The sequence below is a fragment of the Oncorhynchus masou genome, chromosome 21 (assembly GCF_036934945.1).
Source record: "Oncorhynchus masou masou isolate Uvic2021 chromosome 21, UVic_Omas_1.1, whole genome shotgun sequence".
In the NCBI taxonomy this organism is placed as follows: domain Eukaryota; kingdom Metazoa; phylum Chordata; class Actinopteri; order Salmoniformes; family Salmonidae; genus Oncorhynchus; species Oncorhynchus masou.
Window position 1 is genome coordinate 49,844,592 of NC_088232.1, and position 288,358 is coordinate 50,132,949.

Here is a 288,358-nt window from a genome sequence, read left to right on the forward strand (position 1 = left end):
TTTCAGTCTCCTGAGGGGGAAAAGATGTTGTTGTGCCCTCTTCACAACTGTCTTGGTGTGTTTGGGCCATGATAGTTTGTTGGTGATGTGGACACCAAGGAACTTGAAACTCTCGAACCGATCCACTTCAGTCATGTTCCAAACACACCAGGACAGTTGTGAAGAGGTGCACGACAAATCCTATTCCCCCTCAGGAGACTGAAAAGACTTGGAATGGGTCCTCAGATCCTCAAAAAGTTATACAGCTGCACCATCGAGAGCATCCTGACTGGTTGCATCACTGCCTGGTATGGCAACTGCTAGGCCTCTGACCGCAAGGCGCTACAGAGGGAAATGCTGTCATGTACAGATAGATGATACAGTGCCTTGCAAAGTATTGATCCCTTTGGCATTTTTCCTATTTTGTTGCATTACAGCCTGTCATTTAAATTGATTTTTATTTGGATTTCATGTAATGGACATACACAAAATAGTCCAAATTTGAAGTGAAATGAAAAACATAACTTTTTTTTTTTAAACACAAAAAAAGTGGTGTGTGCATATGTATTCACCCCCTTTGCTGTGGAGCCCCTAAATAAGATCGGGCGCAACCAATTGCCTTCAGAAGTCACATAATTAGTTATATTAAGTCCACCTGTGTGCAATCTAAGTGTCACATGATATGTCACTTGATCTCAGTATATATACACCTGTTCTGAAAGGCCCCAGAGTCTGCAACACCACCAAGCAATGGGCACCACCAAGCAAGTGGCACCATGAAGACCAAGGAGCCCTCCAAACAGGTCATGGACAAAGTTGTGGAGAAGTACAGATCAAAAAAATATCTGAAACTTTGAACATCCCACGGAGAACCATGAAATCCATTATTAAGAAATTGAAAGAATATGGCACCACAACAAACCTGCCAAGAGAGGGTCGCCCACCAAAACTCACGAACCAGGCAAGGATGGCATTCATCAGAGAGGCAACAAAGAGACCAAAGATTACCCTGAAGGAGCTGCGAAGCTCCACAACGGAGATTGGAATATCTGTCATAGGAGCACTTTAAGCCATACACTCCACAGAGCTGGGCTTTACAGAAGAGTGGACAGAACAAAAGCCATTGCTTAAAGAAAAGAATAAGCAAACACGTTTGGTGTTCACCAAAAGGCATGTGGGAAACTCCCCAGAATTGAGTGAATGATGGATGGTGCTAAATACAGGGAAATTCTTGAGGGTAACCTGTTTCAGTCTTCCCGAGATTTGAGACTGGGACGGAGGTTCACCTTCCAGCAGGACAATGACCCTAAGTATACTGCTGAAGCAACACTCGAGTGGTTTAAGGGGAAACATTTAAATGTCTTGGAATGGCCTAGTCAAAGCCCAAAACTCAATCCAACTGAGAATCTGTGATATGACTTAAAGATTGCTGGACACCAGCGGAACCCATTCGACTTGAAGGAGCTGGAGCAGCTTTGCCTGGAAGAATGGGCAAAAATCCCAGTGTCTAGACGTGCCAAGCTTAAAGAGACATACCCCAAGAGACTTGCAGCTGTAATTGCTTTGGGGAGTGAATAGTTAGAAACACTCAGTTTTCTATTTTTTTGTCTTATTTCTTGTTTGTTTCACTAGAAAAAAATTTGCATCTTCAAAGTGATAGGCATGTTGTGTAAATCAAATGATACAAACCCCCCCAAAAATAAATTTTAATTCCAGGTTGTAAGGCAACAAAATAGGAAAAATGCCAAGGGGGTGAATACTTTTGCAAGCCACTGTATAGTGTATATCCTAACACAATACATATCCTACACAATAGTTTCTTCTCATATTAAGAACAATTAAGAACTATTTCTATTCTTCTAGCCCACAGGTCCATCTATTCAAACTACAGGGAAACACTACAAATCATTCAAAGCAAATAGTCTCAGTGCTTCTGTGCTATTTGTTGCTACTTTGTTTCTACTTGGCTACCTGCCAAATTTACAGTTTTTACCTTTACATTTTTAATAATCGTTTAATCAAAATCTTCATTTTACACATTTAAGTTTTTTTCCTTGCTCAACTTTATTCATTCAACTTTTTCACCCGGGACGCTTTATCTGAACATGGTTCAACAGGACCTCCACTATCCTAAGCTAAGTAGTAACATTAACACTATGCCATCTACTTCGCTGTACTCATAATATGCAGGAAAACTATCGCCTTATGCTGAGGATAGCCGTGCTGCAAGCCCAGCTTCAGATGCAATCAGTAGGCAAGGGTAATTTAAGGAAAGGATGAAACAGCATCTGCGTACAGTCCCCGCAGCCAGACAATATTCTCAAGGCATGGAAGGAAATGCTCAACCGGTGACGCTCATTCAGCCGACAGAAACTTTCAACCGCTTCTCGGAGTCCTGTGTGGCTCAGTCGGTAGAGCATGGCGCTTGCAACGCCAAGCGTCGTGGGTTCGATTCCCACTGGGGCCACCCATATGTAAAAGTAGTGGCCCCAGCCGACTTGTAAGTCGCTTTGGACAAAAGCGTCTGCTAAATGGGATATATTATTATATATATTATTCTCCCCATTAAGCAACTAGTCAGAGTCAGAGGCCGAGCCTTCTCTGGTCTCTCCCTCCACCCGTTACCAGGTCTGAGCCGCCGAAGCCCCACACATTGGCTCTGACAAATTGAAAACCCTAGTTATTGGCAACTCCATTGCGCCCAGTATTAGACTTAAAAATAATCATCCAGCAATCATACACTGTTTGCCAGGGGGTGCCGACATAAAGGCTAGTCTGAAGAGAGTGCTGGCTAAGGCTAAAACTGGCGAGTGTAGAGAGTATAGGGATATTGTTATCCACGTCAGCACCAATGATGCTCGGATGAAACAGTCAGAGGTCACCAAGCACAACATAGCTTCAGCGTGTAAATTAGCTAGAAAGACGTGTCGCATCGAGTAGTTGTCTCTGTCCCCCTCCCAGTTAGGGGGAATGATGAGCTCTACAGCAGTCTCTCACAACTCAATCGCTGGTTGCAAACTGTTTTCTGCCCCTCCCAAAAGCTAGAATTTGTAGATAATTGGCCCTCTTTCTGGGACTCATCCACAAACAGGACCAAGCCTGCCCTGCTGAGGAGTGACAGACTCAGTCCTAGCTGGAGGGGTGCTCTCATCTTATCTATGAACATAGACAGGGCTCTAACTCCTCTAGCTCCACAATGAGATAGGGTGCAGGCCAGGCAGCAGGCTGTCAGACAGCCTGCCAGCTTAGTGAAGTCTGCCACTAGCATAGTCAGTGTAGTCAGCTCAGCTATCCCCATTGAGACCGTGTCTGTGCCTCGATCTAGGTTGGTCATAACTAAATATGGCGGTGCTCGCTTTAAAATTCTCACTGGATTAAAGACCTCCTCCATTCCTGCCATTATTGAAATAGATTGTGATATCTCACATCTCAAAATAGGGCTACATAATGTTAGATGCCTCACTTCCAAGGCAGTTACAAGCAATGAACTAATCACTGATCATAATCTTAATGTGATTGGCCTGACTGAAACATGGCTTAAGCCTGAGGAATTTACTGTGTTAAATAAGGCCTCTCCTCCTGGTTACACGTGTGACCATATCCCTCACACATCCCGCAAAGAAGGAGCTGTTGCTAACATTTACGATAGCAAATTTCAATTTCTGTGTTTTTGTCTTTTGAGCTTCTAGCCATGAAATCTATGCAGCCTACTCAATCACTTTTTATAGCTACTGTTTACAGTGCTCCTGGGCCGTATACAGCATTCTTCACTGAGTTCCCTGAAGTCCTATCGAATCTTATAGTCATGGCAGGTAATATTCAAATTTTTGGTGACTTTAATATTCACATGGAAAATTCCACAGACCCACTCCAAAAGGCTTTCGGAGCCATCATCGACTCAGTGGGTTGTGTCCAACATGTCTCTGGACCCACTCACTGCCACAATCATTAGCTGGACCTAGTTTTGTCCCGTGGCATAAATATTGTGGATCTTAACGTTTTTCCTCATAATCCTGGACTATCAGACCACCATCTTATTATACATATTTTAGGAATGTCAGGGATCGCTCCAGAACTTTCATTACACACACTTGGCCCCTATTCCCACGGATTATTTTTGTGCCCTTTGTTCACCATGGTCTTGTCGATTATTGTTACTATGTCCGTTTGTGCGTGTGTCACGCCCTGACCTTAGAGATCCTTTTAATTCTCTATTTGGTTAGGTCAGGGTGTGACTAGGGTGGGCAATCTATGTTTTCTATTTCTTTGTTGGCCTGGTATGGTTCCCAATCAGAGGCAGCTGTCTATCGTTGTCTCTGATTGGGGATCCTATTTAGGCAGCCTTTTCCCACCTGTTGTTTGTGGGATTTTGTATGTGAGCAGCACACAACATGTGTGTGAGCAGCACACAACATCACGTTTTGTTGGCTTCGGGATTGTTTTTGGTGAGTTTCATATTAAACATGTGGAACTCTAAGTACGCTGTGCCTTGGTCCATTCATTCAGATGATTGTGACAGCGTGTGAGTACCTGTGCTGTGTGTTTTAGCTTTACCTTGCCATTGTGGGTTTCGCAGATGATTACGGGTCTCGTCCCGTGTGTTAATCATTGTGCACGTGTGTTATTTATTCAAGGTACTCCTCGCTCTTTTGTTTTGGATTTCTATCCTGTGTTTTGTTAAGTGTTTGTTTGGTCTTCGTCTTACACGTCACACTGTAATTTGGGCTTAATAAAAAAAACTATAACTGGGTGAAAAGGGCTACATGGAATAGGTCAAAACATCAATAAAGAGAACTGTGGGTCCTGTGTGGCTCAGTCGGTAGAGCATGGCGCTTGCAACGCCAAGCGTCGTGGGTTCGATTCCCGCTGGGGCCACCCATATGTAAAAAAGTAGTGGCCCCAGCCGACTTGTAAGTCGCTTTGGACAAAAGCGTCTGCTAAATGGGATATATTATTAACTGTATTTCTGTTTTGTTTCACTGCATTCAGCCAAATGTGGAGCAACATTTTATGTCATTTGATTTAGATATTGGCTGACTATCAAATACCCATCTTGGATAGAGGGGGAAGGAAGCATAATTTATAACTGTTGACTGGAGGATAAAAATGAGAAAAGCTCCGTGCTGCTGCCATGTTGTGTTGCTGCCATGTGTTGCTATCATGTTGCCATGTTGTGTTGCTGCCATGTGTTGCTATCATGTTGCCATGTTGTGTTGCTGCCATGTGTTGCTATCATGTTGCCATGTTGTGTTGCTGCCATGTGTTGCTATCATGTTGCCATGTTGTGTTGCTGCCATGTGTTGCTATCATGTTGCCATGTTGTGTTGCTGCCATGTGTTGCTATCATGTTGCCATGTTGTGTTGCTGCCATGTGTTGCTATCATGTTGCCATGTTGTGTTGCTGCCATGTGTTGCTATCATGTTGCCATGTTGTGTTGCTGCCATGTGTTGCTATCATGTTGTCATGTTGTGTTGCTGCCATGTGTTGCTATCATGTTGTCATGTTGTGTTGCTGCCATGTGTTGCTATCATGTTGTCATGTTGTGTTGCTGCCATGTGTTGCTATCATGTTGTCATGTTGTGTTGCTGCCATGTGTTGCTATCATGTTGTCATGTTGTGTTGCTGCCATGTGTTGCTATCATGTTGTCATGTTGTGTTGCTGCCATGTGTTGCTATCATGTTGTCATGTTGTGTTGCTACCATGCTGTGTTGGCATGTATTTCTGCCATGCTATGTTGTCTTAGGTCTCTCTTTATGTAGTGCTGTCTCGTGTGTTTTGTCCTATATTTTTAATCCCTGTCCCCGCAGGAGGCCTTTTGGTAGGCTGTCATTGTAAATAAGAATTTGTTCTTAACTGACTTGCCTAGTTAGATAAAAGTTAAATTAAATAAAAATATATTTAAAAAAAAAACATTACTTTAAAGTACTAAACAAGACACAAAGATAGGTGACAATTTCTCAAATGTTAAGGGTTCATGGCAACGAGTCACATGCTCGCAAAACTCCCAGTGTCATGTGATTTGGGTTGAAGAGTCACCACACACTTTGAAAGGCTTTCCTTGAGTGGTTCGCTGCCCTCGAGAGCGTGTGGTTGTTTACGAAGCGAGAAGGCTGAAAATAACTGACATCAAAGATCAGTTATCAATACGTTATCAATATGGAATGATAATGATCATTGCACAGGTCACAGCTATCTAAAAGATAAATGGTCCATAAACACTGTGTGTAGCTCCTTTCCAATGATCAAGATAAGATAGATGAGATATTGAACTCTGAAAGGTCAGAACAACATTTTGCTGCGAAGGGCCATTTTCTGTTCAAATAGCTTGAGAGAAGAACGAAGTTAAGTTTCATGTGACACATATAGTCACAGTTTGTATAACTGCTATCAAAGACAGAGCCTGCTGTGTGTGGATCGCCACACTGTTACACACTAACCTACTCCACTGAATAGGGCTACCACGGGATGGAGATGATGCGATTATGTCAATTATTAGAAGTGTAATTTCATTTGATTCATTTTTGTTTACTTCAAAAACATAGCCTACACACAATTACTGATAGCCGGCACCTGGGAGTTCCCACTGGGCACAGACATCAATTCAAAGTCTATTCCACATTGGTTGAAGGTAATTTTGTTGAAATTATGTGGAAACAACATTGATTCAACCAGTGTGTACCTAGTGGGTTATGAGATATATTAACTGATAGCCAAATTTTTACAGTTTGCTCAATGTGCTAAAGGAAAAAGGACAACATAGGGCCTTATTGGGTCGAATCCTATCTATATGCGCTAAGAGTGCATAAATACCTCTCACTTCCCTGCAAATCTTAGCCCTATAGGTTTACATATTTTTTAGGGATTTGTGTGATATTTTAATAAGTGAAAATTCAAGATCCATTGTATTGAAAGAATGTTGTGACGCCCCGTCATTTCGAGCCTCACATTTTTTGGCAAGAAATGTAAATAAACAATATATATATTGAGGGAGCTTGTCTGTTTTGAATGTTATTTTGGCATTATTACATGTCACATCAGTTTGCAAACAATGTAAAAAAATATACACAGTTGAAGTCTGAAGTTTACGTACACTTAGGTTGGAGTCATTAACTCGTTTTTCAACCACTCCACAAATGTCTTGTTAACAAACTGTAGTTATTGCAAGTTGGTTGCAAGTTGCAAGGACATCTACTTTGTGCATGACACAAGTCATTTTTCCAACAATTGTTTACACACAGATTAATTCACTGTATCATAATTCCAGTGGGTCAGAAGTTTACATACACTAAGTTGACTGTGCCTATAAACAGCTTGGAAATTTCCAGAAAATGATGTCCTGGCTTTAGAAGCTTATGATAGGCTAATTGACATCATTTGAGTCAATTGGAGGTGTACCTGTGGATGTATTTCAAGGCCTACTTTCAAACTCAGTGCCTCTTTGCTTGATATCATAGGAAAATCAAAAGAAATCAGCCAAGACCTCAGAAAAAAATGGTTGACCTCCACAAGTATGGTTCATCCTTGGGAGCAATTTCCAAACACCTGAAGAAACCACGTTCATCTGTACAAACGATAGTACGCAAGTATAAACACCATGGGACCATGTAGCCTTCATACCACTCCAAAACCGCCATAAAAATGCCAGACTACGGTTTGCAACTGCACATGGGAACAAAGCTCATGCTTTTTGGAAAAATGTCCTCTGGTTGGATGAAACAAAAAAAAGAACTGTTTGGCCATAATGACCATTGTTATGTTTGTCGGAAAAAGGACAATGCTTGCAAGCTGAAGAACACCATCCCAACCGTGAAGCACGGGGGTGGCAGCATCATGTTGTGGGGGTGCTTTGCTGCAGGAGGGACTGGTGCACTTCACAAAATAGATGGCATCATGAGGTAGGAAAATTATGTGGATATATTGAAGCAACATCTCAAGACATCTGTCAGGAAGTTAAACCTTGGTCGCAAATGGGTCTTCCAAATGGATAATGACCCAAAGTTGTGGCAAAATGGCTTAAGGACAACAAAGTCAAGGTATTGGAGTGGCCATCACAAAGCCCTGACCTCAATCCTATAGAAAATGTGTGGGCAGAACTGAAAAAGCGTGTGCGAACAAGGAGGCCTACAAACCTGACTCAGTTACACCAGCTCTGTCAGGAGGAATGGGCCAAAATTCACCCAACTTATTGTGGGAAGCTTGTGGAAGAGCAAAAAAAATTCTACCTCCTTGGATGCTGCCATAGAGTTACATTAGAAGTGCCCATCCAAGAAGGCTCAAGGTCATTGGCCACAGATAAAATGGTGTCAAATCACGTTATATGTATGGTAGCTCTGATTGGACTGATCATGTCAACATCATACTTTCAAAATCTTAGCTAGCAGTCATCATGAATCAAGTTGACAATCTACTGGAAAATCCTTTTTAATCCTTGTCATATGAAGAGAAATTATAGAAAAAACATATCGGTACTCTTCGGCCATTGGACATAAACATAACACAACAACGCTGCGCCACCTTCCTGTTCAAGTGAGCACTGCACAATAATGTAAGTCAAAATGTATTGAATGCTGCTGCATAAATTTTGTAATATGCCAGAGAGATATGTATACTGTAGCTAAGAAAGTAATACTAGGTGTATGTTGTGTAGTAAGATGTTAGTAGCCCATGTGCCTCACCCTAATAATTTGGTCTATTTAGCCTTCTTAATTTTGCCTACTGTTCTGTATTGGTGGTGTACATGTAGCCTATATCCTGTTTTAGAGAAGTGTAATCATCAAATATTGTAAGAGCTTTCATTGTCTGCTTATATGCCCTTTTTATTTATCCTACAGTTCTGACTTGGTGTACAGGGAGAACACTGAAAGAACGGCCCATGTTCTGAATTCTGTCGCTCTACATTTCAAAAGTGCTAAACAAATAGTTATTGACTACTGTATGTTCGTCCGAGCTCGCTCATTAATGTCTAAATCGACATTTCGGATTGCCTCTTATCTGCTTGTCGTCCCCTTATGCCATAGTTTGTACATCTCAATTGTCATTAGAAACCACATTTGTTTAAGCAAGTCAGCCATATCAGCTATGTTTTTTTAAAGGCAGTAAATGAGGCTGAATGAACTGTTTTGCTGCCAGATAAGGCTCCGCTGATAGCCAGGTGTAGCAGTGGTAAGATGTTGGGACTGCTGTTGGGACAGCTATATGTAGGCCCTAACAGTTTGTGGGCACCGTTTGTCACCATTACAGTGGAATTAATGTACGGTTTAGTGTTTTGTTTTATAGAGGTTTTGCTGGCATGCATCCCACTTTCTTTCTTTTTTTGCCCAACCAAGATTTACATTCTAAAATCGCTAATGGTTGCAACTAGCCCAAAACGCAGCAACCTTCTCAGCAGGGGTTGGGACCTAAATTATTTCCTAATATCAAAGCACGAGGCGAGACCCAAATGCAGACACAGGAGGCAGATGGTTGGAGTCTTACAATATTTATTCATCCAAAGGGGTAGGCAAGAGAATGGTCGTGGACAGGCAAAAAGGTCAAAACCAGATCAGAGTCCAGGAGGTACAGTGTGGTTAGTCAGACTCGAGGTCAAGGCAGGCAGAATGGTCAGGCAGTCGGGTACAAAGTACAGAAACAGGCAAGGGTCATAGCCGGGAGGACTAGAAAAGGAGAATGCAAAAAGCAGGAGAACGGAAAACTGCTGGTTGACTTGGAAACATACAAGACGGACTGGCACATAGAGATAGGAAACACAGGGATAAATACACTGGCACAGAGAGACAGGAAACACAGAGATAAATACACTGGCACAGAGAGACAGGAAACAGAGATAAATACACTGGCACAGAGAGACAGGAAACACAGGGATAAATACACTGGCACAGAGAGACAGGAAACACAAGGATAAATACACTGGCACAGAGAGACTGGAAACACAGGGATAAATACACTGGCACAGAGAGACAGGAAACACAGGGATAAATACACTGGCACAGAGAGACAGGAAACACAGGGATAAATACACTGGCACAGAGAGACTGGAAACACAAGGATAAATACACTGGCACAGAGAGACTGGAAACACAGGGATAAATACACTGGCACAGAGAGACTGGAAACACAGGGATAAATACACTGGCACAGAGAGACTGGAAACACAGAGATAAATACACTGGCACAGAGAGACAGGAAACAGAGATAAATACACTGGCACAGAGAGACAGGAAACACAGGGATAAATACACTGGCACAGAGAAACAGGAAACACAAGGATAAATACACTGGCACAGAGAGACAGGAAACAGAGATAAATACACTGGCACAGAGAGACAGGAAACACAGAGATAAATACACTGGCACAGAGAGACAGGAAACAGAGATAAATACACTGGCACAGAGAGACAGGAAACACAAGGATAAATACACTGGCACAGAGAGACTGGAAACAGATAAATACACTGGCACAGAGAGACAGGAAACACAGAGATAAATACACTGGCACAGAGAGACAGGAAACAGAGATAAATACACTGGCACAGAGAGACAGGAAACAGAGATAAATACACTGGCACAGAGAGACAGGAAACAGAGATAAATACACTGGCACAGAGAGACAGGAAACAGAGATAAATACACTGGCACAGAGAGACAGGAAACACAGGGATAAATACACTGGCACAGAGAGACAGGAAACACAAGGATAAATACACTGGCACAGAGAGACTGGAAACACAGGGATAAATACACTGGCACAGAGAGACAGGAAACACAGGGATAAATACACTGGCACAGAGAGACAGGAAACACAGGGATAAATACACTGGCACAGAGAGACTGGAAACACAGGGATAAATACACTGGCACAGAGAGACTGGAAACACAGGGATAAATACACTGGCACAGAGAGACTGGAAACACAAGGATAAATACACTGGCACAGAGAGACAGGAAACACAGGGATAAATACACTGGCACAGAGAGACAGGAAACACAGGGATAAATACACTGGCACAGAGAGACAGGAAACACAGGGATAAATACACTGGCACAGAGAGACTGGAAACACAGGGATAAATACACTGGCACAGAGAGACTGGAAACACAAGGATAAATACACTGGCACAGAGAGACTGGAAACACAGGGATAAATACACTGGCACAGAGAGACAGGAAACACAGGGATAAATACACTGGCACAGAGAGACTGGAAACACAGGGATAAATACACTGGCACAGAGAGACTGGAAACACAAGGATAAATACACTGGCACAGAGAGACTGGAAACACAGGGATAAATACACTGGCACAGAGAGACTGGAAACACAGGGATAAATACACTGGCACAGAGAGACTGGAAACACAAGGATAAATACACTGGCACAGAGAGACTGGAAACACAGGGATAAATACACTGGCACAGAGAGACAGGAAACACAAGGATAAATATACTGGGGAAAAGAAGCAACACCTGGAGGGGGTGGAGACAATCACAAGGACAAGTGAAACAGATCAGGGCGTGACATCCTAATCATTTCATTCTGAACAAAACCAAAAACCATTCCACTGTTCGGACAAGGAAAATAAAGTTCAGAACCCGTTCTAACCAAAACAAAGTAACGTTTTATAAGGTTAATTTCTGTTCCTTTTTTTAACCTGTGAAACCAACCATTTTTTAAAAACATTTAGTTAATTAAATTACTTCACCAATCAGTGCGGAAAGAGCAGGCAAACTAGTTGTTTACATGTGTGATGGACAGACAAGTATGGCGCAAGATGTGACTGAAATTTTGTGGGTGGGAAGAGAGTGAAAGAGGGTTGAGGAGAATGCTTACAGCTGCTGGTCATCTTGTTATGACATGAATTACGTGAATTAAATCCACAAAATTATACCTAGGAGGAGCGGTTTCTATGGAGGAACTTTGAATGTCCTTAAACTAGCAAGCAAGCCTGTATGCGCAGAGCGACACGAGATCAATAACAAACATTTTACCTTTTGGTAGTTAATACATCCAATGTGAAACGTGATAACTAGGCCCATGATATCCCTAACGAGCATTGAAAAAGTTGGTCTTCTCTAGCCACAGTGAGCAAGAATATAAACGCAACATTCAACAATTTCAAGATTTAACAGTTCATATATGGACGTCAGTCAATTTAAAACACATTCATTAGGAACTAATCTATGGATTTCACATGAATGGGAAGGTCACATTTCCTTACATATAGTTGATCAGGCTGCTGATTGTAGCCTGTGGAATGTTGTCCCACTCCTCTTCAATGGCTGTGGAATGTTGTCCCACTCCTCTTCAATGGCTGTGGAATGTTGTCCCACTCCTCTTCAATGGCTGTGGAATGTTGTCCCACTCCTCTTCAATGGCTGTGGAATGTTGTCCCACTCCTCTTCAATGGCTGTGGAATGTTGTCCCACTCCTCTTCAATGGCTGTGGAATGTTGTCCCACTCCTCTTCAATGGCTGTGGAATGTTGTCCCACTCCTCTTCAATGGCTGTGGAATGTTGTCCCACTCCTCTTCAATGGCTGTGGAATGTTGTCCCACTCCTCTTCAATGGCTGTGGAATGTTGTCCCACTCCTCTTCAATGGCTATGCTAAATTGCTGGATATTGGCAGGAACTGGAACACGCTGTGGTACACGTCAATCCAAAACATAACAAACATGCTCAATGGGTGACATGTCTGGTGAGTACGCAGACCATGGAAGAACTGGTGTGATGTGGATGTCCTGGGCTGGCGTGGTTACACGTGGTCTGCGGTTGTGAGGCAATTGGAGGTACCGCTAAATTCTCTCAAATGACGTTGGAGGTGATTTATGGTAGAGAAATCTGGTAACAGGGCTGGTGGATATTGCTGCAGTCAGCATGCCAATTACACGCTCCCTCAAAACTTAAGACAAATGTGGCATTGTGCTGTGTGACAGAACTGCACATTTTGGAGTGGCCTTTTATTGTCCCCAACACAAGGTGTACTTGTGTAATGATCATGCTGCTTAATCGGCTTCTTGATATGCCACACCTGTCAGGTGGGTGGATTAGTTTGGCAAAGGAGAAATGCTCACTAATAGGAATGTAAACAAATTTGTGCACAACATTTTAAAGAAATAAACTTCTTGTGTGTATGGAAAATGTCTGGGATCTTTCATTTCAGCTCATGAAACATGTGACCAACACTTTACATGTTGCGTTTATAGCCTAGCTGTTTGCACTAACATTTGCAGATTAATTGTGCATATTATTTGTATACCTATTGTAATTTAGTGGGAGAGTATCGATGAGTGCCTTGTGCGTAATTACGCACCTACAGGAGTTTGATGTTTAACTGCAATGTGGTGGATATCATTTTCTAAATCATATCGTTATTAAACTCACTTTGTCATAATGAATTGAATTCAGATGATGAGTGAACAAACAAAAAATAATCCGTGGCCTTTTCCTCCCCGTTCATTAATAATCTTTAACACGGGTCGATGTGAACTCTAAACGAATAGTTACACAATGTTTAGCAATTACAATGTAGGCTACTAAATCAAAATTGTGAATCGTTGTTCTATTAGGATTTTCAGACAAGCTTGTGTCACCGTTTTTTTCATAGTTTATTCCGTTATTGTGCGCTACAACACTTTAACACGAAATGTTACCCAATTATACATAATAGACATCTTGAAACCCGAAGAGGTGTTTTGGCTATGTGTTATGGAACGTTTAAAATAAAGTTCCCTTGTTCAGGCTATGAATAAATATTGTCAAGTGCCGTTTATTTGAATGAAGTATACTAGAGCATTTGACCCCTCTCTTATCCAATGAATGAAGTATACTAGAGCATTTGACCCCTCTCTTATCCAATGAATGAAGTATACTAGAGCATTTGACCCCTCTCTTATCCAATGATTGATAATGAAATGTATAAGCAGACTCGGTTAAAGCAATACAGTCAAACACCAGTGTCGTGAGATGGTTTCATATTGTGCAAAGCTGAAAGCTCCACCTGGCAACATACACCTGACGCTGGGTAACGGAAGAAATTGGCTTGTGATGTTATGGAAAAACAGATGACGTTTTGGTCAATCCTTGCATGTGCATACACGGTTAGGTGTATAGGACGAGAAAGACAGGCATTTAGGCTACTTATGAGGAGGAGGCAGAATTCAATCTCTGTCGCACACAGCCATCTCGTTTTCTTCCTCACACACACACACACACACACACACACACACACACACACACACACACACACACACATCTCGCTCTCTGCCTCTCCTATCATCAGTAGCCTAAATTAATAGAAGGTAATCCCCGCCATGTGAGGAGTCGGCCACGGTTTGGAGGCGGGGTGTTTTTCATTCAAATCCACTGCCTGTGCTATAAAAAGGGAAGTTACAAGTAGAGCGCAACTTTAGCAAAGGATCGTAGCGCAAGAGTAACGCGGTCTGTCTGAAGTTTTAGAAGCTATAGCCTAAAGATATTAGCCGGTCTGCGATTATTAGTCGGCATGAATACGGTCAAGGCTATGAAAAATGCAATTGTCTGTCTTATTTTACTGCCTCGCTTCTTCTTGGCAGCGATAATGCTGTGGTTTCTCGATTTTCATTGCGTAAGAAAGAGGGTCTTCCCCAAAATGAAGGAACAAGAAGGAAATATTGTCGACCCCCCAGTATGTATTTCCGAGTCTAATCGAATGTTCAGCTGGGAGTCAATCAAAGCCGTTTGGCATGGCCATAAACTGGACTTCTTAAAATCGGCGCACCTTGGATATGTAGCGCCCAACACTGAAGTTGTGCAGCTCCGCGACCAGAGATGCAACCGGATTCTTGACTATGCCAAAGAGAAGAGACCGCTCATTCTAAACTTTGGCAGCTGCACCTGACCACCGTTCATGACACGCTTGAAGGCGTTCCAGCGTGTTGTGCAGCAATACGCTGATATCTCAGACTCTGTCGTTGTGTACATAGAGGAAGCGCACCCGTCGGACGGATGGATGAGCTCTGACGCTCCCTACCAAATTCCCAAACACCGCTGTCTCGAGGATAGACTCAGTGCCGCTCAAATAATGAACCGTGAGGTCCCTGGGTGCCTTGTTGTCGCAGACAGCATGGATAACTCGTCCAACGCCGCATATGGAGCTTATTTCGATAGACTTTACATACTTCAAGACGGAAAGATTGTCTACCAAGGAGGTAGAGGGCCGGAGGGATACCGCATCTCTGAGCTGAGAGACTGGCTAGATCAATACAGACAAAGTGTTGGAAATTCAAGAAATGTCGTTATTCATGTCTAGAGTTTTATAACATTTTAGGCGTCACCATTAAATAAGTTATGTCTCTACACATTTCATACACTGCAACTTTTCAAGAGTTGCGGCTCCAATAACGTGTCACATGGACACACAAGCATTTTCACTTGTGTTGTTTACTAGTGATGTATGTGTAGGCCTATCCCAAAGGTTGCAGAATTGCCTGTTTTAGTTCTAGTTATTATTTTGACCGTGGACATCTCAACATATTACGTCTATAGACGATCGCCTGCAAGGGTTTATTTGTTCTGTGTTCCCATATTGGTCATGTTCTCTTTATGCGAATGTTTGTGTGGAAAGTGTGAGTAAAGTAGGGTTTGCCATGACCAATTTATTGCCAGTATTTTTGTGAAGTTCGGTTTTTAAAAGGTACCTCACCAGAAAACCGATACTGATGTTTTAATGCTGAAGATAATGATTGTGTGCAATAACTTTTTACTTGTATTTTTGGTTTTGTAAATATGGTTAACTTTTTATGGAGATACTTTTATAATAAAATGTCTTATTCTATACTCTGGAAAATAACTAGTTAAAACATTCCGCTCATTGCTGAAGGTGAATTCATTTAGGATGATGTGTAGGGTATTCATTTAGCAATCTTTATCTGCATGGAATAACTTTTGTTAACTAAAGTCACATTTAAAATTATGGTAAGGTAATTACTGAGTAGATAGCCTATAGCCTCGAGCAACAGGCTTCCTCCCTTGTGCGCAATAGACTGTGGAAAACGCGGTTACTGGGTAAACCACACATTTCTTTGATAAAAACATTAAGAACACCTTCCTTATATTGAGTTGTTTTTCCCTCAGAACAGCTTCAATTCGACGGGGCACGGACTCTAGAAGGTGTCGAAAGCGTTCCACGGTGATGCTGGCCCATGTTGACTCGAAAGCGTTCCACAGGGATGCTGGCCCATGTTGACTCGAAAGCGTTCCACAGGGATGCTGGCCCATGTTGACTCGAAAGCGTCCACAGGGATACTGGCACCTGTTGACTCGAATGCATTCCACAGTTGTCAAGTAAGTTGGTTGTCCTTTGGGTGGTGGACACGGGAAACACACGGGAAACTGTTGAGCGTTAAAAACCAAGCAGCCTTGCAGTTCTTCACACAAACCGGTGCGCCTGGCACGTACTACCATACCCTGTTCAAAGGCACGTCAATCTTTTGTCTTTTCCATTCACACTCTGAATGGCACACATACACAAGCCATATCTCAATTGTCTCAAATCTTCAAAATCCTTCTTTAACATGTCTCCTCCCGTTTGTCTACACTGATTTGAAATGGATTTAACAAGTGACATTAAAAAGGGATCATAGCTTTCACCTGTTTTCACCTTGTTAGTCTATGTCATGGAAAGACCAGGTGTTCATAATGTTTTGTACATTCAGTGTACAGTAACCTGTGCATGCTGTTTTTTTTATAAACTTCAGTCAGAAACCCAAACTACTGGCATCAAAGTGAATATCAATTTTCTATGCTTTACTCTCTTGCTCACGCTCTCCCTCTCTTAGAAACTATTCATTGGTATCAGAGAGAGCATATCCAACATTCAACTTCATTCTAAAAGTATGCTGTTTGCTCCCATGTCATATGAACAAATTTACACTGAAGCTGATGGTCAAGCGTGTTTAATTATCTCCAGTATCAAATCAAAGTAGAGGCCAAGCTATATGTGTTTAATAATCTTTGTGTTCAATAATCTATGGGTACATCTACACGAGTACCCCAATTTTGATCTTTCTTTCCACTAATTGTTCTTATGACCCAAGAGATCAGCTCTAAAAAAATATCTGATGTGATTGGTCAAAATACCAGAGAGTGGGAAAAAGATCAGAATTGGGCTGCCTGTGTAAACGCATCCTAAGTGTTAAATTATCTGTGTTCAATAATATCAAATATCAAAGTAAAGCCCATGCCGTATGGGTTCAATTCTCAAATATCAAATCAAAGTAACAATAATAAGAGAAGTTAATTTTTTTCACTGTTACACAAAGACTTCAGTACCCCTATTAGGCTCATCGTTCTGAGGACCGTGTTCTCATTAAAAGTCATTCAGATGATCACTTAGATAAAACACTAAGAGGAGAGCTTCTGTCTGATCAAACTTTCTGTGTGAAAAGGAATACTCAAAAGTATCCACACTGAGAAAAAAAAGTTGCTATCTAGAACCTAAAAGGGTTATTTGGCTGTCCCCATAGGAGAACACATTGAAGAACCCTTTTGGTTCCAGGTAGAACCCTTTTGGGTTCCATGTAAAACCCTTTCCAGACAGGATTCAACATGGAACCGAAAAGGGTTCTACCTGGAATCAAAAAGAGTTCTATCTGGAACCAAAAAGGGTTCTCCTATGGGGACAGCCAAATAAACCTTTTTGGAACCCTTTTTTCTAAGAGTGTGTGTAGTCCTGCCTTGAGGAACCATCATATAGAATACACCATTTTGACCGCACTTGAACAACACTTGCACTGCTGTGGTTACACTATGTTGCATTTATAACATAATTGAGCGGTCGTGAAGTTATGACCAACATGGGTGGTTCCACAGCGTTTCAGTCTTCATACATCATAAAAAACGATCTGCTTTTCTCTGCTTTGTATCATTGAGAGAGAGAAAAAACAACACTGGTTCAATCACCAGATATCATGTAATCAAACCAGAATGTCCTAAGAAGATGTATTGTGAATACAATTCTCTATGAATGATTAATAATATATTGTAACAAAGATTTAACTTTCTTGTCGCACAGGTTATGGTTGCTGCCTTCAGTCATGGCGACCAGGGTTTGAGCTCCTGTAGGGACAATATAATGCATTGTTTATGTATGTGTTATCCATTTCTTTGGGCTAAAACAGTCTCTGCAACAGCTTCAGACTCATGCACATTCTTTCCAAATGTGATCCTGTTTTTTTCACAGCACAAGACACCCCTGGCTAGACAAGCTCATATCCTGTAATCAAACCATTCTGTCCCTACAAGAGCTTTCATTTTGAGTTTGTGCAAAACCTTGGCAAAAATGTATTTCCACCAAAACCAATCCCATTGTGCAAGTGTCCTTTCAATGATACATTATACAGGTCTCACAGACTCCTTTCTCCATACGAACAAGTGCACTTTTAGAACAAAACGTGTCCCTCTTTTTCACGACTATGATATCAATTAGTGTGAGCCTGGAAGATCAAACAGAAGTCTGATACTGCACAAGTTTTTTTTCCCCTGTTGCTTGGTTACTGTTTTTTTTCATAGGTTGACAAAGACCTAGACAGAGAATCACAACAGAATGGGTTCTCCTTGCCAGCTCCTCACCAACAACTCAACCCACCAAATGTTTTATAACAGATTACCAATGATTTCATCCACACATCAATACAATTATACTTGTAATATCACCCTTATCAGTGTTGAGAAGGTTATTGAGTTTAGACTCAGATATGCAGATTTCTTTGTCACTCACAATTCAATGCATGTCACTGATTATATAAGATACAGTGCCTTTTTCAGTCTTAACCAGTTAACAGGTTTCCAGGTTAACAATAAAATGTCACACGTCTTCTACTGGGAGAACGTGTGTTTGCATTTGTGGCAGGTTTTATTACCGTCACAAAGATAGTTTTTTTTTCTCTGCCGCCAGAAATGAGTTGATTTGTTGTTCTTTCCTTTCCGTTAGACTATGGTGGTACTATTTATGCGCAAGCCTCAAGCTCTACACTGAAGGATCTTGTCTGTGTATCACGCAGCCCTTCATTTTGTCACCAACCAGAGACGTCTAACTCACCGTTGTGATCTCTACAGTGCTGTCGAGTGGACATCACTAGCAACACGCAGGCTCAAACACTGGTACGTTATTATTTCTAACTGCCATTTTAGTCATCCTGTCTTCTAGCTGGGAATTGATAAACTGTACAAGCTCAAATCAAATCAAATTGATTTATATAGCCCTTCTTACATCAGCTGATATCTCAACGTGCTGTACAGATCTCCATCTTGTTTTAAATGAAGAGTCCCGAACGTTATAACAGAGTGTGGAAGAAGGTTCTTTCATTACTCAGCCCACTGGTCTTGGAATTGCCTCCAAGCCAACCTACAACTACAGCACCCGGTGTCCCTGGATGAGTTCAAAGGACAAATACATGAACAGATTGTTGAGACATGTAGTTGTCACTAGTTTGCGTTGTCTTACGTAAGGAAGCATGAGGTTTTACTTTACACACACATCCACTGTTTGTTTGCTGTTGTATTTGTGCTGTTGACAGTGTCTCCTGTCTGTGTTGTCCATTTTGTCTTTCATTGTTGTCGTTTTTGTGTTTGTTTCTTAACCCAGCCCCCATCTACACAGGAGGCCATTTGCCTCTTGCCCGGCCATCATTGTAAATAGGAATTTGTTCTTAATTGACTAAAGGATCAATAAAATCAAATAGTATCTGTGTAAAACAAAGAACTGTTTTTACTTTATACTTATGTAAATTTATATACTGCATACATTGGTAACATTTCCTTGACTACTCTCTTCATAATGCATAATAAGCACATTTATAATGCCCTATGAGTTATGCATAATACAACATAACACATATGCACTAATACCTGCTCATGAACATCTATAACGTTTTATAAGCAGGCAGCATACAACCTTATGATGCAAAGTGTTGTAATGCCTTGTATGTAGCCAAATGCTTATAGGTGTAAACTCATTTGTGAAGGTCAGAGTGAATAATGTCTCTATAACTGTCTATGTAGTGCTTGATAATATACTAAGCATTGATTATCTTTTAAATCTGATTGGTCTGAATCTAGATCTGATTGGTCGGAGTCTAAATCTGATTGGTCTGAGTCTAGATCTGACTGGTCTGAGTCTAGATCTGATTGGTCTGAGTCTAGATCTGACTGGTCTGAGTCTAAATCTGATTGGTCTGAGTCTAGATCTGACTGGTCTGAGTCTAAATCTGACTGGTCTGAGTCACGATCTGATTTATTCTCTCCTCTCTCAGAGAGTCATCTACACTTATGTTACCAAGGCAACCAATCCAAAAACAACCAAATCTTTGAGGTCATCGTGTCGTGGATGAAGCTTCGTGAGCTCCATCCAAATGTGATACGAAGTTATAAGCATTAGGTTCTGTACACCAGGGCCCAAAATGTGTACGTATACCTAGTGTCGTGGACAATGGTTCAGATCAACTTACTCGGTGCATCTCCAATACTATTAACTGGCCTCCTCTCCTTTGTCTGCTCCTCGTCTCCTCTCCTTCGTCTGATCCTTGTCTCGTTTCCTTCATCTGCATGGTTCCAAGAATACAACGTAGAAAATAACGTAATGGATCTCACCAGAAATTAGCTCTCACCCCAGTCAAGTTACTTCACCTCTGTGCAAATGTAGGAAAAGGAGATGAGATGAGTATTGCGATGCCCCCCACTGTTTGCTTTGTGTTTACAAATGAGTAGAATGTGCCTAATGTCTGTATTTAAAACAGGGTTTGTTTCCTGTATCTAATCATTTTGTTTTATTGACTAATATGTTTGTGTAACGTTGAGGTAATGTCCTAAAACACTAGCTTTGGTTAACTCAAATGGCAATGGCTCATGTAGAACTGAAAACAAAACCCTTATTGAAACCATACAAATAATGCATTGATTGACATTGGCAAGTATGTTGGGGAAAAAGGGACACAATGCACAGTATACTGGAAATCAGTGGATATCTGTACTTGGAATTAATGTTCTGTATCTGTATTTATCTGTATTTGGAATTAATGTTTGTCCCGTTTTAAATCAATACTTCTGGCATAAAATGCATGTATAACCTTTCATTTCAGAGTGGGATAATGTCCCAGTATGTTCAGTTGTTACGGAAAATGCCATCTGGGAGATACTTGGGCACTATGTGGTTCGTGCGTAGTTGTTGAATTAGAACGTTCTGCGTTGCCACTTGCTTGCAGTGACAGTTGTCAGGGAACTCAGTTCAATGTTGGAAAAAACATTATTCCCATGACGTGGTTTTGAAATGAGAATTAGCATCAAGGCTAAGCCACGACCCATTGGCGTCATTGGGAGTGACGCATTAATAAACAACCTTTTTTTTCTGGAAACAACAATTGGAACGCACTTTGATAATGATTGTACAGATGACTTCCCTTTTGATGCCAAATGTTCCCATAATCTGATTCCCTTCCGTCTCAACCAAGTTGTGTTTAGCTTTGTGGGTCTGTCGTTTATCTGTTTCTAGAAGTCTGTCTTATTCTGACAAATCAAGATGCTTGTTAGTTGTTATTAATTCCATTGCTATAACTGTACACACTGTTGAGCATTTATTTTGTTCACCGTAGAACTCAGTCTCTGATAGCTCTGTGAGACTTGTATAATTTGTGGCATGACTTTGATGCCTACAGGACAAACAGCAAGAAGGTTCTGGCTACATGGTGGATTTTAAACACAACAATCAGACAGAAGTGTTCAGACAAATCTTGTTAAGTCTGTCCAACACAACAAGGTATCGGGACCAACCCTCCTTTCCATGGAAAAACAGAAATAACAAAACAAAAACTAAACAGATTACTGTTCATTTTGCTCATATCATAAAATGTATTCTCAGGTGAAATAAATCTTGCTTATGTCAAACGGGGAGACTGAAAATCCCCAATCATCGTGAGCGGCCGTGATAGAGAGGGAGAGAGAGAGAGAGAGTGTGAGAGAGAGAGAGAGATGGGGAGGGGAGAGAGAGATGGGGAGGGAGAGAGAGAGAGAGAGAGAGAGATATGGGGAGGGAGAGAGAGAGAGAGAGAGAGAGAGAGAGATGGGGAGGGGGAGAGAGAGAGAGAGAGAGAGAGAGAGAGATGGGGAGGGGGAGAGAGAGTCAGACAGAAAGACGTGCTTTGGTGACGGACTTGTTCTGCGGCAGCTGCTTAGATTACTGTGCTTGGGCTTAAGCCTGCCTCCCCGTCGCTCACCTCAACTGCACTCTACTCCTCAGTCATATCCTCCCTCCCTCGCTTCCCTCCTCCCCCTCCCCCTCCCTCCCTGGCTCTCTCTACCTCTCTCTCCAGTAGAGCAATACCTCCCCCTACAGGCCCTCTCTCTGAGTCTTCAATGTGCTGGCTCCACAAGAATATCACCACTACCACTGTACACATGGCAAGCACCAGCAACCAGACAAACATTTGGAGCTGCATGGACTGGAAGTTGCACAGGCTGAGAGGAGGAGAAGAGAGAGATTCCCCTGTCTGAATGGATGGCTGGCTGATGGATGGCTTTTCCTCAGAACCAGCTGAACAACAGCCAGTGTGAGCTGAGGCTTTGTGACTTTAGCTGACTCCTGTTGGGGACATAGTGGGCTGAACCCCGGAGGGAAGGCGTGGCCAACCGGTCAGAACTCATGCATCTGGTGCACAGAGCTTCATGTATGGACCACAGAGTTCAGAGAAGAGGAGTGGGGGGGAAGGGGGAAGGCTTCCACGAGTCATTTTTGGTAGCCTTTTTCAGGGGCTCAGATCAAACGGGGACAGTGGTCAGTGGGGGTTGGTGGAGTAGGGGATGAACAGATCTGGAACGTCTTGATTTTAGGGGCAAGGCTATTTGGCCTTCTAGGGGTGCCCAATCTACCAGGGCCATCTGCCAGGGCACCAAAGCCATCTGCCAGGGTACCAAAGCCATCTGCCAGGGCACCAAGTCCATTAACCAGAATAGCCAATTTAAATTGATTTGAAAACCAAAATACACAAGCTATTCTGTTAAGAAAAACCTAAGTGTATGTAAATGTACATAAAAGACTAGCCTACATGTCGGAGTGTAGGGGATAGCCTGTCATATTGGCTATAGCCTCTCATAGTCTACACTGATGCTGACATGATGGAGGACCCAGAACATGTAGCCAGTCAAACGTTTGGACACACCTACTCATTCAAGAATGCCAAGTTGTCATCAAGGCAAAAGGTGGCTACTTTGAAGAATCTCAAATATATTTTGATTTGTTTAACACTTTTTTGGTTACTACATGATTCCATATGTGTTATGTCATAGTGTTGCTGTCTTCACTATTATTCTACAATGTAGAAAATAGTCCAAAATAAATAGAAATTCCAAACTTTTGACTGGTACTGTATATAGACTAAACGCCAGTCATGTTTGACAAATATAATGTAGGACAATTCATATTAACATCTAAAAGCTTGATTCTGTCGGCATACTGGAATCACTGTTCGTTCGCTAGGAAAGGACAGGAAGGCCATTGTCTGTAATCTGAGCGGAGGCAGTCAACATTTTGAAACTATTTAACCATAAACGCAATGGTTTAAAACCTGGATTTTTTAAATATTTCATTTTAAGAGGCATGTCTTACCTTGTTTAAAGTAGCCTAGCCAAATTCAGACCATAGGAATGTTGAGGGAATTATTTTCTCAGCACTTCCTCATATGCCCTTGAAACCAATAGGATATTTCTACTGGTTTTCAAATGAACGTTCTTTCATTGCCCAGCAGCGATGGACACAATCCTAGTTATATTAGCAACCAATGCTAGTTGTTGCATCTTTAGATCTTATTTTTTCGAAATTTCAAAATTATATTTTAATCTGTCACATGAAACCACTTGGAGAGTGGTTGTATGAATTTGGGATCTATCGTCCCACAACTGTCCCAGAGTCTGTTTGGAATTTCTTTATGGCACAGAATGACAAGCTGACCAATAGAATAGGTAGGCAAAATTTTATACTATGGGGGGGATAGTAGATTGACCAGAGAAGGTTAGTGGGAGGAGCTATAGGAGGATGGACTCATTGTAACGGCTGGAATGGAATATATGGAACAGTATCAAACCCATCAAACATATGGAAATTCCATGTACTACATTACCTCCTATAGCTCCTCCCACCAGCCTCTACTGAGATCGACATAGGCTAGTGATTTTGCTGTTTGTTACTCCTCTATTTGGCTGAGGAAAAGTAAAGGTGGACAGTTATTTTAACATCTTCAATATGAACCTCGGAATTCGATAAGAAGGAGACGCTCCGTTGCGTCCCCGATGTGTCTGTCTTCACTTGTAGCCTACTTCGGAGCTGCAATGTATGTGAGAAGGACCCAATCATGTAACGGGCATTGGCTAATAAGAATTGAGATATCCGAGAGAGCTACGTGTGTGAGAGGTGCTTCGGAGCACGACTATTGGCAGCCAGGAGAAGATAATTATAATATTTAGACTAAGGGCATAACGGCAACTTTGGCTGCAAAACATGGATTTTTTTTAGGGTCACACAAGGGGCATGGCTGATGCCGCCAGGAATTCTGAAGCCTGGGGGTGAGGGATGAGGACATTTGAAGCCTGGGGGTGAGGGATGAGGACATTTGAAGCATGGAGGTGAGGGAAGAGGACATTTGAACCCTGGGGGTGAGGGATGGGGACATTTGAAGCCTGGGGTGAGGGATGGGGACATTTGAAGCCTGTGGGTGAGGGAGGAGGACATTTGAGGCACGGGGGTGAGGGATGAGGACATTTGAGGCATACTTTGGTCCTGTTTATGAAGGCCTCAACTTGAAATTCCCTAAATGATTTCAACTAGTTTGCCTTGGCAGAGACTTCTAAGTATTTCCAAATGCTATTTGGTTGACCAATTTTGCCAAGCAATCAATGTCAATATAAAAGTAATTGGAAGTACGTCAACAGGCCGAAATTACACAAATAACATCACACAGAAGTTTGTTGTCAGTGAAAACATTGGTAGACTAAACCTTTTCTCATTTGAGTGGATGTTCTAACACAGTTCCATGAATTCCACCGACAGTCATTTTTTCAGACCTTATATCTGCTAAGTAGTGATGTCATGCTGCAGAAATAAAGGTCATCAGCATGATGTACCGCTTGACGTTTTACCATGTGTGACATACAGGGTAGAGGTTTACTATTGGGCTATCTGCCTAAGAGATTCTTTATAAGACTGCAAATCTAAATATTGTGATGCTGTGTAATTCAGAGAAAAAAATCTATTGATTGGCAATAGTTGTGGCTAAAATACTTACAACTACGTATACATACATTTTAAAAATCAAGGATCCACTACTTGCATTGGTGTCAAGAAATCTGGGGGAGTCCTTTTCCTGCAGTGAAATATCCTAGTGGCCTCATGGGTGGAACGTTTTGTTGTTGTTGTTGTCGAAAATCCAGTGTTTCTTTGTCAAGCAGTTTTATTACATTTCAGTCTTCTGTAATGTATAGAAAGTGTAATATTGGGATGGACAAACTTTGAAGCATAAAAATCACATCTGATTAATAGTTTAACCCAATAGCTTTACAATCGTTCTAATTTGTTTTTCTAAAAATGCACAAACTTCCTTTGTGTGTGGGATTTGGCAGATGTGAATGTTGCATGGCGAGATAATCAGATCTTTTCTGCAGGGCCACTTAGTTCTGAAACATTTTGGAAGTGCTTTCCAATTAAGTTAGATCCACTTTATTTAATTCAGAAAATCCAGTCAAGTCAATTAACCAGGAGCGGTCGGGGGCAGTGAGTTTGTTAGGTCAGAGGTGAACCGCATATGGCCTGAAGCCCAGTCCAGAGGAAGCCTCAGGAAACCCCATAGAGTTCAGAGAGTGCGAGAAACGTCCTGGGATGCACTGTGAGTTCATGTAGTACTTTGTCCACATTGAACCACGGGATTATTGCAGATGACAACTTGGACCAAGATATAACCAACCAGGCTAAGTTGTTATTCGCCATCCTCTGTTAATATAAGGGAAGAAGAGTGGACTGGACAATGAAGTAAAGATCGTTTAGATATCACTATCCACATAAAATACAATAGATATCGTTCTTTTCCTGGAGTCACAGTTTGTTATGGAGTCAACCTGACACAAAATTGATGAATTCAAATCATGAACACTATCACTGCATTAAGATAATCACAGGAGGATATGCCTGTCTGGCTGCCTGTCTGTCTGTCTGTCTGGATGGCAGCTGGCCATTATTGTTACCCAAGGCTTGTGTTCTAAAGAGATGACAGGTTCGCCTCCCACAGGCTGTCTCTCTTGGCAGGTGACCAGCTCAGGTGGGGCACACAAGGACAGGCTGCAGCGGGACAAGCTGTAGCCTGGAGATACTAGTAGACTTACAGCAAAACACGGCTTGTCCTCTGGACAACACCCACTTCTATCAACTTCTATCCGAACTAGTGTCTCATTAGTGGCTGCTGATGGGAATCTCACTCCCCCGGGGAATGACAAGGGAACAACTCCAGTGTCAGTCCAATTTTTATGCAACACAATGAGGCCTTTTGAAAAACTGGAACTTTTTGTTCGTCTGGCACATTCAGATTCACAAGGCAAGGCAGCGACGTTGCTAGGAACGTGGATGGCTTGTTTGCATCACCACAGAACAAGGAACTGCAACCAATTTTTATCTGGGTAAATCACGTCTGTCATCTATGTAAGAACTGAGTAATTCATACATGTAATGTATACTCAACACATGCTAAATGAGTTCGCACAGCACAATGTTTTTTTTGTCTCAACTTAAAATGTATGTTTTCCAATATATAGCTACATAGTCCATGATATAGCTGGAACTTGTCAAGGGAACCGTTTCTCCTGGCCAGTTCAGCCTCAGCACCAGGAAGACTGGGGACAGTATGGAGGCTACAAGTAACTGACGAAATAAAGGAAACACCAAACATGAAGTGTTTTAATAGGCTGTTGGGCCACCAAGAGCCACCAGAACAGCTTCAATGTGCCTTGGCATAGATTATACAATCAGAGGGATGTGACACCATTCTTCCATGAGAAATTCCATAACTTGGTGTTTGGGGCGATGTAAAATGATGTCTCAGGCACCACTCCAGAATCTCCCATAAGTGTTCAGTTGGGTTGAGATCTGGTTACTGACATGCCAGGGTACTGTCAATTAGTCCACTAGGCCTACTCTGCCAAGTAAGTGTCAATTAGTCCACTAGGCCTACTCTGCCAAGTAAGTGTCAATTAGTCCACTAGGCCTACTCTGCCAAGTAAGTGTCAATTAGTCCACTAGGCCTACTCTGCCAAGTAAGTGTCAATTAGTCCACTAGGCCCACTGTGCCAGGGAACTGTCAATTAGTCCACTAGGCCTATTCTGCCAAGTAAGTGTCAATTAGTCCACTAGGCCTACTCTGCCAAGTAAGTGTCAATTAGTCCACTAGGCCTACTCTGCCAAGTAAGTGTCAATTAGTCCACTAGGCCTACTCTGCCAAGTAAGTGTCAATTAGTCCACTAGGCCTACTCTGCCAAGTAAGTGTCAATTAGTCCACTAGGCCCACTGCCAAGGAAGTGTCAATTAGTCCACTAGGCCTACTCTGCCAAGTAAGTGTCAATTAGTCCACTAGGCCCACTGTGCCAGGGAACTGTCAATTAGTCCACTAGGCCTATTCTGCCAAGTAAGTGTCAATTAGTCCACTAGGCCTACTCTGCCAAGTAAGTGTCAATTAGTCCACTAGGCCCACTGTGCCAGGTAAGTGTTGGGAAATCTATTACTGTAAGTGTTGAATAGACCATTTATGTGCCCTTTAATATAAAGTTGTTTAAATACAGTATTGACAGTCTGTAGACACTTGTCGTAACAACATCATGAACATACTATTGTCATCCAACATCAGCTGTGGTTGTTGTCGACCCTTTTACAACATATCTAGTCTACCTAGTGACTACAGGAAATGATTGATGTCTACACAATAATACAACTAAATCCTAAAGAGTATTAGTTGGGCCTCCTGAGTGGTGCAGCGGTCTAAGGCACTGCATCACAGTGCTAGAGGCGTCACAACAGATCTGGGTTCGATCCCGGGTGTGTTGCAGCCGGCCGCGACTGGGAGACCCATGAGGCGGCTCACAATTAGCCAAGCGTCAACCCTGTTAGGGGAGGGTTTGGCTGGCTGGGATGTCATTATCCCATTACGCTCCAGCGACTCCTTGTGGCGGCGGGCGCATGCACGCTGACTTCGGTTGCCAGCTGGCTTCTGGGTTAAGCCAGCAGTGTGTCAAAAAGCAGCTCGGCTTGGCGGGGTCATGTTTTGGAGGACGCATGGCTCTCGACCTTCGCCTCTCCCGAGTTCATACAGGAGTTGCAGTGATGTAACTACCAATTGGATATCACGGGTAAAAAAAAGTAAATTAAAAAGTGTATTAGTTGACTAGCAGGTATCTGGTATTAAAATGACTTTATTTTACTGCCCTCTTCCCCTTTACCTACCCTGTAAGGATGAAAATGGTCCCATTAAACAACAAGGAACGATCACAGACAGATTTCCTGCTGTCTTGATTAGAAGGAGTCATCCAATGAGGTGGTATTTCTCCAGTAACTATGTTTCTATCCACCTGGAGACAGACACCACTTTATGTCAATACAAACATGGGAACTAAAGGCAAAGTACACAGAAATATCTTGAGAGAATACCACCGTCTGGATGATTGACTTGAAGGTGCACTACCGTTCACAAGTTTGGAGTCACTTAGACATTTCCTTGCACATTTTTGTCCATTAAAATAACATCAAATTGATCAGAAATACAGTGTAGACATTGTTAATGTCGTAAATGACCATTGTAGCTGGAAACGGCTGATTTTTAATGGAATATCTACATAGGCATATAGAGGCCCATTATCAGCAACCATCACTCCTGTATTCCAGTGGCACCTTGTGTTAGCTAATCCAAGTTTATGATTTTAAAAGGCTAATTGATCATTAGAAAACCCTTTTGCAATTATGTTAGGACAGCTGAAAACTGTTGTTCTGATTAAAGAAGCAATAAAACTGGCCTTCTTTCGACTACTTGAGTATCTGGAGCATCAGCATTTGTGGGTTTGATTACAGGCTGAAAATGTCTAGAAACAAAGTACTTCCTTCTGAAACTCGTCAGTCTATTCTTGTTCTGAGAAATGAAGCCTATTCCATGCAAGAAACTGAAGATCTCGTACAACGCTGTGTACTACTCCTTTCACAGAACAGCGCAAACTGGCTCTAACCAGAATAGGAAAAAGAGGAGTGGGAGGCCCCGGGGCACAGCTGAGCAAGAGGACAAGTACATTAGTATCTAGTTTGAGAAACAGACGCATCACAATTCTTCAACTGGCAGCTTCATTAAATAGTACCCGCAAAACACCAGTCTCAACGTCAATAGTGAAGAGGCGACTCCGGGATACTGGCCTTCTAGGCAGAGTTGCAAAGAAAAAGCCATATCTCAGACTGGCCAATAAAAATTTGCAGATTACAGCTACAATAGTAATTTCAAATCAAATCAAAGTTTATTTGTCACGTGCGCCGAATACAACCTTACAGTGAAATGGTTACTTACAGGCTTTAACCAATAGTGCAAAAAAGGTGTTAGGTAAGTCAGAAATAAAACAACAGTAAAAAGGCAGGCTATATACAGTAGTGAGGCTATAAAAGTAGCGAGGCTACATACAGACACTGGTTAGTCAGGCTGATTGAGGTAGTATGTACACGTAGATATGGTTAAAGTGACTATGCATATATGATGAACAACATTAACAAAGTCTACACTATATTTCTGATCAATTTGATGTTATTTTAATGGACAAAAAAAAGTGATTTTCTTTCAAAAACAAGGACATTTCTAAGTGACCCCAAACTTTTGAACAGTAGTGTATTTATATTTAAGTACATGGTAATAACTAAATAAAATATCACATAGATGTTGTGACTAGGTATGTACTTATAAAGTCCTCAATACTAACCTTTGGAACAAAAATATACTATTTCATTACATTTTTCCTAAGTATGTATGTAGTACTTACTTGCTTGGTTCCTAGTAATTAAGTTTGGGACTGAATAGTTACCATGCCTTTACTTTTTGACAGGTATTTACCTGGTTATTAGGTAGTAATTACCAAGCTGTAAAATAATGATTGCCAAAAGTATAAACACAAATACGACATTCTGCATGACATTAGCAGCCTTGCGGTCCAAATAGCATACCTGCTCTCTTTTAACACCAATAAACAATTTCAATTCTAATGGTCTACAAACTGATTTAAGATGGTTTAAATTGTAAATCAGTTTGTGTACCATTGGAATTTAAACAAATTGATTTACAATTTAAACAATTTTGGCAAACCTCTTCAAGGTTAGGAGCGTTTGTCACAAACTAAGTGGTAAACTGTCACCAAATCACCCAAGAATGAGAGTTCTTTCGAACAGGACAGTACCTGTGTGTTTGTTTCTCCGTCCTGGTCCACCCAGGCCGTAGGCGAGGTCAAGGATAGCAGGGTTCGGTACACGAATCGGGTTCTCGGTAGGTCCAGGTCCAAACGCCAACAGGTAAGTCCAAAACAGTCCAGCTCATACACGGTAAATCCAGCCAATCTCTATTGTCTCTTTCTCTATTGTTCATAGATCCTTCCAGCACTCTCTTCTCCTCTTCCTGGTTTTTCTTGACCCTTTATCTGTGGGTTGGCTCCACCTTCTGAGGGTTCCCCTTGCTTCTGGGACTTGTAGTTTTGGTGGTCGGCCATTTTGTGATCTGTAGTTCTGACAGGGGTAGCCATTTTTGTGATCGGGCAGAGCCCGTTTATTAGTTCTGCTCTCACATATCTGCCATTTACCACTCGACCCCCTTCTTTGCCACACAATCTTGAATCAGTCTGTAGACCATTTAATTGAAACAATCTTAAATCAGTCTGTATACCATTAGAATTTAAACAGAGGTCAGTAGACCAAGTATAAACCAGCATTAAGTGTTGAGGAGCCCATTGTTGTGCCTTTTACTTGGAGTTTGAAAGAGGTTCTTCAGGGTCTCCACCAGTCTCTGCCCTTTGGCATTCACCTGGATTGTGATTATACCCAAGATCACCCAAACGCCTGTGAACCCTGCAAGAGGATACTACATGCCAGAGAGTGAGGACACTCCTCAACCAACATCCTGAAGGCTCTCAGCTTTCACATATTGGCAGGTACTGGCTCCATCTGCACAGGCAGGGCATTGTCCCTCACTTCTAAATCCTTCTGACTACCACACTCTGTACTAGAAAGCCACACTGAGTGGACTTCACAACTGCACCTTAAACAGGATTCCTGTGATACATTTCTTTGATGTACAGTCCAAGGGTACTGGGACAGAGGCCTTAAGGACTTTCTGGTTGGGTCCCCTATACGGATTTGCCAAAACGTTATCCCACAGACATTCTGAGAATGTTAGAAACATGACGTTCACGTCAGCTAGAGAATTTGGTTTGCTGAGTTACTTGATAATGGATGCAGTTCAGGGGTATTTCCAATCCAAAGAGCAACTCAAGCACTTGATATGGATGATTTACTGTGCCTTCAGAAAGTATTCACACCCCTAGACTTTTTTTTTACATTTTGAGGTGTTACAGCCTGAATCTAAAATTATTCTTTTTTGTTTTTCAACATTTTTACAAAATAATAAAAAATTAAGTGCTGAAATGTCTTGAGTCAATAATTATTCAAACCCCTTTTTTTATGGCAAGCCTAAATTAGTTCAGGAGTAAAAGTTTGCTTAACAAGTCGCATAAATTGCATGGACTCACTCATTGTGCAATAATAGTGTTTAACATGATTTTGGATTGACTACCTCACCTCTGTACCTCACACATAGAGTACAATTATCTGTAAGGTCCCTCAGCCGACCAGTGAATTTCAAACACAGATTTAACCACAAATACCAGGGAGGTTTTCCAATACCTCGCAAAGAAGGGTACCTATTGGTAGATGCGGAAATTTAAAGAAAAGCAGACATTGAATATCCCTTGGAGCATGGTGAAGTTATTAATTACATTTTGGATGGTGTATCAATACACCCAGTCACTACAGAGATACAGGAATCCTTACTAACTCAGTTGCCGGAGAGGACGGATACTGCTCAGGGATTTCACCATGAGGCCAATGGTGACATTAAAACAGTTACGGAGTGTAATGGGTGTGATAGGAGAAAACTGAGGATGGATCAACAACATTGTAGTTACTCCACAATACTAACCTAAATGACAGAGCAAAAAGAAGGAAGCCTGTACAGAATAAAAATATTCCAAAACACGCATCCTGTTTGCAACAGGGCAGTAAAATAATACTCCAAACAAATGTGGTAAAGCAATTCACTTTCTGTTCTGAATACAAAGTGTTGTGTTTGGGGCAAATCCAATACAACACATTACTGAGTACCACACTCCAAATTTTCAAGCATGGTAGTGGCTGCATCATGTTATGGGTATGCTTGTAATCGTTAAGGACTGCGTAGTTTTTCAGGATAAAAAATAAACGGAATAGAGCTAAGCACAGGCAAAATCCGAGAGGACAACCTGGTTCAGTCTGCTTTCCACCAGACACTGGGGGATAAATTCACCTTTCATCAGGACAACAACCTGAAACACAAGGCCAAATCTACACTAGTGTTGCTTACGCTGCTGCTACTCTCTGTTATTGTCTATGCATAGTCACTTGAATAACTCCACATATAAGTACATATTACCTCAATTACCTCGACTAACCGGTGCCCCCGCACATTGACTCTGTACCGGTACCCCCTGTAATAGCCTCGCTGTTGTTATTTTACTGCTGCTCTTTAATCATTTGTTACTTTTATTTCATATTCATAATTTTTTTAAGGTATTTTTTTAAATTGTATTAAACTGCATTGTTGGTTAGGGCTTGTAAGCATTTCACTGTAAGGTCTACACCTGTTGTATTCAGCATTTCACTGTAAGGTCTACACCTGTTGTATTCAGCATTTCACTGTAAGGTCTACACCTGTTGTATTCAGCATTTCACTGTAAGGTCTACACCTGTTGTATTTGGCGCATGTGACAAATAACGTTTGATTTGATGTTCCTGAGAGGCCGAGTTACAGTTTTGACTTAAGTCTACTTGAAAAACTATGGCCAGAAATAAAAACGTTTGTCTGGCAATGATCAACAACCAATTTGACAGACTTTGAAGAGGTTTGAAAATAGTAATGAGCAAATGTTGCCTAATCCATGGGTGGAAATCTCTTAGAAACTGACCCAGAAACATTCACAGCTGTAATTGCTGCCAATGGTGCCTCTACAAGGTATTGACTCAGGGGTGTGAATACTTATGCGAATGAGATATTTCAGCATTTAATTTTCAATACAATTGCAAACATTTCAAAAAACATGTTTTAACTTTGTCACTATGGGGTATTGAGTGTAGATGGCTTGTCACGACTTCCGCCGAAGTTGGCTCTCCTGCCCATTCGGGCGGTGCTCGGCGGTTGTCGTCACCGTCCTATTAGCCACTACCGATCCCTTTTTTGTGTATCTGTTGGTTTTGTCTAATTGGTTTCACCTGTGTGTTGTTTAGTTAATTAGTGTCTGTATTTAATGTAGGTTGTCCCGCCCTTGTTTTGTGCGGGATTGTTTATTTTGTCATTCATTTTGTCTGTCGGTGTTTGCTGTTTGTTATTCTCCGGTTAGTCTTTATCCTGTGTTGGATATTTCACCCTGTCTGTATTTGGGTTGACCGTTGTTTAGTTTGTTCACCGGAGAATAAAACTTTATATCGCTATCTGCTCTCTGTGCCTGATTCCACCCACCTTGATTAGACGTGACATGGCTGTAACACGTCAACATGTGGAATAAGTCAAGAGTCATGAATACGTTCTGATGACAGTGTACATAGTAGTGCTACTGCAGGTTGTTGAAGGCTACAATGCGTCTCTACACTTGATCATGGTTTTGGACGATCCACTCCAGTGCCTTTAGGGTCAGCTATGGTGAACATGTAGAAAAACACCAAAAGGGATAACTTGTTTCTACACTAATCTGTGATTTTTACTATCACCGGGGCAGGGACACATTGTGACACGCACTCTACATAGAGTGGATCAGCACCACCGCGTCACTTCCCAGCTCAAAGTAACATAAGGAACACTCAGCAAATAGCAAACAAACCAAGCATTTCATCTGTTAATATCCCAAAGCAGAGTATCCCTCATTGTCCAAATGTCATCATGTTAGAGTAATGCCACCGGAAAATCCCCACTAGTCTAGCTTCTAATCTCATATTTGACTGTAGTCTTTCCTAGATTTGCCAGAGTGAACACAGATTAGGATTAAATCACAGGAAATTGACCATATTTATGCGCTTTATAATTTATTTATCTTACATTCTGTTGTCCCAATGTGAACCTTGAATTTTAATTGGGCTAGTGGGATTGGAAGATTATATATTGTATATTGCAACATCAATTAGTTCACAAATAATGGTAAAATGCTATCCAATTTCCTGGGTATAAATGAGTATCCATAATAAACCACAAAATTATTCTTCAGAGGTGGTCATGGGTAATTATGGAATTGTCTATTCATCAGATTTTGAGACCCGCCTACAGCATTTAGAGAATGTTTTTCAGAAACTGTGGTACTATGACGTGAAGTTGTAGCCCCAGAAGCCTTCTGCAAAGTGAAGAGTGGGATTGGTTAAATTCAATTTCAAAAGGCTTGGTGACCTGCACATGGTAAATGTATAGCAAACAAGAATAGCATCTTCCCAGGACATGATATTCATTACCACCCCAGAACAATCATTTTGTGGTTCATTACGGGTACTAATTTATGCCCCAGGAAATTGTATAGCATTTTACCATGACTAATTAATGACTAATTAATGTTGCAATATGCAACATACATTGATACAATCCCGCTAGCCCAATGTAAATGAAAGGTTCACATTGGGACAGCAAAATTTAAAAAGCAAAAAACAGAATAAATTATAAAGCGCATAAATATGGTCCATTTCCTGTTATTTAATCCTAATCTGTGTTCACTCTGGTAAATCTTGGAAAGACTACAGTCAAATATGAGATTAGAAGCTAGACTAGGGATTTTCCGGTGGCATTACTCTAACATGATGACATTTGGACAATGAGGGATACTCTGCTTTGGGATATTAACAGATGAAATGCTTGGTTTGTTTGCTATTTGCTGAGTGTTCCTTATGTTACTTTGAGCTGGGAAGTGACGCGGTGGTGCTGATCCACTCTATGTAGAGTGCGTGTCTCAATGTGTCCCTGCCCCGGTGATAGTAAAAATCACAGATTAGTGTAGAAACAAGTTATCCCTTTTGGTGTTTTTCTACATGTTCACCATAGCTGACCCTAAAGGCACTGGAGTGGATCGTCCAAAACCATGATCAAGTGTAGAGACCCATTATACCCTTCAACAACCTGCAATAGCACTACTACGTACACTGTCATCAGAAAGTATTCATGCCTCTTGATTTATTTCATATGTTGACGTGTTACAGCCATCTACACTCAATACCCCATAGTGACAAAGTTAAAACATGTTTTTTGAAATGTTTGCAAATGTAATTGAAAATGAAATACAGAAATATCTCATTCGCATAAGTATTCACACCCCTGAGTCAATACTTTGTAGAAGCACCTTTGGCAGTGATTACAGTTTTACAGTCCTTCTGGGTAAGTCTCTAAGAGCTTTCCACACCTAGACTGTGCAACATTTGCCCATTATTATTTTCTAAATTCTTCAAGCCCTGTTAAAATGTTGGTTGATCATTGCTAGACAACCATTTTCAGGTATTGACAGATTATCAAGAAGATTTAAGTCAAAACTGTAACTCAGCTGCTTAGGGACATTCACTGTCTTCTTGGTAAACAACTCCAGTGTAAATTTGGCCTTGTGTTTTAAGTTATTGTCCTGCTGAAAGGGGAATTAATCACTTAGTGTCTGTTAGAAAGCAGACTGAATCAGGTTATCCTCTAGGATTTTGCTTGTGCTTTAGGTCCATTCCATGTATTGTTTATTCAGAAAAACTCCCCAGTCCTTAATGATTAAAATCATACCCATAACAAGTGAGGAAGTTAGGTAAAGCTCCGCCTTATCTCAGCTCACTGGTCACAATAACAACACCCACCCGAAGCAGGCGCTCCAGCAGGTATATCTCAACCCTCATCCCCAAAGACAACTCCTACTTTGGCCGCCTTTCTTTCCAGTTCTCTGACGCCAATGACTGGAATGAATTGCAAAAATTGCTGAAGCTGGAGAATTATATTTCCCTCACTAACTTTAAACATCAGCTACCTGAGCAGCTAACCGATCACTGCAGCTGTACATAGCCCATCTGTAAATAGCCCACCCAATCTACCTACCTCATCCCCATATATTTTTTATTTACTTTTCTGCTCTTTTGCAAACCAGTATTTCTACTTGCACATCATCATCTGTTCATCTATCACTCGTGTTAATTTGCTAAATTGTAATTACTCCGCTACTATGGTCTATTTATTGCCTTACCTCCTCACGCCATTTGCATACACTGTATATAGACTTTTTCCTATTGTGTTATTGACTGTACTCTTTTTTATTCCATGTGTAACTCTGTCATTGTTTGTGTCGCACTGCTTTGCTTTATCTTGGCCAGGTCGCAGTTGTAAATGAGAACTTATTCTCAACTAGCCTTCCTGGTTAAATAAAGGTGAAAAAAAATTGTAAATTAACAAAAAGTTAGAGGCACAATTATCACCCCCCCCCCCCCCATCCCCCCCAAAATGCTAACTTCACCTGTTATTGTAATGGTGAGAGGCTAGCATGTCTTGAGGGTATGATATTTGTGCGTCTAACTTTCTCACTCACCATTATTCATTCAGAATGATCAGCAATCACAATGATCAGCATCTACATTATTGTAGAAGTGTTTAGAAACATTAATATTTTACAATTAAAGTTAATCAAATGACAAAATACATAATTTAATATTAATTTCTATTGGGCACAAAATAATCTGAAACACAAACAAAACAAACAGAAAATGCATCCAAAAAATGTATAGAATCACAACCTTGATGTAGTCATTGCATACAATGGGACAAAATACAAGATCTTGCACTACTTTAACACACATATACTGTAAGTGAATTTGTCCAAATACTTTTGGTCTCCTAAAATGGGGGGGTACAAAAAAAGTGCTGTAATTTCTAAAACAGTTCACCCTCAAATTAAAGCTGACAGTCTGCACTTTAACCTCATAGTCTTTGTATAATTTCAAATCGAAAGAGCCGGAGGACAGAGCTAAAACATCAACAAATGTGTCACTGTCCCAATACTTTTGGAGCCTCACTTTATATAAATAGAGATTTATTGATTTGCTCAGCAACCCCAGATAGTGGTGCATTAGCGGTTGGAATGTTGCTCGGGCAAGGAAAAGCCCGAATGGGATCCAATCAAATTATATTTTATTGGTCACGTACACATGGTTAGCAGATGTTAATGCGAGTGTAGCGAAATGCTTGTGCTTCTAGTTCCGACCGTGCAGTAATATCTAACAAGAAATCTAACTAATTTCTTCAGCCTCCTGAGGTTGAAGAGGCGCTGTTGCTCCTTCTTCACCATGCTGTCTGTGTGGGTGGACCATTTCAGTTTATCCGTGATGTGTACACCGAGGAACTTAAAACTTTCCACCTTCTCCACTACTGTCCCGTCGATGTGGATTGGGGGGTGCACCCTCTGCTGTTTCCTGAAGTCCACAATCATCTCCTTTGTTTTGTTGATGTTGAGTGTGAGGTTATTTTCCTGACACCACACTCCGAGGGCCCTCACCTCCTCCCTGTAGGCCATCTCGTCATTGTCCGTAATCAAGCCTACCACTGTAGTGTCGTGTGCAAACTTGATGATTGAGTTGGAGGCGTGCATGGCCACGCAGTCATGGGTGAACAGGAAGTACAAGAGAGGGCTGAGAACGCACCCTTGTGGGGGGGGGGGGCAATGTTGAGGATCAGTGGGATGGAGAGGTCGTTTCCTACCCTCACCACCTGGGGGCGTCCCGTCAGAAAGTCCAAGACCTAGTTGCACAGGGTGGGGTCGAGACCCAGGGTCTCGAGTTTGATGACGAGTTTGGAGGGTACTATGTTGTTAAATGCAGAGCTGTAGTCGATGAATAGCATTCTTACATAGGTATTCCTCTTGTCCAGATGGGTTAGGGCAGTGTGCAGTGTGATTGCGTCGTCTGTGGACCTATTGGAGTGATAAGCATATTGGAGTGGGTCTAGGGTGTCAGGTCGGGTGGAGGTGATATGATCCTTGACTAGTCTCTCAAAGCACTGGTAAAGATCCTGGTAAACTTGAATAAAACTAAGATTTTTTTCCATCTTGGGGGCCTTCACATGCCAAATACCCACCAGAACCAAAGTGTAGCGCCACGCTGCTCCCGTCAAGCTTGACATATGCTCCGTCTTTTGATTTGATGATTACATTCCTTTCTTTTTCACCTCTTTTTGTGTGTTGGGACTCACTTTAAATGCACCACACACACACACACACCACCAGTCAAAAGTTGACAAGAGTTTTTCATTATTTTTAATGGTTTTTGTGACTACACTTTCAAAGTTCCTGAAATAAAAATGTTGAAATATATTTAGATTTGTTTAACACTTTTTTGGTTACTAAATGATTCCATGTGTTACTTACTTCATTTTTGTCTTCACTATTATTCTTAAATGTAGAAAATAGTAAAAAAATAAAGAAAAACCCTTGAATTAGTAGGTGGGTCCAAACTTTAGACTGGTTCTGTAGATGTACTTCTCAAACTTGACCTTAAAAATGCGCAGTAATTAATACTCTACTGAGAAAATAGATAAGCTGTAATCTACAGTTCAAAACCACTCTCATTCGAAGTCCTTAGTAGTGATATAGGATGTAATCCATCAAGCATGTGGATGCAGACTGGTATCAATACTGACATTTGTCAGTCAAATCCAATCCAGAAAATGCAGAGCAATTATGAAATATCCTATTTGGCCTGGTGTGGCAAAGTGCAAGTAGGGCGTAGTGGAAAATGTGTTTCTGTGAAACTCCTTTTCCTGCTGATTGCTTGGCTCTTCCTGTGCCGTTGAAGCACTAGTTAGTGTATGGTTGGATCTGATATGATGTGTCCAAGAAATTAAATACTGCAAAAAAGATTTTATGATATAGGAGCTGTAGCTACAAAACTATGTCACTGTAAATGTAACATCTTTTAAATAAAATAAAAACGGGGGGGGGGGGGGTACACCAACTTTACCTAACAAACCTGAGATCCAGTATGACAAAATAGGTGCTGTGATTCTCACATAACACATAGAAAACTGTTAAAAGGGATAGTAAGCCCACATTTCAAAATGACACATTGGTTTCCTTACCCAGAAAGGAGTCTAGGGACAAGGTATGACAGCAATCCATTCTTCGGTTTAGTTTCCCTGGCACCATTTCCACATGCTAACATTTTGGTTATGTAGTCCTCCTGACATGGGGCCCTGAATAGGTTTATACTCCTTAAAGAAGGCACCAGTAATTGTATGTGAATAAAAACATATGCAAATGAACTAGGAACACACATCTAATTATGTTTCCTAATTTGTAGAGCTGGTCTAGAGCATAGAATAACAATGACAAGGTACATTAGTAGAGGAGTTTGCACTTTAAATGACTGATATGTATATTTTTTCCAAATATAACAAACCTTCATTTCACTCTGACCTGGCAGTTAGGTGGCTTTGGGTCCATAACCACTACATGGTCAGGCAGTTAGGTGTTGGCTTTGGGTCCATACCCACTACATGGTCAGGCAGTTAGGTGTTGGCTTTGGGTCCATAACCACTACATGGTCAGGCAGTTAGGTGTTGGCTTTGGGTCCATAACCACTACATGGTCAGGCAGTTAGGTGTTGGCTTTGGGTCCATAGCCACTACATGGTCAGGCAGTTAGGTGTTGGCTTTGGGTCCATAGCCACTACATGGTCAGGCAGTTAGGTGTTGGCTTTGGGTCCATAACCACTACATGGTCAGGCAGTTAGGTGTTGGCTTTGGGTCCATAACCACTACATGGTCAGGCAGTTAGGTGTTGGCTTTGGGTCCATAACCACTACATGGTCAGGCAGTTAGGTGTTGGCTTTGGGTCCATAGCCACTACATGGTCAGGCAGTTAGGTGTTGGCTTTTGGTCCATAACCACTACATGGTCAGGCAGTTAGGTGTTGGCTTTGGGTCCATAACCACTACATGGTCAGGCAGTTAGGTGTTGGCTTTGGGTCCATAACCACTACATGGTCAGGCAGTTAGGTGTTGGCTTTGGGTCCATAACCACTACATGGTCAGGCAGTTAGGTGTTGGCTTTGGGTCCATAACCACTACATGGTCAGGCAGTTAGGTGGGTCATTGCTATTATGCGGTGCCTTCTCTGTCCCCAGGACATCTAACTTATTTAGAATAAAATGGGGATTCCAAAAATATTTAAATATAAAAAGTCAGTAAAAAGAAGTGTTCTTTGCCTTAAAAACAATTTTACACACTTTCTCTCAGTGGATGTAGGCATTTTTGCCATGTCCCTAAGCGTTATTAATCAACTTCCTAGTTACATTCTCTCTCATCAATAACGTTTTTGCCATGTCCCTAAGCTTTATTAAATCAACTTCCTAGTTACATTCTCTCTCATCAATAACGTTTTTGCCATGTCCCCAGATCTTAATCATCATTGTAGTTAAATTCTCTCTCATTAAATGTTTTTTTGTCATGATTTATATTTATTTTATTTAAGATTTGTGTCCCCGATATTGTATTCATTTTATTAAAAGATTTTCTATGTCCCTTTCCATCCTGTTAGCTGGTTGTAAATTGCCATTTAAGAAAACAACCTCCTCCGACAAGGACACAGGAAGTGTCAGAATTTCAGTTTGATTAATGTTCCATGTTGTTAGTTTACATGTCCTATACGTAACCTACAACCCGGCTAAATTATTTAAAAAATAAAATGTTTTACCAAATACCAAAATATGTTTCATGAAGAAGTTAAAATCCTGTTCAAGTGTTCAAAATTATGCTAGCTCAATCTTGCTTGCTCACAGAGCTATGGACAATTTAGGCTCAAAATATCCACCCTGTTAGGATTATGCACCTAACAGGTTGGAAAATGCACCTAAAAACAAATGGCTGAGCTTGATCAATTTGTTTTTCTGAATGTTAAAACGTCATTCTTCTGATTGTAAATGTATTCTAAAGTTAGGTCCAAAACGCACCACAAGGCAGAAATGACCCTGAGAAATTAAAAAATGAGAAATGACACTACATTCTAGTTTATGCCTGAAACAAAAAAACAATTAATTCAGTCAGACCCCAAAAGAGGTTATTTGGGGCCCTCTTGTGGTCAAATGATGCTACCTACAATGAGTTCTTAGAGGTCAATTTCAATAGCAAGCTCAGCTCGAAAGGGAGACTAATCCAATTACACAATCATTACATTTGTATTACGGACAGTATATGCAAATTGACTTAAAGATATTTGATTTAAGAAAATCATGGTCAGTTGTATAAAGGCAGTCACAGGAAAGGTGCTGTCCGCACAAGGTGCTGTCCGACTGTACAGAACATTAGGAACACCTAATATATCCCATTTAGCAGACGCTTTTGTCCAAAGCGACTTACAAGTCGGCTGGGGCCACTTCTTTTACATATTGGTGGCCCCAACGGGAATCGAACCCACGACGCTTGGCGTTGCAAGCGCCATGCTCTACCGACTGAGCCACACAGGACACCTTCCTGACATTGAGGTGCAGGTTTGTAGACATTTTTCCCAATTTATTAAAAACAGAAACACCTTATTTACATAAGTATTCAGACCCTTTGCTATGAGACTCAAAATTGAACTCAGGTGCATCCTGTTTCCATTGAGCATCCTTGAGATGTTTCAACAACTTGATTGGAGTCCACCTGTGATAAATTCAAATGACTAGACATGATGTGGAAAGGCACTCAACGGTCTATATAAGGTCCCACCAGTTGACAGTGCATGTCAGAATGAAAAGCAAGCCATGAGGTCGAAGGAATTGACCTTAGAGCTCTAAGATCGGATTGTGTCGAGGGATCTGGGGAAGGGTATCAAAACATTTCTGCATCATTGAAGGTCCCCAAAAACACAGTGGCCTCCTTCATTCTTAAATGGAAGAAGCTTGGAACCACCAAGACTCTTCCTAGAGCTGGCCGCCCAGCCAAACTGAGCCATCGGGGGAGGTGACCAAGAACCTAATGGTAATTCTGACAGACCTCCAGAGTCCCTCTGTGGAGATGGGAGAACCTTCCAGAAGGACAACCATTTCTACAGCACTCCACCAATTAGGCATCTATGGTAAGAGTGGCCAGACAGATGCCACACCTCAGTAAAAGGAACATGACAGCCCGCTCGGGGGTTTGCCAAAAGGCACCTAAAAGGACTCTGACCATGAGAAACAAGATTCTCTGGTCTGATTAAACCAAGATTGGAGGAAACCTGGCACCATCCCTAAAGGTGAAGCATGGTGGTGGCAGCATCATGCTTTGTGGATGTTTTTCAGCAACAGGGACTGAGAGACTAGTCCGGATTGAGGGAAAGATGAACGGAGCAAAGTAGAGAGCTCCTTGATGAAAACCTGCTCCAGAGCGCTCAGAACCTCAGAAGGTGAATCTTTTCCCCAGTCTAACAGGACAATGACTTGCACACATACAAGACAACACAGGAGTGGCTTCGGGACAAGTTTCTGAATGTCCTTGAGTGGCCCAGCAAGAGGCCGGACTTGATCGAACATCTCTGGAGACCTGAAAACAGCTGTGCAGCGACGTTCCTCATCGAACCTGAGTGCTTGAGAGGATCTGCAGAGAAGAATGGGAGAAACTCTTCAAACAAAAAAAAGGTGATTCAACAAAGTACTTGTCTGAATTTTGTAAATGGTCTGAATGTTTAACCTAAATGGTTTTATTTGATACATTTGCAAAAATTTCTAAACCTGTTTTTGCTTTTTCATTATGGGGTAGTGTGTGTAGATTGAGGGATTAAAAAAATAAATAAAAAATATGTTAGAGCATATTTTTAAAATGTAACAATGTGGTAAAAGTCAAGAGGTCTGAATACTTTCCAAATACAAGCAGGTGCTTCCACACAGGTGTGATTCCTGAGTTAAATGAAGCAATTAACATCCCATCATTCTTAGAGTCAGGTATAAAATTGCCCAGTTGCCTATTTATTTTGGCTACCATGGCTAGAAGAGATGTGACTTAGAGAGGGGTCTCAAAATTAGCATAAGGGTTTTAAAGGGTGTGTGTGTGTGTGTCAGTCACCAGATCTCAACCCAATTGAACACTTACGGGAGATTCAGGAGCAGCACCTGAGACTGTTTTCCAACACCATCAACAAAACACCAAATACGGAATTTCTCATGAAAGAATTGTGGCATCCCTCCAATAGAGTTCCAGACACTTGTAGAAGCTATGCCAAGGCACATTGAAAACTGTTCTGGCTCAAAACTATTATGACACTGTTGGCATTTCCTTTATTTTGGCAGTTAGCTGTACATTGACTTCTACACGGAGTGTAAAAAACATTTAGGACATCTGCCCATTCCATGACAGACTGACCCAAGTGAATCCAGGTGAAAGCTGTGTCACTTGTTAAATTCCACTTCAAAAATCTGTGTAGATGAAGGGGACAACACTGGTTAAACAATTAAGCCTAGAGACAAATCGAGACATGGATTGTGGATTGATTGCTTCCCATCTATCTTCAGAGTTCCTTCTGTTAGGTGACCTAAACTGGGATATGCTTAACACCTCAGCAGTCCTACAATCTAAGCTTGATGCCCTCAATCTCACACAAATTAAAGGAAACCACCAGGTACAACCCTATATCCGTAAACATGGGCACCCTCAGAGATTATCCTGACCAACTTGAACTCCAAATACACCTCTACTGTTTTCAATCAGGATCTCAGCGATCACTGCCTCATTGCCTGCATCCGCTATGGGTCTGCGGTCAAACGACTACCCCTCATCACTGTCAAACGCTCCCTAAAACACTTCTGCGAGCAGGCCTTTCTAATCGACCTGGCCCAGGTATCCTGGAAGGATATTGACCTCATACCGTCAGTAGAGGATGCCTGGTCGTTATTTAAAAGTAATTTCCTCACCATCTTAAATAAGCATGCCCCTTTCAAAAAAGTAGAACTAAGAACAGAAATAGCCCTTGGTTCAATCCAGACCTGACTGCCTTTGACCAGCACAAAAACATCCTGTGGCGGACTGCATTAGCATCGAATAGCCCCCGCGATATGCAACTGTTCAGGGAAGTCAGGAACCAATACACAAGTCAGTCAGGAAAGCAAAGACTAGTTTTTTCAAACAGAAATTTGCATCCTGTAGCTCTAACTCAGAAGGTTTTTGGACACTAAAGTCCATGGAGAACAAGAGCACCTCCTCCCAGCTGCCCACTGCACTGAGGCTAGGCAACACGGTCACCACTGGTAAATCCGTGATAATCGAAAATTTCAAAAAACATCTCTACGGCTGGCCATACTTTCCTCCTGGCTACCCCAACCCCGCTCCGCACCCCTCGCAGCTACTTGCCCGAGCCTCCCCAGCTTCTCCTTCACCCAAATCCAGATCGCAGATGTTCTGAAAGAGCGGCAAAACCTGGACCCGTACAAATCCGCTGGACTAGACAATCTGGACCCTCTTTCTAAAATGATCCGCCACCATTGTTACAACACCTATTACCAGTCTGTTCAACCTCTCATTTCGTCCAAGATCCCTAAAGATTGGAAAGCTGCCGCGGACATCCCCCTCTTCAAAGGGGGTGACACTCGACCCAAACTGTTACAGACCTATATCCATCCTGCCCTGCCTTTCTAAAGTCTTTGAAAGCCAAGTTAATAAACAGATCACTGACCATTTTGATTCTCACCGTACCTTCTCCGCTGTGCAATCCGGTTTCCGAGCTGGTCACAGGTGTACCTCATCCACGCTCAAGGTACTAAACGATATTATAACCGATCGATAAAAGACAGTACTGTGCAGCAGTCTTCATCGACCTGGCCAAGGCTCGACTCTGTCAATCACCATATTCTTATTGGCAGACTCAATAGCATTGGAATCTCAAATGACTGCCTCGCCTGGTTCACCAACTACTTCGCAGATTGAGTTCAGTGTGTAAAATCAGAGGGCCTGTTGTCCGGACCTAGTCTCTATGGGGGTGCCACAGGGTTCAATTCTCGGCCGACTCTTTTCTCTGTATATATCAACGATGTTGAGGTTGCTGCGGGTGATTCCCCGATCCACCTCTTCGCAGACGACACCATTCTGTATACATCTGGCCCTTCTTTGGACACCGTGTTAACCTCTAAACGAGCTTCAATGCCATACAACACTCCTTCCGTGGCCTCCAACTGCTCTTAAACGCTAGCAAAACCAAATGCGTGCTTTCAACCGGTCGCTGCCCACACACGCCCGCCCAACTAGCATCACTACTCTGGACAGTTCTGACCTAGAATACGTGGACAACTACCTAGGTGTCTGGCTAGACTAAACTCTCCTTCCAGACTCATATCAAACATCTCCAATCCAAAATTAAATCTAGAATTGGCTTCCTATTTCGCAACAAAGCCTCCTTCACTCACGCCGCCAAACTTACATTTCCCTCACTAACTTTAAACATCAGCTGAGTAGCTAACCGATCGCTGCAGCTGTACATAGATGGGCTATTTACAGATGGACTAACTACCTCATCCCCATATTATTTTATTTTTTACTTTGCTGCTCTTTTGCACACCAGTATCACTACTTACACACCACCTGCTCATTTATCACTCCAGTGTTAATTTGCTACTATGGCCTATTTATTGCCATACCTCCTCATGCCGTTTGCACACACTGTATATAGACTTTTTCCTATTGTGTTATTGACTGTACGTTTGTTTATGTGTAACTCTGTTGTTGTTTGTGTCGCACTGCTTTGCTTCATCTTGGCCAGGTCCCAGTTGTAAATGAGAACTTGTTATCAAATAGCTTACCTGGTTAAATACAAGGTGAAATAAAATAAACATTTTTAAAAAACTGTGCCATTCAAAGAGTGAATGGGCAAGATTTAAATGTCTTAACGGGGTATGCTAGTAGGTGCCAGGCGCATCGGTTTGTATCAAGAAAGGCAGCACTGCTGGCTGTGTGTGTGTCAAGAATGGTCCACCACCCAACAGGGGTGTCTATACAGTAAGTGATGAGGAAGAAATCATTTTTAGCCGTATCCATTTTCCCCTCAGATCAAATCATATACACTTAACTGTCAAAACGTATAATAACCAACTGCGTTTTGAGACGTGAAGTAAAATGCCTCCAGAATTGATGTATGGTTGAAAATATAAAATTCAAATATTCTCTTTATTCATTCTATTACAGATGAACACCACTTGAGATTGTGATAAAAGCACACAAAAGGCTACGGACTGAAATCTGGTCACAGATAATTTTGGGAATTAAAGAAAATATTAGATGTGTTATTTCTAATAATGCAGAAAGTTACAGGGGAGAGAGAAGTTGTGTGCCACATTGACTTCTTTGTCATTGCTATTGATGTTTTATTCTGTACAGAGGACAATTTTATACAAAATTAATCTAGATATAACACTACATAAAACAAAGTAAATCATATGTACAATATTAAATGAAGCCACATAGTACAGATCACAGACAAAAGGACACTTGTCAAGTTATTATATTCTGGAAAGTACATGTTCTAACTAAAAACCTGCAGAGGCCAAGCAAACAATTCCGGAAAACAATCCAAAATATTTGTTGTCTAACTTGCCATACGAGTAATTGATGCATCTTAAAAAACAACAACAGTTTTAACACAAATAAAAAGCAAACTGATCTTTCCAAATTATACTGTTATATAAAAGTGAAGGGTTTTTTTTGGGGGGGGGGGGGGTCAAATTGTTTCGGCGAGTGCCATTCGTCCAGGACAAAAGATACATGGTAGTTAAATGAACACCTTTTTGCATTTAAGTATTAATAATGTAGTTACCAAGCCAAGCCTGGATGTCAGTCTTTCAACATTGGCCTTTTCCATTGGCAGCTACAATGCTAAAACGAGCATCCAGGCTACCAGTTGCCAGAGACTAGAAACAGAAAAGACAATACAGATTGGATACACATACTAGATTTGCAAGTTCAAACAATGGTACCAGAGAAAGACTAACATTTACAATGGGGCCCCAATCCAATTAAATTGTATTCGTCACATGCTTCGTAAACAACAGGCGTGGACTAACACTGAAATGCTCACTTATGGGTCGTTTCCTTGTCCAGTCCAGGAAATGGACAGCTTCCTGAACTTGAGAAAGCAGAACAGACTGTACCACATAGACTCAACGGGACACTGAAGAGCGCTTCATTGAAGATACACAAACATGTCACATCTTTCAAGTTTCAGGAAGTGCTTTTTCAATAGACTTATTCTTAACGGTTACAGATATCATCCAAAGAGGTTCAGGTTTGAAATCACCTCTTCCTCATTCAACTGTCACATGAAATGGTTGTCATCCAAACAGTGTTGCTGTTCTCATCGTGTAACAGTCCGCCATTCTATAAACGGCTCTCTGATCCCCATTTGTTCAGTACTTCACACAAGACAAGTAACAGTCCTTTCAGCTCCACAGCAAAGCACCTCTGGGTAGGAGGGTAAAAACCAACACGGGGAAATGTGAGACCGCTGTGGGGGAGGAGCTTCAGGGCATGTGATACCGTGGGTATCTCTGGAACATGCTTGACTAGCAAGCAGCGCCAGGGCTTCTGAAAAGCCTGCATCTGAGGACAAGGTGTGTTTTTCAGAAGCACTTCATTACAGTCGTAGAACTGTGATTCTGCACAGCCCAACATCACCCTACATCCCAAATAACGTATTATGTGATCCTCAAACTGACACCCCCAGGTAAAGTGTCATAAATGTTATTTCAGTTGGAACGTTTCTGGAATGTTCTGCATAACGTAGCATTACAGTGTGTGTGTGTGGCTACAGGTGTCTTGATTGACTCTGTGTCAAACCAAACACTTCCTAGCTAGCCATTGAGAGTTAAATGAAGCTTCCCAATAGCAGTAAGAACTGGGGACATGCATTATGTATGAATTAAGGAGACTGACATGTCTAAGAAGGGCTTTTGAATATGACAAACTGGGTGCAGACGAACAACCACCCAATGTGTTTCTCCTTATGAAATAAGTACCATTGTTTGAACTGTCAATATTTCATTGTGATCTGGCTCACATATTGCCAATGGACTTCAACAGAAGGGAAATCAATCCAACGAAAGAATGTGCATGGCACAAAGTGTAGGGTGTAAAGAGTCCAGTGTCCACAGAGAACCTCCCGTCCTCCCTCCATTCTAGTCATAAAGTGACTTCATCAGAACAGATGGATCAGTCACTTCAGAAAGTCCTGTTGCTCTTCAGCTTATAAAAAAAAAAAAAAAAAAACATTTGAATCATCTGAGGCTCCAAAAAACGAAGGCAAACGACGCAGGCTGTCTACCTAGATAGTCATCCTGGTTTCTCTCACACAGAAAAACAGACACAGAAAGAACAAACAGTCTTGGCACTGGCAAATGTCCCTGGTATTACAAAAAAAATAAAAAATAAAATAGAGAAGAAACAAAAAATCCCAAAAGTCAATCCAGTCACCCCCCCCACCATCCAACAATGGCTGTTCTTAGTTTTGTTTCCCCTTACCAGAAACTGACATGAGAGGAAACGAGAGGAGCCTCCCCCATTCTGTTTCTGCTCTCTACGTTTGTTGTGCATTCTACCAACTGCGCTCAATGGGGGAACATAGGAGCTTGTCATGTTGCTAGTGGAACGGAACTTCCCCCATTTTCATTTGTACAGTAAGAGCCTGGAGGGATGAGCCGATACTGTTATGCACGATTAAGCAAAAAAAAAATTGACGGCAAGACTAAAAAAGAAAGTTGCGGCCCCGCCCCAAAAAGAAACACCTGAGAAAGCAGAAATCCAGGGGGAGGGGGTGTACTGGCGACGATGAGGAAACTGGGCCAGTAATCTGAATGTGCTGTGTGGATGAGGGTGGAGAGAAGAGGGGACTGGACACTAGAGGAAAGAGAGAAGATGGGACTGGAAACTAGAGAGAGAGGGGCAGACCTAGAGCCCATCGCGGGTAGTGATCATGACGTCGGCTCGGCGACGGGTCTCCAAGGCTTTTGCGGTGTAGATGTCCTGAGGGAGATCAGACTTACGCCGCATCATCATAGGCCGGTCTTTCCTCTGGTCTCTCGTTCGTAACTGCAACGGGGGAAGGGGAGAGTGTTAGAGAGAGTTCGGTCCAATGGAATTAAAATGCTTCGCTTGTAACTACAGTATCCTCCTGGGTATGGTCTACTATGTTTTTGCCACAAGTACCACTCCTTTTTTCACATTACAAAGTCATGTTTAGAGACAATCACCAATTGACAGAAAACCGCTCACCATGCGCCATGCTAATGAACTAAGGCAGCCATGCACCAAACAGGACGGTGAGAAAAGAGTTGGTGAAATGTTAGCTACCAGGACTACCCTCATGACATTTAACAGAAAGAAAAAGAAAGACAGAAGGAAAGGAAAGAAAGGTGAGAGTCGAAGAGAGAACAGACAATAACAAAAGTAGTTGATTCCAGTGTTCAGTCCATGGTCTGATTGACGAGTCATCCCTCCTCTATAGGAGAAACAGTTGACGAGTCATCCCTCCTCTATAGGAGAAACAGTTGACGAGTCATCCCTCCTCTATAGGAGAAACAGTTGACGAGTCATCCCTCCTCTATAGGAGAAACAGTTGACGAGTCATCCCTCCTCTATAGGAGAAACAGTCCAGGACCCATTTTGAAAAGAGTGATCAGGGCCCAATGTCATAACATGTCTCAGAGTAGATCATAATGATTAAGATGACAGGTGCAGGGGGGGACCTGATCCAAGATCAGCACTGACGGACAGACCGAAGACGGACAGTTACCTGGGCAACTTCTTCCGTTACAGTCTTTTTTTAACCTGTGAACTTCTTCATAGGTTAATGGACCATCGGACGTCATTGCTACTGGACCGTTGAGGCCAGTGGAATCAACACGGATAAGAGTCTAATGGTGACAGGAAACGAACACACAAAAAGAAAAAAAATGGGAGAAAGAGACTTAAGTCGCATGCAAAGACGAAAGATTCAGAGAGAGAGTTTAGATAAACAGAAAAGTTTTGAAATTGGATGCTGGAGTCATGGCTTCTATTAGTGATCTGGTGAGAGTAGAAAATGATGCGGTGAGAATGAGACTAATTCAACTGATCGTTTGTACGGTCATTAAGAGTAGATTTTTACCTTATACTAGGACTGTTCAACATCCATCCTAGAAGACTACCTATAATAAAACAAGACATGGGGAATGCAGTTCACAGTAGGTGCTTCCACCTTAGGTTTGTATTTACTGAGACCAGAAATGAAGCAATATAAAATAGGAATGCAGTTTAGGAAGAGGTTTCAGTCAACTGGCATTTCACTTGACTTAGTACGGGGTTGGCTACGGAGATCGTATGCCAATATATCATTCAGCACCCAACCAATCTCCTGATCAACCTCCTGATCTTAACCAGGAAAGGGTGATGCAGAGCATGTGGTAGAAAAGACTGGTTATGTCCTGTACAGGAAACAGTCCTCAGAGGGAAGAAGGAAAGGAAACTACTTCAGCTCTTTAGATGCCACGCATGTACACACTGCTGTGTGTCCCTCTCTTTCTCACACACACACACACACACACACACACACACACACACACACACACCTGTGGGTTGGATTTGGCAAGGTTCTCAATCTTGATCCAAGCCTCTTCCCGGTCTTTTGACTTGGCCTTCTCTCTATAGGAGGAAACAAACATCTACAATCATAACCTCAACCCCCCCTACAGTAACCCCCCCCCCCTCTCTACAGTCACTACAATGTATATATGATATATAATCATTCAGATTTGCATATGTAATAATCATTACAATACGGTCTAAACTTTGAGACATGCTAATCTGGAAGAAAATATATTATCATAATCTAGTCAAGATTTGATACATGCTAATCTGAATGAGAATATTTACTGAACAGGTTCCACATTTGAAATGTAATATTATCATTCACATTAAGACTAGAATATGATGTACTAACTACAATCTGTAGTCAAGATTTGAGGTCTACAATATTCTCATTTCGGATGACCTACTTGTTTTTCTCTGCTCTGAACTGCTGTGTGCAGTCATCAAACAACTTCTGGTTCATCTCCATGAAGAGCTTGAGAGCGTTGTAGATGAGGCCATGGATGGTCCTGCACAGAGAGACAGACACACGGGCAAAGACAGCAGCGAGAGTCAGTCTGCCCGTCATGTCTATAAAGGGGAGCACTGTCCTCCAGCCCAAACCAAAAATTAGATTCCAGTGAATGACTAAAGTAAGTCTGAACCACTGTTGAGCTCCCTGCAGTCAACACTAGCACTTTCAGAGTAGCTTAATATTTAAAAGAAGTCTCGTTCCACATAAAACAGTCTGGCCATGTTCTGTTATAATCTCTACCCGGCACAGCCAGAAGAGGACTGGCCACCCCACATAGCCTGGTTCCTCTCTAGGTTTCTTCCTAGGTTTTGGCCTTTCTAGTTTTTCCTAACCACTGTGCTTCTACACCTGCATTGCTTGCTGTTTGGGGTTTTAGGCTGGGTTTCTGTACAGCACTTTGAGATATCAGCTGATGTACGAAGGGCTATATAAATAAATTTGATTTGAAAGGTGTTGAACTTTCTAATCATAATTATTATTATTTTTTGTTAAATATGCCTCCAAAGAACAAAATGTGTTTTATTGGTCATCTGTTTGATATAACCTACCTGTAATGCCAGATGGTTGTGTACTTTCGCCACTTGTTATTTTGCGCCAGGCAAGCTCACAAAAAAAAGCCTGACAAGCTAAATCGAGAGCAGCTAAAAAGTTTATAGTATTTAAACCCAGGTCTTGCTAACACTACATGTTCTGAGATCTTAGAGTGAGTGGCCTATGAGGGCAGATCAAGGTCACCGTTATTAGGTGTCACAGCGGAAAATGAAAAATGTCTTCCTGGACCAGGTAATCCCCCCATATCTTAGTTTGTGGTCTTTCTTTTGGTGCCTAATGAACACGGCTCTTGTTTTTGAGGAGGGGCTACTTACTTGTTCCAGTGGGTCTTGGAGTTGCGGTAGAGTGCCGGGAACATGATGGGCAGGATCTTGGCTGCGTTGTCGCTGATCAGACTCATGATGTACTCGTTGTTCCAGTAGTACAGAGCTCTCTCTGCTACCTGCACAATGACCCAAAGCACACAGCAGCATCGATGAGGACAGCTCACTCATAATGGTGACGGCAGGAGGCGCAGTATATACAGTCGTGGCCAAAGGTTTTGAGAATGACACAAATATTAATTTCAACAAAGTTTGCTGCTCCAGTGTCTTTAGATATTTTTGTCAGATGTTACTGATCAAATACTGAAGTATAATTACAAGCAATTCATAAGTGTCAAAGGCTTTTATTGACAATTACATGAAGTTGATGCAAAGAGTCAATATTTGCAGTGTCAACACTTCTTTTTCAAGACCTCTGCAATCCGCCCTGGCATGCTGTCAATTAACTTCTGGGCCACATGCTGACTGATGGCAGCCCATTCTTGCGTAATCAATGCTTGGAGTTTGTCAGAATTTGTGGGTTTTTGTTTGTACACCTGCCTCTTGAGGATTGACCGCAAATTCTCAATGGGATTAAGGTCTGGGGGGTTTCCTGGCCATGGACCCAAAATATCGATGTTTTGTTCCCCGAGCTACTTAGTTATCACTTTTGCCTTATGGCAAGGTGCTCCATCATGCTGGAAAAGGCATTGTTCGTCACCAAACTGTTCCTGGACGGTTGGGAGATGTTGCTCTCGAAGGATGTGTTGGTACCATTCTTTATTCATGACTGTGTTCCCACTCCCTTGGCTGAGAAACTTACACAGGAATGGGCTCAGGATGCTTTACTGTTGGCATGACACAGGACTGATGGTAGCGCTCATATTGTCTTTTCCGGACAAGCTTTTTTCCGGATGCCCCAAACAATCGGAAAGGGGATTCAGAGAAAATTACTTTATCCTTGTCCTCAGCAGTCCAATCCCTGTACCTTTTGCAGAATATCAGTCTGTCCCTGATGTTTTTCCTGGAAAGAAGTGGCTTCTTTGCTGCCCTTCTTGACACCAGACCATCCTCAAAGTCCTCGCCTCACCGTGCGTGCAGATGCACTCACACCTGCCTGCTGCCATTCCTGAGCAAGCTCTGTACTGGTGGTGCCCTGATCCTGCAGCTGAATCAATTTTAGGAGACGGTTCTGGCTCTTGCTGGACTTTCTTGGGCTCCCTGAAGCCTTCTTCACAACAATTTAGCTGCTCTCCTTGAAGTTCTTGATGATCCGATAAATGGTTGATTTAGGTGCAATCTTACTGGCAGCAATATCCTTGCCTGTGAAGTCCTTTTTGTGCAAAGCAATGATGACGGCACGTGTTTCCTTGCAGGTAACCATGATTGACAGAGGAAGCACAATGATTCCAAGCACCACCCTCCTTTTGAAGCTTCAAGTCTGTTATTTGAACTCAATCAGCATGACAGAGTGATCTCCAGCCTTGTCCTCGTCAACACTCACACCTGTGTTAATGAGAGAATCCCTGACATGATGTCAGCTGGTACTTTTGTGGCAGTTCTGAAATGCAGTGGAAAAGTTTTTGGGGGATTCAGTTCATTTGCATGGTAAAGAGGGACTTTGCAATTAATTGTTATTCATCTGATCAATCTTCATAACATTCTGGAGTATATGCAAATTGCCATCATACAAACTGAGGCAGCAGACTTAGTGAAAATTAAAATGTGTGTAATTTAAAACTTTTGGCCACAACTGTTGAGAGATAGAGAAGCACACTTGATTGGTGAAACATCCTTCCATTAAGCCTAAAAATAACTGTTCCAACATATCTCTAGAACCTCTCATGTTGGTTTCCACTACAAGGTAGAACCAGGCGGTACGGTCATTACATCCTGGATCTTGTTCTGTTTCAATGGACTGCTTAGTTCTAGGAACCAACTAGAAACATTTCACTACTAAAATCCACTTTCCCACATAACCGTAATGACTAAAAGTTAAAAGGACACCAATAACAGGGTTCCTATGGCATGGGGTCAGTCACCTGGAAGTGTGGGCTGGACACACACTTGGCCAGCTGCCTGAACAGTGGCTCCATGACCTTGACGAACTCGGATGGCTCGATGACGTCTAGAATCTCCTCCAGCTCGTTAAGGAACATCACCTCTTTGGGGGAGTGAGTCTTGGGCCAGTATTTCAGAAGGGCCATGACCACCTGGGAGACGCATTGAGCAGGGAGTGGAGTGGATATTGACCAACAGATCAGTGAGTAACATATACAATAACGTTCATGAATAAGAAAAAACATTACTTTAACTTTTTATAAAATTGTTTATGTTAACATGCAAAGAGCATTTACACACATTATTGTTCATTAGTCTAAATAAATTATTTATCACATGTGCCGAATACAACAAGTGCAGACCTTACTTAAAAGCCCTGTACACAGTTAAGAAAATATTTACTAAATAGACTAGTTTTTTTTAAAGTAACAATAATAGCTCTCGAGTGGTGCAGCAGTCTAAGGCACTGCATCTTAGTGCAAGAGACAAAACTACAGTCCCTGGTTCGAATCCAGCCTGTATCACATCTGGCCATGATTGGGAGTCTCATAGGGCAGTGCACAATTGGCCTGGGGGCATCCGGGTTTGGCTCGGGTATGCAGTCATTGTAAATATGAATTTGTTCTCAACTGACTAGCCTAGTTAAAAAATGTAAATAACAAGGCAATATACAGGGGGTATCGGTACCAAGTCAATGTACGGGGGTACAGGTTAGTCCAGGTCATTTGTACAGCACCAGTCAAAATGTTTGGACACACCTACTTATTCTAGGGTTTTTCTTTAATTTCACTATTTCATACATTGTAGAAACAATAGTTAAGACAAACTATGAAATAAAACATATGGAATCACGTAGTAACCACAAAAAAAGTTAAAACAAATCAAAATATATTTGAGATTCTTCAAAGAGGCCACCCTTTGCCTTGACAGCTTTGCACACTCTTGGCATTCTCTCAACCAGCTTCGCCTGGAATGCTTTTCCAACAGTCTTGAAGGAGTTCCCACATATACTGAGCACTTGTTGGCTGCTTTTCCTCCACTCTGCTTTCAAACTCATCCCAAACCATCTCAATTGGGTTGAGGTCAGGTGGTTGTGGAGGCCAAGTCATCTGATGCAGCACTCAATCACAGCCTGGAGGTGTGTTTTGGGTCATTGTCCTGTTGAAAAATAAATGATTGTCCCAATAAGCACAAACCAGCTGGATGGCGTATCGCCGCAGAATACTGTGGTAGCCATGCTGGTTAAGTGTACCTTGAAATTCTAAATAAAACACTGAGTGTCACCAGCAAAGCACCCCCACACCACCTCCTCCATGCTTCAGAGTGGGAACCACACATGCAGAGATCATCCGTTCACCTACTCTGCATCTCACAAAGACATGACGGTTGGAACCAAAAATCTCAAATTTGGACTCATCAGACCAAAAGGACAAATCTCCACCGGTCTAACGTCCATTGCTCGTGTTTCTTGGCCCAAGCAAGTCTCTTCTTCTTATTGGTGTCCTTTAGAGATGGTTTCTCTGCAGCAATTTCACCATGAAGGCATGATTCAGTCTCCTCTGAACAGTTGATGTTAAGATGTGTCGTTTACTTGAACTCTGAAGCCTTTGGGCTGCAATTTCTGAGGCTGGTAACTAATTAACTTTTCTGGTGCAGCAGAGGAAACTCTGGGTCTTCCTTTCCTGTTGCCGTCCTCATGAGAGCCAGATTCATCATAGCTCTTGATGGTTTTTGCGAATGCACTTGAATAACTGTTCAAAGTTCTTGAAATGTTCCAGATTGACTGAGTTTCATGTCTGAAAGTAATGGTGGACTGTCATTTCAATTTTCTTATTTGAGCCACTCTTGCCATAATATAGTATTTTACCAAAATACCTGTAAGATTCACAAAATCATTTTAGACCCAAGCCCACCCTGTACCTGGACTTTGAATTACTCCCCTCTGGGCGCAGGTATAGGGCACCTATCAGCAGGAAAAACAGAACTAGACAATCATTTGAGCCAGGTGTGAGATCACTCCTAAATAGCTTGGGCGAATGTTCCCATTGACCTCGTAAGGCCAGCAGGCTAGTCTTTTCTTCTTTAAAAAAAAATATATATATTTCTTATTTCTTACTATTGTTATTTTTATTGGTGCGTAACTGTTATGAAAGTTGTATTGTCAATCTTGTTTTGTATTTAAACACCATTTTAAATGTGTACATGACACTGCAACAACATTTAGCCAGTAAGTAAGTAAATAGCGCCATCTTCTGAACACCACCCATACCTTGTCACAACACAACTCAAACGCATTAAGAAGGAAAGAAATTCCACAAATTCACTTTTAACAAGGCACACCTGTGAATTGAAATGCATTCCAGGTGACTACCTCGTGAAGCTGGTTAAGAGTGTGCAAAACTGTCAAGGTAAAGGGTGGCTACTTTGAAGAATCTCAAATATACTTTGATTTGTTTAACACTTTTTTGGTTACTACATGATTCCATGTGTGTTATTTCATATTTTTAAATGTCTACACTATTATTCTATAATGTAGAAAATAGTAAAAAAATAAAAGGAAAACCCTTGAATGAGTAGTTGTGTCCAAACTTTTGACTGGTACTGTAGGTAAGGGTAAAATTGCCAATGCCTAGATAAACAGCAAGTAAGAGCAGTAAAAACAAAGGGGGGGATGGCCTTTCCTGCATTTGCCAGCAGCTCTTCGCAACGCTGTTCATGACTTCAAGCCTATCAACTCCCGAGATTAGGCTGGAAATACTCTAGTGCCTATATGAACATCCAATAGTCAAAGTTATGAAATACAAATGGTTTAGAGAGAAATAGTCCTATAATTCCTATAATAACTACAACCTAAATCTTCTTAACTGGGAATATTGAAGACTCATGATACAAGGAACCACCAGCTTTCTTATGTTCTCATGTTCTGAGCAAGGAACTTAAACGTTAGCTTTTTTAGATGGCACATAATGCACTTTTACTTTCTCCAACACCGTTTTTGCATTATTTAAACCAAATTGAACATGTTTATTTATTTGAGACTACATATATTTTCATTTATTTATTATATTAAGTTAAAATAAGTGTTCATTATTCATTCAGTATTGTTGTAATTGTCATAACTACAAATACATGATATAAAATAAAATAAATTAATCAGCTTTTTTGGTCATCCAATAATAGGTATCGGCGTTGAAAAATCATACTCAGTCGACCTCTAATTTGGACCATGATAGTTTGTTGGTGATGTAGACGCCAAGCTCTCGGCACACTCCACCACAGCCCCGTTGATGTGAATGGGGGCGTGTTCGGACCATCTTTTCCTGTAGGCCACGATCAGCTCCTTTGTCTTGCTCACGTCAAGGAGGGGTTGTTGCCCTTGTACCCACACCGCCAGGCCACGGACCTCCTCCCTACAGTCTGTCTCATCGTTGTTGTTGATCAGGCCTACCACCATTGTCGTCAGCCAACTTAATGATGTTGGAGTCGTGCGTGGCAGTGCAGTCGTGGGTGAACAGGGAATACAGGAGGTGACTAAGCATGCACCCCTGAGGGGCCCCTGTGTTGAGGGTCAGCATGGTGGATGTGTTGTTACCTACCCTTACTACCTGGGTGCGGTCCATCAGGAAGTCCAGTATCCAGTTGCAGTGGGAGGTGTTTAGTCCCAGAGTCCTTAGCTTAGTGCTTTGTGGGCACTACAGTGGTGAACACTGAGCTGTAGTCAATGAACAGCAATCTCACATACAGTTGAAGTCAGAAGGTTACATACACTTAGGTTAATGTCATTAAAATGTGTTTCTCAACCACTCCACAAATGTCTTGTTAACAAACTATAGTTTGGCAAGTCGATTAGGATATCTACTTTGCGCATGACACGTAATTATTCCAACAATTGTTTACAGACAGATTTCACTGTATCACAATTTCAGTGGGTCAGAAGTTTACATACACTAAGTTGACTAACTTTAAACATCTTGGAAAACTCCAGAAAATGGTGTTATGGCTTTAGAAGCTTCTGATAGGCGAATTGACATCATTTGAGTCAATTGGAGGTGTACCTGTAGATGTATTTCAAGGCCTACCTTCAAACGCCGTGCCTCTTTGCTTGACATTATGGGAAAATCAAAAGAAATCAGCCAAGACCTCAAAATGTTTTTTTTTGTAGACCTCCACAAGTCTGGTTCAACCTTGGGAGCAATTTCCAAACGCCTGAAGGTACCACGTTCATCTGTACAAACAATAGTACGCAAATATAAACACCATGGGATCATGCAGCCGTCATACCGCTCAGGAAGGAGACGCGTTCTGTCTCCTAGAGAGGAACGTACTTTGATGTGGAAAGTGCAAATCAATCCCAGAACAACAGCAAAGGACCTTGTGAAGATGCTGGAGGAAACAGGTACAAAAGTATCTATATCCACAGTAAAATGAGTCCTATATCGACATAACCTGAAAGGCCGCTCAGCGAGGAAGAAGCCACTGCTCCAAAACCCCCCATAAAAAAGCCAGACTACAGGTTGCAACTGCACATGGGGACAAAGATTGTACTTTTTGGAGAAACGTCCTCTGGTCTGATGAAACAGAAATTGAACTGTTTGGCCATAATGACCATCGGTATGTTTGGACGAAAAGGGCGAGACTTGCAAGCCGAAGACACCATCCCAACCGTGAAACATGGGGGTGGCAGCATCATGTCGTGGGGGTGCTTTGCTGCAAGAGGGACTGGTGCACTTCACAAAATAGATGGCTTCATGAGGCAGGAAAATTGTGGATATATTGAAGCAACATCTCAAGACATCAGTCAAGAAGTTAAAACGTGGTTGCAAATGAGTCTTCCAAATGGACAATGACCCCAAGCATACTTTCAAAGTTGTGGAAAAATGGCTTAAGGACGAAATAGTCAAGGTATTGGAGTGGCCATCACAAAGCCCTGACCTCACTGCTATAGAAAATGTGGGCAGAACTGAAAAAGCATGTGCGAGCAAGGATGCCCACAAACCTGACTCAGTTACACAAGCTGTCAGGTGGAATAGGCCAAAATTCACCCAACTTATTGTGGTAAGCTTGTGGAAGGCTACCCAAAACGTTTGACCCAAGTTAAACAATTTAAAGGAAATGCTACCAAATACTAATTGAGTGCATGTAAACTACTGACCCACTGGGAATGTGATGAAAGAAATAAAAGCTGAAATAAATCCCTCTCCTAATATTCTGACATTTCACATTCTTAAAATAAAGTGGTTTTCCTAACTGACCTAAGACAGGGAATTTTAACTAGGATTAAATGTCAGGAATTGTGAAAACCTGAGTTTAAACGTATTTGGCTATGGTGTATGTAAACTTCCGACTTCAACTGTAGGTGTTCCTTTTGTCAGGTTGTGAAAGGGCAGTGTGGAGTGCAAGTGCGATTGCGTCATCTGTGGATCTGTTGGGGTGGTATGTGAATCGGAGTGGGTCTAGGGTTTCCGGGATGATGGTGTTGATGTGAGCCATGACCAGCCTTTCAAAGTACTTCATGGCCACCGTCGTGAGTGCTTCAAGCGGTAATCTTTTAGGCAGGTTACCTTCGCGTTCTTGGGCACAGGGACTATGGTGGTCTGCTTGAAACATGTTGGTATTACAGACTCGGACAGGGAGAGGTTGAACATGTCAGTGAAACCACCGGCCAGTTCGTCCGCGTGATGCTTGGAGTACGTGTCCTGGGAATCCGTCTGGCCCCGCGGCCTTGTGAATGTTGACCTGTTTAAAAGGTCTTGCTCGCATCGGCTACGGAAAGCGTGATCACACAGCCGCCGGGAACAGCTGGTGCTCTCATGCACGCTTCAGTGTTGCTTGCCTCGAAGCGTGCATAAAAAAAGGCATTTAGCCCATCTGGTCACTGGGCAGCTCGGTTTCCCTTTGTAATACGTAATAGTTTGCAAGCCCTGCCACATCTGACAAGCGTCTGCCGGTGTAGTAGGATTATAAGGTGTAACCGATCCGTTTTGATCAATGGTTCGATATGCATTGCAATACAAAAACCCTCAGAGAAGACTGAATACAACGTCACTGAAGAGGTAATCAATACACCTTACTTGTGAGCAGAACTTACTGGTTCAGTGAGAGTGCTGTCCTTCTCTAGAAACTGCACCACACAGTATGCCAGCTGGGGGGGGGGGGGGAGAAAAAGACAATGGAACACAATTACTGGCTGACCCTAAAAATCAGACTAATTGTGTTGACATTCACAACGATAGGACACAATTACTGGTGACACTGGCTGGTCCTGTCAGCCTAATTGTGTTGACATTCTCAACGACAATAGTCACTGACAAATAATTGCAGTCATGAAGTTGCAGTAACTGTAATACTTGCAGTATAACTGCAATGTAAGAAAATTACTTTTTGTGAGGTGTTCTCATTTTGCATTAGGCTAGCTCTAACACAGTTGATCAAACTGTAATGTAGATATTATGCCATGGTCCATAGAGCAATGCATAGCACAGCAGTTTATATATATATATATATATATATATATGCGAGAGATAGAGATATCTCTATCCATCTATCTAGTGAAACAGTCCGGCAGACACCAAGAGAAACACCGCCAGCGAGAAGCTGGCCCAGAAAGAGGGAGAGGCCCCTGACAAGGACCTTTGTCTTCATAGTAATTCTGGCTTGTGAGTAGCAGATATCTGATTCCAGCTAGCTTGTAGCAGCCAGGCTACTGCCCTCACCTCCCAGGGTAGCATGGCTGATAGAACAATCAGAGCTGTGTCGTGTTCATTACGGTCACACAATGGAAAATGTTTTAAAATGTCCACACACACTACATGTTAAATGTATGTAAATTGTAAAGTATTTTGTAATGTTCTTTTCGTTATGGTCCCCGTTCCAGTCTGTTTTCTTCCATTTTGTACCCAATGAACATGACCCAGACCCTAAACAGACACAAGAGCTTACCTGCGGATGGTAGACACTAAGTGATTTGACTTTGTGCAAAGGCAACAGGACCTTTAAAAGGAATATCTTGTGCTCCTCTTTTAGTGGTAAGGCAAACCCATTGATTATACTGTGAAAGAGAGAGAAACAATTAGAATGATTCTAATATAAAATCACTTCAACTGAACTCAAAATAGTAATGAATATGAAACAGCAGATAAAACAGCAGCAGAGCAATGGTTAGAGATCCTATCTGCAGTCCAGAAGACATTGTGAGACTGTATAAAAGTCCAAAATAACTAACTGTACTGCAATACAGGCCGAGTTACAGCTTAAGGTGTACCTTCCAAGTATCTCCAGTAATTCTGCTATTCCATTATGGTGCTCAGTCTCATAGATAAACCTGTCAAAACACACAGAGATGTTACATTTTAGTTACACAACCAAACATCCATTTCTTAGTGGTATGAAACTAAAAACAACCACAAGTCACCATTGAATCTTTAGCAATTGATTTGATGTGTTAATAAACTATCTGACATTAAAAAAAACGAAAGCGGCTAAGATTAAACTTACCTATAAAATATATTATTGATGTGTTTTCTGATGTAGGCCCGTAGTCCCAGGAACTTCCCATAGATCCTGTGGAGAGTGGTTTTGAGGAAGTCCCTCTCCCGTGGGTCTTCACTGTCAAACAGGTCTAAAAGCTGTGGACACATGACATCCCTCCAGCGCTTAACATTAACTTTTTTTTTATTTTTTATATTTCTTTAGTAAATAAAATGGTTAGTAACACCATGTGCCAAAAAATGTGACTGAAAATTGTGTTGTGTGATGCAAGGAAACGCTTGAATAAAAATATCCTTCATTGGTACCACTGGTGTTGACAATGGAAGACCTGCTGATCCCATGTAGTGAATCTCTTGCCGTTGTGCCATGAGCAAGGCACTTAACCCTCCCCAAAGTTAAATATTGCACTGATAGGCTACAGTATAAAACACGTGGTCTGTCAACCCCCACCCACCTGGAGAGCTACTGGGCGTGCAGGCCTTTGATCCAACCCTGCTCAAACACAAGAGTTAGCTTATCAAGGTCCTGTTGAGCAGGTGATTTTTTTTTTAACAAAATGAGCTGTGGTAAAGCAGGTCTGGAGCAAATGCCTGCATACCCCGGAGCTCTCCTGGACACTTGAGGAGGAGGGTTGGTCTCCCTGCAACATTACTTGGTCTTTATAAAATAATTCCCTCATTCGGTGAACCAGGGAGCAAATGGCTAAGGAGGATGAGGTAGCTAACAAAAGATGTTTATCCATTTGTAAAGGTTAATATATTCAGGGGAAATCTTGACAGCATAGGTCATAGGAGTTACTTGTCAATTAGTAACTTTGACATTACATGGTCAGTGCATGTTAGGAGGCGAATCCTGGCCAATTTTAAGAGCTTGAGAAGGTTTTACAATTGGAGTATTCGGGAATTGTGGTTCCACACGAGCACCAACTGGGTGTCGGGCGTTTGCTGTTCTACATGAGTGCCGGGGGAAAGTTATTTTAGGACCTGGGACATAAAATGAATACATGCTAATAGCTAAATAGTTAACTAGCTAAACTACACAATATACACTATTTTGAATTGGCCATGTAGTTAAGTTAGTTATCTTTGTTTTACCTGCTGGGCAAATGTCTCTCCCCCCTCTGGCAACAGCCCACACACAGGTGATGCACACACCATTACCTTTCTAGGATGTTCATTGCTATAACTGGGGGGGGGAAATGTTTTATTTTTATTTTACCCCCCTTTTTCTCTTAAGTTCTTGATATGGTAATTGGATCGCCATTGGATCTTGCCTCCTCGCAGCAACTCGCCAACAGGCTCGGGAGAGGCGAAGGTTGAGTCATGCGTCCTCCGAAACATGACCCACCAAACCGCGCTCAACACCCACCCGGAAGCACCAATGTGTCGAAGGAAACACTGTTCAACAGACGACCGAAATCAGCCTGCAGGCACCCGGCCCGCCACATGGAGTCACTGAAGCGTGATGAGCCGAGTAAAGCCCCCCCCCTGCTAATCCGGACGATGCCGGGAGAATTGTGCGCCACCCTATGGGACTCCCGGTCACAGCCGGTTGTGACATAGCCTGGGATCGAACCCGGGTCTGTAGTGACGCCTCAAGCACTGCGATACAGTGCCTTAGACCGCTGCGCCACTCGGGAGGCCGCACACTCGTAATTATTATCAACAAAATGTGCAAACACAGCTAGGCTCGCTTTGTCTCAAAAACACATCTCATGACAGCATGATTAAAATACCATTCGTGCTGGTCAATGTAGGCCTATATTAATTATACTCCGATGCACTCTGCAGAGATTTGGAGGACACTGAGCAAAACATCACATCCGGAAGACACTGATCCAATTCTGATCGGAGAAGTCTAATTGTTTGATATTGTGATTTGAGTGATTTTGTTTTACGTTGTCCATTCGGACAATTTAAAATGTATAATCTATGTTTCTTTCAGCTCTTACCTGCATCACAAACTTCTGGTCGATGTACTTCTTCGCTATGTTCGGTTGAAAGTCAGGAGATTCTAAAAACCGAAGGAAAAATTCGTAGACGAGCTGGAAAGAAAACATTTTTAAAATGCATAATTTGCAGAATGCATAGCAAGAGTGCCCTTCCTTACAAAAATGCTTGGTAAAAAAAAATCTAAAATATGTTTCATTAGATCACATAAATTAGACAACCTAAATTTCATTAGATCACATAACAGCGTCAGTAATTTGGTGGGTAATATCTGTATATAACATCGTATCATAATGATCCATTATAAAACAGCCATGCTCTTTTTGTCCAAGCCGAGAGGTAAGGAAGGTCCAACGATGGTTTATGCTGATTAGATACTTTAATTATACAGCAATGTACTTGAGAGAATGTAAGGTCTGCAACACTTCATTCCTACTCAAACAGCAGGTTATTGTGTTCATTAGGACGTGCAACAGAAAACAAAACAAAAAAATAGCCGGGTGAAAGTCCAGATAAACCCGAAGGTACTAAGTCTGTTTTCTTCATTTTGGTGCGTAATTAACACGACCCAGGCCATGTGAACTGGGTTAGTAAATATCCCTAGGTACCTGGAGATGTGGCCATGCAGCCTCAAGTGTAGGCTCGTCCTCCTCGGGGTCGAACTCTGCTCCTGTGGGGTTGGATGACGGAGGCAACGTTCGGAACATGTTCACCGCAAACTAAGGGGGGAAGAGAGAAGCAAAAAGAGTATATTCAGAGTCAGTAGGCCACAGTGATGAAGGCCAGTATGGAGTCAAATTGCTTCAGTGCCTGTTGTTTTACATTGAATGTAACAGGATTGCCAAGAACACATACTTGACCTTTCCGTCATACCTTAAACCAGGGCTATTCAACTATATTCTTACTGGGGCTAGATGTAAAAATCATTCTTTTTTAAAGCAACACATCAATAAAAGGAGTCGTCTTAAACGTTGCTAAAAGTAATTTAGAAAGATGGTTGCAACCCAACAATTAGATCATAACTGAAAAAGAAAAGCAACCATTGTTTTTTTATCTATTTAAACTATTAAAAGCTTCCTAAAACTTTAGGCAATCTCTTCTTTTTTAACTAAGCATCTCAATAAACAAAAATATGTCAAATCAGGTAATGCCAAATTCCAGTCTGAAGGAAGTATGCTTTGAATTAATTTCCCTCAGTCATTTTGTGCATTGTTTGTCTCACTCCCTTCAAAACAAGTTGTGAGCGTCAGAGGGGGAAACGAAAGGCACGTACGTGTTCCTTAAGAGTCATAGCTTTCAGAAATATTTTGTAGCTTAAGCCATTCAAAACGATAAGAGCCAAATTCAAAATAAAGTAAATGGTCAACATGCAACATAGGCGCTAGAAACCGCTAAAAACCCAGACTAAGACGACCCACTATAGTACTTCTCATTTTGGCACTGAAAGTCAGAGTTTGGATGAGATATTTTTTAATGTTCAGAATTGATCAAAGGGCCAGTCTAAATCAATTAAAACAGTCTGTATTTGGCCTGCGGACAGCCAGTTGCATAGCCCTAAACTAATCACAGATCTGAATTAGTGAAAGTGATAGAGGAGAGCACGTTATCCCATCTAAAAATCACTTCTAGATCTGTGTTTACCTCAAGGGACCAAGGGAGGGGATGTCTGAAGTATTCCAAACACGCCCCTAGTTAGTATCCACTTGGCAAAGTCTAACACTGTTCAATCCTTTGACCCAAGCGGGTTACCATTTGTCTCTGAACATCAACTGACTCTGCGTGTGGGGTGCTATAACTGCTTCTGGCAGTGAAGACAGATCATGAGACAGTGGCAGTTGGCTTGAGGAATAGAACACTGCTATTTCTGTTGGGCTGATCGCTAGGTACGCTATGTTCAAGCCTACATTTAGCTTTGAAAAAAAAAAGAGAGGTGTTTTACATTTTAATATGGCATCTTGTCTGTATGTAATTCGAATAATGAACTGCCTTTTGAAGATATTTAAAAGTTCTCCGGATCTGAAGATCCATTCATTCAAAGAGGGACGTTTTCTTAATGCACTGTCAAATTATTATAATAACTCATTAGCTGCCCAGCTACATATGGAAGCTTAGATCTATAATAGAGAAAAATTTCAGACTGGACATGGGTGATGACGTCAGACAGACAAGGAAGAGTAGAGTAGGAGATTAGGAATCCGGGGCGAAGAATTATGACATGAAAATGTATATATATATTTTTTTAAAATCAGGACGAAACGGAAGACTCTGACACATGAAAAGGCTTGCTACATTTACACTTATTCATGAAAGGCTTATGCCGAGTCATAATGACATTTCACATTAAAAACCACGATGGGCGACACGCATGCAGGGTATTGCGTCGCTCCCCATATTTCAATTATATATTTTTTTCTTCGTGGCTTTAACATCCATAGCTACTTCCTATTTGTATGTGAGTCGTAACCAGGATTCATGTCAATTCTGGAAGTCAATTAACATTGCAATTCCAATTTTCCTCATTGCCAAAGATTGTCTATTATATTGAAGCTTCTGGTAGGCTAATTGACATCATTTGAGTCAATTGGAGGTGTACTTGTGGATGTATTTCAAGGCCTACCTTCAAACTCAGTGCCTCTTTGCTTGCCATCAAATCAAAAGAAATCAGCCAAGACATAGAAATAAAAACATTTGTACAGCACTTTCTGGGCAGTAGCAGAGATGATCATAGCACCAGCCATAGAGACACCCCGATCGAACTGGCCTTAGGGGTGTCTCCTCTCCTCAGTCTGCTGACACTCACCACGTGAACCACCTCTGGGTAGATGGGCTCTGTGATGACATTTCGGTTGTGCGTGATGTACTCCACCATCTCGCTCAGCGCCGCCCGCTTCACCTCCTTCCATTTCAGGTCACTTAGTGGGTCTGACAGGAAGTCAAAGAGCACGCAGCACTGGCGCAGCTTCTGCACAAAGAGCTTCTCCTGCTCTGCCGGAGCACAGTCTGAGGGGAGAGAGAAAATAATGTTTAATTTAAAATATTTTGGTGAAAAAGTCATTTTCAATGTAATACAGTGCTCACTGTATGCAACAAAATATATACAGAAAAAAAGTCAAACAAAACACACTCAACTGAAGGACACATTCCAGTTTTTACCCTGTTAACTTGAGTCAACTTCCTTATAACCCCATATGGTCTTACAGCTGTGGAGGTCCTTCATTAGAATTTGAAACTCTTAAGTTAAATTATTGTTCAAAATTCTAGTTCAAATCCCTGCTTGACCGGACTTAATGTTATGTCCCCTACTCAGATAAAAAGCAATCTTTGCCTGTTCCCACAAAAGAAGGAGATTTGGGGGGGAGCAATATATAAAATAGAGGTTGACCGATTATGATTTTTCAACGCCGATACCGATTATTTGAGGACCAAAAAAGCCGATGCCGATTAAATCGGACGATTTTTTTATTTTTAATAATGACAATTACAACAATACTGAATGAACACTTAATATAATACATAAATAAAATCAATTTAGCCTCAAGTAAATAATGAAACATGTTCAATTTGGTTTAAATAATGCAAAAACAAAGTGTTGGAGAAGAAAGTAAAAGTGCAATATGTGCCATATAAGCAAGCTTAACGTTTCAGTTCCTTGCTCAGAACATGAGAACATATGAAAGCTGGTGGTTCCTTTTAACATGAGACTTCCATATTCCCAGGTAAGAAGTTTTGTTGCAGTTATTATAGGAATTATGAGACTTTTTCACTCTATACCATTTGTATTTCATATATCTTTGACTATTGGATGTTCTTATAGGCACTTTAGTATTGCCAGTGTAACAGTATAGCTTCCGTCCTTGCTCATCCCTGGGCTTGAACCAGCAACACAACAGCCACCATCGAAGCAGCGTTACCAAGGGGAACAACCACTAGAAGGCTCAGAGCGAGTGACTTTTGAAACTCTATTAGAGCGCGCTAACTAGCTAGCCATTTCACTTCAGTTACACCAGCCTCATCTCAGGAGTTGATAGGCTTGAAGTCATAAACAGCACAATGTTTGATGCACAACGAAAAGATGCTGGCAAAATGCACGAAAGTGCTGTTTGAATGAATGTTTACGTGCCTGCATCTGCCTACCACCGCTCATTCAGATACTTGTATGCTCAGTCAGATTATATGCAACGCCGGACACGCGAGATAATATCTAGTAATATCAACCATGTGTAGTTAACGAGTGATTATGATTGTTTTTTAAGATAAGTTTAATGCTAGCTAGCAACTTACCTTGGCGTAACAGGCAGTCTCCTTGTGGAGTGCAACGAGAGAGAGAGGCAGGTCGTTATTGCGTTGGACTAGTTAACTGTAAGGTTGCAAGAATGGATCCCCAGGGCTGACAAGGTGAAAATCTGTCATTCTGCCCCTGAACAAGGCAGTTAACCCACCGTTCCTAGGCAGTCATTGAAAATAAGAATGTGTTCTTAACTGACTTGACTAGATAAATGAAGGTATATATTTTTTTTAAACATAAAAAAAATCAGCACATCGGCGCCCAAAAATACCGATTTGCGATTGTTATGAAAACAGTATGATCTTTCGGCCATTCCGATTAAAATCGGTCGACCTCTAATATAAAAGCCAACAGATGTGTAGAGAGAGGGGGGTGGGGCAATATGTAAGAGCCTACAAATGTGCAGTCAGGTCACTTCATGTGGTCAAATACAAAACTGAAAAGGCATCACTTCCTGTATGTACAATACAGAGTTAAGAACTTTGTTTCCACCTTGGTAACAAAAATGCTCAGAACATACACTCTTGCTGCACAGCCTGCACCATGTCCCAAAGTCACCAATAACAACACTGCTATTGTAAACAACAAAGACAGCAGCAGGCAAATAAGCACATATGCCATCACTAATCCCTCATTTGCAATGGCAGGGTGGTAGGCAGTCAGCATGACAGAGAACTAGGGCTGGGCAATAAATTCATTTGATTAATTCCAATGTATATGTTTGTGAGCGATATTCCAAATGCCCGTATCGCAATAAAACAAGTATTTTGTATCATTTATGTACGTTTGTTGTAATGTCTTTTTGGTCACGTTTCTGTCTCTCCTTGTGTGGGGTGGGCACCTCTCCATTAACACGAACACATGCCAAGCCCCTCCCCTTTCTCACACACACAACAACGATGACAGATCAGTCCTTCCTCCCTGACAAGTGGTTTCAACTCGCTACTTCCATTTGAAGTTTGATTCCAACAGAAAATCTGTCATATGGACACCAAAACACATTGAGACATTATTTTACTGTAATAGGAGAAGGTCACTTTCCTAACAATATCCTTTTTATGTCTCAACTCATCAAATTGCAGAGTAGACACTTCTGAAACAGGAGTATCAATTAACATTGATGATGGGAATTGTATGCTCAGGTTGTCTCACGTAGCATTTCGGTACCACATGCTGCTAGTAGCATTTTAGCCAAAGACGAATAGACTCGTCTTTTTTACAAAGTGTGCAATAAGCATAAAAACACAATTATATAAAAGGAATTGGAAACTCGTTCTCATTCTGAGAAATTAGGTAGGCCACTTGATTTCAACATCTTAACAAAGTGGACAGGCTAGCATGCTGTTCAAACAGTTGGAGATGGATAGAAGGGTGTGTTCATAACAACTGTTCTGTCTTGTTAGCAAATAAGTTGGCTAAACTTGAAACATAAAACATTAGCTGGCCTATCACTAGCACGTGGGCTTGTGCTTGAGAGATGGTCGATGAGACCTGTGTTACTTTTCTATCGTGCCTGCTACGAGAAGTGAATGTGCATTATGTATGGTTCTGGTTAAATTGAACAAAAATATTTTTAAAGACAGATCAGTAATTATTGCAAAGAAAGCAGGTTAAACTATTTAGATAAAATAATGACATAATTAGCAGGCCTTATGGTTGTGGAAGGCTTAATTTAGGGATAATTTCACCTGATTTTTTTCTTACTTTTTGAAATGATGTATTTGACCTCTTGTACAACACAGCTCTGAGAAATGTATTTTTGTCATTTTAAAGATCGAGATACTGCAAATTGTCCATCAGTTACACAAAATAATAAATGGAGATCTGATTTAGGCCATATGGCCCAGCCCTAGAGATAATGTCAGTAGAACATGCCAACACATACACAACTTGGGGCACATTCCACAGCGCATTATTTAATGTATTGGTGGGGGAGCTGTCAAATTAACATACTGTCCACCAAATTGTATTAATATATGTTGCTATGGGCACAGCCAAACAATGGAAGTGACGGATTCGACTTAAGTAGCAAGTAGAAGGTCAAGTAAACAAGTGCCATTTTATATTTATTTCACTCAAGTTTGCTAACGACCTACCCACAAGTAGATGTGAGAGAGTTAAGGGCCAGCCACCAAGCCAATAACTATACAATGATAACTCGGCGATAGTGATCAACTATAGGCTACATAACTATCCATCCACACCAGAGGAAAATGTATTGTTCTAGAGCAGTGGTTCCCAACCAGGGGTACTAGGACCCTGGGGGTACTTGGTCTTTCCACAGAGTGTACTCGGACCCTGGGGGGGGGGTACTTGAGAAGCCTAATTAGATCATAGGCCTACTGATATAGAGATATATATATATATATATATATATATATATATCTCTATAAACACGAGGGGGTACTCCGGTCAAAACAAAATTCAGTTGGTGGTACAGTAACCAAAAAAGGTTGGCAACCACTGCTCTAGTCCTACACCTGTCAATCAACAGATCAACGCATCCTACTGCACACTGCCTATTAATAAGGTGGTAACACAAGACCATTCGGTGCTTTCTGACCTGTTGCATCACCGCCTGATATGGCAACTTCTCAGAATCCGACTAAGGTGCTACAGAGGGTAGTGCGTAAATCCCACTACATCACTGGGGCCAAGCTTCCTGACATCCAGGACCAACACTACTGTTCAACAGTTTGGGTCATTTAGAAATGTCCTTGTTTTTGAAAGAAAAGCACATTTTTTTGGGGTCCATTAAAAGAGCATCAAATTGATCAGAAATACAGTGTAGACATTGTTAATGTTGTAAATGACTATTGCAGCTGGAAACGGATTATTTTTTAATGGACAATCTACATAGGCAAATTATCAGCAACCATCACTCCTGTGTTCCAATGGCACGTTGTGTTAGCTAATCCAAGTTTATGATTTTAAAAAGGCTAATTGATCATTAGAAAACCATTTTGCAATTATGTTAGCAGAGCTGAAAACTGTTGTTCTGATTAAAGCAGCAATAAAACTGTCCCTCTTTAGACTAGTTGAGTATCTGGAGCATCAGCATTTGTGGGTTTGATTACAGGCTCAAAATGGCCAGTGTCAGACACTAGGCGGTGTCAGAGGAAGGCCCAAAACATTGTCAAAGACTCTAGTCACCCAAGTCAGGCCGTATGGCAGGCGGTACCAGAGCGCCAAGTCTAGGTCCAAAAGGCTCCTTAAAAAGCTTCCATCCCCAAGCCATAAGACTGCTGAAAAATGTATCAAATGGCCACCTGGACTATTTACATTGACACCCCCCCCCTTATTCTAACACTGTAGCTACTCACTATTTATAATCTATGCATAGTCACTTTACCTGGCATTTCACAATATGAGGAATGGCCTATAGTGGAGGCTTACGTAGCCTATTACACATGGGAACAGCTAGAAGAGAGGCCAGTGATGTGTGTAGCCAAAGTAAAAAGCTAAATATATTAGGGCTAAAGGCCAAATATTTACCAGTCAAAGTGCACAAAAAAAGTAAACAGATTATGAAATGGCATATCTGTCTGTTCCTCCAGGCTATGCTCAGTGGTGCCCGGGCATGCAACGCTCCACTATTGATTAGGCCTACGTTTTTAACGACACAGCGCAATGTATTCTTACCAAGTGAGTTCACAATTACTTTCTATTAGGCTGTAAACGGTCTTGATGAAGGCTAATGATTAAGCCTGATTACCAACAATGACATGACAGCCGACAGGCAGCAGAAGAGAGATCTGACGGAGTGATTCCAGGAAAATAACCTCTTCCTCAACAAAAATGAAGAAGCCGAGTGTGGACTTCAGGAAACAGCAGAAGGAGCACGCCCCCATCCACATTGACAGGGGCCGCAGTGAAGAGGGTGAAAAGTTACGTTCCTCGCTGTGCACATCCCCGACAACCTGAAATGTTCCATCCACACAGACAGCGTGGTGAAGGCGCAACTGCGCCTCTTTCAACCTCAGGAAGCTGAACAAATTCAGAAACAAGATGCACCGGAGCTCAATTTCGAGTCTCATAGCAAAGGGCCTGTAAAGTAACCAAATGTGGAAAAAGTCAAGGGGTCTGAATACTTTCCAAATTCCCTGTTGTCACCACTAGCCAGCTCCGCCCAGTACCCTGCCCTGAACTTTAGTCACTGTTACTTGCCGGCTACCACCCGGTATGCAACCCTGCCCCCTAGAGACTACAATCCTATGTACATAGTCATTGAAGAGTGGTCACTTTAATAATGTTTGGTTTTTGCCCTAGCACTTCACAGCTGATTCAAATAAATCAACAAGCTTTGATAATTTGAGTCAGCTGTGTAGTGTTTGGGCAAAAACAAAAACGTGCACCGTGTTTGGGAAACACTAGGTTACAGCCTACTGACGTTACAAGTGTGATTCAGAAATTAGGGATAGATTTTTAAATTACAGAAGAATGGATTCACAATGATAATAAATATAAATAAATAAATGTATTAAGTTTCACATTGAATTTATTAAACTACAAAAAATTAAGAATTCTTACATCTGGTGCCACTGCACACACAAACTTGTTAGCTAGGTAGCTCTGGTCCAACGTTAAGCCAACTCTCAAGTTCAAAGACAAAAGCCCTTCACAGAAGCCGCTCCTGCGTAGGTAGTGTAGCACCCCGTATTATCGGCATATTCAACGGCATTTAAGAAATATTACCTTCAACAGTGTTATCTTCAAATCAAACCAATATTTTGTGATAATTGGTGTCGTAAAAATGTTAGCTGGGTTAACAATTAGCATGTTTGACATTTCAGTGGAAATACATTTACATTTAAGTCATTTAGCAGACGCTCTACTCCTATCAGCTTTTTTTATAAGCGTTTATTTATTTTTTTAAATAGGTCCCGCATTAACGGCATACGGTCCCCAGATATTGGCCACCTTACTATTTTGTTCAATTACAAGATATATCCGATTGAGGTTGTTAAAAAAATATAATAATGCTTTTTACAGGTCACCAGCCTCGTATCCAACGTACCTACTAGATAGTTGGCTAGCCAACCAGAAGAAAAATAAATGCCTGTCAACTTTTCACTGCGTAGCCTGGTGCGCCCTCCTGTAGACTTAAGAATGGTTCTCAACCCAGTCTTCTTCATCTTCAGTGTAGGAACCAAATAATGTCTCATATGTTTTACAGACTAATCTTATGTTAAGAAAGTAGATGTGTTTAACACTAACACATGAGTATGAATAATGTAGGTAAAAAAGTAGGATATTAAATTTTGTGGTCTGTTGCGCAGACACATTATACAATACACAGCATGTCCCACAACATATACACACACACACACACACACACACACACACACATACACCTTTTTGAAAACCCTCAAAACCTAACTTGCATAAACTGCAATGAAAATCGGTGGTCAGCTAGCTAGAAGGGTGCCTTCAAATCAAATTTGTCACATATACATGGTTAGCAGATGTTAATGCGAGTGTAGCGAAATGCTTGTGCTTCTAGTTGACAACTCAGTAATAACCAACGAGTAAACTTAACAATTCCAAAACTACTACCTTATACACACACAAGTGTAAAGAGATAAAGAATATGTACATAAAGATATATGAATGAGTGATGGTACAGAGCAGCATAGGCAAGATGCAGTAGATGTATATACTGTACTCGATACCATATGAAATGAGTAATGTAGGCTGTGTAAACAAAGTGGCAGTCAGTCGCAAAATGTACGGTTAGCGTCGGGCCATTTAAAATGTTGAGCTCAAAGTGATTTAATCCTCCAACCGCTGGAGAGTGTCCGAAGTTAAGGGGAAAATCAGCTATAATTATGTGGGCCTAATTCAGATAATGTCATAAGATTCCCAGCGCTTCAAAACAAGCCTCCTCCACCCTCTAGCTCTTTCCCCACCCGCAAAATTACAGTCACATCTTGAGCTTTACACATGTAAAACACTGATTGGTCAAGTAATTTAATTGTCGAGTTCATGTAAAGTCTAAAAAGGAAGGAATAATATAAAACGGGTACTTTTTTGTTAGTTATAACGGGGTCAGTAATTTATTTTGCAGTTCGACACTGCGGAATGGATTGAAAAAAACTAAACGATTGGAAAATAATTGTGGCTCCAACCCCTGGTTTAAAGCAGGCCTTGCAGGTGAAGGCGGTGTGTGTTTAAAGCTATGGAACGCCGTATGGGTCATCGCGTGTCAAAAAAGATACGTCACACACTGTTCTATTATAGAATGTTGTGTGTGTCGAATTTGCATGTGCAAGCCAAGCACCACCATCTCCGTCAAAGCTGTACAATACTGCGTTGCTAATAAGGCATTATTTGTTCAACTGTGTGAGCATTTGAAATTAGATCAGGACCAAAATGACAAGGATCAAAAATGTTTGCAAATAACTGATACAGATGATATTAGCAACTTCTGGGGTAGCTAGCTAGCTTTAGCTTGGTACCTAGCTAGCACCAATACAACCAGCCTGAAAACAAAGACCAGTAGAAACAGCTGTCATTGTCAATATTCTTTGCAATGATTTAGGAATCCATGCGAGTAAGTATTAGCTTGGTAGCCACTTGTTCTTCGATTGAAATAACTAGCTAGCCAGCTACTTCGCCTTGTTGCCCAAAACTAGCGTTACAAGCAGCCATCTAGCTTCATCTGGCTAGTGTGGCTTGACCGGGTTGTTTGTTGTGAAACTAGCCACAATGAGGATTAGACAATAGTGGAATTTGCATTTCGCCATTCAAAATAAATCACTCTTAGAAAGTAGAGGTCGACCGATTAATCGAAATGGTCGATTAATTAGGGCCGATTTCAAGTTTTCCTAACAATCGGAAATCTGTATTTTTGGGTGCCGATTTAAAAAAATTGTTTATACCTTTATTTAACTAGGAATGTCAGTTAACACATTTTTATTTTCAATGGCGGCCTAGAAACGGTGGATAACTGCCTTGTTCAGGGGCAGAATGACAGATTTTCACCTTGTCAGCTCGGGGAATCCAATCTTGCAACCTTACAGTTAACAAGTCCAATGCTCTAACCACCTGCCTTCATTGCACTCCACGAGGAGCCTGCCTGTTACGCGAATACAGTAGAAGCCAAGGTAAGTTGCTAGCTAGCATTAAACTTATCTTATAAAAAGCAATCAGTCATAATCACTAGTTAATAACTACACATGGTTGATGATATTACTAGTTTATCTAGCGTGTCCTGCGTTGCATATTTTATTTATTTACCTTTATTTAACTAGGCAAGTCAGTTAAGATCAAATACTTATTTTTAATGACAGCTTAGGAACAGTGGGTTAACTGCCTGTTCAGGGGCAGAACGACAGATTTGTACCTTGTCAGCTCTGGGATTTGAACTTCCAACCTTCCGGTTACTAGTCCAATGCTCTAACCACAAGACTACCCTGCTGCATATAAATTGATGCAACGCTGGGAGATGATTTAACAAAAGCGCATTTGCGGGGGGAAAAAAAATCAATCATTGGACGACTGTACCCAACCATAAACACCAATGCCTACTGAACGGTTCCGTATTTCACTGAAATAAACGTTTTGTTTTCGAAAATGATAGTTTCCGGACTCGACCATATTAATGACCAAAGGCTCATATTTCTGTGTGTTATTAGGTTATAATTAAGTCTGAGAGAGCAGTCTGACTGAGCGATGGTAGGCAGCAGGAGGCTCATATGCATTCATTCAAACAGCACTTTCGTGCGTTTTGCCAGCAGCTCTTTGCTGTGCTTCAAACATTGCGCTGTTTATGACTTCAAGCCTATCAGCCTGATGGCTGGTGTAACTGAGGTGAAATGGCTAGCTAGTTAGCTGGGTGTGCGCTAATAGCGTTTCAAACATCACTAGCTCTGAGACTTGGAGTAGTTATTCCCATTGCTCTGCAAGGGCCATGGCTTTTGTGGAGCGATGGGTAACGCTGCTTCGAGTGTGGCTGTTGTCGATGTGTTCCTGGTTCGAGCCCAGGTAGGGGCGAGGAGAGGGACGGAAGCTATACTGTTACACTGGCAATACTAAAGTGCCTATAACATGCAATAGTCCAAGGTATATGAAATACAAATGGTATAGAGAAATAGTCCTATAAATACTATATTAACTACAATCTAAAACCTCTTACCTTGGAATATTGAAGTCCCATGTTAAAAGGCACCACCAACTTTCATATGTTCTCATGTTCTGAGCAAGGAACTCAAACGTTAGCTTTTTTACATGGCACATATTGCACTTTTACTTCAACACTTTGTTTTTACATTATTTAAACCAAATTGAACATGCTTCATTATTTATTTGAGGCCAAACTGATTTTTATATTATGTATTACATTAAGTTAAAATAAGTGTTAATTCAGTCGTGTTGTAATTGTCATTATTACAAATACATTTTTAAAATAAGAATGTATAAATCGGTCGACCTCTATCAGAAAGTGATGTTGAAGGTTACAAATTGGTGGAATCATTCCATATTTAGACTAGATAATATTAAACAGGGTTGGACTATTGAAATGTGGAGCAGTGAAATGGGGTATGAGTCTACTCGGTGACACCCAGATGAGCATCGTAGCTCTTATTGCGGGACTTTGACTGTGGGAAATCACCTCCCCAGTCAGCCTATTGTGCATATTGACATTCATATTGCACTGTACAGACTTACCGAAGGATTGGAGATCAATGAAATGGGTCTTCTCAGTACCCAATTGCTTTCTTCCCCCCAAAGCACTCCTCGGAGTTATCAGGCTCCAAAACATACATTGTCAATCAAACGTATTTATAAAAGCTATTTTTTACATCAGCAGATGTCACAGAGCCATTACTTATATTGTTTTTCCTCTGGAATACTGTTCAATACACATAGTAGGTTGACCGGTACAATAAATGTGCCTCAATTCAAAGTTGTTTCAGAGTCCCGCAATAAGAGCTAAGACGCTAATGTTCTCTGGGTGTCACGGAGTCGACTGATACCCCATGTCATTGATCCACCATCCATAGGTTAATGCTGTACAGTGAAATAAGTACGCCACCAATGCAATTCTAAAGTCTAATACATCCAGCGGGATTTCAACAGATGTCAACAATTTGTCATTTGTTTGTATATCGTTTTGCACGATCTATTCCACTATTTGTATTAAAGTGCATCACTTCCATAGAGAGACTTATTTTGAAGGCAAACCGCAAAGTTCACTATTGTGGCTAGCTTCACATAGGTGGGTCCAACCACCATTAATCAAATAAGAACGGTCTTATAAATTAGGGGTATTTCAAATGATGACACCTTGCTAGATAGTTTGCTTGCTAACTATAGCTACTGAAACAGATTGTAATTTTGCTAGCTTTATGACCAGCACTGTCCAGAGCTTGGGGGAAGTGTGTTTGCGCTCGTGCGGCAGGTGCACGAGACAAAATTTTACCAGCATCATAGCATGCGTGTCGTTGAGACATATGAAATACAAGTGATTGTAATAAATGAGTAATAACTACGTAAAAAAAAATGTATGAATGTGTTAAACGATTGTGACATCATTCAGGTCTTGATTGGTCAACAAGTTATTTGACACGCAAAGATTCAAACGGCATTCCATTGCTGCTGGTGGGTATTTGACACTAGGCAAAGACTCAGTTTGAATACATCAGAAAGGACTCACAAATCCACATTGTTTGGATTGGGCAAAGTAATAAGGCAGTGACATTTCTTTCAGCCATCCAATCACTTACAGATTTGTGTTAAATCGCAGGGAAACAAGGGACAGAATGATGGATCAATAATGCATCCTAAAGTAATCTAACAGTGCCACTGTCTGTTAAATCACCAGCCCTGCATGCACCCTTACTTTGCCTATGTCATGCGCAGACTACTCCAATTACAAAAACGCTTGCTGATAAAGTTTCTGTACATGTGCCTAAAATACCCTCTAACGGGATGTGCAAGAGAGATAAAAGCATCTACATTAACCCTGATGTAACCCCCATTACTATAGGACAAAAGTGTCAGAGAGGCAGCCTTGATCATCTTTACGTGACTATAATAACAGCAGTAATGGGAGTCACATTGGGTTAAGAGTGACATTTCCGTAGGTCATAATCACATAAAAGTTCACAAAAATCGCAATCTGTTTCAGTAGGGGGTACTTTAAGTTGTGAAAAACTTTCCAGGCAAACATTTTGGTTGTTTATTTCAAGATAGCGGTATTGCAACCTTTAAAACGGGTTTAGCAAGGAGCGCCAATGTGACATAAGGTCTGTTATAAACTGAGTGGTTCGAGCCTTAAATACTGACTGGCTGACAGCTGTGCTATACCACAGGTATGACAAAATATTTATTTTTTACTGCTAATTACGTTGGTAACTAGTTTATAATATCAGTAAGGCACCTCAGGGGTTTGTGGTTTATGGCCAAAATACAAGCGCTAAGGGCTGTATCCAGTCACTCCGTGTTGCGCATAAGAACATCCCTTAGGTGTGCTATATTGGCCATATACCACACCTCCTCGTGCCCTATTGCTTAAATATACAACGGAGTTCAGCCAAATCAGCATCTAGGACTCAAACTACCCGGTTTATAATGTCATTTAGTAGAAACTTTAGTCCAAAGCAACTTACAACCATGCATGCATGCATGCATTTTTTTTCTTCTCATATGGGTGGCCCCAATGGGAATCAAACCCATGACCCTGATGTTGCAAGTGCCATGCTTTACCAACAGCCACAAAGGACCAGTGAAATTTACTTGTTATATTACTTTGACAGGTCACTGGCAAAGACATGGGCTCTGAATAGGTCAAGCATGCCTCATAAGCAAAACAATGCACCCATCGCATTCTCCACATTTCCATTGTACCTTTCTTTCTGAATAATACACCTAAGGCCTTTCTACTGCCTTTTCCCCTAGTATATTAGCAAGAGGGAGCCTCCGATGTCTTACAAGGACACTGGGGATAAGAGGGAGAGAGACCACTTGATTGTTCAAAACAAATGAATGTCATTCAATGTTGGGGTGTTGGTCGACTCCAATTCAGAACCAAATCAATAACTCCCCCCACGGCATAATGGATCTTATTCAACACCACCAACTCCATTGGCTTTCACAGAAGTTGGGGGCATAGGCCCACCTTTCCAGAACAGGCCATGTCTGCGTGCTATTGACTCAGTGTGCTGGCTAGCCCAGAGCTTAGTAAATGCGATAGCAGCTAGCCTATTAGCCTACTGCTAGCCTATTAGCCTACTGCTAGCCTATTAGCCTACTGCTAGCCTATTAGCCTACTGCTAGCCTATTAGCCTACTGCTAGCCTATTAGCCTACTGCTAGCCTATTAGCCTACTGCTAGCCTATTAGCCTACTAACTGACTCTCAAAGGTTTGTTGTTTCAGGGGAGGGAAATACCAGGCTTTTGCCCTTCTTTGGCGGTGGCGACCTCTCCTCCGTTGGGAAGAGGAAGACAGATAAGGGCGGGGAGGCAGCAGAAGCAGAAAAGGGGCTACTGCAGCGGAGGCAGTAATCTACACACCTCTGGACAATTTGTGCCCAGATTAACTGGAGTGTGACAAACCATGGGCCAGAAAAAAAAAAGAGGTAACGAACACAGGCCGAGTCTGCCGTACAACCTCTTAAAACTCTTACAAAGATATTAAAAACATACACTCTCAAAACACACAGAGGGAAACATAATGAAAACCTTCCCTAGGCTATGACCTCACTGGGCTGTGCGGGGGATGGGCAGAGGGAGTAGAAAAACCAGCCTTTTCTCAATCTTTTCATGTAGCTCTGCCTGCAATCCCTAAGAAAATCATCCCCTGATCCACTATAAGGAAACAATAAAACCCTTTCCAAAACGGCTATCCTTCTGAAACAAAGACCCTTAAAGCTTATCTTCCCATCTTGGTAACAAATCAGCCAATAACCAGCGGAGGGGAACAGATAGAGAAATGCTGTCTCTGTTCGAGGACAAAATGTAACAATGGTTCCTACGTACCTCTGAAGTGCATAAGAGCCACCGGCTGGAAAGGCCCATTGGAATTAGGTGCATCCACAACCATCCTGATTCCAGCTTTATTGCATGTCAACATCTAAACTCGACCAGGAAGGCAATCCACTTAAGGTAAGGGGCCAGCCTCCATTTTAGCACAAAAGCAGATGAGAAAATGAAGCGCTCTGCTGCTGGAGGGAACTGTCTAGTTAGTGACGTCAGCGGTAAGGAGCAAGCCGGTTGGCTGAGCCCAGCCACATAAAGTGACGTGGGCAGGCAGCTCGGAAAGCGGATGTTGATTGGTAAATAGAGAGTAGGGGGCAGGACTTGCAGAGACAATATATTGGTCTGTGATTGTTCAGAACCGTTTTGAGCTTGGCCCTGCCTTCTTTAAGGACTAGGAACTCTACAAATTCACTGTATTCTATTCCAGACATTACTGAATATGACTCCAAGTGCCTAATGGTTGGTAAAATTCTCAATTTGAATGACAAAAGGTACATACATGATGGATTTTTTAAAGATACTGTTAGAAGAAGTAGGGTTTCAGATGTTTTCAGAAGATGGGCAGAGACTATGCTGTCCTAGATTCAGGGGGAAGCTGATTCCATCATTGGTGAGCCAGAACAGAGAAGAGCTTTTGACTGGGCTGAGCAGGAGCTACATTCCTGTAGGGGTGGAAGGGCCATGAGACCAGAGGTGGCAGAACGGACTGCTCGGGTTGAGGTGTAGGGTTTGAGCATAGCCTGAAGGTAGGGAGGGGAAGTTCCTCTTGCTGTTCCATAGGTAAGCACCAATAATATTGTTTAACGTGATTTTTGAATGACTACCTCATCTCTGTACCGCACACATACAGATAATTGTAAGGTCCCTCAGTTGAGCAGTGAATTTCAAACACAGATTCAACCACAAAGACCAGGGAGGTTTTCCAATGCCTGTCAAATAGGGGCACCTATTGGTAGATGTGTGAAAATATAAAACGCAGACATTGAATATCTGTTTGAGCATGGTGACGTCATTAATTGCACTTTGTATGGTGTATCAATACACCCAGTTACTTCAAAGATACAGGCTTCCTTCCTAACTCAGTTGCCGGATAGGAAGGAAAGTGCTTGGGGATTTCACCTTGAGGCCAATGCGGACTTTAAAACAGTTACAGAGTTTAATGGCTGTGATAGGAGAAAACTGAGGATGGATCAACAACATTGTAGTTACTCCGCATTATTAACCTAATTGACAGAGTGAAAAGAAGAAAGCCTGTAAATAATTAAAATATTCCAAAACATGCATCCTGTTTGGAACAAGGCACTAAATTAATACTGACAAAAAATGTGGCAAAGCAATTAACTTTTTGTCCTGATTACAAAGCGTTATGTTTGGGGCAAATCCAACACAACACATCACTGAGTACCACTCCACATATTTTCAAGCACGGTGGTGGCTGCATCATATTATGAGTATGCTTGTAATCGTTAAGGACTGGGGAGTTTTTCAGGATAAAAAAGAAATGGAATTAAGCTACGCACAGGCATAATCCTAGAGGAAAACCTGGTTCAGTCTGCTTTCCACCAGAAACTGGGAGATTAATTCCCCTTTTAGTAGGACAATAATCTAAAACACAAGCCCAAATCTACACTGGAGTTGCTTAACAAGAAGACAGTGAATTTTCCTGAGTGGCCGACGTATAGTTTTGGCTTAAATTTAGTTGGAAAATCTATGGCAAGACCTAGAAAATGGTTGGCTAGCAATGATCAACAAACAACTTGACAGAGCTTGAAGAATTCTGAAAAGAATAATGGGCAAATGTTGCACAATCCAGGTGTGGGACTTACCTTGACAGACTCACAACTGTGAGAAACAAAGTCCCATAAAGGTGACTTCCCTTCTTGTTCGGGTGTCACGAATATATCACCGGTCCGTTGTTCTGTGTTCCTTTGGTTTTGTCTGATTGGTATCACCTGTTTCTTGTTTGGTTGTTAGGGTGGGGGTTTGTTCAGCCCGCTTCTGTTTCGTGCGGGCTTCTTGTTCTGTGTTTGAGTGTATTTTGTTTGTATTTTGGGTTTCGCTCTGTCCGTTATTATTTCTGATCATTTGTTTTCCTACTTTTGTTCATGTTATTTTTCCTGGACATTAAAACGTGTTTTTTCCCACGTCTTTTGCTCTCTGCGCCTGACTCCACACCTCACTCATTTGTCGTAACAGAAGCCCGCACCACAATATGGAGTCAGCAGGAGCAGCGACCACTCCTCTTCCCACTATGGAGGAGAGAGTCCTTCATCACACGTCCATCCTCCATCGACTAGGATTAGCGATGGATCAAATGATGGAGAGGATGGATCGTTGGGAGAGGAATGGGCTCCCTACTACCCCACCGACCCTCCCACCAGCAGCTCTACCATCTCCCCCATCTGGATCTGGTTCCAGCGCTCTGCGCATTACGCCTCCGAGGGAGTACGATGGAGCAGCGACGGGGTGCCAGGGATTCCTGCTTCAACTAGACCTCTACCTGGCCACCGTTCGGCCGGCTCCCTCGGACGAGGAGAGAGTGTGGGTCCTCATCACATGCCTTATGGGTAGAGCCCTGGAGTGGGCTAATGCGGTCTGGAACTGGCCCGACTCAGCGAAGGACAATTACCCGGAGTTCACCCGCCATTTCAGGGCTGTGTTCGATCACCCTCCAGAAGGTTGAGCGGCGGGTGAGAGATTGTTCCATCTCAGACATGGGACGAGGAGCGCGCAGGACTTCGCGCTGGAGTTCCGGACCTTGGCCGCTGGAGCAGGGTGGAACGACAGGGCCCTGATAGACCATTACAGGTGTAGCCTGAGAGAGGACGTCCGCAGGGAGCTGGCCTGTCGGGACACTACACTTAGCCTGGATGGACTGATAGACCTGTCGATCCGGTTGGACCATCTGCTAGCTGCTCGCGGACGTTCTGAAAGGATCCTGTCAGTTCTACCTCCTGACCCTCCTGCTCCTATCCCGATGAAGCTAGGAGGGTCCGCGTCTAGGGAGATCGGAGGAGGAAGCTCCTCCTGTACCAGTTGTGGCCGGAGAGGGCACACGTCTGGTCGGTGCTGGAGGAATTCATCTGGGAATCGAGAAGGCAGGCAGAACACTCCTCGGTCACCCCAGGTGAGTAAGCACCACACTCTCCCAGAGTTTCCTGTTGGTCACATGTTCTTATTAATTTGTTTCTTTGTTTATTGTTTTGTTTATTCTCCTTCTCTCCAGCATAAGGCACTGATAGATTCCGGTGCAGCTGGAAACTTTATAGATCGGACTCGCTCAGAGGTTGAGGATTCCGTTAGTAAAAGTAGACCCCCTTTTCCCGTGCACTCTTTAGATAGTCGACCACTAGGGTCAGGGCTGGTGAGGAAAGCCACAATTTCGTTGGAGATGATTACGCAGGGGAATCACAAGGAGCGAATTAGTTTGTTCCTTATCGATTCACCTGCGTTTCCAGTGGTGCTGGGGATTCCCTGGCTAGCTGTTCATAATCCTACGATTTCGTGGAAACAGGGAACTCTCCAGTGGTGGTCTGATGAGTGTTCAGGCAGGTGTGTAGGGGTTTCCATCGGTGCGACAACGGTGGAGAGTCCAGACCAGGTTTCCACCGTGCGCATTCCAGCTGAGTATGACGATTTGGCTATCGCTTTCAGTAAAAAGAAGGCGACCCAATTACCACCCCATAGGCAGGGGGATTGCGTGATAAACCTCCAGGGTAACGCTGCACTCCCCAGGAGTCATGTGTATCCTTTGTCCCAGGAGGAGACGGTGGCTATGGAAACTTATATCACCGAGGCTCTGGGACAGGGGTACATTCGGCCCTCCATGTCACCTGTCTCTTCGAGTTTCTTTTTTGTGAAGAAAAAAGATGGTGGTTTGCGTCCGTGTATTGATTATAGAGGTCTAAATTCCATCATGGTGGGTTTTAGTTACCCACTACCTCTCATTGCTACGGCAGTGGAATCATTTCACGGAGCACAGTTCTTCACTAAACTGGATCTCAGGAGTGCTTATAATCTGGTGCGTATTCGGGAAGGAGATGAGTGGAAAACTGCATTTAGCACTACTTCTGGCCATTATGAGTACCTCGTCATGCCATACGGTTTAAAGAATGCTCCAGCTATATTTCAATCTTTTGTGGATGAGATTCTCAGAGACCTGCACGGACAGGGTGTAGTGGTGTATATTGACGATATTTTGATCTACTCCGCTACACACACTGCGCATGCATCTCTGGTGCGCAAGGTTCTTAGATGACTGCTGGAGCATGACCTGTATGTGAAGGCGGAGAAATGTGAGTTTTCCAAACGATCAGTTTCCTTCCCGGGTTATCGCATTTCCAGCTCTGGGTTGGTAATTGAGGGTGACTGCGTAAATGCCGTGCGTAATTGGCCGACTCCGACCACGGTAAAGGAGGTGCAGCGGTTCTTGGGGTTTGCCAATTACTACCGGAGGTTTATCCGGGATTTTGGTCAGGTAGCTGCCCCTATTACCTCACTGCTGAAGGGGGGGGCCGGTGCGTTTACAGTGGTCAGCAGAGGCGGACGGAGCTTTTCGTAAGTTGAAGGCGATGTTCACTGAGGCGCCGGTGTTGGCGCATCCGGGCCCTTCTTTGGCATTTATAGTAGAGGTGGACGCATCCGAGGCTGGGGTTGGAGCGGTGCTCTCACAGCGTTCGGGTGCGCCATCGAAGCTCCGCCCCTGTGCCTTTTTTTCCCGAAGAAACTCGGGCCAGCGGAGCGGAATTATGATGTGGGGGATAGGGAGTTGTTGGCTATGGTTAAGGCCCTGAAGGTGTGGAGACACTGGCTTGAGGGGGCTAAGCACCCTTTCCTTATCTGGACTGACCACCGTAACCTGGAGTATATCCGATCAGCTAGGAGACTGAATCCTCGTCAGGCAAGGTGGGCCATGTATTTCACCAGATTTCGTTTTACTATCTCGTATATACCAGGTTTCCTCAACACTAAGGCCGACGCGCTGTCAAGACTCTATGACACTGAGGACAGGTCCATCGATCCTACTCCCATCATTCCGGCAGCTAAGCTGGTGGCACCAGTAGTATGGGATGTGGACATCGAGCGGGCGCTAAGGGAGGAACCTGCGCCTCCACAGTGACCGGAGGGTCGTAGGTACGTGCCGCTTGCTGTTCGTGATCAATTGATTCGATGGGCTCATTGTCTACCCTCGTCAGGTCACCCAGGTATTTTTAGGACAGTGCGAGGTCTTCAGAGGAAGTACTGGTGGCCCACTTTGAGGAGGGATGTGCGATTCTATGTCTCCTCCTGTTCGGTGTGCGCCCAGAGTAAGGCTCCTAGACACCTGCCACGAGGTTAATTACAACCTCTTCCCGTTCCACAACGGCCGTGGACCCATCTATCGGTGGATTTTCTTACTGACCTTCCCCCCTCTCAGGGTAACACAACGATCCTGGTCGTTGTGGATCGGTTCTCTAAGTCCTGCCGTCTTATCCCATTGCCCGGTCTCCCTACGGCCCTACAGACTGCGGAAGCTCTTTTCACCCATGTCTTCCGGCACTACGGGGTGCCCGAGGATATAGTTTCTGATCGGGGCCCCCAGTTTATCTCCCGTGTATGGAGGGCATTTATGGAACGTCTGGGGGTCTCGGTCAGCCTGACCTCAGGGTATCACCCGGGGGAGTAATGGGCAGGTGGAGAGAGTGAACCAGGAGGTGGGTAGGTTTCTGCGGTCGTATTGCCAGGACCGGCCAGGGGAGTGGGCGAGATATATTCCCTGGGCAGAAATAGCCCAGAACTCACTAAGCCACTCCTCTACCAACATGTCACCATTTGAGTGCGTGTTGGGGTACCAGCCAGTCCTGGCACCGTGACATCAGAGCCAGACTGAGGCTCCTGCGGTGGAGGAGTGGGTGCAGCGCTCTAAGGAGACCTGGAGGGCTGTCCAAGAGTCATTACGCCAAGCTAAGGCAGAAGAAGAGCGCTGACCGTCACCGCAGTGAGGCCCCCGTGTTTGCACCTGGGGACAGGGTCTGGCTCTCGACCCGAAACCTGCCCCTCCGCTTGCCCTGCCGGAAGCTGGGTCCGCAGTGTATAGGGCCATTTAAAGTCCTGAGGAGAATAAACGAGGTTTGTTATCGATTATTACTTCCTTCGTATTATCGTATTAACCCCTCGTTTCATGTGTCTCTTCTCAGGCCGGTGGTAGCTGGTCCCATGCAGGAAGGTGAGGTTCCGGAGGTTCCTCCGCCCCCTCTGGTCATCGAGGGGTCCCCGGCGTACACGATACGAGCTATTCTGGACTCGAGACGCCGAGTGAGGGGCTTGCAGTACCTCGTTGACTGGGAGGGGTACGGTCCGGAGGAGAGGTGCTGGGTTCCGGTGAGGGATATTCTAGAGCCATCTACGTTGAGAGAGTTCCATCGCCTCCGTCCGGATCGCCCGGCGCCTCGGCCCCGGGTCGTCCCAACGGCGTCGGCGCGCTGCGGGAGCTGCGCGTCGGGGGGGGTACTGTCACGAATATTACCGAAGGTGACTTCCCTTCTTGTTCGGGTGGCGCTCGGCGGTCGTCGTCACTGGTCTACTAGCTATCACCAGTCCGTTCTGTGTTCCTTTGGTTTTGTCTGATTGGTATCACCTGTTTCTTGTTTGGTTGTTAGGGTGGGGTTATATATAGTTTGTTCAGCCCGCTTCTGTTTCGTGCGGGCTTGTTCGTCTGTTCTGTGTTTGAGTGTATTTTTTTGTATTTTGGGTTTTCGCGCTGTCCGTTATTATTTCTGATCATTTGTTTTCCTACTTTTGTTCATGTTATTTTTCCTGGACATTAAGGCGTGTTTTTTCATCTTTTGCTCTCTGCGCCTGACTCCACACTCATTTGTCGTAACATAAAGTCAATAACTTGCTTGTAAGCGATGACATTCATATGATTTCAAGTTTTCATAACAAATCGAAAATCTATTTTTGGACTCCGATTTTGCAGATTTTTTTAAATTTTATTTTTATTTTTACACCTTTATTTAACTAGGCAAGTCAGTTAAGAACACATTCTTATTTTCAATGACGGCCTAGGCGGTGGGTTAACTGCCTTGTTCAGGGGTAGAACGACAGATTTTACCTTGTCAGCCTGGGATTCAATCTTGCAACCTTCCAGTTAACTAGTCCAACGCACTAACCACCTGTCTCACAAGGAGCCTGCCTGTTACACAAATGCAGTAAGCCAAGGTAAGTTGTGCTAGCATTAAACTTCTCATAAAAAACAACCAATCATAATCACTAGTTATAACTACACATGGTTGATGATATTACTAGTTTATCTAGCGTGTCCTGCATTGCATATAATCGATGCGGTGCGCATTCGCGAAAAGGACCATCGTTGCTCCAATGTGTACCTAACCATAAACATTAATGCCTTTCTTAAAATCAATACACAGAAGTATATATTTTTAAACCTGCATATTTAGCTGAAAGAAATCCAGGTTCAGGCAATATTAACCAGGTGAAATTGTGTCACTTCTCTTGCGTTCATTTTTAGGGTCAGGGTATATGACACTACACAGTCTATCGGACCAAATTATGAAAGACATGAATTGTACTTTTGAATTCTGTTAAGTCAGCGTGGAAAAGGTGAAAAGATTATTGTTGGGGGGCAGGGCTACCGACGTTAAGGCTAATCTGAAGATGGTGCTGGCTAAAGCTAAAACTGGCGAGTGTAGAGAGTATAGAGATATTGTTATCCACGTCGGACGATGTTAGGATGAAACAGTCAGAGATCACCAAGCGCAACATAGCTTCTGCGTGTAAATCAGCTAGAAAGATGTGTCGGCATCGAGTAATTGTCTCTGGCCCCCTCCCAGTTAGGGGAGTGATGAGCTCTACAGCAGAGTCTCACAACTCAATCGCTGGTTGAAAACTGTTTTCTGCCCCTCCGAAAAGTTAGAATTTGTAGATAATTGGCCCTCTTTTTGGGACTCACCCACAAACAGGACCAAGCCTGACCTGCTGACGGACTCCATCCAAGCTGGAGGGTGCTCTCATCTTATCTACCAACATAGACAGGGCTCTAACTCCTCTAGCTCCACAATGAAATAGGGTGCAGGCCAGGCAGCAGGCTGTTAGCCAGCCTGCCAGCATAGTGGAGTCTGCCACTAGCATAGTCAGTGTAGTCAGCTCAGCTATTACCATTGAGACCGTGTCTGTGCCTCGACCTGCGCAAAACTAAACATGGCGGTGTTCGCCTTAGCAATCTCACTAGGATAAAGACCACCTCCATTCCTGTCATTATTGAAAGAGATCATGATACCTCACATCTCAAAATAGGGCTACTTAATGTTAGATCCCTTACTTCAAAGGCAATTATAGTCAATGAACTAATCACTGATCATAATCTTGATGTGATTGGCCTGACTGAAACATGGCTTAAGCCTGATGAATTTACTGTGTTAAATGAGGCCTCACCTCCTGGCTACACTAGTGACCATATTGCATCCATAAAGGCGGAGGTGTTGCTAACATTTACGATAGCAAATTTCAATTTACCGGTCTTTTGAGCTTCTAGTCATGAAATCTATGCAGCCTACTCAATCACTTTTTATAGCTACTGTTTACAGGCCTCCTGGGTCATATACAGCGTTCCTCACTGAGTTCCCTGAATTCCTATCGGACCTTGTAGTCATAGCAGATAATATTCTAATCTTTGGTGACTTTAATATTCACATGGAAAAGTCCACAGACCCACTCCAAAAGGCTTTCGGAGCCATCATCGGGGACTCAGTGGGTTTTGTCCAACATGTCTCTGGACCCACTCATTGTCACAGTCATACGCTGGACCTAGTTTTGTCCCATGGAATAAATGTTGTGGATCTTAATGTTTTCCTCATAATCCAGGACTATCGGACCACCATTTTATTACGTTTGCAATTGCAACAAATAATCTGCTCAGACCCCAACCAAGGAACATCAAAAGTCGTGCTATAAATTCACAGACAACACAAAGATTCCTTGATGTCCTTCCAGATTCCCTCTGTCTACCCAATGACACCAGAGGACAAAAATCAGTTAACCACCTAACTGAGGAACTCAATTTAACCTTGTGCAATACCCTAGATGCAGTAGCACCCCTAAAAACTAAAAACATTTCTCATAAGAAACTAGCTCCCTGGTACACAGAAAATACCCGAGCTCTGAAGCAAGCTTCCAGAAAATTGGAACGGAAATGGCGCCACACCAAACTGGAAGTCTTCCGTCTAGCTTGGAAAGACAGTACCGTGCAGTACCGAAGAGCCCTTACTGCTGCTCGATCATCCTATTTTTCTAACTTAATTGAAGACAATAAGAACAATCCAAAATTCCTTTTTGATACGGTCGCAAAGCTAACTAAAAAGCAGCATTCCCCAAGAGAGGATGACTTTCACTTTAGCAGTGATAAATTCATGAACTTCTTTGAGGAAAAAATTCTGATTATTAGAAAGCAAATTACAGACTCCTCTTTAAATCTGCGTATTCCTTCAAAGCTCAGTTGTCCTGAGTCTGCACAACTCTGCGTGGACCTAGGATCAAGAGAGACGCTCAAGTGTTTTAGTACTATATCTCTTGACACAATGATGAAAATAATCATGGCCTCTAAACCTTCAAGCTGCTTACTGGACCCTATTCCAACTAAACTACTGAAAGAGCTGCTTCCTGTGCTTGGCCCTCCTATGTTGAACATAATAAACGGCTCTCTATCCACCGGATGTGTACCAAACTCACTAAAAGTGGCAGTAATAAAGCTCTCTTGAAAAAGCCAAACCTTGACCCACATCGGCCCATTGAATCTTCCATTCCTCTCAAAAATCTTAGAAAAGGCTGTTGCTCAGCAACTCACTGCCTTCCTGAAGACAAACAATGTATATGAAATGCTTCAGTCTGGTTTTAGACCCCATCATAGCACTGAGACGGCACTTGTGAAGGTGGTAAATGACATTTTAATGGCATCGGACCGAGCTCTGCATCTGTCCTCGTGCTCCTAGACCTTAGTGCTGCTTTTGATACCATCGATCACCACATTCTTTTGGAGAGATTGGAAACCCAAATTGGTCTACACGGACAAGTTCTGGCCTGGTTTAGATCTTATCTGTCGGAAAGATATCAGTTTGTCTCTGTGGATGGTTTGTCCTCTGACAAATCAACTGTAAATTTCGGTGTTCCTCAAGGTTCCGTTTTAGGACCGCTGTTGTTTTCACTATATATTTTACCTCTTGGGGATGTTATTCGAAAACATAATGTTAACTTTCACTGCTATGCGGATGATACACAGCTGTACATTTCAATGAAACATGGTGAAGCCCCAAAATTGCCCTCGCTAGAAGCATGTGTTTCAGACATAAGGAAGTGGATGGCAGCAAACTTTCTACTTTTAAACTCGGATAAAACAGAGATGCTTGTTCTAGGTCCCAAGAAACAAAGAGATCTTCTGTTGAATCTGACAATTAATCTTAATGGTTGTACAGTCATCTCAAATAAAACTGTGAAGGACCTCGGCGTTACTCTGGACCCTGATCTCTCTTTTGAAGAACATATCAAGACCATTTCAAGGACAGCTTTTTTCCATCTACGTAACATTGCAAAAATCAGAAACTTTCTGTCCAAAAATGATGCAGAAAAATTAATCCATGCTTTTGTCACTTCTAGGTTAGACTACTGCAATGCTCTACTTTCCGGCTACCCGGATAAAGCACTAAATAAACTTCAGTTAGTGCTAAATACGGCTGCTAGAATCCTGACTAGAACCAAAAAATTTGATCATATTACTCCAGTGCTAGCCTCCCTACACTGGCTTCCTGTCAAAGCAAGGGCTGATTTCAAGGTTTTACTGCTAACCTACAAAGCATTGCATGGGCTTGCTCCTACCTATCTCTCTGATTTGGTCCTGCCGTACATACCTACACGTACGCTACGGTCACAAGACGCAGGCCTCCTAATTGTCCCTAGAATTTCTAAGCAAACAGCTGGAGGCAGGGCTTTCTCCTATAGAGCTCCATTTTTATGGAACGGTCTGCCTACCCATGTCAGAGACGCAAACTCGGTCTCAACCTTTAAGTCTTTACTGAAGACTCATCTCTTCAGTGGGTCATATGATTGAGTGTAGTCTGGCCCAGGAGTGGGAAGGTGAACGGAAAGGCTCTGGAGCAACGAACCACCCTTGCTGTCTCTGCCTGGCCGGTTCCCCTCTTTCCACTGGATTCTCTGCCTCTAACCCTATTACAGGGGCTGAGTCACTGGCTTGCTGGGGCTCTCTCATGCCGTCCCTGGAGGGTGCGTCACCTGAGTGGGTTGATTCACTGATGTGGTCATCCTGTCTGGGTTGGCGCCCCCCCCCTTGGGTTGTGCCGTGGCGGAGATCTTTGCGGGCTATACTCAGCTTTGTCTCAGGATGGTAAGTTGGTGGTTGAAGATATCCCTCCAGTGGTGTGGGGGCTGTGCTTTGGCAAAGTGGGTGGGGTTATATCCTTCCTGTTTGGCCCTGTCCGGGGGTGTCCTCGGGTGGGGCCACAGTGTTCCTGACCCCTCCTGTCTCAGCCTCCAGTATTTATGCTGCAGTAGTTTATGTGTCGGGGGCTGGGGTCAGTTTGTTATATCTGGAGTACTTCTCCTGTCCAATTCGGTGTCCTGTGTGAATCTAAGTGTGCGTTCTCTAATTCTCTCCTTCTCTCTCTCGGAGGACCTTAGGACCATGCCCCAGGACTACCTGACATGATGACTCCTTGCTGTCCCCAGTCCACCTGGCCGTGCTGCTGCTCAGTTTCAACTGACCTGAGCCCTAGGACCATTCCATGACTCCTTGCTGTCCCCAGTCCACCTGGCCGTGCTGCTGCTCCAGTTTCACTGTTCTGCCTTATTATTATTCGACCATGCTGGTCATTTATGAACATTTGAACATCTTGGCCATGTTCTGTTATAATCTCTACCCGGCACAGCCAGAAGAGGACTGGCCACCCCACATAGCCTGGTTCCTCTCTAGGTTTCTTCCTAGGTTTTGGCTTTTCTAGGGAGTTTTCCTAGCCACCGTGCTTCTACACCTGCATTGCTTGCTGTTTGGGGTTTTAGGCTGGGTTTCTGTACAGCACTTTGAGATATCAGCTGATGTACGAAGGGCTATATAAATAAATTTGATTTGATTTGTCTATCAACAATGACAAGCCACCGGGGTCTGACAATCTGGATGGAAAATTACTGAGGATAATAGCAGACGATATTGATGATTGGCTGAGAGAAATTGATGATAGAATGATTTGGGGGCTGTCTTGTTAGACTTCAGTGCAGCTTTTACATTGTTGATGATAGTCACTGTGGAAGAACATACAGTGCCTTGTGAAAGTATTCGGCCCCCTTGAACTTTGCGACCTTTTGCCACATTTCAGGCTTCAAACATAAAGATATAAAACTGTATTTTTTTGTGAAGAATCAACAACAAGTGGGACACAATCATGAAGTGGAACGACATTTATTGGATATTTCAAACTCTTTTAACAAATCAAAAACTGAAAAATTGGGCGTGCAAAATTATTCAGCCCCTTTCTCAGTGCAGCAAACTCTCTCCAGAAGTTCAGTGAGGATCTCTGAATGATCCAATGTTGACCTAAATGACTAATGATGATAAATACAATCCACCTGTGTGTAATCAAGTCTCGTATAAATGCACCTGCACTGTGATAGTCTCAGAGGTCCGTTAAAAGCGCAGAGAGCATCATGAAGAACAAGGAACAAACCAGGCAGGTCCGAGATACTGTTGTGAAGAAGTTTCGGATTTGGATACAAAAAGATTTCTCAAGCTTTAAACATCCCAAGGAGCACTGTGCAAGCGATAATATTGAAATGGAAGGAGTATCAGACCACTGCAAATCTACCAAGACCTGGCCGTCCCTCTAAACTTTCAGCTCATACAAGAGAAGACTGATCAGAGATGCAGCCAAGAGGCCCATGATCACTCTGGATGAACTGCAGATATCTAAAGCTGAGGTGGGAGAATCTTTCCATAGGAAAACAATCAGTCGTATATTGCACAAATCTGGCCTTTATGGAAGAGTGCCATTTCTTAAAGATATCCATAAAAAGTGTTGTTTAGTTTGCCACAAGCCACCTGGGAGACACACCAAACATGTGGAAGAAGGTGCTCTGGTCAGATGAAACCAAAATTGAACTTTTTTGCAAAACGTTATGTTTGGCGTAAAAGCAACACAGCTCATCACCCTGAACCTACCATTGTCAAACATGGTGGCAGCATCATGGTTTGGGCCTGCTTTTCTTCAGCAGGGACAGGGAAGATGGTTAAAATTGATGGGAAGATGGATGGAGCCAAATACAGGACCATTCTGGAAGAAAACCTGATGGAGTCTGCAAAAGACCTGAGACTCGGAGATTTGTCTTCCAACAAGACAATGATCCAAAACATAAAGCAAAATCTACAATGGAATGGTTCAAAAATAAACATATCCAGGTGTTAGAATGGCCAAGTCAAAGTCCAGACCTGAATCCAATCGAGAATCTGTGGAAAGAACTGAAAACTGCTGTTCACAAATGACCTCACTGAGCTCGAGCTGTTTAGCAAGGAGGAATGGGAAAAAATGTCAGTCTCTCGATGTGCAAAACTTGAGACATACCCCAACGACTTACAGCTGTAATAAAGGTGGCGCTACAAAGTATTAACTTAAGGGGGCTGAATAATTTTGCACGCCCAATTTTTCAGTTTTTGATTTGTTAAAAAAGTTTGAAATATCCAATAAATGTCGTTCCACTTCATGATTGTGTCCCACTTGTTGTTGATTCTTCACAAAAAAATATAGTTTTATATCTTTATGTTTGAAGCCTGAAATGTGGCAAAAGGTCGCAAAGTTCAAGGGGGCCGAATACTTTCGCAAGGCACTGCATGTGTTATGGCTTTACACCCTCCGCTATAATGTGGATAAAGAGTTACTTGTCTAACAGAACACAGAGGGTGTTCTTTAATGGAAGTCTCAAATATAATCCAGTAAGTAAAGATTCCTGATACTGATTCTTGATTCTAACGACATACCACTGACTGTGTAAAGCCAGAGTTTCTATGTATGCGGATGACTCAACACTTATACACGTCAGCTACTACAGCGACTGAAATGACTGCAACACTCAACAAAGAGCTGCAGTTAGTTTCAGAGTGGGTGGCAAGGAATAAGTTAACCCTAAATAATTCTGAAACTAAAAGCATTGTATTTGGAACAAAACACTCACTAAACCCTAAACCTCAACTAAATCTTGTAATGAATAATGTGGAAATTGAGCAAGGTGAGATGACTAAACTGCTTGGAGCAACACTAGATTGTAAACTGTCATGGTCAAAACATATTGATGCACTAGTAGCTGAGATGGAGAGAAGTCTGTCTATAATAAAGCGATGCTCTGCCTTCTTAACAACACTATCAACAAGACAGGTCCTACAGGCCCTAGTTGTCGCAACTTGGCTACTGTTCAGTCGTGTGGTCAGGTGCCACAAAAAAAGAGACTTAGGGAAAATTGCATCTGGCTCAGAACAGGGCTGCACGGCTGGCCCTCAGAACAGGGCAGCACCGCTGGCCCTTTGATGTACACATAGCTAATATTAATAACATGCATGTCAATCTCTCCTGGCTGAAAGTGGAGGAGCGATTGACTTCGTCGCTACTTATATGTATGAGAGGTATTGACATGTTGAATGCACCAAGCTGTCAGTCTAAACTACTGGCACACAGCTCGGACACCCATACATACCCCACAAGACATGCCGCAAGAAGTCTCTTCCCCAATTCTTCCCATAGTCCAACAGACTATGGGAGGCACACAGTACTACATCGAGCCATGAATACATGGAACTCTATTCCACATCAGGTAACTGACGTAAGCAGTAAAATTTGATTGAAAAAACACCTTACGGAACAGCGGGGACTATGAAGCAACATAAACACACACAGACGTGCGCACACACTCACACACTACTATAGATATGTGGTAGTGGGGGAGTAGGGGCCTGAGGGCACACAATTGTATAAACTGCCTTCATTTTGTTGAACCCCAGGAAGAGTAGCTGATGCTTTGGCAACGGGATAGATAATAAACAGTAACAGCGTATCTGATGAGTCAAAAGAGATTAGTGCAAAAAGGGTATTTACAGATATTCCCGGGTAGCTATTGGTTAACTATTTAGCAGACTTACAGCTTGGGGGAAGAAGCTGTTAAGGGTCCTGTTGGTTCCAGATTTGGTGCATCGGTACTGCTTGCCATGCAGTAGCAGAGATAACGCATCTGTGACATGGGTGGCTGGAGTCTGACAATTTTATGTAGCTCTGCTGTCAGAAGTGTTATCATCAGGACAGTTTGACAGTGAATAACAACTTATGAAACATGGAAATTATTTGTCGTGCATTATATGTTTTAGAAAACCCTATTTAGTCTGCACAAAAAAAATATTGTCTTCTCTACACAAGTGAAAAGAGTAGTGGGAACACTTCAGTTGAGCCAAGTAGCAGAGAACTCACATGCAGGGCATTAAATGCCAACTGACCATTGAAGTTGGAGAGGGTAACTAGACAAGAGTAAATTGTCGTTGTCCTGGTTTCAGCCTCCACCACGTCCTGGTTTCAGCCTCCACCACGTCCTGGTTTCAGCCTCCACCACGTCCTGGTTTCAGCCTCCACCACGTCCTGGTTTCAGCCTACTAACACTTTTCCTCCTCAACCTGCACATTATGCTTTCAGTGTGTTGTCTTGTTTGCTTCTGATCTGGAAATGACAGTCCGATGTGTTTTTATGGACTGTGTTTTATCTTGCCAAAAAGGTTAAAGTGCTGACATTTCATGAGTAGCCAAGCAATAATACACCTGTTAATCAAAACCATAGATTGCAGCGCTGAGATGGCAAGAATAGGGCTGAGTAATGACAATTAGCATGATTACGGATCACATGGATCTCTGAAGAGAGAACTTAACGGTCTGCACCTCTTTCTAATTATACTCTACGAGCCAGGGTTAAGGTTATTAAAGGAGGGCAGCCTACCTGCTGCAATGGAGGAGGGCAGCCTACCTGCGGCAATAGAGGAGGGCAGCCTACCTGCGGCAATAGAGGAGGGCAGCCTACCTGCTGCAATAGAGGAGGGCAGCCTACCTGCGGCAATAGAGGAGGGCAGCCTACCTGCGGCAATAGAGGAGGGCAGCCTACCTGCGGCAATAGAGGAGGGCAGCCTACCTGCTGCAATGGAGGAGGGCAGCCTACCTGCGGCAATAGAGGAGGGCAGCCTACCTGCTGCAATGGAGGAGGGCAGCCTACCTGCGGCAATAGAGGAGGGCAGCCTACCTGCTGCAATGGAGGAGGGCAGCCTACCTGCGGCAATAGAGGAGGGCAGCCTACCTGCTGCAATGGAGGAGGGCAGCCTACCTGCGGCAATAGAGGAGGGCAGCCTACCTGCGGCAATAGAGGAGGGCAGCCTACCTGCGGCAATAGAGGAGGGCAGCCTACCTGCGGCAATAGAGGAGGGCAGCCTACCTGCGGCAATAGAGGAGGGCAGCCTACCTGCGGCAATAGAGGAGGGCAGCCTACCTGCGGCAATAGAGGAGGGCAGCCTACCTGCGGCAATAGAGGAGGGCAGCCTACCTGCTGCAATGGAGGAGGGCAGCCTACCTGCGGCAATAGAGGAGGGCAGCCTACCTGCTGCAATGGAGGAGGGCAGCCTACCTGCGGCAATAGAGGAGGGCAGCCTACCTGCGGCAATAGAGGAGGGCAGCCTACCTGCGGCAATAGAGGAGGGCAGCCTACCTGCGGCAATAGAGGAGGGCAGCCTACCTGCGGCAATAGAGGAGGGCAGCCTACCTGCTGCAATGGAGGAGGGCAGCCTACCTGCGGCAATAGAGGAGGGCAGCCTACCTGCTGCAATGGAGGAGGGCAGCCTACCTGCGGCAATAGAGGAGGGCAGCCTACCTGCTGCAATGGAGGAGGGCAGCCTACCTGCGGCAATAGAGGAGGGCAGCCTACCTGCTGCAATGGAGGAGGGCAGCCTACCTGCGGCAATAGAGGAGGGCAGCCTACCTGCGGCAATAGAGGAGGGCAGCCTACCTGCGGCAATAGAGGAGGGCAGCCTACCTGCGGCAATAGAGGAGGGCAGCCTACCTGCTGCAATGGAGGAGGGCAGCCTACCTGCGGCAATAGAGGAGGGCAGCCTACCTGCGGCAATAGAGGAGGGCAGCCTACCTGCTGCAATAGAGGAGGGCAGCCTACCTGCTGTAATAGAAGAGGGCAGCCTACCTGCTGTAATAGAAGAGGGCAGCCTACCTGCTGCAATAGAGGAGGGCAGCCTACCTGCTGCAATAGAGGAGGGCAGCCTACCTGCTGCAATGGAGGAGGGCAGCCTACCTGCTGCAATGGAGGAGGGCAGCCTACCTGCTGCAATAGAGGAGGGCAGCCTACCTGCGGCAATAGAGGAGGGCAGCCTACCTGCTGCAATGGAGGAGGGCAGCCTACCTGCTGCAATGGAGGAGGGCAGCCTACCTGCTGCAATAGAGGAGGGCAGCCTACCTGCTGCAATAGAGGAGGGCAGCCTACCTGCGGCAATAGAGGAGGGCAGCCTACCTGCGGCAATAGAGGAGGGCTGCCTACCTGCGGCAATAGAGGAGGGCAGCCTACCTGCTGCAATAGAGGAGGGCAGCCTACCTGCTGCAATAGAGGAAACAGTACAGGGTGTGAGCTCCATTGGAAACTGGGTTGGGGTCAATTCCATTGCTGTTCAGTCAATTCAGGAAGTAAACTGACATTTCAGAAATGTAACTAATTAACATAAATCCAAATGAAATTGACCCCAGCCCTGATTTGCTGATATTCTACCACCATAAGAGAAGCATCTCCAATAGGGAAACTCATGAGATGGTATAGGCTAACAGAATACCATCTTGTTCCTTATTTCTCAAGGTGTCTTTCCTAATGCATATGTACGTTCCAATCTACGCTAAAGACCTGGAGCATTAAAGATTAATTTTAGGACTAGACTTAAAAAACATAGGCATTTACCATTCATTTACCATTCATCCAAGTCTCCTGATTGCAGCTTCCAAATGTTCAGTGGGGCAAAAAAGTATTTAGTCAGCCACCAATTGGGCAAGTTCTCCCACTTAAAAAGATGAGAGACCGGTAATTTTCATCATAGGTACACTTCAACTATGACAGACAAAATTAGAAAGAAAGAAAATCCAGAAAATCACATTGTAGGATTTTTTATGAATTTATTTGCAAATTATGGTGGAAAATAAGTATTTGGTCACCTACAAACAAGCAACATTTCTGGCTCTCACAGACCTGTAACTTCTTCTTTAAGAGGTTCCTCTGTCCTCCACTCGTTACCTGTATTAATGGCACCTGTTTGAACTTGTGGACAGGTGTCTTTTATACTGATAACAACCTCAATCAGTCACACTCCAAACTCCACTATGGCCAAGACCAAAGAGCTGTCAAAGGACACCAGAAACAAAATTGTAGACCTGCACCAGGCTGGGTAGACTGAATCTGCAATAGGTAAGCAGCTTGGTTTGAAGAAATCAACTGTGGGAGCAATTATTAGGAAATGGAAGACATACAAGACCACTGATAATCTCCCTCAATCTGGGGCTTCACGCAAGATCTCACCTCGTGGGGTCAAAATGATCACAAGAACGGTGAGCAAAAATTCCAGAACCACACGGGGGGGACCTAGTGAATGACCTGCAGAGAGCTGGGACCAGTAACAAAGCCTACCATCAGTAACACACTACGCCGCCAGGGATTCAAATCCTACAGTGCCAGACATGTCCTCCTGCTTAAACCAGTACATGTCCAGGCCCGTCTGAAGTTTGCTAGAGAGTATTTGGATGATCCAGAAGAAGATTGGGAGAATGTCATATGGTCAGATGAAACCAAAATAGAACTTTTTGGTAAAAACTCAACTCGTCATGTTTGGAGGACAAAGAATGCTGAGTTGCATCCAAAGAACACCATACCTACTGTGAAGCATGGGGGTGGAAACATCATGTTTTGGGGCTGTTTTTCTGCAAAGGGACCAGGACGACTGATCCGTGTAAAGGAAAGTATGAATGGGGCCATGTATCGTGAGATTGAGTGAAAAACCTCCTTCCATCAGCAAGGGCATTGAAGATGAAACGTGGCTGGGTATTTCAGCATGACAATGATCCCAAACACACCGCCCGGGCAACAAAGGAGTGGCTTCGTAAGAAGCATTTCAAGGTCCTGGAGTGGCCTAGCCAGTCTCCAGATCTCAACCCCATAGAAAATCTTTGGAGGGAGTTGAAAGTCTGTGTTGCCCAGCAACAGCCCCAAAACATCACTGCTCTAGAGAAGATCTGCATGGAGGAATGGGCCAAAATACCAGCAACAGTGTGTAAAAACCTTGCGAAGACTTACAGAAAACATTTGACCTCTGTCATTGCCAACAAAGGGTATATAACAAAGTATTGAGAAACTTTTGTTATTGACCAAATACTTCTTTTCCACCATAACTTGCAAATAAATTCATAAAAAATCCTACAATGTGATTTTCTGGAAATTGTTCTTCATTTTGTCTGTCATAGTTGAAGTGTACCTATGATGAAAATTACAGGCCTCTCATCTTTTTAAGGTGGGAGAACTTGCACAATTGGTGGCTGACAAAATACTTTTTTGCCCCACTGTATATGACTTCTAAGTCGTCCGACACAGGTGAATAACATTTAGAGATTTATGACGCCTATCCGTTTAGTGGGGTTATTGGTGCCTGCCAAGTGGGTGAATGTACTGCAACAAGTAAGAACACATAAACCATTGTAGTCTGACATACTGTAACTTTACATTTGTAGGTATTCAAATGTTTTGAGAGAAGCTCCCTGCTCGCCTATCAGATGCGGTTAGTTAGCAGATAGCTAATGACATACATATAAATGATAAGTTATTTGCCAGGGAATAGTGGACTGTCAACAATACATAGTGATGCGGGGGGGGGGGCAGTCCTGTACAGCCACAGTGCAGTCCTTAAACATGTCAGGTGTGATTTGTGTGATGACATTAAAAGGTTTGGCTTGCTCAGACATGCTCCGGTTGCTCCCACCTTTGCTTAGAGTGGTTACTGCAAAACAAACCAAGGACAACACCAATGCCTTTGTGTTGTCTGGTAGAGAAAAACAATATCCATACTGGCGTCTAAGTGTAGAATGCATGGTCAATACACTGCTTCTCTGTACGTAGTAAGATATGCTAGTAATGTTGGATCAGTAGGAAGGAGAGTTGTGTTTGTGGTCTGGGGGGGGACAAAACATGTTGTGCTCTGATATCCATATTAGCATTGGCTACAACTTGGAATGCAATGCCAATACACTGCATTCTATGTAGTATGCTATTGTATGGATATTGGCACAGAATCAAGCACTGTTTAAACACGGTTTAAGCTTTGAACGTTCCTGGTTGATCGTGTACGACCAACATAATTCCTCTATAGAAAAGTAATACCTATGTTTATGGTTCTTTGTTGTCAATCAATCAGTCATTCAACCAATCAATGTCTTTCTTCTGCGGGTAAGAAGAAGGGACCCACTGGGCTCAGATAAAAACAAAAATACAAAATTCCCTTAAGTTGATGACTTGTTGCCAAATCCAATCAGTTTACCATTCAACGTCATCACGTATACTTTTTGGTCTGAAATGACGCGGAAACAACATTGGTTAAATCAATTTGTTTGGCCCCAATGGGGAGCGCACTGTAGGATACTTTTCTGAAAGCAAACGATCTTGTCTGTAATGCTCTGTGTAAACAAATGAGTCATGTAAAGGTGTAAACCTCAACCCCCTATATCTCATCGAGTGCATCACACAGGTAAGACCAAACAACAACTGCCAAGTATCGGTATAAAATCACTCAGTCAGTCCTTTCAATCACTGTTGGTGGGCAGCATGTTGAATAGTACATCATGTCACTCTGCTCCCTCGAACATTACATAACAATCTATACTTAAAATTATTTAACATTTTTATTAAAAAAATAATAAATGGAAACAAAACAGTGGAAATAAAGGATTTTTATCTAGATTTGCGGAGAGTCTATTTCTCAGGTTAATTATTTCCAAGAAGCAATACAGGGCCCTATACCGAAAGCATCTCAGAGTAGGATTGCGGATCTATTCATTTTTATCTAAAAAAAGCTAAACTGATCCTAGATCAGCACTCCTACTCAGAGACACTTTGTGGATATGGGCCCTGGGCCCATATATGTGCTGAGATATGATCTGAATAGCAAAACTGATATTAACGAATAACATTATATAAACAAGAGGGCAGCTGATACTAGATCAGCACTCTATTTTGTAATTTGTTTAATTTTATTGAATATTAAAACATACAAATATACCTGCAGTGAAGCCGCTCAAGATTATATTACATTCAGTCATCTAACAGACCCATCTAGAGTGATCCACAGAAGCAAACATGGTCAACACTCTTACCTTAACTGTGCCGATTCCATAGTGGCACCAATCCCACTAATGACCGATCTTTGTCTCAAGACTCCATTTGAATCACTGTTACCCAAGACATGATGTGCAGTCCCTCTCTAGGGACTATCTGTTTCTTCAAGATAAGACTTGAGATACAGTTGAGTGCAGATGATTAGCATTGGCCATAGACATGAACTGCCATCCGCTATGGTCTAAATAATGTAGCACGCTAAGTCCTGAAGGTTAAAAAGCTGGTTATGAGAATCCTAGGAGCCTATGAATTGTTAATATGACCTCCCCTGATCCTAATAGGTCAGAACTAACGGTGCTACGCTAATGTCATGCATGTGATTACCGGTAAACACAGAATGTGTGAGCCCTTGAGACATATTGAACTGAACTGTACAATGATAAACTGAGAACAGTGAATATTTAAGAGGAGTCACTAACTTCTTGTCCTACTCCATTTCTAAAACGTCATCTTTGAGGCCATATTGGAAGTGAGAGAGTGTTTGTTTGGAACCACACTCTTGTGATAAGTAACCTTGCCTGAGACCTGAAGACTTACATTGGCTCCCTAAGCTAATACCTAGGCTTTAGCTCAGTGGGCTAACACAGTCTTGTTAACTCGGAGACTTTGAACCAGCCGAGTCTGTCACGTGTACTGTACATGTGCACCTCAAGAGTACCTTTAATAGCAGGCAGCGTCTGCAGCTTCCTATTGGTGCTGATGGGGAAGGCAGACGCACTCAGCCTCCGCTCCCTCTTGACTGCTGAGTTTGAGCCAGGTTTCACCCTCAGCAGCTTGGTGTTAGGCGGCTGCGCGCTCTTCTTATTGGAACCCTGTGGAAACAAGAGTCGCAAAGCGAGGGTTCCCGTTACTGGCCAGCAGTTTCCTGCCCAAGGAAGCCAGGGATCACAATTACCCAAATTGTTTCCACAGGGAGGAGTCAGTGATGATGTGGAGTTGTGGTTAAGGGTCACGTTCCTCTTCCAAATCAGATGTTTCCCTGGGAGGGAACCTGATCGGAGGTGCTGTGTGTGTGTATACGGTCTCTGTTGACACAGGGTGTGTAATGGAGTCCCACAGAGACAGATAACTGATAGAGCTGTACAGGCAGTGATAGTGGCATCATGCTGTCTGTCTGTCTGACTGTCTGTCTGCCTGTCTGCTGTCTTGCTAACATTGACAAGGTAATCTGGAAACCATACCTCATATTGTTCCTTTGTTAAATGAGAGCATATGTTTCCCAATAATCTCCATTCAAACTTTGATTAGGTGAATGTTGAATGCAGCTTTAAAGCCTGGTGGGGTGGCGATGGACATTCTCATGAAGTATAGCACATCAGCCACCATTTTGATGGATACTGCTTAAAAATTCAAAAGGCACTCGCACATCTGAGCAATCTTTGTTGCAGGTGCATGGTAACAATTGAATAAGATGAGAAAAAGAAGAAACCTGCACACTGCTCTTGCTAGTATCACGGTTCTTTATTACGCTTTCCGTATCGGCCTCAAGGCCTTCGTCAGAACTCAGAAACACCTCAAATGACTTAGTACTGCTTCTTACTTTATCATAATCCAAAAAAACATGAACTTGAATGATTATCTCAAGGTTCAAAAGTTGTCTGGAAGTGTAAATTATGAATATGGACAGAGTTGTTCTCATGTCACCCTCTGCAATATCCTGGGCGTATTTTCCAGGTAGTGATAACCACAAAACACACCCCAGATAAAAATCTGTATTACTATGCAATAAATGCTATATGATACACAATAATATTTGTTTAACAGTGACAACTGTGTGTTATCAATATCATATCACTTCATTGTGACTACAGATAAAAAAGAAATAACAGTCAATAGGCTTGCTGCTACGATTCTCTTCTAATCAGTATTCATGTTCACGTTGGTGTGGTAATTATACAGCACAAGAGCCTCTTGGTCAAGGGACTTAGCTCTGCTTCCTCATGCTGTTTCAGCAGATATACATGTGTTTTAAGTCTAAATAAATACTACAGTACCATACTGTAGGACCATACGGATGGACTGTAGACAGCCAGGCGTGACTGTCTACTTCTAGTCAGTACCTAACAGTCGATCAATTGACAGTGTATTAAAAAAACACTTACAATGCATAACACTAATATTGATTAGTAGGTTTTCTAAGACCTCTGCATGCCAGAGGAACCCTGAGGCTTTGTTCCAAATGGCACCTTTTCCCTATTTAGTGCACTACTTTTGGTTAGAGCCTTATATGCCCCCGTGCACTAGATAGGGAATAGGGTACCATTTTGGAAACACACTGACAGTGTATTTATAGAGCCAGAAGTCTGAAGCTAGAAAGGCTCTAAAAAGGTGAAAGAGGATTCATGACATCTCTCATTAGAACGGTTTGTTCTTTCCACTAACCCCAATTAACCCCAGATAAAGTCATATATTCCTTAGCTCATTGAGTACTTGTACAGCTTCCCGAAAAGACCTTTGCCTATTTTAGAAGAATCCATGCAGTTTGTTTCACACATGAGTGTAAAAGTCAATTGATTTTCACCTTGCTTGATAAGTACTTGATGGGTGTAGATAGAATATAACAGAACAAAACAAAGATGGGCCCAACACTGTTTTCAAATCAAAAGGTTCATCAGTATCATTGTTCATCAGTACTTTCCAACTTTTTCTTAGATTTCTTTGACGTATGGTGGCAAAACTAAGAAAATACAGGTTGGACTGCTTCCTACCTCATGGTCAGAGTTGGAATGTCCATTTTTGCATCCAGGTTTGCTTGATTTCACAGGCTTGGAAGATTCCTACATAAGACAGACAAACTGTGTGAGTGACAGTAGGGCCAGGTTAGATAAACAGATAGATAGATCTGGCAAAAAAGTATTTGAATCAGTTAGAGAACACATTGCCCTTTATGGTTGTGAGGTCTGGGGTCCACTCACCAACCAAGAATTCACAAAATGGGACAAACACCAAATTGAGACTCTGCATGCAGAATTCTGCAAAAACAGTGTACAATGTAAAACACCAAATAATGCATGCAGAGCAGAATTAGGCCAATACCCACTAATTATCAAAATCCAGAAAATAGCCTTGCTATTGAGAGAGGCTGCTGTTGGCAGACCTGGCTCTCAAGAGAAGACAGGCTATGTGAACACTGTCCAAAAAAATGAGGTGGAAACTGAGCTGCACTTCCTAACCTCCTGCCCAATGTATGAGATTACACAGTCCCACAAAGAATTTAAAAACAAATCCAATTTTGATAAACTCCCATATTTATTGGGTGAAATACGACAGTGTGCCATCACAGTAGCAACATTTGTGACCTGTTGCCACAAGATAAGGGCAACCAGCAGTGGTGTAAAGTACTTAAGTAAAAATACTTTCAAGTAATTCTTAACTTGTTTTTGGAGGGGTATCTGTGCATTCCTAAAGAAAATAATGTATGTTTTACTCCATATATTTTCCTTGACATCCAAAAGTACTTGTTACATTTAAATGCTTAGCAGGACAGGAAAATAGTCAAATTCACACAGTTATCAAGAGAGCAACTCTGGTCATCCCTACTGCATCTGATCAAAATACTTTTACACTTTTACTCAAGTAGTATGTCACTGGGGGACATTTACTTTTACTCAGGTAATACTAAACTCAGCACTGTCAACTGCATTTATTCTCAGCAAACATAACATGTAAATATTTGTATGAACATAAGATTCAACAACTGAGACATAAACTAAACATATATCCACAGACATGTGTCCCTGAACAAAGGGGGGGGTCAAAATCAAAAGTAACAGTCAGTATCTGGTGTGGCCACCAGCTGCACTAAGTACTGCAGTGCATCTCCTCCTCATGGACTGCACCAGATTTGCCAGTTCTTGCTCTGAGATGTTACCGCACCCTTCCACCAAGGCACCTGCAAGTTCCCGGACATTTCTGGGGGGAATGGCCCGAGCCATCACCCTCCGATCCAACAGGTCCCAGACCTGCTCAATGGGATTGAGATCCGGGCTCTTCCCTGGCCATGGCAGAACACTGACAATCCTGTCTTGCCGGAAATCACGCACTGAACAAGCAGTATGGCAGGTGGCATTGTCATGCTGGAGGGTCATGTCAGGATGAGCCTACAGGAAGTGTACCACATGAGGGAGGATGTCTTCCCTGTAACGCACAGCATTGATATTGCCTGCAATGACAACAAGTTAAGTCGGATGATGCTGTGACATACTGCCCCAGACCATGACAGACCCTCCACCTCCAAATCGATCCCATTCCAGAGTAACGCTCATTCCTTTGACGATAAACACAAATCCGACCATCACCACTGGTTAGACAAAACGGCGACTCGTCAGTGAAGAGCACTTTTTACCAGTCCTGTCTGGTCCAGTGACGGTGGGTTTGTGCCCATAGGCGACGTTGTTGCCGGTGATGTCTGGTGAGGACCTGCCTTACAACAGGCCTACAAGCCCTCAGTCCAGCCTCTCTCAGCCTATTGCGGACAGTCTGAGCACTGATGAAGGGATTGTGGGTTCCTGGTGTAACTCGGGCAGTTGTTGTTGCCATCCTGGATCTGTCCCGCAGGTGTGATGTTCGGATGTACCGATCCTGTGCAGGTGTTATACATGGGCTGCCATTGTGAGGATGATCAGCTGTCCGTCATGTCTCCCTGTAGCACTGTCTTAGGCGTCTCACAGTACAGACATTGCAATTTATTGCCCTGGCCACATCTGCAGTCCTCATGCCTCCTTGTGTAACCAATGTGAAATGGCTAGCTAGTTAGCGGTGTGCGCGCTAACAGCGTTTGTGGCGCGATGGGTAACGATGCTTGATGGGTGTCAGTTTTCGATGTGTGCAGAGGGTCCCTGGTCCGAGCCCAGGTAGGGCCTATATTGATGCTGTTGACCCGGGTTGCTGGGGGGGGGGGGGGGGGTGGAACCGATATGAAATGGCTAGCTAGTTAGCGGTGTGCGCGTTAAGTGTTTCAATCGGTGATGTCCCTCGCTCTGATACCAGAAGTGGTTGTTCCCCTTGCTCTGTGGCTTTTGTGGCACCGATGCTTCATGGGTGTCAGTTGTTGATGTGTGCAGAGGGTTCCTGGTTCGAGCCCGGGGAGGGGAGGAAGCTAAACTGTTACATTGATGCTGTTGACCCCGGATCACTGGTTGCTGCGGAAAAGGAGGTCGTCAAAAGGGGGGTGAGTGTAACCGATGTGAAATGGCTAGCTAGTTAGCGGTGGTGTGCGCTAATAGCATTTCAATTGGGTGACGTCACTCGCTCTGAGACCTGAAGTAGTTGCTCCCCTTGCTCTGCAAGGGCTGTGGGTTTTGTGGAGCGATGGGTAACGATGCTTTGTGGGAGGCAGTTGTTGATATGTGCAGAAGGTCCCTGGTTCAAGCCCCGGTAGGGGCAAGGAGAGGGACGGAAGCTATACTGTTACACTTGCAGCATGACTCAGACATGTTCACGCAGATGAGCAGGGATCCTGGGCATCTTTCTTTTGGTGTTAAGAGTCAGTAGAAAACCTCTATTGTCCTACGTTTTCATAACTGTGACCTTAATTGCCTACTGTATAAAAGCTGTTAGTGTCTTAACGACCGTTCCACAGGTGCATGTTCATTAATTGTTTATGGTTCATTGAACAAGCATGGGAAACAGTGTTTAAATCTTTTACAATAAATATCTGTGAAGTTATTTGGATTTTTAAGAATTATATTTGAAAGACAGGGTCCTGAAAAAGGGATGTTAATTTTTTTCTGAGTTTATTAGGTACTTTTTCCACCACTGACAACCAGTGAAGAACACACCATTGTAAATACAACCCATATTTATATGTATTTATTTTCCCCTTTGTACTTTAACTATTTCCACATCGTTACAACACTGCATATAGCCATAACATGACATTTAAAATGTCTATACTGTTCATTTGATTGTTTATTTAACTTTAGTTTGTTATCTATTTCACTTGCTTTGGCAACATGTTTCCCATGCTAATAAAGATCCCTTTAAATTTAATTGAATTGAGAGACTCATTCAATAACCAATTAGGCTATTTCACCTATGAATCCTAACAGTTTTGTTATTCAATCATATCTGTACATCTAGCCTACTCACCTTATATTTATTCCCTTTATTCGGCATTTTTAGGCGAGGAGTCGGAGCCCCCCGTCCTTCTGAAAACTCCGTTCGCTCCCTCAATGCCTCTGATCCCTCCGTGAGACAAAAGTAGCCCACACCTCTGTTTTCGTCCATAGAGGTTTGAGTCGTTGACTTCGGTCATGTGACTTTAAAATCCATCCACACAGCTCTCCACTTCATTTACCGTCACTGCCTATGGTTACTGCACTGTCATAATCCTTAACGACCTTGTGCCAACTCAATAGGTGTGTCAGACAGACTGTGATAGGCTATAATATCAAGCTCGTCCGTAGTAAATTTGCGATATGTCATAAAACGACAGGGATTTCAGTTTATTCACATCAAAATATATTAATAGAAGATAAGAGAAAGGACATTTGATTTAGTATGTGCCTAGATAAATATAAACCTGTCTAAAATAGTTTAATTGAAATGTTTTCTGTGACTGACACATTCTTGAATAGCAATACCGCCCCCTAGTGGTACAATTAGCTTGTAAATGCTCTTTCTGAACCCGCATTTGCTCAAAGATTGTTTTATCACAGAAGCATATGAATTTTCGCGAAAATCTAGTTGTTTCTTGTTCCAAATATACCACAAAGGTTAGGCAATACTGTAGTTTAGGTTACTATTAGTTTTCAGGCAGTAAAACAATGAGTTTATCAGCCAACTCCCATTTCCCCCCCCTTCAGACAAAAGTTGAGACCGGTCTGAATTGCATTGTGGGTAGCATTGTAGTTTTATGGGACATTTCCATCGACTTAAAGCTTCAAATTCGTCATCTGGTACTACAAATACCAGCATGCACTGCATGAATACGTCTGAAGGGTAGCGAATGTACCGCCGCATTGACACGTTACCAGTTGATGTGGTTTGACCAGACGCTTCTTTGTTCAGTCTACGACCGACTGTTGGTCGTTATTTCGGAAAATGTCGGACGGTGGTGGGGGCGACGATAGCTCCGGCACCATGGAGGTGTCTACTGCCGTACAAACGGTTGCTGATGCCGCGGTGCTGCAGAAGCATATTCGTAAACTTGTCCCTCTGCTCCTGGAAGATGGCGGCGATGCTCCGGCCTCCTTGGAAACCGCCCTAGAAGAGAAGAGCTCCATAGAGCAAATGAGGAAGTTTCTTTCGGACCCCCAAATTCACACCATTCTGGTTGAGAGAAGCACACTCAAAGGTCAGTCTGATTCAACTAAGGTAGTTAGTTAACTAACTAGCTAGCTAGTTTTAGAAATTGCTAGCTAATTGTTTAATAAAAATAAATACAAAAATTGCTAGCTAATAGACTGCACCTTCGTAGGCTACATCTTAACGTTATCTAACCAGTCAAATGAAATGTACTCATGCTGCTGCAGCATCCGTCAGAGGATTCCTCTCACCCAAACATTTACCAGCGGTTTAAGTAGCTAAGTTAAAATGTCAGAGGTACAATCTTATAGAAAATACAAGGCAGTCTTGACTGCCAAAAGCAGATAACGTTTACAGTGGATGCGCAGTTCAATGAACGGCTCCGTTGTTCTATAGTTTTGCCCTCAGCTAAAGGATCATGTGAAAATCAGGCTCATGTTAGTCCTAGACCACTGTGCCAGATAGAAATGCCATTTCAGTCACACACGCACGTCTATATTCCTTTTATCATCTAGGCGTGGCACACTTAACTAAGGAAATTAGTTATGTGCTTATCATATAGTTATCTGGCTACAGTGATGAGTGATGAGGAGTAGAACTGTCTCCATTTCGAGTGATGCACAGACAGAAAGTGAATATCTATATGAATGCTGCAATGCAGATTTTTATCTCTAGCAGCAGTGAGTGACCTCATATTGCAGGGAGGGGAGAACAAAAGAGTTGAGTCATTTCTGAAAGCAGTGTCATGCGCTCAGTCGGGTTGGGCGATTTTACGAACGTATCATCTATCTACAAGGTTTGACAGCCATCGTCGATAGGCAATTTTACGAATGCGTCATCTATCGACGACGTTTGACAGCCATCGTCGATGGTGAAAACATCGTGATGTCATCAACATATTTGAACTTGACTGCACCTCCGAAGTCTGGCAGAGCACCACATGTGTGGTAGTTAGACTATTAGCATAATGCAAGAGAACCGTGACTTAACTAGTTAAATAAAAAATAAAAAATATTGTAAAGAGAGCGGGGAGGGCAAAATGTCAGCGACTGACATGTCCCCCCCCCCCAATGTCGGATGATCTTGGGCCTTTTCAACTTCGTTGTCTTGGCTATTGTTTTGTTTTTTATTATTGTTTATTGAAATTGACTCGACCATGCCAACAAATTGGGGGGACATTCTTTCCCATTGACCCCAATTGTTAACATTTTTGTTTTGTGATGTTGTTTTTGTTATACAGAAATTGCAAAGCATGCTGAAAAATCTACTGTTCAATGTACATGTAACCAGGTTTAAAAAAATCAAACTACAGTTCACAATGCTCCCATGAAATGAAAAAGACCTTGCGAGAAGAACCCTGTGCTGTGGCTTCAGGTTATTAGGTGTGGGAGAGTAGGGGAGATGTGAGCACCCAGCGTCCAAGTAGGCTTTACTTAGCTATGTGTATGGAAAACATTTCACCACCGGTAACAGGCTGACAACACTGCTCGTGTCGCGTGCTCAAGCGTTGCAAAATAAATTCAGAAATCTATGTTATTCTATTATTGCACCCACACTGCTCGCGTCTGCTTTGCCAAGGGATAAAAATAGAAATCAGTTATATTTCTGATGCAGATTGCGCTGCAAGTCCTGCCTCTCTCATCTACTCATTGGTTAATAGAAGCAGGTACCCACGTGCCATTTCCTCATTGGTTATACCCACGTGGGTGACTGAAAGATGAACGAGGTCAGTGGCGATAATGCACCTAATTTATGAAAGTTGCCAATCCCAATATAAAGTCAAGGGAAGAAAAGGCCTGGAAGGAAGAGATGACTAGAAACAATTTGGTTGACCATTTTTAAGTGTGGATTAATTGGAGGAGTAGAGGACCTTGTGCATTTCAGGTAAAATAACAGTTCAATGTTGATATCCCAGGACAAATTAGCTAGCAAGTGCAAGCTAACTAGCTAAATTGCCATATGTTTAATGCTTTTCGACCTGTCCCCAAATTAATATAATTGGTTCAGAGTGTTTTGATATTGTAACCTGCATGTCATGATCACGTTTGGTGTGGGAGGACAAAATAAGTGTATGCACAATGGCGCACGTGCGCAGCCTGTTTGGGTTTCGTGTAAGGCTGTGTCACTACCGGATTCGGTGGCGCACAATTTGGCCCAGCGTCGTCCGGGGTAGGCTGTCATTGTAAATAAGAATTTGTTATTAACCTTTTCTAGCGGAACCCCTCACACATTCCCCTGCAAATGCAGCGCGAGAAATTAAAAACTTAAATTAATTTTTTTTTTTTTTTTTTTTTTTTTTTACTTTCACACATGAACAAGTCAAATACAGCAAATGAAAGATAAACATCTTGTTAATCTACCCATCGTGTCCGATTTCAAAAATGCTTAACAGCTAAAGCACAACACATGATTATGTTAGGTCATAGCCACGTCTTAAAAACACACAGCCATTTTTCCAGACAGAGATAGGAGTCACAAAAAGCAGAAATATAGATAAAATGACCCTTGATCTTCATCAGATGACACTCATAGGACATGTTACACAATACATGTATGTTTTGTTCGATAATGTGCATATTTATATCCAAAAATCTGTTTACATTGGCACGTTACGTGCAGTAATGTTTTGATTCCAAAACATTCGGTGATTTTGCAGAAGTACTCATGATAAACCATGATAAAAGATAGACTTCTCCTTAATGCAACCGCTGTGTCAGATTTCAAAAAAACTTTACGGAAAAAAGCATAATCTGAGAACGGCGCTCAGAGCCCAAAACAGCCAGAGGAATATCTGCCATTTGGAGTCAAGAAAAGCTGGAAGTAACACCATAAATATTCACTTACTTTTGATGATCTTCATCTGAAGGCACTCGCAGGAATACCAGTTCGACGACAAATGACTTTGTTCCATAAAGTTCCATCATTTATGTCCAAATAGCCACTTGTTGTTAGCGTGTTCAGCCCAGTAATCCATCTTCATGAGGCGCAGGCACTTCGTCCAGACAAACTCAAAGTTCCATTACAGTCCTTTAGAAACATGTCAAACAATGTATGGAATCGATCTTTAGGATATTTTTTACATAAAACATCAATAATGTTCCAACAGGAGAATTCCTTTGTCTGAAGTAAAGCACTGGAAAACAGTTGTTATGTTACAGCCTTATCCTAAAAATGATTAAATCGCCTACACAGAATACCCCATAATTACAAAGCAAAAACTGGTTTAGACATTTCCACAAAAAAATGACTGAAATATCACATTTACATAAGTATTCAGACCCTTTTCTCAGTACTTTGTTGAAGCACCTTTGACAGAGATTACAGACTCGAGTCTTCCTGAGTATGACACATGCTTGGCACACCTGTATTTCGAGAGTTTTTCCCATTTTTCACTGCACATCCTTTCAAGCTTTGTCAGGTTGGATGGGGAGTGTGGCTGCACAGCTATTTTCAGGCCTCTCCAGAGATTTTCGATTGGTTTCAAGAGCGTCCTCTGGCGGGGCCACTCAAAGACTTGCCACAAAGCTACTCCTGCTTTCTCTTTGCTGTGTGCGTAGGTTCGTTGTTCTGTTGGAAGGTGAACCTTTGCCCTGTTTGGTTTTCATCAAGGATCTCTTTGTACTTTGCCCCGTTAAACCTTTCTATTGATGCTGACTAGTCTCCCAGTCCCTGTCGCTAAAAAAACATTACCACAGCATGCTGACACCACCATGCTTCACCATAGGGATGGTGCCAGGTTTCCTCTGGATGTGACGCTTGGCATTCAGGCCAAATAGTTCATTCTTGGTTTCATCAGACCAGAGAAGCTTGTTTCTCATGGTCTGAGAGTCCTTTAGGTGCCTTTTCGCGAACTCCCAAGCGGCCTGTCATGTGCTCTTTGCTGAGGAGTGGCTCCTGTTTGGCTACTCTACCATAATGGACGGATTGGTGGAGTGCTTCTGCAATGTTCTCCCGTCTCCACAGAGGAACTCTGGAGCTCTGTCAGTGACTATCGGGTTCTTGGTCAACTCCCTGACCAAGGCCCTTCTCCCCCGATTGCTCAGTTTGGCTAGCGTCCAGCTCTAGGAAGAGTCTTGGTGGTTCCAAACTTTTTCCACTTAAGAATGATTGAGGCCACTGTGTTCTTGGGGACATTCAATGCTGCATACATTTTTTGGTACCCTTCCCCAGATCTGTGCCTCGACACAATCCGGTCTTGGAGCTCTACGGACAATTCATTCGGCCTCATGGCCTGGTTTTCGCTCTGACATGCACTGTCAACTGTGGGACCTTATATAGACAGGTATATAAACCAGTCAAAAGTTTGGACGCCTACTCATTCAAGGTTTTTTTTTCTTTTTTCTACGTTGTAGATTAATAGAGAAGACATCAAAACTATGAAATAACACATGGAATCATGTAGTAACCAAAAGTGTTTTATATTTGAGATTCTTCAAAGTAGCCACCCTTTGCCCTGATGACAGCTTTGCACACTCTTGGCATTCTCTCAACCAGCTTGACCTGGAATGCTTTTCCAACCGTCTTGAAGGAGTTCCTACGTATGCTGAGCACTTGTTGGCTGCTTTTTAGGGATGCGCGGTATGTCGGTGAACATATCAGTTTTGGCCCAATGTCTAGTTTAACACCGACGTCAAAGCTGACGTGCATACTTACATGATGCTATGTAAAATGTTGCGCTACACCTGCAACACAGCATTCCTAACCTAGCCCACAATGTCTGCTGTGTGGATCAAGCAGTGAAGTCGAGCAGTAATTTTTAAAGATTGACACAATTTCAGCGAGACAACTCAAAGGCAAAATCCATTAACGCCAAGATAATGGAATTCATTGCACTTGACAATCAACCGTTCTCTGTTGTGGGTGATGTTGGCTTTTGCGACTGGTCGAGCCCCGGTACACACAAACGTTACCAAGTGCGCTATTGTTCAGATGTTGCCCTACCGGTGTTACACAGCGTCACTGTTATTAGCTTCACAACATACTGTGGAACGTCGTTTTGGGTCTTTGTGTGTTAAAGATACACGTCAAATAACAGTTCTATTATAGAATGTTGTGTGTTCTGAATTTGCAAGGCAAGCGCCACCACTACTATCCGTAGCACTTTCAAAGCTCAACAAAAAAGTTTGCAAACACCGGCCACGAATGATGTGTTTACAATACCGCGTTGGTAATAAAGCATTATTTGTTCGACCACAACTTCTGGGGTAGCTAGCTAGCTAGCTTCATTTGGCTAGTATGGCTTGTCTGGACCGTGTTGTGAAGCTAGCCACAATAAGGATTAGGCACAATAGTGGAATTTTGCTGTTTGCCTTCAAAATAAAAGTACCTCTTTGAAAGTGATGCAGAGGGTTACTCCTATTGGTGGAATCCTGACATATTTAGACTAGATAATGTTAAACAAGGTTGGGATGTGAAGCAATGAAATGGGGTGTTACTGTTAGTCTACTCGGTGACACCCACAGAACACCACTTTAAAGAGTTTACACACATATTAGCGTTGTTGCGCTTGTCGCGGGACTGTAACTTTGAAATCACCTCCCCAGTCAGCCTATTGTGTGTATTGACATTCAAATTGCACTGTAAAACTGTGCAGTGCAATATGAATTAATGGAATGGGTTAACAGTCTACTAAAGATATCTACCCAAGATATTTTTTCCCAACATCCTCCTCAGTTATCAGACTCCAAAACATCCACGCAGTATTGGTTTTCCTCAGGAATACTGTTCAATACACATAGGTTGACAATAAATATGGCTCAATTCAGTTGTTTTCAGAGTCCTGCAATAAGAACTACGATGTTAATATTCTCTGGGTGTCACTGAGTAGACTGATACCCTATGATTATGGATCAATGACATGGGGTAACGCTGTACAGTGAAGTAAGTACGCCCCCAATGCAATTCTAACGTCTAATACATCCAGTGTGATTTCAACAGATTTGTCAAATTAACAAATTGTCTTTTTGTTTTTTATATAACATTCCAACCTCGTTTAGCATTATGGCATAATTCTACTATTTGTGTGCATTTGCATGACTTGTCACTTTCTTTTATTTTGAAGGTTAACCACTAAGTCCCTTATTGTGGCTCAGAACCGCCTTGTAAATTAGGGTTATTTTAGATGACACCTAACTAGCTAGCTACTGAAACAGATTTATTTAGTTTTGCTACGTTATTGGGGAAGAACATTGTTTGCATTTATCAGCGCTGTAGGTGCGCAAGACAACTTTACCAGTATCATAGCATACGTATCGTTGTGAAATGTGAAATACGAGGGATAGTGGAATCACTGTGTAATAACTACGTAAGAAATGAATGAACGCGTTCAATTATGTGACGTGTAGTCATCCAGGTCCTGATTGGTCAACAAGCTAATTTGACATGCAAAGACCCAAACAGCGTTCTATAGAAATCCTGGTTGAGAATGAAACGACTGAACAAATGAAAAACGAAACGGCACAGCAAGTAAGTGAAATAGGTTTTGATTGTTTTACAGGTAATGGGGACGTGTAAATGCCATCAAAATAACTTTTTGGTGTGTGTAAACTTTTCTTTAACAAGGCAAGTCAGTTAAGAACAAATTCTTATTTACAATGACGTCCTATCCCGGCTCATCCCGCACAGGTTGTTTGTGCGCCACCCTATGGGACTACGAATCAAGGCCGGATGTGATACAGCCTGCATTCGAACCAGGGTCTGTAGTGACGCCTCTTGCACTGAGATGCAGGTGCCTTAGACCGCTGTGTGTACACTAACAGTCAAAAGTTTTAGAACAATAGTGAAGACATCACAACTATGAAATAACTCATGGAATCATCAAAAAGTAACCAAAAAAAGTGTTAAACAAATCAAAGAACTGCCAAACAGGAGACTGTGCTTTTCTTTCCCACTAAGTCAGCTGTGTTAATTCTGTATTTTATTTTTGCGTGAGGGAGGCTTTACTATAGTTAATAAGTGAAATCCTGTCACTTGCTCTTTTTTAAATTTATAATAAAAATGTCAAAGTAGCTGCGTGTAAGAATGTCACAGGTGCTCTTACCGAGATGATCAAGATGAAATGACAATAGCCTACACTTGACGGCTACAATATTAGTTTTTTAAATGGTAGGCTAATAATATAACTGATATCTGAGTATTTTTATGGACAAGAGAAACATGTTCCTATCATTTGGTTTTGTTATATATTTGTTTTCATTCTGCAGCCTTAATTAGATAAACATAACTAGGCCCAACACGGTTTTGAACAGTTATTTCATGCATTTTTTTTTGTGTGGCTTTCGGAACAATTTTGAAAATACATTTTGCACCATATCATAGTTCTAGTATAAACATGTGTCCTTTATGCATTTTATATTATGCTTTTTATATTGCTTTCTTCCCACCAATTGACCCCTCTGTGCAATATAAATTGTCCACCCCACCTCCACTGTTTGGATGGGATGCTGTCATTCTAGCCATCGGCCAACCCGAATGCCCTGCCAACATTTGGCCCCAACACAACACTTTATAACACTTACCTTTTTATTTTCATGGCCTCCGTGGCAGTCAGTCTGCACCATGAACAAACTGTAGTGTGGGCTTAAATAGGCTGATTGCCTAAAGTATTTGTATATCATTAAAACATTATGCCGCTGTTAAATTTGAATCATTTTCTAATTGTAGTTTAGTATCTTAGACTGGGCTTTCCTCTTTCGGGATGTTACATATTGTTCTTTAGGTAATGTAGGCTGAATCCATACACCTTTTTTTTCAATGCTTCTGTGCTTTCACTGACTGGTATTCTTGTTTTTCTCTCCTCAGAGGATGTTGGGGATGAAGGAGAAGAAGAGAAGGAGTGCATCTCTTACAACATCAACATTGACATCCACTATGGGCTTAAGTCCAACAGGCAAGAACTTTTATGATACAGGAAGTAAATGGCAGTATCGGGGAGAATTACGCAACAACTGAGTGTGAAGCGAGAACCTAAGCTTTCCAACAACTGGGAGGGGGGAGATATCATATTGTAGGAGAATGAAGTGTACAGATGCGCTCTGTGAGTGCGTTGTCTTGCAGTCTGCAATATCTTTGGTTCACCCAGCCGCTCGTGGCAATGTCATGTCTCTGAGTCTGTTTTAAGCCCTGAGTCATCCTTGACCGCAAGATCATCAAGTGATATCCATTTTGAGATTGTGATGGCATATGATTTCCATTTTAAGACGGGCCTAGGGATTGTTTGACTGATTATTTTACCAGTTAGATAGGCCTGCCCTACATGTTACCTTTCTGTATCAAACTGTGGTGAAACAGTTCCTAACATTGCATAATACTACATCAACTAGCCTATATCCCTGTTTATTCATATGTGGATTATGACATTTTACAACTTTGTTTTTCAGCCTGGCTTTCATCAAGAGGACTGGAGTGATTGACGCTGACAAGCCCATATCGACCCAGGTGCGCGTGTTGACTCTGAGTGAGGATTCTCCCTACGAGACCCTGCACTCTTTCATCAGCAATGCTGTTGCTCCCTTCTTCAAGTCCTACATCCGTGAATCTGGCAAGGCAGACAGGTAAACCAGGAACTATAATGATAGTTTGTTTTCATAGTTTGCACATCTCGTTTATACCCAGTGGGTTAATAATGGCTCCATTTTTGTCCTGGTCCAGGGATGGCGACAAGATGGCCCCCTCTGTGGAGAAGAAGATTGCAGAGCTGGAGATGGGCCTGCTACACCTGCAGCAGAACATCGAGATCCCAGAGATCAGCCTTATCATCCACCCCATCATCCTCAACATCGCCAAGGCGTGCTACGAACGTGGTGAGAAGCCCAAGGTCACTGACTTTGGCGACAAGGTGGAGGACCCCACCTTCCTCAACCAGCTGCAGTCGGGGGTCAACCGTTGGATCCGTGAAATCCAGAAGGTGAGGGTAGAAACAATGACTTGTCTGAGAAAATGGGTGCCTGGTAGTGTTCTGTAGCAGGCCATACAAGCAAAACATTTTACAAAGAAAAATAAAGTTTATATTGAACACGTTAAGTTAGTACCTCCCCCGCTTCACTCCATTTTGAAATGCTTGCCACCGACTGAACATGACCATGGCTTGCTGGTTGCATTTGGCATCTCTTACTGTGGTTTTAGTGTTCTCCTGCTAGTCTGAATGGTTGTTTTTGAATACTCTCCTCTTCCTGTCAGGTGACCAAGCTGGACCGTGACCCGGCCTCTGGGACGGCCCTGCAGGAGATCAGTTTCTGGCTGAACCTGGAGCGCGCCCTGAACCGCATCCAGGAGAAGAGGGAGAGCCCCGAAGTGCTGCTCACTCTGGACATCCTAAAGCACGGCAAGCGCTTCCACGCCACCGTCAGCTTTGACACTGACACCGGTGAGTTTTGTTTGATGGAACAAGCCCCAATACCTCTTTATGAATTGGATATTACAAGGAACCTTTTTTTCATTTATTTGTTTGTTTGAGGACTTCTCACTCAAACCTCTGGTCAATATATATTTTCCACTTTGTGATTGATATCACTACTTTAGAACCATGGAGATCCTATTGTATTCTAATTCTATGTTTAGAACGTGCCATAATTTTATTAGACTTAACGACTTGAATATGTTTCCCAGGTCTGAAGCAGGCAGTGGAGACGGTCAACGACTACAACCCCCTGATGAAGGACTTCCCCCTGAATGACCTGCTGTCAGCCACTGAGCTGGATAAGATCCGCCAGGCGCTGGTGGCCATCTTCACCCACCTGAGGAAGATCCGTAACACCAAGTACCCCATTCAGCGAGCCCTGCGGCTGGTGGAGGCCATCTCCCGAGACCTCAGCTCCCAGCTCCTCAAAGTGCTGGGCACCAGGAAGCTCATGCACGTGGCCTATGAGGAGTTTGAAAAGGTGAGTCTACAGTGGCAGCTGCGACAAATACTCCATAGACGAGTTGGTTGTTTGGCAAGAAAACCGAGACGTGTGCAACTATGGGGTAAAACGGACAGAGTTGGCATAGATTGTTGACAACATGTAAGCTATATTTCGTCTCCCAATGTTTTTTGAAAACATGAATACATTTACACATTGACCACTTGTATTTCGAATACATTGTTAGTTGTTGGTTGGCTAGCTAGCAAGCGAATTTTAGCCATATTAGCATTGACATGACATCAGTCAAAACAAGACATGGTACCAATAACAAGATTAAATGAGCTACTTACGATTCCCCACCTTGCAGTTTCTTGTCGTTCTTGCTAGCAATCTGGCCATCCCAGATTCACAACACACTGACTTATGCCCCATAGATGGGTACATATGGTTTTTGTGTCGTTGTCAACAAACCCATCTATACATTCCTATACTCTTCTATATTGTTGTATTGACATGACTTAGTTGACAGTAGCATTAGTTTATAGTAGCATTTAGTTGATACTTATTTCTATCCCATTGTAGGTGATGGTAGCATGCTTCGAGGTCTTCCAGACCTGGGAGGATGAATATGAGAAGCTGCAGGTCTTGCTGAGAGACATTGTGAAGAGGAAGAGGGAGGAAAACCTGAAGATGGTGTGGCGCCTGAGCCCAGCCCACCGCAAGCTCCAGGCCCGCCTCGACCACATGAGGCGCTTCCGCAGGCAGCACGAGCAGCTGAGGGCCGTCATCGTTCGTGTACTCAGGCCTCAGGTAAAGAGACAGATTTGTCAATGGTTAGTGCCCCCGGGGGTTGGTATTATGGGCCCAGATTAAGTTTATATCTTGATTAACCACTTTTGATGGAGATTTCTCTATTGAGCATACACACCCCCACAATGACTTGCAGTTTTGGTCAAGAGTTGCCCTTGCTGGTTTCTAAGTGGTAATATCATACATCATTGCTAAAAGGTTTTCTTTCTCTCTATGCCTTGTCAAGGTGTCTGCGGTGCCCCAGCATGCCCCAGGTGAGGCGGTGGAGCCCACTGAGATGAAGGTGGCGGAGGTGCTGTTCGACGCTGCGGACGCCAATGCTATTGAGGAGGTGAACCTGGCCTATGAGAACGTTAAGGAGGTTGACGGCTTGGATGTGTCCAAGGAGGGCATGGAGGCCTGGGAGGCGGCAATGAAGCGTTACGACGAGCGCATTGACCGCGTGGAGACCCGCATCACTGCACGCCTCCGTGACCAGCTGGGAACGGCCAAGAATGCCAACGAGATGTTCCGTATCTTCTCGCGTTTCAACGCGCTGTTCGTGCGCCCCCACATCCGCGGCGCCATCCGCGAGTACCAGACGCAGCTCATCCAGCGTGTCAAAGATGACATTGAGTCACTGCATGACAAGTTCAAGGTGCAGTACCCACAGAGCCAATCATGCAAGATGAGCCACGTGCGTGACCTACCACCTGTGTCGGGCTCCATCATCTGGGCCAAGCAGATCGACCGGCAGCTGACTGCCTACATGAAGCGTGTGGAAGACGTGCTGGGCAAAGGCTGGGAGAACCATGTGGAGGGCCTCAAGTTGAAGCAGGATGGCGACAGCTTCCGCGCCAAGCTCAACACCCAGGAGATCTTTGACGATTGGGCACGCAAGGTGCAGCAGCGCAACCTGGGCGTGTCGGGCCGCATCTTCACCATTGAGACCAGCCGGGCCCGCGGTCGTACAGGAAACATGCTGAAGCTCAAGGTCAACTTCCTGCCCGAGATCATCACGCTGTCTAAGGAGGTGCGCAACCTCAAGTGGCTGAGCTTCCGTGTTCCGCTTGCCATCGTCAACAAGGCACACCAGGCCAACCAGCTCTATCCATTCGCCATCTCCCTGATCGAGAGCGTGCGCACGTACGAGCGCACCTGCGAGAAGGTGGAGGAGCGCATCTCCATCTCGCTGCTGGTGGCTGGCCTCAAGAAGGAAGTGCAGGCTCTGGTCACGGAGGGCATTGCCCTGGTCTGGGAGTCCTACAAACTGGACCCCTACGTCCAGCGCCTGGCCGAGACCGTTTTCAACTTCCAGGAGAAGGTCAGTGTTTTTTGTAACCATAAGGTTGGATCTCACCTGGCAATTTTTATTTTAACTGTGCAGTTGCAAGACTTGCATTCCGCACTTGAAGATCGTATGTTCGGATTCTACCCTGAATGAATGTATGATATTCATGTATTTTGTTTTCCAGGTGGACGACCTCCTGCTCATCGAGGAGAAGATTGACCTTGAAGTGCGCTCTCTCGAGACCTGCATGTACGAACACAAGACCTTCACAGAGATCCTCAACCGCGTGCAGAAAGCTGTGGATGACCTCAACCTGCACTCCTATTCTAACTTACCCATCTGGGTCAACAAGCTGGACATTGAGGTCTGTGCAAAAGCCTTGCAACACTCTACAGTATACTTTCTGTGTTGTCTTGAGGCTCTTACCCTGTGTCCTACTGGTCACATTCCTAAGGAAATTCCTATTCCTATTTAAAACTGCACTTCCCTCTGAGTACTCCAATTACAAGTTGGCACTCTTTTTCATGGTCCTTCGAGCCGGATAGTTTGTCCTGGAACATGACCAGTAGGGGCCACAAATACCAGCAGCTATTCTGTTGCTGCTGGTCCCTATTCTGGTAGAAAAAGAAGAAATAAAGTGGTTTATTGAATCAAATTTTATTTTCCCTTTGTGTAGATTGAAAGGATCCTCGGGGTGCGTCTGCAGGCTGGGCTCAGGGCCTGGACCCAGGTTCTCCGGGGTCAGATGGAGGACAAGGCTGATGTGGACATGGACACAGAGGCCCCTCAAGTCAGCCACAAGCCTGGCGGAGAGCCCAAGATCAAGGTAAGGGTTCAAGACTGCAGTAGGAGGATTGATTTGATAATAATATAATGAAGAAAATGTCTTCCCAAAGGCACAAATTGCAGTTTATGAAACAAATTATGCTTTTTTTCTTTTTTTTTTACTTGTGAAAGAACGTTGTACATGAGCTGAGGATCACCAACCAAGTGATCTACCTAAACCCGCCCATTGAAGACTGTCGCTACAAGCTCTACCAGGAGATGTTTGCCTGGAAGATGGTCATCCTCTCTCTGCCCAGGATCCAGAGCCAGAGATACCAGGTCTGGAGGCCATGCAGAGCACTTTTATATATTCAATTCATTGCCATCACCTAGCTAACTGCTTTAGCAAGTTAGTATTGCATTCATTCCTATCACCTAGCTAGCTTCTTTAACAAGTTAGTATTGAATTCAGTGATCTCATCAAGCTAGCCTCTCTAGCATGCTGGGTACAAGTACATGGGATGTTTTGGTATAGGTTGCTATAGTTGATGTATTGGTGTCCTGGCCACTAGGTGGGCGTCCACTATGAGCTGTCTGAGGAGGAGAAGTTCTACAGGAACGCACTGACAAGAATGCCAGATGGCCCAGCTGCCCTGGAGGAGGCTTACAACTCGGTCAAGGACAACGTCAATGAGGTGGAGCAGTACGTCAAGGTATGCAATCAATCGTGTTGATGTATTGGTATCCTTAACATTTCTGTATATGTGTCAGATTTAGCCAGCTAGCTATTTGAAACACCCATAAATTATACTGGATATTTTTGTCAATTGTCTGTTTTTGTCCTTTGTTCCTCCCTCCAATGTCTTTTGAGCACAAGAAGCAAATAACGATTATTGAGATTAATCCCAAGATGGAGTTCATTTCAGCTATTGGTTCTGTCACTCACCCATGTGTCTCTGTTGTGTAGGTGTGGCTGCAGTACCAATGCCTGTGGGACATGCAGGCAGAGAACATCTACAACCGCCTGGGGGAGGATCTGACCAAGTGGCAGGCCCTGTTGGTCCAGATCCGCAAAGCCAGGGGGACCTTCGACAACGCTGAGACCAAGAAGGAGTTTGGGCCCGTGGTCATTGACTATGGCAAGGTAAAGAGACTGACGATTCAGCAATAGGAGTAGAGCAATTTCTGTTGTTCTGTTCAGTTGTGCGCTGATGAGATGCATTGTTGCCTAGAAATGTGGTGATGCGGATTGGTTATATGCTTTGTTCAACTCCAGGTCCAGTCCAAGGTGAACCTGAAGTATGACTCCTGGCACAAAGAGGTTCTCAGCAGGTTCGGCCAGATGCTGGGCAACAACATGCAGGACTTCCACTCCCAGATCTCCAAGGTAAGCCCTCCTGTCTGCCAAGAGAAACTGGTTTCATTGTCGTCACTGGAAATATGATCCATTGTCATAACTAGCATGAAACTTAGAATGCATGCCCAATACATCGCTTCATTCTAAGTGGAATATTAGTGTGGCTGTTGGAGCAGACTATTTGTCTCTATCTGATTTCAACTCCCCTGTCTTCATCTGTCCCACCACAGTCCCGCCAAGAGCTGGAGCAGCACTCGGTGGACACCGCCAGCACTTCGGACGCTGTGACCTTCATCACCTATGTCCAGACGCTCAAACGCAAGATCAAGCAGTTTGAGAAGAACGTCGACGTAAGTACCGTCAAAATGATTTTCATACGATCCTCACAAGCTGTGACCTCATCGTTGTCATGGGTGAGAACTCGTGCACGCGCACAGTCAATGCTGCTGTTCTATTATATACTATCGATTCCACTACCCACTTTCTATGTTTAAATACATTCCATTACTATTACGCATCTCCCTCTTCTATTACTTCTAATACTTGTCATTTTTTAAATTGAAAGTATTGATGAATGTACTGCATTGTTGATGGCGCCAGCACAAGTTTCACTGCCCTTTTTTTTTACCCTGCTGTAAACTGTGTGTGATGAGTACATTTGATTTTGATTTGATTTTTTTTTTATATGAAAAGATGGATGGATTTTTAAAATCCTGACTTCTTTCTTTGCAGCTTTTCCGCAATGGTCAGCGGCTTCTCGAGAAGCAGCGCTTCCAGTTCCCGCCATCGTGGCTGTACATCGACAACATCGAGGGCGAGTGGGGTGCCTTCAGCGACATCATGAAGCGCAAGGACACGGCCATCCAGCAGCAAGTGGCCAACTTGCAGATGAAGATCGTCCAGGAAGACAAAGCCGTGGAGGGTCGCACCATCGATCTCCTTGCGGACTGGGAGAAGACCAAACCGGTGGCTGTAAGAGAAAGTTATTTAAGATGCATTTTTGTTTGAAAGATTGATGTTATAGGATTTGATCTTTGCATAAATCTTTCATATGAGTTTTGCACTTGGTATTTTGGTGAGGGTATAAGCTGATCCTAGATCTGTTGTTCCATAGGGGGCCCTGCGTCCAGAGGAGGCCCTCCAGTCTCTCACCATCTACGAGGGAAAGTTTGGCCGGCTGAAGGATGATCGGGATAAGTGTTCCCGAGCCAAAGAGGCCTTGGAGCTGACCGACACTGGCCTGCTGAGCGGCAGCGAAGAGAGAGTTCAGGTATGATTATCACACCTCTGTCTTTTTAAACTAGAGGTGTTATCTTTTAAGCACTATGGTATCTGCAGCCAGCCGCTACTGCATTTTGGACTGTTCATTAGTCCGTGCAAGAGCAATGCGGCATATGACATCGTTGTTCCCCTTGCCTCATTGTGCCTGGAGTCTTGGTATATCTGTCGATACAAACATGTCACTTCCCAGTAAGATGTCCTCGTGCTCCTCTGTGGTGCTAAGGTTTGATCTGTTTCTATGTGCTGTAGGTGGCTCTGGAGGAGCTGCAGGACCTGAAGGGGGTGTGGTCAGAGCTGTCCAAGGTGTGGGAGCAGATTGACCAGGCCAAGGAGCAGCCCTGGGTCTCTGTTCAACCACGCAAGGTAAGATTAATTTGTCTTTGTGTTCAAGGACACTGGACCATGTCTGTTTTGGGCCCATCTATTGGGCCAAGTCTGTTAGTGTAATGTGTATCTGTATTTCCGATTTTGTAGCTGCGTCAGAGTTTAGATGGCCTGCTAAATGAGCTGAAGAACTTCCCAGCTCGACTGAGGCAGTATGCGTCCTACGAGCACGTCCAGAGGCTTCTCAAGAGTTACATGAAGGTAAGACCCTGTATTTCCCTCGGTACTAGTCGAAACTAGACATTGCATTGTTGCAATTTAAAATTAGTTACTTGAGACAAAAGATTGAACCATGTCTGGTTGACATTCCTCTTGGATGGGAAAAGCTTGGACAAAAACTTTGTACTTGTTAATATTGAATAACATCCTGATCGCGTCTACAATATACCTGAATCAAGTTTCCTATCGTAACGCTAAACGGTCCTTTTGTCTCGTCACTCAGATCAACATGCTGGTGATCGAGCTGAAGTCGGAGGCCCTGAAGGATCGCCACTGGAAGCAGTTGATGAAGCGTCTGCACGTGAACTGGGTGCTGTCGGAGCTGACTCTGGGTCAGATCTGGGACGTGGACCTGCAGAGGAACGAGATGGTGGTGAGAGACGTGCTGCTGGTGGCCCAGGGAGAGATGGCCCTGGAGGAGTTCCTCAAACAGGTAACCACAACATTCCACTTAAACAAATCTTTGTTCCCTGCAGCGCAATTACAAAAAGGATAAAGGATTTAAAATCTGGGTAGTCAAGTATGTACGTAGTAAGTGGCAATATTGATGTATTTTTTCCATTGGTCCGAGACAGATCCGTGAGGTCTGGAACGCCTATGAGCTGGACCTGATCAACTACCAGAACAAGTGCCGTCTGATCCGCGGCTGGGACGACCTCTTCAACAAGGTCAAGGAGCACATCAACAGCGTGTCAGCCATGAAGCTGTCACCTTACTACAAGGTCGGTGGACGTTTAAATTCAAATGGGTTCTTGCCAGAGATGTACTCTTGATCTTCTGGTCTTTACATCATGTCAATGCAGTCTTGGTCTCGTGATGGGATCTGGTTTCTTAAGGGGTTGGGCCTGGATTTCAAGGGATCTGGACTGGTCTTGGTCTGGATCTCGAGTTCCTGTCTTAACTCGGGTCTCTGGTTCTTGTCGGATAGTATAAGAACACACAGTTTACATGGTATGGTCCTAGTCTCCATGAGGCATTAATGGTTCCTTCTGTGTGCCATCAGGTGTTTGAGGAAGATGCTATGAGCTGGGAGGACAAGCTGAACCGGATCATGGCCTTGTTTGACGTGTGGATCGATGTCCAGCGCCGCTGGGTCTACCTGGAAGGCATCTTCACTGGCAGTGCTGACATCAAACACCTGCTGCCTGTGGAGACCCAGAGGTTCTCGAGGTAAGATCCGTAGTTCTTCTCTTCTGATCTTCTCCTCTGATACATTTTGTGACGGAATTGAGGAAATAATTGAGGTTCCCCCTTGTCACCTAAGATTGGAAATAGGCCAAAGAACCTCGTCTGTGGTAAGGAGGACTTGGTAAAGATCTTGGTAAGCTTTTAGGGGAAAGGGGATACTTAGTCAGTTCAACTGAAATCTGTCTTCTGCGTTTAACCCAACCCTTCTGAATCGGAGTTGCTTTAATTGACATCCACTTCATCGGCAACTGCGCTTTGCTCTGGGGCCGAACAACAGATTTTTACTTTTTCAGCTCGGGGATTCGATCCAGCAACCTACGCTCCTACCCGCCAGGCTACCTACCACCCCAAGATAACATCAACCTTTTATTTCTCTCTCTCATATAGTATCAGCACAGAGTTCCTGGCTCTGATGAAGAAGGTGACCAAGTCTCCTTTGGTGATGGACGTGCTGAACATCCAGGGGGTGCAGAGGTCTCTGGAGAGGCTGGCCGACCTGCTGGGAAAGATCCAGAAGGCTCTGGGAGAGTACCTGGAGAGGGAGAGGTCCTCATTCCCCAGGTAAGATGTTATCCATGTCTCTAATAGTGGCATCTGCCATAGGCCTGTCTCTCATTTCCGTTTTTGGGAAAATCTGGGAAATCCTATATCCGGTCTAAAGTGTACGGTCTTTTCTCAATAGAAATGGCTCCAACCAAGAGCAAGTCCTGTTGTAGCGTACCTCTTGGTTTGAATTCTGAAAAAACAGGGCCGTATCTAAAGCTTCGCACTTTAAAGTCAACCCTGGGTTGGGCTGGCCTTGGTGGGCTAGCTCGAATTGCGTTTCCACGACCTTGGTTAGAGAAATGATGAAATGTTGCTAGCTAGCCAATATGACTGTGCAGCTAGCTTTGCTAATGTTGCTAGCTAGAAAACTAAAACATTTTGCAAAGTCCTTTGGCAACAATAAACTTGCTAGCAATGTTGAAGAAATAATTAAATTAACCCTCACCACACTAACTAAAGTTACCTTATACTCCCGACGCCAGCTAGCCAAATGTTTAGCTTGCTCGCTAAACGGTTAGCATCGCCGCCTACATAACAGGCTAGCTTGCTGAATTCCTAACTTTGCTTCCCATGTCACTGGCTACTAGCTAGCAGGCAAACAACACACCAGACAGGTTTGATAGCTCACTAAAATCCCTGCTATCTCACATTTGCTAGCCAGCATTTTTCAACTCTGATTTGCAAGCTAACGTTAGCTAGCGTTTTTTATTTTATTTCACCTTTATTTAACCAGGTAGGCTAGTTGAGAACAAGTTCTCATTTGCAACTGCGACCTGGCCAAGATAAAGCATAGCAGTGTGAACAGACAACACAGAGTTACACATGGAGTAAACAATTAACAAGTCAATAACACAGTAGGGGGAAAAACTGTTCTTATAAATGTTTGTGTAGTGCAAAAATAAAAGACGGATCCACCTGTGTTGGTTATTTGTGTCATGTCTGACTACTGCAGTACTGCTTGTCCATGTGCTAGCTAACAGCAACAAACCCAGACAAACTAAACGTGAAAGCATCCAGCGGCGATCAGCTTCTCATTAGCTGGCTAACGTTAACTATATTATAGCCACAAAGTATTGTTGACTCTTCATGGTTTTTAAATAAAATTATATATTTATTTGATTGTATATACATAGCCTTAGCAGGCTAAGCAGCAAGCTAAGCTTTTTAATCTGTAATATTTAGCCCCCCATTGAAGAAATTAGTAGTTGCTGTTCATTTAGTATGGTCATTTAGTCCTGTATACACACTGTAAAGTGACTGATGGTCATCACATTCAGGATACACATGTTTGTTTATCTTTACCAGGTTCTACTTCGTTGGTGATGAAGACTTACTGGAGATCATCGGAAACAGCAAGAACGTTGCCAAGCTGCAGAAGCATTTCAAGAAGATGTTCGCCGGCGTCTCCAGCATCCTGCTGAACGAGGAAAACACGGTGGTGCTGGGCATCTCATCCCGTGAGGGCGAGGAGATCTTCTACAAGACCCCCGTGGACCTCCTCGAGCACCCCAAGATCAACGACTGGCTGACCCTGGTGGAGAAGGAGATGCGGGTCACGCTGGCCAAGCTGCTGGCCGAGTCTGTCACAGAGGTGGGCGCGTTCAACAAGGGCAACTCCATCGAACTCGATAAATACATCGATTGGATTGACCGATACCAGGTACGGAACGTCGCAGTGGGCTATTGTTCGTCCAGCAGTCAGCCATGATCATGTTGAGTCGGCAATGACACAACAGAAATTAGCCACGATCCACAATCAATCAATTTTATTAACATTGCCCATTTCAGAAAAATATTTGTCAGTGTTAACCGATAGTAATCCAGTTAGTAGCCCCGAAAGAATATCCATGAAAATTGTAGTCTGACCTGTAACGCCCACAAAGATCTTGAAACCAATTTAAACATGTTGAAAAAACATCTCTTTCTCCCTCTACTAACTCCAGGCTCAGCTGGTAGTGCTGTCTGCTCAGATCGACTGGTCTGAGAAAGTGGATGCCGCTCTGACCACCATCTCAGGTGGCGGGGACATGTCGCCCATGTCGAGCGTGCTGACCAACGTGGAGGCCACCCTGAACGTGCTGGCCGACACCGTGCTGATGGAGCAGCCTCCACTCCGCAGGAGGAAGCTGGAACACCTGGTGAGTGGGAGATGACACATCGGCAGACATTCTGGACAAGTTAAGTTTGGAAGAATGGGTGTAAGCTTTTGAGAAGAGCATTCTCCAAGTAGGATTTCAAAGACGAGTCATTGTTAAATGCACAGACTTTGGCATCAAGCTTTTCTCTGTCAGTCCAATTCTAAGCACTTAGAAGTATAGTCCCACTATCCAAATGGGTGATAAAGTAAACTGTTTGTGCTCCTTTCCTATAGATCACTGAGCTGGTCCACCAGAGGGACGTGACCAGGCAACTGATCAAAAACAAGGTCGACAACCCCAAGTCGTTTGAGTGGCTCAGCCAGATGCGCTTCTACTTTGACCCCAAGCAGACGGACGTGCTGCAGCAGCTGTCCATCCAGATGGCCAACGCCAAGTTCAACTATGGCTTTGAGTACCTAGGAGTCCAGGACAAGCTGGTCCAGACCCCACTGACCGACCGCTGCTACCTGACCATGACCCAGGCCCTGGAGGCCAGGTTCGGTGGAGCTCCCTTTGGTACGCTCCAAGAACTGCATGCCACTCTCTAGACGAGGCCTGGGCAACTCCAGTCCTCAGGGGCCTGATTGATGTCACACTTTTTCCCCAGCTAACACACTTGACTCCAATAACCAACTAATCATGATCTTTAGTTAAACGTGTATATAGTTTAAATGAGGTGTGTTAGGTGTGACACCAATCAGGCCCCCGAGGACTGGAATTGCACAGGCCTGCTCTAGACTCTACATAGCCAATAAAGTAGACAGTTTAAATTCTGAAAGCCAAACTGAGTTGTAACTTTATAGCATATCCTCTGGTGATTTTTTTCGCTCTTTATTTCCAGGGCCCGCTGGAACTGGAAAGACAGAGTCTGTGAAGGCTCTGGGTCACCAGCTGGGACGCTTCGTCCTGGTCTTCAACTGTGACGAGACTTTCGACTTCCAGGTACGCCAATACTGACTGATACTTTACACTAAAAGAGGCTAATCTTGGATTGTTATTTTCAGAATCAGATAAGCCTTTTATTTATTTTTTATAAAGATCTGTTTATCCGTCTCCAGGCGATGGGTCGTATCTTCGTGGGCTTGTGCCAGGTAGGCGCCTGGGGCTGCTTTGACGAGTTCAATCGTCTGGAGGAGAGGATGCTGTCGGCCGTCTCACAGCAGGTCCAGTTCATCCAGGTGGCCCTGAGGGAGCACAGCAACCCCAACCGAGACCGCAGTACGTATCTCCACAGACTCATTAAAAGCTTCTTAGAATTTCATTTGAAAGTGCTTTTTAGTCCATGAAAATGTGTTGTCTGAAAGGCCTTATGTTATAAAAAATAAAAAAAAGACTGCTGACATTTCAAACCAAGCATGTTTTCATATGGTGGTGCACTTAAGAATGTAAGTTAATCGATGTCGCCGTTTCCCCCTTCTCCAGGTGCTCCTGTCACCTGCGAGCTGCTCAACAAGCAGGTGAAGGTGAGCCCCGACATGGCCATCTTCATCACCATGAACCCCGGCTACGCCGGCCGCTCAAACCTGCCCGACAATCTGAAGAAACTGTTCCGCTCCTTGGCCATGACCAAGCCCGACCGCCAACTCATCGCCCAGGTCATGCTCTACTCACAGGGCTTCCGCACTGCGGAAATCCTGGCCAAGAAGATCGTGCCCTTCTTCAAGTATGTACTATATTATGTACTATGTTTCCAACAACATTTGAGAGATCAAATAATGTGAAATCTTTCATGCATGCCAGCACCACAACCCCTGAAAGCTCTATTGGTTTTGTGTTCCTTCTCATTGACTGAATCTATTTTTTCTCTCTGTGCACCTGCAGGCTGTGCGACGAACAGCTGTCCTCCCAGAGTCACTACGACTTTGGCCTGCGAGCTCTCAAGAGCGTGCTGGTCAGCGCCGGCAACGTGAAGCGGGAGCGCATCCAGAGGATCAAGAAGGATAAACGTGAGCGCGGCGAGAACGTGGACGAGAACGAGATCGCGGAGAACCTCCCTGAACAGGAGGTAAAGGAACTTAAGTATCTTTGGGTTTTCTCTCTTCAGTTTTCTGCATTATTAAAAACATACTTAAACTACAGTCACAATACACTTTCAGTTTTATGACCACCAGCTAATCCCCATGAGCCATATTTCTTTACACTGGGTTAGGAGACCATGCCAACCAAAGTATAAAGATTAAAAGGACTGCCAATATTGCATGTATGGCATGAAGGGGTTGACGCCTAACCTAGAAGATAAGTCCCCTTTCCTCTGTGTCCCTGTGGAAGTGGATAGGACCTCTAGAAGGGATGTCGCCTAACCTCTGTGTCTCTGTCCATGTTCAGATCCTGATCCAGAGTGTGTGTGAGACCATGGTACCCAAGCTGGTGGCTGAGGACATCCCCCTGCTGTTCAGCCTGCTGTCGGACGTCTTCCCCGGCGTGCAGTACATGCGCGGCGAGATGACGGCTCTGCGCGAAGAGCTCCGCAAGGTCTGCGCCGAGATGTTCCTCACCTATGGAGACGGAGACGACGTGGGCAGCATGTGGGTTGAGAAGGTACGTAATGTCGTCCCCAATTATTCACTCTGTGGTTTCACCCAGAAATATACACCTACTCATTCAAGGTGTGCAAGGCTGTCATTAAGTCAGTGTGGCTATTTTGAAGAATCTCAAATATAAAATATATTTTGATCTGTTTAACACTTCTTCTTTTTTTGGTTACGACATTATTCCATATGTGTTCATAGTTTTGATGTCTTCACTATTATTCTACAATGTAGAAAATAGTACAAATAAAGAAACCCTTAAATGAGTAGGTGTTCTATAACTTTTGACCTGTAGTGTAGATTGGCAAGACAAAACTATTTCTTTATCCTGATGTCAATTGTTACAAGTGTGACAGTATTGTTACTACTTTGAATGTAATTCCTTTTTCCACTTTGGTACCGACATTGGTTAAAATGTCTGAATTTGAAACCAAGTTTGTCTGCACTCCCATGATGTCAGCTAAGTGTCAAGTCTGTAATGTTAAACCATATCATTCCAGGTGCTCCAGCTGTACCAGATCACCCAGATCAACCACGGCCTGATGATGGTGGGACCCTCTGGCAGTGGCAAGACCATGGCCTGGAGGGTGCTGCTCAAAGCCCTGGAGCGCCTGGAGGGGATGGAGGGTGTGGCCCACATCATCGACCCAAAGGCCATCAGCAAGGACCACCTGTACGGAACCCTAGACCCCAACACCCGTGAGTGGACCGATGGGCTCTTCACGCACGTGCTCAGGAAGTAAGTATTAGCAGGCTTCAATGTAAATGTATTGTTGTTCAAGCTATTCTATGTAGTGTGCTGATTTTAAGCACCACGTGGTCTCGCGACACGACTGGTGTGCCTCAGGGCTCCGAACTAAGCCCTCTTGGTGTCTCTTGTCATTGTCAGGTTGATGACACTCAAAGTTTTTCTCTTTTTGTATTACAAATCCAGTCAATTAATTAATCGATTGTTTTGGGGATTTTTCATCCCAGGATCATTGACAACGTGAGAGGCGAGTTGCAGAAACGGCAATGGATCATCTTTGATGGTGACGTGGACCCTGAGTGGGTAGAGAATCTCAACTCTGTGCTGGACGACAACAAGTTGCTCACCTTGCCCAACGGAGAGCGTCTCAGCCTGCCGCCAAACGTATGTTGTTTCCCTCGAGCCAGATCCCTTTTTAATGAAAAAAAATAAATAATCCAGTACCATGACACAAGCTTTACATCTCTAATACCATTGGTCACCCTGTGAAGTCCACTTTTGAAACACACTTGCACATACTGATTCAGTTTTAGTCCAGGTGGAGGCTTAATTTGAGTGTGAAACTGCGCCATTGTGTAAAACTGGTCATTATCTTTTAGTCCAAAAAAAAAAGATCTAGAAAGAATGTGTGCAACTCTTTTATTTATATAGTTTACAGTTTATTCATCGTTAGTCAGCACCTCCACACTAAACAATTTTCTCTGGGTGTGCTCCAGCTTTTTATTGGTCCAAAGGGGACCACCATTAAAATTATTTTCATTTAGATCTGTGACATCAGCATTCCTCTGTGGTGTCTGTAGGTGCGCATCATGTTCGAGGTGCAGGATCTGAAGTATGCCACCCTGGCCACTGTGTCACGTTGTGGCATGGTCTGGTTCAGCGAAGACGTGCTCAGCACTGACATGATCTTCAACCACTTCCTGGCGCGCCTGCGCAGCATCCCATTGGACGAGGGCGAAGATGAGGCTTTCCGCATGCACAAGGGCACTGAGGACGAGGGCGAGGAGACCGCCTCCCCCATGCTGCAGGTTGGTACTGTTGCTACCTGGGTCCTGTTCAGTAGGGCGCAACAAAACACTTGTTTCACTCTGTTGGATAACATTTTCTCCCTATTGAACACAGCCCTGGCTCATCTAGCGTTACGTTAATAGTCTTATAACACCCCCCCATTGTCCTCTCTCTCTCTCTCTCCCTCCAGATCCAGAGGGACACAGCGGCCATCCTGCAGCCCTACTTCACCTCCACTGGGCTGGTGATCAAGACCCTGGAGCATGCCTCCAAGATGGAGCACATCATGGATTTCACGCGGCTGCGTTGTATGGGTTCCCTGTTCTCCATGCTACACCAGGCCTGCCGCAACGTGGCGCTCTACAACAACAACCACTCAGACTTCCCCATGCCCAACGACCAGCTGGAGCGCTACATGCAGGTCAGTCAGTGGTGCCACAGCGCCTCCTGCTTGTGGGGAGGCTAAATGGAGTCCCTCAGTGCTTGGTGTCAATTCCATTTGAATTCATTTAAGTTTAGGAGATCAATTGAAATTGTAGTTCAAGAATCGAGTAGTTGGGGGGGGGAAATGTAAATGTTTTTTCAATTTACTTGGTGGATTGATTGAGTTGAAACTATCCTGTCAGACTGGAGACTTACCCCAGAGAATGAAATCTGATGAATCCAGAGAACATTGCACTAAGCAGCTCCTCTCCTGTCACACTAAGCGTCATTATTATTATCATTATTATTATCATTATTATTATTATTGAGTGCTTTTCAAGAATCCAAACAATAATACTACATGGGTTTGTAACAATGCTGCATTAATTGTAAACTTGATTTTTGTACAACAACAAATATTAGAAAAAATAATAAATGGGTTTTATCAATGTTAAACCATATTTCTGCCGTTTGGGTCCACAGAGGTACTTGATCTACGCCGTGCTGTGGTCCTTCTCAGGCGACGGCCGGCTGAAGATACGTGGCGAGCTGGGTGAATATATCCGCCGCATCACCACTGTGCCCCTGCCTTCGGCGCCCAACGTGCCCATCATCGACTACGAGGTAGGAATGGACGTGCTCTTGAATCTCAGATCATCAAGCTGAATAACAAAGTGGCTCACCCATTTAACTCTCATTAAAATTCTGAAGTTTATTTATTTAATTTTTTTGTCCTATCCCGTGGTAGAACTGGAGCCAGGGCATAACATTAACTATTAAATGAATAAACTTTTTGGTCCACCAACCACTGGCAGGTATATAAAAAAAAATCTACAAGACACATTTTTTACCAGACAAATGTCTTCTTTTTTTTTGCCACTAAAATTACACCAAAAAAACCCAAAGGGATGAGCATGCTTTGATGTTTCTAAAACATATGTATTACTAGTTAGAAGTAGTGTGATATGTTTAATTTCATTTTTTGTGACCTTAAGTATTTTAACCCAAAATATCACAGATGAGACAATGTTCACCTGCCCCTTTAATGGCAGGGGGGTTACCGTGGTAATGTAACAAGTCATGTTTGTGCCAGTGAGATTCTGTTGAAACTCAAAAATAAAAAAACATCCTAGCTCGTGAACAAACTATGTAAACAGCTGGGAAACACAAGGAAAAGTCTCACTTCAGTAGATTTTTCATTCTAAAAATGAATCTTTCACTCAGCTCTTCACATGTGCACAGCCCCAAGTCGATGGCAGTGTGAGGGGTCATAGTTCTTTGTTGCGATTTCATTTACCAGCTATGAAACAAAACGACAAATACTTTTAAGACTGCTACTGCAGCATTGATATTACTATAAATGTGATCGTACTTGACGAGTGAAATACTTGCACTGTGGAGCCCTGACCACCCGCCAACGTGCCTGGTGTAATATAATTTTAAACCACTGATGCCAACATTTATCAGCATGTGACGCGTGTTAGACCCTGACAGGAGCCCTGAGTTTTTCCTGTTTTCCAGACCATATGAGCTAACTAAGAGAACTTCTTGTCCCTAGAATTATACCACAACTCTTGTTTTTGGTCCCGTCAGGTCACCATCTCCGGCGAGTGGCAGTCGTGGCAGGGCAAGGTGCCACAGATCGAAGTGGAGACCCACAAGGTGGCTAGCCCAGATGTTGTGGTACCCACCCTGGACACGGTGCGCCACGAAGCCCTGCTCTACACCTGGCTGGCTGAGCACAAGCCCCTGGTCCTCTGCGGCCCGCCCGGCTCGGGTAAAACCATGACCTTGTTCAGCGCCCTCCGAGCTCTGCCTGACATGGAGGTAAGTGTGGTCCCATCAGGAACGCTGTTTACTGGGGTTAGATGGCGCTTAGACCTGTGGGTTTCAATTGTAGTCTAAACTGACCTGGTCTGAGTCATGGGGTGATTCTCAAAATGCAATACTACCGTGCTCTGAGCACTTGAGTGTCGGAGTACGAGTCCAAATCAAAGTAGGAGTACAGTTATCAAATGCGTACTCTCTTTGTACGTATTTTCACTCATGCATCGTTGCAAGCTTCAACTGGAAGTATGCAAAGAAATAAGAGGCAAACGCATTAAAAAAAATTACACAATGTATTTAAAATCAATGGAATGTTTTATGCGTTCTCCGTGCAAGAACGTCCTCGGAAAATGCACCCGGAACACGGTAGTATGCATAATTTTTGTTGTGCTGAATTGAAACAAAAACCGGCACACCCTGCATCTCTTCAGCTGGTCACCATAGAGATGGACTTAAGTCAGCTTCCAATGTCCACTTGGAATGCAAAACCCAATATATTGCTAATTCCACAATAAGTATGCTAGTGTGGACATTGGACCGGAGGCTAAATCTTCAAGTGTGCCAATGAGTCTTTCAAATGAATAATGGGTCTTCCTGCCGAAGTTAACCCTTTCACCTCTGCTCCCAGGTTGTGGGTCTGAACTTCTCCAGTGCCACCACCCCGGAGCTCCTGCTAAAGACCTTCGATCACTACTGCGAGTACCGACGCACGCCCAACGGTGTGGTCCTGGCCCCCGTGCAGCTGGGCAAGTGGCTGGTGCTCTTTTGTGATGAGATCAACTTGCCTGACATGGACAAGTATGGTACCCAGAGGGTCATCTCCTTCCTAAGACAGGTGAGGCGTTCTCAGCGTGTACATGCATACACACGTACTGGCTGTGTCTCAATAGGTTTAACATGACTCCTTCCTCAATGGCCTTTCTACCTACCAGTGGTACTGAAGTAAAGGAGACCAGGAAGGATGCCATTTGAGAATGGGCCAGTGTGTTCTGAAGTTAAAGGCAAGGATGGGCAACCCTGGTCCTGGACGGCAGGCACTTCAATTTTTTATTTAACCGACCTGTGTTGAATTTAGGACATCACTGAATTGATCAATTATCTGTTGGTCAGGTGTGTTGCCTGCAGCACTCCAGGAACAGGGTTTCCTACCCCTGCACTATGTTATGCTGAGTTCGTGCGAGAGCATTAGCTCACCTTCCTCTGGTGTTTTTCCCCTGCAGATGGTGGAGCATGGAGGCTTCTACCGTACCTCAGACCAGACCTGGGTCAAGCTGGAGAGGATCCAGTTTGTGGGAGCCTGTAACCCCCCAACCGACCCCGGCAGGAAGCCCCTCACCCACAGGTACTGTCAACATGACCTATGTCCATTTTGCGACCATGTAGCTTTTTCCTAGGTCTTGTTTAGTAGTAGCGACTCCCATGGTAAACAGCGAGGGAGCGACGTGACTAACTCTAGTAAAACGTTTTGAAATGGGAAAAGGGAGTGTTTTGTATCGGTGAAGTAGTTCCCTACCCGTTTTCAGTCAGTTTTCTACCGTTTGGTGCCTAATGAATACGACCCCGGAGTCGACTCACTGTGGTCGGTTTTGAATGATGGGTAACTGTTGTGATTTTTTTTTATTCCAGGTTCCTGCGCCACGTGCCAGTGGTGTACGTGGACTACCCCGGCCCCGCCTCCCTCACTCAGATCTACGGCACCTTCAACCGGGCCATGCTGCGTCTCATCCCCTCGCTGCGTACCTTCGCTGAGCCACTCACCGCCGCCATGGTGGAGTTCTACACCATGTCTCAGGTAAGAGCTTACGTATCAAACATAACTGTAAAATACCTACTTTATCAGTCTATCTGCAGTAGTATTTTGAGTTATCAAATTTCGCCATGACTTATGCCATGTTATTTTGATATCTGACTGACTACCAAGATCAATGTGGGCCCCCTGGAGGTCAGGGCCCCTGGGCGCGTGCCCGGTCCATATTCGACCATAATTAGTTTAGATGGCTGGCTTATCTAAAAATGGTTACCTGTCAGTGACTGACGAAACCAGAGAGAAACTGCTGATGCAAAATCAAATTTTAAAATGGTGTATTCTACTATTCTGACTCTAAACAGTAAGTTGAGACCCTGACTGAGTTGTTATTTTTTTATATATACATATTATTATTTTTTACCCTCAACCCACTTTGGGGTCATGATCTACAGCACCAGTATTATCAACAGTAGTATTATCTAATGTAGTATTTACAGTTATCTACAGTAGTAGCCATTTCTATGGTACAACATCCTCACAAATATGTCTTGTATAATAGCCACTATAGGAATCGCTCACAATGTCTGATTTTTGTAGTGCTGAACACAATGGTAGGATAGGATGTAACCTCGTCCCAGATCAGTTTATGCCATCTTGTTAAAACCTCAGGTTGTTAGCAAAACGTCACAAACTGATCTGGGACCAGGTTAGATTGGATGTGCTGTAAGGGAACTGACCTTTTTGTCCTCATGGAGCATGTCCCTCTGTCCACTACAGGAACGCTTCACCCAAGACACCCAGCCCCACTACATCTACTCTCCCCGTGAGATGTCCCGCTGGGTGAGGGGCATCTTCGAAGCCCTGCGGCCCCTGGAGACACTCCCTGTGGAGGGTCTCATCCGCATCTGGGCCCATGAGGCCCTGCGCCTCTTCCAGGACAGGTGTGTATGTTCAGTCCTTAGGGAAGTAGCCAGACTCCCCCAAAGTAGCCTCGTAGAATCTTTGGGGGAAAGATTGTTTAGCGTTATTAATATGGCTTGGAGTTTTCCCTTGCCAGGAATAACACCAGGTGCTTGTTCCAGGCTGTAAGCAAGGCCCTGAGTTTTCTTGATTGTGTGACCTGATTTGATTTTAAAAGTTGGATGCGAAGAGATTCAATGTTGTTGTCTAAGGTCCTGACTGACCTGTTAAACTATTCTCTCCCGTGCACAGGTTGGTGGAGGATGAGGAGAGGCGCTGGACAGATGAAAACATTGACATGGTGGCCCTCAAGCACTTCCCCAACATTGACCGTGAAAAGGCCCTCAACAGGCCTATCCTCTACAGCAACTGGCTCTCTAAGGTGAGCTTCCTGCCCATAGTAGCAATATAATACGTTTCTGTTTATGCAATATAAGTAATTTTTATATATATATTACTGCACTGTCGCTTTCGCTAAACCTGCAATAACATCTGCTAAGCACATGTATGTGACCAATAAAATGTGATTTTGATTTGAGACTCAATATAACATGGTTCTGTTTGTTGAGATGCGATATAACATGGTTCTGTTTAGTTCTGTGTATCGGCATATGTTGCAGCATCACCTAACTACCATATAGACATTACCCACCGTGAAAGTAGAGCCAAGAAATTGACAATCATGGCTTGTGTCGGTTGAATGAAAGATGTTTTTGTGTTAATGGTGGTCTGTCCCCATCCTCAGGATTATATCCCAGTGGAACAGGAGGAGCTGCGAGACTACGTCAAGGCCCGTCTGAGGGTCTTCTACGAGGAGGAGCTGGACGTGCCGCTGGTGCTCTTCAACGAGGTTCTGGACCATGTCCTCCGAATCGACCGGTAAATAATTAAAAAATAATACTTCTCTGCTTCAACATTGTGAAATTTAGCACGTGGATACACTTGAGTTGTTTTTTTTTTTTTATGACTCCTTACTTGACACTGTTAAAAACGTCCAATTCATGTCCTTTTTCAGAATCTTCCGACAACCCCAGGGTCATCTCCTCCTGATTGGAGTCAGTGGAGCAGGAAAGACCACCCTGTCCCGCTTTGTGGCCTGGATGAACGGCCTGAGTGTCTATCAGATCAAGGTTAGTAAAGTCCTGTGGTAATGGCAAACTGTAAATCTAACTCTGTTCCTTTTTGAATTGCCATTTTTAAAGCTATCTGAATCGTCATCGCGACACATTACGGGTGGGAAAAGTAGTGTTTCAGAAGTGTTTTTTTTTAGGTCTGTGGAATCCATCAGATGTTTTTTATTTTTTAAAATTATTTCACCTTTATTTAACCAGGTAGGCCAGTTGAGAACAAGTTCTCATTTACAACTGCGACCTGGCCAAGATAAAGCATAGCAGTGTGAACAGACAACACAGAGTTACACATGGAGTAAACAATAAACAAGTCAATGTAAAATGGAACACGTCGATATGTAGGTTCTAATGAGTTGAATGAGGTGCTGACTGCATTGTGATGTCTGCATCCAGGTCCACAGGAGATACACGGGTGATGACTTTGACGAGGACCTGCGGACGGTGCTGCGTCGCTCCGGCTGCAAGAACGAGAAGATCGCCTTCATCATGGACGAGTCCAACGTCCTGGACTCTGGCTTCCTGGAGCGCATGAACACCCTGCTGGCCAACGGAGAGGTAGAGACCGCCAACCCAAGCTATACACTTTAATACTCAAAAATAGAACAGTCTTCGTTCCTCTGTCTACACTGACCTTGAAGAGACAGGATGGGGTGAAGGACAAATCAAGATCATATTGCTTTTACCTATCTTGTCAGCTCAGAGCAGAAGGGACAAGGAGATGGTAGTCACTTGAAACAGATCCCCTGTCGCCTCTTCCATTGGTTCCTACCTAGATACTGCTATTGAGAAACGTGTTGGTTACTGCTATTGAAAAACTTGTTGTTAGGAAATACCATATCCTCAAGTTCCTATATACATGACCAAAGGTATGTGGACACCTGCTCGTCCAACATTTCATTCCAAAGTCATGGGCATAAATATGGAGTTGGTCCCCTCGTTGCTGCTATAACAGCATTCACTCTTCTGAGAAGGCTTTCCACTAGATGTTGGAACATTGCTGCAGGGACTTGCTTCCATTCAGCCACAAGCATTAGTGAGGTCGGGCGATAAGTTCTGGCGTTCATGCTCTAGCAGGGCAGAAATTTGACTTGATTTGTTGGAAAGGTGGCATCCTGTGACTGTGCCTAGTTGAAAGTCACTCTGAACTCTTCAGTAAGGTCATTCTGCTGCCAATGTTTGTCTATGGAGATTGCATGGCGGTGTGCTCAATTTTATACACCAGACAGTAACGGGTGTGGCTGAAATAGCCAAATCCACTATGTACACATACGTCTGTGTGTATATTCTCTAACATGTGTCCCTGCCCAGGTGCCAGGTCTGTTTGAGGGTGACGAGTACGCCGCCCTGATGACCCAGTGTAAGGAGGGTGCCCAGAAGGAGGGCATGATGCTGGACACGCATGAGGAGCTCTACAAGTGGTTTACCAGCCAGGTCATCAGAAACCTACATGTGGTCTTCACCATGAACCCCTCATCTGAGGGCCTGAAGGACCGCGCCGCCACCTCCCCTGCCCTCTTCAACAGGTGGGGGCCTCCTATATCCACACCTGCAGTCAAGACCTACAATTTACTTTTTGTTCCACCAACCACTGTGGCAGGTAGATGGAAAAAATCTACCAGCCACTTAGATTTTTTTACCAGCCGAAATGTTTTTTTGCCATAATGAACAAACATAAAAAAACAAATGACCATGCTTAATGATTCTAACGCAAAAAAAAAAATATTAGTAAGAAGTAATGTGATAAATTGCTCAATTTCGTTACATTTTTTTGTGGCCCAAGTCTTTTATTAACCAAAAATATCAGATGAGACAAAATATTCAGCTGCCACTTTAAGGGCGGGAGGTTACCGTGGTAACGGGGCCACTCGAGTCATGTCACGTGGCCGTGATTTTGGATCTGACTAGTAGACCCCGCATCTCTTCGCTATCACTCAGAGCCTCCAAAAATGAATCTATCAGCACAAAGCGCCCCAGCCAGGCCTTGTTACTGCGTGAGGTGGGATATAGATTTTATATTTCTTTGTGCGATTAGCAGCTATGAAACAGCAGAAAAACAGCTACTGCAACATTTATAAATCACAACTAGCAAATGTGCTCCTACTTGACTTTTTGTACTAAATGTTTATTTGCAAATTTAACGCTCTCTCTGTAGAGCCCTGCAAATTGACCACCCACCTAGGTGGCTGGTGAAATACACATTCTTACCCGCCAATACCTAAATCTACCGCATTTGGCAGGTGCTAATGTTATGCCCAGCCGACAGTACAGTGGCGCTGGTATTACCTTAGTAGCTGACTCTAAACCCACTCAAATATTTCCATCAGATTTGCTCACTGTCACTGGTCCCGAGTAGTGGCTGATTCGGAAATCTTAGGGGGGAAAACATTTTTTTCGTTGAATTGATTCTTTGGGATCCCTTTTGGATAGACAAGACACACTGCACTCAACCCCCCCTCCCCCCAGTCGTTTTCAGATCTGTCATGATTGTAGCCTTCCACTGCAGTATCTGTGTTGGTCTCTCATAACTCTTTCTCCATTCCCTTCCGCAGGTGTGTGTTGAATTGGTTTGGAGACTGGTCAACTGAGGCCCTCTACCAAGTGGGCAAAGAGTTCACCATCAAACTGGACCTGGAGAAACCCAACTACAAGGTGCCTGACTACATGCCGGTGGTGTACGACAAGCTGCCCCAGCCACCATCTCACCGTGAGGCCATCGTCAACGGCTGCGTGTTTGTCCACCAGACACTGCACCAGGTAAGAATCACGCTTTGGTAATCAGACCTGGGTTCAAATTTTATTTTTATTTAATTTAGTTTTTTTCAAATACCTCAGCTGTGCTCGCCTAGTGCAATGGAACCAATGGAATAGTCCCAAAAGTGCAAAAACACGGCCCATCTGGCTCTCCAGGCAGGCTCAAACAAACCCTTAAAGTATTTGAAAGAACAGAAATACCAGGCCTCTGCACTTGTGGAGATCTGAGAGGATTTGATTGGTGTAAGCAATATAGTGAAACTACTTGATTATACCTGTGGAGATCTGAGAGGAATTGACAAGTGGGCTTAGAGGTACGATTTGGGACTGGGACAACATTTTAAACCAGGTCTGTCGATCATATGACGGTAAAATGGTACTCACGTTTGCTCACGATGGCGTTCTTCCTCCTCAGGCTAACAGCCGGCTGTCCAAGCGTGGCGGGCGCACCATGGCTATCACCCCGCGCCACTACCTGGACTTCATCAACCACTACGCCGACCTGTTCAACGAGAAGCGCAGCGAGCTGGAGGAGCAGCAGATGCATCTCAACGTGGGCCTGAGGAAAATCAAGGAGACCGTGGACCAGGTGACGCTTCCTTCCATAATGGTCTTTCTTGACAAACAAACTTAAGACGTGGATAGAGCTAGGTTGCTTGCAGACGTACAATTTGGCTCAGTGTTTCAAGATTATGGTAGATCTGTTTTGGATTTTTATTGTCTGTTCCAGTTGTTTGTCACCACAGTCTGTATCTTGATCTTCACCCATAGGTGGAGGAGCTGCGTCACGACCTGAGGATCAAGAGCCAGGAGTTGGAGGTGAAGAACGCCGATGCCAACGACAAGCTGAAAAAGATGGTCAAAGACCAGCAGGAGGCGGAGAAGAAGAAGGTAAGAGCGAGAGGAACTATTTCACTGTATACCAGTGGTCTGACAATTCCGTTCCGCTGGGCCAAGAAATAAGCAGATCAGGTCCTGATGTGGCTCCCGGGCTGGGACTTTGTGATCTCTGCTGTATACTAACCTCTGTGGAAGTAGATGGTGGTTGTATTAGACCTGTGTGTTTTCCATTGGGATTTCTAGGTGATGAGTCAGGAAATCCAGGAGTCTGTGTACAAGCAACAGGAGAAGATCAAAGACAAACAGCTGAGTGTCAAGGTAGACCTGGATCAGGTGGAGCCCGCTGTTATTGAGGCCCAGAATGGTACGTCTCCCTTCTGTTTTATTTTGTATTTAATTTCCTTACACTTTTGATGACTGCTTTAGACATTGTTGCAAAATCAGCTTAGAGGCAGACTGATCTATTTAACAAGCAGTGTTGTTTTGGGAGCGTTCATATTCGCAATGTCACTGCTGCTGTTGAATGATTACATCCCCAAGTTTACATTATGAGATGCCCAGCTGATGGAAACAACATTGCTCTTTTTGAGCAGATGTCTTTTTTCTTTCCAAGTTCTTTATTGTCCTCTCTCCCGCGGTCTCCCGGTACGAGATGGATATCTCTCTTCTTAATCTAACTTCTCTGCTTTTCTTCTCACTTTCCCTCTTTGCTGTTGATTCTCCCCTCCGTCCTCTTGTGCCTCCCCCCTCCTCTGGCCGGGGTTAGCCGTTAAGTCCATTAAGAAGCAGCATCTGGTGGAGGTGCGTTCCATGGCCAACCCGCCGGGGGCGGTCAAGCTGGCCCTGGAGTCCATCTGCCTGCTCCTGGGGGAGAGCACCACAGACTGGAAGCAGATCCGCTCCATCATAATGAGGGAGAACTTCATCCCCACCATTGTTAACTTTTCTGCCGATGAGATCAGGTGACCATGAGTGTTTTGTTGGAGGGGGAAGATTGCAGCGGTGGGGTTTGTGTGACCGAGGGAAGGGGTGTCTGTGATTGTTCAATGGCAGAGAGGAGTTGTGTGATTTGACATTTGATTGAACCAATTACAGAGCGGTTTGATTTGAGCTGCCAACATGTTTTGGCACTTCTGCAGTAAAATCTAGAGCAAGACTCATTCCTGCTAGCAAGTTTTTAGAGATCCAAAATGGCCTCTTCTTCAATGGAGTTCAAATACCTAAACACCTCTGCCCTGAAACACAGTCCCTTTGCCCCCCCTCTTCCAACCCTGCTGCTGTCAAACCCCCCCTCCTCCCACCCCTTCTGTCCTGCATGGTTCCTAAAGAGTGGCCCCCCCCTCTTTTTCCCTCCCCCCATCCATCCCTCCCCAGCCGTCAGCTCTATTAAGCGTCACCATCTTGTTGAAGTGCGTGCCATGACCAACCCCCCTCCCACGGTTAAGCTGGCCTTAGAGTCTATCTGCTTACTGCTGGGCGAGGAGACTAATGACTGGAAAAAGATCAGACAAGTTATTGTCAGGGACAATTTCATCACCAACATAGTCAACTTTGTCTCAGAGGACATGAGGTACTGTGCTTATCCATTTTATATTACTCTGATCGCAATCTTCCTCAAGCAGTTGTGATTCACTGTATTATTGTTAATTGCCAAGTGGTTGTCTTGAGAAATCAGAAGAGTAATGTACTGATTTATTGATAGTAGACCAATCTTGGCATGATTATGCTCATTGAATCAAGTTAGCGTGTCCAGCAGTTGGCTAGATATGTTTTCTGACCGTAGTTGGTAGAAAAATTGTCTGAAATCAGTCACTACGATCTGTATCCATTTGGATGAAACATTTCAAAATGATTCATACTAAATAGAAAGCAATTTTCCAGTTGAAGGGCAATTTCACCCTAGCTCTCAGTCATTACAATGTTAACAACATTAGATTTTGTCATCTATCCGTCAAAAATATCCCCAGTACAAGCTACAACAAGTGCATTTTCATTTCACCGGTAGAATCAAACTTCCTGTGTCTTCGTCTGCTCCAAGTGTAACACCACTCCGGCATTCATAGCGAATGCACGATGCACAGCGGGGCCTAGAACAGGAAGCACCACTCCACACCAAGCTGTAGTCTTTCAGTGAATCGGCCAATAGGAGCATCGCTGAAAAGACATCTAAATGCTCTGTCAAACAAAGACAACCACATCTACACACAGATGTGTGGTCGGTATAACATAGAGGCTTTTTGTGAAATGCCTTTTTAGATCTCATCCATCACATCAATACACCGGATGTTGTCATCGGGTGTATCGTTCAGCACGTGAAACCCAGACCTGCTGCCTTTGTGGTCAAATATATGTGAAACACTTCTCACTGTGCTAGAAGCGTTTCAGACACGATCCAAACAAACCCAGTCATATTTTGGTGAAATTTCCCTTTAAAAGCTGTAACAACCAACAAGATTGTTTTTAAATGTTTGCTTTCCTTGCACGCCACCCCTTTCGTACATAATTTCATCCTAATCATTTCTGAATACCCTACTTTCAATTTAATTCATTGACATTTTTATACAATTGCCTGTTGCTCTGTCCTAACCCTGTGACCTCCATTTGTAAATGCAGTGAGTCAATCCGTGAGAAGATGAAGAAGAATTACATGTCCAACCCCAACTTCAACTACGAGATGGTCAACAGGGCCTCCCTGGCCTGTGGCCCCATGGTCAAATGGGCTATCGCTCAGGTAAGGAAACCACCGCCCACTGACCTTTATATAATGGGAACGGTTTGCGGGTGAATCTAAAGTCTTTCCTCGATTCCTTACATCCTCTCGTCTCCCTCTCAAAACACCTTGGCGGTGAATGTCATAGAGGAGGATTATTGGATCTTCCAATGCATTTGGAGAGGAAGTATTTGAGATTCATGTAATGTCTAATGAGTGCCAGGAGTAAATTCTTCCTTACCATGTTTAAAAAAAAAAATAATAATAATAATCTGCACCTTACTTATAACCTGCAGTTATAGCCTGCAATTATATTGACCCATCTCTTCCCCCTCTTCTAGCTGAACTACGCTGACATGTTGAAGCGCGTGGAGCCGCTGAGGAACGAGCTGCAGAAGCTGGAGGACGATGCCATGGACAACAAGTCCAAGGCAGAGGAGGTGGAGCAGATGATCCACGACCTGGAGTCCAGCATCGCCCGTTACAAGGAGGAGTACGCCGTGCTCATCTCTGAGGCCCAGGCCATTAAGGCAGATCTGGCCGCCGTCGAGGCGAAGGTAGGGAAGTCCATCCACCCATAAAACAACCATTTCCCCATCTCCATAACCTTAGGAATTAGCAAGAGATGCCATTTCTCCTTAACCTTAGGAATTAGCAAGAGATGCCATTTCTCCTTAACCTTAGGAATTAGCAAGAGATTTAGGAAATGCGTTTGAGCAAATAGTGTTTTTTCAAAGAAAAAGGCGTGGCATCTCATCTACGAACATTCTGAAAGTCAATGCTCCAGACTTGACAATAGAATGTTGCCCAATGGGATGAGTCTTCAGTTAAAAACTCCATTCCAATGCAATTGAAGACTAGGTGGAAGAGCGCCGTATCAATCCAATCCGTCATTGTTAAATCCGACCTTGACCGTCTTCTGTGAGTGCAGGTGAACCGCAGCACAGCCCTGCTCAAGAGCCTGTCTGCTGAGAGCGAGCGCTGGGAGAAGTCCAGTGAGACTTTCAAGAACCAGATGGCTACCATCGCTGGGGACTGCCTGCTGTCCGCAGCCTTCATCGCCTACGCGGGCTACTTCGAGCAGCAGATGAGGCAGAACCTCTTCACTACCTGGTCGCACCACCTGCAGCAGGCTAACATCCAGGTACTGGGGGGGTGGGTTGTTCAGTGGCTCATGTAATGGGGGTAGTTCTCAGCACTAGGCTTTCGTTGACATCATGAGTAGGGGAGGGGTCATGCGTTTTTCCATGTCAAATGAGGGATGATGAGGATTAAAAATACTGGCCTTAATGATAAATGAACTTGCTGGAGATGTGGAGAATTGTGTTGGCTCCCACGGCTATTTCCTAGGCTTTTGTTCAGACGGCTAACTGTTTTGAGTTGCATGGACAACCCAAGTTCGAAACCCAGACTTTCACGCCTACTCTGGCAGTCATCTGTAACTCAAGGCCTTATTCTATGTAATGTTCTAGACTCCCATTTTGTATGGCTAAGCAGATCTGTCTCTCCCACTAGTTCCGTACGGACATCGCCAGGACTGAGTACCTGTCCAATGCGGATGAGAGGCTGCGCTGGCAGGCTAACTCCCTCCCGGCGGACGACCTCTGCACCGAGAACGCCATCATGCTCAAGAGGTTCAACAGGTGAGTGTGTCAATCCGAATCACAATATCATCCACTTTTTTTCCACGTCTAGGAGTTGAAGTGTTCTAAATGACCAACACAGAGTGGTAGAGGATGATAGAACTATCATAAACCTCTATAGAAAGCTAAACACTTCACTGCAGATCCTGTCAGAAGATACTAAACTTTACCATGGAAATGTTTGTATAATGAATGCCTATCCTAGTTGTGATGGATAGACTTAAAAAAAAAAAAATGTTTAAATTAAGACTTTTGGAAAGCTGTCCATTTCTTTGGGCAAAATGAGATTCTAATATATCAAAAAATTATATAATTCCCAGGTATCCACTGATCATCGACCCGTCCGGCCAGGCCACAGAGTTCATCATGAACGAGTACAAGGACCGCAAGATCACCAGGACCAGCTTCCTGGACGACGCCTTCCGGAAGAACCTGGAGAGCGCCCTGCGTTTCGGAAACCCTCTGCTTGTGCAGGTCAGAACAGACTTCTAGGTCGATCCAGCATGTTCCAGACCATGTGTACCTCTATAATAGCATGCTAGTAACACATGCTATTAATCTGAATACATTGGGAGGTAGCACTCTGCTTCTGTCGTGAAATATAATCTCCCTTGAGACTGGTAACATTGTTACTATATTTAACATAAGCTTTAACGTAAATGTTAGGTCCAGTAGCTAGCTAGCGAATGCAACGTTTGGTTCTGGGTTCCAAGATTACTGTTGGGCTTGCCAACCTTGGTTCATTTGGATAAAACCATTTAGCTTCCATGTAACTAATGGTAATATGTAACAATGTCTCCCCCAGGATGTAGAGAGCTACGACCCCATCCTGAACCCGGTGCTCAACAGAGAGGTACGCAGGACTGGCGGACGCGTGCTTATCACCCTTGGCGACCAGGACATTGACTTGTCGCCATCCTTCGTCATCTTCCTCTCCACACGCGACCCCACAGTGGAGTTCCCTCCAGACCTGTGTTCTCGTGTGACCTTTGTCAACTTCACAGTGACACGCAGCAGTCTGCAGAGCCAGTGTCTCAACGAGGTGCTTAAGGCCGAGAGGCCCGACGTGGACGAGAAGCGTTCCGACCTCCTCAAACTGCAAGGTGAGACGCTTGCTTGCGCAACTCTCGTTCCGTGTGCTGACAGACTCTTGCATTAGATGATGAATCTATCCAGAACCTGATTTCATGTGAATGAAACCCGTATACGGATCTGACTGCTGATATGCAATGCACACGAAAGTATCTACGCTCTACTCTTAGTCCTATTTTATCCATTAACCCTCCCTCCCTCCACCAGGTGAGTTCCAGGTGCGTCTGCGCCAACTGGAGAAGTCCCTGCTGCAGGCCCTGAACGAGGTCAAGGGTCGTATTCTGGACGACGACACCATCATCACCACCCTGGAGAACCTGAAGAAGGAGGCGGCGGAGGTGACCAGGAAGGTGGAGGAGACTGACATTGTGATGGCTGAGGTGGAGGCGGTGTCGCAGCAGTACCTGTCCCTCTCTTCGGCCTGCAGCTCCATCTACTTCACCATGGAGGCCCTGAACCAGGTACACACACTGCTATCTCTTATAAAGATTATCCCTTGTGCAGACAGCGTCTTGCATTAAATGATGAATATATCCCAAACCTGAGTTCATGTGAATGAAACTCTTATACGGATCTGACTTCTGACATGCAAGTCTCTTCTAGTTCTGTTTCTATGGTGGTGACCCTCTTAAAAACCTTCTAGTAGTGAACCAAAAAGTACTGTACCTGTCCGTCTCCAGATGCACTTCCTGTACCAGTACTCGCTGCACTTCTTCCTGGATATCTACCACACGGTGCTGTACGAGAACGCTAACCTCAAGAGTGTTAGCGACCACACCCAGCGCCTCACCCACATCACCAAGGACCTCTTTCAGGTAACCGCACATCTCAAACACCCACTAGAACCTAGAATGTCTAAAAAAAAAACTCACATCTAGAACACCTTCTGGAACATCTAGAGCTAGAGTTTTTTTTTTCTTCAAAGATTACGTTTATGGGTTTTTGTTTAGAGGTTTTCTAGTGCAAAATCTCAAATCCTATTTTCTCGTTTTCAGGGGGCGTTCAACAGAGTGGCCAGAGGCATGTGTAACCAGGATCACATCACCTTCGCCATGCTCTTAGCCAGGATCAACCTGAAAGGCATGACAAGGTATTGAACTGTCTACACATTCCAGGTTATAATGTGAAGGATAAGGTCCATGGTTCAGTTCCAAAATCTACACTACCACAATGTATTGAGGATGCATTCTAAGTGGTATACTAGTGTGGACAGTGTGGCGTTGCCCCTGCGTGTCATTGATAACCACTTCCTGTTGCCCTCAGCGAGCCGTCCTATGACGCTGAGTTCCAGCACTTCCTGCGTGGTGCGGAGATGGTGCTGAAGGGTACAGCGGTGCCCAAGGTGAAGGGCCTGACCACGGAGCAGTGTGAGGCCATGATCATTCTCAGCCGTCTCCCCGCCTTCAAGGACCTGGTCTCCAAGGTGGAAGCTGATGAGGTGAGAAACTTGGACGGAAGGGGAAGCAAATTACTTTAGCGATGTGAAGCTCTTTAATAAACCGTTTGTTAAAACTGACTCTTTACTGAACTGTTTGTTAAGCAGAAGAGCATTACAATTATTTTTTTTAGAAGAAAAGAGTAAGAAAGGAACATTTTAAGTTGTCGTCGAGGTTGACATGTTTTTTTTTTACCATTGCAGCAATTCTTCATGTGGATTGAGAGCAACTCCCCTGAGCTGTCCGTGCCCTACCTGTGGACAGAGGAGAAACAGTCAAGTGAGTATTTCAATCCGATTTACTTTAGGGGAAGCATAGAAACCGATGACGTTCAGAGGCTGCTATGCGTTGTCGAGATCCCAATTATGCTCTTGATAGAATTTGCATTAAAAATACAAAATTAATGTAGAGAATATGGGTAGTTTGTGGTTTGGTGGTGGTAAAGAGTACTACGGGGATTCTGTGCAGTCCCGACTGCAATGTAGTCCATGTCAAAAATGTACTTTGTTTTGTCCTCGACAGCCTCCATCGGTCAGGCAGTGCACCAGCTGCTCCTGATCCAAGCCTTCCGTCCGGACCGCATGCTGGCCATGGCCCACATCTTTGTATCTAAGGTCCTGGGAGACACCTTCATGGCCATCATAGAGCAGCCCCTTGACCTGGGCAACATCGTGGAGAGCGAGGTAACAGAGCATAGAAATAGATATGAAATGACTACGATGGTAGATTCTATGGTACAGAAGTCTGGACATCCCTGAATCGACAATCATCTCGGATATAGTGTGTTATTTGTACAGTGTTAAGGGTCACTGTTCTACGTACCATTTGCGTATTACAACCGCTCATCTCCTCGTGACACTTGTTCTCCTACCCGCCTAGGTGAAACCCAGTACACCTGTTCTGATGTGCTCCGTACCCGGGTATGACGCCAGCGGCCTGGTCCGGGACCTGGCAGCTGAGGAAAACAAACACATCACCTCCATCTCCATTGGTAGGTAGCCTACAGCAGGGTTTAGTCAGTTCAGTTTGAAAACAGTCCAGGAAGAAGTATGAAACCTCTACTGGCATCTTAGAAACCTGGTTCCTCCTCTTCTCTCTCAGGTTCTGCTGAGGGCTTCAACAAGGCCGACCGCGACATCAACACCGCTGTCAAGTCCGGCCGGTGGGTGATGCTGGAGAACGTGCACCTGGCTCCTGGTTGGCTGATGCAGCTGGAGAAGAAGCTCCACTCCATGCAGCCCCACGCCAGCTTCCGTCTCTTCCTCACCATGGAGATCAACCCCAAGGTCACATTCCGCTTTCAACTTCCTTAGAAAAAATAAACAAGATAGTATGACAGTGTTTGACAGTGTTTTACTCTGTATTGAGGACTATAAAGACATAACAGTAAACTTAATGAAAGTGCTAGAAAGGGGTTTTTGAAGAAAGTTCAAGCTCACTCAATTGTTGATGATAAAAAGTTTTTAAAAACAGTGATTTAAAAAATATCCATGTTGTTACTTGAAGTATAACTTATCACTGTGATTGGTTAACCTCAAGCTTTTTCTCGCCATGTGGCACAGTTATGAATGTCTTGACTATTGAGAGATCTAAATGCGTTTACTCTGTTCCTCTCAGGTGCCAGTGAACCTGCTGCGTGCTGGACGTATCTTTGTGTTTGAACCTCCTCCTGGTGTCAAGGCCAACATGCTGAGGACCTTCAGCAGCATCCCTGTGGCTCGCATGTGCAAGGTGACCAACACGACTATATGAATACTGATTACTCTCTCGCTCCTTTTAACTCCTGTCACTTTTTGTCCCTCTGTTCGTCTCACACCTTCTTCCTCCGTAAACTTGGATGAAGGATTTCTTTTTACCTTGACTATTAAAGGGTCAATCTGCAATTGTGACTATTTTTGGGGGGACTTAACTTCTTGATGCACCCATCCTGTTAGCGGGTTCATCAACATCCGCTGAATTGCAGAGCGCCAAATTCCAATTAAATTACTAAAAATCACAAGTGCAATATAGCAAAACGCAGCTTAGCTTGTTGTTAATCCAACTGGCGAAAGCATACCAAGCGTTTATGTAAGGACATCTCTCTCAGTAGACAAAACATTACAAACAGCTAGCAGCCAAGTAGGTTGGTCAGAAAAGCAATAAAATGAATCACTTACCTTTGGTCTTTGGATTTTTGCACTCACGAGACTCCCAGTTACACACATGTTCCATGAAAATTATTTTTATATCCAAAATGCCTCCATTTGGTTGGCGCGTTATGTTCCGAAATCCACAGGCTCGAGCAGTCACGACATTGCAGACAAATTCCAAATATTATCCGTAAAATTAATAGAAACATGTCAAACGTTTTTTATAATCAATCCTCAGGTTGTTTTTACAATATATAATCGATAATATTACAACTGGGACTGTAGCTTCTTCGATAGGAGAGAGAGAGTAATGTCAGCTCCAAGCTGTTGCGCATGCAAAACGCTGATGGCACCCAGCCATACAATGATGCGATGTGTTCTTTCTCGCTCATTTTCCAAAATAAAAGCCTGAAACTGTTTAAAGACTGTTCACACCATGGGGAAGCCATAGGAAAAGGAATCTGGTTGATATCCCTTTAAATGGAGCGAAGGCAGGCAATGGAACAGAGAGCTTTCAGGAAAAACAGCACTTCCGGGTTGGATTTTCCTCAGGTTTTCACCTGCAATATCAGTTCTGTTATACTCAGACAATATTTTGACAGTTTTGGAAACTTTAGTGTTTTCTATCCGAATCTGACAATTATATGCATATTCTAGATTCTGGGCCTGAGAAATAGGCAGTTTCATTTGGGTATGTTTTTTTATCCAAACATCAAAATACTGCCCCCTACACTCAAGAGGTTAAATTAATTATATATTTGTATTATATACCCATAGGTTCTTTAAGAATATAACTAAGGCCTATTGAGCTTAGTTTAAGTGTCCTACCCCATCAAGAACCCAAGATAAAAGCTTGTTTTACTCCATTGTTTGTAAACAATGTAATTGAAACCTAACTTTGTCTCGCCTTGAAACAACATGGTTAAAACTATAATTTTAATATTGTGGATGGTCAGTCCTTGCATGCATAGCTCTGTCTGAATTTGAGAGCTCCAAACCCATTCCTCTGCTATTTACCAAAACAGTGGTGGAGTGGCCACTTCGTTTTGAACTTCAGATTGTTTTTATAGGGGCAAACTCTTCTACTTGTCTGTCATTCTCTGCAGGCACCCAACGAGCGTGCCCGCCTCTACTTCCTATTGGCCTGGTTCCACGCCGTCATCCAGGAGCGTCTGCGCTATGCCCCGCTGGGCTGGTCCAAGAAGTACGAGTTCGGAGAGTCGGACCTGCGCTCGGCCTGCGACACCGTGGACACCTGGCTGGACGACACCGCTAAGGTCAGTCACACGCTGTTGTCTCTTACGTTGGGTTCTTTCTGTATGCAGAACGTCTCTTACATTAGATGATGAATCTATCCCGAACCTGGTTTCATGTGAATGAAACTCTTAGACGGATCTGACTGCTGATATGCAATACACACGTAATATATACATTCTTGCAATTAGGAATGAAGTTGAAGGTCACTCAATAAAAATGTACTAGTCTCTAAGTTGGATGGGTGTGGTGACAATAGAACAGGTATTCTATGTATTTCTATGGTGGTAACCTTCCGTTCTCCTCTTCCTCCACACCCCCAGGGCCGTCAGAACATCTCCCCTGACAAGATCCCCTGGGCAGCCCTGAAGACCCTGATGGCCCAGTCCATCTACGGCGGCCGCATCGACAACGAGTTTGACCAGCGCCTGCTCAACACCTTCCTGGATCGCATCTTCACCACGGGCAGCTTCGACTCAGAGTTCAAGCTGGCCTTCAAGGTGGACGGTCACAAGGACATCAAGATGCCCGATGGCATCCGGTCAGTGGTTGGGGTGGTACTTTTACTTTAGTGATATTACAAAAATATAAACGCAGCAGGAGTATTTCTGTCAGAAAGCCCTTTTTGTGGAGTAACACGCATTCTGACTGGACCTGGCTCCCTGCCCAGTCATGTGAAATCCATAGATCCAACTGTAAATGCAGTAAAATCTTTGAAATTGTTGCATTTATGTTTTTCGTGTGTGTATCAACTGAAAACTAAGGTGTAGTATACAGTACATACAAAAAAATATATATTGTGATCCATTCTCAGTAAAATGTTTGTCATAAAGAAATTCAGGGGAAATTCACACTTAGGCATTTCAGGTGATTTTCTAACATCCTCCCTCAGTAATGCTGTTCTCTCTCCTCCCTCCTCTCTCAGTAACACTGTTCTGTCTTTGGTTTCAGGCGTGAGGAGTTCATGCACTGGGTGGAGATGCTGCCAGACACCCAGACCCCGTCCTGGCTGGGCCTGCCTAGCAACGCTGAGAAGGTCCTTCTCACCACTCAGGGTATGCTATTGGCTGCAGCTGCACTCAAGCGGCTTGTCCGGTTTTGTCTGTGGGATCCTTTGTCTGCAGCGAAGGAGACTGCCAAAACTCATCATTCATCTTTGGTTTCTCCTCTCTCCATATCTGTTGTAACACATCTTATTTCCACAGGCCTCATTCTCATCTAACTAGAGAAATGACTACCATTGGTGTAGAGCATATTCTAACTTGGGCATGGATAGGCAACCCTGGTCCTGGAGGGGCCGCAGGCACCATGTTTTTTGATTTAACCGACCTGGAAGACCAGGTGTGTTGAATTCAGGAAATCACTGATTAATTACCTCCAGTGGTATTGTGTGGATCCTAGTCCTGCAGTGGCACTCCAGGAACAGGGTTGCCTTCCTCTGAACTACAGGAAGGACTACCAGGGCCTAAAATGTACTTTTTGGTCCACCAGCCACCTGTTTTTTTTTTACCAGCCCAAATATTTTTTCACCTTAATGACATAAAAAATAAACTGATGACCATGTTTCTAAAAACAAAGTTTTTAGTAAGAAGTAATTACTTTTTTAACCAAAATATCAGATGAGACAAAATATTCAGCTGCCCCTTTTAAGGGCGGGGGGGGGTTAACAGGGCCACTTGAGTCGTGTCTGTGTGCGTGAGAGATTTGGGATCTGACTAGGGAGTCTCTAAGCTATCAGTTGAAGCAGCAGAGTCAAACTAACGTTGAAAAACAACCAAGCTTGTGAACAAACCAATTGAAATTGCCAAGAAACACAAGGACAAAGTCTCACCCTGTAGACTTTAGAGTAAATTAGACAAACTTTGATGCCTGTGCACAGTGCCTCCTAAAATGAATCTATCAGCACTTCCTTCAGAGCGCACAGCTCTGATAGGTGAGATTAGCAGCTATGAAACAAAATGGCAGCAGAACTTTGAAAACAGCTACTGCAGCTTTTTTTTTTTTGCGTTAAATCACAACCAGCACAAGTGCTCCTACCTGCCAACGTGGCTAGTAAAATGGGTATTCTTACCCACCAACGCCTAGATCTACCTGCATTTGACAGGTGTTCATTTTATGCCCTGATGACTACCATTGATACAGAGCATATTCTCTCACTGCTTCCAGTAACGTGGTTGTAGGCCCCTTTCCTCTCCTTATTCCTTTCCTCATAGCAGTTCCAGTGTTCTAACCGAAGGTCCCCGTGTGGTAGCCTTACCCATGGAAGTGTTCCGTCCAGCAGAGGGGTGTTCTCACCCTCCAGCAGCTGTATTTCACATTTATCGTGTCTCGCTTGGCTTCCAGTTCCCAGCTGTTGATGCATCCATCCACCCCTCAATCCATTCACTCATCCCCTTCATCCATCCTTTGGTTACAACTGATTTTTCTCAGAGAGCCCCAGAAAATGTTTTCACTTCTATAGGTCCTCCTTAAAGAAATATTGCATGGTCTCCCTCCATTTTGTTGGTGTTGATTTGTTGTTTTTCTGTCTGTCTTTGACTCTGTTGTAATCCCTTGTTTTTGATTGTGAAACACAACAACCCTTTCATTAACACGTCTATGAGGATGAGGCAGTACAAGGCTATGTTCTTGGTCCACCGTTGATATCTTCTTCCCACACTCCTCCCCCGGGCTTGTCTCACCTCTTCCACCCCTCTCCCCTCCTCTTCTACCTCTCTTCTCTCCTCCCTTACCCCTCTCCTGCTCCCCTTGCTGGCTGCTTCAGGCACTGACATGATGGGTAAGATGCTGAAAATGCAGATGCTGGAGGATGAGGATGATCTTGCCTACGAGAAGGAGACTAAGCGCGAGCGCACTGCGTCCACCTCGGCTGAAGCCCAGCCCGCATGGATGCGTACGCTGCTCACCACCGCCACCAACTGGCTGACGCTCATCCCACAGGTGGTCAACCACCTGAAGCGCACCGTGGAGAACATTAAGGTAACGTCCCGGCAACGTCTCATCTGGTCAGTGTGACGCCTGGGGTCTGATGAGCGTTCTGATGCCTTTTTATTATTATTTTTTTCACAACCTACACACACTGCAATCTCTTACGTAATGCTTTTTTCCACTTTATGCAGTAAGTGATGAATCTATCCCAAACCTGATTTCATGTGAATGAAACTCATATGGATCTGACTTCTGATATGCAATTCAAACACTGTGGGTGTCTTCAAGGACTATAAAGGTGAAAATATCTTGTTTAATCAACTTCTATATATTTAATCCCCCCACACACACACACAGGATCCTCTGTTCCGCTTCTTTGAGCGCGAGGTGAAGATGGGCGCCCGCATGCTGCAGGAAGTGCGTCAGGACCTGACTGATGTGGTGCAGGTGTGCGAGGGCAAGAAGAAACAGACCAACGACCTGCGCACCCTCATCAACGACCTCGTCAAAGGTTCTCTCTCATTCTCTACACAAGATCATCTTTGTTTCATTATCTAATATGGTTACATCGTGACAATGTGAGGATTACAGTAATAGTTAATGGCCATGTGTGGTACTTTGTTGTTTTTATACAAGTCTTCCATTGACGACAATGGATGTTTCTACTTAATGGTCAAAAGTTATACTCATGCAACTCGAGTTAGGATTTGGCATGTAGTTTCTTCAAGGCTTCCCAGTGCTAACCGTGTGTCTCGTCCAGGTATCCTGCCTCGTAGCTGGTGTCGCTACACCGTGCCTGCGTCCATGACTGTTATCCAGTGGGTGGCCGACTTCAGCGAGCGTGTCAAACAGCTGCAGGCCATCTCCCAGGGAGCCGCCAGCGGGGGCGCTAAGGAGCTCAAGGTGCCTTCATCTGACCTATATTAAAGGGGTTGTTCATCTGACCTCCTATATCAAAGGGATAGGAAGACCTAAGTGGATTTGGTGTTGCCTTAAAATGATTCCATGAACATAGACGGTTTGCCTAATTCATTAGTTTGGAATATTGCTAATGTTAGCATCCCATTGGATTTTATTTATTTAATTCTGAATGACAAACTACTTTAAAGTCCATGAACAAATTCTCAGAAGAGTTAAAAAATAAAGCCATCCCATTAATGTGTACTTGGCAATGAAATTATACCATAATTGACCCCGGGAACTTGACATTAGACAAGGTATTGAACTCTAAGCAGTAGTGTTACCCATAACTCTCCTCCAACTCTGAATCAGTGTCTTTTCCTGTCCAGAACATCCATGTGTGCCTAGGCAGCCTGTTTGTCCCTGAGGCCTACATCACAGCCACTCGTCAGTACGTGGCCCAGGCCAACAGCTGGTCCCTGGAGGAGCTGTGTCTGGAGGTCAACGTCACCACCGCCCAGGGGGCCGCGCTTGATGCCTGCAGTTTCGGCATCAAAGGTCAGCTCACCAGTCACTCATCTATATTAGTATACAGTACCAGAAAGCTAGAATTAACACCAAAGCTACTTTTAATAGTTATGGTCTGGCTGTGATCCTCCAGGGCCTGGATTATTTATCCATCCAGTATACATGATCAACCCAAGTGACCTTTACGAATCCCTGTTTCTCCCCGACAGGTCTGAAGCTGCAGGGTGCCACCCACGGCAACAACAAGCTGTCTCTCTCCAATGACATCTCCACGGAGTTGCCACTGACTCAGCTGCGTTGGGTGAAGCAATTGAGCGCCGAGAAGAAGCACATGGTATGTCTGAGCCACATACAAATGTGAAGCTTGAGCACAACGCTTTCAATATCCCCTCGGGGGTATTGCTAGATTACATATCAATTTTCTCCACAGATGCTAGACCAGACCTCACAATTCCCTTCAATAGATGGTTCATAGAATGTTGGGAGTTTGTCCTTCTCCAAAAACAATGAACGTTGTACTGTTAATAACCACTCGCTTGTATATCCATTATTCCCACAGGTCACTCTCCCCGTGTATCTGAACTTCACCAGAGCTGATCTCATCTTCACCGTGGACTTTGACATCGCCACCAAGGAAGACCCTCACAACTTCTACGAGCGTGGAGTGGCAGTGCTCTGCACAGAGTAGACTCTGGAAATTATTTTATTCATCATTCCTATTAATCACTTATTCCTAGTGTAGTCCACAGGGTAATGTAGTCAAGTAACTAGTGGGAGAAGTAAAATTAAGTCATTGGTAAGTGGAAGAAAGTCTTGAGTAATGTGGTCAGTTGGATTGTGAAAGGGAAGTTGGAAAGAGGTAACAATTTATGAAGGATTCTGTATGTTATGATGGCGTAAATGACATGGAAAATAAAGTATCAATGGTTTAACATGGCTAACAGACTGGGTAGTTTGTTTTTGGACTATGGTCCATGATCTTTAAAATGCATGACTAAGAAAAAGCACAGCAACCATATTGCTGCTTATCCATCTTCTCAGATATGAGGGGCTAAATCTGAGCATTTTAGTTCTGCTTTCTGTAGGCTGAATTACATGCACACTAGCCCCTTGTTATGTGGAATTTTCTCAGTAGGATAATTGTTCAAGCCTTTCATATCTACAGATTCTTTGTAGTCTGCCATTCTCATTTGGAATGAACCCAATGAATTGACATTGAAGGGAGCTGTCTGGAGAGATGCCTTGTAATAATTAAGGACTCAAATGTCAATTTGGTAGTACAGCTTTATTTAGATTTGCTTTAGACTAATATTGTCTACCACTACCATACAATAAATCATGCATTTGCAAGTTCTATTAAGTCCCCCCAAATATACAGCACCAATGAACAATATAGCAATGCAAATTAATATGGAATGTTATTCCTTACATGCGTGAAAATTAAGTTATTCAATTTAGTGTAAAAAAAAAAAGTGCATTTAAGTTATAACATGTGACACATTCTCCTAGTTAACTTGAATAGCCTCATCACCTAGTCTACTCTTCCTGCAGAAAAAGGTCAAGTGTCCCTGTTTTTCCAGTGTCATGACCCTGTCCAGAAACCGCTCCTAGCCACCTGTGTAGATTAAGCAGGTATACGCAAGTGTCTCTAGGCTATAGGGGTGTGTTTCTGGTCATGGACCAGCTCACCTCAGGAGGAGAATCCCCAGCCTCCATTTTGGTGACACACTGCTTCTTCCTGTGGTAATCTTGTAGTGCCTCTGCTCCTGGAAGACTTAACTTCCTTTTGAAGACACCCCTGAGGGGGATAGTACTGTCGGGGGATTTCTCTGGTATCTGGACTTTGGGGACAGAGGTTGCTGCCCCCACAAAAGTGGGAAACACAGGTGTGCAATGTGAAGATTTAGTAGTGAGCACTCCTGAGTCTGCAGATGTGTCTGCCACAGGGCCCCGCCCCTTGCTGTGGCTGCAGGATGACATGGTCTCCATGTGGCTGCATGTCCATAGCTCAGAGTCACTTGCTGACCTCATCTGGACATCAATGAGATGAGGCTCTGTTGGACCACCACTTTTGAGCACTTCTTTGAGGATGACAGTGTGATTGTTCCTCCTTTGGCTCCTGCCCCAATACCTGCAGCTCCCCTGCCTCGGTCGCCTGGGGCCAGCTATAGACTCGTCCGAATCTTCTGAGCTCCCGTCATATGGGTCCAAGGACTGAGACGGGTATATTATACTGTTAAGTATAGTATGAATGTAAGTGATTTGCTCATCAATGCTTGTGAATTGCAATCCTACTTACCAAAGAAAGCCACGAATATCGTCCCACCGGCTTGTGTGAACATGTTAGCATCCTTTGAATGGGTGGTCTGCTCTCTGCCGCACTACTTCCACATCCCTGATCAGAGTAACATTGTAGAAACTAGTTAAAGTGCGTAACTTTGTAGTCTGGTAACTTAAAATGTTATAAAATAAGGGTTTTTAACTTGTATCAAAGATGAGGGCATGCTAGTTCTTGGTCATGACTCAGTTCCATTGCACAAAGGCGTTTAAGAGCACGATGCTCAATCTGAACATTGACATGAGTCACTTGCGGAAGTTTTTGGAAGCATAAGTAACTTTCATATCAGTAAGAAAAAAGTTGAATTGATACACATTGATAGGTTTAGTGTTCCCACACGGTCATATCTCCATGTTATTGCGCTTGTTTACGGAAGACAAGAGGCCACCACCTGTGCGTCAGCGTAACTCAAAGTGTAGCGGAAGTCATTTCGTGGAGGAATGCTGCCTATCCATACAAAAAGACTGCAGTCAGAGGGCAGTGTAACTGCAGTCTTTCATAAGGGTAGAGTTTGAGAGTTAACGGCATACATGCTCATAATTATTGTAGACTGCCTACCATAACACTGTCGGTCAAAAGGACATACAATGAGACTATTACCATGGTGCTGGTATCAGACCATCTTGGACTGACATCTGATTCGGAATCAGTACTGGACTCCACTTTACACAACTCCTACAATAAAATAGGGGAAGAAAGAAGAGCTACTACATATTACTCACCTCAAAGTTGTGACACAATAATGTTAACCTATGCTACAGGCGTTGACTTTAACCGTCTAGAATATACAAAATGTGCATACAACTGCATCTTTGAATTTCCTCACCATGTATTTGAATGCAAGCTTATCCACACTACTGGGGCCACTTTCAACAAGACTGTCATCAGGAAAACCTGCGAGTAAAATAAATCCATATGTATATTTTATAAAGGTAAACCATCAGTAGGCCTAATTAGAGTATGTTTTTCTGTCATTACAATTCATAACGTCACCTCAATTGGCCTTCTGTGATAAAAGACCCACGTTTTTGTAAAAACATTGGTTAAACTCGTCACGTTTAAAAACAAGGTTTTTCCATAGAAACGCACGTCTATTCGGATGAAAACATAATGTGCATAAGGCTGTATGCATTCGGTTTACATTGCTCACTACCATCTGTAAACACTGACACTCAATTCATCCAAAATTACCTGGAAGTGAGTGTTGCTGCTGCCGGTTCGTTGTCGCCATGGTTCTTTGACTGACCACCAACTTCACAGATTTGGGCAGGTGCGCCTTGTCAGCATCTTAGCTGACTGCTGTGAATTGATTGACTAGTTTATTAGTTTTCATTGGTCCATTTCAAACAGGTGATTTTACCTTCATGCCTCGTTTACCAAGGAGATAAACGTGAGTTGCCAGTATTAAACTTCAATTGGAACAAAAAACATGTTTTAATGGTTCTCATCTGTTCAACCCCTGTCCATTTGAATAGGTCACACTCACTTGCGCGAGTCGACTCCAAGTTACCCATGAACGGTGATGCGCATGCTCCATGCGTAAGATCCGGGCTCGAGGAAGGATGAATGTTATTGTTCATTTTAAAGATGGCGGCGGAGGGAGGAGGGAAGGAGTTGAACGAAATTAAAACTCAGTTCAATACACGGGAAGGCGTCTATAAACTCCTCACTCACTCCGAATATAGCCGCCCCAACAGGGTGCCTTTTAATTCCCAGGGTTCAAACCCCGTCAAAGTCTCCTTCGTCAACGTCAATGACCAGTCTGGTAACGGCGACAGAATATGTTTTAATGTGGGCCGGGAACTGTACTTCTACATCTACAAAGGCGTTAGAAAGGTAGGTAGCTAAACATTATTATGTCAGCTTGCTTATAATTGATGTGTCTTAATTGATGACCACAGGTCAGTGTTGTCCAATTTTCATGGTTTATGACTAATGCACAGCACTGTGTCCTAATAGCACCACCAGTCTGTTCTCACTGCACAGTCAGTCCACCTCGTCCAAAAATGTTGTGGAATGCATAGCGAGCGAGCCAGCTAGCAGTCTGGCTAACTCTAATCTAACAGTCACCGTTAGGTTGTAACACCTATCAACGCACCATGGACATGGTGGACATTTGGCTAGAATCCCAATATTGGCAGTGAATGCATGCTCGTGAAATCACAAGTGTGACTTTATTTGTACTTCCACTTGGGTGATGACTTACAGTGCACGGATGCCCTGTCTGATGTGACCTAGGACATCTAGCCTTGAAAGGTGTTAAGCTAGCTACATGACTGCTTAAATAACAGTTGTGGCGTCAAGAACAAGGTGTTGTTGTGAATTAATTTGCACAATTACTTAAAATTTACATACATATGAAGATGTTATATAACCCGAATCTAAATCTGCATACAAGATTTCCATTGAATGGTTTTGCATTAACTTCCAGTCAGACAGAGGGGCATCTTAGTGAGTGAGTTGCTGTGAACTTTTGGACATGACAAGTTGATAATGCAGGACTACAGGTGCTTGATCCTATTTTCCTCAGTGTGGCAGATAGTAGACCAAATCTCCTATAGTTTTTCATTTCTTCCAAGTGTGTAAACAGACCTAAACATCTACAATATTCACAAGGACTATACAGGTGCATAAATTATATTTTGCCCTGTTTATCAAAACTTGTCAACAATCTGGCTTTCTTGATGTCTATTGTATTCTCTCTGGTATGCAATCTGGTTTCTGCTCAGGTTATGGATTGTGTCACTGCAACCTTAAATGTCCCTTAATCTCTTTGAACCACTTCTCCCGGATCTGGGATAATTGTCACCAGCAACGCTGAATAGGATAGCACAACAGTCAAATAATATTACTAGAAAATATTCATATTCATGAAATCACAAGTGCAATATAGGAAAACACAGCTTAGCCTTTTGTTAATCACCCTGTCGTCTCAGATTTTGAAATTATGGTTTACAGCGAAAGTAATCCAAGCGTTTGTAAGTTTATCGATAGCCTAGCATAGCATTATGTACACTTAGCATCAGGAAGCTTGGTCACGAAAATCAGAAAAGCAATCAAATTAACCGTTTACCTTTGATCTTCGGATGTTTTCACTCACGAGACTCCCAGTTACACAGCAAATGTTCCTTTTGTTCCATAAAGATTATTTTTATACCCAAAATACCTATGTTTTTCTGTCGTGTTTTGTTCAGAAATCCACAGGAAAGAGTGGTCACGACAACGCAGACGGAAATTCCAAATAGTCTCCATAATGTCCACATAAACACGTCAAACGTTTTTTTATAATCATTCCTCAGGTAGTAATTTAAAATATAAATTAGATAATATATCAACCGAGTGTGTAGCTTTTTCCATAACAGCGGGAGGAACAATGGCCGTCTTACTCAATTGCGCACCAACTCACTCTGAGAGCCCCCACCTGTCCACTTACGCAATGTGATCCTTCACGCTCATTTTTCAAAATAAAAGCCTGAAACTATGTCTAAAGACTGTTGACACCTTAGGGAAGCCACAGAAAAATGAATATGGTTGATATCCCTTTAAATGTGCAATAGGGATGCATAAGAACTGAGAGACTTCAAAAACAGGGGCACTTCCTGATTGGATTTTCCTCAGGTTTTAGCCTGCAATATCAGTTCTGTTTAACTCACAGACAAAATTTTGACAGTTTTGGAAACTTTAGAGTGTTTTCTATCCTAATCTGTCAATTATATGCATATTATAGCATCTGTTCCTGAGAAAAAGGCCATTTACTTTGAGAGTGCCCCCTAGCTTCAAGAGGTCCCTTAATGGTGTCGTAATTGCCCTTGATTCTAAGCAATGTTGTGCTGCTATTTTTATTGAATTTGATACGGGCGACCATTCCATTCTTGTGGGCCGGCTAAGGAGTGTTAGTGTCTCTGAGAGAGGTAGTTCGTAAACCAAGCCAAAGATCCCTCAGAGTGCAGTGTATAAAGTCAGAACATCTGCTGTCCCAGCCACTGCCTATAACCAAGGGTGTACCCCAAGGCTTGGTCCTAGACCCCACCCTCTTCTCAATTTACATCAACAACATAGCTCAGGCAGTAGGAAGCTCTCTCATCCATTTATGTGCAGATGATAGCTTTCTTAGTGTCCAACAAGCTTTCTCTACCCTTAACCTTGTTTTCAACACCTCCAAAACAAAGGTCTTGTGGTTTGATAAGAATAATGCCCCTCTCTCCACTGGTGTGATTAGTACCTCTGAGGGTTTAGAGCTTGAAGTAGTCACCTCATACAAGTACTTGGGAGTATGGCTCGACCGTATACTGTCCTTCTCTCAGCACATATCAAAGCTGCAGGCTAAGGTTGCATCTAGACTTGGTTTCCTCTATTGTAATCCCTCCTCTTTCACCCCAGCTGCCAAACTAACCCTGATTCAGATGACCATCCTACCCATGCTAGATTACGGAGACGTAATTTATAGACCGGCAGGTAAGGGTGCTCTCGAGCGGCTTGATGTTCTTACCATTCGGCCATCAGATTTTCCACCAATGCTCCTTATAGGACACTTCACTGCACTCTATACTCCTCTGTAAACTGGTCATCTCTGTTTACCTGTCGCAAGACCCACTGGTTGATGCTTATTTATAAAACCCTCTTAGGCTTCACTCCCCCTATCAGATATCTACTGCAGCCCTCATCCTCCACATACAACACCAGTTCTGGCAGTCACATTCTGTTAAATGTCCGCAAAGCACACATATCCCTGGGTCCCTCCTCTTTTCAGTTTGCTGCAGCTAGCGACTGGAACGAGCTGCAAGAAACACTCAAACTGGACAGTTTTATCTGAAACTCTTTATTCAAAGATTCAATCGTGGACACTCATACTGACAGTTGTGGCTGCTTTGCGTGATGTATTGTTGTCTCTACCTTCTTGCCCTTAGTGCTGTTGTCTGTGCCCGATAATGTTTGTACCATGTTTTGTGCTGCTGCCATGTTGTGTTGCTACCATGTTGTGTTGTCATGTGTTGCTGCCTTGCTAAGTTGTTGTCTTCAGTCTCTCTTTATGTAGTGTTGTCTCTCTTGTCTTGATATGTGTTTTGTCCTATATTTTATTATTTAAAAAAGAATAATCCCGTCCCCGCAGGAGGCCTTTTGGTAGGCCGTCATTGTAAATAAGAATTTGTTCTTAACTGACTTACATCGTTAAATAAAGTAAATATTTTTAAAATGCTAAAAACGTGTACGTTTCTGGCATTCCCTAACTGGAATATACCATATGGGCCTATGGTTGGAATAGGCTTATGCAAAAACAGCTGAGCTGTCTGGAGACACAAGAAAACTTTCCACTCTAAAACTTTCCGATCTGCTGTCACCAGTGTGACTGTTGTGCTAGTAAACTCACTGTGCCCCTGAGGCATTTTGAATTAAACACAAACTTAAAAGGCTAGAGTTGCATGCCCTGGTCTGATTCTTTATGTCAGTATTGTTCATAACACACCGCATCAAGCCCCCCCCCCCATTGTTATGTTAGGCCTTTATTTCAGGAAGATATTTTTTTAAGGGTGTCTTTTTGATTGTCCTCTGATTATTACAATTGATTGTACTGTAACGCAATTAAACTATTGACTTCAAAGGCCGCGTCATAGACCTAGTTACCACTTCAAAAGGCCTTTTGTGTTTGCTGTCATGTTCAAAGAATTCTGTGTCATCATGAGCACTCTACTCAAGTTGGCTTCGTTGCTTTTGCATGCCACCCTTGATGCTTTGATCTGCGACTTGACCAGGAGCCGAAAACACACAACACTGAAATGATTAGGGCAGTAACCGTATCTCACTGGGTTTTTTTGTTGTTGTACTCTTTTCTTTCAGGCGGCTGACTTGAGCAAGCCTATCGACAAGAGGATATACAAGGGAACACAGCCCACGTGTCATGACTTCAACCACCTGACGGCCACGGCGGACAGCGTCTCCCTGCTGGTGGGCTTCTCGGCAGGCCAAGTGCAGCTCATCGACCCCATCAAGAGAGAGACCAGCAAGCTCTTCAATGAGGAAGTAAGTTGTCATGAAAGTCTCCAAATGAAATGTAAAGCCACATAAAGCTGTGATTGGCCAAAACCACCATAGATTGGGGTAGAGAGAGAAAGGGTGTTTAGTTACTGACTTCAAATGTAATTTTTTGACATAACTCAATGAAAGCCATTGTTGCTTACATTTGCATTTGAACATGTTTTGTTCCTTCTCTCCCTCCTCCCTTTCTCTCCCAAAATGCTTTCCCCAGAGACTAATAGACAAATCCAGAGTGACTTGTGTAAAATGGGTGCCCGGCTTAGAGAGGTTGTTCCTAGTCGCTCATTCCAGTGGAAACATGTACTTGTACAACGTAGAAAACACATGTGGCACCACGGCGCCTCACTACCAGTTGCTCAAACAGGGCAAGAACTACTCGGTGCACACGTGTAAGAGCAAATCCACGCGCAACCCTTTGCTCAAATGGACGGTGGGTGAGGGAGCGCTCAACGAGTTTGTCTTTTCACCCGACGGGAAGTTTCTGGCGTGTGTCAGCCAGGACGGCTTCCTTCGGGTCTTCAACTTTGACGCGGTGGAGCTGCACGGCACCATGAAAAGCTACTTTGGGGGTCTGCTGTGCATGTGCTGGAGTCCGGACGGAAAGTACATTGTCGTCGGGGGCGAGGATGATCTGGTGACCGTGTGGTCGTTTGTGGACTGCCGGGTTATCGCGCGCGGTCACGGACACAAATCATGGGTCAGCGTGGTGGCGTTTGACCACTACACAACCAGCGTGGAGGATGCAGACCCTATGGAGTTCAACGGCAGCGACGAGGACTTCCAGGGCCTCCACTTTGGACGCGACCGGGCCAACAGTACGCAGTCCCGGCTCTCCAAACGCAACTCCACAGACAGTCGGACAGTACACACCACGTACAGGTTTGGCTCAGTGGGCCAGGACACTCAGCTGTGCTTGTGGGACCTCACAGAAGATATACTTTTTCCCCACCTCCCGCTTTCCCGGACAAGAACACACACCAATGTGATGAACGCTACCAGCCCCCTGGCGGGAGGTGAAGTCGCCGGTGACATAGTGAACAATGTGAGTAATAACCCTAGCACGAACGATAGCGGCGCCAACACCCCCAGTAACTCCCTCTCCTCTCCCCTGCCACGCTCCAACAGCTTACCGCACTCGCCAGCTATGACTGCCAACAACAAGAGCAGTGCCATCGCCTCGGGTGTCAGCAAGTTCGCAACGCTCTCCCTTCACGATCGCAAAGAGCAGCACCAGGAGACTGACCACAAACGGAACCACAGCATGGGTCACATTAGCAGCAAGAGCAGTGACAAGCTCAACATGCTCACCAAATCCAGAACAGACCCTGCAAAGACTCTGGGGACCCTGCTCTGTCCCCGCATGGAAGACCTACCCCTACTAGAGCCTCTTATCTGTAAAAAGATAGCACATGAGAGACTGACTGTCTTAATATTTCTTGAGGACTGTATTGTGACAGCTTGTCAGGAGGGATTTATTTGGACATGGGCGAGGCCTGGAAAAGTGGTAAGTTCTTTTTGAATAGAATTTAAGTTCTGCATAATACCCATGCATTTATCTTTGTGGTTAGTTTGGGCACTGCAAGGATCCATTTTGAAAACTTTAGTATATTTGTGGACATTTTGGACAGCATTGTGTTGGGATTTCCTACACACGCAGTATGTCACATCTCAAATCTGTCTGTATGTGTGTGAGTTTTGTGTTCATCTGCCACCCCATTCAAAGCCCATACATTTTCAAAATATGAATAATGGTTAGACACTTGAATTATGTACAATCAAGTCGCCTGGTGGATAAGTAAGTGCACTTAGGCAGCCCTCCTTATCAGTGGAAAGAAGACATTGATCACAACCGAGGGTGTTTGTGTGCATCGGCTCAAACACCCATTTTGACTCATTACCATCCCACAATGCGCCGCAGCATAACCAAGCAAGACCTCTGCACGCTCACCCACTACACAGATTGTTTCAGCTTTCTACGTTAATGCATTTTATTCACTGCATCATGCACTCACTAACTGCTGTGCAAAGGCCATTTGAATGCAGGAAAGTGGTAGAAGGAAGATGGGGGGGGGGGGTTGATACCTTTTGATGCTTTGAAAACTTTCCCCAATGTCAAATATTCTTGTTTTCCTTTCCAGGGTTTGTCATCCCAAAAGCAAGCAGTCTCTCCCAGTGGAACGATAATATAGCCAACACTATTTCTACTGCTAAGAAACCTGCATTACACCAGAGCCTGGTGCTGCTCTTCACCCCACAATGCATTGCAAGTTTTTTTCCTTTCTCTTGTTACTTTTTCTATTCTCGCTTTATTTTTTGGTTATCATTCACATGGTCTAGATGGTAGAAGTATTCAAATACAGAAATGGAAAGGGTGTGGAGACATTTTGGACAGTGATTCTAATGTATTTTCTGGATTTTTTTTAAATGTTTATTTTGTTTTTGTCTCTTTTCGCTCCCACATCTGGACTTTGAGCTTGGCTTAGTTAGATGCAAACCAATCAAATTATGCTTGTGTTTTAAAATGAGAGTTCACCCAACTTTCATAATTCCTATGCACGTGGTCCATGGACCAGGAGTGACTGCCACCAGCCGCTACAGTAAAGTAATGGCGTTCCATGAGTTGCTCACCAACCACAGTCTAAAAACTGCACACAAAAATCAATTTGTTTAGCCTTTATGATTTTGAAGATGTGCACTGTCAAAAGGTATTAAAGTTGCTAGAGTCCCAACTATTTTCTTGACCTAGCTACAGACGATCACAGGTTTCGGTGTGCCTTGCCTTCCGTTCAGAAGACAGTCTCAGTCATCGTAGGTGTGTTTTTTTTTTTTGCAATCACTCCTGGCTCATAGGCTGCATTCAAGGTAAGAAAAAGGATTAACAAATTAAATTTGAGTGAACTTAACTCTTGAGCGTCCAAGGATTTGCCTCTAACCAAATTCTTTACAAGTGTTTTATTTAATTATAGAATCTCACCATTGAGAACTCTGCACAGATTTTGTTACAGTGACTGCAAAAACCACACCTACAATGACCGACTGTCTTCTGAATGGAAGACAAGGCACACCGAAACCTGTGATCGTCTGTAGCTCGGTCAATACTAAACAAAAATATAAATACAACATGAAACGATTTCAACGTGTTACAGTTCATACAAGGAAGTCAGTCAATTTAAATAAATTCATTAGGCCCTAACCTATGGATTTCACATTACTGGGAATACAGACATGCATCTGTTGGTCAGATACCAACAAAAAGTAGGGGCGTGGATCGGAAAACCAGTCGGTATCTGGTGTGACCACCATTTTCCTCATGCAGCACGACACGTCTCCTTCACATAGAGTTGATCAGGCTGTCGATTGTGGCCTGTGGAATGTTGCCCCTCAATGGCTGTGCGAAGTTGCTGGATATTGGCGGGAACTGGAACACGCTGTTGATCCAGAGCATCCCGAACATGCTCAATGGGTGACATGTCTGGTGAGTAACGCAACATGTTGGCCACATTTTTAATGAGCTGAATTAAAAGATTACAGAAATGTTCCATATGCACAAAAAGCTTCTTTATCTAAAAAAAATTGTGCATATTAGTTTACATCCCTGTTAGTGAGCATTTCTCCTTTGCCAAGATAATCCATCCACCTGACAGGTGTGGCATATCAAGAAGCTGATTTAACAGCATGATCATTACACAGGTGCACCATGTACTGTGGAAAGTAAAAGGTCACTTTAAAATGTGCAGATTTGTCACACAACACAATGCCACTGATGTCTCAAGTTTTGAAGGAGTGTGCGATTGGCATGCAGAAATGTCCAACAGAGCGGTTGCCAGAGAATGTAATCTAATGTTCATTTCTCCACCATAAGCTGCCTCCAATGTGGTTTTAGAGCATTTGGCAGTACAGCCAACCGGCCTCACAACCGTAGGTCGCGGACCATGTGTGACCACACCATCCCAGGACCTCCACATCCGGCTTCTTCACCTGTGGGATCATCTGAGGAGGGGTGGGGGATTCTCAGAAGTATTTCTGTCTGTAATAAAGCCCTTTTGTTGGGGAAAACGTATTCTGATTGGCTGGTCCTCAGCTCCTAAGTGGGTGGGCCTATGCCCACTTATGGCTGCACCCCTATCCACTCATGTGAAATCCATAGTTTAGGGCCTAATGGATGTATTTCAATTGACTGATTTCCTTCTATGAACTGTAACTGAGTAAAATCCTTAAATTGTAGCATGTTACGTTTTATTTTTGTTCAGTATAGTTTATTAGAGGAAAATGGCTTTACATTTTGGGTGTGCAATAACTCTGACAGCTGTTAGGAAGGGAAATTATTAAAATCCTTTTATATCTAGTAAAGGAACACTCTACCCGAAAACTATATTTTGGTATTTTTGTTGTTGATGTAGTCCCAATGTTTTCAAGATGTGTAACTTTTGAAATTAAATATGCCGGCTGTATTTCTGTACTTTTAAGTTATACAGTACAAGTCAAAGGTTTAGACACCTACTCATTCTAGGGTTTTTCTTTATTTTTTTACAATTTTCTTCATTGTAGAATAATAGTAAAGACATAAACGATTACATAACACATATGGAATCATATAGTAACTAAAAAAGTGTTAAACAAATCAAAATATATTCGAGATACTTCAAAGTAGCCACCCTTTACCTTGATGACAGCTTTGCACATGCTTGGCATTCTCTTAACCAGCTTCACCGGGAATGCTTTTCCAACAGTCTTGAAGGAGTTCCCACATGCTGAGCACTTGTTGGCTGCTTTTTCTTCACTCTGCGGTCCAACTCATCCCAAACCATCTCAATTGTGTTGAGGTCTGGTTATTGTGGAGGTCAGGTCATCTGATGCAGCACTCCATCACTTTCCTTACTGGTCGAATAGCCCTCACACAGTCTGGAGGTGTGTTGGGTCATTGTCCTGTTGAAAAACAAATGATAGTCCCACTAAGCACAAACCAGCTGGGATGGCGTATCGCTGCAGAATGCTGTGGGTAGCCATGCTGGTTAAGTGTGCCTTGAATTCTAAATAAATCAGTGTTACCCACAAAGCACCCTCGCACCACCTCCTCCGTGCTTCACGGTGGGAACCACACATTCAGAGACCGTTCACCTATTCTGCGTCTCACAAAGACACGGCGGTTGAAACCAAAAATCTCCAATTTGGACTTATCAGACCAAAGGAGAAATTTCCACCGGTCTAATGTCCATTACTAGTGTTTCTTGGCCCAAGCAAGTCTCTTCTTCTTATTGGTGTACTTTAGTAGTGGTTTCTTTGCCGCAATTTGACCATGAAGGCCTGATTCATGTAATAAGGGGTGGCAGGTAGCCTAGTGGTTAGAGCGTTGGGCCAGTAACCAAATCCCCGAGCTGACATGGTAACAAATCAGTGTGGCAGATGGTAGACCAAAAACAAAAATCTGTCGTTCTGCCCCTGAGGAAGGTGCAGAAAACGTGGATGCCAATTTAAGGCACCTCTGATTTCAGAGGGTTTGGGTTAAATGCAGATGACACATTTCAGTTGAAGTCATTCTGTTGTACGACTGGCTAGGTATCTTCCTTTCCCTAATGTTGATGTCTGTTACTTGAACTCCGTGAAGTATTTATTTGGCTGGTACAGTAAAACTGGTAACTCTAATGAACCTATCATCTGCAGCAGAGGTAACTCTGGGTCTTCCTTTCCTGTGGCGGTCCTCATGAGAGCCAGTTTCATCATAGCGCTTAATTGTTTTAGCGACTGCACTTGAAGAAACGTTCAAAGTTCTTAACGTTACCTATGTCTTAAAGTAATGATGTAATGTTTGATCTTTGCTTATTTGAGCTGTTCTTGCCATAATATAGACTTGGTGTTTTCCCAAATAGGGCTATCTTCTGTATACCACCTCTACCTTGTCACAGAACAACTGATTGGCTCAAACTTAATTTGTGGAATTCTTTCCTTCTTAACTTTTAACAAGGCACACCTATTAATTTAAATGCATTCCAGGTGACTACCTCATGAAGCTGGTTAAGAGTGTGCAAAGCTGTCAAAGGCAAAGGGTGGCAACTTTGAAGAATGGCAAATACATTTAGATTTGTTTAACACTTTTTTGGTTACTACATGATTCCATAAGTGTTATTTCATAGTTTTGATGTCTTCACTATTATTCTACAATGTAGAAAATAGTTTCAAAAAATCAGAAAAACCCTGAATTGAGTAGGTGTGTCCAAACTTTTGACTGGTACTGTATATCTTAACATGCTAAATATTTTCGAGCTATATCAACAATGGACTAATGAAACAAATAGCAAAATATTTTTTTCTGTGTAGGGTTTTCCTTTAAGCATTTATTGTAATTATTTCAAATTTAAATCTGCTCTATCGTATTATTGGAATTCAGTGAGTGATCGGGGTAATAGCAAATTATTACTGTAGTGTAAGTTCTAATCATTTAAGGAAATTGTTATATTTCTAATGCAGAAAAATATACATGAATTATATTAAAATCTTGAGTATGCAGTTTTCTCTTGTACAAAATTCATCCAGATGTATTTTGATATTCGAGATTAATGTATTAAATGCTCAAAATAAACGCTTAAAATAATCACAATGTGCAGAAGTCAGACAAAGCTGCTGTCAACTTCACAAATATTATGAAGCTCAGGAAGTCTTAGACTATGATAAAGAAAATATATATTTTGCTTACCATCAGCAATGCTTTTCTATGTGTCCCAAAAGACCCACAGTAGGACCTTGTTCCGTGTGACACCTATTTAAGGAGTTAAGTGACTCCACACTAACCACAGAAGGAACGAATGGTGAAGTGAATATATTTTTTGATTGTGGTTAACATTTGACACTTTTTTTTTTTAATTCTTCATTAAAAAGGTATATATTCTATTACACTTGTATTGTTACTGATTTTGTTTGTCCATTTTTATTGTGCAGATTGATTTTTATAAGTGCTTGGGTTGTAAAGATAAGATACACATCATGAAACACACTTTCACTTTGCTTGTTCCCATACAATACGTGCTGGGATAAGTATGGGCGTACACTGTATATGCCTTGTCATTGCATACGTACAATAATACCTCTGTCTCAAATGACTTAAACAGTCTGTCACGGTATTGGAAAATCTTATGTAATATGTCATAGAACAAAAGGCAAGACATTCACAGAACTTACAAAATGTTGCTTTTTCTCAATAGTTGATACATGTTATACTCTTATGGCAATGCAGTCGTACAGGGGTAGGCAACCCTGTTTCTGATGGAGCTGAAGGATTGTGTTCCAACGAGGCACCACACCTGATCAACTGAGGTAATTGATCAGTTTAGTGATATATTCAACCCACCTGGTCTTCCCGGGTTGGTTAAATCAAAAACATGACGTGCATGCGGCCCTCCAGACCCAGGGGGCGATACTAAAACATAATGTACTTGACTATTGCTTTGGAAGTCGCAGGTGGTCTAGGAAATCTACCATTTTAATTGTATCATGAAGATATGCTCTGTGAGCAATTTTTTTTCTCTCCAAAAATCAGATTTGATCTAGCACTGGGATACAATGCACTGTGCTGAATCAATGAACTTACCAAGGAACTAACACCTGATCTTTCATAAGATTTGTATTAAATACACAGTGTACAAAACATTAGGGACATATTGAGTTGCACCCCCTGCTTTTGCCCTCAGAACAGCCTCATAGTTCTCATTGAATGGACTCCACAAGTCGTTTGAAAGTGTTTTACAAGGATGCTGTCCCATGTTGACTTTAATGCTTCCCACAGTTGTGTCAAGTTGGATGGATGTCTTTTGGGTGGTGGACCAATCTTGATACACACAGGAAACTGTTGAGCGTGGAAAAACCAAGCATTGTTGCAGTTCCTGACACAATCAAACTGGTGCGCCTGGCACCTACTACCATACCCTGTTCAAAGGCACTTAAATATTTTGTTTTGCCCCTTCACCCACTGAATGGCACACATACACAATCCATGTCTCAAGGATTAAAAATCCTTATTTAATCTGTCTCCTCCCCTTCATCTACACTGATTGAAGTGGATTTAACAAGTGACATCAATAAGGGATCATGGATTCACATTGTCAGTCTGTCATGGAAAGAGCAGGTGTTCCTAATGTTTTGTACATTCAGTATATCAGAGCTCATCCTTGAAGTTCTGCTTTGCATGTGAGTAGTCATTTGCTCACTTTTGAGCAAATTTATCAACAACCATTAAGAACATGACACAACTAGTTAGGAAATGGTTGGGTTATTAACGGTCAATAGGCATCTTCTCATTTGTCCAACACTGATGACAGAGTCAAATATACTTTGGGGATAATGTTGTATTTCATCTGCCAGAATGATGACTTATACAAATTAACCCTGGTAATTATTGCTATGGGACATTCCTTTGTCCAACACCATGTTAGCATTGCTCACAAGAAAGCAGCAGGCTTTGAAATAGCTAAGTAGCTTTGTTCAACAATGTCTAACCAAATCAAAAGAATCAGATCAGAGTATGTACAACAGGTCTGTTGAACAGCAACAGTTCTTAAGAGTTGGGGCTCTCAGTAGCCACCAGGTTTCCTATCCAGAGGAGGCATGTAGTAAGTCTTGAAAGCAGAGCAGTGGGATTCATCCCTTGGCTGTTGGGTAAAGAGAAAAAAACGGGGTTAAAAGAAATATATGAACAACACACTATTCTATTGAGTCCTGAGGCTGTAAATCAAGGGTCTCAGAGTAGGAATGCTGATCTAGGATGTGTGTAGCTTTTTAGATCATAATGAATAAGATTACATGGACCGATGGGGTCTGATCCTAGACCAGCACTCCTACTCTGAGATTCTTGAAACATACAGCCTCAGATGTTATTTAATATGTGCAATAAAGTCATGTCTGGCCTCCCGGGTGGCGCAGTGGTTAAGTGCCATCAGAGTCCCTGGGTTCGCGCCCAGGCTCCGTCGTAACCGGCCGCGACCGGGAGGTCTGTGGGGTGACGCACAATTGGCCTAGCGTCGTCCGGGTTAGGGAGGGCTTGGCCGGTAGGGATGTCCTTGTCTCATCGCGCACCAGCGACTCCTGTGGCGGGCCGGGCGCAGTGCGCGCTAACCAAGGTTGCCAGGTGCACAGTGTTTCCTCCGACACATTGGTACGGCAGGCTTCCGGGTTGGATGGCGCTGTGTTAAGTAGCAGTGTGGCTTGGTTGGGTTGTGTATCAGAGGACGCATGACTTTCAACCGTCGTCTCTCCCGAGCCCATACAGGAGTTGTAGCGATGAGACAAGATAGTAGCTACTACAACAATTGCATACCACAAAATTGGGGAGAAAAAAAAAAAGTGGGTAAAATTCAAAACCAAAAAATAAAATAATAAAGTCATGTCTGTACAGTCGTAGGGAGAAGCCATACTAGTGATTAGAGCATTGGGGCCAGTAACCGAAAGGTTGCTGGATCGAATCCCCGAGCTGACAAGGTAATACATTTTTATTTTAAATAGGTCGTTCTGCCCCTGAGCAAGACAGTTAACCCACTGTTCCCCGGGCGCCGAAGACGTGGATGTCGATTAAGGCAGCCCCCCCCCTCTCTGATTCAGAGGGGTTGGGTTAAATGCAAAAGACATTTCAGTTGTACAACTGACTACATATCCCCCTTTCCCATAGGGATGTCCTAAAATGTACACCGTAATACAGTGCGTTTACCTTAGCCAACCGGGAGTGGCACTTTTTTGATGTGATGGCTGGGAGGGACCCACGGTGAGTGATGGTGAGAACTGGCACTGTGCTAACAGGGTAGGTAATCTGGGGTGCAGGCACTACCACATTGAGCTTTGGTAATTCCACATGTGGGGCGTTGCGTCTGATCAGAGGCTCGGCAACGTGCTTTATGTTGTGCTGCAAAACAGAATAATATTATTCCATCATAAGGGACCTACCATCATAGTAGGGCAAAGTACATCCAAATTATGGAATGTTTTGTCATTTTCCCAGTATGTAGCATATAAAGACATTTTATCCTACCTTTTATAATGTGGTTGATTTACTCATAAAATGTGATGTAGGGTCAACCATTTTAGGAGATGTGTCTGTCTCTTACCTGCCTCCTGCCCTGTCTGGCCATGCGCCGCAGGTGATCCACAGAGTTGGGGGTCCCACTGCTCTCTCCTCCCTCTACAGTCACAATGGACCTGCGCAGACTATCAGCTCTCCTCTCCGCCAGCCTGAGACAAGGACAGGAGGAGGGAAGATAGCATTTACCATATGAATTAAATACTTTATCTCTCACACTACACATACTACAATTATAAAGCACAGTATGTCTATGTGTTTTTATACAGTACAGTTTGTGGGCTTACCGTAGCTCTCTAAAAAACATGTGCTGTAGTGCCGCTCTTGCGCCAATGCGCTCCTCTGGGTCATAGCTCAGCATCTGGTAGAGCAACGACAGACTGGGTGCCGAACAGTTTGGGATGAGCTGAGATATTCCACTGCCTTTCCGCAGAGGGAAGTCAAAACGCATCGCCCTAGACCTGTCAAAAAATTAATGTACAACACTGTCACTGAGGACAATACTTTCCACTGAACATACTGTAAGTCATTGGTCTTCATTACATGATAAGCATATCTAACAAACGTACTGAGGGAATTTTTGAAGGAGACTGTTGTCAGGTGTACCCAAAACATCGTGGATCTTGGTCACCTGATCCAACTCATTGCTTCCCGGAAACAGAGGGCTGAGACTGAAATACACAAACATGATCGTCTGTGATGTCATCAAGGCTATTTACACGACAGCAGCTGTTCACGAATGTCTGTGGCGTCGGCCGTACAGGAATACAACACTATGGCCATAACCAAAGTCTCCTACTAGAATGGACATAAGCAGTTCTGTATCCGATTTGCTGATAGATGAAAGGTACCTGATGATCTCGTAGAAAACACATCCTACACTCCACATGTCCATCTTGTGTGAGTAATAGCCGTCTGTGAGGAGGCACTCTGGGGCTCTGTACCAGCGGGTGGAGATGTACTCTGTGTGGGGGGGTTTGGAGTGCAAACTCCTGCACGAGCCAAAGTCTCCAAGTTTGAGCACGTCGTGCTATGGAAGCAACCAACCAAGTCATGGACAACATATGGTAAACAATGTAACAGTAACAGTTCTGATTTACCAAATCAGCAGGCAAGGTTTTCAGCATCATAATTTTAAAAAAATAAAAAAAGTTTACTTACTTTGATTAGAATGTTCTCTGGCTTAACGTCCCGGTGAAAGATCCCGTTGCTGTACCAAGATAACAACACAGTACAACTGTTCAGTTTTAGGGGAAGCAACAACAAAAAAACAGACCCTTAAAACCCCCTCTGTGCCAGTGAATAGGAAATGTATTTATACATGTACAAGAGCCCGACTCCAGATGTTCATTCTTACCTATGCATATGATCGAGTGACTTGCAAAGTTGGTACATGTAGTGTCTGATTTTACTCTCTGGCAAAGGTTGCTGCCTCCCTGCAAGTGAGACAAGTTAGGAATGCACAAGATAACTGAATGGGGAATAGAATTTGATGTGCTGTAGTTACAGTTGTGGTAGAGGTTTTATGTCATTCACAGTAGCAGTTTCACTGTGGGTCTGACCTCGTATGAACTCATAGATGTTCATCTCCATCAGCTCACATATCAAGGACAGAGTCCCTGACTCTTTGTCACTGTAACACATTGAATGACTCAGACAAAATGATCATGTTATTGTTCAGTTGAGGCTTCACACAAACAATTCAAAAGACAGGGACAAACATTGTACTCACAATATCAATTCATGCAGCTGAATGATGTTTGGGTGAGGGTTTAGTCTTTTCATGGCCTGGACTTCTCGCAGGTTGTTGGCCTGTTCCAGGCTGAGCAACAAACAATAAAACCATGTAGCAAAACATGTTATTAACTCTGTAACTGACTGATAACCACCAACACGTGTTATATTGTAGAGAACATGTATCATCATGTCATGACTTGTTTTCAAAGACGATTCACAAAATTGAGAGTTAGAGTAGTTAACTATACAGGTTAAACGTTAATGTACAGGCTTAGAAAAATCTGTTCTAATAAGCAACATTGTCCCTGGCCAAACTCAACCTCGCAAGGTCACAGTCAGGGCATGTTGACAGTGACTTCCAGTTGGATAGGCAGGGGTGTCATGCTGCTTGCTCTTCAAGGCAAGGGTCCACACACACAGAGGAGGTAGAGCAGCTCAAGGCAAACAGCAGGCAGAACAATTATAAGGCAGCACACCTGATAGTTAGTTACCTGCTGAGTGACTGCTTCATCGTTTTACACGCATAATATTTCCCATCTTTCAGGCTTTGAGCCTTCACCACCTCTGAAAATGTCCCTTCTCCAATTTTGTTGATTATCTTGTAATCTGGATAACAAAACAGAGTTTAGACATATAGCTAACGTGACTCTTGTAATAATAATAATTAAAAAAACATGCAGCTCTAGCTAGCAGCTATCTAAAGTTAGCTGTGTAAATATATGAGAATATGAAAAGTTGCCTGGAACAGAATTTAACATGCCACGATATTTCCTAGCCAATGTAAGGTTAGCTAACGATAGCTAGTAACGTACTATCCATTCTTCAAAGTGTTCACCGCACAGAAGTAGATTATCCATACTAGTCCTATATTTAAATAAAACATTGCGATAATTTCATGGAACAGCCGTGTTGTGGAAAGATTGCTAGTTGGCTGATCGAGATAGCTCCCCCAAGATTGAAAGGCTGGATAGAGAGAGAAGAAAAAAAACCGCCTCGCTGCTCTAGGTAGCCATGTTAGCTGGTAACCAGGCACACCGCACCCTCAACTCTCTGACCTAAAAGGTGGATGATTGAAAACAATACTTTTGTCTCGTTACAATGGTTACGCATCGATCACACCGACATTGCGGAGAATAAAAAAAATGGTACGCGGCACAATTTGGATATGTGTGCAACAAAAGTTCAACATTAATAACATTCTGCTACCATCTTTGTCAAACCGTCTACGCATATGTTAGATAAATCCAACGTATGCACAACACAGAACGTACAGATTGGTCCTCTGTAACGCAATAGTGCAAGGCACACGCAGCGTTCCATTGGAAATTAATGTACTTCTGGTGTAACAAATTGCAAAAACACAATCGATGTGATTGAGGCGTTACAGTGGCTGGCTATCTATGCAGAACAAAAATATAAACGCAATTTGCAACAATTGGGTGGACATAGGCCCTACCCAGTTGGGAGCTTGTCCCGAACAACGGGAGAGTCAGGTGCAGCCAATCAGAAAACGTTTTTCCCCACATAAGGGCTTTATTACAGACAGAAATACTCCTAGGTTTCAACAGCTGTCTGCGTGGCTGGTCTCACATGATCCCGCAGGTGAAGAAGCCGGATGTGGATCCTGTGCTGGCATGGTCTGTGGTTGTTAGGCCGGTTGGACATACTGCCAAATTCTCTAAAACAATGTTAGAGGTGGCTCAAGGTATAAAAAATAAAGATTAAATTCTCCGGCAACAGCTCTGATGGACATTGCTGCAGTCAGCATGACAATTGCGCACACCCTCAAAACTAAAGACATCTGTGGCATTGTGTGACAAAACTGACCATTTTAGTGGACTTTTGTCCCCAGCACAAGGTGCACCAGTGTAATGATCATGCTGTTTAATCAGTTTTTGGGCTAATTCTGGGCTATTTTATTTCAGCTTATGAAACATGTGACCAACACATTACATGTGTTTATATTCATATTTTATATTTTTGTTCAGTATATATATATATACTGGGGAAAAAAATATATAATATATATATATATATATATATATATATATATATATATATATATATATATACAGTTGAAGTCGGAAGTTTACATATACTTAGGTTGGAGTCATTAAAAACTCGTTTTTCAACCACTCCACACATTTCTTGTTAACAAACTATAGTTTTGGCAAGTCGGTTAAGACATCTACTGTGTGCATGACACAAGTGATCTTTCCAACAATAGTTTACAGACAGATTATTTCACTTATTATTCACTGTATAACAATTCCAGTGGGTCAGAAGTTTACAAACACTAAGTTGACTGTACCTTTAAACAGCTTGGAAAATTCCAGAAAATGATGTCATGGCTTTAGAAGCTTCTGATAGGCTAATTGATATAATTTGAGTCAATTGGAGGTATTGTGGATGTGGATGTATTTCAAGGTCTACCTTCAAACTCAGTGCCTCTTTGCTTAACATCTTGGGAAAATCAAAAGAAATCAGCCAAGACCTCAGAAAAGAATGTGTAGACCTCCACAAATCTGGTTCATCATTGGGAGCAATTTCCAAACGCCTGAAGGTATCACGTTCATCTGTACAAACAATAGTATGCAAGTATAAACACCATGGGACCACGTAGTCGTCATTCCGCTCAGGAAGGAGACATATTCGGTCTCCTAGAGATGAACGTACTTTGGTGTGAAAAGTGCAAATCAATCTCAGAACAACATAAAAGGACTTTGTGAAGATGCTGGAGGAAACGGGTACAAAAGTATCTATATCCACAGTAAAACAAGTCCTATATCGACATCACTGAAAGGCCACTCAGCAAGGAAGAAGCCACTGCTCCAAAACCGCCATTAAAAAGCCCGAATACGGTTTACAACTGCACAAGGGGACAAAGATCGTACTTTTTGGTGAAATGTCCTCTGGTCTGATGAAAATGTTTGTCCATAATGACCATAGTTATGTTTGGAGGAAAAGGGGGGGGGGCTTGAAAGCCAAAGAACACCATCCCAACCGTGAAGCACGAGGTGGTAGCATCATGTTGTGGGGTGCTTTGCTGCAGAGGGGACTGGTGCACTTCACAAAATGGATGCCATCATGAGGAAGGGAAATTATGTGGATATGATTATGATACCTTTATTTCAACAAGGAGCACAGACTGAGACCAAGGTCTCTTTTACAGCTGGGCCCTGCTTATACATGTTTACACATACAGTTCAGGTACAATGATTAAGAAACTACACAAGACAAAACCATCACAGATAACACAAAAAATACAGCAGCAGATTGTTACATTTACACACAGGTTATTCCACAAACACGTTATTCCCCAAACAGGTTATTCCCCTAAACAGCACAAGAACTTGCATTACCCGAAACAGTTACAAGAAATAGAAAAATAAATATCCTCCAATAAATGTTTAAAATGGGCGACAGGGACAAGAGTCTCAAGTTGAAGTTTAGTCTGCAGGCTATTCCTTAGGCAAGGAGCATAACAGGAAAAGACAGCGATAACCAACTCTGGAAATCGCATTTTGGCCTCAAGTGTAATCCATGTTTGAGACCTGTTTTCATGAATTATAATTATAATGTTGAGAAGTGATGATAAATCAGAAGGTAGTTTATTCAGAAGTGCTTTATAGACAAACACGAGAGCATGTTGTTCTCGTCTCATGGACAGCGGAGTCCAACCCACATGTTAATATAAAACACAGTGGTGAGTTCTGTAGCTTACGCCCGTAATAAATCTGAGTGCGCAATGATAAGTAGCATCCAGCGGTTTAAGTGTTGATGCCGTAGCATGCAGATAATATCCACATAATCTATAACAGACATAAAAATAGCTTGCACAATTTGTCTTCTTTGTAGAGGACAAACATGTCCTGTTTCTATATATTGAAGCAACATCTCAAGACATCAGTCAGGAAGTTAAAGCTTGGTCACAAATGGGTCTTCCAACTGAACAATGACCCCAAGCATGTTGTGGCAAAATGGCTTAAGGACAACACAGTCAAGGTATTGGAATGGCCATCACAAAGCCCTGAGCTCAATCCTATATAAAATTTGTGGGCAGAACTGAAAAAGCATGTGTGAGCAAGGAAGCCTACAAACCTGACTCATTTACACCAGCTCTGTCAGGAGGAATGGGCCAAAATTCACCCAACTTATTGTGGTAAGCCTGTGGAAGGCTATCTGAAACATTTGACCCAAGTTAAACAATTTTAAGGGCAATACTACCAAATACTAATTGAGTGTATGTAAACTTCTGACCCACTGGGAATGTGAATAAATCATTCTCAACTATTATTCTGACAGTTTGACATTAAAATAAAGTGGTGATCCTAACTGTCCTATAACAGGGAATTTTTACTAGGATTAAATGTCAGGAATTGTGAAAAACTGAGTTTAAATGTATTTGGCTAAGTTGTATGTAAACTTCCGACTTCAAATGTATATATATATATATAGTAAATCACACAAATTTGTCTCGGTCTTATTCTGGCATTCTGGAATATTTAAGCATGCACCTTGGCCATATGAATGACTGCTTAGTCACTTATCACTAACCATCCATGAGTGTGAAAAGCGAGCTCTGGTTTTCACATCCTTTTATCGCTCGTTTCAGGATGTGGATTTATCTAGACACATCCACGGCAATGTTAAAGTATCAGCACCTAATCTGCTGGCAGCCAAATAATAAATGGCTCTGTAGAATGAATTGGTCATGGGATTTCTTCCCATCTGGACAGTAATCATGATGCATAGGAAAACCAGAGACAATGAGTCAACCCATCCCTTAATAAGACGATGCTGACTTAATTGTTGCCTTCAATTGACTGATAATATGCAAATGAATATATGGATGACAGGAAAAGCCTACATTTCCCTCAGTTGTTTCACAGATTTTTACATTTATCATTCAAGATAATATGTGTATGTAAAATATCAGAATCGGATCTGGCATATTTGTCTGGTTTATTTTCTTAATGCAAAATTAAACATTTTAATTTATTTTTTTTACAATATATTTTATAATAAAAATGTCAAGGGAACGCTGTGCAGATCAGACAAGAATAATACCAAACAAGTAACTTCTTGATAATGAAATTCAGTGCAATGTGGCTCCAATGTAACTGGTATTACCTGATTAAAACAGACAAAATGCTACACGAGCCTCTTCTGACTAACATGGTCTAAGGTATGCCACCTCTCCAGCAGGCTTAAAACATGATACTGTTACTTAAAAAAATATACTTTTTTTTCTTCTTTTTTTTTTTTTTAAACACAGGCACACCAAATCCACACATATATATGCAATACAATATATACATCATAAAAGTAAGCACTCAGAATTAGGATAAATAACGTTGCCATGTTTGCTGATTGACTGGCCTAAAGGATTTGCCAACACTAGTCCCTACAAAAGCCTCCATTTCTCTAAATGATTTACACGAATTTACTTTGTTTTTCTCGACCCACTCCTCATGACACTTGGTGACAAGATCAGGTGAGCTGTCCTCTTCGTTCAGCTAGCAGCACGGCCGTGGCAGTCAACCATCTCAAACACACTCAACCCTACCACCCCAAAGAACGTGGTGGTATATGGCTCTTATGAGCCCAGGGCGTTGATGCCTCCCATCCTCTGTCTGAGAGTGTGTAGCAGATGTTTAGGCAGGCAGTCCCAGGACCCAGATAGCAACTCTCTGTGCTGCAGCGCTGCTTCCATACAGAACCTAAAACAAAATCAGGCAATATTTAACTTCCCAGTTCGCATGGGAAGGCAAGTTTTAGGTTGACCACAAGATGTACTGCATCAAGAGTTGACGTGTTCATTAGGCAGAAGGAAACTGACTGAAACAGGGACCTGGACTTTGGGTTGTGTTCATTAATGCATGCAGTGAAAAACAGTATTTCGGTGTATGGGCCATATTGTCTGGGTTCTGTTTCTACTCACCGAACAAGTGACTTGGGTTGAACTGTGAAGACCAGCAACTCTTTGCTGTGAGCCTGTTGAAAAGGAAATGAAAGAACATATCCATGCATTCAAACTATACTTAGTAGTAGTAAAACTGGTTATCATTATTTTTTTTTGTTCTAATTTAAAGTGACACCAAGAAAGGTCTAGTAGTTTGACTCAAGTGTTGTGTTCTAACCGTACTCACCGCTCGCTGATGGGACAGCAGGTTGTTGGCACAGCCACCGAACACAAACACCTCCCCGCCAGGACCGGAACAGGCTGTGTGCCAGAGCCTGACACACACACAACAACAAAAAATCAGCGAAAAAAATCACTGAAAAATCACCACTGACTCATAACACAAACAATGTACACAGTGAGACAAGCAGCTTCTTTTCCTAACCACTTATTTGGTGATATTGTCATGAAGACTCATTTATAGACTCATTGATCTCTATGGAGATATTACCTGGGGCTCTCTGTGTGATTGTGCTTGAACTGCTGCCACTCGTTCTTGCTGACACAGTACAGCCAAGCATCACCTGAAAAACATGACAAATAGATAGAGGAATTCATTGTGGTCGAGCCATGGACTCTTAAGGAAAATGAAATATTCTTCACTCACTGAGCGTCTCTCGGGAAGTTGTGAAGCCTCCGAACAGGAACATGTGGTCAGGTGACACAGGGGTTAAGGAGTGCCATGAGCGTCCCACAGGACCCTGCTGAGGAACACTCCTGCAGAAGGCCAAGGAGAGGGGGAGATGGGACCGGGAGAGGTGGAGGTGGGACCGGGAGAGTTGGAGATGGGACCGGGAGAGTTGGAGATGGGACCGGGAGAGGTGGAGATGGGACCGGGAGAGGTGGAGATGGGACCGGGAGAGGTAGAGGGGAGTGTGGGGAGATGTGACCGGGGGAGGTGGAGGGGAGCATGGGTAGGTGGAGGGGGAGAGGGTTAAGAGTTGTTAGTACCATCATGGTGAACACACAGGGACATCCATGGGTAAGAACACAACATCCTCCCATAAAAAAATTGATGCGTATAACGCTATAACATGCATGAAGACATTTTGGATAAGTTGCCATAGCGTACATTTCATGCCACTCCCAGGAGTCCATGTCGATGTAGTACATGTCGTTCAGGCGGTAATCCTGTTGCGAAAGAGTCAAGCCTTACTCATATGGAGGAAGAGCATCAAACATTTAGAACACAATATCCTTTATAATCTATGATGTAACAAGGCATAACAATATGTAAATCATATACATTTACATTGTGAAGACCTAAATCTCTGTCTACAGGCCAGTGATATTGTTTTACATTAGATAGCATGACCATAACCTCAGCAGGAACTTGAGTAAGCTCTATTTTCAAAGAACATTCCTACTTACCCTGTAACGCCCCCCAAACACGTAGCCTCGGTTGCCCACCTTGGCACAGGCATGCGCTGCCCGGGGAGAGGGGGCGTTGCCCTTTCACCAGGAGAGGGGGAGGGAAAGGAGAGGTGAGAATGGGACTCCCACTGAGACAGCTGTACAAAATGGCTTCCTACACAAAGTCGTAACATGACAGGAGTTATGGGAACGGCGTTACCTTGGTGACTGGCTGGCTCCAAGTAGACTTCTCCAGGTCTAAGATGTGAATGTGGTTGTTCCAGCCCCGCCCCGGATTATCTCCCTGTTACAACACACAGTGAAGGGGCTGTGTTCATTAGGCCATGCAACAGAAAACATTTTTCTACAAAACACCAAAATTGGCAACTCTTATTGGACAAGTCCAGGTTGTCCCTCCCTGTTTCAGTCCATTTTCTTCCGTTGGGTGCCTAAATGAACACGACCAAGGATTGACCCTTACTGATGAGTCCCTTTGCTGCAGACTAATAGACTAAAGAGACCATTGTTTTCATACTGCCATTAAAAAGCAGCTGCAGAGTTGTAGAATTGACCATACCATGAATGAAGTTTCATCATATTCAAATGTCCCTCGGTGAGCTCCTTGTGCCATATAGCCGTAGCCCCCGAAGAATACTAGCCTGTTGACACAGAGCAGTTCATTGAGAAACATTAATCAAAATAAACATCTCTTTCTTTAGAGGCAATATGTAATGGCGCAACAACAATATGTAATGGCACAATGAGTTAGACCTATAATGTAACTCACTGCCTGCCAATGGGCCACCTCACCTGTTCTATAATGTAACTCACTGCCTGCCAATGGGCCACCTCACCTGTTCTATAATGTAACTCACTGCCTGCCAATGGGCCACCTCACCGGTTCTATAATGTAACTCACTACCTGCCAATGGGCCACCTCACCGGTTCTATAATGTAACTCACTGCCTGCCAATGGGCCACCTCACCGGTTCTATAATGTCACTCACTACCTGCCAATGGGCCACCTCACCGGTTCTATAATGTCACTCACTGCCTGCCAATGGGCCACCTCACCGGTTCTATAATGTCACTCACAGCCTGCCAATGGGCCACCTCACCGGTTCTATAATGTAACTCACTACCTGCCAATGGGCCAACTCACCGGTTCTATAATGTCACTCACTGCCCGCCAATGGGCCAACTCACCGGTTCTATAATGTCACTCACTGCCCGCCAATGGGCCACCTCACCGGTTCTATAATGTCACTCACTGCCTGCCAATGGGCCACCTCACCTGTTCTATAATGTAACTCACTACCCGCCAATGGGCCAACTCACCGGTTCTATAATGTAACTCACTGCCCGCCAATGGGCCAACTCACCGGTTCTATAATGTAACTCACTGCCTGCCAATGGGCCACCTCACCGGTTCTATAATCTAACTCCCTGCCTGCCAATGGGCCACCTCACCGGTTCTATAATGTAACTCACTGCCTGCCAATGGGCCACCTCACCTGTTCTATAATGTAACTCACTGCCTGCCAATGGGCCACCTCACCTGTTCTATAATGTAACTCACTGCCTGCCAATGGGCCACCTCACCTGTTCTATAATGTAACTCCTGCCTGCCAATGGGCCACCTCACCGGTTCTATAATGTAACTCACTGCCTGCCAATGGGCCACCTCACCTGTTCTATAATGTAACTCACTGCCTGCCAATGGGCCACCTCACCTGTTCTTGTGGACCCAGCAGCCTAGTTTGTCCTTGCAGGACGGGGCCAGGCCCTTGAGATCCTTCATCTCCTCCCAGCAGAGGGCCGGTGTTCGGAGGGGGAGCCGGAAGACCTGAAGGCCACGGAGCAGAACAGGGACAACGTTGAGATGGTATGAAATCAAAAAAGGTACAACGTCATAAGTTTCATAACGGACATTAACATTTAAATGGTTTGTTGGAAAATAGGCTTCTGAGGTGAGATGTAGATAAATAAATAAATCCTGCCGTGGTGAATTAACATCCGAGGCTGAAAGTGGGGATTTTAACCAAAAAATTATCGAAAACATAGTTCTTAGCATGCAGCACATAAAATATTTTTGTAAACACAGTTTCTCTGGAAAGGGAGGGACTGGACACAACCTTACTTGCCAAGATTCTACAAGACATAACAGAGTTCACGTACATGCACACACGGTATATTCTCACCCGGTCAGTGTTTCCCCTGGCATGGTGGCCTCCAAACAGGTAGAGGACGCCATCCACACACACTCCACAGCTGCCAGACATGGAGGTATGCAGGTTACCCGCAGTCATCTGCTTCTTCCTGCAAATACAGACAGTAGATATAAGGGCTCTGGTCAAAAGTAGGGCACTATATAGGCAGCCATATAATTTGAGACACGCTAGACACTAACAAAAGTATGTTTAAAATCATTATTACCATCGTTCTGTCTCCATGTTGTAGATCCAGATTTCATTCCTTGGCAAGTATAAGTCAAAGAAGCCAGTGGTTTGGGAATTCTAATGACAAGACAAACGAGGGAAGTCAATGGAATTACATAATCTGTAAACACGTTGGCTGGGAGTTTGGCTGTGTTATATCTGGCAAAGTGGACTGTGGCAAATGGTATTCATAGGTCAAAGTTGACGACAAATCTTCCAATAGAAACTATAATTGATTGAAGCCTCATTGATCATTGTTCCAATCATTGATTAAAAGGGTATAGTTTCAAATTAAATTATTTAGATACACTATCATATAAACAAAAGTCTATTCAGAATGGCAGTCATACTTGCTTACCTTATATCCTCCCCAAACGTACATGCAGTGTCCATCCACCGCTGCTATGTGGCCACTGCGCTCAGCTGGCTGCTCCAACTCAAAGGGCTCTGCTTCTGTGTCCAGAACAACTACATCCTCATCATCCAGTTCATCAGCCTCATCCACCACCCAGTCAAATTCTCCCTCCTCTTCATCCCTCTCCAAGTCCTCATCTTCCTCAACAGGCAAGGGGTCAGGAATGTCCTCCTCTATTTCTGCCATGATCACCTGGATGGGAGAAGAGAGCTACATAGTTTTGCATACACAGGGATGTAGAGGAGTATGAGGGGTATTGGAACAATACAGACATTCGCTATAGTTAAGTCTCATCCCAACATGCAGCTAGCTATAGGATATAGCTAAGCAGGTAGCTCAGCCAGCAATGGGCTGTTATGAACAGGGTTCGTATGACTAAAAAGATCATACGTTTTACAGTATGAATTCTAAGAGATTTATAAATAATTCAGATTGTAAAATGTCTTCTCTTTTTAGTCAAATATATAGCGTTAGCTGTTAGAGGGTAGGACTAGAATTGTTGTTGCCGGCTAAGTAAGTAATATCAACAGCTGGCTACTGTTTCAGTACCACCATGGCTGATGGTTGCTGGAAACACAAGTCATGATGTTGGCTTGCTTGCCATCATGAAGACAATATAAATGCGTAGCTTGTGCAAAAAGACTTGTTTTGCAGTAAGCATAATTGTTTTGCCTACACCGACTCAACGTGACACCAAAAGCTACCTAGCCAACGTTAGCAAACTTAGCTGTCTGCAAGCTAGCTAACGCACTACAGTTCGCCCTATCAACCAATTTAACTGCGTTTTAACGCCACCTAAACTTCGAAAAAAGGAACTATGCAACCTTGCAGCAACAACAACAACAAAAAATCCACTTACGTAGTCTGCTTTAAATGGTCCACGGCTGCTTTGGCCTTCAGTGTGAAACGTTATGTTTTTGTTCAGTGATTATTATGCGACATCTGGTTGAAGTCGTCAATTACAAGATGCCTGACCGGAATTAACCAATAACTTCTTATTTCCGCCATCTTTGTGAGGTCAAATATAATCATTTGATTTATGCAAGTACAGAAGAGTAACACAATTCTTATTTGCTTTTATTGTCCAACATTAACCAGTCAAGTAAAAAAGCACAAAGATGACAATTCAATGACAGTGAACCTTTATTCTCCATGATATAAAAGGTACATACAAATAAAATAAAAAGGGATTTTGCAAGTATTTTTAGACATATTTTACAAAAAAACATTTTTTTACACAACCATAACAGCCGATTCCCCCCGTCCAAAATAATCCTTATGGTCTTTAGAGGCTTTGAAGTTTGCTGCGAGGAAAAATAAAAAATATTTAGATCAGCAAAAGAGAAATGAAGACTGACATGAAAACCAAGTTGACTCTCAATTAGTTACCATATTGCCAGTAAAGCAATGATTAGCACCAAGTGAATTATGTGTAGAGCATGCATAAACAAAGAGTAAAAAACATTTCTCACCTGTCCTCAACGGTCCTGTTGGATGGGTAATATACCTTAAAAGTGAAGCCACTTTTTGGGAAAGAGCCCTGCAAGAACAGAATGACAATATATATATATATAAAAAAATATTTAAAAAATCTTAAATTAAGAATATAAGATCTCATCACAATATAGTTCGAAACCCAAGACCAACATCTCATACCGAGTCTCATAATAAAACAAAATGGTGGAAATAAGCATAACGTACCGGGTTGATGCAGAGGCAGTCTGTGTTGGAGATGTTGAAAGGGTCATATTTGTCCGCAAAGATGATGACATCAGGCACGGGGTAAACCCGTAAAGCATAGTCATAGGCCCAGAACACTGGACTGACATACAGCGGCAGGGGAGTCAGGTGGCCCTGAGACAAGATGGTCTTCACAAACTGGAGAAAGAGAGTTTATTGGTGATTGGCAGAAATGTTCATGTCATTATCATCCATGAATAATAAATTCAACTACAAGACAATATTCACGCAAAGCGCCTCAGAGTAGGACTGCTGATCTAGGTGTGTGTGTGTGGGGGGGGGGGCTGATCAGCTTTGTTAATACGGGCCAAACTAACTAGCTAAGTTTATATAATGTACAGTACCAGTCAAAATTTTGGACACATCTACTCATTCAAGCGCTTTGCTTTATTTTTTTGTATTTTATACATTGTAAAATAATGGTGAAGACATCAAAACTATGAAATAACATATGGAATCATGTAGTAAACAAAAAAAGTGTTAAATTAAATATATTTTAGATTATTCAAAGTAGCCACCCTTTGCCTTGACAGATTTGCATAATCTTGACATTCTCTCAACCAGCATCACCGGGAATGCTTTTCCAACAGTCTTGAAGGAGTTCCCACATATGCTGAGCACCTGTTGGCTGCTTTTCCTTCACTCTGCGGTCCAACTCATCCCAAACCATCTCAATTGGGCTGAGGTCAGGTGATTGTGAAGGCCAGGTCATCTGATGCAGCACTCCATCACTCTCCTTCTTGGTCAAATAGCCCTTACACAGCTTAGAAAGAAAACACTCTAAAGTTTCCAAAACTGTCAAAATACCACCTCTCGGGTGGCACAGTGGTTAAAGGTGCTGTATTGCAGCGCCAGCTGTGCCACCAAAGACTCTGGGTTCGCGCCCAGGCTCTGTCGTAACCGGCCGCGACCAGGAGGTCCGTGGGGTGACGCACAATTGGCATAGCGTTGTCCGGGTTAGGGAGGGTTTGGCCGGTAGGAATATCCTGCTCTCATCGCGCACCAGCAACTCCTGTGGCGGCCGGGCGCAGTGCACACTAACCAAGGTTGCCAGGTGCACGGTGTTTCCTCCGACACATCGGTGCGGCTGGCTTCCGGGTTGGATGAGCACTGTGTTAAGAAGCAGTGCGGCTTGGTTGGGTATCAGAGAACGCATGACTTTCAACCTTCGTCTCTCCCGAGCCCGTACGGGAGTTGTAGCGATGAGACAAGATAGTAGCTACTAACAATTGGATACCACAAATTGGGGAGAAAAAGGGGATACAAATTTATATTTAAAAAATATTGTCTGTGAGTATAACAGATCGGATATTGCAGGCGAAAACCTGAGTAAAATCCAATCAGGAAGTGCCTCTTATTTTGAAACCTATCCTCCATTTAAAGGGATATCAACCAGATTCCTTTCCCTAAGGTATTGGCATTCTCTCAACCAGCATCACCGGGAATGCTTTTCCAACATATGCTGAGCACCTGCCTTTATGTCTTTAGACATAGTTTCAGGCTTTTATTTTGAAAAATGAGCGAGAAAGATCATATTGCGTAAGTGGATAGGTGGGGGCTCTCAGAGTGAGTTTTGCGCAACAGAGTAAAGCGGCAATTGTTTCTCCCTGTCCTATTGAAAAACCTACACTCCCGGTTGATATATTATTGAATATATATTTTAAAAACAACCTGAAGATTGATTATAAAAAACGTTTGACATGTTTCTGTGGACATTATGGATATTATTTGGAATTTTCATCTGCGTTGTTATGACCTCTCTTTCCTGTGGATTTCTGAACATAACGCGACAAACAAACTGTATTTTGGTAGGTATTTTGGATATAAAAATAATATCTTGGAACAAAAGGAACATTGTTGTGTAACTGGGAGTCTCGTGAGTGAAAACATCCGAAGATCATCAAAGGTAAACGATTAATTTGATTGCTTTTCTGATTTTCCTTAATGTTTCCTTAATTTTCCTTAATGTTTTGTCATGAGATCGATAAAATTACACAAACGCTTGGATTGCTTTCGCTGTAAAGCATAATTTCAAAATCTGAGACGACAGGTGGATTAACAAAAGGCTAAGCTGTGTTTTGCAATATTGCACTTATGATTTCATGAATATGAATATTTTTTGTCATATTATTTGACTGTGGCGCTATGCAATTCAGCGGTTTCTGATGACAATTATCCCGCTCAAGGGATGGGTAGCGTCAAGAAGTTAAGGAGGAAAGAAATCCCACAAATTAACAAGACACACCTGTTAACATTTAAGTCATTTAAGTCATTTAGCAGTTAATCGAAATGCCTTCCAGGTGACTACCTCATGAAGCTGGTTGAGAGAATGCCAAGTGTGAGAAGCTGTCATCAAAGCAAAGGGTGGCTACTTTAAAGAATCTAAAATCTAAAATATGTTAAACACTTTTTTGGTTACTACATGATTCCATATGTGTTCTTTCATAGTTTTGATGTATTCACTATTATTCTACAATGTAAAAAATAGTAAAAGTAAAGAAAATCCCTGGAATAAGTAGTTGTGCCCAAACTTTTGACTGGTACTGTAGGTAATTGTACTAGTATATGTTGGGTATGTCATAACTGAGAAGCTAAGACTCACATGGTTTGGAATGTCGAGGTTGCTGCTAGGCAGTCGGACACAATTTCTGCACATCTTGTTCACCAGGTCTTCTCTGATGACAACAATCTCCTGGCTGCAGTACTGGATTCTGACATAGGAACATTTGATTCACAGGTCGTGAGATGTTTAAAGACTACATGCAATGACAAAACCTGTGAAAACTAACTATCAAAGAATAGTCAATTGTTATCACAGAAAGTTGGTGGCACCTTAATGGTGGAGGACGGGCTTGTGGTAATGGCTGGAGCGGAATAGGTGGAATGGTATTAAGTACATCAAACACATGGTTTTAATGCGTTTGATGCCATTCCATTTGCTCCGTTCCAGCCATTATTATGAGCCGTCCTCCACTCAGCAGCCTTGACTGTTTGTTATAATGAGCAAATGGAGCCAAATGTTTTTGACAACAATGTTTTTGCCAAAATCCAAACTTTTATCCACTTCCCCAGAGTCAGATGAACTGGATACCATTTTTATGTCTCTCTGATCTTAAACATGTGGAGATGGGAGAACCTTCCAGGAGGACAACCATCTCTGCAACACTCCACCAATGAGACATTTACGCTAGAGTGGCCAGACGGAAGCCACTCCTCAGTAAATGGCACATGACAGCCCACTTAAGAATTCGCCAAAAGGCACCTAAAGGACTCTGACCATGAGAAACAAGATTCTCTGGCCTGATGAAACCAAGATTGAACTCTTTGGCCTGAATGCCAAGTGTCAGGTCTGGAGGAAACCTGGCACCATCCCTACGGTGAAGCATGGTGTTGGCAGCATCATGCTGTGGGGATGTTTTCAGTGGCAGGGACTGGGAGACTAGTCAGGATCGAGGGAAAGATGAACGGAGCAAAGTACAGAGAGATCCCTGATGAAAACCTGCTCCAGAGCACTCCGGACCTCAGACTGGGGTGAAGGTTCACCTTCCAACAGCACAACGACCCTAAGCACTGAACCAAGACAACGCAGAAGTGGCTTCGGGAAAAGTCTCTGAATGTCCTTGTGGCCCAGCCAGAGCCCGGACCCAATCGAACATCTAGGGAGAGACCTTAAAATAGCTGTACAGCGATGCTCAAGTTCCAACCTAACAGAGCTTGGGAGGATCTGTAGAGAAGAACGGTAGAAACTCCCCAAATACAGGTGTGCCAAGCTTTTAGCGTCATACCCAAGAACATGCAAGTCTGTAATCGTTGCCAAAGGTAGCTTCAACAAAGCACTGAGTGAAGGGTCTGAATACTTATGTAAATGCGATTTTATTTTTTTATATATATACATTTGCAAAAAAATCTAAAACTCAGTTTTACTTTGTCATTATGGGACATCGTTTGTATATTGATAAGGGAAAAAAACTATTTAATCCATTTTACAATAAGGCTGTAACAAAATGTGGATAAAGTCAAGGGGTCTGAATAGTTTCCGAATGCACCGTATATCCCTTTAATACAGCTTAAGAGACATCTCTTTAATAAAGCTCAAGAGACATCCCTTTAATACAGCTCAAGAGACATCCCTTTAATACAGCTTAAGAGACATCCCTTTCATACAGCTCAAGAGACATCCCTTTAATACAGCTCAAGAGACATCCCTTTAATACAGCTCAAGAGACATCCCTTTAATACAGCTCAAGAGACATCCCTTTAATACAGCTCAAGAGACATCCCTTTAATAAAGCTCAAGAGACATCCCTTTAATAAAGCTCAAGAGACATCCCTTTAATAAAGCTCAAGAGACAAATTCCTCAAAATAGAATAAATCAACAAATATTATATTTCCAAGTTGATTCACAACCGGCCGTGATTGGGAGTCCCTTCAGGCGGCGCACAATTGGCCTAGCATTGTCTGGGTTTGCCCATGATAAATAAGAGTCATTGTAAATAAGAATGTTCTTAACTGACTTGCCTAGTTAAATAAAGGTTAAATACATTTAAAAAGACATATTTCAGTCACCTGCATGGGTTGGTAGTGAACACAGAGAATGGCACCCTCTGTCTAAACTCCTCAGTGATGTGGTCTGCCAACGGGGGCCTGAGGACACAAGCATTTATATAAAGTACAGTACATCAGAGGACTAGTCAAATCATAAGCAACACAACAGAGGAATAACAGGTCTCTTGTTTTTCAACTCTCACCTGGGTAGAATTGTACTCGGACCAGGGTCTTCAGGACCGGGGACGAACACGAAGCGACTACTGCAGTTTTGAAAGGATGCATTCAGTTAGACAAGTAAACACAACAATTTCCCGTAGAAGACCCATAATGCAGCATGGTGAATATTTCCCAAACAGTTTGTCACCCTGGATGCAACAATGTAGTACTGTTGAAATGGTTTCCTGGAATATCAGACTTTTAGGTCAACCAAGTGGTTTTCCTCCCTCACACGTTACCTGTTGTGGATGCTGGGATATTCACAGATTGCATCGGCAAGAACTTTCAACGACTCTGAGGTGGGGGGGGAGAAAATACTTCAATTGTGTGTACTAATGCTCCTGTCATAACCCATTTGCCAGGCCAGTATAACTTCACAAGCAGGGCATTATTATTTTTTAAATTACTCAATCTTTCTTACCTTTGAGTGATTTGATTTGTGTTTTTCCATAGGGGGCCGAGGAGAAGTTGCCGCAGAAGATGAAGCAGGTAGGAGGCATGGCTGCGTATCCTACAATGGAAACATGCTACGGTTGTTTCAGACCATACTATTAAGCAGGAGAGATAGAAATTGAGCACACTGATGGAGACTTCAAAATCTGTCAGAGATGGACATGAAACGCATGACAATAACCATCAATGTCAACATTAATACGACTTGCTTAAATGCTCGAGTCAATCAATGAACCCAATTGTATCTTTAAAGCCCTTTTTACATAAACAGTTGTCACAAAGTGCTTTACAGTAACCTGGTAAATACCCCCATACGAGCTCCTCTACTGTCAGTGACGTTATGGGTGGAACGAACCTGAGAACATAAGGTGGATCTTCTCCAGCACCTCCACGCTGTCCAGCCACACGTCTGAGACCACCACAAACATGGCGTCCTCGTTCTCTTCCTCCAGCTGCTTTAGCTTGGCTGAGGCCTTCACCGACGTGGTGGACGGCCCACCGAAGAAGTTCATGTTACCGTAGTAGGCCCTAAAAACCAGAGTCCACACACACACACACACACAGGGGAAAGGAAAATATATTTTTAAATGCCAAATGTAGAGTTAAAAACAATACATTGGAATTTAAAATAACTTTGGCCCTTCTCAGTAGACCTACTGATTTTCAGAGGAGAAGGCGTTATGTAGGTAATGTGCATTTCTAAATGAAGACAACATTGATCGGTCAGCAACATTGTAATCTATTGACCTTGTGGTGGATGATGGCTCAGTCGGCGGGAATCCAAATGCGTTGACATGGAAGACTGAGTCCTCATACCAGCCTATGGGGGGAAAGAGGACCGGACTACTAAGTCATTGCATAACACAATAAGGTATATCTCCTTCGATGTCCATTAACGTGGATGGAGAAGATAAATTATTTTACCTTCAGCCAAAACAAAGCAGGACTCTGTGTAAAGTCCACTGTGGAACTGGTGAGGACAAGGTTAAAGAAAACATGCATGATCTGAAATACAATCAACATTGACTATATTCAAGACTTTAATTGGCCCCTTGAATTATATAAGAGAACATTTGTATCATTCGCTCTCCATCACCATCCCCACCAGTGAAAGGATATTGCCTTTGAGAGGTTCAGCTGTACTGTACCACTGGGGTCTTCCAGATAGAATTTCCCCTGAAAAAAAAAATAAACATTCCAGGTGAAGCTGGTTGAGAGAATGCCAAGAGTGTGCAAAACTGTCATCAAGGCAAAAGGTGGCTACTTTGAAGAATCTCAAATATATTTAGATTTGTTTAACACTTTTTTTGGTTACTGCATGATTCCATATGTGTTATTTCATAGTTTTGATGTCTTCACAAATATTCTACAATGTAGAAAATAGTAAAAATAAAGAAAAAACCTGGAATGAGTATGTGTGTCCAAACTTTTGGCTGGCACTGTATATCTATAGATATTACTATATTTTCCAATTAAAAAAGTAATTAACATGAATTTTAGCTGCTCACCTCTTTAAGCTGTGTGACCATCCCCAAAACAATGACCTCTCCTAGTTTAGCCGTACTACCTAAAAGTGCTTCAACAGTCTGAAGCTGAAAACAAGAATAAAGCAAGATCAGGGCAATCAATGTTTAACATGAGAACATCCTCTTAGCTTATATCAAATCCATTAAACAGGTTTATGTGTGTTTTAGGGTATGACAGAGTTATTACCTGAAATTTGTTTCTGCCTTCTTCTGCTGCTGCCCCTATTACAGGTGGGGTGAAGAGTTCGTGCCGATGTGTACGCTACAGAAACGGGGTAACTGTCAATGTGGATCAGGGTACACATTTATTTATCACTGATTTAACTTTTCATTTATTTAAGTGGACTGAGAACACATTCTCTTTCAACGATCTCACAGAGCAGCGTCTCAGGAAAGAAACGTTTTTAAATATCACTTTTAAAAGTTAATATTCTGTTAACCCATACCCAAATAATGTTGATGACTCTTCCTACACTCGTATGTGACCAAAGCATAAATTGGAGAAGAAAAAAAAACACTTTAAAAACCCCACCTCAAACTTGCACATCAAACAGACTCTAAAAAAATGCTTGCTATTTCCTCATAAATGATGATGTCATCCTCCTGAGGAAGATGAGCTGGCCAATCAGCGGTCTGTTCTTGTGAACATTTTTAATGACCACTATACCCCCACACCATTCCAACACAGAAAATATGCTTTTTAACAAACTGTTCTTAATTACAATTTTTTTGAAGGAAAACTTTCACGCATATTGTAATTACATATAGGTAATATTATGTCAGAGAAGTCTGGAAACACTGTACAGTTGCTTTAAGGCCAAAATATACAAAGATCATCAAACTATAATCAATTCAGAGGGAAAAGAAATATAGCCTACTGACCTGCTGTAGGAGTGTGTAGCGTTCCCTAAAGAGCTCTGCCTTGTCCCTGGCTGAGCCACAGAGACTTGGAACAGAGTGGGTGGTCATGTTGAGGCTAGGTGAAGAACAAACAACGGTTTCACTGATGTATTTCTTCATATGTTGGTTTCAATAGAAAGATAATTTATTCTAGAGTGTTTTTGATAAAACAAGTGAACCATGTAGACTAGATGTGGTCAACCTATAGTAGTAGTAGTTTTATTACCTTGCATGTTGCCAGTACTTGGCAGCTAAAAGCTGAATCAAGTACACAGCACATACAAGTAATTAAACGAGTAAACAAACAGTAAAGCATCAGGAAGTCAAGGTTTATACATTCATACTTACGGTACAAACTTCTTCCTCTCTGTGCTGTAGATATATCTTGGCACGTCAAAAGCGCCAATTATGTTGAAAACATTATCTCTGAAAACAATTAAATAGTTCACACGAATAAGTCAAATTTGAGGATGACTATCTAGAGAATGTGTATGAAATTGGTTATTGTGAGACTGACACCTTTCTCAACTTACATGGTTTCATCACATGACTGGCTGCAGTCCTGAACAGCAGTCTCCACCACAGCCAGCTCAATCATACTGGAGGACACTGTCCAGGACAAGAGGAATAGCTACATCATTCACAAGCATAGAATATTCTGAAATACATTTTTTGAGGCAACAGGTAGCCTAGTGGTTAGAGCATTGGACTAGTAACCAAAAGGTTGCAAGATCGAATCCCCGAGCTGACAAGGTAAAAATCTGTCGTTCTGCCTCTAAACAAGGCAGTTAACCCACTGTTCCTAGGCCGTCATTGAAAATAAGAATTTGTTCTTAACTGACTTGCCTAGTCAAATAAAAGGTCACGTAAAAAAATAGCTGACTGTACTGAGTTTTGTACATAATTTTAGTAGCTTGTTATGATCAAAGAAGACGTACATGGCTGCTTCTCCACAGCATCCATGACTCTCTCGATGACATCATCCAGTTCAAGCTCATCAACAGACTCCAACACCTCCACCAGGTACCTGCTGGCTTCCCTGGAGGACAACAACAACACAACGAACACATCTGAGGGGTATACTACAAAGCTGGATCAAGGAGTTAGCCAGCGAACTTGTCTGAATATTCTGAAATAACTTTTTTAGTTAAGATATACTTGAAATGGGCATGGTCTAATTGACTTAACAACCAAACACATATCTATGTTTAGCTAACTTTCAAATCAATTGTTATTTCTGGTTGTTTATCAAAGTTTGCTGGCTAACTCATTGATGCTGCTTTGTAGTATACCTCTGACTGCCAGACATCAATCCCATAATTCCTATTAAAAACATACAACATTTGCATTAGTTTCTATAGATTAATTGCTTAAATATGCATAGCATACTACTAAAATGTCTAGCTAGCTGTCCATGTAATTTACTGTAGCTAAGCTAGCCTTTGCCTCCTAGTTTCTTTCTTGTTATCACTGACACAACAAGACAGAATTAGCTACTAACTAGTAATGCAGCCATTACATTTACTGTAAACAAAATATTATGTCAAGAACAACATGATTGACAAATGACAGCGTACGGTCGAAGCATAAGTCCCCTCATCTTGAAACCAGCAGATACTTTCGTCTTCACTCTGCGAACCTCCATGTTCAATCTTTCTTCAACAATCAACATTTGGCGCTAAATATTAACTTCCGCCTATATGTTTCGTCACTTCCTTCAAAGCAAAGATTCTACGCAAGCTTCACTACTGCACGATTCTGCCGATATTTGCTGTTTGAAGTCAGCTGAGGTTTTCAAAACAGTGGGTATTCTCAAAAACACATGGATAAAGCAGCCAGACATCAAGCTATTACCCAGATTATTACTTATCATTGCATGATCAATTGGCATGGTTATTAATAATGTATATCAGTCTTGTCATATGTTTATTTATCATATCTCAATATTATTCAAAAATGTTTCCCGCACATAATTTTATTGGTGTAAAAACTAATACAGAATAGAACAACCATTATTAGTAGGTCAGGTTGAAGGATAGATCATAAGTGTCCAAAAAGACAACCTGCCCTGAAGCCTATCAGGGCAAGAAAAACTTGTTTTCTCCAAGAAGCTGTTGGAAAACATCCTCTTGAGGCGACGGACGAGAGACCCTTGTACCTTAACTTACCATATGGCCTTGGTTCTTCGCTGTCAAACGCTGTGTTGACAAAAATTAATTACTTGGATCTCTAAACAAGGTTACATTTTTACAGATTTCTTCAACCAGATACATTGAAAGTACTGCCACGTGTGGTCTGTTATGTAGCCACCTTTCGTTATTTTTTCATATCTCACTTTAGTACCCATGGATTCTGCACTTGCAAAGCACTGTCCAGAGCTTGTAGCCGGTGAGCGATGCGGTCATACGGCTTTAGTTGAGGGAAATGTCCTGTACGTGTGGGGAGGCGACGTGGTAAGCAAAAACTGTCAAACAGATGGAAGAGTTTGAAGAAAGTCTACTAGCAAATATCGTTACAAACATTGCCAATGGATAGTCTTGAATTTATGTTAAGCATTTCAATATTTCACTAATATGTTGTTAGGGATATGCAAAATTATTCAATGTAGTTGTGCAATAAATGTTTTTTTTCTCCATACAGTATTGATGAATATGCACAGATATAATTTAAGAATGTAAAGCAACGTATTCCATCTTCCCATTCAGTAATAAAAAAATATTTACTTTTACGTTTCAATTGTTTTCTGCAGTCAATTGCTGATGAAGTTTTTCTGCCAAATGATGAAGTCTGGTTTTATGATTTCGAAAGAGGTGTGTGTGGTAAGAATATTAATCTAATTATAACAAATCGTATTTTTGTATATGGGAAGTATATAGATTAACACGTTTCAAAGATTGTGAATTAATAAATTGATGTAATACAAAAGTTTGGATCCTTGGAAATCTACATTCTAAACATTAAAAAAAATCTAATCTACCCATGAAAAAAATAACATGCAAAAATGTACTCAAAGATTGCACTCAAACCAACATATCATTAGATGGCAGACTGTGTAAACACTACGGGTCATAATTTGTAAACTCTGCATCGCATGTCAGAGGTGTTAGGCCTACTACATAGTTACTAACATTTTATTACATTGACACAGTTGAATATTGGTATTTAGAGAGATTTTGAATTGTGTTAAAATTCTAGACATGTAGGGAGCGTTTGTAAATTCACTCCGTAGTGTCAGTGTACCCAGTGTGCACTCTGAGCATTCGTAAATTCATAGTGTTGTCAGATTGTCCTATCATAAATTCAGAGCGTTTCTCTCTATGAATGGGCACACTCGATGCTCTGGCCGAGGAGTAGCGTTTGTAAATTCACTCTGGATATCTACTCCGATTTCAGAGCAATCTCGTCTGTGTGTGTCAGAGTGCAGAATAACTATTTATTTATTTAACCTTTATTTAACCAGGTAGGCAAGTTGAGAACGAGTTCTCATGTACAATTGCGACCTGACCAAGATAAAGCAGAGCAGTTCGACACATATAACAACACAGAGTTACACATGGAGTAAAACAAACATACAGTCAATAATACAGTAGAAAAATAAGTCTATATACAATGTGAGCAAATAAGGTGAGATAAGGGAGGTAAAGGCGATAAATAGGCCATGGTGACAAAGTAAATACAATACAGAAAGTAAAACACTGGATTGGTAGATTTGACAGTAGATGAGTGTGCAAAGTAGAAATACTGGGGTGCAAAGGAGCTAAATAAATACAGTAGGAAAAGAGGTAGTTGTTTGGGCTATTTATAGATTGGCTATGTACAGGTGCAGTGATGTGTGAGCTGCTCTGACAGCTGGTGCTTAAAGCTAGTGAGGGAGATGTGTTTCTAGTTTCAGAGATTTTTGTAGTTCGTTCCAGTCATTGGCAGTAGAGAACTGGAAGGAGAGGCGGCCAAAATAGGAATTGGCTTTAGGGGTGACAAGTGAGATATACCTGCTGGAACGCGTGCTACGGGTGGGTGCAGCTATGGTGACCAGCAAGCTAAGCGAGATAAGGTGGGACTTTACCTAGCAGGGCCTTGTAGATGTCCTGGAGCCAGTGGGTTTGGCGACGAGTATGAAGCGAGGGCCAGCCAACGAGAGCGTACAGGTCACAGTGGTGGGTAGTATATGGGGCTTTGGTGACAAAACAGATGGCACTGTGATAGACTGCATCCAATTTGTTGAGTAGGGTGTTGGAGGCTATTTTGTAAATGACATCACCGAAGTCTAGGATCAGTAAGATGGTCAGTTTTACGAGGGTATGTTTGGCAGCACGAGTGAAGGATGCTTTGTTGTGAAATAGGAAGCCAATTCTAGATTTAACTTTGGATTGGAGATGTTTAATGTGAGTCTGGAAGGAAAGTTTACAGTCTAACCAGACACCTATGTATTTGTAGCTGTCCACATATTCAAAGTCAGAACCGTGCAGAGTAGTGATGCTGAACGGGTGGGCAGGTGCAGGCAGCGAACTATGACCAAACATCGGCTCCTCCCAAAAAAACGCAATTCAATTGTTGCCATAACACAGTTAGAGTCACTAACCCTCGTGATAACATGAAAACACTAACCAACTCTGCTAGGGCGAGCAAGAGTCAAATGGTCAGAGTGAGGTGTTCTCTCATATGTCTGGAAGCAGCTTGCAAGCTAGCCAACGTTAGGCAGATAGCTTGGGTGCTTTACTGGCGTCGTGAGGTCAGAACGCACGGATCAACCCTAATTACTCCTCGGCCAGAGCGTCCAGTGTGCGCTCTGAATTTACGAACGGACAATCTGATAACACTCTGAATTTACTAACGCCCAGAGCACACTCTGGCACTCCAGATTGAATTTACAAACAAACCCTTTACAACGACAGTCAACCCACCCACGCCAACTGCATAAAGAGTTGGCTAGGTTGCTAGGTAGATACTTCCAGACATAAATGAGAAAACACCTCATTCTGAACATTTTACTCGCCCAGACAGAGCTGGCATAGCTTCTTGAGTGTTGTGTCATGTTATCACGAGGATTCATGACTGTAACCTAGTTACTGACAACAATTGAATTGAAACAATTCGTCGATGTTTACTTACACCTGTCACAACAACCAAGTTTAGGGCGTTCGTAAATTCCTCAATTATTCTGTGCTCTGGCACTCAAATCAGAGCACTCTGAAATCGGAGTAGGTTGCCAGGGTGAATTTACGAACATACAATTACACAGCATGGTTTAAATATTCCCCATCTGATGTTAATGGTGAACTAACATGGCTGCTATGTTGTACATAGTGCTGTAGTGTCATGTAAATGCATCATAATGCTAATTCTAGACATTCAGTTATATAGTATTATTTAAAAACATGGCTAACATCGAACGTTAAAGTGTCATGTAAATGCTTCATGATGCAGAAACCCCATTGGTTCAACTCTCTAAATACATCTGGTTAATGGTATGCTTTATGTGCAATGTGTGTTCTGGAATTATTTAGCTGCAGAACTGAACCCTTCATTTCCCTGTTCGGTTTGTTTATTGTTTGTTTGTTCTCCAATCTGAAGGGAATTGTGTCAAATGTCTGGAGAGGTCCCACCCCCAATGTCAGGCACCTGTGGCTGCTTTTTGAATGGGGACATGTACATATTTGGGGGATGCAATGACAACGGGACAGACCAATCAGGTAAACTCATTCAACAGAAAAAGGGTTCCAGTGCATGTATTCACAAAGTGTCTAGGAGTAGGAGTACGGATGTATGATTAGGAGTAGGAGTACGGATGTATCTCCCTCACCCAGAGATAAGCGCACTTGTTGGGTTTTCAATGGCAGGTAAACATTCTTTATGTAAATAGAAAGATTGTCAGGGTTCTGATTACACCTTTACTATTATAGGTGGTCTAAATAAATAGTGTGCTGGCCCAGCTAAAGTCTTTCTTACACTTATGGGGGTTCCTAGCTCCCCTGCAATATGAACCCCTTGTGATTGGAAGATGTTTTGGTCTTCCTGTAGTAATAGGAATCCCTTGTGATTGGAAGATGTTTTGGTCTTTCTGTAGTAATTGGAACCCCTTGTGATTGGAAGATATTTTGGTATTTCTGTAGGCTCATCTAACTCGCTGGATATGGTTATAAGCAACTTGATGACATCAGTAACAATAGAAGCTTCCTTGTGGATGAGGCATCAAGGGTAATTTTTGCTTCCGGGTGCAATTATAGGTATACATTCATTTACTATTATCTTTCCTTATGGTATGGATTAGTAATATTGTGCTTTGGAGGTGGATGACATCTATTGGGGATGGAACAATGAAGTTCATATGTTTGACCCAGCATGGGCCTGTTGGAGTGAACGACAAACCAGTGTAAGATGGAGGTTAAATTGTGTTTACATATATAATAAAGCAATTAATTTAGTGAATATACAAAAACATGGTGTTGTCATAGCATATGATTAACAGTGTAGCATATAAGGCAAGACACTTAAAATATGATTGTTTCTTCGTGGATATCTAGTTACACTGTAAATGTTGTTTTTGTCTACAGGGTCGTGCCCCTGACCCCAGGGCTGCCCATGCCAGTGCAACACTTAGGAACAAAGGATACCTATGTGGAGGCAGAATAAGGGTGAAAAATGACGATTCTCAACTCCTCACTCCGTGGTTGCATTGACACAGACAACCTGAAGTGTCACAACGATTCATGAGATTGTGTCTCTCTGCTGAACATTAATGAAACATAGGACTTTTGACTCAAGTTTCTTTTGCGCTGGTCTGGAATAAACTCTTCTGTTTTTCCCGTTTTCACTTTTAGGAATCCAGGACAAGTGACATTTCTTGTTTATATCTAGAATCATGGACATGGTCTGAAATGTACGTATTTACTATTCACTCTTTCAAATGCTCAACTTAAAATGGTTACTATTCTGTACTATACGGTTATCACATCACAGTTGATTTTTCTTTTTATCTGTTCTTTCAAAATGGCTTTTCCAGAGTACCAGAATCCACTGTGCCAATGGGAAGGTCGCGGCATACCCCAACCGCAATATCTGATAGCGCTTTGTTTCTATTTGGAGGACTGGGTATGGACTGCGAACTAATGAGTCAGTCATTTACCCATTCAGGTTCCCAATCCTACCTCTGTACCTTATGTTCCATGGGAACATGGCATTATTTGGTTTTATAAAACAAATTATGCATCTCTAGGCGATGGCTGGGCATTTGATGTAGAGACAAAGAAATGGAGAGAGCTTGAGCATCCACACATGAACAAACCAAGGTAGTGTTTGTGCAAGTTGTTCGCAGAAAGTGTTTCATTTTCCAATTTGAGGAATGTACCTAAAATGTGCAAATGGTAAAACTGTTAACACATTGTCTAACTCACAGTGAATTATAGGATCTCTATATGTAATTCTATGATATGGGTCTCATTTCCCAGAGCTTTCTTTACATTTAAGTGTTAGTGTCTTATCCTTACAAATTGGTGAATTCCTTATGACATTCTTTACAATAGTGCATCTAAATCATTCTTGTCACGATTCACATTCTTACGATGTGTCATTCTTCCGATTCACATTCTTACGATGTGTCATTCTTATGATGATGTCATTCTTACGATAGTGTCATTCTTCCGATTCACATTCTTACGATGTGTCATTCTTACGATGTGTCATTCTTACGATTCACATTCTTACGATGTGTCATTCTTACGATGTGTCATTCTTACGATTCACATTCTTATGATGTGTCATTCTTACGATTCACATTCTTACGATGTGTCATTCTTACGATTCACATTCTTACGATGTGTCATTCTTACGATTCACATTCTCACAATGTGTCTTTAGTAGTGAAAGTGTTTCCTAGAGCCTTCGCTAGTAACGTGGCCGTTAAAAACCTTTTGCACATCGACTGATCCAGCAGGCTGGGTGGGCTTTACTTGTCTCATCGCGCTCTAGCGACTCCTTGCAGCGGGCTGGGCACCTGCAGACTGACCTTTATTGTCAGTTGAACAGTGTTTACTCTAACACATTGGTGCTGCTGGCTTCTGGGTTAAGCCAGCGGGTGGTAAGAAGTGCGGTTTGTCTAGTCGTGTTTTGGAGGACGCATTACTCGACCTTCGCCTCCCGAGCCCGTTGGGGAGTTGCAGCGATGAGACATGATCGAACTTGGGGAGTAAAAGGGGCGGTAAAATATATAAATAACTTTGGCATGCTCATAATGGATGTTTTTTATTTTGTAATTTTTTTAAAGCAGACATATCTACTGATAGCTGCCCTTCTTTCCAAAACATTGAAAAACCTCCCTGATATTTGTGGTTGAATCTGTGTCTGAAATTCACTTCTCGACTGAAGGACCTTACAGATAATTGTATGTGTGGGATACAGAGATGATGTCGTCATTAAAAAATAATAATGTGACTTGTTAATTAATTAAACGTTTACTCCTGAACTTATTTAGGCTTGCCATAACATAGGGGTTGAATACTTATTGACTCAAGACATTTCAGATTCTATTTATTTTTCATTAGTAAAAAATTCCCAATAAATAATTCCACTTTGATATTATGGGGTATTGGGTGTAGGCCAGTGACACAAACTCTACATTTAATCCTTTTTAATTGCAGTAACACAATAAAATGTGGAAAAGGTCCAAGGGTGTGAATACTTTCTGAAAGCACTGTAGGCCTATAGCCTATACTGTAAGTAAGCCATTTATTTTAATGCAGTCATGTGCAGTTTTCATTTGAAGCATATTCTTATTTATCCTTTGCTTGGTTGTTACAATTGCAAAGACAACGTTGTATTTGTCGTCAACTTTGTTGAAGTTGACTACAAATCACAGTAAGGAGGATTAACACTGTTTAGCAGAGATCCTCTGTGTACACAGTGACGCAGGAGGGCAAAAAAACGCTTTGGACATACCGACAGAGTCATTGCGCAAAATAGTATGCAGCATCATCTGGAAATGTATGCAACAAAAGTTCAACATTCATCTTCTGCTACCATTTCTGTCAAGCCATCTACGCATACAGTTTGACGCATACGTTCGATAAACCCAACATATGCACCACATGGAACGCACTGCAACTGTCTCTGCAACGCAATGCTGCAAGGCATACGCAGCGTTTCATTGAAAATTAATGTCATTCTGGTGTACCAAAATGCAAAACACTGTCAGTGTGTTTGAAGCGTTAGCTGTACTATGAAAGGTCTGAAACAGGCGTTAGATTACGAGCGTTTTCAAGTGCAATGTTAATAACGATGGTTTTGGGAAACAGCTCAGAGATTTAACGATGTTCCTACGAAGATTTGAATGATTAACCTGGCTCTTAAAGTCTCCATCTTATTTACTTTCTACCCTCAGGTTGTGGCACACAGTGTGCCAAGGGAAGGACCCTGATGTCATTGTGTTTGGGGGTAGTTGCGACTACATCCTCCTTGTAGACACAGTAAGTATTATGGAAACCATACAGGGAACGTATCTAATCATTCAATGGTGAAGGTGCATAAAGATTGCGGCCCCCATGTACTTCGCCATATTGTACAATGCTGTCGGTTACTCTTTTTTTGTATCGGCAGTCGCGTAGTATACATGATACCAATTCTAGCTCCAAGATGGCGGCAATTTGAAAAAAATGAAAAAGTACATTGTGCTGATTTATAGGCATATTGAACAGCGCAGCATAGTTTAGGAACTCTGTGGGTAGTGCTAAAAACAAGTACGTAATACATTATATATACAAAAGTATGTGGACACCTTCAAATGAGTGGATTCGGCTATTTCAGCCACACCCGTTGCTGACAGGTGTATAAAATCGAGCACACAGCCATGCCATCACCATAGACAAACATTGGCAGTAGAATGGCCTCATTGAAGAGCTCAGTGACTTTCAACTTTGCACTGTCATAGGATGCCACCTTTCCAACAAGTCAGTTCATCAAATTTCTGCCCTGCTAGAGCTGCCCTGGTCAACTTTATATGAAGTTATTGTCAAGTGGAAATGTCTAGAAGCAACAACGGCTCAGCCGCGGAGTGATAGGACACACAAGCTCCCAGAACGGGACCACCGAGTGCTGAAGCACCTGGAGTGGAAAAGAGATCTCTGGAGTGATGAGTCACGCTTCACCATGTGGCAGTCCGACAGAAAAATCTGGGTTTGGCGGATGCCAGGAGAACGCTACCTGCCCCAATGCATAGTGCTAACTGTAAAGTTTGGTGGAGGAGGAATAATGGTCTGGGGATGTTTTCCATGGATTGGGCTAGGACCCTTAGATCCAGCGAAGGGAAATCTTAATGCTACAGCATACAATGAAATTCTGGACAATTCTGTGCTTTCAACTTTGTGGCAAGAATTTGGGGAAGGGCCTTTGCTGTTTCATCATGACTATGTCCTTGTGCACAAAGCGGGGTCCATACAGAAATGGTTTGTCGAGATCGGTGTGGACGAACTTGACTGGCCTGCACAGAGCCCTGACCTCAACCCCATCGAACTCCTTTGGGCCGACTGCGAGCCAGGCTTAATCGCCCAACCTCAGTAATGCTCTTGTGGCTGAATGGAAGCAAGTCCCTGCAGCAATGCTCCAACATCTAGTGTAAAGCCTTCCCAGAAGACTGGAGGCTGTAATAGCAAAGCAGGGAACCAACTCCATTTTAATGCCCATGATTTTGGAATGAGATGTTTGACGAGCAAGTGTCCACATACCTTTGGTCATGTAGTGTATCTGAATTCTTCCATCTTTATGCACCTTCGTCATTGGGATGATTTTACCATTTCTGACAGGAAGGAGATTGCCTGGTATTATGTTAAAGCATATATTATTCAAATTCATAAACAGAAAGGGTCCATACAGCATTCATTTATGATGAATTATGGAACATATGGATTATGAATTATGGAACACATGGAGTATGAATTATGGAACATATGGATTATGAATGATGGAACATATGGATTATGAGTTATGGAACATATGGATTATGAATTATGGAACATTTGTAGTATGAATTATGGAACATATAGATTATGAGTTCTGGAACATATGGATTATGAATTGTGGAACATATGGATTATGAATTATGGAACATATGGATTATGAGTTATGGAACATATGAGTTATGGAACATATGGATTATGAATTGTGGAATATGTGGATTATGAGTTATGGGACATGAATTCTGGAACATATGGAGTATGAATTATGGAACATATAGATAATGAATTATGGAACATATAGATTATGAATTATGGAACATATAGATTATGAATTATGGAACATATGGATTATGAGTTCTGGAACATTAATTATGGAACATATGGAGTATGAATTATGGAACATATGGAACATTAATTATGGTTATGGATTAACATTAATTATGGAACATATGGATTATGAATTATGGAACATATGGATTATGAGTTATGGAACATTAATTATGGAACATATGGAGTATGAATTATGGAACATATGGATTATGAGTTATGGAACATATGGAACATGAATTATGGAACATATGGAGTATGAATTATGGAACATATGGATTATGAATTATGGAACATATGGATTATGAGTTATGGAACATGAATTATGGAACATATGGAGTATGAATTATGGAACATATAGATTCTGAATTATGGAACATATGGAGTATGAATTATGGAACATATGGATTATGAATTATGGAACATATGGAGTATGAATTATGGAACATATGGAACATGAGTTATGGAACATATAGATTATGAATTATGGAACATATGGAGTATGAATTATGGAACATATGGATTATGAATTATGGAACATATGGATTATGAGTTATGGAACATGAATTATGGAACATATGGAGTATGTATTATGGAACATATAGATTCTGAATTATGGAACATATGGAGTATGAATTATGGAACATATGGATTATAAATTATGGAACATATGGATTATGAATTATGGAACATATGGATCATGGAACATACGGATGATGAATTATGGAACACCTTTACAATGAGCTGTTGTGGTGGGGTATATAAAGAATTGTTTATGACACAATTCACGTTTTTTTTTTACAATCACCTTTCTTCAGGGTCACTGCAATGATGTACTTGTTTTCCAGATCCAGGCCTACCACCTCCTTCGGTACTAATCAATTATGATCATTCGTTCAATGAGGGAGAATCTGTCTCAGCAAGAACACACTTTGATATTTTGGAAATCGTGTTGACTGTTTGCCATTACATGGATGCTATAACGTAGTGAAAGATTAGTATACTAAGCTACATCTTCCAAATGCATGCAGTGCCCTGCCCTCTTAGCCGACACTTTCACTGTTCTTTAATTAAAAAAATCCCCCACAGGATATGTGAGGATTACATAGCCAAGAATGTGAAGAACTGCAAGCTGCTTCAAAAACAGCTTCTATGTATGCCCCCCAAACTACTGCCAGTTGTACAGAGGATAATGTCCTTTTTTCGGACATCTAGGAAAATATAGCATTTTCATATGTAAATATTAGTGGGAAATTATCAATAGTAGACTACAGTAAATTGATAATACAGAGTTCATACTCTATGTTCCACGTATTACTGTTGATAAGGCCTGCAGGGTATGTGGGAATATTTATCTTCCAGAAGATTGTAGTTAATTATCATTATGTATCCATATATATTTTTTATGTTTTACAGTTTATTTTATATTATGACTGTGAATGGGTGTGTTTTCTGCCTGCAAACAAGACTGTTGTAATGTTTGATATGATAATTTTGCTTTGGCCACCACTTTATAACAACAACATTATATAAAAAACTTTTGAAGACGGTCATAAAAATGTGAATTCGTTGAAGTTGTATTATGGCTATTAAACAAACGCCACGCGATTGGACGAGCCCTCTCCAGTACCTGGCTGCTGCGCTGCCTTGTTGCCATGGTTTCGTCAACACACAAGACACTCGGCAGCTTGCTCCTGCGTTTACGCCACAACTCCGTGGTAGCCTAGTTTACAAACAACTCAAAAGTACTGAGAAACTTTACTTTTGGCAGGTTGCGAATGATTTGCTGTATAATATCTGTTCATATTTCGTGTAACACCTTAAAATCATTGTAGTAAAGTTGTTGTTTTGTGCTGGGATATCAAAGCTAGCTATAAGAGTGAAAAGACTGTGGCTACAGTAGCCAAGTTAGCTTCTCGCACCAATATGGAGTTCGGTTCCAAGCTCAAGGACCTGAATATGACACCGGATGAAATGGGCCGCTTCACCAAGGCTTTTCAAAATGAGGAATTCAGAAAGATGCTGCACGAATACGCAGAGGAAATATCAAAGCCAGAGAACAAGAAGAAATATGAGGAAGAAATCAAGTTGTTAGAACAAGAGAGGGGCGTGGACATTCAATTTGTCCACCCCAAACCTTACCGAGCCCTGAAGACGAGTATGGACGGTAGGCAGAAGTGCTTCATCAATGTCTGCAGCAATGACATGATTCGTAAACCTGAGTTTAGGAGGGTAGACGAGGCTGGCAGAGTAGGGCAGCATTGGTCACTACCCCACAGCTTGACACCTGGAACTCCAGACAGGGATGCAAAGGGGAATAAGTACACAATCTATGATGTTGTGTTTCATCCAGACACTATTCACATGGCTGGAAACAACCCAAGATTTATGGAAATGGTTGACAACACTGCTGTTGAGGCTGTCGAGAATGGGGGCAAAGTGAAGCTAGACAAAAACAATGTAAGAGTTTTGAAAATCAAATACAAAGGGACACCACACGCTGCCGTCATGCGCAAGCCCTTACCTGGTCAACCTGCCAAGGAAAAACCTTCACCACTTGACAATCATCTCTCGTTCCCCTACCCCGACGAAAAGCAACCAGATACGGCAACAAATCAAAAGGAGAGCCCTACACCGAGGGCCGAGATTCAGTCCGACACCCAGATCAGCCAGAGACAACAAAATGTCAATTCACCCAAGAAGCCAACAAAACCACATTACACTCTAAAATACAGATCATTCATTGACTTGCAAGATTTCAGGTGTTCAAGAGATTCAGCTCAGAGCCCACGCCCTAAAGAGATTGTCATCACTATTGATTTGCCTTTGCTTAGATCTGTTGCGGATGCTGATCTAGATGTGACTGAAAGACTTGTTAGTTTGGAATCCAAGAAACCAGCTTACAGACTAGAGGTGCCGATGGCATATCCAGTGGATGAAAAGAAGGGAGAGGCAAAGTTCAACAAGCAAAAGAAACAACTGGTTGTTACTTTACCTGTTCTACCTCTGAAGGAGCCAACAGTCGCTGAAGTGTCTGGCCGGCAGATTTTCAATGATGATGGTGAAGAGGATTTTGAGAATAGTTGTGTAAGCGCAGCACAGTCGGAAGACGCAACACGTGGAAAAGAAGATACCCCCGACCACAACGGACTTAGCAGAGAAGATACCCCCAACCACAGCGGACGTGGCAAAGAAGATACCCGCGACCACAACGGACTTGGCAAAGAAGATACCCCCTACCACAGTGGACGTGGCAAAGAAGATACCCCCGACCACAACGGACTTGGCAAAGAAGATACCCGCGACCACAGCGGACTTGGCAAAGAAGATACCCCCGACCACAGCGGACTTGGCAAAGAAGATACCCCCGACCACAGCGGACTTGGCAAAGAAGATACCCCCGACCACAACGGACTTGGCAAAGAAGATACCCCCGACCACAACGGACTTGGCAAAGAAGATACCCCCGACCACAACGGACTTGGCAAAGAAGATACCCCCGACCACAACGGACTTGGCAAAGAAGATACCCCCGACCACAACGGACTTGGCAAAGAAGATACCCCCAACCACAGAGGATGTGGCAAAGAAGATACCCCCGACCACAACGGTTGCAATGAAGGGGACAGCTCAGAAGACGTTCACTCTGAAAATGCCACATCACTCCGGTCTGAAAATCAACTAATTTCAGTCCTGGAAGACAAGATAGAGTTTTCTGAACAGTCTGGTGACATTGAGGAGGACAAGCAACACAAACTGAGAAGTGTTGAATCACACCGAGCTAAAGCTTCAGAGCCCACTGAGTTTGATGGCAAGACTGGGTGCACTGACCAGAATGAGGGACGGTCAGATGACAATAATTTACATGATGAGGTGAGCCATCATCTTTAGGTTAACATTCATTCAGTAGAAGAAAAATGTACTATTATAGTGTATGTCTAGCAAAAGCTGACCCTGTTGTTGTTGAAACTTTAGGCTTCTGTTCATCAGTGCTGTTACTAACCCCAACATCCACTGTGACAATTACTTTTCTTTTAGGTGGAAACAGACCCCTCATCCCTGAGCGAGAGAATAGATGACCCATCTAACACTGCAGCAATGGTCATCCCATTCAATCTTGACCAGGCCAAAGACTGCTCATCCCCCAAGATCGAAGAGATAGTTGAAAGTCAAGCTCCAACTAAGAATAAACAGAAGACTGTGCAATTCAGTGAGCATGTGGAGGTGGCTCAGTCTCAGGAGGAAGAGGAGGATGACCTGCCTGCTGAGCAGACCGTTCAGGACTGTGATATGAGACCACAGCAAGTACTGCTGACAGAAATCAACCAGGATGGACAAGAGGTGGTAATTTGTGATCATACTACATCTGCCGGTTTCGTTTTTCAAAACTCCTTTATCTATGACCTGGACTGAGTCTCCTGTCAAGGAACTTATGATACTAGATACTATATGAAGTTTGTTGCTAATTCAATTCGTTGAGGTCTTGCGTGAAAACCTAAAATCCTTTTATCCAATTGAGGGCAATAGGAAAAAAGTATTTAAAAAGTTTATCTGAATAAGTGAATCAGTAAGACTCCCATGTCTTCAGTATCAATTTCAGAGATCTCCTTTTGAAACTATTTGAATAAGTTATTTCCCATATACTTCTTTCTACAAAAGGGGGAAAAGTTTACATTTAGTATGTTTAAGCAATAAAGCCCATATACCGATGTATATGCCAATCAGCATTCAGTGGCGTACCCACCCAATTTATAATTAGTTTTATACTTACCATTTGCTATTAGGCCTACATGTTGAGGGTGTGGAGAAGCTCACCATTTGAGCAACGCTTCAACGATTGTAAAATGCTGTACTCAGACCATGCCACGGGGTTCAAGTCTGCTTGACATATCAAAGGATGCATTAGTCACACCACAAATACAAACATTTTAAACAATTGTTTTTGTACATTGTGTACTACTACAAGATGGAGCTACCTGGGGAGGCAGGTAGCCTCGTGGTTAGAGCATTGGACTAGTAACCGAAAGGTTGCCAGAATCCCTGAGCTAACAAGGTAAAAGAAAATGGCATTCTGCCCCTGAACAAGGAAGTTAACCCCCCTAGGCCATCATTGAAAATAATAATTTGTTCTTAACGGACTTGCCTAGTTAAATAAAGGTTTAAAAAATATAAATAAAAAATGGAAACAGATGACAAATATCATTTTAAACCTTCAGAAACTAATTGAGACAATGATAGATATGGATAGTTTCTTTAATTTCCTTTCAAACTTGTACCAATACAGTAAAAATAAATCAACATTTTTTGAATTCCACAAACATATAAAAATGTTTATATACACAAAACACACATTGTTTAAACAGATATAAACTACTACTTGTCATTTTAGGTTTCTCAATCTGTACCACTGATGGTGAAACACACTTGAATACAAAATGTCTGATCAGTGGTTACATAAGAGGTTCTGAGATGCGTGTTGGGTCCAATGACCAAAGAGTTCATACTGCCCTTTACATTACAGTCTACACTGGCTGGTCACCATTGCCTTCAGAATAATACCAAAAGCATTAACCACGTTTCCATCCGACCATTTCATGTGGATTAATTACCTAATTCATGGAAAAAAGTTACAACTGGGCTGATGGAAACAGGAAATGCCGTTACAATTCTATAAATACCAACAGATTATTTGTTTGACGTGGTGGGATCTTTTTGTGTATAAAATTAATTATGTGAGAAATTACAGTGGAAACGCCTTTATGTGCAAATATTGATACAATAACCATCACATCGAAGTAAACTTGGCAGTCACGTGATAATATTTTGTGTGTTCCTCCCACTACAACTCGGGAAACCATGCATTTATTAAGCTACAGATGAACTAACTTATGAACTTCACAGGGTGGTGAAAGAGCACGGTGTTGAGCTTGAAGTATCGACGGTCTTATTCTGGTGACATGATGATCGATGCTTGGCTGCCATTTGACAAATAATATCACTCTGCTCCATAATAAAATCTCATCATGTAGGTAGCCTACCTGCACTGTGTCTGTGAGCTGTTGGCTAGAGAGCACCTGCCAAGACCAGAGTGGGTACATTTACTGTATAACGCAACAGTTGTGACAAAACCCATCAGTAGACTTGACAATACGATGGAAACCCATTTAACTTGTGTTTTCACATTCTGTACATGGGATTTAACAATTAAAAGTTATGTTTACGTGCACGACGTCATCACCCAGCATTTATCCACAAAAAAAGTCAATTTGATGGAAACATCTCCGGTGGGAAAACAAGCATTTTTCTTTTTTTTAAATGCATATTTAAGAATATTCTAAATGAAAATCTGTTGCAAATTGGATGGAAACCTAGCTACTGTACTGATTGCCGTGGAACAGTTGAGGGACTTAAATCATCTCAGGCCTCGCTGAAGACATTGGTCTAGGAACTCAGAGTAACATGATAGGGAGCAAAAGTGATGCTGCACTGGTGCATCTGTTCCTCCCATGTCATCTACCAAAACCACAGTGTGAGACACCAGATGCAGATTCATGCTGACTGCTGTTTTGATGTAGTAGTTCACACAGGTACAGCCACAGTCACAGGTCTTGGCAACCTCCAGGTCTTGACAAAGGTGGGCAGGGATGAGATGAGGCCCGTACGGGATTCTATGTGGCGTAAACACAAAACATAACTTAGGCTCAAATATTGCATAAAACTTTACGTGATACTACACGTTTAAACAAGGTAAAAGCACGTAAATGGGTGAAATGTTGAAAGGAATAATTGGACTAACCTGAGGTTGGCCACAGCCCTGGCAGCCATCTCCTGCAGTGTCAGGGGGAAGGTGAGCTGGATGGTGTGGTCCAGGGGGTTGGGATGGGCGAACGGATTACCAAACAGGTCCAGGTTCTCCAAATGTAACTTTCGGAAGTCCCCTGGCAGCAGGGCCAGCTGGTTGTGTGCAGCTGACAAAAAGCGCAGCTTGGAGAGATGGCTGATGCGAAAGGGCAGCCACACCAGTCCGTTGTTGTCCATCTTGAGGTTGATCAGCTCTCGCAGCTGGCAGAAGTGAGGCGGCAGGGCCTGCAGGCGGTTCTGACTCAGGTCGAGGTGTTGAAGTGTGCGCTGGAGGCTGGACAGGCAGAGGGCTTCACTAAAGGTCTCTAAGTGGTTGTTGTGGAGAATAAGCTCAGCCAGGCAGCCCAGGTCACCGATAGTGTCAGGAAGTTTTTTTATGTTGTTATTACTGAGGTCCAGTCTGCGCAGTGCCTTGAGGGAGAGCATTCGCATGTCCACCCGTGAGAGCTTGCAGTAGGACACCTGGAGCTGCTCTAATGAGTAGGGAAAATTGGAGGTCAATGGATAGTCCTTCTTGGATACAATAGTCAGCTTCTTCTTGGGCTTCTCCACATCCCTGGCTCGGACGGGCGTCAGTGTAGAGAGAGGCAGGCTGTCCATGTCATTTCCTCTGTGAGCCAACCGAGCAGCCGAGAGGAAATTCTTCAAGCTGTTAGCATCAGCCTGAAACTCAAAAGAAGACCGATGTCACTAGTGGTTAACAGTCAATACAACAGCTCTTATCGTACCCGCTATCAAACAATTTGAGCGTTACATGGGAGGGATTGCATTTATTTATAAATCCCTCCATATCAAACAAGTTGACACATTTGCTATCTATCCTTCAGAGTGAGAAACATTCACGATGGTGGAAAAGTGCTTGGCCTATAATAAGACACGTAAAATGCATAATTAAGCAATAAGGCATGAGGGGGTGTGGTATATGGCCAATATACCACGGCTAAGGGCTGTTCTTATGCATGACACATCGCGGAGTGCCTGGACACAGCTCTTAGCCATGGTATATTGGCCATATACCACACCCCCTCATGTCTTATTGCTTAATTATGCATTTTTACGTGTCTTATTATAGGCCAAGCCTTATTGCTATTATAAACTGGTTACCAATGTAATTAGAGCAGTAAAAATAACTTTTGTCATACACGTGGTATACAGTCTTATATACCATGGCTGTCAGCCAATCAGCATTCAGGGCTCGAACCATCCAGTTTATAATGTAACTAACAACCCACGGATTTCATCATTTGTTCCCATGACACAGATATCTTTGGTCTTAGTTGTGCTAGCACAAGATGAAACATTTAATTACAAAAAGATTACAATACACATGAGATGTTATTAACATAAGTCACACAAAGGATTGCCTAGTGAGTCCTTCTCACAATGCTAGCCTGGTTCCATTTGTGTATCACCATAGCTGTACGCACCACAGCCTGTGTGTGTGTGATGGGTTGAAAATTTGTTTCAAGATCTAGGGGAAAGGTCAACACTGCCCTAATACAGCCTAGAGCCATTGTCACCCTTTGGGAGAAACAGCTGCTCATTTACAGAGCATGCTCCCCACATTCAGACAAGTCTGGCTAATGCATAAATATCAGACTAAGATACACACGGAGTGTACAAAACATTAGGAACAACTGCTCTTTCCATGACAGACTGACCAGGTGAATCCAGGCGAAAGTTATGGATTGATGTCACTTGTTAAATCCACTTAAATCAATGTAGATGAAGGGGAGGAGACATTTTAAAGAAAGATTTTTAAAGCCTTGAGACAAGATTGTGTATGTGTGCAATTCAGAGGGTGGACAAGACAAAATATTTAAGTGCCTTTGAGCTGGGTAAGTGCCAGGCGCACCAGTTTGAGTGTCAAGAACTGCAATGATGCTGGGTTTTTCACGCTCAACAGTTTCTCGTGTGTATCAAGAATAGGCCACCACGCAAAGGACATCCAGCCAACTTGACAAGTGTGGAAAGCATTGGAGTCAACATGGGCCAGCATCCCTGTGGAACGCTTTCGACACCTTGTAGAGTCCATGACCTGGCGAATTGAGGCTGTTCTGAGGGCAAAAGGGGGTGCAACTCAATATTAGGAAGGTGTTCCTAATGTTTTGTACACTCAGAGTATTATGCAATGATTCTTTTAAGCATCAGAGATGATTGAAAATCCTAATTAGGGCCGGGAAGATACAGCAATGCAACATTCTATATGTTGGGTCATGTTAACTGTTGAATATGCACGCCCTAAAATGATTTATTTCAGTGTAAGCGCTCTACTTTTCCAGCAGAAATGTAAGTAGCATGTGAACCCGAAGGCCAAATTATATTTTTTTTAAATTCTCCTTTTTCATTGGAGATCAGATTCCGCCATACAAAAATGTCTAGAGCCATACCTTGCTCAAGCAGATGTCAACAGCGGGCTCCTTCAGTCTCACAGTGGCTTTGCCCTCCTCAACAAACCTGGTGAAGAATGTTTCAATGTTTTCTTTTAGCTGTAGAGGAAGTAGGTACACACATTAGAGTAAGACGTGGAACAAAAAACAAAGTGATGGTGGATTCGTTACCTAGCATTTCTGGTGACTCGTTCATGCAAGACCACACACTATTAATGTCCACATTAAAAGGGAAAATCCACAAACTATATTTAGGCCCTTTTATGTTGTTGTATCTGCACCAAAACTCCAGTATTCGTCATTCATAGCTTGTTCTCCAGCTTCTTCTTTTTAAAAAGGGAGCCAATTTGTTTTCAGCACTTTTATTTCCATGACTGATCAATACTCATTCTCATGGCTCTCTTGCAGCAGACATATGGTGAGCAATATCGAATTGCAATACATGTGATTTCAGCACCAAAATCTGTATCGTGATAATATCGTATTTTGAGGTCCCTGGCAATTTCCTGACCTAATATCAACAGTGGACCGAAGGAAAAAAAATACCCCAAATAGTTTAGCACAACCCTTGTTAATTTATCTGAGATAATGGATTTCAATCAAATGCAACTCATTCATTCCACAATGAAGTCATCATACATTTGAAAAGTAGCTATACCAATTAGCAATGTCAAGAAGCTGGATGATTCATCCTGTGTACTTGGGGTATAGCTGTAAAACATAGCTAGACAACTAGCCAAGTAGTTAAATAAACAAATAGCTCGATACTAACCTTATATTTTGTGCCTGTCCTATCCTTTGCTGTACAGATCATTAAATAAATGTTGTGGCGTTGTGTGGTCTTGTCCACATGTCTCCCAATAGACAGCACAGCCCTTGCTCCCTTTCCTCTGTTTTTCATCCCATACGTGGGAAGCATCCGGTTCACGACTTCGACGTCGCACTGAAGCTTCATTGCTCGAGGTGTATAAATAAATGCGTGACCTGTGTTAGTTCTGTAAATATATCCCAATAAATTAATGTGTTCAAAAAAGTTTTTCCAAACCAAACGGGCAGTTTGATCCCATGTATGATTTTCGTTTAACACAACCTGCTGGCATAAAAAAAGGTAACGTTAGCCCTTGCCACGCCACTAAGTTACTTTGCTAGCAAGATGTCTCAACCTTAGGAGTTTTTATAGCTAGTTTGTAGCTAAGTCAAATACAAGGACATCTGTTATCTGCTAGCACACTCAGCCAGACAACGAACATAGTTAGATAGCTGACTAGGTTAGTTGCTAAAAAAAGGTAGCACAGCATAATATACACTTACGTTGGCAAACTGCAAGTTATGACAACAGAACTATCGAAATGTTTCAAACGCTTTACCGGACCGTTATGGAATATAAGAGTTGACAAAAAAATCATGCAAGTTCTCTCTAGCATGCAAACTAACCTGTCAATATGGACCCAAAGAACAACAAGGAAACGTAGCTACCCAGAGGATCGAACGCGCGAAGAGAACTGATAAACGTACACATGCGCAGACGTGATTTTGTTTGAGAATATTTTCTTTGGTTGTGGCAAGAAGGGTGCAGTTTTTGTCAAATTATTAACGTCAAAAAGTCGATTTTTTGTTGTTGTTGTGAATTTGATTTGAACCTAACCGTAATCTAATTATCCTAACCTGCTACAAAGTAAAATCTGACAAAACCAAGAACCATTTTAGCCATGACAATTTTTTTCTTAGCACCTACCTCCCTATCTCACCATTATGTGAAATTTCTAAATAAAAGTAATGAGCGGTATGAATGCCATTAAATTGGTTGAATGGCGCTTCTTTCGGATGATTAACACTGAAGTCTCAAATGCGACCAGGCCAGACAATAATTGTGTAGAAAATAACACCAAAATTGCTTTCAATAGCTAGATTTCCATCCAATTCTCGGCAGATTTAAAGTGAATATTCTCAAATCCGCATTTTCCCACCAGAGGTGTTTCTCTCAAACTGACTAGGGTGTAAGTGTGTAAATAAACATTGCTTTTAGAGATAAACGGAGCATACCAAATTATACAGACTATCAGAAGCACAGTGCACTTTGTTTCATGTCTGTAGGCTTTACCATTAACTTAAAAAATAAAAAGGTTTAAATAAATATAACTACGCAAGTCAGTTAAGAACAAATTGTTATTTACAATGACGGTCTACCAGAAGGCAAAAGGCCTCCTGCAGGGACGGGGTCTGGTATAAAAAATATAGGACAAAAACACACATCACTAGATAAAGAGGCACTTAAAACAACATAGTATGGCAGCAACCTATAACACAGCATGATAGCAGCACAAACATGGTAAACATTATGGAGAACAGACAACAGCATAAAGGGCAAGAAGGGAGACAATACATCACGTGAAGCCGCCACAACTGTCAGTAAGAGTGTCCATGATTGGGTGTTTGAACGAAGAGATGGAGATAAAACTGGACAGTGAGTGTTTTTGCAGCCCGTTCCAGTCGCTAGCTACAGCGAACTGAAAAGAGGAGCGACCCAGGGATGTGTGCGCCTTGGAGACATTTAACAGAATGTGACTGACAGAACAGGTGTTGTATGTGGAGGATGAGGGCTGCAGTAGATATCTCAGATAGGGGGGAGTGAGGCCTAAGATGGTTTTGTAAATAAGCATAAACTAGTGGATCTTGCGACAGGTATTTTTATTTATTTATTTCACCAGGTAGGCAAGTTGAGAACAAGTTCTCATTTACAATTGCGACCTGGCCAAGATAAAGCAAAGTAGTTCGACATATACAACAACAGTTATACATGGAGTAAAACAAACATAGTCAATAATACAGTAGAAAAATACGTCTATATACAATGTGAGCAAATTAGGTGAGATAAGGGAGGTAAAGGCAAAAAAGGCCATGGTGGTGAAGTAAATACAATATAGCAAGTAAAACACTGAAATTGTAGATTTGACAGCTGGTGCTTAAAGCTAGTGAGGGAGATAAGTGTTTCCAGTTTCAGAGATTTTTGTAGTTAGTTCCAGTCATTGGCAGCAGAGAACTGGAAGGAGGAGTGGCCAAAGGAGGAATTGACTTTGGGGGTGACCAGAGAGCTGGAGCACGTGCTACAGGTGGGTGTTGCTACAGCACGACTAGGTGGACTGGGGACAGCCAGGAGTCATCAGCCCAGATAGGTCTCCCGGGAGGGGAGGGGAGGGAGCGGGGGAGAGAGAGAATTAGAAGGAGCATACTTAAATTCAAACGGGACACCAGATAAGACAGGATAATTACACCAGATAATAGATTGAACCAAGCCCCCGGCACATAGACTTTTGCAGCATAGATACTGGAAGCTGGGGGGGGTTGTTTAGGGGACACTGTGGCCCCGTCTGACGATACCCCAGGACAGGGCCAAACAGGCAGTATATAAACTCACACCAAGAGGGATAACAATAGACCACCAACTTACTACCCTGAGACAAGGCTCAGTATAGCCCAAGAAGATCGCCTCCACTGCACGAGCCCGACAGGTGAACTAAGATTAACAAACAGAAACTCAATTATCAAGATAGGATGTTCCTATCAACATGAAATATGTACCTAAATGAACAGTGAATTTGCATATATTTTATGTGTATAAAACAAATGTCATGTTGTACACAGTAAATGGTTGACAAATGAGTCTTTAACCACCAAAGTTATTTATTTTTTAACTACTAATTCAATTAGTCGCACACATGCTACTGAACTAACCAGCGGTAATACTTTCAGGGTTTTAATGTGCTTGTAACAGTTAAACACTTATGTAATTCGACTGAAAATAGTCTTCATATCTTTCTTCTGCCCACCCCTGCTCTAAACACTTTGAGCTAGAGACACCAAATAACCTTACAGGCGGCTTCAGACTACATTATCTTTTTGATACTATTTCTACTTTTTAAAAAACATAGCAATATACTATTCAATGCATTCCAATGCCCATACACTTTCAACTGGTACGTTCCCATTCACAACTCCTCCAACACCTATGCTGAACTCACCAAACCTATACCCTTCTGACAGTGTGTGTGTGTGTGTGTGTGTGTGTGTGTGTGTGTGTGTGTGTTTGTGTGTGTGTGTGTGTGTGTGTGTGTGTGTGTGTGTGTGTGTGTGTGTGTGTGTGTGTGTGTGTGTGTGTGTACACTGGTAGTAAAAGCTGAGTGAATTTATCAGCCAGTAGTCCTCTCCTCCTTTCCTCTCTCTCGTGTGTAAGCGGGAGAGACAGTCACCAACCAATGTTTCTCTCCCCCCTCACCCAGACTTGATAAAGACATCTTGGCACATCAGTGGTTTATCTCTGGTCGCATCTGCACGTTTAAATGCAGTCTCAATGGCTGCATATCAAATTGTTACTAAGAACTTGAGGTTAAAACATATTCAGGTTTATTTTATTTTCATCAAATCGAGAGAGCGAGACAGAACGCAGTGAGAGAAAGCATCTCTACCGTAGCCATGGAGAACACCCCACTCTCCCTCAGAGAGACATGCTCACAAACGGTTTATCAAACACACATAAAGGAAGTTATTTAATTCACAGTTGATCAAAATATTATGATTTATGAAGTGAGCAGAGTCAAACAGCATAAATCTCGCTCAGCGTCAAGATGTTATCCCGTGACCTAACCACTGAGCTATAATAAGAACTAGAGACAGTCTCCAAGATGGCCGACCACTGTTTTCAACGTAATAAACTCACGCTGGCATAAACCGATTATATATATATATATATATATATATATATATATATATATATATATCAATAAAAAAGGCTTGGTTTGTTAATAGGTATATCATACCTGCAAACGCTTTTAGAAACAAGTCGTGATTGCATTGTGTGAATAGAAAATATCATACTACGGTCACCTGAGGTGCACATAAAGCAAGCACAGTGTGTGTGATATATCACACACACACTACATGGCTAAACATGTGGACACCATTAGTGGATTCGGCTATTTCAGCAACAAGCGTTGCTGACAGGTGTATAAAATCGACTACACGGTCATGAAATCTCCATAGACAAACATTGGCAGTAGAATGGCCCATACTGAAGAGCTCAGTGACTTTCAACGTGGCAGTCAAATGTCTGGTGTTCCAGTCAACTGTTAGTGCTGTTATTGTGAAGTGGAAACGTCTAGGGGCCACAACGGCTCGGCCGTAAAGTGGTAGGCCACACAAGCTCACAGAACAGGTCCGCCGAGTGCTGAAGCACGTAGCTCGTAAAAAACGGTTGCAACACTCACTTCCAAGTTCCAAGAACTGTTTGTCGGGAGCTTCATGAAACCGGTTTCCATGGCCGAGCATCCGCACACAAGCCTAAGATTTCTTTATTTTTACTCTTTTCTACATTGTAGAATAGTGAAGACATCAAAACTATGAAATAACACATATAGAATCATGTAATAACCCCCAAAAATATAAACAAATCAAAATACATTTTATATTTGAGATTCTTCAAAGTAGCCATCCTTTGCCTTGACATCTTTGCACACTCTTGGCATTCTCTCAACCAGCTTCATGAGGTAGTCATTTCAATTAACAGGTGTGCCTTGTTAAAAGTTTATTTGTTGAAATTATTTCCTTCTTAATGCATTTGAGCCAATCAGTTGTGTTGTGACAAGGTAGGGGTGGTATACAGAAGAGCTCTTGTCGTGTCTTTGGCATCATTAAACTGGTGACTTATTTTTAGTTTATCAAACCTCTGTAATTGTGATTAATTAAATCAGGTAGCTGTAATTAACTAGGAAGTGGGGGCACCAAGGGAAATATTCAGATTAAAGTAATAATTTTCCTAATATAACTTTCAGATATTTTAATATCTGATCAATTAGTCTTCTCATTAATGAATTATTCTTTACCTCAAGTTAGTCTCATTCCAAACGTCGTAAATTGTTGGTTATCTGCACGAACCCAGTCTTCACTATGAGTGATCCATACATCAATTGTCTTAAATCATTTATTTACTATTTACATTTATTTACTAAATCAATCACAGAAATGCATAAACAAACAGTAGATATATTTACAAGGAAATTATAGCGGATGTGCCCTAGTGGGCTAAACCGTCATCGCGGCTTGGTGGACAAAAGGGAAGTGGGGGTCGACTGAGGTAAGACACTACAAAGTTAATAATTATAACAATTGAAATGATAATCCTTTGCACATGAACGCTCACTCATTCGGGAATAATTACAATCAATATATATATTTACGCTCAGTGTGTCGTCCTAATCTCTGTTGATCTCCAACTGATGTTGGGCGATTAGGCCTGGTTTGCAGTCTGCATTCCAATTCATCCCAAGGGTTTTCGATGGAGTTGAGGTCAGGGCTCTGTGCAGGCCAGTCAAGTTCTTCCACACTGATCTCAACATACCATTTCTGTATGACCTTGCTTTGTGCACGAGGGCATTGTCATGCTGAAACAATAAAGGGCCTTCCCCAAACTGTTGCCACAAAGTTAGAAGCACAGAATCATCTAGAATGTCCTTGTATGCTGTAGCGTTAAGATTTCCCTTCACTGGAACTATGGGGCCTAACCCCTGAAAAACAGCCCCAGACCATTATTCCTCCTCCACCGCCAAACCCAGATTTGTCTATCGGACTGCCAGATGGTTTCCACTGCTCCAGGGTCCAATGCTGGCGAGCTTAACACCACTCCAGCCGATGCTTGGCACTGCGCATGGTGATCTTAGGCTTGTGTGTGGTTGCTTGGCGATCTAAACCCATTTCATGAAGTTCCCTACGAACAGTTATTGTGCTGACATTGCTTCCAGAGGCCGTTTGGAATTCGGTAGTGAGTGTTGCAACCGCGGACAAAGGATTTTTACGCGCTATGCACTTCAGCACTCTGCGGTCCCGATCTGTGAGCTTGTGTGATCTACCACTTCAAGGCTAAGCCCTTGTTGCTCCTAGACGTTTCCTTGTTTTATATAAATTTTCTACCCAATTGCCTGGTAACCAATAGGTAGTTACAGTCTTGTCTCATTGTTGCTCGGGAGAGGTGAAGTAAGGTCGAGTGCCGTGCGTCCTCCGAAACACAACCCAACCAAGCCGCACTGCTTCTTGACACAACGCCCACTTAACCCGGAAGCCAGCCGCACCAATGTGTCAGAGGAAACACCGTACACTTGGCTACCGTGTCTGAGTGCACTGCGCCCGGCCCACCATAGCAGTCGCTAGTGCGCGATGGGACGAGGACACCCCTGCCGGCAAAAACCCTCCCCTAACATGGACGACGCTGGGCCAATTGTGCTCCTCACTGTCAAACTAGACATTAGAGTCTAGTTTGAGAAACAGACGCCTCACAAGTCCTCAACTGGCAGCTTCATTAAATAGTACCCACAAAACACCAATCTCAACATCAACAGTAAAGAGGCTACTCCAGGATGTTTTGTAAGGTACTATGCCATATCTCAGACTGTCCAATGATTAAGATGGGCAAAAGAACTCGGACACTGGACATATCCTCTGCCTAGAAGGCCAGCATCCCTGAGTCGCCTCTTTATTCTGACATTGAGACCAGTTTTGCATGGTTCTGTGAAGGGAGTAGTACGGCGTCTGTTTCTCAAATAGACTCTAATGTACATATCCTCTTGCTTAGTTGTGCATGGCCTCCCACTCCTCTTTCTATTCTAGTTAACAAAAAAGATGTTCTGTGAAGGTGAATTCACCAATTTGTACAAGATCATCAGTTGGATAAGAGCAATTTATCGCATGGAATAGCCTTCATTTCTCAGAACAAAAATAGAGTTTCAGAAGTAAGTAGTTTGTTTCTGGCCATTTGAGCCTGTAATTGAACCCACAAATGCTGATGCTCCAGATACTCAACTAGTCTAAAGAAGGCCAGTTTAATTCCTTCTTTAATCAGAACAACAGTTTTCAGCTGTGCTAACATAATTGCAAAAGGGTTTTCTGATGATCAATTATCTTTGAAAATGATAAACGTGGATTAGCTAACACAACGTGCCATTGGAACACAGGAGTGATGGTTGCTGATAATGGGCCTCTGTACACCTATGTAGATACTTCATTAAAAAAAACAGCATTTCCAGCTACAATAGTCATTTACAACATTAACAACGTCTACACTGTATTTCTGATCAATTTGATGTTATTTTAATAGTCAAAAAAGGTGCTTTTCTTTCAAAAACAAGGACATTTCTAAGTGACCCTAAACTTTTGAACGGCAGTGTACATTATGCAATGGCTGAAATACATTTCAGAAAATGGCCACTTGGTGGTAGAAAAGGTCTGTGGCTTTGGTTTCTGTCAGGGTGTAATTATTACCATAGATGAGACAGGTTGAAATGCAAAAATGCCTTTAGAAGGAGCCACACTTAGGCTACTGCAAGATTCTAGACTTTTTAGAACAGCGTTCTATTGAGTTGGTGTGTGTGAGATGTTCTGGAATCAGCTTCCTGTATTCCACAACTTGGCTAGGTGTCAGAGGTAGGTTGAATAGCACTGCTGGTTGGTGACAGATACTTAGTGGTCATAAGGGTGACGTTCCTGCCTGACTATTATGGCAGACACATGCCAGATAGTGTCCGTCTCTCTGTCTGTCTGCCTAAGAGTATGGCATTCACTGGGCTATAGGAATGAATAATCAATTACAGGAGAGATGGGTAGTTTAGTCTTATGTGTAGGCCTACTCTGAAAGATGTGTGTTAGATTGGAAATACGCCATCATTAACACAATGGGAAAAATCTAATTATTTTGTTTTTGAAATATTGCTATAGCTTGGGTGAAAAAACTAATTGGTACTATTTAAGGCCAAGTGACAAACAATCATGCAGGCACTAGGGATGTGGGTGTGAGCATGCAGGTCTGGGCAGATGAGATATAGTCATTGTTTGTGTGCGTCTGTAAGTTGTTGTTCGTATGTATAAGTTTATATCTGGACTGAAACTAAAAAAAATAAAACAATAATACCAAAAAAATAAAAGAGATTGTCCATTATTTCAGTCCTTGCTTCAGCATTTTATATTGACTGCACCCTGTGGGCCCATTTTGAGCATGTGAAACCTTTTTTTTTTTTTTTCCTTCATCATTATAGAACTAGAAAACGATCGACCTATGGAAGTGGATGGCAGGTGGCTACCGTCATCTGTGGCTGTACTGATACCAGCAAATTAATCTTAATAGCTCTCTGACACTCAGTGAGAGACATAGAAACCACCACTCTATTTCTGGCTTCATTGAATTCAGAAATAAGGGGCCCTTGCCATGTCTGAGTGCCAGATAACAGACTGAATACGGTGTGTAAATACCCAATGTGGGACAGCAGTCAGGGATTTGGAATCATGAACATAATGAGGAATACTGGAAATCTTTCCAGAGAACTATACTGCATTTCTACAGTATTGATTTGTACGAGAAGAAAATATTGGACCGTTATCGGTATTCATCATGGTTCATTTAAGGATACCAGGGACATTAAAAAAAGATATATAATCATTTAAGGGCAGAACACGCAAACAGAGAGGTCATGATAAAACCTTGTTTTATCTGAAATATGTGCTTAATTGAGCTATAATGATATGTGACATATTCCTAGTGTGCCAATCAACGTTGAGACCAGAGGATGTAAGCAAAAAGAGAACTTAACTAAATAGGTCTGGAAGGGTATATACATCCTGGAATTATCTCATTCAATACATTTCCAAGCATCAAAAGGAAATTACTTATTTTTTTCAATTATTATGTTCGGATGACTCCTTTCACTCCTTATCCCTCATGACCACTCAAAACGAATAACATTTTCAATTTCCATTCAGGCTACATGGTAATTCTATTACCAGGTTAATTAAGAAGAACGCTTCTTAATATAATATCAGGGACTCTATGATGGCATAAAGTAAACCAAAATCGAATTGGAAAGCTCATCAGCTCATTCATAATTGCACAAATTACTAAAAGCAAATTGTCAAATGCTAAATGAATCTCAATAGCTAGGTTTTCATCCAATTGGCAACAGATTTCATGCGAATATTCTAAAATCTGCACAAAGCTAATTTCCCCGCTGGTGTTGTGTTTCCTCCAAACGTTGACTTGTTGCAGATAAAAATCAGTGCGTGATGATGTAGTTCACACAAAATGTACTTCTTTGCTTAACTTTCTTGTACTGAATAAAAAACTCAAGTTCAATGTGTTTCCATCACATTTTCAACTCTACCGCTAGTTTTTTCATAAAAACTATTGTTGTTAAAACCTCTACACCTCTATTTGTCCCAACGGCAGTCAAGCAGTGGTGGAAAAAGTATCCAATAGTCATACATGGGTAAAAGTAAAGATACCTTAAAAGAAAATGACTCAAGTAAAAGTCACCCAGTAAAATACTATTTGACTAAAAGTCTTAAAGTATTTGGTTTTCAAAATACTTAGGTATCAAAAGTATATGTAATTTCAAAAATATACTTAAGTATCAAAAGTAAAAGTATAAATCATTTCACAATCCTTATGTTAAGTGAGTTTGCCAGATCAGAGGCAGTAGGGATGACCAGGTGATGTTCTATTGTTAAGTGCATGAATTGGACAATTTTCTTGTCCTACTAAGCATTCGAAATGTAACGAGTACTTTTGTGTGTCAGGGAAAATGTATGGAGTAAAAAGTACATTATTTTCTTTAGAGTAAAGTACTTTACAACATGGGTCAAGCCTGATCATCATGTCACCATATTATGACCCTCAATATTTATTGGAAAGGAGCATCAAGCTCATCACCATCATGCCCCTCCAATATGTTTGGCCTTGGGACATTTTTTTTCTCAGCTAAAATTTGGAGGAACAGAACATAATATCAGCCCAATTAATAGGCTTATGCTACAAACTATACCCAGTTTTTAACACATCTGGTTAGTAGGCTATATAATCAGTTCAATGTCAATAACATGGCATAATATTTTCAATCTTTTAATTTAAAAAATTCAAATATTTCACCTTTATTTAACCAGGTAGGCTAGTTGAGAACAAGTTCTCATTTACAACTGCGACTTGGCCAAGATAAAGCAAAGCAGTGTGACAAAAACAACAACACAGAGTTACACATGGGATAAACAAAAGGTAAACAGAGGTTCAGTCAATAACACAATAGAAAGATATACAGTGTGTGCAAATGTAGTAAGATTAGGAATGTAAGGCAATAAATAGGCCATAGTGGCGACATAATTACAATTTAGCATTAACACTGGAGTGATAGATGTGCAGATGATGATGTGCAAGTAGAGATACTGGGGTGTAATAGAGCAACAACAAAAAACAAACAATATGGGGATGAGGTAGTTGGGTGGGCTATTTACAGATGGGCTGTGGACAGTTGCAGTGACCGGTCAGCTGCTCTGACAGCTGATGCTTAAAGCTAGTGAGGGAGATATAAGTCTCCAGGTTCAGTGATTTTTGCAATTCGTTCCAGTCATTGGCAGTAGAGAACTGGATGGAAAGGCGGCCAAAGGAAGTGTTGGCTTTGGGGATTACCAGTGAAATATACCTGCTGGAGCGCATGCTACTGGTGGGTGTTGCTATGGTGACCAGTGAGCTGAGATAAGGCGGGGCTTTACCTAGCAAAGACTTATACATGACCTGGTGCCAGTGGGTTTGGCGATGAATATGTAGCGAGGGCCAGCCAACGAGAGCATGCAGGTTGCAGTGGTGGGTAGTATATGGGGCTTTGGTGACAAAACGGATGGCACTGTGATAGACTACATCCAATTTGTTGAGTAGAGTGTTGGAGGCTATTTGGAGATGACAGCGCCGAAGTCAAGGATCGGTAGGATAGTCAGTTTTACGAGGGTATGTTTGGCAGCATGAGTGAAGGAGGCCTTGTTTGCGAAATAGGAAGTCCATTCTAGATTTAATTTTGGATTGGCGATGCTTAATGTGAGTCTGGAAGGAGAGTCTACAGTCTAATCAGAAACCAAGGTATTTGTAGCTGTCCACATATTCTGAGTCAAAACTGTCAAGAGTAGTGATGCTAGTCCGGAGGGCAAGTGCGGGCAGCGATCGGTTGAAGAGCATGCATTTGGATTTACTTGCATTTAAGAGCAGTTGGGGGCCACGGAAGAAGTGTTGTATGGCATTGAAGCTCGTTTGGAGGTTTGTTAACTCTAGTGTCCAAAGAAGGGCCAGATGTATACAGAAGGGTGTCATCTGCGTAGAGGTGGATCAGAGGATCACCAGTAGCAAGAGCGACATCATTGATATATACAGAGAAAATAGTCAGCCCGGGAATTGAACCCTGTGGCACCCCCATACAGACTGCCAGAGGTCCAGACAACAGGCCCTCCGATTTGACACACTGAACTCCATCTGAGAAGTAGTTGGTGAACCAGGCGAGGCAGTCATTTGAGAAATTAAGGTTATTGAGTCTGCCGATAAGAATGCGTGATTGACAATCGAAAGCCAAGTCGATGAAGACGACTGCACAATACTGTCTTTTATCGATGGCGGATATGATATTGTTTTGGACCTTGAGCGTGGCTGAGGTGCACCCATGACCAGCTCGGAAACCAGAATGCATAGCGGAGAAGGTAAGGTGGGATTCGAAATGGCCAGTGATCTGTTTGTTAACTTGGCTTTCAAAGACTTTAGAAAGGCAGGGCAGGATGGATATAGGTCTGTAACAGTTTGGGTCTAGAGTGTCACCCCCTTTGAAGAGGGGGATGACCGCGACATCTTTCCAATCTTTAGGAATCTCAGATGATAAGAAAGAGAGGTTGAACAGACTAGTAATAGGGGTTGCAACAATTGCGGCAGATTATTTTAGAAAGAGAGGGTCCATGTTGTCTAGCCCAGCTGATTTGTAGGGGTCCAGATTTTGCAGCTCTTTCAGAACATCAGCTATCTTAATTTGGGTGAAGGACAAGCGGGGGTGGGGTTCGGGCAAGTTGCCGCAGCTGGGGGCTGAGGGGGGTCTATAACAAGCGACAACAGTGAGAGACTTATTTCTGGAAAGGTGGATTTGTAAAAGTAGAAGCTCGAACTGTTTGGGCACAGACCTGGATAGTATGACAGAACTCTGCAGGCTATCTCTGAAGTAGATTGCAACTCGCCCCCTTTGGCAGTTCTTTCTTGACGGAAAATGTTGTATTTGGGGATGGAAATGTCATTTGGTGGCCTTCCTAAGCCAGGATTCAGACACGGCTAGGACATCAGGGTTGGCGGAGTGTGCTAAAGCAGTGAATAAAACAAACTTAGGCAGGAGGCTTCTGATGTTAACATGCTTGAAACCAAGGCTTTTACGGTTACAGAAGTCAACAAATGAGAGCGCCTGGGAAATAGGTGTAGGATAAGGGTACGGCTAAAGGCTATAAGAACTGGTCGTCTAGTGCGTTGGGAACAGAGAAAAAAAGGAGCAGATTTCTGGGCGTGGTAGGAAAGATTCAGGGTATAATGTACAGTACAGACGGTATGGTAGGATGGGAGTACAGTGGAGGTAAACCTGGGCGTTGAGTGACGATGAGAGAGGTTGCATCTCTGGAGGCACCAGTTAAGCCAGGTGAGGTCTCCGCATGTTTGGGGGGTGGGGCAAAAGAGATATTTAAGGCATGCTGAGCGGGACTAGGTTGAATTCAGTGAAATAAAACAATAAGAACTAACCGAAACAGCAGTAGACAAGGCATATTGACATTAGAGAGAGGCATAAAGCAATCACAGGTATGGATCGGGAGAGCGAAGACAACAACGAGTTAATGGCGATGAATGGGCAGAGAGGGTCAGTTAGATACACACAGGACCTGAGTTCGAGGCTGGGGCCGACAAATAAACAAAACGAGGTACCGTGTTAGTGAACAGTCCAGCAGGCATCAGCTGTGTGGCCGATTCATCATAGGGTCCAATGAGCAGCAATAGGTGAGTCAAGGAGCCGTTCAGTAGTCGCTACTAGACTAGGTGAGCAGGAGACATGGCGTTCAGAAAGCAAGTGGGATGGGCTAGCAGAGGGGTCTTCGGCGACATTGCAACGGTAAAGCTGTTGAAACCACATCGGACGATTACATCGGCAGACCAGTCGTGATGGATCGGCGGGGCTAATGTAGCCCAAGAATTAGCTGGTATACTTCATCGGCTAGCCAGGAGATAGGCCTAGCTCGAGGGTAGCTCAAGGCTAACTGGTGCTTTCTTCGGGATAGAGGCGTTAGCCAACAATAGCCACTCGGTTGCAGCTAGCTAGCTGCGATGATCCGGTGTAATGGTCCAGAACTTGCGGCAGGAATCCAGTGATGTGGTAGAGAAAAGCAGTCCAATATGCTCTGGGTTGATATCGCGCTGTGCAGACTGGCAGGTATTGTCCGAGTTAAAGCTGGCTGGTGTCCGAGCTAAAGGTGAAGACTGCTAGCAGTAGCTAACACAACTCATGGCTAGTTAGCTGCTGGTGGAGGTTCCAGTTATAAGGTACACAAATAGCACTATTTACACGGGAAAAGACAAACACACGCCCGACTGCTACGCCATCTTGGATATTCTCCATGGACTTTACAGTGTCCCAAAACTTTTTGGAAATAGTGCTACAGGATGCAAATTTATGTTTGCTTTCCTAACTGACTGTGTATATTGGTTCTTGACTTCCCTGAAAAGGTGCACATTGCGCGGGCTATTCGATGCGGATTACATTGATCTGATTACATTGATAAAATCACCAATGCCCTGGACGTTCTGACGCCCTAGGCGAGACATAAAAAATGGCATTTTAGACATCCTTATGAATCTTAACATGGCACTTTCAAAAGTTACCTTTCCACCCAGACAGAGGCTCTCCTGACACAGAAAACTGTAAACTTCAACTGCTGGCTACTCATCCGTTGTATAACCCAACAGCAGAAGTGCTTCCCTAAAAGCTGCCTGGGTTTAAACAAACATCTTCTCTTTTCAGAAAGAGAAAAGCTCAATTAATAGGGAATTGTAAAGTTTCAAAAACTATCTCCTCGAATATTATAGGCTGCAGTTTAGCTTCCGATTGTCATAGAGAGGAATCAATATATCCTCATATGCATCGGAGTCACGTCTTTCCGGGGCATTTCAGAGCTTGTTTCTACCATAAGGCATCACCGAGTTAAGCATGGTTATATAACGCTTGATATAATCTTGATACGTTTAATGTATGTATTTCAAAATATAAAGCAAACAATAGATATCCTTTTTGCCATTTTCTTTAACAAAGGGTATGTGACACCCTCTCTCAATTCGAGCCCTGGTTTCAGTCAAACACACTAAGCCCTTCCCAGACACGGAGGTATTATATCAGTGCATGCAACAGTATTGGAGTATTTGGCTATAGCGACATCTATGGATAGGATAATTGTGTACGTCAAACAGGTATGCTTACTACTTGCTTTTTGGAAAATGAACAAATAAACTCTAATTATCTATGTAATTATGTGTTTATGCCGGTAACATTTTTGGTGGACGCGTGGATATATATGAGGTCCCTTACAAGGCAAAAGGGAATTTTTATTTAACCCCTGCATCAGAGAGTTACATTGTTGCTATCACTATGCAACCTACTACTTATAGTAGGAAAACTAGTTTCTTATTAATAACATTAATAACATCCCTCCTGAAATGAGATACTTCCGGCGCCGACAGAGATGGCCACCCTCGCTTTGCGTTCCGAGGAAACTATGCAGTTTTTTTTTTACGTGTTATTTCTTACATTAGTACCCCAGGTCATCTTAGGTTTCATTACATACAGTCGAGAAGAACTACTGAATATAAGAGCAGCGTCAACTCACCATCAGTACGACCAAGAATATGACTTTCGCGAAGCGGATCCTGTGTTCTGCCTTTCACCCAGGACAACGGAATGGATCCCAGCCGGCGACCCAAAAAAACAACTTCGTAAAAGAGGGAAACGAAGCGGTCTTCTGGTCAGACTCCAGAGACGGGCACATCGTGCACCACTCCCTTGTATACTTCTCGCCAATGTCCAGTCTCTTGACAACAAGGTTGATGAAATCCGAGCAAGGGTAGCATTCCAGAGGGACATCAGAGACTGTAACGTTCTTTGCTTCACGGAAACATGGCTCACTGGAGAGACGCTATCGGAGTCGGTGCAGCCAGCTGGTTTCTCCACGCATCGCGCCGACAGAAACAAACATCTTTCTGGTAAGAAGAGGGGCGGGGGCGTATGCCTTATGGCTAACAAGACGTGGTGTGATCACAAAAACATACAGGAACTCAAATCCTTTTGTTCACCTGATTTAGAATTTAGAATTCCTCACAATCAAATGTCGACCGCATTATCTACCAAGGGAATTCTCTTTGATTATAATCACAGCCGTATATATTCCCCCCCAAGCAGACACATCGATGGCTCTGAACTAACTTTATTTGACTCTTTGCAAACTGGAATCCATACATCCTGAGGCTGCATTCATAGAAGCTGGGGATTTTAACAAGGCTAATCTGAAAACAAGACTCCCTAAATTGTATCAGCATATCGATTGCGCAACCAGGGCTGGCAAAACCTTAGATCATTGCTATTCTAACTTCCGCGACGCATATAAGGCCCTGCCCCGCCCTCCTTTCGGAAAAGCTGACAACGACTCCATTTTGTTGATCCCTGCCTACAGACAGAAACTAAAACAAGAAGCTCCCACGCTGAGGTCTGTCCAACGCTGGTCCGACCAATCTGATTCCACACTCTAAGACTGCTTCCATCACGTGGACTGGGATATGTTTCGTATTGCGTCAGACAACAACATTGACGAATACGCTGATTCAGTGTGCGAGTTCATTAGAACGTGCGTTGAAGATGTCGTTCCCATAGCAACGATTAAAACATTCCCAAACCAGAAACCGTGGATTGATGGCAGCATTCGCGTGAAACTGAAAGCGCGAACCACTGCTTTTAATCAGGGCAAGGTGACCGGAAACATGGCCGAATACAAACAGTGTAGCTATTCCCTCCGCAAGGCAATCAAACAAGCTAAGGGTCAGTATATAGACAAAGTAGAATCTCAATTCAACGGCTCAGGCACAAGAGGTATGTGGCATGGTCTACAGTCAATCACGGATTACAAAAAGAAAATCAGCCCCGTCACGGACCAGGATGTCTTGCTCCCAGGCAGAATAAATAACTTTTTTGCCCGCTTTGAGGACAATACAGTGCCACTGACACGGCCTGCAACGAAAACATGCGGACTCTCCTTCACTGCAGCCGAGGTGAGTAGTAAAACATTTAAACGTGTTAACCCTTGCAAGGCTGCAGGCCCAGACGGCATCCCCAGCCGCGCCCTCAGAGCATGCGCAGACCAGCTGGCTGGTGTGTTTACGGACATATTCAATCAATCCCTATCCCAGTCTGCTGTTCCCACATGCTTCAAGAGGGCCACCATTGTTCCTGTTCCCAAGAAAGCTAAGGTAACTGAGCTACACGCACGCCTCCAACTCAATCATCAAGTTTGCGGACGACACAACAGTGGTAGGCTTGATTACCAACAACAACGAGACGGCCTACAGGGAGGAGGTGAGGGCCCTCGGAGTGTGGTGTCAGGAAAATAACCTCACACTCAACGTCAACAAAACTACGGAGATGATTGTGGACTTCAGGAAACAGCAGAGGGAACACTCCCCTATCCACATCGATGGAACAGTAGTGGAGAGGGTAGTAAGTTTTAAGTTCCTTGGCATACACATCACAGACAAACTGAATTGGTCCACCCACACAGACAGCATCGTGAAGAAGGCGCAGCAGCGCCTCTTCAACCTCAGGAGGCTGAAGAAATTCGGCTTGTCACCAAAAGCACTCACATTTACATTACATTTAAGTCATTTAGCAGACGCTCTTATCCAGAGCGACTCACAAACTTCTACAGATGCACAATCGAGAGCATCCTGGCGGGCTGTATCACCGCCTGGTACGGCAACTGCTCCGCCAACAACCGTAAGGCTCTCCAGAGGGTAGTGAGGTCTGCACAACGCATCACCGGGGGCAAACTACCTGCCCCCCAGGACACCTACACCACCCGATGTTACAGGGAGGCCATAAAGATCATCAAGGACAACAACCACCCGAGCCACTGCCTGTTCACCCCGCTATCATCCAGAAGGTGAGGTCAGTACAGGTGCATCAAAGCTGGGACCGAGAGACTGAAAAACAGCTTCTATCTCAAGGCCATCAGACTGTTAAACAGCCACCACTAACATTGAGTGGCTGCTGCCAACACGCTGACTCAACTCCAGCCACTTTAAGAATGGGAATTGATGGGAAATTATGTAAAATATATCACTAGCCACTTTAAACAATGATACCTAATATCATGTTTACATACATTATTCATCTCATATGTATACATATATACTGTACTCTATATCATCTACTGCATCTTTATGTAATACATGTATCACTAGCCACTTTAACTATGCCACTTTGTTTACATACTCATCTCATATGTATATACTGTACTCGATACCATCTACTGTATCTTGCCTATGCTGCTCTGTACTATCACTCATTCATATTTCTTTATGTACATATTCTTTATCCCCTTACACTTGTGTGTATAAGACAGTAGTTTTGGAATTGTTAGTTAGATTACTTGTTGGTTATTACTGCATTGTCGGAACTAGAAGCACAAGCATTTCGCTACACTCGCATTAACATCTGCTAACCATGTGTATGTGACAAATAAAATTGAGTTGAGTTTGCTTGGACACCTGCCTCATCTCCAGCTCCTTCCACCTCTGGAAACTATCTGGGTGGTCATGTGACTTCTCATGCGAGCTGAGGAGGTGGCACTGATTCTTCCAGTCCCTGGTTCCATCCCTGGCCAGCGCAAATTTGCACTCTTGTGAGAAAAGTTTGCAGCAAAAACAGAAGGTTGCCTCGTTGCCTTGGTCTCTCCGGGTTCGCCATCCTCCTATTGCAGTGGGCCACCGAAAACTTTCGTTGCCCCTCATCTCTTGGGAAATGTCCCTCCTTGTCCTGATGTGGCCCAGCCTGCACTAACATATCCCGTTAAGATCCATTCATATATTTTGGCCACTCACCGGTATCTATTTGTTTTTTTTGTCTGGGAGTCTGATTTAGCAGCAGCACCACCACTGTCATCCTGGACGGGGAGCGACGAATCTGAGTCTGGGTCCAAGATAGTAGAGTCTTCGCCGGCATTGTTTGGAGGTGTAGCTAGGCCTGGTGCGACCACCTGTTCTTGTCCAACCAGAGAGATGTCATCATCGGTGGAAGTGCATGGCTCGGACTCTTTGCTGCTAGAATCAGCGAACAGGGGCTCATCGTTGTCGATTAATGAATGGCCTATCTTCGTGGGCTTGTCACACCGGCTGATGGACATTGCTGCACACTGATACATTTCACCAGCAAATTTCTTTGGTTTAGAAATTAGGCCTCTTTTCTTATTGTTGTTTTAAAATATCTTCCTGATAGTTTTTGTATTTTAGACATAGTAAGAGCATTATTTAAATCTCTATAGATTAGCCTTAGCTAAAATGATATGCACTAGTAGTAGCTAGCTAACGTTAACAGGCTAGGTTAATCACTTATTGTCTTCCTCACACACAAACTAAAAAATGAAATGCAATAATTTATTTGGCAGATTCATTTGTATTAATGTTTCATAATTGGATAATCCCATATAAACACACGCATCACCTTAGCTACCAAGGATAGTTGGAGTGAACTTTGGGAGAAGAGGGAATGGGGTGGGGAACTGCAGCAACGCTTTGAGCTCGTGGCTGGGTTGCTGCAGGTGGTGTTGTAGCCAATCAGGGTGCCGAAGAGCGGCAGCCAAGTGTCAAAATGCCTAATGGGAGGGCCAGCCCTGCTCATCACCCTGCACTTTCACAATCCTGTGAAGTTCATCATCATTTATTGCATCTGTAGTCTAATAAACTGCATGCTTTCCAGAGTTGTAGTGGGAAGACAACACAACAAGTCATAGTGTGACTCCCAAATTTACTTCGATATGATCGGGAAGGAGTTTGGGGGTGGGGGTACTGCGATTTTTATTTGTTATTATTTTTATTTATTTTGATTGTTTACCTAAATGTCTTTCTATTTAAGTCTTTACATTTGTAACTTGAGTCTGATAATTATCTGTAAAAAACAGTTAATTTGATAATAATAAAAATGCTTGCTTGATATGTTTTCCAGTTTCTTGAAATACTTGCAAATGCCTTCTTGTTTACATGTAAAAATTGAAATGTTCTATTCATTCCTTTTCCACTTTAGTTGACACACGTATTCAGAGGAAATTACAGGAGTGCATACATTTTCATATTGGTCCCCCATGGGAATTTAACCCACAAGGCTAACATTGCAAGAGCAATGCTCTACCAACTGAGCCACATCATCACATCATAGCATCACCAACCACTTGATGCCTCAATGTACTCAATTACTGTATTGGTCATTGTTGTTCTTCATGGTGATAGAACGTCTACAGGTACAAGCCTAGATTATCAGCCTTTATACATTTAGTCATCTACATTTACATTAAGTGGTTTGTAAGGATGGTAAATTAATACTGCACAAAAAGTGGTTGTTTTCTGTGATATTTGATCAATAAAAAAAGATTTAATGTGATTGTGGATGTTTTGTGTCTTGCCCATAGCTTTGTACCTTCTGATGTAAATGTTTGAGGATGGGGTTTTGTTCTTTCTGGATTCCATTAGAATGTCATCACAGAGAAAGGGACAGGGTTTTGTTCTTTCTGGATTCCATTAGAATGTCATCACAGAGAAATGGACAGGGTTTTGTTCTTTCTGGATTCCATTAGAATGTCATCACAGAGAAATGAGACAGGGTTTTGTTCTTTCTGGATTCCATCACAGAGAAAGAGAAGGGTTTTGTCATCATTCCAGAGAAAGGGACAGGGTTTTGTTCTATCTGGATTCCATTAGAATGTCATCACAGAGAAATGGACAGGGTTTTGTTCTATCTGGATTCCATTAGAATGTCATCACAGAGAAAGAGACAGGGTTTTGTTCTATCCGGATTCCATTAGAATGTCATCACAGAGAAAGGGACAGGGTTTTGTTCTTTCTGGATTCCATTAGAATGTCATCACAGAGAAAGGGACAAGGTTTTGTTCTATCTGGATTCCATTAGAATGACATCACAGAGAAAGGGACAGGGTTTTGTTCTATCCGGATTCCATTAGAATGTCATCACAGAGAAAGGGACAGGGTTTTGTTCTTTCTGGATTCCATTAGAATGACATCACAGAGAAAGGGACAGGGTTTTGTTCTTTCTGGATTCCATTAGAATGACATCACAGAGAAAGGGACAGGGTTTTGTTCTATCTGGATTCCATTAGAATGTCATCACAGAGAAAGGGACAGGGTTTTGTTCTTTCTGGATTCCATTAGAATGACATCACAGAGAAATGGACAGGGTTTTGTTTTTTCTGGATTCCATTAGAATGACATCACAGAGAAAGGGACAGGGTTTTGTTCTTTCTGGATTCCATTAGAATGACATCACAGAGAAAGGGACAGGGTTTTGTTCTTTCTGGATTCCATTAGAATGACATCACAGAGAAATGGACAGGGTTTTGTTCTTTCTGGATTCCATTAGAATGACATCACAGAGAAAGGGACAGGGTTTTGTTCTTTCTGGATTCCATTAGAATGACATCACAGAGAAAGGGACAGGGTTTTGTTCTTTCTGGATTCCATTAGAATGACATCACAGAGAAAGGGACAGGGTTTTGTTCTTTCTGGATTCCATTGGAATGACATCACAGAGAAAGGTACAGGGTTTTGTTCTTTCTGGATCCCATTGGAATGACATCACAGAGAAAGGGACAGGGTTTTGTTCTTTCTAGATTCCATTAGAATGTCATCACAGAGAAAGAGACAGGGTTTTGTTATATCTGGATTCCATTAGAATGTCATCACAGAGAAAGGGACACGGGTTTGTTCTTTCTGGATTCCATTATAATGTCATCACAGAGAAAGGGACAGGGTTTTGTTATATCTGGATTCCATTAGATTGTCATCACAGAGAAAGAGACAGGGTTTTGTTCTTTCTGGATTCCATTAGAATGACATCACAGAGAAAGGGACAGGGTTTTGTTCTTTCTGGATTCCGTTAGAATGACATCACAGAGAAGGGACAGGGTTTTGTTCTTTCTGGATTCCATAAGAATGACATCACAGAGAAATGGACAGGGTTTTGTTCTTTCTGGATTCCATTAGAATGACATCACAGAGAAATGGACAGGGTTTTGTTCTTTCTGAATTCCATTAGAATGACATCACAGAGAAAGGGACAGGGTTTTGTTCTTTCTGGATTCCATTAGAATGACATCACAGAGAAATGGACAGGATTTTGTTCTTTCTGGATTCCATTAGAATGACATCACAGAGAAAGGGACAGGGTTTTGTTCTTTCTGGATTCCATTAGAATGACATCACAGAGAAAGGGACAGGGTTTTGTTCTTTCTGGATTCCATTAGAATGACATCACAGAGAAAGGGACAGGGTTTTGTTCTTTCTGGATTCCATTAGAATGACATCACAGAGAAAGGGACAGGGTTTTGTTCTTTCTGGATTCCATTAGAATGACATCACAGAGAAAGGGACAGGGATTTGTTCTTTCTGGATTCCATTAGAATGACATCACAGAGAAAGGGACAGGGTTTTGTTCTTTCTGGATTCCATTAGAATGACATCACAGAGAAATGGACAGGGTTTTGTTCTTTCTGGATCCCATTAGAATGACATCACAGAGAAAGGGACAAGGTTTTGTTTTTTCTGGATTCCATTAGAATGACATCACAGAGAAAGGGACAGGGTTTTGTTCTTTCTGGATTCCATTAGAATGACATCACAGAGAAAGGGACAGGGTTTGTTCTTTCTGGATTCCATTAGAATGACATCACAGAGAAAGGGACAGGGGTTTGTTCTTTCTGGATTCCATTAGAATGACATCACAGAGAAAGGGACAAGGTTTTGTTCTTTCTGGATTCCTTTAGAATGACATCACAGAGAAAGGGACAGGGTTTTGGTCCGCCAATACAGGACTAGTAAAGACTCAGTCTACTACTGTTGTGAAAGAATCTCTCTAGAAAAACAAATACAAATATACATTAGGTCGTGCTGCAGCACCCTCAGCACCCCTACTTCCCGCAGATATGGGTATTATATCAATATTTTCACATAAAGGCTCCATTTCTCGCGTAATGAATTTTACCAACACAAAGTGATCCCACCTTGTCTACTGTATTTTGTTTTTTTGTCCACATTTGGAAAGTTTACACACGAATGTGTTGTTTCCATCAGGCCTGTCATTACATTTTGTTATCCGACACGTACTTTACTTACATGAAAATGTTTGATAGAACCGTTAGTGAAATTCTATTCCACAGTAAATAGTGTTTTGCCCAAACCGTGCCTGTTTTTCAGTGTGCTTCAGTATTTCTTGACTGTAGAAACAACATTTAGTTTCTAACATTTGGAAATAGCTGCGAGGGAAGTTTTCATATTGTTTGTACCTGGCAAAAATCCACTTGTATCAAACTAACCTTTCCCTAGTTTGCCCATTGGCTCTGTCAAACATGAGTTGGTATCAGGATGGCTCTGATATTACCTGATTTCCCCTGAGAGCTCGCTTTGTATTTGAATGAAATAGTATTTTAGGGACCAACATGCTTCATTAACGAGGCCACGGGCACTGGTAAAAGAAGAAAAAAATGCATCCATAAAAATAATTATAGTTTTAAAAATGAGTTTAGAATTTTGATCCATTTGATTGAGATAAATGGTATACTGGTATTTATTATGTGATATTACAGACGTTATTTTGAATTACATAACAGTGCGTGTTGAACAGAAAAATACACCGTTAATTTACTAAACCCACGTTGTTACTGTATTACTCTTTAGTTTGATAGATAAGCGGCTCTCTTAGGCAAGCAATGCCTTTGTAATGATTACATTGACTTCTCTACTTCAATCACTTCTGGGATGACACCTAGACTCAATGACATCCCCCATCTTTAACTGAAGGAACATCTGTCACCTGTCTGAGACACACCTTAGTTCACTTTAGAGCTTCTTTATCAGTGCCATGAGAGCCATAAAAGTGGTGTCACCTTCGCACATTTTTATAGATATGTGTGCAGATGTCAAAAGTGACTTTAAAAAAACCGTATTGATCCATAACTCCAAGTATCCCCAGCATTTATTCACAATGAACAAACACACACATCATCAAACACCATCTCGATCAGGGGGGGCAATTATTGGCCCATTTTCTACGGAAAATCCACTTGTACTACTGCCAACCCATCTTATTTACAACCCTCTATGTTATTTAAAGCAAAAGATGAAGCTCTGGGAATAATTGCAGAAAAAAAAGCTGCTGGCAAAGTGAGTGGGAAGCCAGCACGACCCAAAATTGCTTCAAGGAGAGAAAATATATTCAGTTTAATGATCAGGCCCCTCCATTGACATTTGGAAAATCCAATATTCTATCTCGGAGCAGGCAATCTCTGTGAGTCTCTCTCTCTCTGTCTCTCTTGGCAATGAGTCTTCAATGCGATCGGCGGCGAAGACCAATAAACATTTATAACTCCTCACATTTGGCATCAAGTCCACCCACACCAGTGTACCAGAGGCAGGCAATAACACTGTGTGTAACCTGTGGTGTGTGAGAAATCAGAAATATCCTGCTGAGTTGCAAAACGACCGGACAATAATATACACATGGTGACAGTGACGTCCAATCAGTACAACTGTTATTATGTGTAAACTAGCCCCCCCCCCCACACATTCATACAGATTCATCAGAATTGATTCTTCTTTGAACTCCTGACTCTCAACATTCCTAATTGATTCTTCTTTGAACTCCTGACTCTCAACATTCCTAATTGATTCTTCTTTGAACTCCTGACTCTCGACACTCCTAATTGTGGTGAGACACACCACTTTGTACTAAAATTCCAATTCTGGTTTAATTTAGTACAATTTAAAATTTCACATTAAAAAGTACATTGATACCTTTCTGTTTTAGGTCTACAGGATCATTTAGGAGAAGTGTTAGCTACTATACATTGCATGTGTTCAAATGAAAAATCCAACCACCGGTATAGAAAACCTGCACTAGGAATAGGATAGAGCACAGAACAACCTTGGCATAAGCACCTTCAGCAGATTACTTTGTTGACCTTAATGGAAATGAACCTAAACAACTTATTCAACCCTCTCTTTTAAAGAAAAATTAAACTTCAACTCAATCCATCTGGAGAAGCGGTTTGTATGACCTGCATGCTAATTAACCATGGAAGAACTTGCCAATTTGTATTGGTGCCAGTGTTTAAATGCTTTTAAAATTTTATTTGCCTAAAAATATTTAACAGCAGGCAACTCCCGTGTTTATTCATGAAGTTGCCAGGATACATGTAAATACATTCACCACCACCTGTACAATTATGAGCTCCATCCCAAGAGAAAACAGAACAAACAAATAATACACAATGGAGAGATTGCTTTGTAAGGCGCTTTCAGGAAGCCAATCAAAATGATTTTATTACATTGGCCCCAAGGCCAACAATGACTTACTACATCTTTGTAGAAAAATCACACTTTTAAAAAGTTAATATTCGGTTAACTCTATCCAAATAATGTTGTTGACTCATCCTATGCTTGGATTTGTGGCCAAAGCATAAATGAGAGAAAACACTACAAAAACCCCACCTCAAACTTGTATCTCAAACAGATTGTTTCAAAAATGCTTGTTATTTCCTCATAGAGGATGATGGCATCCTCCTGAGGACGATGAGCTGGCCAATCAGCGGTCTCCTCTCATTAATATTTTTTATGACCAGTATATGTCCACACCATTCTGTTGTTAAGATATGCCCACACCATTCCAACACAGAAACGCTGCTTTTTAACATACTTAATTTTTAAAAAATTTGGAAGGAAAACAATTTCACTCATCTTGTAATTAATTATAGGACATATTTCATAGAAATCTAGAAACACTGGACAGTTACTTTAAAGCCAAGTATAATTATGACATATCCAGTGTTTTCGGATCTTCAAATACTCCTTAGTAATCCTTTGGCACACCCGGCCAGGTTGAAGATTTTAAAGTATGGACAGATATACCTTTTCTGCTAATATCATAATATGGTCCAATCCCTAAAAGGCCTAATGAGGACCCATGCGGAGGTTTCAAACACTTAAGAAATCTATTTATGTTGCTTTGCATTTAATTGTCTGGTAATAAGAAGCCACCTATGTACAGTACATGCACTTACATAAAAAAAGACTGAAATCTCTTTAATTACTCTTTGTGTTCTCATTTTATCCTGTTTTCAATGGAAAATATCAACCGTTCGAACTGAACTCACCTCGTAACATTAGCTCATTGCCATGTCTCTGTCTACCATACTGTATAGTATGATATAATATAATAATACATTCCACTTAGCAAGCACTTAACACACTGACCCATGTTTGTCCTCAAAGCCCCCACTATTAGCCAAATAATGATTATTATGAGCTAAAACACACATCTATACTGGCCCACTGGGATAAAGATGGACCAGCTCATCTGGCATTTGCCAGAATTGCCCAATGCTTAGTCCGTTTCTGATAAAGTCAACATCCTTCACTCAGCTGCCAGCTAGCGGCCCCTTACCTCTATCAATTATTCAAAACGTCCATAGCATGCAGTTGTAGCTACTGTAGCTGCCTGCAGGGTGATGATGCTGGACTTCCATTGCAAGTGAAGAGACAACAAACAGGGCCCATATAGCCATCAAGCGTCTCAGAGTGGTAGAGCTGATCAAAGAGGTTAAAGAGGCCAACTGAGATCAGCAGTTCCACTCTGAGACGCTTTAAGAATACAGACCTGCGTTCAAATAGTATTTGGAATCTGTCGAATACGTTGAGTGTTTACTTGAACCTGCCTGCCAGATGGGTGGGATTTGCATCGATTCAGGCAGGCAAGACCAATCAGAGCGGCTAAAGTAGGCCTACAGTACGTGAAGGATTTCAAATACTATTTGAACCCAGGTCTGACTACTGCAACACACGGTCAAAATAACAAGCTATCTGTGTGGTTCCTGCATGGATTTTCTGTGTCATAATGTTCCTTATCACCATCACAAGGCTGAGTCAAGATCTACGGGAGCCAATCAGGCGTAAAGAGCAAACATGACTGTCAATCCCTGGCACTGTCGTGTTTATTATTTGTTTTCATTCCGCGAGTGAGTACAAAAGACAAATAAGACGCGTCAAAATGTTTCTGACAGCAAGTCAAGGGAGCACAGGAGGGGACACGTCTACAATGAAGCCAATTAGATCTAAAGACTCTGGGTTAAGAACTATGTAAATCAGACGTGAGTTTACATAGATACAGTAATCACCTTAATTAGTACACACATTTTGAATTGAAATAAAGATTTCAGCCACTGTACACTTCAATATTTTATCCGTCATATTTCTTGCAATGCGAACGTACTATACGACCTCAACCATCACAATGGAATAGCCTGAAACCTTTCTCCAAACCCCAGGGAATTCCCCGCCGTTGGGCTAACTGAATATTTCAGTTCACGTCTGGTAGCTGTCACACAGGTTTAATTGCCCTCATGTAGGTTGATTATAGCGTGCTTGACTTTGCCTCTCTGGAGGTTTACGGTAATAGAGTTATGGAATTCAAACAATCCATTCGTTCACAGCAATGTAATTAGTGTGGGTCCAATATTATTAACCTGGACATAGTATCCATTTCAGGGGAACTGACTCTGTCGTTAACTAAATGGGGAGTGTTGTCACAGTTAATGAGAACTAATGGCACTTGATTAGACATCCTCAACCCCAGAAACCATCTCATTACGCATAAACAACGTTCTTCGTCTCTGCCTCCTTTGGTAGACCTTTGATATTAGATCCATATATTTTATTTATACAGGTTAGGGATTGTTTGTAAGATAAGGTACTGTTGTGCCGTTCACCCTGATTGGTTCATCTAGAGGACATTGTTTAATTTATTTACGCTTCGAAGATCCAAAAGTATAACTTCATAATAACAACATCAGATGTAATATCATACCATCTTTCTTACAATGTAATATGTGAGTTAAAAGGGGGCTTGCAGTCCTCAAGTCAAGTGTTTGCAGTCCACAAAATGTGTTTTCTTTTGTTCATTTATTTTCCTGCTTCATTGAACATAGATCAATGGAATGTTAATAATAATGGGATAATTACTCAGAGAGACAAAAATAGTAAATAACATAGGAACCTGTTTTTATATCACATTTTTCTCTCTGGGTGGGCACTTAATTGATCAAACTAAGGTGAAAGGAAACATTTTTTTTGTATCAAATATTTTTCTAACCTTTGAGTAGGGATCTAGAACCTAAAAGGGTTCTTTAGCTGTCCCCGTAGGAGAACCCTTTGAATAACTCTTGTTGGTTCCAGGTACAACCCTTTTGTGTTCCATGTAGAATTCTTTACACAGAGAGTTCTACATGGAACCCAAAACGGATCTAGCTGGAACCAAAAGGGTTTAACCTGGAACCAAAAAGGGTTCTCCTATGGGGACAGCAAAAAAAAAAAAACTTTTGAAACCTTTTTTTCTAAGTATAGGCATATATTTTGATAAGCAACAGTTCTGTTATTCACCTTTTACTCAGGGGATTTTCACAAAACAGATCCCATATCTTCATACCTACCGCTACAGTATGTTGGTCAGGAGCTTTTGTAGTTTGCTCAGAGGTCCGTTTTGTTCTCCTCTGTCTCCTCTAAAGACTTGTTGTGTTTCAAAACTGCCTGCAGATGCACAACATTGCAATGCATAGGGATTGTATCAACTGTTCTCAGTTTGTATGTATTTCATTTATTTGATGACATAGTTCAGTTTTTAAAAGTTGAGGAATTTTGAACATGCTGTAACTTCTAATTAATGGGGACGTGTGGAGGACAGTCCCACGGAATCCCAGCAAAAATCTGTGTTTTTTCCCCTACTCATTTATCTTCATGTCCAGCCTTCATACAATTAAGTGTGTACCTTTTTATTTTCAAGACAAGATGAATGAAAAACTATTTGATTTGATTTTAAAAACGATTTGACATAAAAAGTTACATTCATGAGTATTATTGACTAATGGTCAGCAAAACAATATAACATGATCAAACATAATATTCATAAGAACACTGTAAATACAGAAACGGTTTACTCAGTTGGAAACGGATATCCAACTAGTCAATGAGAACTGTGTGGAGTTTGTGACGACAACTACGTGAGTATATTACAATATTATAGACACTATTTCCTGGTGGGAATTTGTGAAATGTACTCTACTATCCACAAAACATTACCCATTGTCTTATATCCATGTCTGTGAACTGTCTGTAAGTGTTTGAGAGATTTCTCCAGAAAACAGCAGGAACCAGCACAATGCAATATTTCAGCGTGATCTCCATTGTAGAAAAACCCTTCTTAGTTATTACAGACGGTTAGCGTTTTTGTTGTGTAACAGTTTGTAGAATACTTAATTCAACATGACCACGGAAGCACAGTCAGCAACACTGGGTGACTCATTGAAGTTAAAGTGTACCCTTCATTGACAGTCTTCTTGAGTTACCAATTCAATGAGATGCTGCCCCAGCCATCAAAATGTATCCATGGTGCCTCTGGGAGCACTGCTTTAAATTGAATTCACACTGCTACCCTGCTGTTGCCCGGGCCTCTCCTGCCTCTCCTCCCTACAGCAGACGACAGAGAAGTGAAGGCAGAACTGAAGGTGGTGAGTGCCATGCAGTAGCTATGCCCTAACAGGACAGCTTCTGTTTATACCATTACCTAGTTGCTCCCATCTTAAAGGGGAAATTCAAGTGAGGTGTCACATCTGCTTGAAGTGGACATCTGAACACGTTTTAGCAGGGCTGAAGAAAATCGCTTACTGATGTTTCAGAGAGACATTTCAGACCGAGTTGAAAGACAGAGCTTCGCTTTTCCATACAAATTGTTAGTTCCTCCCTTCGGTTCCACGACTTCCGACATTAAAAGTCCACTGTTTGAAGTTCCAAGCCGTACATTTAATCGGTGGAACAAAGCCATTATTTTGTTGTTCAAAGCCCCCAATGCTTTAAACAAATGACTCATAAACATAGTACATGCAAAAACAGCCTAGTGTCCTCTATGTGACTGTTGGAACAACAACAATACGTTTCTGATTGGTTTAGCTCTCAGACGGAATTAGAGGCAAAGCTCAGGGAAAGAGGAGAACTTGGTTCCAAGAAGGTATATGACAGAGGTTTAATCCATTTCCCTACCAAAGAAAACAGACGTGTGTCTGATCTATACAAAGAGTTGGGCTACAATTGATTATGCCAGTGAATGCCACATTGTTCCCATAAAACAGGAGCTATTATCTGCCCCGAAGAATCAGTCTGCTGCAGTGAAAATCCTGTCGTGGTAATTTCATTAAGAAGACAAAGCCTTCCTAGAGAGTGCCTTATACATGACGTCAAGCACAATAGATGGATTTATGCGAATATTGCTTTATATACAGTAACAGCCAAGAGTTTGGACACACCTGCTCATGCAAGGGTTTTTCATTATTTTTTACTATTTTCTACATTGTAGAATAATAGTGAAGACATCAAAACTATGAAATGTTTTATTTATTTCACCTTTATTTAACCAGGTAGGCCAGTTGAGAACAAGTTCTCATTTACAACTGCAACCTGGCCAAGATAAAGCAAAGAAGTGCAACAAAACAACAACACATAGTTACACATAAACAAATGTACAGTCAATAACACAATAGAAACATCTATGTACAGTGTGTGCAAATGTAGAAGATTAGGGAGGTAAGACAATAAATAGGCCATAGAGGCAAAATAATTACAATTTAGCATTAACACTGGAGTGATAGATGGGCAGATGATGATGTGCAAGTAGAGATGCTGGGGTGCAAAAGAGCAAGAAGATAAATAACAATATGGGGATGAGGTAGTTGGCTGGGCTATTTACAGATTGGCTGTGTACAGGTACAGCGATCGGTAAGCTGCTCTGACAGCTGATGCTTAAAGTTAGAGAGGGAGATATAAGTTTCCAGCTTCAGTGATTTTTGCAATTCGTTGAAGTCATTGGCAGCAGAGAACTGTAAGTAAGGGCGGCCAAAGGAAGTGTTGGCTTTGAGGATGACCAGTGAAATATACCTGCTGGAGCGCATGTAACGGATGGGTGTTGCTATGATGACCAGCGAGCTGAGATAGGGCGGGGCTTTACCTAGCAAAGACTTATACATGACCTGGAGCCAGTGGGTTTGGCGACGAATATGTAGCGAGGGCCAGCCAACGAGAGCATACAGGTCGCAGTGGTGGGTAGTATATGGGGCTTTTGTGACAAAACGGATGGCACTGTGATAGAATACATCCAGTTTGCGGAGTAGAGTGTTGGAGGCTATTTGGAAATGACATTGCCGAAGTCAAGGATCGGTAGGATAGTCAGTTTTACGAGGGTATGTTTGGCAGCATGAGTGAAGGAGGCTTTGTTGCGAAATAGGAAGCCCATTCTAGATTTAATTTTGGATTGGAGAAGCTTAATGTGAGTCTGGAAGGAGAGTTTACAGTCTAACCAGACACCCAGGTATTTGTAGTTGTCCACACATTTTAAGTCAGAACAGTCCAGAGTAGTGATGCTAGTCGGGCGGAAGGGTGCGGGCAGCAATCGGTTAAGGGCATACATTTAGTTTTACTAGCATTTAAAAGCAGTTGGAGGCCACGGAAGGCATGTTGTATGGCATTGAAGCTCGTTTGGAGGTTTGTTAACACAGTGTCCAAAGAAAGGCCAGATGAATACAGAATGGTCTCGTCTGCGCAGAGGTGGATGAGAGAATCTCCAGCTGCAAGAGCGACATCATTGATATATATAGAGAAAGAGTCGGCCTGAGAATTGAACCCTTTGGCACCCCCATAGAGATGCCAAAATCGGAAACCAGATTGCATAGCGGAGAAGGTACGGTGGGATTCGAAATGGCCGTTGATCTGTTTAACTTGGCTTTCAATGATTTTAGAAAGGCAGGGCAGTTTGGGTCTAGAGTGTCTCCCCCTTTCAAGAGGGAGATGACTGCGGCAGCTTTCCAATCTTTAGGGATCTCAGACGATACGAAAGAGAGGAGGAACAGGCTAGTAATAGGGGTTGCAGCATTTGATAATCTATTGCAGACTGAGCTGAGGCTGACTGGTGTTCGAGTTAACGGTGAAGACCGCTCGCAGTGGCCAACTGACTACTAGCTAGTAGCGAGAAAGCTGGCTAGCTGCTAATGGGGGTTCCGGTTCTTAAGTATAAAAATAGCAGATCCGTACCACATTGGGTGAGGCGGGTTGCAGGAGAGTGTATTCAGTCTGTAGACAGAAAGTGAGATGAAATATATACGGAAAAAAAGAGGAAAACAATATTTACACGGGACAGGACGGGACAAGACAAAACACACGTCCAACTGCTACGCCATCTTGGAACTCTATAATAGCACACATGGAATCATATTTTCAATTTGAGATTCTTCAAAGTAACCACCCTTTGCCTTGATGACAGTTTTGCACACTCATGGCATTCTCTCAACCAGCTTCATGAGGTAGTCACCTGGAATGCATTTCAATTAACAGGTGTGCCTTGTTAAAAGTTCATTTGTGGAATTTCTTTCCTTCTTAATGCATTTGAGCCAATCAGTTGTGTTGTTCAAATCATATCAAATCAACTTTCATTGGTCACATACACATATTTAGCAGATGATATTGCGGGTGTAGCGAAATACTTGTGCTCCTAGCTCCAACAGTGCAGTAGTGTCCCAATCAGTTGTGTTGTGACATGGTAGGGGTGCTATACAGAAGATAGCCCTATTTGGTAAAATACCAAGTCCGTATTATGGCAAGAACAGCTTGAATAAGCAAAAAGAACCACAGTCCATCATTACTTCAAAACACAAAGGTCATTCAATACGGAACATTTCAAGAACTTTGAAAGTTTCTTCAAGTGCAGTTGCAAAAACAATCAAGCGCTATAATGAACTGGCTCTCATGAGGACCGCGATAGCAAAGGAAGACCCACAGTTACCTCGGCTGCAGAGGATAAGTTAATTTGTTTCCAGCCTCAGAAATCGCAGCCTAAATAAATGCTTCACAGAGTTCAAGTAACACACACATCAACTGTTCAGAGGAGACTGTGTGAAGCAGGCCTTCATGGTCGAATTGCTGCAAAGAAACCACCACTAAAGGACACCCATAACAAGAAACACAGGCATTGGACATTAGACCAGTGGAAATCTATCCTTTGGTCTGATGAGTCCAAATTTTAGATTTTTGTTTCCAACCGGCATGTCTTTGTGAGACACATAGTAGGTGAACTGATGATCTCTGCATGTGTGGTTCCCACTGTGAAGCAAGGAGGAGGAGGTGTGATGGTGTGGGGGTGCTTTGCTGGTGACATTGTCAGTGATTTATTTAGAATTCAAGGCACACTTAACCAGCATGGCTACCGCAGCATTCTGCAGCGATACGTCATCCCATCTGGGTTGTGCTTAGTGGGACTATCATTTGTTTTTCAACAGGACAATGACCCAACACACCCCCAGGCTGTGTAAGGGCTATTTGACCAAGAAGGAGAGTGACGGAGTGCTGCATCAGATGACCTGGCCTCCACAATAACCCAACCTCAACCCAATTGAGATGGTTTGGGATGAGTTGGACTGCAGAGTGAAGGAAAAGCAGCCAACAAGTGCTCAGCCTATGTGGGAACTCCTTTAAGACTGTTGGAAAAGCATTCCAGGTGAAGATGGTTAAGAGAATGTGAAGAGTGTGCAAAGGGTGGCTACTTTGAAGAATCTAAAATCTAAAATCTATACTTTTTTGGTTACTACATGATTCAATATGTGTTATTTAATAGTTTTGATGTCTTCACAATTATTCTATAACGTAGAAAATAATAAATATAAAGAAAAACCCTTGAATGAGTAGATGTGTCCAAACCTTTGACTGGTACTGGTCTGTAATTTTCACCCCCTTTGACCCATCACTGCAACTCACCAATGGGCTAGGGAGAGGCAAAGGTCAAGTAATGCGTCTTCTGAAACATGACCCACCAAGGCGCGATTTTTAACACCCACTCGCCTAACCCGGAAGCCATCTGCACCATTATGTCAAAGGAAACACCATTCAACTGACAATTGAAGTCAGCCTGAATGTGCCCTGCCCACCACAAGGAGTCACTAGAGTGCGATGAGCCAAGTAAAGCCCCACATGCCAAACCCTCCCCTAAACCAAACAACGCTGAACCAATTGTGCACCGCCCTATGGTAATCGCAGTCACAGCCAGCTGGGATTGAACCCCAGCACCTACCTTATCAAAGTAAATGTCTTTCATGATGCTGTAAAACTAAATTCATTCAATCATTTATCCATTAATCTCCTCCATGATAAGGCCTGACGATACCAGTATCACGATGCTCGTTAGTATGGCAAGGAAACAAAACACAAAGCGGATTTAACTTTTTTATGAAAACAGCCCTAATGTTGGAAACAAACACCCAGAGTTAAATACATGTATTTTTTCAAGCTATAGCATACAATATTTTACATACAGAAGGTTTTTAAAGGACCATAGAGCTTGGTCTGCTTAGTGTTTTCTTTTTTGCCATGGAAAAAAATATTGCGATACTAGTGTCGTCACAGCTTTATAATGTCTTCAGTTTAGCTGCCGCAGCTACTCTGTAACGACTGTCTGAGTCTCATTGTTGACCTCAGTGTTCGCCCCCGTGCTGTGGCTCTCACCAACCACCCATCTGGCCCATAGAGACTAAAGGACTATGCACTCTCCGCTGCATCAACCATCATTGAACTGCACATAATAACTGCATATACTGTAAATATACATAGTGCATAAAGGTGATTCTGATTGAGCCTTGGAACTCTATGTGTAAGTAAATATACTTAGTGCATAAAGGTGATTCTGATTGAGCCTTGGAACTCTATGTGTAAGTAAATATACTTACATTTACATTTACATTTAAGTCATTTAGCAGACGCTCTTATCCAGAGCGACTTACAAATTGCTTAGAACATAAAGGTGATTCTGATTCTGATTGGGTCTTGTAACTCTATGTGTAAGTAAATATACTTAGTGCATAAAGGTGATTCTGATTGAGCCTTGTAACTCTATGTGTAAGTAAATATACTTAGTGCATAAAGGTGATTCTGATTGAGCCTTGTAACTCTATGTGTAAGTAAATATACTTAGTGCATAAAGGTGATTCTGATTGAGCCTTGGAACTCTATGTGTAAGTAAATGTACTTAGAGCATAAAGGTGATTCTGATTGGGTCTTGCAACTCTATGTGTAAGTAAATATACTTAGAGCATAAAGGTGATTCTGATTGGGTCTTGTAACTCTATGTGTAAGTAAATATACTTAGAGCATAAAGGTGATTCTGATTGGGTCTTGTAACTCTATGTAAGTAAATGTACTTAGAGCATAAAGGTGATTCTGATTCTGATTGGGTCTTGTAACTCTATGTGTAAGTAAATATACTTAGTGCATAAAGGTGATTCTGATTGGGTCTTGCAACTCTATGTGTAAGTAAATATACTTAGAGCATAAAGGTGATTCTGATTCTGATTGGGTCTTGTAACTCTATGTGTAAGTAAATATACTTAGAGCATAAAGGTGATTCTGATTGGGTCTTGTAACTCTATGTGTAAGTAAATATACTTAGAGCATAAAGGTGATTCTGATTGGGTCTTGTAACTCTATGTGTAAGTAAATATACTTAGAGCATAAAGGTGATTCTGATTGGGTCTTGTAACTCTATGTGTAAGTAAATATACTTAGAGCATAAAGGTGATTCTGATTGGGTCTTGTAACTCTATGTAAGTAAATGTACTTAGAGCATAAAGGTGATTCTGATTGAGTCTTGGAACTCTGTGTAAGTAAATGTACTTAGTGCATAAAGGTGATTCTGATTGAGCCTTGGAACTCTATGTGTAAGTAAATGTACTTAGAGCATAAAGGTGATTCTGATTGGGTCTTGCAACTCTATGTGTAAGTAAATATACTTAGAGCATAAAGGTGATTCTGATTCTGATTGGGTCTTGTAACTCTATGTGTAAGTAAATATACTTAGAGCATAAAGGTGATTCTGATTGAGCCTTGGAACTCTTCACTCCATTTACTACACTCGGCATCTCCGCCCAGGTTCTCGACTGTTCCACAACAACATGACAAAGGTCATTACATCCTAATAGAATTCAATTTGGCTCTAGAGATGTAGTTCACTGGTGTAGACAGAGGGCAATAAGATCCAAAAGTGCCCAACAACATAATGTTTTACTGAATGGAAGCTGGTGGCAGCCATCTCTGTCTTCCTTTTGCAGAAGTAGCACAATTTATCAAATTCCTCTCTGAATCACAAATAACTATACATGTTTATCCAGCAACAATCTCTCAGATGTCAGTGAAGTGTTTCTTTGAGATGTGTGACACATCAAAGGAAACAGAATCAAAGATAAGGCATCAAGATAAACACAATGTTGCTAATGAGAAGATATCTTCAAAACATTTCAGAGTCAGACCCCATTAATAAATAACTAAAATGTCTGGTGCACTCTGACTCTAAACAATTCCCTGCTCTCTGTCTATCTGACAAGTTGGAGATAGACTTTAGTAATCACAAGCTGCCATTTTTTCTAATGTGACTGGCCAGTTACCTCATGGTTATGTCTTAGTTATTTCCTTAAATTATTATTCTCCTCACACAGACTTGACAGGGTAGCCAGACACAATATTTGCACTGACCAATGGATTGTTACATGGTTTATCATACTGTATGATGATGGGGTTGCACCATAAATTATTCTTGTCCCTTTAGAGAAGAACCCTTGGGTACAGGTAGAATGTTTTCACCCAACAAAGAACCCCTAAAGAACTCTTGAACCTTCTCGGATGAAAAAAGGATCCATTGTACACCTCTTGTCCCTGTAGAAAAAAACAGACTAATTTCTTCTTCAAGCTATAGGAGGTTGGACTGCTCCTCTCGATACTTCACTGGGTCAGGCTGCAGAATGTAGAGTGTACACCTTGACTTCACAGGTGTAGGTAGGCTGCAGAATGTAGAGTGTAGAGTGTATACCATGACTTCACAGGTGTAGGTAGGCTGCAGAGTGTAGAGTGTAGAGTGTAGAGTGTACACCTTGACTTCACAGGTGTAGGTATGCTGCAGAATGTAGAGTGTAGAGTGTATACCATGACTTCACAGGTGTAGGTAGGCTGCAGAGTGTAGAGTGTAGAGTGTAGAGTGTATACCATGACTTCACAGGTGTAGGTAGGCTGCAGAGTGTAGAGTGTATACCTTGACTTCACAGGTGTAGGTAGGCTGCAGAATGTAGAGTGTACACCTTGACTTCACAGGTGTAGGTAGGCTGCAGAGTGTAGAGTGTACACCTTGACTTCACAGGTGTAGGTAGGCTGCAGAGTGTAGAGTGTACACCTTGACTTCACAGGTGTAGGTAGGCTGCAGAGTGTAGAGTGTACACCTTGACTTCACAGGTGTAGGTAGGCTGCAGAGTGTAGAGTGTACACCTTGACTTCACAGGTGTAGGTAGGCTGCAGAGTGTAGAGTGTACACCTTGACTTCACAGGTGTAGGTAGGCTGCAGAGTGTAGAGTGTACACCTTGACTTCACAGGTGTAGGTAGGCTGCAGAGTGTAGAGTGTACACCTTGACTTCACAGGTGTAGGTAGGCTGCAGAGTGTAGAGTGTACACCTTGACTTCACAGGTGTAGGTAGGCTGCAGAGTGTACACCTTGACATCACAAGTGTAGGTAGGCTGCAGAGTGTACACCTTGACTTCACAGGTGTAGGTAGGCTGCAGAGTGTAGAGTGTACACCTTGACTTCACAGGTGTAGGTAAGCTGCAGAGTGTAGAGTGTACACCATGACTTCACAGGTGTAAGTAGGCTGCAGAGTGTAGAGTGTACACCATGACTTCACAGGTGAAGGTAGGCTGCAGAGTGTGGAGTGTACACCATGACTTCACAGGTGAAGGTAGGCTGCAGAGTGTAGAGTGTACACCTTGACTTCACAGGTGTAGGTAGGCTGCAGAGTGTAGAGCGTACACCTTGACTTCACAGGTGTAGGTAGGCTGCAGAGTGTAGAGTGTACACCTTGACTTCACAGGTGTAGGTAGGCTGCAGAGTGTAGAGTGTACACCTTGACTTCACAGGTGTAGGTAGGCTGCAGAGTGTAGAGTGTACACCTTGACTTCACAGGTGTAGGTAGGCTGCAGAGTGTAGAGTGTACACCTTGACATCACAGGTGCTGCAGAGTGTAGAGTGTACACCTTGACTTCACAGGTGTAGGTAGGCTGCAGAGTGTAGAGTGTACACCTTGACATCACAAGTGTAGGTAGGCTGCAGAGTGTACACCTTGACTTCACAGGTGTAGGTAGGCTGCAGAGTGTAGAGTGTAGAGTGTATACCATGACTTAACAGGTAGGTTGGTAGATGAACGGAAAACTGCTTAGCCACAATCTTTGTAACTATATCTAATATTTTGTTCTGCACTGTCATCTATCGATTGCAAACATTTCAGTTCTGAAAAATATATATCTATGTGTTTCTCCATGTTACAAAGTTGAGGGCAAGAGAAGATATGCAAATCACTTTTGCGTTACATAATAGATGTAAATGTACAGCTGAATCTGGGCTGGTTGGGGTGCAAAGTCCTCTGGTCTGTGAAGATACAGCAGCAGCTATCAAAGATGGAAATATCTTTAAATCCATTCCAACCCTGCTAAAGGAGAGAAAAAAAACCTTTCCTCTGATGAGATTCATTTTTTCAGATTTTGAGGAAGACTTTGCCATAATACTTCTTCAAAATCACATCTGATGTTTCTCAGCATCCCTCTCTAGTGCAGTGTTTCCGTCCTCCAGTACCCCCAACAGTGTTTCCTTCCTCCAGTACCCCCAACAGTGTTTCCCTCCTCCAGTACCCCCAACAGTGTTTCCCTCCTCCAGTACCCCAACAGTGTTTCCCTCCTCCAGTACCCCCAACAGTGTTTCCCTCCTCCAGTACCGCCAACAGTGTTTCCCTCCTCCAGTACCCCAACAGTGTTTCCCTCCTCCAGTACCCCCAACAGTGTTTCTCTCCTCAAGTACCCCCAACAGTGTTTCCCTCCTCCAGTACCCCCAACAGTGTTTCCCTCCTCCAGTACCCCCAACAGTGTTTCCCTCCTCCAGTACCCCCAACAGTGTTTCTCTCCTCCAGTACCCCCAACAGTGTTTCCCTCCTCCAGTACCCCCAACAGTGTTTCCTCCTCCAGTACCCCCAACAGTGTTTCCCTCCTCCAGTACCCCCAACAGTGTTTCCCTCCTCCAGTACTGCCAACAGTGTCTCCCTCCTCCAGTACCCCCAACAGTGTTTCCCTCCTCCAGTACCCCCAACAGTGTTTCTCTCCTCCAGTACCCCCAACAGTGTTTCCCTCCTCCAGTACCCCCAACAGTGTTTCTCTCCTCCAGTACCCCCAACAGTGTTTCCCTCCTCCAGTACCCCCAACAGTGTTTTCTCTCCTCCAACAGTGTTTCTCTCCTCCAGTACAGCCAACAATGTTTCCTTCTCCAGTACCCCCAACAGTGTTTCTCTCCTCCAGTACCCCCAACAGTGTTTCCTCACCTCCAGTACCGCCAACAGTGTTCCTCCAACGCCAACAGTGTTTCCTCCTCCAGTACCCCCAACAGTGTTTCCTCCTCCAGTACCCCCAACAGTGTTTTTCCTCCAACAACATTGTCCTCCAGTACCCCCAACAGTGTTTCCCTCCTCCAGTACCCCCAACGGTGTTTCCCAACTCCGGTCCTCCAGTACCCCCAACAGTGTTTCCCTCCTCCAGTACCCCCAACGGTGTTTCTCAACTCCGGTCCTCCAGTACCCCCAACAGTGTTTCCTCCTCCATTACCCCAACAGTGTTTCTCAACTCCGGTCCAGTACCCCCAACAGTGTTTCTCTCCTCCAGTACCCCCAACAGTGTTTCTCTCCTCCAGTACCCCCAACAGTGTTTCTCTCCTCCAGTACCCCCAACAGTGTTTCTCTCCTCCAGTACCCCCAACAGTGTTTCCCTCCTCCAGTACCCCAACAGTGTTTCTCTCCTCCAGTACCCCCAACAGTGTTTCCCTCAACCAGTACCCCCAACAGTGTTTCTCTCCTCCAGTACCACCAACATTGTTTCTTTCCTCCAGTACCCCCAACAGTGTTTCCCTCCTCCAGTACCCCCAACAGTGTTTCCCTCCTCCAGTACCCCCAACAGTGTTTCTCAACTCCGGTCCTCCAGTACCCCAACAGTGTTTCCCTCCTCCAGAACCCCCAACGGTGTTTCTCAACTCCGGTCCTCCAGTACCCCCAACAGTGTTTCCCTCCTCCAGTACCCACAACAGTGTTTCTCTCCTCCAGTACCCCCAACAGTGTTTCTCTCCTCCAGTACCCCCAACAGTGTTTCTCTCCTCCATTACCCCAAACAGTGTTTCTCTCCTCCAGTACCACCAACAGTGTTTCTCTCCTCCAGTACCCCCAACAGTGTTTCTCTCCTCCAGTACCGCCAACAGTGTTTCTCTTCTCAAGTACCCCCAAAAGTGTTTCTCTCTTCCAGTACCCCCAACAGTGTTTCTCTCCTCCAGTACCGCCAACAGTGTTTCTCTTCTCAAGTACCCCCAACAGTGTTTCTCTCCTCCAGTACCCCAAACAGTGTTTCTCTCCTCCAGTACCGCCAACAGTGTTTCTCTCCTCCAGTACCCCCAACAGTGTTTCTCTCCTCCAGTACCGCCAACAGTGTTTCTCTTCTCAAGTACCCCCAACAGTGTTTCCCTCCTCCAGTACCCCCAACAGTGTTTCCCAACTCCGGTCCTCCAGTAACCCCAACAGTGTTTCGCTCCTCCAGTACCCCCAACAGTGTTTCCCAACTCCGGTCCTCCAGTACCGCCAACAGTGTTTCTCTTCTCAAGTACCCCCAAAAGTGTTTCCCTCCTCCAGTACCCCCAACAGTGTTTCCCAACTCCGGTCCTCCAGTACCCCCAACAGTGTTTCCCTCCTCCAGTACCCCCAACAGTGTTTCCCTCCTCCAGTACCCCCAACAGTGTTTCCCAACTCCGGTCCTCCAGTACCCCCAACAGTGTTTCTCTCCTCCAGTACCGCCAACAGTGTTTCTCTCCTCCAGTACCCCCAACAGTGTTTCCCTCCTCCAGTACCCCCAACAGTGTTTCCCTTCTCCAGTACCCCCAACAGTGTTTCTCTCCTCCAGTACCCCCAACAGTGTTTCTCTCCTCCAGTACCCCCAACAGTGTTTCCCTCCACCAGTACCCCCAACAGTGTTTCTCTCCTCCAGTAACCCCAACATTGTTTCTCTTCTCCAGTACCCCCAACAGTGTTTCCCAACTCCGGTCCTCCAGTACCCCCAACAGTGTTTCCCTCCTCCAGTTCCCCCAACAGTGTTTCCCAACTCCGGTCCTCCAGTACCCCCAACAGTGTTTCCCTCCTCCAGTAACCCCAACGGTGTTTCCCAACTCCGGTCCTCCAGTACCCCCAACAGTGTTTCTCTCCTCCAGTACCGCCAACAGTGTTTCTCTCCTCCAGTATCTGCATTGCCACATCTTCTTCACTTGTCTTTTATATATGTTCTACTCTTGCCCTCTCAAATGAGAGAGGCAGCTGAAGACAACTGGAGGCTCCTGTTCAACAGTCTAGTTAGTAGCCAATTCAAATTTCTTAGAGCTCGTTTCAACATTTTGTTAACATTTACATCGCACCTTAATTTAAGTGTGATTTCTGATGACCCTCGTATTGCACAGACCTGGGATGGTTCAGTAAGTTTTTATGTTCTGGGACGTTCAATTGAAGAGAAACGGTGCCGTACTAAACGATCAGTTGAAAAACAGAGAGGAGGTTGGGTTGTGGGTTGGGGAACGCTATCAGCATGGCCACTGCCCTTTAAATACATCACTCATTGCTTCAAGCCACACCTCACCACACTCAGACTGTTTAAAAAGAAAGTACATTATTTTCATTATTGGACATAAAAGACATAAAATTGTCTCCAAGTGATTTTAATTTTAGAAATCTGTTTCCAGTATTTCCACGCATAATAGAGAGACAAGTAATCGTATACAAATGTAAGCAAGGTTTTAAATGATGTTTAACTCAAATATTAAATCTGTTTGGGCGTCTTGCGGTCAATTTGCATTCTACAAATTAAGAAAAGAAAATGGACCCCTGTCTGAATCTAGTTGATGATCCCTGATGTAGATGGGCCTCAACATCATCCTACCTCAGGCAGTCTAAACCTCCTTTATATGAGCCTGTTTGCACTCAACTTAATTTCACATTTCACACCTCATCAATTCTCCACGAGACACTACCCAGCCTCCAGTCCAGCCATACATTTAAATGGCACTCGGATAATAACAAAGTGGATTATTCCTCTAAAAAGAAAGTACAACAATCTGGTCGAGACCATGAATCTTCCAGTTATCAATTCATGTCCTGCAGTCAGTGATGGGAACACTGGTAGCGCTGTTGCTCATTTGTCATGTGCAACGCTTTAATATCTTTCTCCCAATTGCAAGGTTAAGGAGTAAATTAGTGCTTGAATCAACGTTATATGACCGTTGGCTTCCATTTCCATGAACTATCTGCATACTGTGCATCCCCAGAGGTCTTCTTCCATCTACTCGGCTCGTTCAGAATAAAGATCTCTTGGGGTGGCTTTGAATTATGCCTGGGTTTCTTCTCCAAATCTAAACCACAAAACAAAATTTGGGAGAAAAGTGTAGTGTTGTATGAAAAATATCAACTCATATTATTCTGCAATTGTTTTTAATAAATGTCTCTTGTCCTTAGCATTGTAAATGTGGCTCTTAGATATAGCTCCTCTTTATGCAGTGCATGGAAATAGTGATAGAAAAGATTGATAGATTAATTTACTCTTGTCTGGTTTGGGTTGAAAATGATTCAGTCAACCTTTTTATCTGCTTTTGATTATGGTGATAATATTGATCAAAGAGCAGCTGCTACTCCTCTTAAACTTTTGGATGGCATTTACCATAGTGTCCTTCGTTTTGTTACAGTTGACAGTTTTGATACTCATCACTGCATCCTGTATCAAAAGGTTGGCTGGATAACTCTTAAGGTTCCTAAGATCTTCAGCCAGCTAGCTAAATCTGCTTTTAGTTTTAATCCATATATATATATATATATATACACACACACATATATATATATATATATATACATATATATATATATATATATATATATATATATATATATATATATATATATATATATATATATATATACGTATTGCTGGACCAAAATTCTATATACAATTCATCTTGAGATTCTGGTGCCGTTCGGGCAGTTTAAAGTATTGATTGAGGACTAATTTGTGGAGGAATGTAACTGTTTTCTGGGTGATTTGTGATGTTATATTTGTGTTTCCCATGACTGGTGTTTTTGTATTTTAATGTGTATATGTGTATGTGACCAATAATAATTTGATTTGATTTGAGTGATGGAGAGCTGCATCAGATGATCTGGCCTCCACAATCACCCGACCTCAACCCAAACGTATATACAGTATGTAGATCCAGTCAAAAGTTTGGACACATCTACTCATTCAGTTTTTTTTCAACTATTTGTACTATTGTCTACATTGTAGAATAATAGTGAAGACATCAAAACTATGAAATAACACATGGAATCATGTAGTATCCAAAAAAGTGTTAAACAAATCAAAATATATTTTATATTTGAGATTCTTCAAAGTAGCCACCATATGCCTTGATGATAGCTTTACTCACCCTTGAAGTTTTCTCAACCAGCTTTATTAGGTAGTCACCAAGAATGCTTTTCCAACAGTCTTGAAGGAGTTTCCACATATGCTGAGCACTTGTTGGCTGATTTTCCTTCACTCTGTGGTCTAATTCCTCCCAAACCATTTCAATTGGGTCAGGTGATTGTGGAGGCCAGGTCATCGGATGCAGCACTCCATCACTCAAATCAAAACAAATTGTATTGGTCACATACACATAGTCAGCAAGAGTGTTAATGCGAGTGTAGCGAAATGCTTGCGCTTCTAGTTCCGACAGTGCAGTAATATCTAACAAGTCATCTAACAAATTCACAACGACTACCTTATACACACAAATGTAAAGGGATGAATAAGAATATGCACATATACAGTGCCTTGCGAAAGTATTCGGCCCCCTTGAACTTTGCGACCTTTTGCCACATTTCAGGCTTCAAACATAAAGATATAAAACTGTATTTTTTTGTGAAGAATCAACAACAAGTGGGACACAATCATGAAGTGGAACGACATTTATTGGATATTCAAACTTTTTTAACAAATCAAAAACCTAAAAAATTGGGCGTGCAAAATTATTTATTTATTATTTATTTATTATTTATTCAAACAGTTCTATTTTTGTTTCATCAGACCAGAGGACATTACTCCAAAAAGTACAATCTTTGTCCACATGTGAAGTTGCAAACCGTAGTCTGGCTTTTTTATGGCGGTTTTAGAGCAGTGGCTTCTTCCTTGCTGAGTGGCCTTTAAAGTTATGTCGACATAGGACTTGTTTTACTGTGGATATAGATACTTTTGTACCTGTTTTCTCCAGCATTTTGTTGAGAAAACATCAGTTAGCTTCATGTTCTTAGTTGTCTTTGACTCTCTTTTTTCCCCCAGGGTGTACACGTTTTTTCCTTCTTTTTTTTTCGTCAAGATTCTCTACATTACTAGCTCGTAACGAGGTGTAGGTTCTAATCCAGACTGTAGCCTTCACCTTTTGAATGTACACGTACAGTTTACCTTTCAGCTATTGTGTGAGGCCGACAGTCGTTAAAAGAGAAGTTAAGTGTGAAGACAACACAGAATTACATGACGCACAACAACATTGGTAACAACAAGTCCTTTTGCTGTTGTTCTGGGATTTATTTGCACTTTTCGCACAAAAGTACGTTCATCTCTAGGAGACAGAACACGTCTCCTTCCTGAGTTGTATTGGGGCGGCAGGGTAGCCTAGTGGTCAGCGTGTTGGACTAGTAACCAGAAGGTTGCAAGTTCAAATCACTGAGCTAACAAGGCACAAATCTGTAGTTCTGCCCCTGAACAGGCCGTCATTGAAAATAAAAATTTGTTCTTAACTGACTTGCCTCGTTAAATAAAGGTTTAAAAATTTGTTTTAATGATGGCCGCGTGGTCCCATGGTGTTTACACTTGTGTACTATTGTTTGTGCAGATGAGCGTGGTACCTTCAGGTGTTTGGAAATTGCTCTCAAGGATGAACCAGACTTGTGGAGGTCTACAAATTCTTTTCTGAGGTCTTGGCTGAATTCTTTTGATTTTCCCATGATGTCAAGCAAAGAGGCACTGCGTTTGAAGGTAGGCCTTGAAATACATCCACAGGTACACCTCCAATTGACTCAAATCATGTCAATTAGCCTATCAGAAGCTTCTAAAGCCATGACAATATTTTCTGTAATTTTCCAAGCTGTTTAAAGGCACAGTCAACTTAGTGTATGTAAACTTCTGACCCACTGGAATTGTGATACAGTGAATTATAAGTGAAATAATCTGTCTGTAAACAATTGTTGGATTGTTGTCCTAACCAACTAACAATTGTTGTCCTAACCGACTTGCGAAAACTATAGTTTGTTTACAAGAAATTTGTGGAGTGGTTCAAAAACGAGTTTTAATGACTCCAACCTAAGTGTATGTAAACTTCCGACTTCAACTGTATATGGATGAGCAATGGCCGTGCGGCATAGGCAAGATGCTGTAGATGGCATAGAATACTGTATATACATATGAGATGAGTAATGTAGGATATATAGACATTAATAAAGTGTGGTTATTTAAAGTGACTGGTGGTAACTTTATTAAATCCATGCCATTAAAGTGGCCAGAGATTTGAGTCTGTATGTCGGCAGCAGCACTCTGTGTTAGTGATGGCTGTTTAACAGTCTGATGGCCTTGAGATATAAGCTGTTTTTCAGTCTCTCTGTCCCAGCTCTGATGCATCTGTACTGACCTCGCCTTCTGGATGGTAGCAGGGTGAACAGGCAGTGGCTGGGGTTGTTGTTGTTCTTGATGATCTTTTTGGCCTTCCTGTGACATCGGGTGCTATAGGTGTACTGGAGTGCAGGTAGTCTGTCCCCAGTGATGCGTCATTCTTAAATGGAAGAAGTTTGGGACCATCAAGACTCTTCCTAGAGAGCCCGATGGTCACTCTGACAGAGCTCCAGAGTTCCTCTGTGGAGATGGGAGAACCTTCCAGAAGCACAACCATTTCTGCAGCACTCCACAAATCAGACATTTATGGTAGAGTGGACAGACGGAAACCCCTCCTCAGTAAAAGGCACATGACAGCCCACTTGGATTTGCCAAAAGGCACCTAAGGACTCCCAGACCATAAGAAACAAGATTCTCTGGTCTGATGAAACCAAGATTGAACTCTTTGGCCTGAATGCCAAGCGTCACGTCTGAAGGAAACCTGGCCCCATCCCTACGGTGAAATATGGTGGTGGCAGCATCGTGCTGTTGGGATATTTTTCAGCGGCAGGGACTGGGAGACAAGTCAGGATTTAGGGAAAGATGAACAGAGTAAAGTACAAAGAGAGATCCTTGATGAAATCTGCTCCAAAGCGGTCAGGACCTCAGACTGGTGCGAAGGTTCACCTTCCAACATTACAATGACCCTAAGCACACAGCCAAGACCAGTCAGGAGTGGCCTTGGGACAAGTCTCTGAATGCCCTTGAGTGGCCCAGCCAGCGCCCGGACTTGAACCCGATTGGACATCTCTGGAGAGACCTGAAAATGGCTGTGCAGCGACGCTCCCCATCCAACCTGACAGAGCTGGAGAGGATCTGCAGAGAAGAATAGAAGAAACTCCCCAAATACAGCTGTGCCAAGCTTGTAGTGTCATACCAAAGAAGAGTCGAGGCTGTAATCGTTGCCAAAGGTGATGATAGTTCTGGTATTGGTATGATAATGTTGTTGTTGGTTTAAGAGAACCAGACTTTTCTGACTCATGCTACTATGGTAATGTAGAAACACTAAGACGCTAATGAGGAAACATGTTTACCGGTTACTGCATTCCAACATTCCATCATTGTTTTATTAAAGCTGTGGACTGTTATCGAACTTAGATGAGGGGTCTGGGTATGTACTGTTAGGAGTCACATCCTGCGCCACAGCACTTCTTAAAAAGGTCACAGGAGATACACTACAAAAGTATGTGGACACCTGCTCGTCAAACATCTCATTCCAAAATCATGGGCATTAATGTGGAGTTGGTCCCCCCTTTCCTGCTAAAACAGCCTCCACTCTTCTGGGAAGGCTTTCCACTAGATGTTGGAACATTGCTGCGTGCACAAGAGCATTAGTGAGGTCGGGCTCTGATGTTGGGCGATTGGGCCTGGCTTGCAGTCAGCGTGGTTGAGGTCAGGGCTCTGTGAAGGCCAGTCAAGTTCTTCCACACCGATCTTGACAAACCATTTTTGTATGGACCTCACTTTGTGCACGGGGGCATTGTCATGCTGAAACAGGAAAGGGCTTTCCCCAAACTGTTGTCACAAAGTTGTAAGCACAGAATCATCTAGAATGTCATTGTATGCTGTAGCGTTATGATTTCCCTTCACTGGAACTAAGGGGCCTACCCGAACCATGACAAACAGCCCTAGACCATTATTCCTCCTCCACCAAACTTTACAGTTGGCACTATGCATTGGGGCAGGTAGCATTCTCCTAGCATCTGCCAAACCCAGATTTATTAGTTGGTGAAGCGTGATTCATCACTTGTGTGCGGCTGCTTGTTCATGGAAATCTATTTCATGAAGATCCCAACGAACAGTTATTGTGCTGACGTTGCTTCCAGAGGCAGCTTGGATCTCAGTAGTGAGTGTTGCAACCGTGGACCGAAGATATTTACGCACTACACACTTCAGCACTTGGCGTTCCTGTTCTGTGAGCTTGTGTGTCCTGCCACTTTGCGGCTGAGCCGTTGTTGCTCTTCCACTTCACAATAACAGCACATACACTTGACAGCAGCTCTAGCAGGGCAGACATTTGACCAACTGACTTGTTGTAAAGGTGGCATCCCATGACGGTGCCACGTTGAAAGTCACTGAGCTCTTCATTAAGGTCATTCTACTGCTAATGTTTGTCTATGGAGATTGCATGGCTGTGTGCTCAATTTTATATATCTGTCAGCAACCGGTGTGGCTGAAAAAGACAAATACACTAATACTTTTTGTATATATAGTGTATTTTGTGTATAATGTGTATATATGTTGTATTATACAGGGCACATTTGAATAAGAGACCTAGATCTCAATATGTCTTCCTTGTTAAAATAAAGGTTGCATAAAAAAGTATGACCTGAAGACCAAAAAGCTAGCAGATGACCAAAAAGCTAGCAGAAGACCAAAGAGCTAGCAGAAGACCAAAAAGCTAGCAGAAGACCAAAGAGCTAGCAGAAGACCAAAAAGCTAGCAGAAGACCAAAAAGTTAGCAGAAGACCAAAAAGCTAGCAGAAGACCAAAAAGCTAGCAGAAGACCAAAAAGCTAGCAGAGACCAAAAAGCTAGCAGAGACCAAAAAGCTAGCAGAAGACCAAAAAGCTAGTAGAGACCAACAAGCTAGCTGAGACCAACAAGCTAGCAGAGATCAAAAAGCTAGCAGAGACCAAAAAGCTAACAGAAGACCAAAAAGCTAGCAGAGACCAAAAGGCTAGCAGAGACCAAAAAGCTAGCAGAGACCAAAAAGCTAGCAGAAGACCAAAAAGCTAGCAGAAGACCAAACAATTACCCTCTCTCAAACTTCAACAGTCCAAGTAACAAGAACTTCTAATGACCCTGATGTATTTCACTATTACATTTTCCAAAGGTGATTTTCAATTCCACTGCTCTCCCCTTTCTGCCCCATCCAGAAATCACCAAAATCAATTAAATTGTTCTAATGGGGTGTAGAGCCATTCGCTTCCTTCATGCAGTGACTGAATCCATTCTCCATTTGTAATTGATTCAACGCTACTAAAACTCTCTGTTGTGAATTTCAATTTCTGTTCTCGTTTCTCCTCAGTGCATGGAGTGTCAGTTAATGTCACTGAAAAGATAGATTCACCAGTTTAATAGAAATGATCAACATGCCATTTGATAATAAAATGACGAAAGTAGCCTACAGAGACGAATCGGTTTTATTGTCAAGTTATGGTATTTCATACCCCATGCCTCTTCTGCTCTGACAGTGATTGTCTTTCTGTACCTTCTAACACGGCGTGATCTCTCTCTCTCTCTCTCTCTCTCATACACTGTGTGTGGTGCTTTATCTCATTCTTTTTCTCTGTCGCTCCCTCTCTTTCACTCATCTCTCTCACTCTGTATGGCTCTCCCCAAAGATTATGGATATACTGACAAGATACCTGTCTCTCCACCCTAACAACGGGAATCATTGTCCACAAAGCGGCACGGTGGGAAATAAATGTTTAGTTTCCTCACAATAACTAATCAATTTCTTTGATCCAGAATCTAGCTAATAAATCAACCTACATTTAGCTGTCAAGCTCCTGCCTATTCCTCTCTTTTAGATTGGTGGATACATCATTATTTTAATACATGTTTGAATATTTAATGAGGGTTGTTGATGTCAACTGCCTGTATTCAATTGAGAGGGATGCTATTCTACTAGCCTCATGTCATGAATATGCATATCCAGCTGAAGACAACTCCGATAGTGTTTTCTCCCAACGTTACCGGGATGTCACATGTCCTACTTATATCAGTAAACTCGTAACAACTTAAGCATTACAAAACGTTGATTAGATCAAATAAGCCATACACATTTTTTGTTGACCAAATTCGACACTTCCATACAAAAACACCTTGATGGTGGCTGAAAGAAACGAAACAACCCCACCTGCTGGAATAGACAGATTTTTGGGGAAGAGTTGGGCCTCTCGCTCTCCTCTCTGCTCTCCCTCTAGGTCAATGACAGGACAAGGCTAATCAGAGAGCGGGTGGTCAGTCCTATTACCCATGTGTCTTTCCCAATCCAATCAGTTTAGGTGTCATTATTATCATAGATTAGGTCATAAATAGGAATGGCTGCCAAGTGCCAACCTACCGGTACGGCCTGCAGAGCATCACACTCTGATTTCTTTATAGCTAAAGCGTATGACCATTGCGCAACCAAATAACTTTATCAAAAATTGAAGGCTGCTCCCTGCAGAGAAAAATAAATGCTTTTCAATCAAGGTGCATGAACTGTGGAGCGAGCCGAAGATGAAAATATATCCAGCAACTCTTGAAAGGACAATGGAAGTTTGTTTCAAAAAGTATTTATCAAGTCCTGCATCCTGCCTATATTTGGCACATTTGGACTCTATTTCCCATGTTGCCTCTAAATATTATTTCATTGGCCCAGAGATGGTTCTTCAACAGAACAAGTTGAAGCTTTGATTGGCCGTCTGATTCACAGTCACACTCCTGTAATGAACTTTCCATTTCTCATCAGAGACCGACTGTTCTACATATGATAATTACTCTACAGATGACAACTGTTCTACAGATGATAACTACACTACAGATGATAACTACCTACAGATGATAACTACCTACAGATGATAACTACTCTACAGATGATAACTACCTACAGATGATAACTACTCTACAGATGATAACTGTTCTACATATGATAATTACTCTACAGATGACAACTGTTCTACAGATGATAACTACACTACAGATGATAACTACCTACAGATGATAACTACTCTACAGATGATAACTGTTCTACATATGATAATTACTCTACAGATGACAACTGTTCTACATATGATAATTACTCTACAGATGATAACTACACTACAGATGATAACTACACTACAGATGATAACTACCTACAGATGATAACTACCTACAGATGATAACTACCTACAGATGATAACTACTCTACAGATGATAACTGTTCTACAGATGACAACTACACTACAGTTGATAACTACCTACAGATGATAATTACTCTACAGATGACAACTGTTCTACAGATGATAACTACACTACAGATGATAACTACACTACAGATGATAACTACCTACAGATGATAACTACACTACAGATGATAACTACCTACAGATGATAACTACTCTACAGATGATAACTGTTCTACATATGATAATTACTCTACAGATGACAACTGTTCTACAGATGATAACTACACTACAGATGATAACTACACTACAGATGATAACTACCTACAGATGATAACTACCTACAGATGATAACTACTCTACAGATGATAACTGTTCTACAGATGACAACTACACTACAGTTGATAACTACCTACAGATGATAACTACCTACAGATGATAATTACTCTACAGATGATAATTACTCTACATATGATAACTACTCTACAGATGATAATTACTCTACAGATGATAACTACTCTACAGATGATAACTACTCTACAGATGATAACTACTCTACAGATGATAACTACCTACAGATGATAACTACTCTACAGATGATAACTACCTACATATGATAACTACTCTACAGATGATAATTACTCTACAGATGATAACTACTCTACAGATGATAACTACTCTACAGATGATAACTACTCTACAGATGATAACTACACTACGGATGATAATCTGTGTAGATTGTATTTTCAACCAGCAACTATCAGGAAATAAACACTTGTATTGTGTTAGTTTCATCAGGTGTTGTGTACAATATGATATAAAACTCAAGAAAAAACATAATTTTGACTGCACTGGTATCACGCCCTGACAGAGCCGTTTTATGTCTCTTTTTGGTCAGTTTGTGATTTGGGTGGGCATTCTATGTCCTTTATTTCTATGATTTGTGCTTCTATGTGTTGGCCGGGTATGGTTCTCAATCAGGGACAGCTGTCTATTGTTGTCTCTCTGATTGGGAATCATATTTAGGTAGACCCCCCCTTGCAGTGTGGGTAGTTAACTTTGTTTTTGGCACTTAGCCCTGTAAGCTTCACGGTTGTTGCGTTGTTTTGTCGCCAAATGAATGATGAAATAAAATGTACGCTCACCACGCTGCACTTTGGTCTACTTCCAATGATACCCGTGACAACTGGACCAATAAATATAGACCACCTGGAAAATGAAATACATCCGATTTTAATATGACTAAAGACTTGCTAAAGTGCCAGATTCAGAATTTTGTCCCTCTGTGACTTCTAGCAAGTTCTAACCAACTTAACGGTAACATTTCTCCATGTTTTCACCCACATTGTAAAGCCATGGTTATTTTTGTTGCTTTGACAAAGTAATTTATGAAGATTATTATTTATTTCCTCTTAGTAGTGATTCATTTTTAGGTAAATAAAAAAAACTGTCCCACCTCATTTTAAGGTCAACCCTGTCACTTGAACTGAACTAATTTTAATATGGTGAAACAATTCCTTTTAAATATATTTTTCTTTCAAAAGAGACATTGAACATCTAATAGTCAAATCTGTGTAAAAGCAGGTGACCTGGTTCTTCTCATTTTGGCAATTCTCTGGTGTTTTGTGATGGGAAACTGAGCGGGTCGAACATAACACTTCAACCCTTTTACCCATAAATAAACTGGCTAGGAATGTTTTAACAATTAAAATATTTTTGTGATTCGATTGCCCATGCCTGTTATACACAGCAAGCTTCCATTCCCTCTGTCACAAGGGAATTCATGGCTGATTTAAGATAAAGTCGTCAACCCTGTTACAGTCATCCCTGTAACTATATTTGGTACATAATAGGCAATTAATATAGTCCGTTTTATATTTCACTTTGAGATGGTAAATGTTTTTTTTTTAGGAAGTTACACTAGCCTAATCAAAAGGCATCTAGTTGGTGGAACAACCCATCTAATCATCCAGAATGAATTTTCACTCCTGTGTGGAGTCAGGATATATATTTTATACCCAACTAGGCAAATTATTTAAGAACAATTTCTTATTTACAATGACAGCCTAAAGAGGAACAGTGGGTTAACTGCCTTGTTCAGGGGAAGAACGACAGATTTTTACCTTGTAGGCTCGGTGATTCGATCCAGCAACCTTTTGGTTACTGGCCTAACGATCTAACCACTAGGCTACATCCCGCCCCCAGAATGTACTTGGGACCAAAACAGATCAGTATTCAAATATATGTATAATTGATTACAAAACCCATTAAAAAAAACTGAAACGCATAGCACTGGGATGCACGCGTGCCTGCGGTAATTAGCCAAAGCAGCTAACCGTGAGAGGCAGGCAGGGTGTGAAGTGTGGATGTCAAGACAGGAAACCAGAGAAGACCGTTACACGTTCCGACAAAACCCTCCGTCTCACTGAAGCGCCAGCAGGGGCCAGATTGAGATTTAGTCAGGGTTTGATTTACACGTTGACTCTTGTACGGTGTGTTACATTGTTATTGTTGACGCTTATCAGGGGGGGGGGGGATTCACTAAACCTGTAGTTTTTCACCTCTATCCTCTGTCGTCTCTGACCTTCTGTTCCTAACATGGTGCTAGTGTAGGGAAGTTTAGGGTTTTTAAAAGGTGTCGGTATGAACTAGGATGGCTTAAGTAAGGATCTTGCAAGTGCTTTCTTTGTCTAAAACCTAGGATATGGCTAGGATATGGATTTTAATGTTATAATTACAACAACTAAAGAACTTGGGTCAATCCCACGCTAACCAGATGTACTACATACTGTATCTAAGTCAACTGCATTTCTTAAGCATGAATGTACATTGGTATTTGCATATGATGAGCACAAGAAAACAATGTTTACAATATTAAACCAATATATTCTCAACTAGGCCTACATATAAATTCAGACATGCTTACCTCAATGCACTAAATGTTGTTTTTGGGTCATCCCCTCAGGATTGACTGATTAGGGCCATCTGTCCAAAATGTGAACAATTGGCCAAAGACTAGATACGGTACAGTCTGAACGGTTAAAGGCCATGTATTTAAGCAATAAGGCCAGATGAGGTGTGGTAAACGGCCAATATACCACTGCTAAGGGCTGTTCTTAAGCACGACGCAACGTGGAGTGCCTTTACACAGCCCTTAGCCTCCGTATATTGGCCATATAGCACAAACCCCTGAGGTGCCTTATTTACTATTATAAACTGGTTACCAACGTAATTAGAGCAGTAAAAATACATGTTTTGTTATATGCATGGTATACGGTCTGATATATCACGGCTGTCAGCCAATCAGCATTCAGGACTCAATCCACCCAGTTTATATACAGTAATTGACCACAGCAGAGGCTCTAAGCCTCCAGACCTGACAGCAGTGCATTCTATTTGGCGATGTGCGTCATTGATTAATATGTTAGAGATTGAAATTGGCATTCTGTTGTTGGGGTCAGAGAGGAAGAGGTGAAGCCAAGGGGCTCCGCTCCAGTTAAAATCTGTCCATGCGGGAATACAGTGATAAGCAGACCGATAAGCAGACCGCCTGCCTTCCTGCCAACGACTCACATTGTTAGGGTTGGAGACAAGACAATCTCGTCATTATATACATTATCTCTGGTGGGGTGAAGCACATTAGTACTGGAGGTACAATTAAGGGCTCCCAAGGAGAGCTGGAAGTGGCGAGACAGGCTGTCGCCAGGGGCCTGGGGGCTGCCTCGGTCAGTCATACAGCCCAGTTAAGTCCATCCATCCCCAGACCCCCTTTAGAATGTTTTAAAGTGTGAAAGGTTTGTTCAGATAGCAGGTCTAGAGAGCTGCAAGCCTAATTCCTAAGCTTAGATTGAGCAATAGGGGATGTTTTGGAACGCAGCACAGCAACATTGCCTGCTGTGCTGACATGACTCTGTGTGAACAGTCTATGTAGTGACTGTATAGCCATCGATCATATGATACCATTCATTGCTTTGTCAAGATTCAATAAATCATCTAAGTCAAATGAAGCCGGTTAAGATGACATCTCATGGAGACATAGCGAAAATCTCAATTGCTTACTTCTCACGTCCTCTCTCCTCGTTTTCTTCTCAACACCAATTGGATTGGAATGACTGCGTGTGGACAGGAAAGCGATGGCGTTTTTGCTACATCGCAGTCAGTGGCTCCAAAGTGACCTTTGGAACACATAGTTGGCTCCGTTTTCAAATGTGTGTCAAACGCATTTGCCATTTTTTTTTACTGCCCCCCACTTAACAAAGTTAAAAGCAATTGCTGTCAGCCAGGCACAAGGACACAGAAAAAAAGGCTAAGAATAAATTGGCAGTCTCTAAGTCCTCTGCATATTTTGGGACATTTGAGCGTATGGCCTGAGTGTAGGCCTCATATTTCACAACCAAAAGAGTCTCAAATGGTCATAAAATTTTTATAATGCTCCCTTATGTGTCTTTCATAACACATAACCTGGATCCTAAAAATGGGAGGAAAATTAGGCATGCAGCTGGTGTTCTCTGGATCCCCATGCCAAGAAAGCTAGAATGTGTCCTCCGCAATGTCTCACTCTGGTGCCCTAGGGTAAAACCTGTTTCACTTATCTCTTATAGACTGCAGCTGTTGCAGTACCTAACTGTTCTCTAGCTCTCACTTTTAAATGCATACTACGATAGGAATGCTGTGAAGCAGTGGTTCTCTATCCTGGTCCCGGGGCCCATTTTAGTTTTTACCCTAGCACTACACATCTGATTCAAATGATCAATTCATCATCATCTTTGGTGTGAATCAGGTGCAAAAACTAAAATGTGAACCCCTTTGGGATTGAGAACCACTCCTGTAAAGCACTGGAGGACATAAGCAGGAACAGAGTTTAAGAGTGAGTACTATTTTTTTGTGTGTGAATTTTACCCCTTTTTCATGGTATCCAATTGTTTAGTAGCTACAATCTTGTCTCATCGCTACAACTCCCGCACAGGCTCGGGAGAGACGAAGGTTGAAAGTCATGCGTCCTCCGATACACAACCCAACCAAGCCGCACTGCTTCTTAACACAGCGCCATCCAACCCGGAAGCCAACCGCACCAATGTGTCGGAGGAAACACTGTGCAGGCACGTTAAAGGACTAGTTCACTATTTTACAATTTGACGTTAGATGATTCCCCACCCTGAAAGTAGTCTGTGATCCAAGAGAAACTGCGATCCATGTTTACATGGATTACAGTTTTTCCTGGCAGATTGACTACTTTCAGGGTGAGGAACCATCTAACATCAAGTTGTAAAATAGTGAACTAGTCCTTTAAGTCTCCTCATCTGAACCACCTTCCGTTACCCCTTTGACCTCTTCCTGTCAATGTGACCGAATAGGGGTGAATTCAGGTCTCATGCTAAAGCCTGAGCTAAAGCCTATAATTATCCCGGACAGCTAACGCCAGTGAGACTCATCGTGTCACCACCGTTACACTGGACTCGCTACATGACGAGGCAAACTGAGGTTGTTCTTGCTGATGTGTTTTCTGCTGTTTTTCCACAAGAGCTCTCACAGAGAAAAACTGTTGGATTGTGACCGATGGCTCCATGCCAAATAGTCCTTGAGGAGTGGTAAATGTGAAAGCAACAATGCAAATCTATTAGAAGAGGATTAAAGGACACACAATAATTTGATGTTGTACTGTATGAATATGGAACCGGCTGGATTTCATCCAAAAACATACACTCTAGCAAAGGAAGGTTTTTTTTCAAGATTATAGATTTCAAGGTAGAGAGAAGGCAGGAATTGCTGAAAAGAAGCTTCATGAAATACAACCCCTGTAAGGAGGACACATCAAGGTTCCTCTCAGGATGCACACCGAGCTTCTTATCTGTGCTAATTTATCACCAGCGGCAAAATTTGCAGGTCTCAAGATTATCTTAAACTCCAGATTTCTCCCAGGTGTGCTTCTCTTATCAGAGGCAGAGCAGCCAGCAGACACTAGCCCTGTCTCCTTCAGACCTGTAAATCTCACTTGTTTTTCAATGTCTTTGCCATCTCAAAACTTTCTATAAATGTTTTTCAAATACACCTTCTTTCAATACTTAAAAGGATTCATAAAGTGTGTATAAATATTCATTTTTAATATATTTTAGAAATCAGTTAGAACCTATTGCTTGAAAATGTTTGCTTTTTATTTTGGTGCTTGACAAAATATTGAGCTTATGAAATATAAAGCATTTTGAAAGCATAAACAACAAACACTATGTCATCAAAAGAGACCTATTCCAACATACTAGCGATATGCAATAACAGCAATGTACTTTATTTTTTTGGAAAGTGTTTATTGAGAAGTTCACATAAAATGTAATAACATCTCCTCTCTCCCTCAGTTTCTGGCTGCTCTGCCATCACCAAGACTGAATCACGATCAGAGCAGAGGTTTGATGCCAAAACCTATTAAATGGGCCATTAGTTCACCGTTTCCTGTCCAAACAGACACTGGACAAAAGAAGCACATCCATCTGTATTATATCTCTATTTGTTCAGAGAAAGAGTTTTCTTTGACTTCTCAGCACTTCCATGACAAATGAATGGTTTGATAAGGGGAGTCAACTCTAGGATATTATGCCCATGGAGAATGTTGCCTAAACCAGTCGCCCTGAAGGTCATGGAGATTTTAAAAACAAGTTCAAAACCTCCTAAGGTACACCAACGCTTATAAATATGAGTGTTTTTCCATACTGGGTTTGGAATGGATATCTTTCAATGAGGTAGACTTACAGTACATAAACAACTCACTTCAACTATTACAATCAAAGAGAATTATACCACGTGGAGAAAACAGACGCTCATATTATCCACACCAAGTAATGATTTGATTTATTCAGCCTACATAATACAAATACATGAAAAGGTAGGTCAATAAAACAAAAGGTGAGTTTTAATACAGTTGATAAATTTGGCGGGGAAATAAAAGCATATTATAGAACAAGCAGTATAGAAGACGAGTTTAATGTGCGAATCCCCTGACAATTGTTTTTTTTCTTCTTTTTAATCCAAGACACCCACACCCTAAGTGTTTGAAGCACAGAATCAGTCACAGTGCAGTGCCCCCGAGGCAGTCATGGGTTAAGTGCCTTGCTCAAGGGCACAACGGCAGGAGACTCAACCCTTCAGTTGCTGTCCCATTCCCCTTCAGATTTCCCCAACGGGCTTCTTTAACCTCTAGTGTACCTGCTGCTGTTCTGGTATAGTTGGACAGACCAACTATAATAACTGTGTGCAAAAGTCTGGTAGAGCAAACCTATCAAAGGGAATGCCAGCTTTCCCATTGGGTAGAACAGTCTCTTCATTGAGCAGAATGACAGATAAAGAGGAGGTGTTCCCAGCCTCCAAAGGGCACTAATCCATCTAACAGCAGCAGAGACTGTGTTTGACACAGCTGCCAAACCAGAACATGGCCTGCAGCCTAGCTGTGAATGCAGCTAAAGAGACCCTCTCTTACAGCAGTGCAAAGCTAGTAGTAGCCTATTACGCCAGCCGTGAATACGACCCAGATGACTTCCTTTCTAGATTGATTCAGTGTAACATTACAGTGTCAGTCAGTCAGTGGTTGTTCATATACAGTGCACTCGGAAACTGTTCAGATCCATTGACTTTTTCCACATTTTGTTACATTACAGCCTTTTTATAAAATTGATTAAATACATTTTATTTCCTCACCAATCTACACAATATCCCATAATGACAAAGAAAAACATTTAAAAAAAATAATATTTATAGCAAATAAAAAACTGAAATACCTTATTTATATAAGTATTCAGAACCTTCGCTATAAATTGAGCTCAGGTGCATCCTATTTCCATTGATCATCCTTAAGATGTTTCTACAACTTGATGTGTCCCACCTGTGGTAAATTCAAATGATTGGACATGATTTGGAAAGGCACACACCTGTCTATATAAGGTCCCACAGTTGACAGTGCATGTCAGAGCAAAAACCAAGCAATGAGGTCGAGGGAATTGTCCGTCGAGCTCCAAGACAGGATTGTGCCGAGGCACAGATCTGGGGAAGGGTACCAAAACATTTCTGCAGCATTGAACGTCCCCAAGAACACAGTGGCTTCCATCATTCTTAAATGGAATAAGTTTGAAACCACCAAGACTCTTCCTAGAGCTGGCTGCCTGGCCAAACTGAGCAATCAGGGGAGAATGGCCTTGGTTAGGGAGATGACCAAGAACCCGATGGTCACACTGACAAAGCTCTAGAGTTCCTCTGTGGAGATGGGAGAACCTTCCAAAAGGACAACCATCTCTGCAGCTCTCCACCAATGTGGAAAAAGTCAAGGGTTCTGAATACTTTCCAAATGCACTGTATGTACATCCAGGACTATACAGTACACCTACCCTTTCCCCCATCTCCAGAAGAGGCCTGGAAGTACAACTACACTGGGCTTTCTCCCATCTCCAGAAGAGGGCATTGGAAGTACAACCAGGGCTCTAAAGTGTGAACATTTTGTTCGCACATGCAACTAAACATTTTGGCTGTGTGCCCAGTACATTTATTTTGGGAGTGCTATGTGGCAAAAAAAAAAAATCCAATAAAAAAATAAATGCATAACAATATTTTGCTGCAACACTTCTCTTCACTGCTCAAACATGACGGGCTGATGCATCGTTTCCAAATCGTAACCAATCATAATGCTACAAATGTTTAAAATGTAGCTAATTAAACCAATCACACACTAGGCACACGCCAGGCGACACAACTAACCCCTTTTCACTAAACTTTACTTCAGGACTGTCAGCTAAGTAATGACATTAGCTAGAAAGAACAACAACAATGAAACGAGGCGGAATTGAAGCTTTCTTTAACAAACAAAAAACTAATTATGAAAATGATCAACCAGAAGAAGATGATGAGGACGAGGTCACAGTCGGCGATAGTGCCAATAGTGTGCGGCCCGCAATTCGGGTCTGCAGGAACCCCTCTTTATACTTCTATTGGGAACGCATCTACAGGAACGCCCCTCGAGCATGCCATCTTCATGCTTGTATGACACGTTTGATTTTCTGGTTGTCCCCTGATTGTCTATGCGATTAAAATGTGGGTCAAAAGGGAATAAAAAAAAATAAAGACACCTGCTGTGTACCAGAGCCCTCCTAGCTAACGTGCACACAGTGTCCTTCGCTACCGCCTGCCCTTGCCGTCGATAACAGAACTGTGGGAAAGCAGTGCCCGACAGACGGAGGCAAAGTACACTGTCTACTGGTGTGCTAGCTAGCTATCTATCCTGCCTAGTGTCTACCGGAGTGCTAGTTAGCTATCTAACTAACTACCTAACACACAGTGGGATTTGCTCCTGCTGTGGTTTGCAGAACTGCAGTAAACCAGTGCACGACAGGTGGGGGCGAAGGACACTGTCTTCCGGTGTCTTAGCTATTGTTAGCTAGCTATCTAGCTAGCTACCTATCCCGCCTGCTGTGTGACGGAGTCCTAGCTAGTTAGCTACTTGCATTGTCACCCCCTCCTCTTCTGTGGCGTTTTTTGACGGTTGGCATCCAATGTTATGATTCATTACTGCCACTTACTGTACTGAAGCGCCTTGCTTCCCGCCTGTGTACCGGAGTCCTAGTTAAAAAATGGACCAATAGAAGTATAAAGCCGGGTTCCTGCAGATGCCCACATGCAAGGAACGCCTCGAATTGAAACTTTACCCTTCTCGATGTTGCTACAGATCTACCTCCTCAGAAATCGATCAACATTTTTAGACAGGGGTGCCTTTGCGTGGCTAAGGGCCTTTAAGTGGCTAAGGGCGGAGGAACAAAACTAGCTAGTGTGAAATACTAGAATGTGTGAAATAATAGCAGCAGGGAAGACTTATTTTGCTACTAGGTCTTGCATCGTAAAACAAGAGTCGTTGCTAAAACATAATTTAAGCCAAAAGCACATCAAATGCCAGGACAAGTGCATTGGGGAAGGAGCGGGAGCAACACTACGTCTACTAGCTACCAGCCGTATTTGACAGGCAAACCGGTCAATAGGCAGAGCTACAGATTAAATTTAACACGGTTTACTGCAGTCTAAAGAGGAGATGTTTTTTTTAACCAAATTCGGACCCATGTTACTCACCCAGAACAATAATGGATTGCAAATCAACCCAACATATGGTTAGTGCTATCCGGGATCCTTGGGCCGTCCCCACCCTAGATCAAAGAAATTGATTAGTTATTGTGAGGAAACTAAACATTTATTTCATTATCTATCAGTTCACAGTCAGCATGTTGCCTGGTTACAGTTTTTTATTATTATTATCTGTTAGCTGAATACAGTAATGGATAAAAGTTTACAGTTTGCAGTTGCACTTTAATACAATAGTTTGTTTTAATCATATTTAACATTACATTTAAGTCATTTAGCATTTAAGTAATTTTAACATATATGTTTGTTTGTATTTGAAAGTGCAATAACAACGTTCTGTTTTGTATGTTATATTTATTTGTGCAAAACGAATTACCTAGGTAATAATGTTTGCAGTTTCACTTTTGGATACAATTATTAAAAGTAGTTTTAGTAGTAGTTTTATTAAAAGTAGTTTTAAAATCAAAACAACTGTTTGGAGCACCACTGGGCTTTCCCCCATCTCTAGAAGAGGGCACTGGGGCAGAAGGTAGCCTAGTGGTTCAGTGTTGGGCAAGTAACTGAAGGTTACTGGTTCGAATACCCAACCTGACTAGATGAAAAATCTATTGATTTGCCCTTGAGCAAGGCGCTTAACCCTAGTTGCTCTGGACAAGAGAGTCTGCTAAATGACTAAAATGTAATGGTCTGGAAGTACAACTCCACTGGGCTAGAGTGCTCAATGGCAAAAGGACGAATATCAGTTTGACAGTGGCATGAAAGCTTCACCAGCCATTGCATGGTTAGAAATGCCATACAACCAGCCAATGAAGTACTGGTACGAAGGTTTCACTTCATGAGAGAACTGAAAGACACGGAATAAAAATGTACAAGGGCAAAGCAATCTCTCATCAATATCGTCCAAGACAAGAGAGTCTGTAATCTCAGAATTGCAAGGTGGGTTTTGTATGGGAATAGAAAAAAATAGGCCGTGGGGGATGTCCTTGTCCCATCGCACACTAGCGAATCCTGTGGCGAGGTGCACCGTGTTTCCTCCGACACATTGGTGTGGACACTCGGGACACTCGGGAGGCCAGCTGCACCAATGTGTTGGAGGAAACACCGTTCAACTGACGACGGTAGTCAGCCTGCAGGTGCCTGCCCCGCAACAAGGAGAAACTAGAGCGCATGAGCCAGGTAAAGCCCCACGGCCAAACCCTCCCCTTGTGTTTCGTTTGGATGCACGGCTCTCGACCTTCGCCTCACCCGAGTCCGTACGGGAGTTGCAGCAATGAGACAAGACTGTAACTACCAATTGGATACCATGAAATTGGGGAGAAAAAGGGGTAAAGTAACAAAAAAATAACTAAAAACTACATCAAAAAAGATACAGTGTTGCAGCTGACTCCCCGGTTAAGCGGGTTAAAAATCAGGGTTTGGCGGGTCATGTTTCGACCTTAGGAGTTGCAGTGATGAGACAAGATTGTAATCTTGAAATGGGGGAGACAAAAGGGGGGGAAATATCCAAAATAATCTAAATAAATTGGCCTAGTGGGCCAATTTACACTGAATTAATTTCCTCATTGGGCAACTTCTGAGTGTTGACCAAAAGAGCATATAGGCCTACTGCCTTTTATTGTAGCCTATGAACAGTAATGTTTGATAGTAGGCTTGTGCATCTAGTTTGAGGGCAAATCACATGCACAACTTCACTTCATCTGCCACAAAAGCAGATGCTTTGAACTCTCACCAATGCCTCAGGATTTTAGCCTATAGCCTACCTTGAAAATATTGTTTTGCCCGGAACGTGCCTCCTAGATGCACACTTTAGTAAAACAATTGCTCACAGCACCATATAAATTAAATCTGGTAGTCAGGTGCCTAAATTAGCATAAAACAATATGAAACTGTTACGTGGCGGATACAAGCGTGAAATATGGTAGAGATGCTCTTTGGGATGTATTAATTGATATTAGAAGGGGTGTACAAGAATTGGGGCTAGACTTTGGGCATCTTCTCAACAACTCCTATTATTATTATTTTTTTAACGTAATCCAATATGACCACCAATACGGAATTAGATTTTGGAAAGGTGATATTACTGTAGAATTTTTGCTGTCAAATATAATTTAAAAAATAGTGTATTTGGGAGTCGTGTACCAGTCTTCAATAATATGCCATTATATTTCATAAGCAACTAGCCTAAAGTGGCAGAAATTACCTGGAAACAACAGAAATCTAACAGTAAACCACTCAAATTTTGTTGAACTACTACATGTATCACCTTAAAAACATCCCACTATCATGTTTAAAAATTTCCTACACACCCTAGGAGTTACATTATGTAGCTGTTACCTATAAACGGTTCATTGATGTTGAAAACAAACTTACAACTGCAGTCTGTGAAAACAGCATGACTGAAGGTCTTGTCTGCCCTGCCATTCTAAGGGAAGGTATTTTTCACTGTCGGTGTGCTCGATAACATAGACCTCAACCCTTCCTCCACTACAGAGTGGCACTTTCACTTTTACACAAACCAGAACTTTTACTGAAATGTTGATTAATGTGCACAATCCCTGTAAAAAATAAAAACATGATTCAGAGGTATCCAACCTTCTAGTTCTGGAACATTGTTCTGGAATTTGAGAGACTTGTGATGATTTTTGTCCATGCACACAAGAGATTGGCACGGTATGTGAATATAGAAATATCTGAATGGACGTTCGTATTCGAATACTTGCAAGAGTATTCTTTTTTTTCGGAAAAAACATCAGGCCTATTTTAACAATGAGAAGGATTTGTCTGAATTAAATACAAATATACGTGACACTGCTGCACACAAGGATATACCATGACATTTTGAAATTCTTAATTTAATAAAACAACAAACTTTTGAATGTAGTTTTTATGACGTACGCCCCATAAAAAGATACGTATGTAGCTTGTCGTTGTTGGCACTACAGTCAGAAGCTCCATGTGTAGCAACATGAAGTAGGAGATCTCTAATCAACGAAAAATGGAATTCAAATTATGGAAATAAGTTAGCTAAATGAGAAGGAGTAGGCTACAACGAGCAACCGACAGGTAGGCTGTTGTTTAATCTGAATAGAGTTGTTGTAGATAAGGAAGGGGAGCGCAGCAAATTATCCTCAACTAGCCTAGCTCGCTAGCTACTGTAGCTAGCTAACATCTGGCTAGCTAACATCTGGCTCGCTATCATCTGGCTATTTTAGCTAGCTTTTTTACATCGATTTGATTCAGTAAAGACAGGCACTGCCAGATGGGATGATAGATAACCTATGGCATTTAAAAGATTGTCTTACTTACGAGTCAGTGTGGCTTCTTTTTCTCTCTCTCCCTCCTGTGTCACACACACAGCACCAGCCCCTGCTCACCCCATCCCTGCTGCTGCCGGCGCACAGTCTCTCCCGAGTCGCTGCGCAGTAAGCAAGTGTCGAAGTTAAAACAAACTATCCCGACTAGCTGAAAAATTGTCATGATATCATTAGAACAGTGAAATTATTTCAAGTGCTCATACCTAGTGCACACAAGTAGATATTTTGGTCTTTATGTTGAAACAGAGGCTTGGGCACCCTGGTTCTTTACACTGGACATAACAACGTACGCAAGGTGGATTCCTATTCACATCTGAGACATGAAAGCTCTACCAGCTAACATCAGAGAATAATTCTCAGAGTTCTGGATCCTGCCAAAAACACAAAACAAGTTATCATGCATGCCGCTTTAACGTACGCCCATGAGCAATACAATAAGCTGGTTGAAGGTACTGGGGAAGCCATTGGTCGAACTGAGAACCCACTGCATTCCAGAGATGGATTGTAGCAAGGCCTGAGCGGGCCAAACTACTGGCTGATTTTGAATCCCAGCTTTTGAACATTGAGTCAGTCCCCTTCAACATGACATTTTCAACACAAGCAGTTAATCACCCCCAGCAAACATTAAAAAACAAGTGGCAAGCTGCAACACAATCTCAAGCATGGGGAGTCCATTCCTAGATAAATATCCAGAGCTTTTGGTTTTGAATACATCCAATTGTGCACAACAAAGATGTCATTACCACAGTCTGCACCATTGAGCAACTAGGCACTTCTCAAGGAGGTCATTGTGGATCCCTCCATCACTGAAAATAAGAATTTGTTCTTAACTGACTTGCCTAGGTAAATAAAGGTCAAAATAAATAAAAAATAAAAATAAACACATCAGTGCATTAAGAGGGATAATGCACCACTGCTTAGAATGCCAACGCAAAGCCAGTCACAAAAGAGAAAAAGCAACATTCAACATTCAGCATTAAAAAATGATTGTACACTTTTCTGCCAACTTTACATTGCGTGCAAGTTCCGAGACGGAAACCTGGACGAGTTTTTCTCTCATGAGAAAGACCCATGTCCTCCAGTCCTTTAAAATAACGTAATGCTTAACCTGAAAAACCCCAAAATCTGATCTGCTAGGCCTGAACGCTGTAGATTCCTACCCACCGTGCCCTCGTCCTTCGATGCCAAAATCTCAAGAGACAAGAACAAGTCATCCGAAAAAACGTTGTGAAGATAACCAAGCTTCTATGTAAGTTCTGACTTTCTCAGAAATCCTAATAACTAACAATAGCTTTTCAAATCAAAGTTTATTTGTCATGTTCACTGAAAAGAACAGGTGTAGGTAGACCTTAAAGTGAAATGCTTACTTACAAGCTCTAACCAACAGTGCAAAAAAGGTATTAGGTAAACAATAGGTAAGTAAAGAAATAAAAACAACAGTAAAACGACAGTGAAAAATAACAGTTGCGAGGCTACATATATACAGGCACCGGTTAGTCGGCTGATTGAGGTAGTATGTACATGTAGATATGGTTAAAGTGACTCTGCATATATGATGAACAGAGAGTAGCAGTAGCGTAAAATAGGGGTTGGGGAGGGGTGGGGGCACAATCCAAATAGTCCGGGTGGTCATTTGATTACCTGTTCAGTTGTCTTATGGCTTGGGGGTAAAAACTGTTGAGAAGCCTTTTTGTCTTAGCACTCCAGTACTGCTTGCCATGCGGTAGTAGAGAGAACAGTCTATGACAGGGGTGGCTGGGGTCTTTGACACAAGCTGCACTGTTGCAACATTCAAACACAGCAGCGTACCAAACAGGCATTTTGTCAATAGGTCTGAATCCATCTAATTAGCACCTTCACCAGAAAGATTTGGATGGGCTAAAACAGTTGATTCCTTGACACTTTTATTGACACTCTTACCTGAGGCTGACAAAGCATGCAGAAAACTCAATGCCAGGATGCTGGATGGTCATACACCGCATTATGCCATTGTGCTGGCATATGTGAACCAGGGCCCTAAGTATTTTCTTCACTAATCAGAACTTATGGAATACATTGGATGTATTATTACTTGATTTATTTATTTTTGTTTAAAAAAAATATCACATAATAAGCTGTTTTAAATATGACTATGGATGTACTACTGTCTCCATCAGCGGCCATTTTTAATTCTTCTTCCTGGTCAATTTTGAAATGGCCAGCCCTTCTAGGATATTTTCATATGATCTGACAAATGTTTATTCCCAATGTAATGCTTTTATCTGTTGCATTACAGTGTTTAATAGTCAAATAGCTATTATGGCAGCCATTTGGAATTCTCCTTTTTCAGTTTGAAATTGGCACCCCCTCTGGGATGTTTTCACATCACCTGCGGTGTGTTTGTACCAAATTCCATGCTTGTATCTGCTTCATACCGTTGTTTTCGCTAAGGCCCCGGACTATGAGGAGTCATGCACTAGATGTCAGCGGGAAGCGGAGGCTTGTCGTTTCAGCGCAGTACGTAGTGCACAGCATTACTGACCATCTCAGAACCAACACATCCTCTTCAAATAATAATTTGTACAAGACACTTTCAGATTAAAACGCGCACGTAACGACGAATCGTCGTTTGCTATTTCGAAAGACAAACTCGAGGTTTTAGGTAACCTGCATCATGAGTCAAATACGCTTCTAAAACCGGGATTTATTATCCGCCGGGGATGGCACGTTCACGGTCTTTGGCCATAGTGCTAGCATGAACGCGTCACATCCAGCGGCTCAGTGTCAGCTTCTAGGAAAACCTTTTGCCTCGCTGTCCTCGGAACACTGTGGCAAGCCTTTGAGAGGGGAGGGAAAGCCGCAAGTGGATATCAGAATGTCTTTAATCTCCGTTTAGCAATGGAAGCTGCTGGAATCGGTATAAGCGTTTTCTCGAAAGAATTATCGGCGTTGCATTCTCGGTTACTTTTACAATGTCACAATCAAGGAGATCCTGTTGAGGCTTCAAAGTATGCACGGACATTGGCGATTTTGACTGATGTGCCATTGTAGGCACAACATTTACCAGTTGTTATCCATCGCTGTGAATCATTTATGCTATTACCTGCTGTCCCTGCTCCCACTGAAATATTGACAGAATCAAATTAATTTCATAGAGCATCAAATAAACATTCGTTACCCGGTGTCAATGGTGTCTCAACCAGATTTACGCTGAATCCTGGTGCGGAACCGCGGGAACTGAGTTCCGACAGGCTGCATCTCGCCTTGGGAAGAACCTATCACCATCGAAGTGGATATGTTGACATTAACGTGAAGATGGGTTTAGTTTTCGGTCTCTTGTGGCTGTTCAACATCTTTTTGGAGGGCATTCATTGCCAAGGAGTCTATGGTAAGCCAAACGCATTTCTAAATACCCAACAGCTATCATTAATACCACCAACTTGACCTTGTGAAAATTGAGTCGAATGCAAAATGTATGCTGTACGGTCCAGCTCTGTTTTCTGTAGAATTGTAAACTACAACAGGTAGCCTATATGTACTCTATGTCAGCATTAAGACGCTGGCTCGCTGAAACCACAGGTGCTCTCAGGGCATTGGGCTATTCAAACCTATGGTGCATGGCTGGTTAAGGAACGCACCAGCGTAGCATTGGCACTGTTTCTGAGCGTTTAAAAAACAACGATATCCAATCGATTATGTGATTTTATTGGTACAAACTTATATTATTCCACCACAGCGTTAGTGCGTGCTGTAAATCGACTGGCATCAACCCAAGACCGATTGCCAAGCCTCATCTACCACCCAAGGCAGCGAGAGCCTGGCAAAGGCATCAACATCGAATCTGACGTGTAGAGCTGGTGGAATTTGATGGAATCATGTATATAAATCCTTATTGATATATCTAAATGTTGGAGTCTATCAAATCTGAATGGTTAGAGAAAAGGGTCAATTGAATGTTGAAGTTTGGAATGTGAAAATCATTTTATATGAGCAATAATGCAATTGCGGGCCTTTAAAACCAAGACCCAGAAATGATATTGAAATAGTTTCATTACCCCATTTTATTGCCTATTAATAATCATTAGCTCAATGTCGATCCCAGAGACTAATAATTTTACAAGATCAAATCACTGGTATTGAGAATTTGTCGCCCCAGATTCTCTGTCAGATTCTCTGTCAGTCCCATGACTGTATACAGTTGAAGTCGGAAGTTTACATACACTTAGGTCAGAGTCATTAAAACTAGTTTACATACACTCGGGTTGGAGTCATTAAAACTAGTTTATATACAGTTAGGTCGGAGTCATTAAAACTAGTTTACATACAGTTAGGTCGGAGTCATTAAAACTAGTTTACATACACTTAGGTCGGAGTCATTAAAACTAGTTTACATACACTTAGGTCGGAGTCATTAAAACTAGTTTACATACACTTAGGTTGGAATCATTAAAACTAGTTTACATACACTTAGGTCGGAGTCATTAAAACTAGTTTACATACACTTAGGTCGGAGTCATTAAAACTAGTTTACATACACTTAGGTCGGAGTCATTAAAACTAGTTTACATACACTTAGGTTGGAGTCATTAAAACTAGTTTTTCAACCACTCCAAACTATAGTTTTGGCAAGTCGGTTAGGACATCTACTTTGCGCATGGCAAGTAATTTTCCAACAATTGTTTACAGACAGATTATTTCACTTATAACTAACTCACTGTATCACAATTTTAGTGGGTCAGAAGTTTACATACACTAAGTTGACTGTGCCTTTAAACAGCTTGGAAAATTCCAGAAAATTATGTCATGGCTTTAGAAGCTTCTGATAGGCTAATTGACATCACTTGAGTCAATTGGAGGTGTACCTGTGGATGTATTTCAAGGCCTACCTTCAAACTCAGTGCCTCTTTGCTTGACATCATGGGAAAATCAAAAGAATTCAGCCAAGACCTTAGAAAAAAATGTGTAAACCTTCACAAGTCTGGTTCATCTTTGTGAGCAATTTCCAAATGCCTGAAGGTACCACGTTCATCTGTACAAACAATAGTATGCAAGTATAAACACCATGGGACTACGCAACTGTCATACCGCTCAGGAAGGAGACGCGTTCTGTCTCCTAGAGATGAACGTACTTTGGTTCGAGAAGTGCAAATTTATCCCAGAACAACAGCAAAGGACCTTGTGAAGATTCTGGAGGAAACCGGTACAAAGTAAATATATCCACAGTAAAACAAGTTCTATATCTACATAACCCGTAAGGCCGCTCAGCAAGGAAGAAGCCACTGCTCTAAAACTGCCATGGGGACAAAGATTGTATTTTTTGGAGAAATGTCCTCTGGTCTGATGAAACAAAAATATAACTGTTTGGCCATAATGACCATCGTTATGTTTAGAGGAAAAAGGGCGAGGCTTGCAAGCCAAAGAACACCATCCCAACCGTGAAGCACGGGGGTGGCAGCATCATGTTGTGGGGGTGCTTTGCTGCAGGAGGGACTGGTGCACTTCACAAAATAAATGGCATCATGAGGCAGGAAAATTATGTGGATATATCGAAGCAACATCTCAAGACATCGGGCAGGAAGTTAAAGCTTGGTTGCAAATGTTTTTTCCAAATGGACAATGACACCAAGCATACTTCCGAAGTTGTGGAAAATGGCTTAAAGACAACAAAGTCGAGGTATTGGAGTGGCCATCACAAAGCCCTGACCTCAGTCCTATAGAACATTTGTGGGCAGAACTGAAAAAGTGTGTGCGAGCAAGGAAGCCTACAAACTTGACTCAGTTAAACCAGCTCTGTCAGGAGGAATGGGCCAAAATTCACCCAATTTATTGTGGGAAGGTTGTGGAAGGCTACTCAAAACTTTTGACCAAAGTTAAACCATTTCAAGGCAATGCTAACAAATACTAATTGACTATATGGAAACCTCTGACCCACTGGGAATGTAATGAAATAAATAAAAGCTGAAATAAATCACTCTCTGTACTATTATTCTGACATTTCACATTCTTAAAATAAAGTGGTGATCCTAACTATCCTAAGACAAATATTTTTTACTAGGATTAAATGTCAGGAATTGTGTAAAACTGACTTTAAATGTATTTGGCTAAGGTGTATGTAAACTTCTGACTTGAACTGTATGTTGTGCCATATTTGATCCATTGTTTAACTTAATCCATGATTGAAACCATAGGTTGGCCAATAGCCAGAGTTGGGAATGATTCAGGAGCCCTGCCTGTGATTATGGGGTGCGTCGAGGGCACTGTCCCCTGTACCATAAAGGTTCAGACCTCTTGGCATTGACTGTAGTCCACTCACATACAGGGAGTCTACACTTTTCCCCGTCTTAACAAGTTCCCAATCCACAAACCCCAATGCAAACGGGGGAACATTTTTAACAAAGGCCTGTGAGGCTTTCAGGATGATTCTGCCACATGTAGCAGTTGATGGAGAACAGCTGGACCAATCAGCTATTCTCTGGGTACAGGTTGAGGACGAGCAGAAAGTTCCAGACCTTTTGACCAAAGCTGTAGTATATATTGCTCAACCAAGCAGCACTGTTTTGCCATATGTTACACGTGACCCAACCTGTATGAGGGTTTTCCTACTGGGATATGACAG

The 288,358-nt window shown here is 42.6% G+C and overlaps 10 protein-coding genes, 4 non-coding genes and 1 pseudogene across 23 annotated transcripts in view; 10 read left to right on the forward strand and 5 right to left on the reverse strand.

The window, feature by feature from the left end:
* The first annotated feature begins 14,325 nt into the window (after positions 1–14,325).
* On the forward strand, positions 14,326–15,804 carry dio3a (iodothyronine deiodinase 3a). The gene has a single exon (XM_064926974.1). The coding sequence runs from the start codon at positions 14,479–14,481 to the stop codon at positions 15,262–15,264; it is 786 nt and encodes a 261-aa protein (XP_064783046.1). The 5' UTR covers positions 14,326–14,478; the 3' UTR covers positions 15,265–15,804.
* A 30,606-nt stretch (positions 15,805–46,410) lies between these two features.
* On the reverse strand, positions 46,411–107,841 carry LOC135508466 (serine/threonine-protein phosphatase 2A 56 kDa regulatory subunit gamma isoform-like). 3 transcript variants are annotated; one of them, XM_064928673.1, is made up of 16 exons: positions 107,607–107,841; positions 104,225–104,293; positions 102,175–102,328; positions 66,559–66,758; positions 64,367–64,477; positions 63,761–63,853; positions 61,816–61,946; positions 61,583–61,642; positions 61,261–61,369; positions 60,410–60,463; positions 54,303–54,473; positions 52,273–52,400; positions 51,300–51,401; positions 50,874–50,946; positions 50,414–50,453; positions 49,221–49,356 (listed from the first exon to the last, which is right to left on the reverse strand). In XM_064928673.1, exons 1-15 carry the CDS (start codon positions 107,742–107,744, stop codon positions 50,442–50,444), a joined length of 1,605 nt encoding a protein of 534 aa, XP_064784745.1. In that variant the 5' UTR covers positions 107,745–107,841; the 3' UTR covers positions 49,221–49,356; positions 50,414–50,441. The 3 variants fall into 3 exon arrangements, with proteins under 3 accessions (XP_064784744.1, XP_064784746.1, XP_064784745.1); XM_064928672.1 differs by lacking the exon at positions 50,414–50,453 and having other exon boundaries at positions 46,411–49,356; positions 107,607–107,840; XM_064928674.1 differs by lacking the exons at positions 50,414–50,453; positions 102,175–102,328; positions 104,225–104,293; positions 107,607–107,841 and adding an exon at positions 80,026–80,210 and having other exon boundaries at positions 46,411–49,356.
* Positions 107,842–108,458: 617 nt separating this feature from the next.
* On the forward strand, positions 108,459–158,083 carry dync1h1 (dynein, cytoplasmic 1, heavy chain 1). 2 transcript variants are annotated; one of them, XM_064928666.1, is made up of 75 exons: positions 108,459–108,813; positions 116,565–116,652; positions 117,143–117,316; positions 117,414–117,669; positions 117,942–118,128; positions 118,371–118,642; positions 119,189–119,416; positions 119,643–120,719; positions 120,871–121,050; positions 121,363–121,512; positions 121,644–121,790; positions 122,024–122,164; positions 122,419–122,595; positions 122,728–122,838; positions 123,039–123,158; positions 123,541–123,780; positions 123,923–124,078; positions 124,339–124,452; positions 124,564–124,674; positions 124,916–125,125; positions 125,268–125,414; positions 125,696–125,862; positions 126,268–126,441; positions 127,732–128,086; positions 128,370–128,564; positions 128,798–129,080; positions 129,406–129,506; positions 129,623–129,782; positions 129,987–130,227; positions 130,386–130,569; positions 130,890–131,102; positions 131,593–131,831; positions 132,068–132,224; positions 132,641–132,868; positions 133,039–133,269; positions 133,755–133,895; positions 134,865–135,098; positions 135,727–135,933; positions 136,319–136,440; positions 136,725–136,890; positions 137,623–137,786; positions 138,058–138,187; positions 138,551–138,684; positions 138,821–138,935; positions 139,329–139,490; positions 140,244–140,458; positions 141,485–141,689; positions 142,102–142,275; positions 142,458–142,577; positions 142,770–142,890; positions 143,293–143,488; positions 145,140–145,257; positions 145,578–145,793; positions 146,168–146,380; positions 146,752–146,879; positions 147,200–147,353; positions 147,685–147,982; positions 148,179–148,432; positions 148,652–148,786; positions 148,967–149,061; positions 149,235–149,409; positions 149,611–149,686; positions 149,930–150,090; positions 150,287–150,398; positions 150,509–150,693; positions 151,025–151,138; positions 152,643–152,813; positions 153,114–153,331; positions 153,742–153,845; positions 155,555–155,769; positions 156,076–156,229; positions 156,479–156,621; positions 157,008–157,176; positions 157,356–157,480; positions 157,706–158,083. In XM_064928666.1, exons 1-75 carry the CDS (start codon positions 108,561–108,563, stop codon positions 157,832–157,834), a joined length of 13,935 nt encoding a protein of 4,644 aa, XP_064784738.1. In that variant the 5' UTR covers positions 108,459–108,560; the 3' UTR covers positions 157,835–158,083. The 2 variants fall into 2 exon arrangements, with proteins under 2 accessions (XP_064784738.1, XP_064784741.1); XM_064928669.1 differs by lacking the exon at positions 143,293–143,488 and adding an exon at positions 143,901–144,096.
* On the forward strand, positions 148,034–148,105 carry LOC135508593 (small nucleolar RNA SNORD50). Its single transcript, XR_010450815.1, has one exon. It is a non-coding gene; the product is annotated as a small nucleolar RNA SNORD50 (small nucleolar RNA).
* Positions 148,488–148,559, forward strand: LOC135508594 (small nucleolar RNA SNORD50). Its single transcript, XR_010450816.1, has one exon. It is a non-coding gene; the product is annotated as a small nucleolar RNA SNORD50 (small nucleolar RNA).
* On the forward strand, positions 152,874–152,945 carry LOC135508595 (small nucleolar RNA SNORD50). The gene has a single exon (XR_010450817.1). It is a non-coding gene; the product is annotated as a small nucleolar RNA SNORD50 (small nucleolar RNA).
* Positions 155,908–155,977, forward strand: LOC135508592 (small nucleolar RNA SNORD50). The gene has a single exon (XR_010450814.1). It is a non-coding gene; the product is annotated as a small nucleolar RNA SNORD50 (small nucleolar RNA).
* Positions 158,084–161,051: 2,968 nt separating the features above from the next.
* LOC135508465 (WD repeat-containing protein 20-like) lies at positions 161,052–172,402 on the forward strand. 3 transcript variants are annotated; one of them, XM_064928670.1, is made up of 4 exons: positions 161,052–161,320; positions 165,320–165,502; positions 165,729–167,021; positions 167,656–172,402. In XM_064928670.1, exons 1-4 carry the CDS (start codon positions 161,072–161,074, stop codon positions 167,704–167,706), a joined length of 1,776 nt encoding a protein of 591 aa, XP_064784742.1. In that variant the 5' UTR covers positions 161,052–161,071; the 3' UTR covers positions 167,707–172,402. The 3 variants fall into 3 exon arrangements, 2 of the variants coding, with proteins under 2 accessions (XP_064784742.1, XP_064784743.1); XR_010450802.1 differs by lacking the exons at positions 165,729–167,021; positions 167,656–172,402 and adding an exon at positions 163,865–163,939 and having other exon boundaries at positions 165,320–165,404; XM_064928671.1 differs by lacking the exon at positions 165,729–167,021.
* Positions 172,403–172,624: 222 nt separating this feature from the next.
* Positions 172,625–178,892, reverse strand: LOC135508467 (MAPK/MAK/MRK overlapping kinase-like). Of its 2 annotated transcripts, none has more exons than XM_064928675.1 (12): positions 178,768–178,892; positions 177,803–177,917; positions 177,307–177,396; positions 177,137–177,207; positions 176,932–177,010; positions 176,736–176,784; positions 176,426–176,604; positions 176,144–176,245; positions 175,862–176,035; positions 175,603–175,726; positions 175,209–175,400; positions 172,625–174,156 (listed from the first exon to the last, which is right to left on the reverse strand). In XM_064928675.1, the coding sequence occupies exons 1-12, from the start codon at positions 178,835–178,837 to the stop codon at positions 174,079–174,081; spliced, it is 1,323 nt and encodes a 440-aa protein (XP_064784747.1). In that variant the 5' UTR covers positions 178,838–178,892; the 3' UTR covers positions 172,625–174,078. The 2 variants fall into 2 exon arrangements, with proteins under 2 accessions (XP_064784747.1, XP_064784748.1); XM_064928676.1 differs by lacking the exon at positions 178,768–178,892 and adding an exon at positions 178,124–178,725.
* A 1,529-nt stretch (positions 178,893–180,421) lies between these two features.
* On the reverse strand, positions 180,422–188,433 carry klhdc2 (kelch domain containing 2). The gene is made up of 14 exons (XM_064928678.1): positions 188,342–188,433; positions 187,426–187,674; positions 187,066–187,145; positions 186,831–186,948; positions 186,363–186,475; positions 185,207–185,288; positions 184,850–184,933; positions 184,648–184,728; positions 184,349–184,407; positions 183,884–183,993; positions 183,728–183,800; positions 183,464–183,551; positions 183,256–183,308; positions 180,422–183,034 (listed from the first exon to the last, which is right to left on the reverse strand). The coding sequence occupies exons 2-14, from the start codon at positions 187,666–187,668 to the stop codon at positions 182,911–182,913; spliced, it is 1,308 nt and encodes a 435-aa protein (XP_064784750.1). The 5' UTR covers positions 187,669–187,674; positions 188,342–188,433; the 3' UTR covers positions 180,422–182,910.
* A 174-nt stretch (positions 188,434–188,607) lies between these two features.
* On the reverse strand, positions 188,608–198,530 carry pole2 (polymerase (DNA directed), epsilon 2). Its single transcript, XM_064926975.1, has 19 exons — positions 198,444–198,530; positions 197,805–197,905; positions 197,400–197,475; positions 197,215–197,292; positions 196,849–196,942; positions 196,154–196,228; positions 195,949–196,032; positions 195,560–195,616; positions 195,365–195,413; positions 195,188–195,260; positions 194,796–194,968; positions 194,409–194,498; positions 194,227–194,281; positions 193,972–194,031; positions 193,790–193,867; positions 191,825–191,933; positions 189,184–189,360; positions 188,955–189,022; positions 188,608–188,786 (listed from the first exon to the last, which is right to left on the reverse strand). Exons 1-19 carry the CDS (start codon positions 198,509–198,511, stop codon positions 188,768–188,770), a joined length of 1,584 nt encoding a protein of 527 aa, XP_064783047.1. The 5' UTR covers positions 198,512–198,530; the 3' UTR covers positions 188,608–188,767.
* A 681-nt stretch (positions 198,531–199,211) lies between these two features.
* On the forward strand, positions 199,212–209,361 carry LOC135507523 (kelch domain-containing protein 1-like; annotated as a pseudogene).
* A 454-nt stretch (positions 209,362–209,815) lies between these two features.
* Positions 209,816–213,749, forward strand: dnaaf2 (dynein axonemal assembly factor 2). The gene is made up of 2 exons (XM_064928679.1): positions 209,816–212,009; positions 212,175–213,749. Exons 1-2 carry the CDS (start codon positions 210,063–210,065, stop codon positions 212,547–212,549), a joined length of 2,322 nt encoding a protein of 773 aa, XP_064784751.1. The 5' UTR covers positions 209,816–210,062; the 3' UTR covers positions 212,550–213,749.
* Positions 213,376–218,892, reverse strand: lrr1 (leucine rich repeat protein 1). Of its 4 annotated transcripts, none has more exons than XM_064928682.1 (5): positions 218,822–218,892; positions 218,160–218,477; positions 217,388–217,486; positions 214,933–215,660; positions 213,376–214,804 (listed from the first exon to the last, which is right to left on the reverse strand). In XM_064928682.1, the coding sequence occupies exons 2-5, from the start codon at positions 218,340–218,342 to the stop codon at positions 214,549–214,551; spliced, it is 1,266 nt and encodes a 421-aa protein (XP_064784754.1). In that variant the 5' UTR covers positions 218,343–218,477; positions 218,822–218,892; the 3' UTR covers positions 213,376–214,548. The 4 variants fall into 4 exon arrangements, with proteins under 4 accessions (XP_064784754.1, XP_064784753.1, XP_064784755.1 ...); XM_064928681.1 differs by having other exon boundaries at positions 218,160–218,480; positions 218,822–218,891; XM_064928683.1 differs by having other exon boundaries at positions 218,160–218,382; positions 218,822–218,885.
* Positions 218,893–284,279: 65,387 nt separating this feature from the next.
* LOC135508471 (MAM domain-containing glycosylphosphatidylinositol anchor protein 2-like) overlaps positions 284,280–288,358 on the forward strand; it is a 219,020-nt gene continuing 214,941 nt past the window's right edge. The window contains exon 1 of the mRNA XM_064928684.1: positions 284,280–285,130. Coding sequence (XP_064784756.1) covers positions 285,058–285,130 — 73 coding nt within the window. The 5' untranslated portion in view covers positions 284,280–285,057. The remainder of the gene's footprint in view (positions 285,131–288,358) is intronic.

Coding starts and splice junctions, on each gene's coding strand:
- LOC135508466 (XM_064928672.1), bottom strand. CDS start 107,744: ATGGACGAAAACAGAGGTGTGGGCTACTTTTGTCTCACGGAGGGATCA. Junction 60,464..61,260: donor TTAGTGTCTACCATCCGCAG/GTAAGCTCTTGT, acceptor CCCCCCCCCCAG/CTGGCATACTGTGTGGTGCA. Junction 50,947..51,299: donor TTCAGAGCAGAGAAAAACAA/GTAGGTCATCCG, acceptor TTCCTCCTATAG/AGAGAAGGCCAAGTCAAAAG.
- lrr1 (XM_064928682.1), bottom strand. CDS start 218,342: ATGAAGCTTCAGTGCGACGTCGAAGTCGTGAACCGGATGCTTCCCACG. Junction 215,661..217,387: donor TTGACATCTGCTTGAGCAAG/GTATGGCTCTAG, acceptor TTTGAGTTTCAG/GCTGATGCTAACAGCTTGAA. Junction 214,805..214,932: donor AGGGCTGTGGCCAACCTCAG/GTTAGTCCAATT, acceptor TACGCCACATAG/AATCCCGTACGGGCCTCATC.
- LOC135508467 (XM_064928675.1), bottom strand. CDS start 178,837: ATGTGGGGAAAAACGTTTTCTGATTGGCTGCACCTGACTCTCCCGTTG. Junction 177,918..178,767: donor CGGGACAAGCTCCCAACTGG/GTAGGGCCTATG, acceptor TTTGTTATCCAG/ATTACAAGATAATCAACAAA. Junction 176,036..176,143: donor CTCCTTCAAAAATTCCCTCA/GTACGTTTGTTA, acceptor ATTTTTTGACAG/GTCTAGGGCGATGCGTTTTG.
- klhdc2 (XM_064928678.1), bottom strand. CDS start 187,668: ATGGCAGAAATAGAGGAGGACATTCCTGACCCCTTGCCTGTTGAGGAA. Junction 186,476..186,830: donor CCAGGGGAAACACTGACCGG/GTGAGAATATAC, acceptor CGTGGCCTTCAG/GTCTTCCGGCTCCCCCTCCG. Junction 183,035..183,255: donor CAACCCAAGTCACTTGTTCG/GTGAGTAGAAAC, acceptor ATTTTGTTTTAG/GTTCTGTATGGAAGCAGCGC.
- dnaaf2 (XM_064928679.1), top strand. CDS start 210,063: ATGGAGTTCGGTTCCAAGCTCAAGGACCTGAATATGACACCGGATGAA. Junction 212,010..212,174: donor ACAATAATTTACATGATGAG/GTGAGCCATCAT, acceptor CTTTTCTTTTAG/GTGGAAACAGACCCCTCATC.
- LOC135508465 (XM_064928670.1), top strand. CDS start 161,072: ATGGCGGCGGAGGGAGGAGGGAAGGAGTTGAACGAAATTAAAACTCAG. Junction 161,321..165,319: donor TCTACAAAGGCGTTAGAAAG/GTAGGTAGCTAA, acceptor CTTTTCTTTCAG/GCGGCTGACTTGAGCAAGCC. Junction 167,022..167,655: donor GGGCGAGGCCTGGAAAAGTG/GTAAGTTCTTTT, acceptor TTTCCTTTCCAG/GGTTTGTCATCCCAAAAGCA.
- pole2 (XM_064926975.1), bottom strand. CDS start 198,511: ATGGAGGTTCGCAGAGTGAAGACGAAAGTATCTGCTGGTTTCAAGATG. Junction 197,476..197,804: donor TGCTGTGGAGAAGCAGCCAT/GTACGTCTTCTT, acceptor TGTCCTGGACAG/TGTCCTCCAGTATGATTGAG. Junction 196,943..197,214: donor GAGAGGAAGAAGTTTGTACC/GTAAGTATGAAT, acceptor TTCTTCACCTAG/CCTCAACATGACCACCCACT.
- dync1h1 (XM_064928666.1), top strand. CDS start 108,561: ATGTCGGACGGTGGTGGGGGCGACGATAGCTCCGGCACCATGGAGGTG. Junction 117,317..117,413: donor GAATCTGGCAAGGCAGACAG/GTAAACCAGGAA, acceptor GTCCTGGTCCAG/GGATGGCGACAAGATGGCCC. Junction 123,781..123,922: donor AGAAGACCAAACCGGTGGCT/GTAAGAGAAAGT, acceptor GTTGTTCCATAG/GGGGCCCTGCGTCCAGAGGA.